This window comes from Canis aureus, chromosome 14 (assembly GCF_053574225.1).
Source record: "Canis aureus isolate CA01 chromosome 14, VMU_Caureus_v.1.0, whole genome shotgun sequence".
Classification (NCBI taxonomy): domain Eukaryota; kingdom Metazoa; phylum Chordata; class Mammalia; order Carnivora; family Canidae; genus Canis; species Canis aureus.
In genome coordinates, this window is record NC_135624.1 from 42,849,251 (window position 1) to 43,076,750 (window position 227,500).

Below are 227,500 nucleotides of genomic sequence, written 5' to 3' on the forward strand. Positions count from 1 at the left end.
GTGGACAAGATGTCCCTTTTTATTTCTTAAATTTGATTAAGGTAATCCAGTCATAATACTGGAGAGAGAGAAAAGATATTATCTTATTACTTTCTTGTGTAGTTTGAACTACTATTTACCTTATGCCTTCCTATATCCCACGTGGGTAGATCACAGTGTCTGCACAAATATCAAAAAAGGAATGGAACTCAAAGGAGGAGAATTAATCTTCCTACGGTAGGACTCTTAAAAAAAAGATGAGTGGAAAAAGCCAGTACAGAGGGAAAGATAAGATAAGTGTCTCACACACTGGCACATGGAGAAGATCCAGCACTTTGCAAGGAGCCATAGCCAGACTTTGTAAGAGGAGAGGAAGTCATCTGGAAAATGGCATTTCTCACACACCAGCTGTAAGTCAATCTCCCGGGTAAGAGTACCAAGTCAAACAAGCCTCGCAGGTCTCTTGTGTCTATGAATGTAATAAGATTCCAGCAGTAGAATCATTCTTTCGTTCAGTGGTTTCCCACTTGCTGCTCACATCCTGCTAACGCCTTCCTCTTCTCCAAAGTCTTCTCCACCAGGTTCCAGGTGCTTAGTCCCGTATGTCCTTTTCGTAGACAGAAATGAATCAATAGTGTCAGAAGTCGCAGGGAGGTGTAACCAAATAAAAAATAAAGCTGAACTGTGATCATTAAAATGTAGGCCAGTGGACGGAGACAGCATGGGAGATTTTGAGGAATTAAGAAGTGAGAACAAAACAAAGAAAGAGAACTAAATATAAATACACAAGTGACAAAAAAAAAAAAAGGAAGATTATCAGAAAATAAGGGCACTAAAAACATACAAGGCAACAGCACAGGGAGAGAAAAGATTTGTACTCATTGGGAAGATGAGGATGCCAGTTGTGGCTTCACCGGCTGGTCATGTATTTTTGAACAAGTCCCTAAATCTTTACTTTTCAAAAACAGCTTCATTGCAATATGATTTACATTCTGTGCCGTTCACCCACTTAAAAGTATACGAAACAATGCTTTGTAGAAGATTCACAGAATTGCACAGCCATTGCCACAATCCAGTTGTAGAGCCTTCTATTACCCCCTGAAGAAGTCTCATACCCATTGGTGACATTTTCTCCTCGTCAGCGTTGGCAGCCACCAAGCCACTTCCGTGTCTGATTTGCTCTTCTGGGTTCCTTACATTTCACTTACGTAATGAGTTCAAGGTGCATCGTGTTGCGACATGTACCCGTTCTTCATTTTTACTGTTGATTTGCATTGTCACACTTTATAATTTAAAAAACAAACAGCCTAATATTTTAGGTTACTCTGTGAAATTTTTTTTTTTTAGTTAATTATCCTTGAAAGAAAAAGAAAATGCCATCCCTTATCTGGGAATGAGTAAGATCATTATAATTTACTTTCCTGAAGCAGAAGTAAAAACTGAAAAGCAAATAAATATCTTTTTTTTTTTTTTTTTCTGAAGCGTAGAGGAAACTTATCTCAGACCTTGTGATTCCAAGGACTCAATGCCGACTTTTGCTTGTTTGTCATGAGTTCATTCATTCAACGGGTATTTAGACTTCCGTGTGCAGAAAACAACGTGTTCCTTCGTTGCCCCCGAAGAAGGGGTATGTAGGTAACTAAGATATAATTAGTTCTTATCATCCTTATCAGAACCGCCAGTCCTAGGAACAAAGTGTCTTCATCTAACGCCTGCTGAGGTGTGGCATCCCCAGAAATGAAGAGAGGAAGGAGACACAGAGCTAAGGGCCTGGGAGGCATAGTTTTCTTCTCAAGTCTTAGGGGCATTGAGGCCGTTTGCTCAGACGCTTACTAGAGGCATAGAGTCCTTCTGATTAGAGTTATTGCAGGTACTTTCCTTATTGTTTTTGCAATGCAAACCCATAGGAAATCTTCATGGACTGGGGGATCTCTGGGGGTTTTGGGGGTTGTGGAAGACTGGAAGAGGGACATAGTAGCAGACAAGAAAGCAGCCAGACAGTACATCTCTGAGGCCTTAGTAAGAGAACGGGTAATAAGGAAGCTCATTGGAAGCAGCAATTCCCTCTGGGTAGGAGACCTTTGTTTCCACTCACCCATTTGTGTGATGTCCTTATTCAAGGATTCTGGACCCGTACTGAATAAAGATAACAGAGTGGGTATTCGGGTTCTAAGATAATTTTTTAAATTTATATACCATGGAGCAGATAGTTCTAGAATCTAATATTAAGTTTGGTGTCTCAAATCTAAAAGATACGTAGAGACCCTAGAAAGAGCTCAAAGGAATACCTTAAAGAGAAATTTAGGGTTTTTGAGTAAAGATTCAAGAAGAAAGACTCTAAAAAGGAAATTTCATGCTATTCTTGGCCACGAGGCCAATATTGGATATTTATTTCATAAAAATGAAAGAATCGCTGCTCTGTCTAAGTCTCAACACAGAATAATTACAGATACACCTTAATAGCTGAGAAGTTTAATCTTAAAAGAATAGTTTACCAATGAAAGGCCCATCATTTTGGGGGCAGTTTTATGCCTTTTTGTAGAAAGCCAAAATTGACCAGATTGATTCACATTGTGAGAAAAAAAGCTAATTTAGGCAAAGGATATATTCTGTACATACTCTGGTGAAATTTACCCAGGAAATGGGAGAGAAAGGGACATATCTACAGATACAAAATAAAATTATAATACAGTGGAGAATAAATACTCCTGTATAAAAATACTTACTTGTAATGGAAAATTTCACACACAAAAAATTACTTAGCAAAACCAAATGAAATAGAAATAAAACCCAGAAAGTCTTAAGAGACCCATAATATCTAAAGAAATTGGATCAGTATTGAAAAATCTAGCCCCCTTCCTGTTAAAAAAGCCAAAATGAAAACCAAAATAGAAAAAAAAAGACAAATAAAACAGATTTAGAAAGGTTCGAAGGCAAGTTATAACACATCTTCAAGAAATAAATAATTCCAAAGCCATAGAAATCCCTCCAGAGAATAGGACAAGTAACACTTCCCAAATAATTTAATGAGGCTAATATTGTCATGAGGCTAAAACCAAATAAGGATTTTTTTTGAATAAGAGATGATTAAAAGTCCTTACCCTTGTGAAATAGAGATGCAAAATTCCTAAAAAAATTATTAGTAAACCAAAGGTCACAATATGTTGGAAAAAATACATCATGAAGAAATTGGGCCTTTCCAAGGAATTCAAAGAAGGCATAATGTTTAAAACTACACTGCAAAGCACAATACAATTGTTCATTTAGATTATTATTATCAAAATTATTAACTTCCTGATAATTCAAGATCCCAATGAGGACAAAATTGTATCTGTTTTGTTCAGTGTTTTATTCTCAGCTCCAAACATATGTGATCTTGGTAGGCACTCAAATATTTTTTTTCCTCTTAAATTAAATGGCATGTGGTTGGATATTAGAAAAATTTAGTTTCAGAGGTATTTATAGAGACCAACATGTGTCAGAGGTTCTGAGTCATTTTAAAAGTGTCATAAAAATTTTTAACTTTTTAAAAAGTAGTGATAATGTTCTAAGGAAGCCTCTCCAGTTAATTTACATTCAAGATGACAAAAGTAGGTGTTCAGTACTCCATTCTTGGCTAATATTGGACTGACCCTTCCTCACGGAGCCACAGATCCTTCCTCAGAGACCTCCACACCGTCCTAGAGTTACGCAGTATCAAACAATTGGAATAGGCACATACAACATAACCTGGTTGGTATTTCTATATTGTCTCAGGGGGAAAAAATCACATTTTTTACTCTAACAAAATATTTAATTATATATCGACTGATGATGCTCGAATAAAAACAGCCTCAGGAAGGCCTACCTTTTCGTATAGATTCAATATCTCCACTTTGCTTTCCCATTGGAATGAATGCAGGACCTAATGGCAACAGTTTAGGACAAATTATCATTTCAGATGCAGCCAAAATCACTTTGGGTTTTTATTCTGTAAAAACACCTAACAATTTGGCGAAGAATGTGGATTCTAACTTGGTTTTGGCAAAGCCAAACAATGGTTATACGCATTCACGTGTCTAGATGCTGCATCTCAACTTACTGCCCTTAAGCCTCTTAACTAAATTCCAGCCAGAAAAAGAAACACATTTCTCAATTACGTTTGAAAAGTCATATGTTAAGTGGCCAAGAGGTTCAAGATAGCTCCGATAAATCACATAATAGAGGCAGTCTTACTTAAATTGTAGACAATTATCTTGCAAAATTAATTTGAGGTTCAGAGGCAAGATAATCAGTGTCATTTTCTATAATATTCAGGCACTTGTAACTGAGCAATGCTACTCTATCCTTAGGGGTCCTTTCTCCAGTTTGAGCAATCCTACTGTTACAAGTGTCAGTTTCAATCAGTCTTGCACCAGAGGGTACCATTCGGCCGTATTAATATTATCGAAGAGATCTAAAGATGCTTTTTCTGTGAGGGCTTAGATATTGAGCATCCTGATGGATTTGCCTTTCTGCGGACAAATCTCATTTTCTCTACAAGCAAAGTCTGAAATGTGTTTTCCAATTTTAACTTACCTTATTATTTACAGACATGATGCTTTTCTTATTAAAAAAAAATGAACTACCAAAGCTTTTCATTTTTTTGTCTCTGTATGGAGGGATAAAGTATATTTCTTAGCATTTTTCAAGTAGTTGACTTTAAAAATTTTCTCTCAGAGTTAAATGAGAAGTAAGTATAAGTAATTATAAAACTCACTAAAGACAATGGCAGCTCTTAGAAATATAGCCCTATAAAAATTAGAAAAATTTTGAAACTTCCTGAAAATAATTAGAAGCATTGGGCCGAAATAGGATTTGAGTGATTTAATAAATGTGCATAAAATCACAACAGAATACATATAATGTAAATCATTAAAAATACCAGCATTTTAATATTAAATTAGACTTCAATTTTTTAATGGTCAGGTTTAAAAAGATTTGGTTACAGAAATTTGAATAAAAAATAGCAAGAAATTACTTGGTCCATCAAATTATAAAATAAAGAGGTTCATTGATAAATTTGTGAGGAGTTAAACTTTCAAGTAGGGATATTATAGGAATGGTAAAACTTAACTGAAAACATCAGTGCTTGTAGGAGGAGCTAATTCTATGCCTTGGGAAGAGATATTTCAAGATTAGGCTAGAAACTTTTGTTGCCAAAAAGCAAGTACAGTTTGAAATGTTCTGATGTGGTGTTGACAGGACTCCGAAACCAACTTAAAAAGAGCTTTCATTGGCCAAGCTGTGACAATTTGAGCATAAAAAAAGATAAAAATCAAGCTGATTAAAACAGCAGAGCTTTGAAGAAGCCATTATTTGTAATTATGCTTAGAAGAAAATGGGACTTTGTCTTCTCTTCATACAAATAATACTATATTCAGGTTAATTTCTTTAAAGGAAAATAATATTTTTCAAGTTTAATTATGTATATATATAATTTTTAGGATGGGTAAGATGATACCCGTATACAAAGGATACTGGTCATGGTCACCACGATCATTATTGGTATTTTTTGGAATCTACTTTGCCCAAATTCGTGTGTACTTTTTGATTTCCCTTCAGGGATCATCTGTTTTCTTCTAGAATTATACTTTTAAGTGCTTTTATTTAAGATGTATTAATAGGGGAACCTGTTTTCATCAAATAACTTACTTGTTTTGCCCTCATTCTCAAATGATGATCTAGTTAGATATACAAATCCACATTGGCTTGTGAATATATTTTTGAATAGATTTTCTCAACATTTTTCTGACTCCCATTGTAGCTATTGATCTGTTCTTAGTTGAATTGTCATACTTAAAGATACTCTTTGGCCTGTTAATGCTTTTAAGTTCTATTTTTGTTCTTTATATGCAAACAGTGACTTTGTGTTTTTTGTTTACTCTTTATATCTTCAGAGCTCAGAATAGTGTCTGATAGTACTTGCCCAATAAATATTTTTTGAATGAATAACTTAAAAGTTTTCTGACCTTTGTCATGGAGTTCTTTGTCCCTCAGTAAAATGAGACAAAGTGCCTGAAGGATGTAGTGTGGTACCTGGCACATAATTACTACTCAATAAGCGATAGCTTCTGTATTATTGAGAGAAAAAGATGATTAATTTTTGTAATAGGAAGAGAAGGAGCTATCTATTACTCCTAGAGGGTAGGCAACACACACATGTGCATGCATCCTATCTTCTCATTATATTTCCAAGTTTAAATACAAACATTAATTTCATTTCTTATTTTTCCCCTCTTTGGCACCCACCAAAAGCATGTGAGTAGTAAGATTTACAACAAAAAGATTTACAGAACGAAAAGAGTCACCTCACCAGTTCTGTTTGATGGTGCTGCAAGTATGAAACAGGGATTAGGAGTAGGATAGAGTCTTTATACAGTGAAGAGAAGTTTATTCTGTAAAAAGGGCATTTTGATGAAAGTTTGCTCATGGAGTAAAAGCATAGACCAACTTTTGAAATAAATCATAAGGGAAATGGTTAAAAATAGTGACTCTCAGGGTAAGGGTGATATTTTTAGGCCAAGTTGTAGATATTTTTTCCTATCATGTCTTCATAGAAGGGTTCTATGTATACCAAGACTTCTGAACTTCTCTCTGAATACCTTCAAAGAAGTAAATAGAAATTTCTCTAATTATGTTCCAAATCCATCAAACAACTCCATTTGAAATTTCTGAGGAGATTCTATGCCCATACCTTCATTCTTCTATTTTTTTTGGATATGGTTATTCAAATCTAATTGGACAAAATTCATTATTTTCGATCAGGTTTTTTTTAATAGTTATAGGAGTCTAAAGTCACACATTCAATAAAAATCATCATCAAATTATTTGACCATATTTTCTTTATTTACTTTGCTAAATTTATACTTTGCTTAAATTTATAAAGCCTACTTTCTGATAATGTCTTATATGAAGAAATTCAGCATTCTGTGGTTCCACTTGGGCATATGCAACCAGATTGGGTTATCAGCATATCAGCATTAGTAGAAAGACTCTGTAACGTTTTTTAAGATGGTCCTTTGGCTTCCAACTTCAGAGTGGGTGAGGTATTGATTTGAGCTCAAGGGATGCTTAACTGTAGGCATCAAAGTCTCAAAAAGTACCTGCCGAATAAAAATCCTTCAACCCTGGAGTGGGGAAAATGATATTTAACAAATGTGAGTGCTTCTATGCATATGGCAGGGACTTTTGTGAATCTCACTTGGTCCTGTGTGCATATTCCAAGGTGTTGCACGTGTATTACCTTTTGTTTCTTTCCTGGAGGACTGACCATACCGTGGGGTGAGTGGTGACAGCTCCCAGTAAATGTAGGAGCCCATTTCTGTGTTTCGTTTGCCTCTCCCACATGTAACATGCACAGTCTTACAGTCCCTTCTTTAGAAAGTTGCAGATCTAAGTGCCCAGATCAGTTTATGACTCCTCTTTTTCATCTAGCACAGCTCAAACAAAAAGTGTCAAGAGAGTGGGAGAAAGCCCTTTTCCCAAGCCTCCTGGTGAATATATGTTCTTTTGAAAGCGGACAGGAAATTAAACTGTGGCTGAACCATTTTTCTTTTTTTCTTTTTGAAAACTCTTTTGTTTGATGTTCATGGTGATCATTTACACGATGAAGGCTACTGGAAGAGTAGACTTACTTAGCAGAGCCTGGGTATTTCTTAAATTTGAAAAAAGACAAAGCTCAGAAAGATAAGTTTTGTTTCCGTGGTCCTTGTTTACAGTTTGTCTTTGGTCAGACTTGGCTGCAATGCATTGCATCTAGGCCGTGTAACGGTTGCATCCTAACCAAAATTAAAGAATGTTTAAGCCTGCCAGATGTTGTTTTTATTAAATTATTGACCTTTCTATTTATACAAAGGTAGGTGAAAATGATCTCATAGGTCCTTATCAGCTGTACAGCTCAACTTCCCAACTGACTCCATGATTTCACTTTAAATCTGTGCCCTTAAGAGAATGTATAAATTATCACTTGAGAAATAATTTTTATACTTATTTTTTATAAGGTAGAAGTTATATGAATTAATAAGTGGGTCATGGATTAATACAGCTCTTGGTTGGAAATGAGAAGCACTGTCTGTTTTAATACTTGAAGTGACCTATTAAGAGGTGGTATCATTAATTGGTTTCCTGTGTGGGCTTTGGATTTCATGCTACTCTGGGTTGGGATCCTGTCTTGGTATATTGGCTTCTTTTGATTGCAATATATATATATACTGGCTAACTTAAGCAAATAATAAATATAATGGCAAACTGTCAAGATACAACAAATTTAAAGACTGGAGAATCATATCTTGACATAGGCAGAAATCAGTTGTTGGGGGCAAATCAAGGGAGCAAGAACTAAAGGAAATTTTTCAAGATAGAAATAAAATAGTCAGATTAAGATGCTGCTTCTGATTGAATGGGACCTCATAGTTTTTTAAAACCTCACGCTACTCCTCAGGCGTCAAGGTCCCAGAAAAGAGAGGCTACATTTTGGTCCCTCTTCAGTACCCATGTAATGGAAAGAAGGATCTAGCCCTTCAACTTTTATAACGGAAGTCAATTATTTTCTACATATGAAGAATATTCTTAACAAATGAGAATCGATTCCCTAGGAGGAAGCTGGAATGCTATGGGGAAGAGACAATGATTCTGGGGACCAAGAAATAGCGCATGTGCATTATGCTTGGCTGCTTACTGATGATGTAATGTTGTCAAGTTACTCAACCTCTCCCAGCCTCACTTTCCGTATCTGTAAGATAATGATCATAATTCCCACCTTACTGGGTTACGGTGAGCATAAGATCAGGTGATACAGAGGAACCTCCAAGTACATAGTATTCACTCAGTCAATGTTGGCTGTGGCTCTCATTAGTTTGTTCTCCCTATAGTTCTGTCACATACACTTGCTTCTTTAAAGCCTCACAGTATCTTGTCAGGTCGCTGTAATAGATTTTATTACCTTTGTTTTATGGATAAGAAACTTGGACTTCAGAGGCATTGCCCAAAGCCTAAAGCCTGCTGTTGTTCCAGGTGCCCCATGTTTCCTTCTACAGAGCGCAGCACATCCCTGCAGGAGCATCGGTTCGGAAAAGAAGATGAAGGAACACCACCGAGCCAGAGTTTTCTTTCTGAGACAGAGATCTTGATGAGATCTAGAGAAAACTCCTTCAGCAAGAGGATTGTTTGTTCCCTGCTTGGCTGCGGGTTAGTCTGGCTGTCATGGAGCGCTGTTCTGAGAGAGAAATCCTGATGCACAATCACAGGGTGGCATCAGCGTGGCCTTCAGTCCTGTGATCTTGTGGTTTCATTACAAAGATATGGAGGTTTGTAAAACTACATTTCGAGAGTGCAGCTGTTAGCCTGTTAACAAGATGTGAGAGTACAGAAAAGTCACCTGTCACACACCGTGGGATTTTCCAGAGCAGTTCAGGGCCGTGCGTGAGGGCAGATCTGCATTTGTCTTCCCTTTTGGGCTGGCACCTGGGCACCTACGCAGAAGAGTGGGCCAGGCTGTTTGATAACAAGCGCAGTTTTGGGGCTTGATAGTTTTACTATCTCTGCAAGGTGGCATCTCTGCTGGTGACTTACCCAGTCTAGGAAGCGGTTTCCAAAAACCATGAGGAAGCTAGCATGTTCCAGCTTCCTTCGCTGGGGTCCATCTTCCTTTACTGCTGTCTCTGCGACAAGAAAGCAGAAGCACGCTGGTAATAGTAAACAAAATCCTAATTCTCTAATGCTAAGAAAAGAAGCAGAAAGGTGACCAGAAATCTGGGAGAACGTATTTAGTTTCTTTTGGGACCTATTGACTGATTATTTGGTGGTCTTTCCTATTTCTTTTACATCACTTAAAGCACTTGAAGTGAGATTTTGAAAACCACTCATGTTGCAAATTTCCCACTATGACCTGCTTGGTGTCCATCATTCTCTTTATTACTCGTCCTTTGCTGCTTTGAGTTCTTACAGTTTAAATCTGTGCCTCCCGTGAGACTGTTTCCTTTGTGAGAATTGGAGACTATAGCTCATCCATTTTTTGCATCTGTTACTGCTTCTCAAAGCACCATCTGTGGACCAGCAGCATTGGCATCACCTGGGAGCTTGTTAGAAATGTGGACTATCCAAACTTGCTCCTGACTTACTTCATTTTAACAAGATCCCAGATGCATCATATGTGTATTATAAATTGAGCAACATTGCTCTTTAGCACTTTTATCCAATACATGTTAATTAAAAGGAAAGAGAATAAACACATGGAGCCGGTAATTATATATCACTTATAGAGTCCTTAACATTCTGTAGTGACCTCAGGATCCTAGAAACAATGAACACTTGATACTTCTGAATAGAGATGAAGTTGGCAGTTTCAGAGTCTACTTGCCCAACTCAAAAAAAAAAAAAAAAAAAAAAAAGACCCAAACAACCCACTGAAATAAGTGATCATGCAGCGAGGAGGGATCGGGAAACAGTCATCGCACATCAAATTTGGTTAGGTGCTCCAGCCAAGGACACTCCTGGCTGCCTATAGATGATTGTCCTGGTGAGCTCCAAGGAGCAGTAGGAGTTCTGAGGCACTATATCCGTTGTCCTCATCACTGCATCTAGTCTCAATTACCTCACTCACTTTTAGCTGTTTCATTTGTTGATTTTTTTGCTCACATTTTATTTAGAAAAAAAAGAGATCATCTCAAAATATGTACATGAAAAATAGACACTAAACAATCTCCCCCTTAAACCCAAAAAGCAAAGTTTGAAACCACTTTGCTAAGCAATACATTATATCATCAAGGAATAGGTTATTAATGTGTTCTATGCACAGTATACAAATTAAAAATTTTAATTAAAGGATGATAAGGAGTGACTTTAACAGGAGATTGGCAGTGGTCCTTTCTGTGCTCCTCAAATTCCCTGTGTCAAAGGCAGCTATTGTGTTTAGCCACAGAATTCATATTGGGGGTGATTATGATGGTATAAACTCAGAGTTCTGTTCCAAGAAGCTATCTTAGTTGAGTTTCCTGCTCAATATTTAATGATTACAATGATTACGTGCTCTGTGGCAAAGACTGTGGTAGGAGCTGGATATTTAAAGCTGAGTATGACATAGTATCTGCTCTCGAGGAACTTTTAGGCTGGTGGGCTGGACAGACACATAAATAGATCATTTCAAGAGACTAAGTGCTTGATCAAGGATGCTCAGCGTGCTTTGGTCTCAGTAGAGAGGTGAGGGGCATTGTGTGGTTGGAGAAGAGTCAGGATCAAAACTGTACTTTGAGTGAGGTGTGAGAGGTCGGTGAAGAAAGGAATGTTGGAAATACATTCCAGGTAGAAGTTGGAATGAGACTAAAAAATGCTGATGTATGGTTCTGTTTTGGGAACATTGCCAAGATGCAAATTATAATTCAGGAAACACAGGTGATATCGATGAAGAGATAAGCCAGAGTGTAAATAGAGAAGTCTCTGGCAAGTATCTGCCAAACTTTCCAGGCCTAAACTCGTCTACAGATAACTTATACCATGAATTCTACGTTAGGAAAAAAAAAATCCAAACATTTGTTCAAAAGAAAAGTGTACTGATTTTCAACTTCATTGTAAAAATATTTATTCTTTTTCATTGGGATGTACTGATCTTCCTCAATGGGGAACTGTCTTTTTTTATAAATTTAATTTTTATTGGTGTTCAATTTGCCAACATATAGAGTAACACCCAGTGCCCCCCTCAGTGCCCATCACCCAGTCACCCACACCCCCCGCCCACCTCCCCTTCCACCACCCCTAGTTCATTTCCCAGAGTTAGGAGTCTCTCATGTTCTGAATGGGGGACTATCTTATGCAGTTATGTCTCTTCACATATTGAGGGAAAGAGACATAAACACAGTGGGAAAGAATTATAATCCAATAAGATAGTATCTAAGTCAGCATTGCATTTATTGGGGGTATTAAAAGGAACACTCGACATTTTGCATGGACCACTGTGACTGGAAGTATGTGTGTGACTGGAGTGGTGGAGTGGTGGGCGGACCCTGGGAAAGGGAATGAACATATAGATAGTCTTGGCTTTTGCAGAAACCACTATGATGCATTTCAATATCTAGAAATTTGCAGCAATGGTTATCAGGAAGAGGCATATTATTACTTACATCATAAGAGGAGGAAAGGAAGTACTTATGTATTCCCTGTATATTCTCAACTTTCTTCTTGGTAAAGGGAACTGCTGCTTTACAGTAAAAATTAAACTGTGAGGGTTAACATGGTTGTTTTCCCCCCTTCTGTTGAATTCATAACATTTAAACACATAATAGGGTTCTCAAGAACTATTTGTTGAATAAACAGATACAGGAACTCATTCATTAATTTGAAAGGGAGTAGAGTGAGTTTTTCTTAGAAAAGTCTTAGTTAGCTAGATTCCATCATTGATAAAAATAATGAAAACTAGGGGGAATAATGCCTCTAAGGACATGGAGGTAAGAGCCATCCAAAGGTGGGAAATCCTGTTGGTTAGAGGACTCATCATCTATTAGGCAAGGTGAGGGAGTTGGGGGGCTGCATAAAATTTGAATTGAAAATAAAATGTAAAATATCATTGGAGAGTCTAAGAAATCCTCAGTAATGTTTAAAAAATATATAAAATAAATTAACACATGCTTATTGATAAAATCCAAGCAACTATAAAGACACGGTAATAAACCAAATAGTGGACTTATGTTGGACCCATATACACATGGGACCCAAAATAGACTTACTGTGAAGCAAACAAAGCTTTGCTTCAGGGCTCCCTACTTGCTTTAAGAGGAACCCTCCTACGACATTTACATTGTTATATGCTTTAGGAACATTTTTTTTAAATTTTTTATTTATTTATGATAGTCACAGAGAGAGAGAGAGAGAGAGAGAGAGAGAGGCAGAGACATAGGCAGAGGGAGAAGCAGGCTCCATGCACCGGGAGCCCGATGTGGGATTCGATCTCGGGTCTCCAGGATCGCGCCCTGGGCCAAAGGCAGGCGCCAAACCGCTGCGCCACCCAGGGATCCCCGCTTTAGGAACATTTTAAGAGTAAGTTATTTTTACCACAATTAGTGAGGACCACAAATTCTTGCTACTTTGGCTGCGCCTTCATCGCACTTCCCTTTTTGTATTGTGGTGTTTGAATGGCCATGGAAAATTTTGGAATTCAGTTAAGAGGAAGTTGACCTGGGAACGTACCATTTTAACTACTATTTGAGAGATGTAGAAAGAATATGAACAATTTAGAGAAGAAGAAATTCAAGAAGGTTAACAAGCCTATGTCAAGATACTCACAAGAACTGATAATTAGAGGATCCAAAACCAAATGAGACATCTCTGTTGTAATGGTCACCCCAGTCAGTTGGGTAATGGCGGGTGTTGGCAGGAATGTGGGGATATAGGGATCCTCAGGCTCTGATGGAAATATAGTCTGAATGTATTTATTTTGGGGATAGTATTATTTAATAAAACAAAGTATATTTGTTCCCTATGGCCTAGGAATAATGCTCTGGATTACAGATCCTAATGAAATTCTCATATCTAAGCAAACTGCCTACAGCATTTTCTCTGGTACTAAGGAAGTGAGGCAAGCTGGCTGTCCATCATTAGGAGAGAGGGTAGATGGAACAGAGTAGTATGCGGTGATTAGAAACAATGGCTTAAGTGTTCATGTAGCAGTATGGATGGATTCTAAAACACAGGGCTGAAGGAAAATGGTACAAATCAGAATTTTAATGTGAATATGTGAACTTAAGTACATATTGAGTGTAATCATGTGTACTTACATGCTCACAAAATATGCATGCTGCAAGAATGCATCAAAATAAAAAGTAAACTTTAAACACTATAAAAGGATACTTGGTTCCTTTCTCCCTGCCTAGGTGAGTCCTACCTTTAGCCAGACCCCTTTGTTATCAAATTAATGGAATTTACTAATTGGAAGGTAACTGAAGCTCTTCCAGAGGGTGCTATATCCCAATTTCTTATCTAAGGAATCTCTATAGCAGAAGGTACCTGCTATGTCTTGACTGTTTGTTAGAAAGTAGTCTCCAGTTCATGGCTTTATGAGCCATAGCTGGATTGAATAATGGAAGTTAATTTGCATAGCATTTCTTGCTTCATGACTAGAAAGTATAAAGGTTGAGAGACCCACAAAACTATGAGGCTTTCTTGTGCCATTTTATATTGCCCTAGTGCTTGTCACTCTGAATCCAAAATACATTCCAATGTGAAAAAAGGATTTAGAAAGATGTGTTCCGATGTGATAGGACTCCTTTCTTGTAAACTTGAATAATCATTAGTAAAGATTGGTGCTGGGTAGGACTTGGTTTTTGTGAGTCTGATTGATGATTCAGCACACTATGTTGGTATAAGCACATTGTAACAGCTGTCTGTGGAGTATGGGGATAGAATTAAGAAGATAAAAATAAGTAGGTAAATGTTGATAAATAATATAAATAAGAGAAGGCCTTGCTAGGACAAATACTGATAACATGTTATGATCTGAGGATGTGATTTAGTGAACTCTCATCAGTGAAGGTCCAAGAAAAAAATATAAACGATTTAAAGGTATAGAAGTGAAAGTCCTTTCCATATCCCTTACAGTAGGTAAGAATTTAGTTTGTATGCTTTTATATAATTTATATTATATGATATTTTAATGCTTTTACATATATACCATATATGTTATATATATACACACACAAATATATCCAGTATATACATATAAATATATGTTATCTTTTTATAGCATTTTTTTGGGAACTTCTATAGACTCGTTTTTTGTTAAACTACATGAAAACAGGAAGTTTATATATATGGAATATTTGGATTGTTGCACCTAAGCAACCTACCTTCATCTCCCCACAACCAAATGTTCTAGGACTTGGGGAAATGATCCACTTTTCCTCATTGGAATTGAAAGGCCTTCTTCTTTGAAGACTATGCAGAGACTTCAAATAAGGCAAATGCCCTTAAAAACAATGCTTTCACTCCTTAAGATCTGTCCATGTCACCAGACTCATCTAAGCTAAGATCTCAGTAAATCCTAGTGGGAAAATGTAGATCCTAGGAAGGGGGAGAGATTGTACCCAAAGCAGCAGTAGGACAGCCTAACACATGCCAGTAGGAACTGTGGAAGTTGGTCTAGGTGTAGATCCTGAATGTGCTTGGGGACTTTGTCTAGGAGTGGACCAAGCAGTTGTAGGATGTAACATTGGGTAAGGAAAAGTTTGGTAATGACCCTAGGAAATACTACCAAGATGCTGCTGGAATGAATCTTGGAAAAGGTGGTAAAATATTAATTACTAATGTGATGAAGTCAGTATTAAATGAACTACAGATATAAGAAATGTCAGAGCAGACTGTAGAGGAAGGGATCAAAAGGCTCAAAGAACCTACTAGATATACCCTGTAAGACTGGAAGATCTTCAGCTGATTTCGTTCCTTGGGAGAGCATGACAGGTACTCATTCTTACTAGTCAGTGAGAACAATAGTGCAGGAAGCACCAGCATCTCCAAGAAGCTCAGTATCAGCTCTCTTCTGTAGTCCAGGGCTGGTGGGCTGATGGCGGGAGATGCTCCAAGTCTGGGCTCCCCAATGACAGTAGAGAGGATGGAATCCCAGAATACAGAGCCCAGATGACAGCACTTAACTGTCAGAAGCAAAGTGGGAATAATAACTGTGATTGGTAGTAAATTAGAAATAAGGGTCAGCAAAACTTGACCCAGGAAGGTAGGGCTACTTGATGGATGTGTGAGTTGTGCTTAAATGGGCTCCCAACTTTGTTTAATGTTCTCCTGTCACCATCTTGAATTTCATCGTAATTCTTCAATTTTTTAACAAAGAGCCCCACATTTTCATTTTTCATTAGGTCCCATAAATTATGAGGTCACAAGGATTTTACAGGAATTTATGGAAATGGTGCATAGAACATGGTATTCCTCGGGGCAAGATATAGGGGTAGCCAAAAAGGGGTATTGCATAAAATATGTCTGTAATTAGAAGACATCAAGAAAAGATGGACAGAAGACTTTAATGGAAAGTCATGATTTTAGACCTTAGTGATTTAACAGCCCTAGAACTTATCAGTGGTGGAGAGGCCAAATTCCCATCATGAAAGGCCTTTTAACACCAGAGCAAATATATATATAGTACTGATTCCTTTAGTCCTTTAAAAAAGGACTAAAGGAATTCATCCTCATTTTCTTGGGTAACTAAACATTGGAGTAAAGGGAATACCCAGATTCTTTAAGGGTCCCTTTGGTGTTATATGCAGAAATTATAGAATATAAGGTCTGTGTTTTTGCTGAAACCTAGAAACCCAAAGTGCCATCACAGCTCCCTTTAGAGTAGAGAAGATTGGAGGTGGAGGTGTTAGCAAATAGATGAACAATAGCTTAGCTGTTAGGTTCAAGGTATGAAAGAGAGAGAGAAGATTAGGAGGTCAGGGATGAGGATGTCTGGGGGAAAAGGTATGCAGAGGGAGTGAGCACAAAGTGTGAGGATCTTTGTGTTGCATGTTAACACTCACCAGAGAGAATTCACCACAGCAGAACCACTACACCACCAAACAGACAGCTCGGCCTTTGTCCTCGACTATCCCAGTGCTTGTGCAGTGGGTTCAGGAATGAACAGCTACAGCCTCAGAGAGGAGCCTACACATGGGCACAACCACACAGACTTTTTCTTCCTAAGTTTGATATACTACTTCTGGGGCAGAATGTTCAGACTATAAGCAACAAGAACCAATGCTGAGCCTCTAATATGACATCATCATTCTAGGAAACTAATTGGTTTCCTAGCCCCCTCAATTAGCCACATCAAGAAGGGTTGATTACATCAGGCCCCTTCTGCCCTCATATTTCATTCATCAGCCACATATGAGAATGAATAGGCCTGTAGAAATTGAATTCATTGCTCTTTCCCATACCTGCTTCCTTCGAGCTAAGCTAACTATGAGAAACAATAGCCAAGGCACAGTACTGACAAGCAGAGATGATGTGATGCTGGTACTTGGTGATAATTCATCATGATTGGGATTGACACATATGCTGGATGCACTTTTGTCCCTGCCCACAGTGCCTCAGCCAGCACTAGTAGCTCAGGGCCACTGAGTGTATGGTCTACCAACATGAGATCTTCCATAGCATTGCCTTGGACCAAGAGACCCAATTAAGGGCAAAGGAGGTATGGTGGAGGACACATGGCAATGGTACCTACTTGTCCTACTCCATATTTCACCATCTAGGAGCTCCCAGCCTGAGAGAGTTTTGGAAGGGCCTCTTGAATACCCAGTTGGGGCACTAGCTTGGGGTTCATAATCTGGGTAAATGAAGTGCTTTTAGAATGTGGTATGCACCTTAAACCAGTATCATTGAATGACACTTTGTCCACAATAGGTAGACTATCTGGTCCAAGAATCAAGAGATGAAATAGGAATGGCTGCACTCTCCCTTACTCTCAGTCATCCATACCAGGGAATTTGTATTCTGGTTTTATATGTTCAGAAGTTCTGGTTTATACTCTGGTAAGCCTAAGGCAGTAGGGTTACTCCTTTCTAATAGGGGCATAGAGGAGTATATATGGCAGTCAGAGGATCCACTGGGCAACTGATGGAACCCCCAATCTCAGTTTTTACAGCAGATAGACTAGTAGAGCAACCATAGAGTAAACAAGGGCTTAGATTCCTCAGTGATGAGGGCCTGGGTTACCCCACAAGACAAGCTACCTTAACCAGCAGTAGTGGGAAATCTAGAATGGGTGATGCTTATCAGTTAATGGCCTTGGGACCACCTAAGCAGTGGCAACTGTAGTTTGTCCCACTACCTTCCTTTTGTTAAGTTTTTCCAGGAATTGTGACCAACCAGCATCCTAGAAAAGCTGTACCTGGATTGAATGAACTTAATGAGAGAAGTAAATGAAACTGATGGATGCAAGTGTTGGACTCCAGTGGGTGTTATTAGATTCCTGCTTAGGTCTCCTTTACCAGATCAATGAACCCATCCTCTAAATGCTATGGGTTTAATCTGCTAGTAGCCTAAGCCAGTCCTTCTCTGCAGCTGAACAGAAGCCATCAGAGTTTTCCTGCTCTTTCACTAGGAATATTCCTTAGCTGGTGACGGATAGATATAGTCATATAAAAGGCCAGCTGTAAAATCTGTATGCTCCATAGCTCCCGGTGGGTTCAGACTGTAAGTTGGACTCTGGGTGAGGCATACCCTTGCTTAGCTCCTTTACCTGTTCTCTTCTGCTCCTTTTGTTCCCTTTGTCTGGAAAGCACTCTCTCAGTATATCATGTGCACTCACACCCCTGTCTGAGGCTCTTCTATGGAATCAGACCTAGGTCTGCTTGAGCTAGGCGGGAATTTATTTCACTCAATAGGAAGTCCTGAAGTAGGGGAGTTCTGAGGTTAGTTCTGGATCTCACTTATATCATCAAGAACTAAGATTCTTTCCACCTTTTTTGCTCTTCTAAAGAGTTTAGGGTTTATTAATTTTAGGGTCTCATATTTGCAAGATGGCCATGGCAGCTCATAGCATCACATCTTTGCAAAACAAAGGTCTAAGGATAAAGGGTGGTTTCTCCCCTCTCATGATCCTTCATCTTTTAATCTCAGATCTGAAAGGCTAGAGTTGCTGTGTACTTGCCCATTCTTAAACCAATCACCAAGAAGGAAGGCAAATTTACCATTATTGGCTTAATCTAAAAATAATTACCTCTTGGGTTGAGGAGAGTTCTAATTTTCCTCTGAAGCTTATGAAAATAATGGGTGGGAATAGGAGGAGAGAGGCTAATATTTGGCTGCAATCGAGAAGCATCTGCTCTAATCTCTAATTTATTAGCTACATCTACTCTCATATAAAACCGCAAAAACATTGTTATGCATATTTTTTTTTGGTTGTTTTGGGGATAGTGAAAGTGAGACTCTGAAGGTAATGGCAAAACATCATTCTCTTAAGACTTCAGGAATCTTCAAGTTCGTCATTGTATATTTTTTCTTACTGGTATGTAACAGGTCCATGTTTTTTTAGAGTTTTGGAGGAAACTTTTTGTAGTATTTCTCAGAGAAGCTTTTTTTAACCTTAAAAAAAGTACTCTTTAAATCCCCTGAAGGTATATTCTACTGAGTCATTTCTAGGTGTGGGGAGGGACTATAACAAACATTATTAAGTACCTATTGTATGCTAGAAGATTCTTATTGTGTTAGTTTATTTAATCATCACAACAACTCTCTGGAACACATTTGCATATAATCTACTAAGTATGGCAGATTGTTTTTTTCTAAGAGATGGCCGCAACCATATTTTCCATCCCACATTTTTTTTAATAATCTGATTTTGACACTATTTACATTAAAAGATAGGTTTTATATCTCCCCTCCTTCACACTGGGTGGTCTTTTGTGATTGATCAATAAAATACGAGGAAGTGACACAAGGGACATGACTTCTGAGGTAGGTCCCAAAAGGCAGGGCGACCTGTACCTCATGCACTAGTGCGCTTGCTCGTAGGGCCTCAGTCCCCATGTAAGTGGTTTGGCTGCTCTGAGACCGCAGAGCTGGGAGGAAGCCCAAACTATTCCATCCACAGAGGCCACGTGGAAAAGCTCGCAGACAATAGGGGACGAGAGAGATGTCTGGTCAGTCCCCAGATGTTCTGTGCTCTCGCTGTTCCAACTCCAACCATCATCTGACTGCATCCGCCCGGGAAGTACTGAACCAGAGATGCCTGGGCAAGCCTTCCTCCAGTTCCTGCCCCCGGGAAACCACAAGACGTCAGAGAGTGATCGTGGTTTTAGCCGCTGAGTTTTGCAGTGAGTTGTTACAGAGCAGTAGGTAACAAGAACAGGTTTGGGTATTTGGAGATTGGAAGCTGCCGTTAGAAGACTCTGAAACAGGTGGACCGGATGGTGGGTAGACTTGAGAAGACTATTCATAAAAATCTGAAGTGTCCCCGAGGGTCATGTGAGCAGTCCCTAAAAGGACCTCATGTTCCTAGTGGTGAGGGATTAGTGGAGGGTGAGAAATGTAATTGGAAGCTAGATGAAGAGACCCTTGCTGTAGAGTGGAAGAAAGTGTATCGGTGAAGTGGGAGAGCTAGGTTCTCCCTACCTGGCCTCACCTGTCTCTTCTACATCAACACTGTTTCCTGCAGTGATATGGACAATAGAAGATGTATGTACTAGTGAGCCCCATGATCTAGCCAAGAGGATGGCCGTGCAGAACGCTGGAAGAGCGGCCTTGCTCCGTCTTACTGCCTCTTATATAAAGAGAGAGGGAGGAGTTAAAAAGGAAACAGCTCAACTTTCAAAATTTAGAGGACGCGTGGGGGATTAAGGGCTTGGAGGAATTGAAACCAGACTTTTCACGCCAGGTCTGTCCACATGTGGGAGATACTCAAAATAAGAAGGTTCATCAGGCCAGACTTTAAATCCAGAGAGCTGTCAGAAAATCTAAAGATAAAGCAAATTGCGTGTGCTTTGAGATCCTTTCTTAAGTAGGATGTGTTTCCTCTCTTCAAAAAGTTTGGGTTCTGTTATAGACTCTAAACAGGCAAGTAAGAAAATACTTGGCTTAGAGTAAATAGAATAAATGAAATAAATAGAATCTAAAACTAAATAGAATTTGTGCACCAGTAGCCCTGATAAAGGGAAGCATGGGGTGCTGCAAGAGCCCGTAACAGGGACACTTCATGCAAACAGACAGAAGAATAGCAGCGGGATAAGGCTTCCTAAGAAGGGGCAGATCGAAACTAAGCAGTGAAGAATAAATAGGAGTTAGGGAAGGTGGGGGTGGAAGAGGAGATCTTTTCAGGTAGAGAAAGCTGAACGATATTATAGGAAACCCGCAGAAAAATCTCGTAAAAGAGACCTCAAACCCTTGACGTGTCTTGCAGTGGTTTTTCCTTCTATAGGAACATGTGGGATCAACCAGCTATAAAGAGTCTCTCTTTTTAAAAAAGGTTTTAGATACAGAGTTGAAAAAAAAAAAAAAAACATATCCAAAAGAAGAGAGAATTGTATCACGAACCCTCATGCACTAATCACTCAGTTTAAAAATAATCAGGCTGGTGGCCAATCCTGTTTCATTTGTGATCCCCCCTCCCACATCGTATTATCTTAAAGCAAATCCCAGGCATACGTAATTTCACCTGTGAACACTTTATCTAATGCACAAAGACTCTTTTTGATTAATAATCAGAATACCTTTATCACACACCCAATTTAACACTAACTATAATATCGATGCTTCCTTCTGAACAAGGTAGGCCAGGGTTGGTGGATGCTTCTGGGAAATAGATCACTTAAATTGCTCTAATGCAGAAAGAGAATTATTCAGTATCTGAGGTCCTTTGAAAAACTCATTATCTTGGAGGAGGTGAGATGAGGAATTCCTCCAGCTTCCTTTTTGATAGGTATTGGGGTGGTAGGTTAGGAACAAGTCTGTCCTCAATGCCCCAAGAAGTTATGAAAATGTGAGAAACAGAAGTTGCCATAGGCTCTTAATTTTGTTCCTATGTACTTTTTTTTTTTCTGGATAGTTGTCCAACTTATAGAGGTCTAGCTGCTGGTTTCAGGCAGTCCCTCTATGGTCTAGCCTTAGTGCTAAGTGACGTCTTCCTAAACTAGGTTCTGGGCTGGTCTGGGTGAGTGGATGAAGCTCTCTTACCTCTACAAGGAGGAGCAAAATTCGGTGCTGCCAATAGCCCTGTAAATAGCAGGAAATAAGCAGAAAGGACAAACAGAACCAGACCCGGTACCGTGGTACCTTGGGACTCGTATTTGAGTATGAATTTATAATCGAATGCCATCTGGCCCTAGAGTAGTAGCTACAGGAGTGGATACCCCAGTTTGGCTGATCTCAGCATACACATGCCACGACTCAGAGACTTGAGAGCACGACAGCTTCTGAGATCTGCAAGGACTGTTGCTACATATGGGGTTGATAGGGCAGGTGCTGATGAAGTTAGTGGACCCCAAACTGTAAGTAAGGAAAGTAGCAATTACTGGAGTATTCCAAGTGGTGGATCTGCGCCATCTGATCTGTGTCAGAGCGGGGCAGATAGGACGGCACAAGAGCCGGTAGGAGAGCATTTCATCAAAGCAAACAAGCTGCTCAGTGCACGAATGAACAGAACTGTGGAGCACCACGACCGTGGATGGTGTGGAAAGATGCTGGCAGAGGAGTCTATGATCCTGGGAGGCCAGTCCGATGGAGGCTGGGAGGAAGGAGTGGGGCATGTCTCCGAGGCCTGGAGCCTTGTTGTGGAGAATCGTGGTGCAGAGACTTCCAAGGGCAGTGTTTCTTGGCAGCTGTGCAAGTTCTGGGGCATCACCAGTCAGCGAGCGCTGGGTTCTAGACCTCCTGCAGTAGGCTAACGGTCGCCTTCCTGGGGTCAGGGCTGCAGCCCTACAGCCAAGAGGTCACTGGAAGCTCGGGGGCTTCATAGGGGAGCTCGGCATTTATTCATCAACGTGTCCTCTGCTCAGCACAGAGAACAATTCCCCAGGTCCCCTGTTCATCTGAACTTCTTCATGTTCCCTAATGCTTTACGTTCAGGTCCTCTTACGGTGACTCAGGCTCTGTTCAGTCTATCCATGTTGGAGCCTACTTGATCATATACTGTGATCTTAGCAGGTTATAACAAATAAAAACCAAACACACTCTGATCTCCAGGCTACTGCGTCCTAAACCTCAAGCTAACACTTCCATAAATTTGATGGGACTTCATGTGCGAGGTTTGTCCTCTATCTTATGATCGATTATTTATTAAAATCTTTAAGTTTATCGTTAATCTCTCTTCGAGAAAATAAGTATAGCTCTTGGGCTGTTTTCCTTCTGCCTAAGCCTGAATATTTAATAACAGATTGTTCTGCGGCCTAGGATCTCAACGGGCTTTATCAGCTGGCTCTCTACTTTCCCAGGGTGGATGGGCATTCACATAGTGGCACACGGATGTGGGAAGAGGGTCTTTTGTTCTTCTGAAGAATCATTTACTCCGGCATTACAGACTGGAGGAGTTTTTTAGGCACCTGTTTCCCCCATAAGCTGTTTCAAACCTGCATCGTACAAATTCCTACACCTGATTTTGAAAGTTAGTCACCTACTGTGGCTGGACAGAAGCAGCACAATGTGACATGTACTATCGAGAAGACAGGCACATCCTCCTCGTATCTCTATCGTCTAATCATTTTTTTCTATTTTTCAAGTTATGCAGCAGCAGCAGCAGCAAAGTGCACCACATACCTGGGGCAAGTCTACTCACTGTCAAACATGCAAAGTCCAGAAAAGAATTTTTGGTGATTTTTCCAGTCATAGAACAAATATTTAATAATATTTTAATTTATAATCTTGTACCCAGAAGTTAGTTTTACTGGTGATTTACTACCATCCATAACTTACTGGGCTCTGGCACTGATGGTTGATTTACTGTCCTATCAGTTACTTAATTAGAATGAATTATTCATAGTTTTTCCTGATGAACGACCTAATTATTATGCTAATCATAATAATCTAAGTCTTCAATGTTTTCTAAAGCATTCTGCCTAATGGGGTTATTAAATATGTGTATAATTATAGTCATAAAAATTCAGAAACATGCCTTGACAGACATTTTTATTTATATTTAGGCTTTCAAAAGCATCAAATGTTAAGGTATCTTTCACGCTGCACTCAATTAATTTCTTAAATGTCATTTTCTTTCCTTAATATAAAACTGTGAATGAGTGTGATAAATAAAACTACAGTCAACTTCATCACTAATACTAAGAAATGGAACAGGATTTTATACCCCATCTAGTCCTGCTTTGGAAGACTTAGCTCTCACAAGCTTTCCCTTCTTGTATTCTACTGGAGGCAAAGGAGTGATCTGACCTGATATTTATTGTTATATTGTCAAATCTTTATTGTTCATAAGAGAAGCAGCTGTATTTTTTTTTAAAGATTTTATTTATTTATTCATGAGAGATACAGAGAGAGAGGCATAGACACAGGCAGAGGGAGAAGCAGGGAGCATGCGGGGAGCCCAATGTGGGACTCGATCCCGGGACCCGGGGTCACGGCTGAGCCCCCCCGGGGCATCCCTGAGAAGCAACCGTATTGTGGGCCAGTTCACTATTAACTGTTCCTACCTGGGATGCTCTCCCCCTACTTCTGTATGTGTTAACACCTCAGGCCCAAATTATTCTATTTGCATGTCCTTGTCTTACTTCAGGGCAAAAGTCAATATTGGAAGGTGTTGGGATATCCCGTTGCTTTCAGTAAAAATAACTACGTGCCAACCAACTCCCCAGCGCATCTAAAGCTTGAACATCTGACCCACAATCAAGGCAATAAAAAATGACATTTGGCTGTTAGATCTCAAACCAAGCATTTGGTGGCCCATGGCTGGGTCTATGCAGCCAAGAACAAATTAGGGTTAAAACATACATTCTCCTCAATCTTGTTGCAGTGTAGTTGTTAGAAGGATTTTTTTTTTTTTGAGACTTGGCAACAATAACTCATGGATTTTGTGAAATGTTAAGATTATTCTAAGAAATAATACTGGCTCCTTTTTGGTCACAAGTCATGTTGTCTTTGAGCGCATAGGTATGGATGATGAAAAGCAACGTTTCCCATTATTCGGTAGTTTGTACTCCTGCTAAGATTTTTTTTTTCCTTATTTTTTTTTTTTAATTTATTTATGATAGTCACACACAGAGAGAGAGAGGCAGAGACACAGGCAGATGGAGAAGCAGGCTCCATGCACCGGGAGCCCGACATGGGACTCGATCCTGGGTCTCCAGGATCGCGCCCCTGGCCAAAGGCAGGCGCTAAACCGCTGCGCCACCCAGGGATCCCTTTTTCCTTATTTTTAACTCCCTTATTTTCTCTATCATTTTTAAACCATCAATTTCCATTTCAGGATCATCAACTGTGTCCTCCAGGACTTGCAAGTGGACGACTTTTGGGGAGCTTTTGGGCTTGCTCGTAATTCTCCTCTTTGCTCCTGGTCGTTTGAGAGCTCTCTGGCTGGCTGCGATGCGGAGCCGACCTGTGGGCTGTGGGCTGAGCGGAGCCTTTACCCCCATCTCTCGGACACGATTTCAGACAGGCCAGCCCTTCTCGTTCCCTTTCTGCAACGATGTTCATGGTTGCGTGATGGGGGGCGTCCTTCTGAAGGAAAGGAAGGAGGGAAAGCCAACATTACACAGTCTCTGTTCTGTTTGACTTCCATAATTTTTGAAGTTACATGGGATATAAATAAAGGAAAATTCCGCTAAGTCCTATTTCCAGCATCTGCTGAGCCAGCTTCAGCCTGACCTCTGGCTCTGACCTCCTTCCTTCACGATCTGTCTTAGTCTGTTCAGGCTGCTACAGCGAAACGCCGCAGACGGAATGGCCCGAAACAACAGAATTTGTTTCTTATAGTTCTGGAGGCTGGAGGTCTGACGTCAGGGTGCCAGCCTGGCTGGGTGGGCGCAGATTTCTCATGGGTCCTCGCGTGGCACAAGGAACAAGCAGGCTCCCTGGGCCTTTTTTATTAAGGCAGTAATCCTACTCAGGTGGACTCTGGCCTGGTGACGTAATCGCCCCCCAAGGATCTCCCCTCTTAGCACCATCACCTATAGACCTAGGATGTCAGCATCTGTGGTTTGGAGCGACACGACATTTACACTAGAGCGGGGTCCATACGGGAAGGACTCCACGGAGCTGAGAGGCGTCTTAAAGACTCTTTCTCAACTGCCTTGTGTGCTTCCCTCCCTAGAGGGGACTTGCTCTCGGCTCTGGTTGCCTGGACGGTGGTGGGAATGATATTGCCCGGAGATACCCCCTCTCCAGAGTCTCTTTAAAGTTCAGTCCCTCCGTGTCGCTGGAGTAGGAGGGAGAGGAAAAGAGGTGGTTCTCTCTGCCTTCATTGATCAGTGCTGATGCCTTTTTTTTTTTTCTGCTCTTTGAGCAACAGTAACTTGTGATCATTGCCCTCTCCGTGGCAGGTAGTCCAAGACTGGCTCCTGCTAGGACGCACGTATGTGTCTTTGGATGCATTTTAGGGAATGATGCCAACACTGCACTTTCCATGACGAGAGCCGGCTCTGGCCCCAACAAGCCATCCTCCAGCCCTTAGGGTGGGAGATTGTCAAGAGAGACCTGAGCCTCGGGGGCCTTCTGTCTACATGGCCCACGTCCACCTGCCTTCCCTTGGAAGGGTCCCACGACCCCTGGGCAATCCGGGCATCCCTGCCAGGCGGCCGTGAGCCTCTCCGTGCATCTAGGCCTCGCTTGGAAATACACTGAAGCGCTGATCATGTGATCCATGTATTGATTTTGCCTGGAGCCAGGCTGCTCTCCAGAAAGCCTGCCCTCCTCTGTCCTTTCGCCAGCGCCCACAGAGGCTCCTACCACCGGGTGTTGCTAGGAGGGGTTAGCAGTTCTCAGCCTTTTTATTTTTTGCTAATCTATCCCTTATTTTAATTTGCATTGCTCTAATTATCACTCACTTCGACTTGTCACCTCTTGGATTTCTTCTATATATCGGGTATTCATATTTCTTCATCATTTTTCTGCTTTCTGCTTGGGTCGTTGTTTTTCTTTATACATTTGTGAAAGTTTCTAAATTAATATTAATATTCTAAATATTAATCCCCTGTTGGTTTCGCACTTGGTGAATATCTTCTTCCCTTCTGTCAGCCATATAGTAACTGCATCCATAGTGTCTTTTATGGACCAGAAATTCTCCATTCTGATGCAGATAGTGTAATCTTTGTTTTTTCCTGTTTGTGCTTTTGAAGTTTTATTTAAATAATCTTTCTCCTTCCCCAGTTCTGTGGCTATCACATATTTTATTCTACCAACTTTCTAACTTAATTACCTTTAGATGTGTATTTTTGCTGTTTTCTCCTTCGATATGGAATGTAGAGATTCACTTTTCCCAAACCATTTTACTAAATAACTCATAGTTTTCCTATGAATTTGTGACACTAGCTTTATCTTATATAAACGCGTTCCATATACATGTTTTTGCCCTGAGCTCTCTATTGTGTTCCGTTGGTCAACTTGATTGTTCTTGTGACAATATCTTAATTTTTAAATTATGATTTAAAAGTATTAATATCTGATAGCCTGCCCCTCTTTCCCCTCAATCTTTTATAAGGTTGACTTCCTTTTATTACATACTATAATAAATGTATTTAATTCCTTAAAAATCCAGTTGGAAATGTGATTGATCTTACATTGGATCAGTAGAATAAAATTATGAAGAATGAGTATGTTTGTAATGTTAAGCCATCTTATCTAAGAGAATAAAATGTCCATTTAATTTTATAAATCATCTTGTATGACTTTTATTATAATTTTTGTTTTCTCCTGAGTTATTGTGTTCTTGATTAGTTTCTAGGTATTTTACAGTTTTTTTCTTTCCATTTCTTTCTTCTTTGCTATTGCTATATTTTCTAGTTGGTTATGGCTGGTGGAAGTTAATACTCTTGGTTTTTTACGTTGTTATATCCAGCAAAATTTCTGAAATTTCTTGTTTTTAAATTGCTTTATATGGTGATAATTCTGTGGCTAAATAGATGATGATATGTACAGTGACTTTCTCTTTCTCTTAGTTATTTTTCTTTTCTTTTAGTATTGGTAGGACTTGTAGAACTGTATCATTGTGGTGATATTGGATATTGTTTCATATTTTAAAGGGTATGCTATCTATGTTTTTCCGTTAAGGTAGTATTTAGTGTTTGCTATAAGATTTTGATATATAATGCTCAGCAATGTGAGGAAGTTCCCTTCCAGTGTTAGTTTGTTAAGACTTTTGAAAAAAATAAATAGGTCCTGAACTTCATTAAAGTCTCTTTGCATCATTTAAGTAATAGATATTTTTTTTTCCACTTTGCTAATGAGATAATGGCATTGGTGAGCTTCATGCAGCGTAACTATTTTTGCTCGTTTGAGGTTAATGTGAATTTTTTGTTTTAGTTAACTAGCTGTACGACCTTGCGTAAGCCACATAACCTTTGCCTGCCTACATTACTTATCAGTAACATGGAGATAATAGTCAAAGGATTGTCTTTGAATTATGTATGTTCAGCATTTAGATGAGTGCCTGACACATAATAAAGCCTATGTAAAGGCTTCTAAGTATACTATAATTTTTTGCCATCAGTTAAATGAGATTTAATTTTCTTTTAGTGTACGATCTGACTTTGTTAGCAAAGTTATACTAACTCCCAAAGGAACCTGGGCATCTTTTGGCTTTTTCTAAGCAAATGCATTTATTTTTTAAAAAAATATTTTATTTATTTATTCATGAGAGACAGAGAGAGGCAGAGACACAAGCAGAGGGAGAAGCAGGCTCCCTGTGGGGAGCCCGATGGAAGACTTGATCCCAGGACCCCAGGATCACTACCTGAGCCAAAGGCAGATGCTCAACCCGAGCCACCCATGTGCTCCTCAAAGCAAACACATTTAAATCAACAGAGTGCTTACATCTTGGTCCTAGAGTACTCCCCCCACCACCACATTTTTTAAGATAACAAATATTACAGTATCAGTTTCCAGGGCTGCCATAACAAATTTCAACAATCTGGGTCTCCTAAAATAACAGAAATATATCATTTCACAGTTTCAGAGGCTAGAAAGTCTGAAATCAAGGTGTTGGAGAGCCATGCTCTCTCCCCTGACTCTCTACTAGCCTCTTGTGGCTGCTGGGAATCCTTGACATTCTTTGGCTTTTAACAGCATCCCTCCATTTTCTGCTTTTGTCATCTTCCCCGTGTGCAGGTGTGTCTGTGTATCCCCTGCTCTTCTGATAAGGATATCAGCCATATGGGATTTAGGGACCATCCTGATCCATTATGACCTCATCGCAACTAATTACATCTGCAAAGACCCTGCTTCCAGATACGATAATGTTGTGAGGTTCTGGGTGAACATGAATTGTTTTGGGGCACTAGTGAACCCAGCACAATTACCCAAAGATTTCACCCCCTTCTTGTATATCTTGCAACAGCACATCTTGTGACTCTCCTCCCACTGCTGTTACTGTTTCTGTGAACAGTGTTTTTACTCTGGATCTTAGTGTGGTAAACCATCTGAGGCCTTCAGTGCCAAAGAACACTTTTTATTGCGCTCTTATGTTTGATTTATAACTTGGTTGGATAGAAAATTCTAAAAGGGAAGTTTTTTTCCTTTAGTATCTTCAAAATATGATTGTGTGGAATTTTTGCATTAGGGTGTTGTTGAGAAGTCAGATGGCAGTCTGATTCTCTTTTGTAGGGGAACCATTCTTGCCTTTTGTAGGTTCTTATTATTTTTTCTTGTTATGTCCTTGATAGTCTTCATTTTAATAATAAAAATGCCCTTATGTATGGATTAGTCCTTATCGCTCCTGTTTAATAACCTATGAGTTTATGCCCCTTTTCATTCTGAGGTCTTTTCTTTCTTGAATTACGGCAATTTTACCCTTTTTGTTTCTTCAAAAATTTTTATGCATTTTTTTCTCTATTTATAGGAACTCTATTATCTACAGGTTACCATCATATATGTATGACACACATACATATATATGTAATTTTCAATCCTTATTTGCTGCCTTCTGAGTACATTTCTTTTGTACAACTCGCTAATTAATTCTTCAACTTATTTACCTTAGTCTAACTTATTTATTGTGTCTTTATTTTAGCTATGTTTTTCATATCTAATATTTCTATTTGTTTCTTCCTCATAATTTCACATTACTGCCCCATGTTACTATCTTCCCTATCTTCTTAGGCTTATTTTGAATTTTTGACCCATATTTCCAATAATTCTGCTTTAGATAACATCTGTGGTTAGCTTATTGTTCTTTTGTTCAGTGGTTGCAGTGCTCAGGTATATGTTTTTGCTTATTTGTTTTTGTTTTTGACAAATTGAATCATATTTCCTTAGGTCTGGTAATGTGTATGGGGAAGAACCAGACAGTAGGCTCTCATCCAGGATTATGTGGGTGAGTTTAAAGAGAGGGGAGTATATGATCTCCAGGTTCCAAAAACTACTGCTGGTCTCTCTCCTGTTTGCTACCATTCCACTAAGCAACTCAAGAGTTGTACCTTTAAATTAATAAGGAAAATAAATAATTAATAAAGAGTCATTATGCTAAGTGAGATAAGTCAGATGGAGAAAGACAAATACTATATAATATCATTTATATGTGCAATCTGAAAAAGCCAAACTTATAAAAGCAGAGAGTAGGATGGCTGTTGCCAGGGGATAAGGGGAGACAGGGCATAGGACAAATGTTGAAGAGTATAGACTTGTCCCAAGTAGCAAGTCCTAGAGATCTAACGCACAGTAATGTGAAAATAGTCAACAATATTGTATTATAACCATCAAACTTGCTAAGCGATTAAATCCTAATTATTTCAACCACTAAAAAGAGATGATTATTGTGTGATGTGATAGAGGCACTAATTATAGCTACAATGGTAATCATATTATGATAGGTGTCAAATTAGCATGCACACCTATATGTCAGATATACTTCAATAAAAGTTTATGTCATATTACAAAATTTTTTATTTTTAAATTTTTTTGAAGATGTTTTTATTTATTTATTTTAGGGGAAGAGAGAGTAAGAGCAAGCAGGTGGGGCAGGGGGGAAGGAGAGGGATAAGCAGACTCCCCGCTGAGCTTGGAGCCTGATGCCTGTCTCCATCTTAGGGCCCCGAGATCATGACCTGAGCTGAGACCGAGAGTTGGATGCTTAGGCAACTGAGCACCCTATGTTACTATGCTAACACAATGTATTGCTACATCATATTTTGTTCATTTTTTGTCTCCTTGTTACTAATGAGAGAACTTGATTTAACTTGCTCACACTGTGGTGTCTTCTTAGTCTAGAAAAGCTCCTGGCACATAGTAGGTGCTCAATAAACATCTGTTGTACTATTAATTAATAAGTTCAAGAGCATATTTTAATGTCATCTCTGTGGTGGAGCCATGTTAGCTGTTCTTCTCATCTGGTGAGGGTGTGCACAGGTGAGAGTAACCATTTAATAATTGTAGGCATGTCATCCGTGGGATTCCTAGACAGAATTGATGTCTATCTAGATCTGAGACTTTGCTAAACCTAATTGACGGTCTCAGGTGGACACATTCCCCTTTGAAATGACCCAAGAGAATCACAAAGCACCCAAAATTGGAAACGGGTCCTTATCATCAAAAAGAATGGTGATGAATGAAAGAAAAAACTCAAAAATTTATGTTTGGAAAAGATCAGGCCAGGGTGAAATACAACCACATTATACCTCTTGCTTTACACTTCCACACACACCACAACTCAAGGTCTAATACCTTCTGTGAAATAATGTATTGGTTCCATCGATAATTGCTAGTGGCCATGATGAGCAATAGTTTATATATATGCATCAAGTCTAAACCAAGTATAATAGAATGAAAAAAATTCAGGATATTTTAATTTAGTTAAGTGACTGATTATTTTAGAGTCTGCTTATATAACTAATGTAATTAATGGCAGCTTCGTGGATACATTTGAGTTGAGTGAAAAATTTAGTAAGCTCTTCACTAGGGTTGGCAATAAATTCAAAATGTCAGCTTTTCTTTTGCTGAAATGTGTTGAGGGAACCCTGAACAATCCACAGTACGTTGTGTTCTCTGTCAAGTGAAAGGACAAGTATACACCGCTTCCCGTTGCACAATTTCTCAAATGTCAATGTGAAAAATATTCTTTTCTTTTAAAATTTCATTTGAGGCTGGTTAATAACAAGGCCCCCAGTCAAAGCCCAGCAGAGCAATCAGCTGTGACTGTGTCCTTTGTCACAGGATTGAGAATGTGCCAAATGCGGAAAGTTCCTCTCTGAGTCTAAATGCTCCCAGGACTACTAAGCCAAATCAGCACATTACCAAAATGAAAGTACAATCAACCGGAATGGGTGGCAAAATGGTAGGGTTACTGGGCTCCTCGACCCAACCCTAGAGGAATACAGAAGCAAGAAGGCAGTATGGGTTATAGGAACTAATACACACAGAAAACACAGATGCTCGAGAAAACTCCCAAGGAACCGAAGCTTTTTCTAACTGGAGTAGGTGTGCTGGAGGTTGATGACTAACTGTGGCCAATGAGAACCCAAACCAGCAGGAAGAGGAGAAAAACCTCTAGGTGAGCTCTTGCCTCTCCCTACAAAACCCTGGGAGGGTCGTAGCATGGCCTTTCACTTGGGATCACACCCTGAACAGATGGCAGATGCTTAGCCCTTGAGCCACCCAGAGGTCCCTATTTATTTATTTTTAAAGATTTATTTATTTAATTTAGATGGAGGTTGCACACATGAGGGCGGGTTGCAGGGGGGTGGGGGGATGGAGCAGAGGAGAGAGAGAATCCAAGCACATTCCCCTCTGAGCACAGAATCCATCACAGGCCTAGTCCCAGGACCCCAATATCATGACCCAAGCTGAAATCAAGAATTAGATGCCCAACCAACTGAACCCACCCAGACACCTCTGGCCTATACATTTTAAATATTTAGGCATGTGGTGTGTGCCTTCTTTTGCCTTGGGCTCCATAGCATTAGGGCAGCACCTGAGCATGGCCACAGATGTATGACAGTGCCGTCCAGTAGAGGTTTGGGCAATCCTAGAAATGTTCCTAAGCTGTCCAGTACAGGAGCCCCTAGTTATACGTGGCTGTTGAGCACTTAAAATTTGAGGACATGAGCTCCTAATTTTATTTAATTTTAATTAATTTAAATTTCAGTAGCCATACATGCCCAATGGCCACCATTTTGAATGGCTTGTTTCTGTTCCAAAGCTTCTTTCAGATGCTGGAGACTGATTGGGTTCTGGTCTCTTTCAATAATAACTCCATCTGTGTCCATGGCCCCTGAGTTATGGTCAGGTATGACCTACTGGCTTCTGCTAGAGTTACATGTGGTTTGATTCCATCATACAATCCTTTCTTAGTCCAAGTGACCTCCTTCATTTTCCCCAGAGGTTGGTTGATCTGCAGTCCTGCTCTAGTTCTGGTATAATGTTGTAGTATCAACCGTGTACGACTTCACCCAGAATCTTCCCTTTTGAAACTCAAAGCCTACCCTCCTCTTTTTTGTCTCAACAAAATAAAACTCTCGCAAATCAATGGCTTTGGCTTTTAAAACAGTTGCTTCTGAGGAGGATTTTTGAAAGCCCTATATTTTGAACTTGAAAAACCTTCCCCAAACCTGAAAATTGATTGCTTCTTTCTCTTTGCTTTCCTGTTATATAATTCTCTTTTCAAGGTTATATGAATTCCTTTCACTATCTCCACAAAGATGCACAAACAATGCGCATCCTAAAAAGGAAAGTATAACATTTAATATTTCATGAAAAATTATCACAAAGGGAAAGCCCTAGAATTGTTCTCGTGTGTTCACACGAGCCATTATGCTGCTGCTCCATAGATGCCCACCACTGCGGTAGGAGAGTGAAGCTGAGGCTACGTAAAATAGAGATGGAAAGATGTGGATGAGGTCAGATCTACCCCCATATGAACATCCTCTGTCAGGATCACTGAGGTGTGTGCTAACCCCCACGCTGAAGCTTAGGAACACCCTGGAAATAGCATGAGCCCTAAACAAAGGTATGAAGGACGTCAGTGAAGATTTCTTTAATGCCTCCATCCTCCAGTCTGAACTGCTTGGACCACATGTCCTGCCTGGATCCTAGACGTTTTACAATTCCTCTCATTCCCCTGCTCCTTGACCTCAAAGTGCTACTATTCTACTTGGAGAGCCAGGCACTAAACAATAAACACACAAAAATAAAAATTGTCCCAAGCACAGTGAAAGCTAAGACAGAGTGCTAGCAGAGAAAGTCAGGGAGCTTTAGCAGAGGGCCTGATGTGAAGTGGCATTTACATGAGCACATAAGAGCTGAGTGGGGCCTGGCTAGGCAAAGAATGGGGGGGAGGAAATTCTAGGCAAAGTCCTTGCAGTGGCAGAGACCAGGTGCGTTAAGGGAAAGGAAGAAGCTGAGCTTGCTTCAGGTAGATGGTGATGGGAAAGGTGAAGTTGGAAAGGAGAGTAAGTCCTGGGACTTGTCTAGAAGTTGGGCTGCTCTTCTAGGTGCCGTGGGGAGACTATTGGACAGTGTTAGGGTGGGGGTAGAGTCTTCATAGGATCATTGTCACATCTTACAGAGGTCACTCTGGCTGCTGGGTGAGAAAAGGAGGAGGGAGTAGGGGACAAGAGGAAGCCACCTGGGGAGCCACTGAAAGAATAGAGGGTGGGGGTCGGGGTCATGAGTTGGACCAGGTGCTGCCAATGGAGATGGAGAGAATCGGACCCATTCAGGGCATATTTAGGAGTAGAGTTTTAAAACTTAAGCCTATTGAGATTTGGAGCCAGGTAATTCTTTGTTGTGGGACTTTCCAGTCGATTGTAGGGTATTTAGCAGCATAATTAATTAGATTTTTTTAATTTGAGGTATATGTATATATATTTAAGGAAATCTCATCAGCTAAGGGGGGAGCTGATCTGGGCTCAGACGGGACAATCTGCCGTGCTATTGCCATGACTAGTACTGCCTCTAGCTGCTGCCTTTTCTGGTCATCGTGGGACAAATGAAAGCAGGCCAGTATGATTTTTTTTTTTTTGTTTCATTTCTCCTGACTGGTCTTGGAATGGAAAATGCTACCAGGTTCTTGAACTGGCTCCTCTCCTTGGGTATCCTTTTTGTACCAACCAGAAGAAAATGTATTTCCTGCTCTGGGCTAGGTCCTGCAGTTACAGCCTTCCAGAGGCATAACAGTGTCCCCGAAATCGGTTGGTGATGGTGTCATCCAGGGCCTGATCGACCTTGACTTTTGGTTTTCTTTGAAGCTTCCCACGTATGGCCTGTGTGTGAGTGTAGATGCGTGTGGTTGTGTTCATGGGTTACGGGTATCTTCTGACATCTAAGACCTGTTACGACAAAATATAACCTTTGCACATTTTCTGAAGACAAGGGGAAAAAAGCAGTTCAAAATTTTATCTGGACGGGTGTATTTATAGCTGTGCCTTTTTTTATCTGACAATGTTCCTTGGGTAATTGGTTCCTTTGTTAGTTTTCAGAGCGATGACACACAAATAAATTAGCATTTCCACCTCAACTGCCTCTTTGGCAAGAATAGAGGTTCTCATGTCAAGGTAAATAAAGAGGGAGGCAGGGATCCAGAAAGACTAGAGAAATGGGAGCCTTACTGAGCAATTTATGTGCCGACATGTCCCTTTCATGTTAACAGCTACATAAAAGGAAGAATGAGAAAAAGAAAAGGAAAAAAAAAAAACATTGCTTTATGGTGAATAAGAAAAAAAACATCCGTGTGGCTCAGATGTGTCGTGTGTAGAGATACTTGGGTCACTGACGTCTTCCCAGCCCGATCTTCTGAAAGCACCCAGCTTTTGACCTGCCCCTGACTTCACAAGGTGTGACCTGTAGTCAAGGTCTCCTGCAGGTGAGGCCCTTCCTTTCTTTTGCGCTCTCTGGAATCCAGGGTAGTTGCTAGATCAGAAGAAGGAGTAAAGGCAATGAGAGGAGAGTTTGCAGCCCCTGGGTAGGTGGGAATCGGGGAGTTTCTCAAGTCCCGTTAGCCGAAAGTCTTCCACGTATCAATGCACATTTTTTTTTAGAAGGTTTTGTTCATTTATTTAGTTGAGAAAGAGAGCAAGTGAGCGAGCCAGCCAGAGCCAGGACGGGGCAGAGGGAGAGAGCATGTGAAGCAGACTCCCCACCGAGCATGGAGCCTCCTGTGGGACTTGAGTTCAGGACCCTGAGACCCTCCCTGGAACCGAAGTCAAGAGAGGGCTGCTTCTCCGATGAGCCCCTGGGTGCCCGGCTGAGCACGTCTGTGTAGGTGCATCCTGCGTCCGCGTGGCCCTGATGTTCCTAGACTGTCCTGTCAACATTGAAGGGAGGTGATCGGCCCAGAGGGTTCTGTTCTAGAAGCGGACGCAGGGCCCAGGTGGCAGGGCCTGTCCCCCCAGGACGGGTTGTAGCCCTGAAGCCTCAACAGCCAATGGCCCGCTGTCCACCTGACAGGCCGGCCTCCTGCTCCGGGACGGGGTGTTCCCTGACACCCCAGGTTATGTGAAGGCTCAGCTCTGGCAGTGAATGTTCGGGGGCCCCCGGGGGCCGGTGAGCCAAACAATGTAGCTGATGAAAGGGTGAGGTCCTCCCCTGCGCCGGGGCCTTGTGGCGCCCTGAGCGGTCCACCGTCCAGGAGGCCACCTTTGAATCAAAAACTGGGAACTGAGCCCGTCCTAGCAGGTGCCTCAGGTGTCTCCCTCAGGTCCAGCGAAGTGACCTGCAGTGACATGTTCTGCATGATTGAAGGAAACCTGGAGGACTGGGCCCCGCAGCCATCCCGATCTTATTAGCTTCCTTCTGCAATGTCTGGCTTGCTGGTGGATTTTAGTTTTCCTGAAGGTTCTTTCCAATCTTGGAGGAGGTACTGGATGAGTTTCCAGACTCTCCGATTTGCACTGAGCTCCACTGATCTTTCTTCCTGAGACTTCAAAGGTTCATAAATTACCACCGCCTGTGGTCCCAGAGCCTGCACAGCCCTCAGCAGAGATAAACGTGCCCCGTAAGCTTGTGTTTTGAGAGACTGGATTTTTGTAATCAGTCCTCCAGTTTAGGAAGAAGTAAAAAGAAGCCTTATAGATATACAGAGATAAAAATATGCTTTATAAAATCAAAATGTTATTTATAAAAAAGAAAAGCATTCTGGGACGTCTGGGTGGCTCAGTTGATTAAGTGTCTGACTTCAGCTCAGGTCATGATCCTGGGGTTCCGGGATCAGGCCCCACATCCAGCTCCCTGCTCCCTCTCCCTCTCTGTCTCCTTGTGCTCTCTCTCTGTCAAATAGATAAAATCTTTTTTTAAAAAAAAAAGAAGGAAAGAAAAACATTCCAATATTTTGGGTTTAAGCTGAAACTTATGGTTTTAAAAAACCTTAAATTTTACGGTGCTTTTACAGTCTTTTGGTAAAGTTCGACATCTCTCCTTTAATCCTCAGTATATAATCCCATTCACTCCACTTTATCTCTATTTATTTAGTGATAACATTTGGTTGAAGTCACAGGTCCTGGAATTCTTTTTTTTTTTTTTTTTTAGGTCCTGGAATTCTTGAGTCAGCAAGTTCATTCACCTCAGCGTTCCGGGTCCTAACTCTTACCTGTTTGTATAATTAACTGCTAATATAGCGACGTTCCGACGTGGATTGCATCAGGAAAGTGACAGAGCAGTTGAAGAGCACGTCAACATCGGATCTAACAAGTCATCCGATTCTTAGCGGCGTTGTTGTTACAGGGTTTCTTTTCCCTCCACGTCCTTGGGTCTCGGTCACACCACTTCCAAGAAGGACGAGGTAGACCAGACGAACACTGATGGGCAGCAAAGTTGATCGAGCGATAGTAAAATTTCTCCAGTGATAGCACAAAGCTCCCGAAGAGAGAGGGGGCCCGAGAGAGTTGCCAGTTTGGTGTTTAGATCTAGGGGTGTTTATGGGGTCGTTGGTGGGCTGTTTTCATCTGACTCACTTCTCAACTCACTGGATGCAACTACTGCTAGATGCAACACAGCTACTGTGTGCTAGGCGCTAGTCTGGATGTTGGGATGCAACATTGAACAAGATACAGGTTTTTGTCACCTACCGATCACGTGGGAAAGGGAGGAGGGCTCCTTCCAGGGTGGTGTCAAACCCTTTGACGGGTGGTTTTCTCTTCGGGTGGGGGCCCCTTGTCCCTGCCTGCCTTCTTCCAACTATCCTTCATTAGTACCCTCGAAAGAACACTTGTTATGTTCTACACTCATGGTGTTAACATGCGATTTGCCTGCATGATTTGACCTTGGACAAAAATTTTTAAACCTCCTTGATTCTCAATTTCAACATCTGTACATTGAGGGAAAGCATTTGCTTTCTGGAGTATCATTTATTCACGGCACAAATGTCATGAAGTAGCTACTGTGCGCTAGGTGCTAGTCCGGATGTTGGGATGCAATGTTGAACAAGATACGCCAAGTCCCTATCCCCGTGAAGGTTGCCTTCTAGATGGGGGAGACAGGCAATAAGTAATTAAGTGAACCGATTCTGATAGTCTTACGTGTCGCGTAGGATCCAACAGTCAGCATGCCTTGGCAGATGGAAGCAGCCCTCCATCAGATAGGGCGATCGGAGCAGGCGTCCCCGGGGACGTGATCTGGAGGCTGACCTGATGATAGAATGGCATTAGCCTTGTGAGGGATGAGGTCAAGAGTGTTCTATGGTGGGGAATACAAAATGCAAAGGTCCTGAGGTAGGACAGAGTATTTAAGAAACAGAGACTGGCTTTACAGGATGGCAAGGTCCCAATCGTGTAATTTGTTTGAGCCGTCGTTAAGGATTTGGACATTCTCTAAGTGCTACGGAAATCACTGGAGACTTTTAAGAAGTGTAATTACATGGTTTGATCTGTATTTTTACAAGCTAACTGCCGTGTAGACGATGGACTATGGAACAGATGTTAAGGATGATAGCAGGGAGAACACTTAGGAAGCTTTAGCTGTGTTCTAAGTAAGGTGACGGAGGCTGGGAGTCGTGAAGAAGTCGCAATGGAAACAGAGATAAACAGATGGGTCTGGAATGTATTTGGAAGGTAAAAATGATAAAACTTGCTGATAGGTTGAATGTGAGGGGCTAAGGAGAAATCCGGGACAGTTCCTAGGTTCTTGGCTTGACAAGAAGATTCCATCAGATAAGACAAGATTCTAGAAGAAACTGGTTCGAGCCAAGAGGCTAAGCATTCCGGGTTGGGCATGTGAAGTTTAGGCTGCACGTTAGGATCTAGGTAGAGATACCGCGTATGTACCTAAGAATAAGAGGCAGAAAATGCAACCTGGAGCTTAGGGCACAGCTCTGGGCTGGGGGTGCAGATCTGGGAATCACTGGCTTTGCTGGAATAGACGATTCACGGGGAAAGAATGAACAGGGAACGGAAACGGTCCAGGATGAGCCCTAGGGCACTCCAGCGTTTAGACACCATCTTGCCAAGAAGGGGTCAGCGGAAGAGCTGGGGAAGGAGTAGCTAGCAGAGGGAAAACACAACAGGGTTGACACGTCCAGGGAGGGGTTAACTGTGTTTGTTGCTCCTGAGCGGTGAATATGAGGATGGAGAAGTGACTCAACAGGAGAGCATTTCACGAGACCAATGAGGACAAAGGCCATACCGGAGTGGATTGTTGAGACAATTCCAATCCGCACAAAGTCTGTGTCGGGTGTACAGTATGTGTTTACTGTGATGGTAAAAAATGCTGAGAAAGAATTAGCTGTTAGGTTTTGTGGATCGCCTGTAACAGCCATTCTCCTGGCCTCCTTCCTCCCGTTCTCTAATTCCCTTTCCTGGAAGACCCCTCCCCACCGAGTGTTAGGTTTTCCACTCTCCCGACTTCTGAGGATGAGCCATTGTTAGTCTAGATCATTCTTGGTGATGTCATTCCTCTTGCCAGTGACTAGTTTAGGCCACAGCATGCGACCCTATCGGAGAGGGAGCCTGGTGAGGGCTTCTGGCAGAGGTTTCCTATGCTAATAAACCGATATTCATGGGAAGAAATGCCTCTCTCCCTCACAAAATATCAGGGCATCAATTTGGCATGTCTGGAGTCGCTGTAGCCATGCTCCTGGGGCTGGGAGGGGAGCCCTCACGGGTACGCTGCAGATGGCAGAGCAGAAGGATGCAAACAGTCTTTGTAGACCTAGATCTCAGTCTCATGGCAGGACTAAGACAATCGTCAAATAAATGCTTCTCTGGATATGGGTCCCACAAAGGCCCCGTGTGAGTGCCGATGTTACGGATGAAGTACCGAGTGCTACACGCCGTCCTAAGCTCTACTTATCTTTTGCAGCTGAGTAGACTGAGACCAAGGGAAGTGAAGTGACTGGTCTAGGGGCATATGGCCAGTAGGATGTGGAGTGAGGATTCCACCCCCGGACGGTGGTCATGGTTGGTAGGTCAGACCCAACAGGGCACCTGCAAATAAACATGTGGTGTTAGCCATCTGTGTTTAAAATGATGGGTTGTTTTAGATTATCTCCTGATGGTGGCAGCTGATGTGAGACCGAGTCAACGAGTGGGCCTGGGGATGCTGAGCAAGTGTGTCAGCAAGCCTTGGGCAGGACACACACTGGAAATACTGGAATCCAGTTTCCAAAGATTGACTTATTGTATTGGCACAAGGGAATGCCCGAGTTGTATACATTGCTAATTTTAAAATATTCCATTTTTGGGGATTTTTTTTCAAAGATTTTATTTATTTATTAATTCATGATAGAGAGAGAGAGAGAGAGAGGCAGAGACATAGGTAGAGGGAGAAGTAGGCTCCACGCAGGGACCCCGACGCAGGACTCCATCCCAAGACCCCAGGATCACGCCCCGGGCCAAAGGCAGGCGCTAAACCGCCGAGCCACTCAAGGATCCCTACATTGCTAATTTTAAAACACATACAAAATAAAAATAACTGCTGCTAATTTAGAGCTTAGTGTCTATCCTAAGCTTCAAGTCCATCGTTTCACCAAATCTTCACCGAATCTTGATCCGTAAGATGTTTTGTACATTTTATCATCGCGGAAAGTAAACCGTGGAGAATTTAAGTACTTTGCTCCAAAGCACTGGATTTTAATCCAGGTTTGTCTCATTCCAGAGACCACACCTTTGTCTACCAAATGAATGTATTAAATTTTAACTAACATTATGGCATAAACCTGGGAGCTCCCTAGCCCACCGAGGTAGCAACGTTGTCCGTAAAAGGGTTCGTTCATGGAGAAAAGCCTTGGAGGAGGTATAGATCAACAATCATGTTGGGAATTATCATTAATTTTTATTCTCTTTAATATATCACTGTTTTTAAAAGAAAAACTGATAAGTGATTTTTTTTTTAAATCAGATATTTTAGTCTACAGATCTGGGGACCAGAGGCTGGACAGAGATGGATTTCTGGCGTTTCTATGGGATCACTTTGCCATCCACCTCGTGGCCAACTGGGTAGTTTGTTCCTTTCTTTCCCATTCTAGCTTCTAGGTGAGGAGGTACTCACTGCTCCTTCTCTTTTTGCTCAGGGCTGCTTTGTTTTGTTTGCTTTTCTGTTTCGTAAATCACAAATGTCTTCTCCGTCAGTGTGGGCAAGCCTGAGTTATCAGATTTTTCGCCTCTTTGCCTCTCTGCTCCTAAAAAATGTTCTAAAGACAAACAGGAACCAGTTGCCCTGCTATTTATTTTGTGTTGGGTTGACTGGTACATTAAATAAGTGAAGGCAGTATTTTCTTTTTTCATTGTCTGTAGATAAAAGAGGCATGTGTGTTGAGCTGTTGGAGTTCCTTTTCTGTTACCTCTGTAACTGGTGCCACATAGTTAACCACAGAACATTGCATGATTACTTAGTAAATAACCTTGATCACCTCTTAGATTTCTACTTCATCAGTATTTGTAAAGCAAACAGAACCTTGATAAGACCCAGGTTGATTGCAAAATGGATTTCCTGTCTATGTTGCCAACGATTTTTTTCCCCTGACGACCCAGTTATATTTTGCAGATTTATATTGCCTTTCAGATTTGCAATCTGCCACCTTCATATAAAACTTCAAAAGATATTTACAGAATGCTGTTAGTAATATTGTAAAACACAGGTGGCCGGGTTGGAATTGAAATGCCTTTGCAAAAGAGTGAAGAGAAAATTTTATAACTTAAAAGTATTTGAGACAGGAAAATACAACCCTTCTTGGAAGAAGAGCTGAAACACTATCAAATTCAAGTGATTGTGTTATAAGAAGACGCTAAAATTCCATGAGATGGCCTGAAATCTTAATTATTAAGTGGATATTTAATGAATGACACTGCCCTTTACTGACATCTGTCTCTCAGATTTACTCTGTTTTATTAAATCTTTAAATGCGCACACATTTTTTTTTAGAGTTAAATTCAAGTTCTACTAACATATTACCTGTTCTTCCTTATTGACGTGTTGCCAATTTTGGTCATTACCCTTCCATTTATTTATTTATTTATTTATTTATTTATTTATTTTTATTGGAGTTCAATTTGCCAACATATAGCATAACACCCAGTGCTCATCCCATCAAGTGCCCCCCTCAGTGCCCGTCACCCAGTCACCTCCACCCCCCACCCACCTCCCCTTCCACGTCCCCTTCATTTCCCAGAGTTGGGAGTCTCTCATGTTGTGTCTTCCTTTCTGATATTTCCCACTCATTTCTCTCCTTTCCCCTTTATTCCCTTTCACTATTTTTTATATTCCCCATATGAATGAGACCATATAATGATTGTCCTTCTCCGATTGACTTACTTCACTCAGCATAATACCCTCTAGTTCGATCCACGTTGAAGCAAATGGTGGGTATTTGTCGTTTCTAATGGCTGAGGAATATCCCCCCCCCTTTTTTTTATAAATTTATTTTTTATTTGTGTTCAATTTGCCAACATAGAATAACACCCAATGCTCATCCCGTCAGTGCCCACCTCAGTACCCTGCCTTTTTTTCCCCTCCGTCTTTCACTTTGTAATGCAAACCAAAATCGCTTCCAGAAGTACCTAAGAGTGCTGTTATTCTTTCTCTTTCTCAGATTTTATGACTAAATAGTTCTCAAAGTGAAGTGATTAGCAGAGGAATCTAAAAATTGGCTCTGTCTGAAGTGCCTGCTTGTCCTGCCTCACTCAGAGGCAACGACGTTCGGGAAGAAGGGAAATTCTGCGCACAGGTCTACTGTGATGTTGGTGTAGACAGTCTCAGAGAGTTTAGCTCAAAGGTTTATGTCAATTCACTTTATAACTTGTAGGTAGACAAGTGAGCTACTGATCATATGCATTAGTTTTGCAATATCAAGAATCCTATTATTGGCTCTTGATTTCAGCTCAGGCCATAGTCTCAGGGTCGTGAGGTGGAGCCCTGCATCAGGCTCCGTGCTCAGCGAGGAGCCTGCATAAGATTCTCTTCTGCCCCTCCCCTCCACATGCACTGGCTCTCTCAAAAAAAAGGTAATTCAAAATATTTATATATATAAAAAAGAATAGAATCTATAGAAGAAAGAGGTACATATATATATGTTACACCACAAGAATTTCCAGGATTTAAGAATTTCGGTGCATTTTTATCAAAATTTTTTGTGCACATAAACACGCAAACACATTTATGTATGTAACTGCAATTTTGATCTGTTTAAAATTTCGTTTCTTCTTTTTGCATGTAGCACAATTTCATAGGCGTTTTTTTATTTTATCAATAAATATTTGGAAATATTTTAAATGGTTGTGTACTATCCCATTGTATAGAGTGTGACATTTAAGAATGAGCCAGTATTGTGGGGGCGCCTGGGGGCTCAGTCAGTTAAGAGTCTGCCTCCGGCTCAGGTCATGATCTTGGGGTCCTGATTTTGAGCCCCGCATTGCTCAGCCTGCTTCCTCCTCTTCCTCTACCCCCTGCTTGTGCTCTCTCTCTCTCTCTCTCGATCTCACCCCCTCTTAATCTCAAATAAATAAATAAACTCTTAAAAAAAAGAAGTAGCCAGTATATGTAACTATTTATAAATTTTACGACATTTGGGAGTTCACGGTTTTTTCTGTTATAAATAATTCTGCAGTATATTTAAGAGCTGGTATTGAATAGCACCAACTACGTGCCAGATACCTCTCTAACCATCTTACATGGATTAAGGACATGAATGCTTCCAGCAGAGCTGGGTAATGTGATGATGTTCATTTTATAGTGGGGGAAACTGAGGCATAGAGAGGCTGGCTAACCCCAAGACTACACACCTGGCAATCACTGGAACTCGAACCCGATCTGGGCAGCCTGGCTCAAAGGCCTCCAGAATCACCATCAAGTTTTCAACTCATCTCAGAATTTTCTTAAGGGTAGATTTTCTAGAAGCCTAATTTACAGGTTAAAGGGTGTAAACTTATGAGGTACTTAATCCGCTTATAGAGAGGATGTACCAACCTGTATTTTCATATCACATCCTGAGGAGGTTTGTTTCACTACGTTTTTCTCAACCTTGAGTTGCCACCTAATGAAAAACACCTTTGGTCAGTGTGGTAGGTGAAATTGAGCATTTTATGTAGCTTTACTTACATTTCTTCTGAGCATGGTGTTTTAGACTCTGGTGTGGTCTCTAGTTTTCCTGCGTTTGCATCTGAGTGGCGTCCATGCATAGGGTGGTTATGAGAATTAAACGAAGTGGTATGTGCAAGTGTCCTGGAGTGGAGTGTGTAGACAGGAAGCATTAGGTGGCTGCAGGTTATATTATTTGTAGTGTAGGGATTGGGGACACACTGCCCCGAAATGCGGCGTGCTGAATATTCTGAGCTGAAGGAATTTGAGAAAACAGCAATGCCAAGTGCCAGAAGGACTCTCTGGCTGCCCCTTTCTGCCCAGAGCAGGTCCTAAGACCCTGTTGTAAGAGGTGCGCTCCCTGTACCTCGGGAAAGGAAACAACTTGATGTCAGAAGCCCGAGGGAGGGAGGCCTGGAGGAACCCAGAGGGGCCGGCCTCCTGAAGTCCCCCGGGTATATTCCCTTTAGCTCACATCCCTTTTTTCTATCATATTTTGCCATGACTGTTTTTTATCAAATGTCGTATAAAAGCACTCCGGCTTGACCATTTCTTTGGGTCTTCACTTTTTTTTTTTTTTAAGATTTTATTTATTCATTCATGAGAGAGAGAGAGAGAGAGAGAGAGAGAGGCAGAGACCCAGGCAGAGGGAGAAGCAAGCTCCATGCAGGGAGCGGGACGCGGGACTCTAACCCAGGACCCAGGGGTCACACCCCGGGCCGAAGGCGGCGGTAAACCACTGAGCCCCCCAGGGATCCCCAGGTCTTCATTTTCTTACGCAGGCCCTGTCACGTAGCAGCTATATTCGGCACATCTGTAGGATCTCCTTCTCTTCGTTGGTGTGTTGTCAGTCCAGTTAGAGGACCCCAGCGGGAGGACCCAGGACGGGGCTTCGGAAAAGATGTTTTTCCTCCCTTACATAGTGCAGTGAACATTATTTCTTGGGTCAGTTGGCCGCTTGTTTTTGCCTTTCATAAGTTTCCTATTCATGGACTTATTTCCAGAAAGTTCGCAGACAAAAGATACTCTACAATAGTCCTATAAGATAGTACCACAGTATTTTTATTAAGGGAGGAAAGGAGCCTGGGTATTGATCGAATCAGACTTCACATTTGACGGAACTCCTGCAACCCACAGAGTACACTGAAGGACTAGCAGGCGGTGGGAGAGCGGCTCCCTTCGGGTTAGTGATCGATGTGTGGGCCGGAGTGTGTATTGATTTTGTGATTTAAAAAGGAAGATGGAAAGAGTCAAGTCCCTGTAGAATACGAACTACAACAAATGCATTTCATCACGGAGCTCCGAGGACTACGCGACCCTCTCTTTGAATTACAGAATCAGTGGTGAGCTGGACATTTTGTGGTGAAAACACCGACACGCTGCAGCTGGTTACTAGTTTGGGGAGTAATGTGTTTAGGATAGAATTAATAGAGACAAGCCATTACGGAGAACAAAAAATAAAATTAAATCAAATAAGCATACATATCAATGGCTGGGGGGTGGGGAAATAAGAGTGTGAATCACTGTATTTTGTTTTTTAAAAAATAGTATTTATTTGTTTGTTTGTTTATTTATTTATTTATTCATGAGAGACACAGAGAGAGAGAGGCAGAGACCCAGGCAGAGGGAGAAGCAGGCTCCATGCAGGGAGCCCGATGCGGGACTCGATTCCGGGACCCCAGGATCAGCCCTGAGCCAAAGGCAGATGCTCAACGGCTGAGCCACCCAGGAATCCCAATCACTGTATTTTGGAAGAAAATCGCATGTTTTGATAACTACAGAGTGAGGCTTTATATGCATTCTGCTGTGGCGCTGAGCATCTTTACTAAGTTAAAGAGACATTAGATGTGACACGCAAGCCATCAATGGAATCAGCAGGAATTTAGAGCCAAACATGTAAAGCAGGAAAAAAAAAAAAAAAAAGAAAAGCCAGATTAGCAGGCCTGCCAAACGCACACGGATGCTGACAGGATTACAGACCCTCGTTCTAACTGGGTGTGTGCACAGGTGCCCAGCAGTCCCAGCTGGAAAGGTGGGGACCCAGAAAGGGGCCTAGCACTAGATGAGCAGCAGTCCCAGCAAGGGTGTGGTGGGCGAGGGGTGGAGGGCACTCCCGGGACTGTCGGGCCTTCCCTGTGCCCCCCGTCAGCCCCCAGGGCAGTGTCCAGGTCTCCACCCCGTTCTTCTGTGCTCCTCTTGCGCCGTGGCCCAGTCACCCGCTGGTGCACACACCCATCACCACCATACAGCACCGTTACCCATGCTGCGCACTGTGCTAACATGCTCTCAGTGGACGGGCATCCGGGGCCAGTGTCTCTGCCTTCCATATGACTTGATCAGAGGACGTGAAGAATTATAGCCTCCCACCATGCACAGCATCGGGTAGCGTCTATTAAACACCCTTGAAGTGCAGACCCTCCTTGAGGCTCTGCCTGTGTGGACTCTAGAATTTTTGCTGCAGTGCTTGTCGTGGTCATCACCTCCACTTCGCATGTAAGGAAACTGGGCTCAGACGTTGGGGTCAGACGCTTCACTCAGCGGGAGGTGTGTGATGGGAGCCAGCCTCAGCCTGAAGGAGCCCCGCCGCCCCTCACTACACCGCCGCTGCCTTCCCTACCACCTCGATTCTGTGGTCCACTTCACCTCAGAAATACAATCCTCAAGGCCAGCATCTTTGCCTGCGCCGTGTTGCCACTCTCCATCCAAGTCACTAACGTTGCCAAAATTCTCCACAGAAAGGGTCATTTTTGTACGAAGTGATGTGTTCAAAATAATGATGATACTGTCCCCAGTAGCCCCCACCCTCACCTCCGGTCGGAAACACACACATGCATGTGCTTACACGCGCACGCACACGCACACACACCCCTTGGCCATAGGAGCAGGCAGTAAATGAACTAATATTCAGCATCCTAATTAACCAGTTTCCAGAAAAGTCAGACTATAGCAGCTTTTTGCTTTTCAAGGCACGTTTATGCAAATTTGCAGCAATTTTCAACTGCACCCGCATTAGCCATAACGCCTCTAAATCAGTCTTCCTTTTAGGATGCCTCCTAATCTTGGAAGATGTGACACAACTTAGACACATCTTTCCAAATCACTTCAATCACTCCCGTGAATGTGTCACAACCATATGCTAGCCCCGGTGAAGTGATAAGTCTTCCCTCTACTGGAAACTCTATGCTTAGACTTGTGGGAGTATCTGTTTAAGGAATATACGGGCTATAAGAAGCAGCCCTCTCTTCGTATACTGTGAGATCTTTGAAGAACACTACAATATTCCAAGGTAAAGTGTCTTAATTAAAAAAGTAATGCAGGTACTGCAGGGTCCCTATCTTGGGGTACAGTTGGTGGTCATCCTCCTCAGGGGTTAACACAGTTGCCTTGCTGCATGGCATAAGTTACTCAATCTCTCCGTAAGTCCAAATTTACATTTTTTTTTTAGAGCAGGGATAATATCATTAGTGACTTCAACACTTGACCAAAAATTCTCTGGCATCCTTCCCATCAACTGGTTGAGTCTGTGTCTTCTGCCTTTGAAATGGACAGGCTAGTGATTGCTTGACAAGTGTGGTCAGAATGCAGTGTGGTGACACAATGTGACTCCAGAGGTGAGATCAGGACGGCCATGTGGCTGCCATCTTGCTGTGGGAACACTTGCTCTTGGAGCTCTGTACCTCCTCAGTGCACCAAGTACTATGCTTGACAGTCTCAGATGAGTCCAACCTTCCAGCCGTCTCCACTCAGGTGCTAGACTTGAAAGTGTGACCGTCTTGAGCCCTTCAGACCTGTCTGTCTCTCAGCCAGATACCACTGAGTGACTTTCATTGACATCAGGTAGACCTTTCACCCGGCTAAGTTCTGACTCAATTTCTGATCCACAAAATCAATTACGTATCATAATAATTGTTGCTTTAAACCACCATGTTTGGGTAAGTAAAACACTACTTCATCCACCATGATGGTTTGCTGTGAGACTCTTAGCTCAGGGCCTGACTTGTAGTGAACACTCAGTAAATGGTAGCTATTATTTTTATTTATTGAGCATCTACTGTGATCACAAAACTGCATAAAGTGTTTTGAGGCATAGAAAAAGCAAAGACATACTCTTTGCTCTTCTAGTTTTGGAAGTGGTAGTGAAAATGGATATATATGAGAAGATAATGTATGTGTCATTAGAGTAGTGAACATTATAATTGGGGGAAGAGTTCAAAGAAAGGAGAGGGAGTCAACTGTGAAGAAGGTGGTTCTTGTGCTGCAACTGAGGCATCATCTTCAGGGAGAGGAAGGGAATATTTTATAGGGATTTTTTTTTTTTTTTTTTTTACTGTTTCAATGCTTTATTAACAACTGGAAACAAATCCAATAAACTGGAGGTGATGACATCCCAGAAGCCTAAGAGGCAAGGGAAATAGGTTTGCATTTTGTTTTTTGTGTATTTTTTTATTAAATGCATCTTAGCAAAAGTAGATTAAAAAAGAAAGGGTCAAAGCCCCAGATGTCAGCAGGGAGGAGGAGCAGACTCAGGGAGGCAGCCTCCCCCTCACCCCCACCTTCTAGGGAAGAGCTCAAAGGAGCTGCTGTTGCACCTTCACACACAGGCCTGAAGGCTGGGCCAGCACCCAGGTTCCCGGCCTGAAAGCCCCCCTGCAGGAATGCTTCGGTCGCCTAAGTCCCCCCTTTGCTCCACAACTTGAATTCTGGGTCTTGATCTAGAGACTGTGTACGATAGTTTATCTGATTCGGGGCAAGGGGTTGTATTTGGATTCTTGTTTTATAGATTAAAAGATGAGAGAGGTGATGCATGTGGGCTTTTAAAAAAAAATTCCTAAGATATCTTTTTTTATTTTTATGGGGATTTTTAATTGATTAAAGATACAACATATGTTAAAACCATTGGAAATACAAATAAAATCCTATAGAAATACACATGTACATTAGTCTATGCAACCACACATTGAAGATATAGAATTCTATTTTTTTAGAATTCTATTTCTGACAAATAGAGAATATGTCCTTGTTTCCAAGCCCCTAGGTATCATTTATAATATTTTGTTATGCATTATTATATAACAAGAACAACTCAATAAATTCCAAACTCCAAATATGATACAAGCCACAGTACGTAACATGAAGAAAAAAGTAGATATTAATAACTAAGATATAAGCACAAAAAACTTTACCATTAAAAGGCACTATCTCAAAAAACTCTTGAGTGGAACAGAAATCAAAATTGCAGGCACTGGGTGGCTCAGTTAGTTAAGCATCTGACTTTGGCTTAGGCCATAATCTTGGGGTCCTGAGATCGAGCCCTGCATCGGGCATCATGCTTAGTGAGGAGTCAACTTCTCCGTCTTCCTTGCCTCTCCCTGTACTTGTGCTCTCTCTGTCTTTCAAATAAAAAAATAAAATCTTTAAAAACAAAAGAAATCAAAATACAACTACATGCTGGATGTGTTCTGTATCTTGATCAATACGGTGATTTCACGTATACCTATGTGTGTCTCTAGTCGGGTTCTTCCCATAGGAGGTTCCATGGGCTTCTTATGTTTCCAATTTGTGTTCTTCCCTTACAACTGTGATTGTTTCATTATTTCTTAGACATTTTTATTAAGCTGAATCATAACCTGTTCAGCCTGTTGGAAAGGGAGGGATTCCTGCCTTAGAGCTACCACGATGGCGAAACCCAAAGCAAAGGACAGCTCAGATCAACAGCGGTTCATGAAGGGGACCCAGCACACCATGCAGGGCTACGCAGGTTTGTGCTCAGGAGCAGAGGAAATGAGCAGGGGCTGTGGGAGTTGGGCTTTATGGAGTCTAGAATGACTCCTGGTTCCCATGGGAGGGCGGGACTTCGCTGATTTGAATAATTCCCAGGGTTTACAGGGAACTGAAAGCCACTGCTCATGGATGAGCAAGAACTGTGCTGGTCTTTTTGGTAAGGAGGGTTGTTAGGCTAGGCAGCCTTACCTACAGGAATGGGGTGGCGAGGGGAACCTGTGCTTAGGCTACTTGAGGCTCTCCTGATTTTACCAGGTGTAAAATTTAAAAGCAGCACACAATGCTGAGGTTTAATTTTCCACCTTATACCACAATATAAACCTGCTTAGGATGCCAAAGTCAATGAAGAGTGGAGCTTGGATTTGAACCCAAATGTGTCTGGACCCACGTCTGTTCATCGGGCTCAAAGTCTAGGCACTGGAAGCAAAAGAAGGAGGGAGCAAGGGGATGGATACCACTGAGTGAGTGCTGCTTCTTTTTATGTCATCCTTCTCTCTTTCATTGAACTGAGTCTACTTACAAGGCGCCCGATACTCAAGGATGCTCACGGGTATGACCCTACAGTCAAAACGATTTGTCATTGGCGGAGGAGTACACAGGTGAAGCATTAACAGGACTGCTTTTGCAACTTTCTGTGAGTCAATCATTATTTCAAAATTAAAAAAAAAAAATGCTCGTGGGGCCTAAGATTCTAAACTACGGTCCTAGATTTGGAGATAGTCGCCGTAATCATTTAGGGCAGCAGAGTCGTGGTTGGTCCCGCCATTATCGATCTGACACTTTCACTCTTTCATGTTTCATGTCCTGGCATCCTTCCAGATCAGCCTATTTCCATGGTAATTATTAAAATCACTCTCCTGTACACACTCCTAGTTCCTTGATTCTTTCTTTCCGGTGTCTTTGGAGTCACAGGCTAAACCACAGCCCTGGTTAAATCCACCTCTGCCTCGGCTGCATCGTCCCCTGGAGACCTGGGTCTTGCTGAAGAAAAGCACACATCCAGGTCACCTGGTGTCATTTTAAACTCATGACCCTGAATGTCCCGTGGTCCGCTGCTACCTGGTACCATAGAATGTATGTCTGTGTCCCTCCCAAAATTCTTATGTTTAAATGTGACTCTCAATGTCATGGTATTAGGAGGGGGGGACCTTTGGGAGGTGATCAGGTGATAAGGGTGAAGCCCTCACGAGTGAGATTAATGCCATTATCAGAGACCCTGCGGGGCTCTCGCATCTCTTTGACCGTCTGAGGACACAGCGAAAAGACACAAGTCTGTGAACCAGGAAGCAGATCCTCACCACACCCTGACTCTGCTGGCACCTTGACTTGGACTTTCTAGCCTCCAGGATTGTGAGAAATCAGTGTCTGTGTGTATGAGGCACCATATTTTGGTATAGCAGCCCAAGTGGACCAAGACGCCGCCTGGCAATTACGCTCTGCTTCCCCACATTCCTTGATGTCAAATATATACATAGCTTCTCTTTTTTTCCTGAAAGCTCCAGCATCTCCTTTCCAGACCCCACGCTTGACATTTTATTTCACTCTTCACATAGACAGAACCCGAGAAGACTCCAGCAAGCTCCTAGGACCAGCCTTTTACCGTCAGATTTTACCTTTCCTCCCACTGGCGTAACAGCTTCGCCAGCTAAGTGAGACTCCCACGTCTGCCGGGGTGTGAGACTCCATCCCCTTCCACCTGCCCAGGGACAATACTTGGGCAATTATCCTCTCTCTCTTCTAGACCATCACTTCGGCCTTCAACTAGATTATTCCCGTCCACACCCCAACATCATTATTTCCTCCATCTAAGAACAGCCAACTTTGCCCCACTTCATCCTCTGACTTCCTGCCCCCCTTGCAGCAAAATCATTTTGAAAGGATGTTCCGTACACACAAACTCTAAATCCTCCTCTTTGTCTTTTGAATTCAGACCACCCAGGCTTTTGTGCCCAAGTGCCTCCTATCATGGTCGGCGGTGGCATTTCAGGGCTAAGGTCAGTGGTCCGTTGGCCCAGCAGCAGCACTTGAGAGGCGTAACCACTCATTCTTTCTTGAAACACTTCCTGGACTTGGCTTCTCGCACAGTGTCCCCCAGGCTTGCTCCCGCACCAGTGATTGCTCCCTTCTCCAGCTCTTTGGCTGGTCTCTCCCTCTGCTTCATGTCTCTCCCACATCTTCGTGTTGGAACCTCTTCTCCCTTTGTCTATACTCACTTCCTTGGTGATCCTAAGTGATTTTACGGCTTCAAACACTGTGCGTGTGCTGGGACCATCAACATGTATACCTCCAGCTTGGATCTCTCCCCTGTGCTCTAAGTCCAGAGTCATATGTCAAGATTTCTCTTAAGAGGAAGGTCAAATGTGACGCATCCAAAACCAAAGATCCCGATCCTTCTCCTCAACCTCATTGTTTTTGCAGTTAGCTCCTACTCAGTTAACAGAAGCTGCACAAAACTCTCTTTTTTTCTCCCACTTCTCATTAAATCGGTCGGCAAATACTTTTGGCCCTACGTTTAAAAGTCTACTCTAACGGGACAGATCCTCAGCACCTGCACTGCCACCACTGTTGTGCAAACTGCCATTGTGCATTATCGCAGAGGCTCCCTGCTTGGGAAAAGTCCTGTGTCCTACTTCATCTACTCTCAACCTACCTTTTTACTCCACCATTGCTTCCACCCCCAGCTGCTTGTAAGTGTACCCTGGTGGTCGCTCCCCTCAAATTACCTCTAGCTTTCTCATCTCTTGCTTTCCTCCAAGGCTACCTTGCCACCCTTAAATGTGGTATCTCTGGACACTTGCTCCACCGTTCCTTTGCTTTCTATTTTCAAAACTGGAAGCTAAAGGGAGTTACAGCTCCCTGGGGCAATGCTTGGCCAGTGGGGAAGGAGAGCTGGTGGGGAAAAGCTCCCTGTTCCATCTTTTAGGTGGTAAGGTGAGTATCGGCTTTGTACATCTTTGGAGGCTTCTGTGCCTGGAACCCCACCTGCTCCTAGCGGCTAGCTTCGTAAAGCTCTTAACTGGCTCTAGTTCCCCGTGTCACCCCTCTCAGGGGCCGAGTCCACTCCTTTGGGATCACTTGACAAAAGAAGCTCTCTGTGGGCAGCCATCGTCTCAAGCATGGCTTTTGGGGAGATGCAGGCTAAGCTACCTTCTGGTTGGTGTCCTTCTCCCATTCTTGCTCCATGCAGTCTAGTCTCAGCTGAACAACTAAAGTGATTCCTTTTAGCACATTGATCCAATTATGCCACTTCTCCATTTAAAATTTCTAACGGCCTCCCGTATTATGCAGAGTAAAGGTGGAAATGTTTTAAAGTGCCTTCTAGGCCCTACTGAATCTACTCTTCCTGGTTTTATCTGACCTAATCTACCTGTGTGTTACCTACTTGGTCACTTCCATCTGGTATCACTGGCCTCTTTGCTGCTCCTTGGACACATGAGGCCTACGTCTACTTCAGAGGCCTCGAACTTGCTCTTCCCCTTCCCTCCAGCTACCCGGATGACTCATTTCCCTCGCCTTGTTCAGATCCTCACTCAAAGGTCACCTTCTCAAGAAGGTCTACCCTAGTTCTTCTGTTGAAGAATTGGAAACTTTACTTGCCAATAGAATATTCTCTTTGCTTGTCTTGTCTTTCTCCACAGCACTCATTTCTCATTTAACATTTAACTATTCTAGCATGTTGTTATTTATTTTTTTAGTCTATTTCTAGAAGGCTGTAAGCTCTAGGAAGGCAGGGATTTTTGCTCATTTTCTTCATCCCGTATCTTCAGTGCCAAGTATAGTGCCTGGCACATAGTAAACATTTAATGTATGTGTGTTAAATGAATGGATGAATAAATAGTCATGTCTTTGGTGTTTCAGGCATCAAGGCAGGCTGTAAAGTTGGTTGCATTAAGGGCAATGGACATATTGTCCACTTATCTCCTTTATCTTTTATACTGTTTCTAGTGTCTCCCGAATTCAGAAGTGTGAGTAGAGCCAACATATAATGGGAAACTCTGATGTTCATTAGCTACGGAATGAAGTCTTCTCACGTGTCACTCTGAGAGTAGAACTAAGTAAAGGGAAGAGTATTCATTACAGACACCATTTGATTTGGGGCTATCTTCTCCTTAGGTAGAAGATTCAATTGTGTAAATGAAATGACAGGAGGCAAATAAGACGCTACTGTCCAAATGTCTTGATTACTTTCTTAAGATTGCAATTCCTAGTGGAGATACATAGGCATTGCAATTTCTGCTAAAATTTATTTATTTATTTAAAGATTTTATTTATTTATTCATGAGACACACACACACACACACACACACACAGAAAGAGAGACAGAGACACAGGCAGAGGGAGAAGCAGGCTCCATGCAGGGAGCCCGACGTGGGACTCGATCCCAGGATTCCAGGATCACGCCCTGGGCTGAAGGCAGACCCCAAACCGCTGAGCCACTCAGGGATCCCCAATTTCTGCTAAAATTTAATACCTGGGAGGTATAGTAAGCAATTAACAGTTATTTTGATATGATTATAAATTGTTTCTAATGATGTTTCTACTGTAGTTTTTGCCACCTTCATTTTATTAATGCATTTCATTTTATTGATGAATTCCACAGCTAATTAAAATACTATAAAAAATGGAGGGACACCTGGGTGGTTCAGTGGTTGAGCCCCTGCCTTTGGCTCAAGTCGTGATCTCAGGGTCCTGGGATTGAGTCCTGCTTCGGGCTCCCCACAGGGAGCCTGCTTCTCCCTCCCTATGTCTCTGCCTCTCTCTGTGTCTTCCATGAATAAATAAGTAAAATCTAAAAAAAAAAAAAAAAAAAAAGAGAAAAAGAAAGAAAAAGGAAATTGACACCATGCTTCCCCTCAAAAGCTTACTCTTTCTTAGTTACTATTATCGTGCTATTGCTGCAAGCAAAGCTAAGATTTTCATGGTGTGGTTTTTTGAACCTAGGGCAACCATAAATCTCAATTAGATTGTCAGAAAATCATTTGTATCTATAATTAAATTTGAAAATTAGAGTCAGTAATTTGGGCCTGATTCATTTCAGATATATTTATTTATGTCTTCATAATATCTAGAGCATATTGGCATTCTTCATTAGAACCTCTCTTGATATCATTAGCCATTGATAGAGAACTTCTGAATTCAGCTTGTTTTACCAATGTAGACCTACTTTGCGATGTATTCAAAGTAACTTTATTTTATATGGGTTATAGGTAGCGAATGAAAAGCAAGCATGAGTTAATGCTTTTGGCTCGGGGTACACAATATTTCAGAACATAAATAAGTTTCCTTAGTGTGTGGTTATAATGATATCTTAATATATAAAGACAGTTGGTCTAACAAATGCTAATTTTCCTTAAAGGAGGTCGCTTGTAAAGCAACATCATAAAAACACGTTGTAGGTGCATCTTGCAATTCTACAGATTATGTTAACTTCTGAATTTCTACATAAACACAGTAGTAGTAGTATTTTGGACTCAGATCTTGCCCCCTAACTAGCAGGAAGCTCATACCCAGATCTTTCCCATCCAGAATAGAGGTTTTGTGAGTTTCCCGCATGCGCTCTGAACACTAGACGGAGAGTACTACAAGAATTAAGGCGAAGCGAGGGAAGGGAGGGTCCAGCTCTAGAGGTGGTAACCTTTACTGGTCCCTGCTCACATTACTATTTATTAGTAAACATTATAGTGTCTTAGAAATAGTTCCTATCACGCTAATTACTTCTCCATTTCCCAAAGACCCATGGTTCACTATTCAGCTTTCTTTTACAAAGACAATATCCTGTGGCCCGGATGGAAAGAGCCCAGATGTCCATCGACAGGCGAATGGATAAAGAAGATGTGGTGTATACACTCAGTGGAATATCACTCAGCCATCGAGAGGAACGAAATCTTGCCATTTGCAACGACGTCGATGGAGCTAGAGGGTATTAATTACGCTGAGTGAAAGAAGTCAGAGAAAGACTTATCATATGATCTCATTCATATGTGGAATTTAAGAAACAAAGCAGAGGATCATAAGGGAAGAGAGGGAAAAAAATAAATCAAGATGAAATCAGAGAGGGAGACAAACCATGAGAGACTTTTTTTTTAAGATTTTAATTATTTATTCATGAGAGACACTGAGAGGGGCGGAGACATAGGCAGAAGCAGACTCCTTGAGGGGAGCGCAATGCGGGACTCGATCCCGGGACCCCGGGGTCACGCCCTGAGCCCAAGGCAGAGGTTCAACCGCGGAGCCCCCCAGGGGCCCCGAGAGACTCTTAATCATAGGAAGCACACTGAAGGGGACAGGGTGGGGGGACAGGGTGACTGGGTGATGGGCCTGAAGGAGGGTGCATGATATCATCAGCCAGTGATAGAGAACTTGTGAGTTCAGCTTGTTTCATTGGTTTGATACCATGAGCGCTGGGTGTTATAGGAGACTGTTGATCACGGACCTGTACGTCTGAAACTAATAATATATTATATGTTCATTCATTGAATTTAAATAAAAAATATGCAAAAAAAAGTTTTTTTAAGCAAAAAAAATAAAAAAGGCCATCGTGTTACTCAGGCAGGGGTGTGGCCAGGCAGCGGGGGGACAGTGTATGGCACCTTTTCCAAGCTCACTCGACGAGAAGAAACGGGACTTTCAGGCAGACCAGCGAGGGGACAGTTTGGGGGACAGTGTGATCCTCGATGCCTCCAGAATCCCGTCCGATAAAAGGCCTCTCCAAGGTGCTCAGCCCCCGAGAAGAGGTTTGCCTCAGAGCCACAGGATCCTCCAGCTCCACAGGGACTGTCCCGTCATATTCCCTAACCTCCCGCAGCCCCCCTCCGGCCTCACAGCAGGGGCCGCAGGTTCCTGGTAAGCGACACTGAGGACACTGACCGAGAAGGGGAATTTCTGTTTCATAATGCCATCTGCTGTCGGGACTGGTGACCCGCTCGGAGCGGCGGCTGAAGTGCAGCCCTCGGGGTTGAAGGCACCTTATGCAGGTGGCCTGGGCCCAGTTGTCCTAAGACGTGGACCTTCCGGCCGTCGGTTTGATTGGGATCTGGTTGCTGGGGGTGCGGCCCTTCTGTGGGCCGGTCTATGCAGGCAGACGTCTGGTGGCCCGAAGGGGCTCTAGGGCGCGGGCAAGGCCTCTGCCATCTGCTCCCTGAAGCACGGTCCCTGTCACCTGAAGTCCCACCAAGGCAGCTGCCCGCATTCCCTTCGTCCCTTTCCCTGGGGACATAAAGATCAAGACAGACTCACCTGGGGATGGGCTAGAAAATTCCCTTGCCCGGGGCCCAGGGCTCAGGTCCGGTCCGGGGCCTAGAGAGGGTCTCCCCTCCGGCCCTGCTCAGCGGCAGCTGCTGACTGGGTGCTCGCACTCCGCTCGCACAATAAGTATAATCCTTGAAGAAAGAAAGAGGGGAGGAGGCCCAGGTCCCGGGCTTTTAGCGCCCTGGGGGGCAGCATGGGCAGTGAGGTCTGTGGACAGCCCCTGTGCTCAACCAACCTCTGTGCTCATCTGCCCCTGCGCTCACCTGTCCCTGTGCTCACCTGCGCCTGTGCTCACCTGCCCCTCTGCTCACCTGCACCTCTGCTCACCTGCCCCTCTGCTCACCTGCCCCTGCGCTCACCTGCCCCTGTGCTCACCTGCACCTCTGCTCACCTGCACCTCTGCTCACCTGCACCTGCACTCACCTGCACCTCTGCTCACCTGCACCTGCGCTCATCTGCACCTGCGCTCACTTGCCTCTGTGCTCACCTGCCCCTGTGCTCACCTGCACCTCTGCTCACCCTCACCTGTGCTCACCTGCACCTGCACGGAACGCAGTGGTTTGGCTTTGTTTTAGGTCGGAAAGCTTCTGGAAAGCCGGGTTAGCTGAATAGCGGGCAGGAGGGCAGGAGGGAAAGGGAACCCGGGCGCGGGGAGACTGAGCAGCCAAAGCAGAGGCTGGGCGCCGAGGCCAGGGCGTCCCTGCTGCACCTGCCGGGCTCAGGGCACCCGCAGGCCGGGCAGGTGGCCGGTGACCGGTGACAGGGGTGAAGTGTCTGCCCTCCCTGGGCGCCCACGCAGCTCCCTGCCTAGGCCAGGGCCGCAGGGACCCTCACCCAGCCCAGGCCCCAGAGCCATAAGGTGCTGCCGCCCCACACCCACCAGGAAGCTGGGCCGGATGGGCCTGGAACTCGAAGGGGCTCCCGGTTGGGTGGGAGGCCCTGGGGACGTGGGACCGAGCCAGTACCCGCACACGCCTGGGGAGCTGCTGCTGTGGGCTTCGGGTCCTCAGGGCCGACGCTTCTGAGAAGATCATACAACTGGGCAGGTCACCCAGCGTGGGGCTGGGTGTGCACAGGCTCCCGGGCCCAAGGGCGCAGGGCACCCAATGCCCAGACAGCCTTTCTGGGCGCCTGACCCCCGGCTCCTCTGTGCTGGGCTGCTCCTCAGCTTTCACAGCAACAGATTGGTCACAGGCCATAAGTCACTAGTAAGTGGGGTGAGGGTAGTCCTCCTGAGAGGTTAGCGTAACCCTTTAAATTGCTTGAGGTCCGGAAATGTCCTCCCCTTCCAACGGAAAACTCAGGCATGTGATGGACTTGACTCCCTGACCTTGTTTTGAAATGGATGGATCCCCGCCGGGGCGGGGAGGGAGGGGGGGCGGCCTACAGCAAAGCCAGAGGGTCCCTTTCACCTACACTAGGTGGGCTTCCCCCATCCCGGGTCCTAGCCTTGAGTTCTTTTATTTCTTTAAAAAATATATTTATTTCAGAGAGTGAGAGAGCGAGAGACAGAGAGAGTGTGGGTGGAAGGAGAGGACGGAGAGACTCTCAAGCAGAGCCAGACGTGAGCTCCATCTCACAGCCCTGAGGTCACGACCCAGGAGACCCTCGTAGTGAGTCCTGCTGGTCACATGTTTTGTAAGATTTGAGAACAGCAAGGAGTCCCTTAAGGCCACTTGTTCCCCTGCAGTTTCCTGTGATAAGCTTCCTCTCCTGGTGCCTGGTGTGAGAGAGGCTGCAGGCATTTCGGGGGCGGGGGGAGCCTGACAAGGGGATTTATGAGCTACTTTGCATAGTTTGCTGTCACCTCAGAATATACCTGTGTGATTGTGCGTCCCCCTGCTGTACGCATGAGCCAACCAAACTATGCCCATCGTACAATGCACCTGGCATCTTGACCTTGAAGTACCGTAGCATGATATAAACCAGCTCCAGAGATAGGTAGGAAAACGGGTGAAACCAGGCTTGGAATATATGGATCCAGAAACTATGGAAAATCCTCCCAACTGTCATTTTGACGTATAAGATTGTAAGTGGAGGACTCAGTTCACCCTGACACCCAATTAAAGCAGAAATTCTTTTTAGTCAATAATTATCTTCCTTTTTTTTTTTTTTGGATGAGAATTTCATGAAATAAGATTATCAAAATTCCTGTATTTTTAGGATATTGATCTATAGCAGTAGGAAAAACCAGGGAAGTTGCATAATTTGCACATTCCAGCACATCGGATGGCACCTTGGCGTATCTGACATGTCTTACCTTAGTGAAGTCTGGCAATTCCAGACCAAATGGCAGATAAAATTGCCTTCCATAAAGTAAAACGATCAACTATGCTCAAAGAAAGACTTATTCTGCTGGCCTCTGTATTTGGGTAATGTTTCAAAACTGTTGTGTGAAGAGGTGATCAAAGAGAATGTAGGCTCCCCCCACCCAAAAAAAAAATGTAGGAAAAAGTATAGAAGGTATTTCTGGAAGTTGATTAGTGAATATAATAGATTATTTTTCAGGGGTTTGTAAAGATTTTATTTTATTTTTTTTTGTTTGTAAAGATTTTAAATTTAAATTTAATTTTTAAAAATGATTTACTTATTTATCTATTTAGAGTATGATCAGGGTGAGGGGCAGAGGGGGAGAGAGAGAGAGAGAGAGAGAGAGAGACAGAATCTCCAGCAGGCTCTGCACTTGAGCGCTGAGCCTGATGCAGGGATCGATCTCACAATGTTAATAAGACCATGACCTGAGCCGAAATCAAGAGTCAGATGCTTAACTGATTGGCCACCCAGGTGCCCCTGTAATGTTTTCATTTTTAGGCATCTTAAAAAAATTATAATTTGCTGTGACTTCTTTCCTTCTAACTAAATAACCCTTTTATACCTAATCTTGTATTCTCAATTTTGTATTCTTTTCTTAAAGAAGGGGCTTCCAAATTGGGTAAGTATCAGGCTGGACAAAACCTGGATCTGCCCCTCTCTGTCTGTGGCAGAGATTTTCACGTGGTATGAATAAGCCATACAATATGAGTAGGGAAGAGAATTTTCATCCCCGAGCTGCTGCTTTTCCACTTGGTCAGGAGTCAGAAGCTGGGTTTCCTTCTGAATTCTGACATTTATTGGCTGGGTGGTCAGACTACATCTCTGAGGGAGAGGTCGGGGTTGGGAAAAGCTATTTATTGAGCATCCAATAGTAAAATGCCAGGATCCAACCAGTGCTTTTTATTTATACGTTATCTCACAACTTAATCTTCACAACTGGTTTATGAGAGTGAAGGAAGTTGCAATGAAGAGAAATATGAAGAACCTCCATAAGTGAGTGCACTGGAATCAGAACATAGAATTGTCTGGCTTTATGGACTGTGATTTTTGCCCTGACTTATGGCTTTAAGATTCTCGCCTTCCTTAGCTATACAATGAGGATAATTAGGTCTTACTTCCCTGCTTCAGCCATCAGTTGAAGGAGCCTGTTTGAAAGGACCTTAGATATTATTCTATAAATATGAAATAACATTATCGTCTGAGGATCTGAATGCAGCCCCTATGATTTGGGGGATTCAATTATTTAACAGCTCTCAGACACTGCAGCAAGTGGGGATTCTTCAATACGTTTCACAGGTGGTAGGATGGCAGGTGTTCTGTGCCCACTGGGGTTGATTGTTTCCTGCTTGGACCCCAATAGGGATGTGTCTCCTCCTACCATACAGCTTCTTAATTCCACATTGGGGCAGAGAGCAGAAGTGTAGAATGATAATCACAATGGTGAAAAGAGATAAAGAGCTTAGAGCCGAGTTTGGAGAAAGAATGGCACTGAATACACAGCATATGGGAGGAAGTCATCATCCAACAAAAGCAGTTATTAAATATTTAGTCATTTCCATGAACTTTGTACATTTGCAGAGCCTCAGAATAATATGGTGAAAGTATTACATGCTCAAATAACAAGGTTACCACCAGAATTTTCATGAAGAGAAATCCAAATTGGACCAAAACAGAGTCTATTCCCTCAGTGGGTTGGGTAAGGAAGATTAATTCCTTCTAATTCCTGACTGTGAAGGAAATTTGGTTAACCTCAGAATGGCATTGTTAATTATTTAGATGAAGTTGTGTAGGTTAATGTTCAAGCGAAGGGTATCTTAATATGTACGGTTTCTTCTGTTTAGTTGTCCTCAATGAAAACAGTGCTTTTTGAGAAGTGCTATGAATTTAAAAACCATTCTAGGGGCACCCGGGGGGCTCAGTGGTTGAGCGTCTGCCTTGGGCTCAGGGCGTGATCCTGGAGTCCTGGGATCGAGTCCCGCCTTGGGCTCCCTGCAGGGAGCCTGCTTCTCCCTCTGCCTGTGTCTCTCTGCCTCTCTCTGTGTGTCTTCTCATGAGAAAGTGAATAAAATCTTAAAAAAATTAAATAAAGATAATTCTAGTTTTTCTATAGGTAGGTGAATGAACTAGGTGGAGTGTATCTAATTATTGAGGTCAACATTCTGGCTCCTGGAAAAGTAGAACAGGGCCAGAAGGAGTGCTCAACAGGGCATGTTACTGCATTTCTATGTGACAGGGCAGATTGAGAGGCAGGTTAAATCACCTGATGCCTTTTCAGATGGAGATTTTAAGAACAGATTTTGAAACTTTTATGTAGTGGAAGTGGCGAGAAAAAATTTTTTTCTAAGGAGTTATGTGGACAGAATCCTGTATTCATTCATCAATATCAACCAAAATATTTGTCACACTATTTCCCATTTTATCTGCTTCATATCTTATTTCCCTTTTATAATTTTCTAACTTATAGACATTATAAAAGTGTAGAGTTCCCAGGCAACTTCTTAGCAGACAGAGTACTGGTTTCCAATTTAGTCAGCTAAATTATCTGTTCCCTGGAAGCAGAACTATGTCTGACTTTATTTGGTTTTCAAAACTCAGCTCACTTTGCTGACATCTAACTCACTAGAATTATGTTTGGGTAGGGAAGGATCACTCAAAAGATAAAGCGATGCAGTAAAGAGTGGTTTTAATTTCGACTTGATCCTATCTACTTTAATAGGAGTGAGAGCAATTTACATCGTGCGAATTTCTCCCAGTGATACTCCAACAAGCATTAGAAAGCAGCGTCCCAGGCAACCTCCTGGTTAGTGTGCCCATTAATCGGGCTCAGGATCAAAGTTACTTATTTTTTCATTTCTTGTCTGGATCTCCTCTTCATAATTATGTTTTGCTTGGTTCTGATTTTTAATCTCTGTTTGCATTTTGCTGGCTTATTACATGGGTTCTGCTGTAAGTCATATTAAATCTTTTGTGGAAAGTGATAAGGCATAAGACAAATGATACTGGCTCTTTCAATCTGCCTCACCTGTCTCCTTCGTTTTTATCTTTTCCATCTGCCTCAGAGTTACCAGAATTCTGATGATATGGTGGTCAGTGCCTCCCTGGTGCCCTGACATTCACTTTCAATTCTAACCCAACTACCAGTTATGTTTTTGTAGAGAAACAGGTGCTCAGACTGGAGAGTATACATGAAATCTTTGACCCTGACATCAGCTGGAAGTTTAGGATGATTGTCAGCCTCCTCCTGGAAGTTGATTTGGGCTGAGATCCTGAACTCTTTTTCTTGCAGAGAGGGATTATACCCTGAGACCTGTGCATCCCCAAGAGGAAAAGCCTGGTGAGTCTATTGGAGTCATTCCAGGTGGACCTGCTGGTTCTGAAGACCTCAGGGGGCACTGTGATCCTCCCTCTGCCCAAGACAGCACAGTCAAGCTTCCACCTGATGTTTCCAGAGGGGAGTCCTCACATCTCTGTGAACAGCAGTACTTCCTGCCACTTGTGGGTTTCCATCACTTCCTGGTACCCTATTAGCTTGGTATATAAATAGACTCATAGGTGTGTAAAGGAAATAATCACAATCTAAGGGGACCCAGCAGTGTCATTGTGTTAAAACAAGCCGAGGGTGGGGGGAGGAGAGAGGAAATAAGAGGGGAGAGCGAGTGGAGGAAGGGAGAGGCAGAGATAAAAGACAGGAAAAGAAAAAAAAAGGAAAAGAGAAAAGAAAATAAAGAGGAAGGGGAAGGGAAGAAAAAATTAGGGAGAGAGGGAGGAGAATCAGAATAGGAAAGCTTCTAGCATGATGATAAAACTGTTAGAGGAGGAAGAGGACTCCAAGAATGACCACACAAAATAGTTTTCAAAAAACACTCAAGATTCTATGATAGCTTTATAAAGACTTCCTGAACCTTAAAAAATCTGATAAGTTTAAAATTTAGAAACTAAAAAAAAAAAATAATAATCAATCAATCAATAAATAAATAAATAAATAAAATTTAGAAACTGAGTGGATGAATTAAGGAGCTATTAGTTACCATTGAGATTGGTCTGGAGGCTCAAGTGGAAGGCACCTTTCAAAACACAGCAGAAATACAAAGAGAATCAAATCCTGAGAAGCAAGCCCAGAGATGGGGCACAGCATCAGGAATGTGGAGAATAAGGATCCTACAAAGGAGAAAAAGGAACAGGTAGAAAGAAACAAAATAATCAAAATAACAATCGGGAAAATCACACTTGCTGGAAAAAAAAAAAGAAAGACTTGTACATTCTGATTCAAAGAGCCCAGGCAGGACTGAGTTCTGTAGCTGAAGGCTGGAGGTGAGAGGGAGCGAGGGAAAACAGCTGGTGGCACAGCTCTTCTTTCTGGTCGCTGTCATACCCCTTCGGGAAGTACATGGTGCTTCTGGTCCCGGAGGAACCTTGATGTTGCCGTTGTGGTTACTCCTTACATTTCTCAGACGGCATCTGAGCCCCTGGTACATTGGCCTTATTTGGAAATAGGGTCACTGCTGATGTTTTTACTTAAGATGCGGTCATTAGGATGGGCCCTAATCTAGTAGGACGCTGTCCTTATAAAAAGGGGGAACTATGCACCTAGATATACAGGGATGACATGTGATGATGAAGGCAGATGCTGGGAAAGTACTTATGCATGTTATCGAATGCCAGAACTCACTAGCAAAGCGACAGAGGCTAGAGGGGAGGCACAGAAGAGATTCTCTTTCAAGCCTCCAGAGCTGTGAGACAATAAATTTCTGCTGTCTGTGCCGCTCAAGTTATGTTATTTTGTTATGGCAGTTTTAGCAAATGAATACAAAGTCTAAAAAAATCTAAAAAGCATATAAAGAATATTAATTGATTAAGTACCAATTAAGAAAAATGGACATAATGACATTACGTATACTGTGCATACACTCTGGGGTCAATTAGGCATCACCTTTCCACAGGGTGAGCCTTGGGCCACAAATATCAGTATGGTTGAATCAGCTCTGAGGACCATCTGCACTGTTATAAATCAGTGACGAATTTTAAAAAAGGCATCTAACCTCTCAGGAATGATATGAAGAATTCTGATTAGAAATGGAACATTTGAAAGCAATCTTTACCCAAAGAACATGAAGCAGTGAAGGAAGATGAGTCAGAAGTAGAAGGTTAGTGTCATTTCAAAAACTGTATGTAGACATATTGCTTCATTTCTGACCTAAAATTTCCTTTGTGGTATCATGATAAAAAAGGATAATCAACTTTAGAGGACTGTCTAGAATGAAAATTACCTAGACTTTTGACATTTAGATTTTTATGCAAAATTGGCTCTGCTTGGATTATATATTGAAAACAGGCTGGTACATAGATCAAGCGTCTGCCCCAGAGAAGAGCTAAAGGGACCACACCACTAATTTCTCCTCCCGGAGAGCACATGTTCAATCTTTCCTCTTCTTGTTCATAACCAAATCTTATACACAACATTTTTTGTATTTTGTAGCATATCTGTGGCATTTGGTTCTCAATATAGGGGAAAGCATGTTTTATTAATTTATAAACCTCTAGCAGTTCTACCAAAAAGGTTTTTTTGACATTTTTTTTTCTTCTAGAGCCCACGCTTCTGAATATGTTGTGAGGGTGTCTTTTCCTACTAGAGCACATGCTTTGTAAGAAACAGGAAGTCTCATAAATGGGAGAATATTTTAACTTTCCATATCATGTGGAAAATTATGATTATAGGTTTCCCCCCTTGGGAGAGTTTATACCCTGTCAAAAATGACCATTTTGATGCAGTCAACAAAGATTTTAAGTCTAAGTGGGAAATCATATACTACAGGACAAATGAGGATTCTTTTGCTTTCAGTTCAAGAAAGAAACCAAGAACTTCTTGGCATTTATTTGACCTAGGACTTAAAAAAAAATCTTTCGAAAGTTATTTAAGTATTTGTATGAGATTCGCTAGTAGTATCTATCATCTATGGAGGGTTTACCATGTGCCAAGCACTGTATTAATGCCTTATTCACTTACACATATAGGATATCTATGAAAATCAAAATCCTGTATGTGAAAACCTAGGGAAAGTTGCCGTTGCTGCGTGGATGGAGCTCAAGCCCAGGGCTAGAGTCCCTGTCCACCAAAACGCAAACTGTCGGCAATGTTCACATATTTGAATGTCCTAACTCACCATTAAGAAGCCCCAATGGTTTTTGTCATGTAAGAATTCATTAATGAGGGCAAACAATGACAATTGGACTGTTCTGCTTTGGAACGTAAAAGAGTTGAGTATAGTTATTACTGACATTGAGGTGGATGGGGCCCTCGGCTCGAAGATACTGTCAGAGTTTATCAGCCCTTGGCATGTTTCTTTGGACACATTGGTTTGAAATCTCAGGAGTTCCTAGGGTGGCTTCTGAAACCTATCCCTGTACACGGAGAGCAAAGAGAGACCTAAGAAAGAGACCATTCTAGATTGAGAGGGGGCAGGTTAAGTAAGTAAGGGAACTTACAAGTCCAAGACTTGTCACAGGCAGTCACGGGACCAGTAGGACCACCCACCTGCCAGAGTCTTTAAGGTTTATATGGAGGACCTAACTGGGTTCCGTCACATACGCTATTCACATGGTCCCAACAACGCTTCTTCTCTCCTGCCTGCTTCCTTGGAACAGCTCCTACTGTGGGGAGGGTGGGTGGAGCATTCATTCCAAGAATAGGGGAGGCTGTGAGGAGCCTGAGTCCAGTTTGAGGGTCAGCTGGGGGTCCCATCCTCTCAATGGCCGTCTCCAACACACTATATCAAGTGTGTATTATAATAATATTAAATGGCTATTTATTCTGTTAAGTTTGCATGTGTGTTTACTAAAAAAAAAAAAGGAGCATAATTATTTTGAGAATCATCCACCTTATTGCTTGTATCACTGGTTCATTCCTTTCCTATGGCTGCGTAGTATCCCTCTGTGCGGATAAACCACAATTTTTATAACCATGGACTTGCAGAGAGACATTTGGGTTGTTTCCAGTTTGGGGCTATTACACACAAAGCTGCTGTCAATGTGTATGTTTACACGTATGTCTCCGTACATATGTTTTTATTTCTTTTGGGTAGATATCAAGGACTGGAGTCACCGAGTCATATGGCAACTGTATGCTTAAGAAACTGTCCTACAGGGATGCCTGGGTGGCTCAGCGGTTGAGCGCCTGCCTTTGGCTCAAGGTGTGATCCTGGATTCCCAGGTTCAAGTCCCACATCAGGCTCCTTGCATGCAGCCTGCTTCTCTGTCTGCCTGTGTCTCTGCCTCTCTCATGAATAAATAAATAAAATCTTAAAAGAAAAAAAAGAAACTGTCCTACAGATTTGTAAAGTGGTTGTGCTAGTTTAGTTTACATTCCCATCAGCAAGGTGTGAGAGTTCCAGTTTTTCCATATTGCCCAAATCCTTGGTAGAGACACTCTCTTAAATTTTAGACATTCTAATAGATGCGTAGCGGTATCCCAGTGTGTTTTTAATTTGCATTTCCCTAACGATGGATGATGTCGGACATCCTTTCATATATTTCTTTGTTATCAGCAGATATTCTTTGAAAAGTGTTCAAAGCATGTACCTTTTTCATTTTTTTCTTATGTGCTGATAGTTATTTACATATTTGAATAAAAGTCCCTTTTCAGATATAAGATTTTCAAATTTTGTCTCAGCCTGGGACTTGGTCTTTTTTGTTCTTTTAAGAGTGTCTTTCGGAGAGTAGAAGTTCTTTATTTTCATGATGTCCAACTTACTGATGTTTTAACTTATGGATTGTGTTTTTGATAGCCAAGCTAAGAAATTTTGACCTAACACAAGGCACAGAGATTTCCTCTCATGTTTTGTTTTAGGAATTTTAAAGTTTTAGATTTTATACATTTATTTATGATCCATGTCTGAGTTAATAGTTGTGTATGGTACAATATGTGGATTGAAGTTTATTTTATATGTGCATGGGTTTTTATTTGTTGAAAGACTATTCAGTGAAATGCATTTGAAACCTTATAGAAAATCAGTTGATGGGCACTTGGGTGGCTCAGTGGTTGAGCGTCTGCCTTCGGCTCAGGGCGTGACCCTGGGTCCCGGGATCGAGTCCCATGTCAGGCTCCTCACAGGGAGCCTGCGTCTCCCTCTGCCTGTGTCTCTGCTTCTCTCTGAGTCTCTCATGAATAAATAAATAAATATTTTTTAAAAAAGAAAATCAATTGGTTATATATATATGTTTGGTTTTCTTCTGAACTCTGTTCTAGCCCAGAGCTCTGTTCTCGCCTATCCTGAAGATAATTGACTTGCTTATTGTACTTTTATGATAAATTTTAAAGTAAGGTAGAAAAACCCTGTTCTTTTTTTTTTAAAGGTTATTTTGGCTATTGTAGTTCCTTTGTATTTCCAAATGAGTTTTAGAATTGCTTTTCCACTTCTGCAAAAAGGCTGCAAAAAGGATTTTTACTGCAATTGTGTTGATTCCATACATTCATCATGGAAAAATGCCACTTTAATGAAATTGAGGTTTCTGATCCACAGACGTGAAATATTTCTCCATTTAGAGAAGTCTTCTTTATTTTTTTTTGTGAAGTCTTCTGTAATTTCTCGTCTCCATATTTTATAGTTCTGAGTATTAGATATTGCATGTATTTTAATAGATTTATTCCTAAATACTTTATATTTTTGTGCTATTATAAATTATATTTTGAACCGTAGTCTCCAATGCTTGCTAACATATACAAATTACAGTTGATTTTTGAACATCTATCTTTCTGAAATCTTGAAAACTGACTTTTTAGTCTCAGTAGCTACATAAATTTTCTGCAAGAATGGATTATCAGGGCATCTGCAAATGACTAAGCAGATGTATGGGTGGTGGGATTATGAGGGAAATTTGGGATGGCCATCACATTTGTGACTTGATTTTCTGGGTTGATATTGGTTGATACTGATATTGATATCATTAATAAGGATTAGAAATATAGAATCAATACATTTTACAAGAAAAAAATATGATTAAATTTACATCTGGATACATTGAATTCTAGGTTCCCGAGGGAGTTCAGTTGGAAATGTTTTTAATAGGCAATTATATCCATGCTTCGGGGAACAATCAGGAATGAGGTTATACATTTGGGAGTCATCACTGTGGATGGTGGCCAGCTTTGTAGGAATAAATAAGGTAAAAAAGAATAAGAAGAATGTCAAGGAAAGAACTATGGGGAACATGAACTTTAATTTAGGATGGAGAGACTTGGATATTTTCATGGGCTGAGACAAGAGAGAGGAAATTAGTTTAGAAGAAGACTTTTTAATTTCCTTTTCTTTAGTGCTTTGTTCTGAGTCACTAATATCTCTTTGAATCCCACAGGGAGTCGTATCTCTGAATCCAGGCTTCTGGCTGAATTCAGAGTTCGTGAACATAAATTTGTTTCTCAGTGTGACGTTGCATTTCTGAAATTGCAAAGCTGAGAGGTTCTACATGAGAGTGAGTCTATCTATAAAGCATAATAGTTTTTAGAAGGCTTTTATTAAAATGACTTTTTTATAGTTATAGAAATAATGCACGTGCACGTAGAAAACCAGAAACAAAAAAGGCAAAATTAAAAAGAACACAAACACCACATTCTTACTTTCTCAGGGATCGCCACAGTTAATACCTTAGTACATACCGGCGTTAGCACACTCTGTTTTGTAAGCTTCTTTTCTTAGTCAATGATCTTCATCTTTCCTGCTTAATAAACTCCTATCTCATCTAAAACCCAGCTTATGGGACGCCCAGGTGGCTCAGCGGGTTTAGCACCGCCTTCAGCCCAGGGCGTGACCCTGGAGACCCGGGATCGAGTCCCACGTCGGGCTCCCTGCATGGAGTCTGCTCCTCCCTCTGCCTGTGTCTCTGCCTCTTTCTCTCTGTGTCTCTCATGAATAAATAAAATCTTAAAAAAAAAAAAAACAGCTTATAATCACGTTTCTACAAATGGCTAAAAATGTCCTTTACAGTTGATTTGTCTAAAGTCAAGACCACACATCGCATTTGGTGATTACGTCTCTTGGGTTATTTTAACTTGGCACCATTGTTTTTTTTTTTTTTTCTTATGATCCTGACTTTCCTGTACCAAAATATTAAAGGCTTGGTTTTTAAAAAGCAGCCAGCTTATTGTGATAGGGTTGTTCACTGAAAAATACCGTTGTAACAAACATCAGTAATTAGTCTGCTCATCAGTTTGCAGGCACACCCGTCAGTGCTTTGTCCAGTCAGGGCTTGTTCATGGAGAGGCGGGCAACGAGGGCAAGATGTGCGATGGCATGATTAGAACTGCTGCAGGGGCTTGCAATGGCGAGGCCTGGTTCTCCTTAGTGACTCCTGTGCGGCCTGCTGCGTGCGTGCTCCAGCCCTGGCCTCCGGGGCTCCAATTCCACAGGTCTTATAATGTTGACTCTTTCCATTGTCCCAGACACAAGACTAGGAGCCTCCGCCTCTGTCGCTGTTCTTAAATATGTCCACCCGTTCTCTGACACCAGAGCCCTAAGAGGTGGGCCAGTGTCCCCTCCCCTTGTATCGAGACCAAGCCTGGCGACCAATCAACCCACAGGATATGGCAGGAATGAGAGTGATAGTTGCGGGCAGCTCACAGAAGGGCCTGGGTCTCCTACCTTTTCCTCTTGGATGCCTGGCCTTTGAGGCTTGTGTCAGCAAGTAGTAGTCTGGAACGGTCAGGTTGCACAGAAGTCTGAGCCCCGTGGAGAAGCTCTGCGTGAAGGTTCTGGCCAACAGCTCCTGCTGAGGCCCCGGCCACCATCACACCTGTGAGCATGTGACCTTCCGGGGTGACCGCCACCTCCAGCGCCCTCTGATGTCACCCATGTGAGGGAACCCAGGTGAGGGGTGAGGGGAGAGGGCTCTGACTGAGCCTGCTCACATCCCAGGCCTGGGAGCGATGACGATTTAAAAAACAGCTGTTGTGTCGAGCTCCTGAAGTCGGAGGTACTTTGTTCTGCAAAACTAGAGAATTGGGATGGTCACTTGCGTGTTTGTGAGTGGCCTGGGCTCTGCTGCGGTGCTCTCCTGGCCAGTGCCCGTTGGGCCGAGTCCAGTAAGTGTCCTCTCCCTGTGACGCCTTCGTCATGGCTATTCCCTTGACTAGAGCCGTACTCTGACCCTCCCAGGCAGGGCCGACACAAAACAACCAGGGGAGATTGGGGAAAAAAAAAAAAAAATCAGGTCACATGTTGGTCTCTTTTAGTCACATGTCTTTTTTTTTTTTTTTTTAGTCACATGTCTTTTGATATTTATTTTCAACCGTTTTTTTTAAGCCAACATGGTAAAATGTTTCTGTTCTGTCAGAAACTATAAATGTAGCCTTTTCCTAAAGTACAGAAAACTAGTGCATTTGAATAACCACAGGTCATAAGATTGTCAGCATTTGTTGTTTGATGTCCTCTTCCAATAACCGTGACTCCTTCCTGCTATCCTTCGTTCTTCACGACCGCCGACCTACTGCCCTCTGCTTTTTTTTTATACATTTATTTTTTATTGGTGTTCAATCTGCCAACATATAGCATAACACCCAGTGCTCATCCCATCAAGTGTCCCCCTCAGTGCCCGTCACCCAGTCACCCCCCCCCCCAGGCCACCTCCCCTTCTCCCACCCCTAGTTCGTTTCCCAGAGTTAGGAGTCTCTCAGGTTCTTTCTCCCTTTCTGATATTTCCCACCCATTTTTTTCTCCTTTACCTTTTATTCCCTTTCAGTAATTTTTATATTCCCCAAATGAATGAGACCATATAATGTTTTTCCTTCTCCAATTGACTTACTTCACTCAGCATAAGACCCTCCAGGTCCATCCACGTCGAAGCAAATGGTGGGTATTTGTCGTTTCTAATGGCTGAGGAATATTCCATTATACACATAAACCACATCTTTATCCATCATCTGTCGATGGACACCGAGGCTCCTTCCACAGGTTGGCTACTATGGACATTGCTGCTGTGAACATCAGGGTGCAGGTGTCCCGGCGTTTCCTTGCATCTGTATCTTTGGGGCAAATCCCCAGTAGTGCAGTTGCTGGGTCGTACTGCCCTCTGCTTCTGTGCCTACTGCCTACTTTCAGGGGGAAAGGTTGAAAACCACACCTTTCACTTTATTTTTACTTTCATGTGTTTTTTCCTCAGGAGAGTTACAGTCTGTCTGTGTAACAGAAGGACATGTGGTGAAGATGCTTCTGGCACACAGCGATGTCAGCCCTCAGTTGGCTTTGCTTGTGGTCAGCAGCACATGGGGTAAGATGCCTGCTGCTCCCAGAGGCGGTCATGCCCTGTGGAAGCTTCAGACTAGAGGTTGAGGCGAGCATGGGTGGAGGCGGTATTCCCATGACCCCACGGACGCACGCCTCTCAGGGCTCAGGTCCTGGCAGGTGCCACGCGGGGTTGCATCATTTTGTGGCCCTGGAGCGCCTGGGTCCTGAGCCATCAGATTCCAGGGAGCTAGGTTTTGGTGCTGGTTCCACGGAGAAGACAAACTTTCCAGAACAGCTCTTGCCTCATTTTCAAACCGACAGCAAGTCTGCCAACGTCGTTCATAACTTGACAGCAGTTCAGCTCCGTCACACCAACTCCCCGGTCTCGGATCCTGTCCTGCGTGCTGCCCATGGCCGGGGACAGCCCCAGCTTTCTCTAGTTCAGCGGTGAGCATTGAGGTCCCGTCCGTTCCCTGATGTGGGACAGACGGGGGGAGAGAGCCTAGCTGGGCAGGAGGTAGAAGGCAAGTCTTGCTGCCCAAACCTGCAAGGTCAGGGCAAGGCCTCCAGGCCTCCGAGCTGCGGCCTTGCCCTAACGCCTTCATCCTGGGCCTCCTGCATTCGGTGCGGATTCTCTCCGTCTCAAGCCGATTGCGTCAAGTCCTTCTGGAACTAGAGCTTAGTCCTGAGGCCCTGTAGGCTCTCCTGGGTCTCTGATGACCTGCCTGGCTCGGGCCTACCGTTTTTGCCAGCTCCCTTTTTACTCTCCACGTGTGGAAGCTGTGTCCCGTGGACCTGGGCCGGGCCGCTCCCCCACCTCCCTGTAGTCTTGCAGCGAAAACGACCCCTATCCAGACTCTTCTCCTGAGGTGCCCCACCTACCCCGCCCCTCATTGAACACCGGCGCTCACCTGGGTGGGGGGTGAGTTTGTCAGACTCCTCTGGTTACCAATTAATCTTTTTTGGTCTGTTTTCTCTTACGTGAGTGCTGTCCATTCCTGGTTTCTTCTCTATTCACTCCCCTCTCTCCTCTCTTCAGTGGGTCCTTTGTCTGAGTTTGCTTGAATAATGGCCTCTTCTTTGGTCTTCACCTTTTTCTTGGCCTCTATCAGGCTTCACTTTCAGTCTTATCATCCCAGATAAAATAACATATAAAGCCTTGCATTGAAATTTGAGAGGGAAGGAAGATAAATGCCGACGTAAATTTGTAAAACCAGATGCTATGGAGCCCAACAGGTGTGGAGTAGAAGGGAAAATAATGGAGACACAGGTGACCAGCATTTGTCAGGAGGAACTAAAAGGAAAGAGGATCCATGACAATACTTGTCGCCTCAGGCGGCTGTTTATCGAACCCTGTACAGGGCACAGCAGTAAACAGAGTGACCTTAGAGCTTAGCCCAAGAGTGTAGCTACGATCTCTTCGGCATTATTCAGACTTGGTAGCACGGAATAGGGTGAGGGACCAGGATCTCCACTGGGAGCCAGTCCGAGTTTGGGTAAAATCCCAAATGAGCCAGGAGATCACCCTGGTTCTCTCCTTTGACAATTGATCAAATGTGTTTTTATGTTCAAGTTTCTTTCTAGTTCTGTTATCCTGTAAGCATTGCCGGCGGCCTCCACTCCCACGGTTGGGCCAGTACCTTCTGGGTTTAGCCAACGGCTGTCTTTGGGTCCTTTCGAGAGGTACCCATGTCCTAGAACTGGAAGAAGAATTATGACACCAACTAGATCAGTTGTAAAACATTACTCACTGTGGTGCCATATCCAGTTTCTGGTTTCATATAATTCACAGCATCTTGGCACGTGGCCCACGAGCCATCTACCACTATCAAGTGAGCCTCTACTGCCACTTCTCAGAGACTTGGACTTCTTTATTTCCCACATGATGCTTCCAAGAGAGGTATTTGAGTGAAACCTTGTACCCCATGGAAGCGGTGGGGAGTGCTGGGCACAGAGTAAGGAAGCACTGAGGATAAGAAGCCAGTTGTGTTTTCAGAACATGGGAGCAGGAACCTGATTCCAGCCAGAAGCGGGAGATGAAGGACCAGCAACGAGTTGGTCTTTCCGTTCTGATGCTGTGATGTCTATAATCTGGAACGCAAGAATCGACTAGTTCTGTTTGAATCTCAGCTCAATGGTCTTTGAGTATTTAGTGTCTCAGTTTTCTCATCCATAAATTTGGAAAAATATTACATAATTCACTGATTTACTTTAAGGACTGAAAGAAGTCACATAAGGAGCATTTTTTTTTTTTGGCCCATTAGGGAATCCTTCTTCTTCTTCTTCTTCTTTTTTTTTTTTTTTTAAGGAATCCTTCTTAAGTGTTATTTTTTAATCATTGCTATTTATTATTTACAAAGCAACCAAAATGGAGACTACTCAGTAGGAAGCACAATGTGAGCTTCTCACTTCAAACTACACTTTCTAAGGATCCAGGTTCTTATCTCCAGCTAGACTTCACAATTTGAAATGACACAATTTAATTTCTGAAAAATTAAGAAAAAATGTAGTTCACAAATGAAAAAAAAAACCCAAGAATATTTTGGCATTCGAAGCAGCAAACAGTCTAAACTTATCTAAATAGGCCATGGAAATGGAATATGTTTTTATATCTTCCAAGTTTGAGAAACAACTTCTTAGGTGCATGTTCCAGTTATGATATTACTTCCAAAATAGCAGAAACCATTTTCTCAGGAACATTTCTATTTTAAGAGCTGATCTTACTTATTGGATGGTAAGTCACCACACCAAGCCTTTCATTTATCCTCTCACCTTCTTTGTAAACGAAGTAGACAGTCAATAAACACGGTAAGAACTTGTCTTTGGACACATTGTGCTTTTGGATACTTGTGCCCTCAACTGGTGCTGATAAAAATATATATTCTTTTTATAGAGAAAGTGAGGCAAAACCAGAGAGCATCTATGGAATATTAAGAACTCTGGAGAAGAAAATATTTGGGTAGATTCCCTTAATCTAAAGCATAGTTTGGGAAAAAGTCATGAAAACAATGACTTAGAGCTGTATGATACTTTATGGGTGTTCAGTAAATCCGTTCTTATGGGTGTTCTAAAAACCGTGTTTTTGAGTGAATGGACTACTACCCAGTTTTCTTCCCATTGAGGATGAAACTCAGAAAACGGGTAAATTATTAATCTTTAAATGTGTAAGCAATGTTTCTATTTGCCTTTATCACAAAAAGCCTTTCTTTAGCGTTCTTGGGAACTGTTATCAGCAGTAATGGCTAATGTTTTCTCAGAAGCTGTCTATCACCTCCTGGACCTGAGCCTCGGCATCCCTTCAACCTACTTCCAGATTCCTCTGAACTTTCTCTATTTTTTTTTTAAGATTTATTTATTTATTCCTGAGAGACACAGAGGGAAGTAGAGACACAGGCAGAAGGAGAAGCAGGCTCTCTGCAGGAAGCCCAAAACAGGACTCGATCCTGGGGCCCCGGGGTCATGGCCTGAGCAGGAGGCATATGCTCAACCGCTGAGCCCCACAGGAGCCCCTGTTCATCTACCTTATGGTGCCACTTGGATTATCCTGAAAGTTCTCAGAGGGCAGAAGTTTAACAAGTTTTCAATCCCTGCTGTTTAACACATGAGCTCAACCAGAGGGGTTGAACGGACAGCTGAAGAGTGAATGGACCAGAGGTCGTGGGGAAGAAGCAGGGGTGATATGCTTGCCCACGGGTGGAGTGCTTCTGACAGCCATGGAATCAGGATTCCTATTTGGACAGGATGCGCTGGAAGGGAGGTACCCAAGATTCCAGAGTATTAGCAAGGTTACATAGTCCCAAAAACCATTTTCTGATTTTTTTAGCCAAAAGTATTTTCAGTCTTTTTCACATTTTAGAAAACTGGTGAAGTACGTACACCTAGTATAAGGGGATGCCCTCTGTGGAATACGTGATCTGTAACCAAATACGTTGATTTTGCTGTAGCAAATATTCGTAATAGATGGGGAAGGTGAAATAAAGCATTCTCAGCATTCTCACCAGTTCAGGCCACGGGGTGCAGCCACATGAGTTTAAGGAGCCAAACTTTGATAAAAGTTTTCAGATTTCAGAGATTGGTGGGTTCTAGAATTGTAAAGAAGAAACAACAGGACAAACGTGCTATCTCTGTGTAGATGGATTATATAGGGCCTCTGTGTTTCATTCCATAATACTAAAATGGATATTAAAATATTTGGCATAAAAGGAGATTTGGGGAAAGATACGGTTAGAGACCATGGATACAGTTGAAGAAACTGGGACTTTTGAGTAACCATATGCAGCAAATCATGGACTGGGTTACAACTTAGAGTCTGGAATACTTCCCTGAGGCTGGAGTCTATTCACACGGTGTTGAACTGTACAAGCCACGTTATTTATCTCTATCTGCGTTTACAACAAGGGATTGCACTCAGGGCCACTGGGGCTTCGTTGACATGAGAAGGTTATTTAGTCCTCTAAAATAATGAGACATAAAGCAACAGTTAGAAAAACCAGATGAGCTCCCGCCAGGTTGTTAAAAAAGAGGCTTTGTCCTTTTCCATTTCCCATAAAAGGCCAGCTGTACCTTCTAAAATTGGAACTTATTCATGTGCTCTCCAGGTGCCAGGGCATAAAAATCAAATGTGGAGAAAGCTGAAACAAGACACTTCAAAAATAGAAACAGGAAATGGGCATAGGAGAAGAAATAAATGAAAAGTAAGTCAATGGAAAGGTAGAAAGGAAAGAGGAAAAAAATCACCATATGGAAACACTTGGATGGTGAATTTTATCGAATTTTATTGAACAGTGAATTTGTTGGATAGGAAATGATAACTAATGGTCATCGTTTTTAGATAGGTTGGGTGCTCAGGTTCATCTGTGCAAATTCCCTGGCTTCTATTTTCACATTTAAAAACTCAAAATGCATGAGTTTTTGCCTGGCTGGACTTGAGGCTACTTAGTAGGGAGGGCTGGAGTAAATCCAGATCTACTGGTTCCGAGTGCAGTTGTCTTTCCACACTGAGGATTTAGGCTGAAGCAAAGGGTCTGAGCACGGGGCGGGGGGGGGGGCACCCTGAGATATGTTTAGGGGGGTGCACAGTCGTACTTGTGGGTTTGGTAACCATGTGGAGAGAGACGGAGGAGGAGGATAGGATTGGGGAGCAGAAGTTCTAAATCTGCTAAAAAATGAGAAAGAAGAGAAGGAGGGGTGATGATGTTGTACGTTGTATATTTTATGCTTGGGCGACAGGCACACACCTTGGGGGTGATGTCGGGGAGCCTGTGGGCCTCCGGGAGAGTCGCCAAGTAGCTTTGAACCGTCGATTGTGTTTTCCTTCCGATATTCCTTGTCTCTAAAGCCAATCTACGTATAATCAGTTCCAGAGAGCTCCAGGTTTTCCCACTTGGAATTTTGGGTCCCAGAGGAGTGAGCTCCAGGAGGTGTAGGCCTGGGCGGTGCTTTCCGGTAACGAGAAGGCACAGCTCCTCTGGCGAACTCACCCCGGTGGCTCAGAGTTGTTGGCGGTCAGCCTCGCGGAGCTACTCAACCCAGGTCGGGGGCAGGTTGGTTGACCAGAGGTGCACACGGCAAGACGTCATCCTCCGGAGGAGACAGGGCTGGAAACAGGGGCTGAAGGCAGGTTTTCTTTCTCCTGTTCACTCTGGGAGGCCGTGCTCTGATCCCCAGAACCTGGTGGGGCCCAGGGGCAGGGTTACACGGCCCACCTGGACTTAGCAGAGCTGCTGGAACCGACACTCCAGAGAGGCTTGCCCAAGGAAGGCAATTTGAAAATACGCCTGCTAACTGCCACTGGGACGTCATCCTCCTGGAAGTGTCGGGGGTGGTGGGTCCCGGGCCATTTGGGGGAGACACAGCAAAGTAGCAGACCCGCCAAGATGATCCCACAGTGTCAGAATATTGAAGCATTTGAAGAAAAGACTGTGCAGGAGCTTAGTTGATTGACTTTACTATTATTTTACCAGATAATTAAAATAAGTATTACTATGTAGAAGGGCCATTGCTCTCATTCCTTAATTTTTTAATTCATTCAACAAGTATTTTTGGAATACCTTCCATGTGCCTTCTAGAGATTGTTCTAGATGCTGGAATATAGTATTCATCACAATTGTTGAGGTCTTTGCTCCAGATCAGCTTAGTGGGAAGACAGGCTGTACGAGACACGTCCTCATGACGGGAGGAATAATAAAGCAGCGTCAGGGAAATGGGGGCAGATTGTATCTAAGTCGTCAGGGCAGGCAGAGTCATGATATAATGTCTTTCTTTCTTTTTTTTTTTTTTTAAGATTTATTTCTTAGAGAGAGTACACACATGCGCGCAAGCAGGGGGAAGGGCCAAGGGAGAGGGAGGGCCTCAAGCAGACTCAGCTGGGCTGGGGGCTGCTGAATCTCACGACCCTGAGATCATGACTTGACCTGAAATCAAGAGTCAGATGCTCAGCTTACCCGACTGAGCCACCAGGGCGCCCTGCCTTTATTTTCTAAATGGAGATATTTTGGGTATGAAAACAAGCAGCTATTTAGTAATTCTGGGATAACAGACATTAACTGGGCCTGGCCCGGGCAACCTGGACAGCCGTCTGGTCATGGTCACTCCCCTGACAGTGCGACGTTATAAACAGCCACCAGGAGAAATCGGGGAACAGGTGATGTGTTTATTTAGGGGAAAGTGGTCCAGGACGAGGGAATGCTTGAACCCTTGTGCGCAGACTTTGGGCTCTAGGAACTGATAATTTTAGAATTCGTAGGACAGGAAGACGACTGCTCCATGGCACTGGCTTCCCTAAGAACAGCACCCAAGGGCGAGCCACGTGAGGACTGGCTCACCTGCCCTGTCGGAGCCAGGCCACTGCTGCAGGTGGGTGTCCGTGTAGGAGTAGAGGCATCGCCCGCCAGAAGGCCTGCTCCAGTCGTTGGTCCTAGAAAGATGGCATTGAGGTGAGAGGCGGAACTCAGCTTGTGGCTCCATTATGAGGAGCCCCTTCCATCTAGAGACGTGGCTCACCCACAGTCTGAGATCTCCCGTGGAACGAGCCCTGGCCTCACACACGAGCCTCTGCGCCTCGGTGGCCTCCAAGCGCGTGGGCTGCTCCCCCCACGGCTCAGGTCCTGGAGCACCTGTCAGCCTCTCTCCTGTCGAGGCCTGTTCGCCTCGTGGCTGGCTCAGCTCAGCGGGGTCGTTGTTCTATCAAGAAGCCACGCTCTGGGCTGAGTAAGCCGGGGAGCCCGGCAGCTGGTGAGGTTGGCCCTCTTGCCGTATTAGCTTCTCCTCCTCGTCCCTTGCATTGTCATCAAGCACCTGCGGGCACAGCGATGTTCTGGGGACCGATAGACCACAGCACAGTAAGACTAACAGCTCTTACTTTTGCCAGACACTTAAAAACATCAGGCATTAAAAACTCAAATTCTCACTCACCTGTGAGGTTGGCATAAGGCCGTTAGGTTTGTCCTTGTGAAGTTCCTTCCGCTGTATCGTCTTTGACCTGCAGAAATGACATCTTCATATGGTCAGACCTACTATTTTACAGGCAAAGAAAGCAAAGTTCAGCGATGTTAAGGAAAATAAACTTACCAAAGTAACCCAACTTGACCCATAAGCAGAATTTTAATGCCAGTGGGTTGGCTTCTGGGCCTTTGGTCCCTGCCCTCTGCCTCGCTGACAGCTCTATCTTATATAAACCAGATTAACTGCTTCTTTCTTTGGAGAACTTCAGGATAGAACACCCCGAGATGGAGAGGTTTGTAGAGCCTACGAATTCCCCTGATCCTGCAGAGAATTGACTCACTGCTAGAACATTTAGACTCAAGGGTAAGACCCTATAGGCAAACTCCTAAACATGAAGAGGGTGCTGTGAAGTCAGAAACAGAGGGAAATGGCCAAAAGAGTCAGCTCAGAGGAAAGCCTTTTAAGAGGACATGTGAAGACGTCGCTGCGACCTGGACGTGGAACAGGAGCCTGCTGGAAGCTGGCACCATTTCCCAATGGGGATTCCTCAAATCCCAAGTTCCTCACGAGGTGTCTGAACCAAACAGGCTGGGAAACTAAGCATTCTCCTGCAGTCAGACCAGAGCCAGTAATGGGGATGAGACTGGGAACGAGGAGGAATTTCTCTGTTTCTCTGTCCTGCTAGCAGCCCCGACCCCAAACTCTGCCTCTGTTTTCCTCTGGCTATCTGCCTTTCCTCTCTCCCTCTCCTTACAAATGGCCTTCTCAGGTTCTTCATGCATATGGGAAAAAGGATCCAATAATAACCCTACATTTTAGTGCCCACCAACTCTGATGAGAATCACTGCAGAGAGTTAGAAGTTCTCCAGCGAGACCAAGCCAAATGATTAGGGTTAGGTCTGAGGTCCCTCGAGTCCACGGACAGGTTCCAGCACACTCTCCAAGGAGGAGATGTGGTTCGCACGGTGGGCAAAGTGACGTGTTTGCTATAGTTTGTATCAAGCCACACTGAGAAGCCAGAGAAGTCTCTTTTCATGCTGTTTTTTCTCTTTTCTGGTGTGTCTGTGCTCAGTCAAGAGTTGTCACAGCGTGGCCCAATATTGGACTCTATCTTCCCTCTTCCCAAGCTGTTCCAGGCCACAGGAGGCTGTAGTACTGGCCGTGCTTCAGGTAATAGACGTCTGAGTTTGCAAATAATTACATACTTGCCTGCCAACACCATCATCTGGTTGAAAATTGAAATTTTCTCCCACTAAGAAGCTATCTGGGTGATCATTTTGCAAAACCAACTCCTTCAGCTCCCATTTCTTCGACCTCATGTGCAAGGCATGGGAGAGGCGTTGGAAGCTAAAGCACTGAACGAATGCAAAATGTTAGCATCCTAACTTTACGACGAGTTGACGGCCACCCGGAAAGCTTGGTAGAAAATGCTTCTCAAGATTTTGGTCTCAACCGTCCTTGGTCATCTTTTAGACTACAGAACATTATTTGGCGATCACTGCGTATTTTTCTAATAGGGATACGAAACTTGACGAAAGAATAAAGTCAATGATGCTAGTCCATTTTCTGTGCTCCCGATGCTTCTTTGGGGTGTGTGTACTGTGCGGGCTGAGCCTGGGTAGACTTCCATCTTTTGAACAGATGCCTGTTCTCTGGGCTTTGGGGACTGCTAATGTCTCCACGGGCTGCAGAATGTTATTAAGGCTTGATTGCAATCTCCCGACATGATAAAACTGAATTAAAGAACAGGAACTGCCTGCTTGGCAGCGCCGAGGGCAGGTGGAAAGCTCAGCCAAGGAACAGGCATTAAGGAAGAAGGAATGCTGACAGGAGCTGGGCAGGCAGACAAGGCTATTTAATTCAGAGGGGTGGGTGTTAATTAATTTATTTTGGGTGAGGGAGATCTGATTTCTGAGCTAGACTACAAGCTGTTGCCAGTCTAGTTGGGAACAATGTCCTAACAGCTGTAGAAATATCATCCATCGTCAGGGTGGCTGACCTCATATCATATCCATCTTCTTGCGTCCAGACTCACCGCGCTGTGTCGCTTGGATGCCAGCAGCTCATTTTTCTTACCCATCAACATTACTATTATCTCTCACTTGTCTCTGCTTCTAATATCTCCCCAAACTTCCCTGGAGCCCCCAAATGATCCATGGCAGGTAGGAAGAAGGAGACCAGGAGTGAGTTGGAAGTTATCCCTCCTTCTACAATGGCATTATTTTAAACGTAGAAAGTCTTGGCTTCCTATCCTTTTAAGATGGGTCCACTGCCCTCCAGAAAAAAGGTTAGTCATTAAAATTCTCCAAAGCAAATGTCAGGCTCACCGCGTCCTGATTTCCTATCTGGTCTCTGCTCTCTCGCTGTGAAAAATTACTTTCAATTCCGTTGTTTCGGATAACAAAGGGCACATCTAGTGGTGTCCTCCCACATGCAGTTGTACGGAGGCATTTATTATAGTAATTAATTTTTCAAGGCAAAAAATGGTATGATGTATTATGAAATATCAACAGAAATGAATGGAAGTTTGGGGGTAAGTTTTTAAAAGTTATTTTGATGCAGCGAAAAAAGCACCAGATCTGCGTACAGAAGCTCTGGTTCAAGCAAGCCACTTAAAAATCTAAGGAGTCCTGCAGGTAATTGTTACAACCCATCAATCTGTAGTACTTAAAGGGTGAATTTTATCATGTGTAAATCAACCTGTATAAATATAACTCAAGAAATGAAGAATTACTCTATTTAGTAGGTATGAAGGTAAAACATGCTCATCTGAAAATATAGAAAAGCACAAAAACGTAAAAACTAGCCCTAACATCTCAACCACAAGATAATCACATATCTATTTTTGGTTACAGTGAGGTGAATTAATTACATCCTGCTCTCCAGGGTGCTCAGTCATCACTGGCCCATGCATAGCCCCACATGCCCCCTTCATCTATTCCCACTCTTATTTCTCTCCTCTATCTTATGTGCCCTTACAGAACCTACACTGATTTATAACAGCCTTGTAAGATTATGCGTGCATTTGTCTTTATTCTACTTAAATGCTATGTTGTGTTTGTAGAACCCATTCTGTTCCTAAATAATTTTAGTCAACACTAATACTGTGTGTTAAAGACATTTTAGAGTTATGGGGAACTTAGTGTACTGAGCCTGGTTTCTGCCTAGCGTTTAGAGGGCCATTGCTTCCAGTTTCCCATTACCCTACACAGTATTGAAATAGACCTCCCTGTACATGTCCCCTTGTGGACTTTGTGGCAACATCTCTATGTTATATACCTGTGAGTGCATTTCCTGGGTCACGGGATCCAGAATGTTTGCAGGAGTGTATACATCCATCAGTAATTTTAGGAGGCTTTCCATTTTCCATATCCTCCAACGCTGATGTATTTAATGACTTTTCTGTCCACATTTTTTAAGAAATAGAAATTTTCTTTTTATATAATTTATTTTCTGTTTTACCATGACTTTATGTTTTCTTTCTTTTTTTTCTTTTTAGATTTTATTTATTTATTCATGAGAGACACAGAAAGAGAAAGAGGCAGAGACACAAGCAGAGGGAGAAGCAGGCTCCATGCAGGGAGCCTGACATGGGACTCGATCCCGGGTCTCCAGGATCACGCCCTGGACCAAAGGCGGTGGTAAACTGCTGAGCCAGCCGAGCTGCCCCACTTTCTTATGTTTTCAACTAATATTCTAGTGTTGTGTTCAAGGCTAGACCTTAATTATTGAACTATCATCGTTTGTTTAGCATTCTTACTAGTCATGGAGTATTCCTATATTACTCTTTGGTTGGAGGAAATTAATGAAACTTGGACTATATCAAGAGAAATATTTCAATGACAAACTTAAATGAAATGATAAACTGAAAAGAAATGGAAACCTAACTTCTGGAGCAATTCTATACATGATATGCCCTGACAATCATGTTGTTGGACATGCATGTAGTCAATGAAGTAAAAAACAACTATCAGTTATGCCTCATATAGAGGAGGAATCATTGATCAGAATTATCTTAGCATATATGGTATTTTAAAATAAAATTCTCCTTTAGGTATATGCTTACTTTTTTTAGTATATTAAACTTCCTTGAAAGTTTTTTAATGAAATTGAGTAAAATTAAGCCAATAATTCTAATAAATTCTCCAAGGATTCAATATTTTCATGTGTTTGATGTAGCTACTGATGATTTCTTCACTACTCACACCATCTCTGATACAAATCCTCAAGTTTGTATTGAATGCTAGACTGATACTCTGAGAGCAACAATGATTTGCTATACATTGGTTTTGGAGAATTCAATATTGACATGTTGAGCAAGAGAGTTGATATTAAGAAGGATGAATTTGAGCATATGAAAGTTAAGTAGATCCATAGACTTTGATGAAGAATTCTTCTTTGAAAGACTCTTCAGCCTCTTACACTGAAGATTTTTTTTATGCATATGGTGGACATCATGATCAACATAAAAGAAACCCTAGTGTGAGAAAACGAAAGATGAGAGTGCTTATTATGACTCTTTCCTACATTTATCTGAGATTTCATTAGACTTTTATGTAAGGGGTGATGAGGAAAACTGGAAGAGATGAAATAACCTCCTGCGAAAGTATTCTTTTTTGATGATAAGATGTTGTTCACTATGCCCTGTGCTAATCAGGGCAGCATAACTCCAGTCATTAGTCATGAAGGACAAATATATCCCTTAAGAAAGGAGCTCAAAGCAGACTATATACTAGGACATGTCTCCCTTTTTTCTTGTGTATTTACTTGGAACAAAGAGAGTTGTTTTGTGTGAAGAAGACTTTATTTTTTGAGTACTACCACTTAAGCACCAATGATTGCAGATATCTTGGGAGCTTTTGGAGGACAAAATATTTATGTTCAAATCATCCTGTGTTGGTATTTAAACGGGATGTCCCCTTGGAGAGGAAGAAGAGAAGGAGAACAGGTCACTTTCTGTGTCAGTGGAGATTAGCCTTGTTCATATTTGTACAGGCAGGCAGGGCCTGGGGCAATGCCAGGTACAAGAAACGTACTAAAAAGTAGAAGCAATGAATTAGGAATGATTTTATCTCATTGTGCCTCATTTCCTTCAGTCTGAAAATTGGATATATTAATATTTACCTCCTATCTTTATTTTCCCTATACCTTCTTGTACTGGACTATTTCAAATTTGTTGTGTGTTGCAATATTGTATGCATTTTTGTAGCCTTCTTTTAGTATCTCTAAGAATTGGGTTAATATCAATTGAAATAATAATCACCATTTTGTTTTAAATCAAATTAGACGGGAATATAAAAAATAGTGAAAGGGAATAAAGGGGAAAGGAGAAAAAATGAGTGGGAAATATCAGAAAGGGAGACAGAACATGAAAGACTCCTAACTCTGGGAAACGAACTAGGGGTGGTAGAAGGGGAGGTGGGCAGGGGGTTGGGGTGACTGGGTGACGGGCACTAGGGGGGCACTTAACGGGATGAGCACTGGGTGTTATTCTATTTGCTGGCAAATTGAACACCAATAAAAAATAAATTCATAATCAATCAATCAATCAATCAATCAATCAAATTAGATCCCCTGTAAGGAAGGCCTCATAAATTTGTCGTACACAAACATCTGTAAACATATGAGAGGTTGTTACCAACCCATACTCTGCTAATTGCTATTTTAAGTGAAATAAAAGACTGTCTTCCCCCGCCCCCCTGCCCCAGTGCACATCACAGTTCACATGCTGCCCCAGCTCCTCGTTCTACGTGTCTATGTTAGGGTTAGTGGATGACTCACCGTTTAGTCCCAATTTTGCCACCTGTAAAGTGAGTTTCAGAATCCCCCATTGTCAGGAATGTTATGAGACTAGAGAAGGTAACAGGCAGTGTTCTCTATTTTACTCAGGTGTTCGTTGCATCCTCCTCCTGTGGCTGGGGACCTTCCCCACCCCACCGCCTCCAATGCACATTGCATTTGTGCTGTGAGATGTGGTCAGTATGGGCAAGAGAATATCTTGGGGGTTTCAAAGATGCTACATTCTGAAATATCTGCAAGACTGAGCTTGTCCCCGTGAAGGGGTGAGAGGAGCCAGGTGCAGTGACTTTGTCCACACAGTGACAACCAAATGGAGCTAGAGTCTCGGGAAGAGAGCACAGAGGCAGAAAAGGAGGAAGGTAGTGGGAAGGTAGGAGAGGGGAGGAAGAAATGGATGCTTCTCCGAGGCTGACCTTATTGGATAGAAAGGTGACCCCATGCAGATAGCAGATAAATTAATAGCCCACCCTCTGGATCCCAGTGAGTTCCAGACCACTGGTAAGAATGTGTCCCTCCTGGTAATGAAATTGTTTCTTGCCTGTCCCTCTGGAGGTTGCACAGCATTAAATAAAAGTTGCATGTATATGAAAATTGTAGCAGATGTCCGTGTTTCACCGAATCTAAGATACTATCAGCTGGAAGATACATCCTTATTTTAGGAAGCCCTGAGAAAGAAAAACAAAGCCCTGCTAATTTAATCATGACACAATATTTTGTTATGGCTGGAAATTTTTAAACATATGGAAAAAGCTTTTTCAGGTGTATTTATATAGAGATTGTTCTTGTGTATCTCTCTTGAGGATACATACAAAGGCAGATGGAAAATAAATTAATCAGGATATTCCTAAACACACAGACGTTGAGTCTTTTTAATCACATTTCTGCTCAGAGTCACTGATGCATGGGATTTTTCACACAAGGCAATCAGTCCTTCCTGCAATCAAAAGTATCAGGGATGCAGTGTTTATTAAAAACGTGCTTTGCTGTAGTCTAGGATTTTCTTCCAAGTCAGTGGAACCAGTCGGTAAGTTTTAATGTGCGGGCAGTTATGTCAGGGCCATTATAGACCGATGTGAAGGTCAGATGGCCGCCAATTTCAGAGATGCTAACATGTGGGAAAATGCACATCTTAGAACTGAGGAAGCCCCCCAGTAAATCCTTAATAGTGCGAAGGTGCCCAGATCCCTCTTGAACTACCTGAACTGCATCCTGGGTTGAGCCTTTCACAAATAAGCCCTGGTGAGCCGATGATGCAGGCTTCCACAGCCCGAGAAAATAGAGGATTTCTAAATCATGGTGGCTCAGAGCCTCCAACAGGTGGATGGCTGGACCTCAGAGTCCCTTGCTGTGAAGCCTCCAGAATTACTTCAGAAAAGGAGGCTCAGCAAATCTCACATGGAAAACTGCACAGCCCCACGTGGTGTGCTTTTCTCCTTTGACCCATGCTTATCAGTGGCCCTGAGGCTGCCTGGGTAGGCCTCCAGGAGTCACCTGCTGCCCCTGCCCCCTGTGAAGCTCCAGTGTCCACGCCAGGGGTGTTATCTCCTAATGCTCCCAGCAATGGTTAACGTCCAGGGGGTCAGAGTTGGAGCAGTTTTCATATAGCAGTGGGGACCAACCATGGTTTCCTCAACACCTCATCCTGCTCCATTTCCTGGGTCTCAAAGCATCAAGGTTTATCCCGAGGGTCCGTGGACTTCTAAGAGACACTCAGCTTCTGGAGCTAATAATAGGCAGCCAATATAAATGATTAATGAATTTTTATTTAGTTTCTAATATGACTTATGTATTCATGCTGGGAAAAGATTCTATTTGCAAACAGAGCAGATCAAAGCCAACTCAGGTTATTTTAGAGTTCCAAGTTTGTACATGCAAAAGCTTTGGAAACTGCATCAACTCATTTACAAAAGGCGATGCAAAAAGACCTAACTGCAAAGGTCCCCTTTTCAATGTGTAACTGCTACTGTGAGAGATTTGACCAAACTCTGTGCTCTCTGGGGTGCTGCGCCTTTCCAGCCACAGAATCATCATCCACATTGCATTATGCCTTCTCTCGAGGGGACATTTCCTGGCCTCATTTGGGGACCATTTGTGTGCTCTTAAAAAAAAAAAAAGAACAACAACAACAAAACGAAACAAAAACAACTTTCTAGTCTATCTGTAAACTTAAAACTACAATCTCACAAGGAAAACAGGGACGCCCTGGCTGCTCAGCGGTTGAGCATCTGCCTTTGGCCCAGTCCTGGAGTCACGGGCTCCCTGCAAGGAGCCTGCTTCTGCCTGTGTCTCTGCCTCTCTGTGTGTCTCATGAATAAATAAATAAAATCTTAAAAAAAACACACACACACAGGAAAACAAAAACATCTCTAGATCTCTGAATGAACATAGTCTTTTTTTTTTTTTCTTTCCTGTCTTGGCTTCCTGTTTTTCTTCCTGCCAGTTAACCCTCATCTCCGACAGTAGAATCAACAGTCCCCTGTTACCCTGGCAACGATGGTAGGATAATAGAATTAGGCTGTCCCAGGGCTCCATTTTGGCATCATGCTTTTGGAAGAAAAAAAAAAAAGGCAACACGATCATGCAATATAATTTGTGATAAATTTATGGCACCAATTGGTCAAAGATAATGTATGTCAAATTATCAGTGATTTAAAAAAATTCAGCTGCAAGAATAAGACAGGAAGTTGTGTCTCAGGATAAGGATTTTTTTTTTTTAAAGATTGTATTTATTTATTCACGAGAGGCACACACAGAGACAGAGAGGCAGAGGGAGAAGCAAGCTCCATGCAGGGATTCAGACATGGGACTCGATCCCGGGTCTCCAGGATCACGCCCTGGGCTGAAGGCAGGTGCTAAACCACTGAGCCACCGGGCTGCCCAAGGATTTCTTTAATATATGTTTTCCAGTCAGCTTTGCATGTTTCTCTTGACATTTTATTTTTTTCATCAATTTAAAAAATAATGACTAAGAAAAATTTACCAGCAGGGCAGTCTCTGAGAGCATGGCTGTTTTACTTCAATAGATTTGAAAATTCGTAAGAATCCCTTCTACTTTCTGCAAACATATTCTTCTCATGGAAAAATAAGTTGCCACCCGAGGGATTACATTCCTACGCTACCACATTCAGCACTGACGCTCTGTTGCAACCCACTGCTGATTTGGGAACCTGCTTTTAGTTTTTTCTAGGCTGATGTTTCTAAGACTGTGAGTCTATTCGCCTGTTCTCTTGTTTCTATCGGATTCTGGCAAAATCTCAAGGGTGAGCTCTCATCTTTATGATACTCAGTGGGACCCCTTGAGGATCTCTGGATCTGATTCAGTATTTTTCATGGTTGATTCATCTCATTACTTGATTCATCCTTGAGTGTCATGTTCATTCATTCTGTCCAACCTTTTCTCCGTCCCAAAGCAGTTGGGTTTCCTTTGGATAGTTCCAAACAGAATTGTGGGAATTAAACTTCCCACGTGGAGGATAAAGGTATGCATAATTTAATTCATTCATTATCTATTTATTAGAAACTAAGAATGTTGACTCCATGTACCAGTATCTTGAGGTAATAATACAACGCAGTTAGTTAGTTAGTTTACAAATCTTCCTACCAGAAGACATACTTATAGGTGTTCTCCATATTGACAGTCTGATCGAAGAATTATATAAAAGTGATTTTTTTCACCTATTTTGAAGAATCTTAGTCACACGATACACAAGAGACTCCTTGTTCAAGAGGAAAGTCCTTGTTTCACACTCGAGAGTGAAGCTTATATAAAGCTATTTGGGGGATCCCTGGGTGGCGCAGCGGTTTGGCGCCTGCCTTTGGCCCAGGGCGCAATCCTGGAGACCCAGGATCGAATCCCACATCGGGCTCCCGGTGCATGGAGCCTGCTTCTCCCTCTGCCTATGTCTCTGCCTCTCTCTCTCTCTCTGTGACTATCATAAATAAATAAAAAAAAGTTAAAAAAAAAAAACTATTTGGTGTGAAGTGGACTAGATATTTGAATCGCTTGGCCTTTATAAGCTGAAGGCAACCAAGTCAAGTTTTCAACACCTACATGGGTAAACTTGATTTATTGCTCTTCGATTTTTTCTGGGACTTGGATTCTCTAGGCAGACACACTATTTACTCTCTAGCATCCAACAGTTTGTAACGTGGGATGGATGGGGCCCTTAATGACACCAAGAGCATGATATGGCTTGGATATTTTGCCTGAAAAGTAAATAACCATTATTTTCCACCTCATATACTTACCTCTCTCCTAAAATGTGAGGTCAGTGTTTCTGACACTGAAATCTAACCTAGCTAATTGCAATTCAACAAACATTTATCTGAAGCACTATTTATTTGTAAAACACTCTACAGGGTATTGAGGTGAGTCAAAGATGAAAACCAAACTATAAAAGTCCATTGTGGGAAGCTGTTTCTCTGGGGACTCTTTTTTTTTTTTTATAAATTTATTTTTTATTGGTGTTCAATGTGCCAACATATAGAATAACACCCAGTGCTCAGTGCCCTTCACTCAGTCACCCCCACCCCCCGCCTACCTCCCCTTCCAGCACCCCTACTTTGTTTCCCAGAGTTGGGTGTTTCTCATGTTCTGTCTCCCTTTCTGATATGTCCCACTCATTTTTTCTCCTTTCCCCTTTATTCCCTTTCACTATTTTTTATATTCCTCTGGGGACTCTTTATTGATATTCCTTCATCTGTGGTTGTGCTCATTTTAGAGAGTTTATATAATTATCCAATGGAAATTCCAGGGGGCTCGTTGAATCCACAGCTGAGCAGCCCGGGTTCGGAGATAACTGTGCCTTCTCTGGATCCATAGTGACAGCATGTAAGGCGGCTCCGAGGCCTCCTGTCCTCAGTGAAGCCCTTACTATATGGTAAAGTCTCAGTCCAGAAATGTGAAGAGCGAATAAGACTTTGGAAACTGGAGCCCTTCTCCAGGACCTTAGTGGTGACAGACTGTGTGAGCCTTAACGCCCTAGAATCAGACCAGAAACAGAATGGGATGGCCTGGACTCCCCGTCAGTTAATTCCACTCATCTGGTTCCATTCTTCTCACTGTCCTCCAAACAGAATGTACTGTGTCTTTAGCTAGTTTAGGTAACTGATAAGAATTTATGGCTCTCATTTTTTTGAGCAGCATCATAAGCACTTCATATACATCTTTAATGTATTTAATCTTTCCAAACACTCTATGTAGTAGGAACTACTATTTGACAAATAAGGAAACTGAACCTCAAGGTCACTCAGAGGATGACTGATCGAGGATTCAAACCCAGTGTTGTGTGGACCCAAAGCTCCCATTCATAACTAATCTATAAACTAAGAAATCCTCCATCTTTCTTGTTATATAATAAGAAAATAGTCCTGTTTTCAACGAATACTGTCTTTACTGCACTTAGTTTCTTTTCTGATTAGAAGTTCTCTGCACTTCAAATTAATAATTGAACTGTGAATTTTTACTTGTAAAGTCATGTTGGTGGGGCTTCTGGGTGGCTCAGTGGTTGAGCATCTGCCTTGGGCTCAGGATGTGACCCCAGGACCCGGGATCGAGTCCCACATCGGGCTCCCTGCATGGAGCCTGCTTCTCCCTCTGCCTGTGTCTCTGCCTCTCTCTCTGGGTCTCTCATGAATAAATAAATAAAATCTTTTTTAAAAAGTCATGCTGGTCAAGAAGGATTCAATATTCTATATGCTGAAAAGTTTCAAGGACAGCATATTTTCCCTATTTCACTGATGGTTAGTGGACCTCTTTTCCCTTCCAGTCACCAGCGTGGTTAGAAAATAAAAATCAATAGGTTCTCTCCATCCAAACAGAAGTTCTGAGAACAGCACTTGGGGAGTGAGTCATGGCTTATTGCTTTTCTGTTGACAAGCGTTGCTGGAGAAAAGACAATTATTTTGTTAATGACCGGCAGAGTTGCTGCTTCATTTTCAGCAACCAATTTTTACTGTTTTCAATACCAAAAAACAAAATAGCGAATGTAATAGTTATAAAATTTGCAGCAAATGGAGACATGTTGTATATATTTACTCTGATTCAAAGGATTTTTGGAATTATGCTCCAAGAGCCAAGAATATGGTTAAAATCCTCACCATGCAATGGTGATCACACACAGAAGAGTATGTGGGCAGTATCTGGAGACAGGATGAGTAGAGAATAATTAAAATTTGATGTTCTGCTTTCGCTACAAATAAGGAAATAATTAGATATTCTGATTAAAAACTGATGCCAACAAGAAATATCCAGGCCTGCATCTAACTGCTGGGTTATCATTTCTACTGGGAATTGAACAAGGGATATTTTTTTTTCTTTGAATTGATCATTAGTAGTATTTTCCAAAGTAATTCTAGTTTGGATAATGGAACATTTTACCCTCTCTTTAGCTTCCAGAGTTTATGACTTACTATTTTAAACAAACAGATGTCTATTGGTGTTGAACTTATGCATATTTGAAATATTTCTGTATTAGTAATGTGGTTTACAGGTTTTTGTTTCATGTTTTGAGGGGGTTGCATAAATTAAGGAATGAGGTTAAGAAGGAAAGGACTTGTTAGTCTTGTCCTTTTGAGAAGGGCTTTAGAGAATAGGAGTCGTAGTTGTCTTTAGCCACTCTGCCTTTATTTAGTTCTTTGACCAAACCTGCTCATTTTTGGGCCTCAGGGCCTTTACACATGTCACCACAGCTGAAGAACTGTCCCCAACTGCTCCTGCCCACCTCAAACCTTTACATGATCAATCTCTTCTAACTTTGGTAGACTCTAGTTTAATGTCTCCTTTTCAGAGGCTGACTGAGACTATTTAGCTTGAAGTAGGCTCCCTTTCTTTTATGATTTCTTGTTATAACCACTTCTTTTTCTTAGAAATGCTTGTTATATTTTCCATAATACCTTTATATGTTTATTGTGTGTCATCTACTACTAAAGGCAGGAAATATGCCTGTTGTGTTCACTGTATAGATCCAGCAACTCTCTGATATTTTGGGGGTGCTTGATAAATATTGTTAAATGAATAAATGATTGGAAGAGTACATTTGAAGGAAGAGAAGGAGCTTCTTTCTGAAGGGAGGCTGCTAACCTAGCAACGTGAGTAAAACGTAGGGAGTAATGAACTGATATTGGGAAAAGGTAGCAAATGGAGTAGTTAGAAGTTGCTATATTAATAGCAAGCAGCTGGGAACAAACTGTAAACAGAATGAGAGTGGAAAGTGATGCGAATAGTGTTTTGTTGATGTCTTCTATTGAGGATGACTGTTAATTTGGTGATTTCAAGGAAATAGGATTATATATTAGCTTAAAATACGTTGCACTGAACTCTAGCTATGTTGTTTAAGCAACGTTATCAGTGGAAGGCATGGGTGTAGTTTTACATATCTTTGTATTTAAAGTCTAGCTGTGTCTTAACCTTGGTGGCATTCAGTAGATTGTTCTGGAATACTCTTTGCCTGAAAGAGCAAATAATTGTAAAGTTTATCCACTGAAATAGCAGGTTGATTCTTATATCAGCTTGAGGTAAGTATGTGAATCACAATTACCAAAATGTGTTCTCACACCGGTAGATACCTCCTTATGCTTGTGGCAGGCTGGTTTCCAGTATCTTGGACTTTCAGTTCATCCTTGAAAGAGAGATGACTCTTAACTAGTCTCATTATTTTAAAATTGTATATAAATATTAGGTATGCATACGTATGCATGTGTATAGGCACATACACACACACTATGTTTTTAACATCTACATTTAAAATATCACAAACTTCTTAATCATCCTATTGAATATTTTTCTATCTTTCAAGTTTATTTATTGGCTGTAATCTTGTAGAACCATTGTCTTGCCTTGTTCAGGTTAAAATTAGTTGTTTCCACCCAGAGGACACACAGTGTATATACACACCATCACAGACACATTGAGCCGTGTGTTCTGGATACTTTGCAAGCACAACTCACTAAGGTAGGTATTGTTACCTCCATTCTACTGATGGGGAAATTGAAGATTTGGATGGCGAAAAGAGCATTCTCACTGAGGTATGCTCGAATTTGAACCAAAGCTTATTGACTTCAAAATTCTGCTCATGCTCTAGCATTCTGTTCAACCCAAACACCTAGAAAAATGGAGCTGGGACAGATTACTTGGGGATTTCAGGGCAAAAAATAATTGGGATGAACACAGAATTTTGATTTTTTTGTCTTGACTAGCGCTAATATTCATGCCCTTCCCACTCACTACAGTATACTTTAAAGATCTGGACATTCAAGGGATCCCTGGGTGGCGCAGCGGTTTGGCGCCTGCCTTTGGCCCAGGGCGCGATCCTGGAGACCCGGGATCGAATCCCGCGTCGGGCTCCCGGTGCATGGAGCCTGCTTCTCCCTCTGCCTGTGTCTCTGCCCCTCTCTCTCTCTGTGACTATAATAAGTAAATAAAAAATTAAAAAAAAAAAAGATCTGGACATTCGGGTATAAAACTGAATTATTTTTTCTCTTCTTCCCCAATAAGTATTTCCTCACTCATGTATCTTATCATGATAAGATATTATCATGTACTTTGACTACATACGCTTCTACTTTGCCAAGTTAGAGCCCCTTTATACTGTCACTTAGAGATAGTTAATAGAGTGTTAGCTCTTTCTTTCTCTTCCTTCCTCACTTCATCTCTCCCTGCTTCTTTCTTGGTATTATATACAATTCTCTACTCTCTGATTCTGAGTTCAATTCTGAGGCAGATATTTCCATTTTTCTCCATCTTTTTCTTCAGTGAGAGTTCTATATGAAGAAAATTCATAATGAAAGTCCTCAGCAGTGTTCAAAGTTGGGAAATTGTAACATCACTGAGATACTGCTTTTCACCTTGACAAACATTATTGAAAATTGGTAATATGCACTGCTGGCACTCGTGAGAGTGCAGTAAAATAGGAACTCACATACTAGTAGAAGCGTAAATTATACAACTCTTCTTATCTGCAGTTGGCAATTTATGTCAAAAGCTTTATACTGAAAGAATTCTTACCTCATCAATTTTACCCAAAGGAATTGACACTACAGAACTACTGAGACATATGTACACTGATTTTTGAACAAGAACACACACTCAGTGCAGCATTATTTCACTAAATATTTTAATTTAAATTTTCACTAAATAATTTAAACATCTAGCAATCCAGAAAGCGAAATAAAATATGGTACAATTATTGGAAAGACTTTTTTTAAAAATTTTTATTTATTTATGATAGTAACAGAGAGACAGAGAGAGAGAGAGAGAGAGGCAGAGGGAGAAGCAGGCTCCATGCACCGGGAGCCCGATGTGGGACTCGATCCCGGGTCTCCGGGATCGCGCCCTGGGCCAAAGGCAGGCGCCAAACCGCTGAGCCACCCAGGGTTCCCTGGAAAGACTTTTAATACACACATTAAATCCATGTTTTTCAGAAATGAAGATATAGGAAATGACTCACTATGTGATGGTGAATGAAAAAAGCAAGATGTTAAATAGTCTGATTTTATATATGAGAGCACAGTCAGTACTGATAGATGCTCTAACAAACAACCCTTAAATTTCAACCTCCATTTCTTAACACAATAAAGCCTTATTTTTTGCATATAACATAGCTAGCTCAGTGCAAGGGGGGTAACGGTTGTGAATTTGTGACCCTGATAAGCTCAGTGTATGGCTTCAACTTTGCTGGGGTCATCCAGCTAGCAGATGGGGGAGGCAGTGAGGGGCATGGATGGTGGGGGGGCTCTCTCTCTTAACTGCCTTGGTCCACAAATGATGCATTATTTTTGCTCACATCCCATCAGCAAAAGCTAGGCACTTGTTCCTTCTCCCCTTAAATTGCAAGAGGCAGGGCAATGTAGTTTTGTGGCCATCATCTTTGCATGCACTGAAAGATATTTCACAAAATTAACATCTCACGTGAGGTTTTCTTTTTGTGTGTGACTTACTTTCACCGTTGTGCTATTATTGTCTGAATTTTCTAAAACAAATGCAAATTAAGCTGATATCAGAGAGCTGTAAACATTAAGAAAACGTGAAGTGCAGGATGAGGGACAGCTGCATATCCTCCCTCTGGAGGTGTAGACAGGTTGGGGCACTCACCATTGTGGATGTTTTAATATGACCCTTGCGTCTTAAGAGATCATTCAGACACTCGTCAAAGTGGCAGCAGATCCACTGAGCACAGCGTGAGGAGGTCCCTTCTCTATGCGTGGCTGATTTGGATGTAATATTTATTAATACAGATCATCTGGACGGCTTTGCCTGATCTGGCTGGCTTGGAGGATTTTCCACTCTTCCCTCCTTGTTCCATAAGTCTCGTTCCAATACCTTTCCCTCTGGCCAAGAGAATGTTGTCTGCTGGCGGAAGTGGGAAAGTGACAAGGCAAATGTTCTCTCTTTTCATCGTTTGTCAACAAGTTATGCTTTAGCAAAACCACTTGCGCATGAAGATGCAGATTGAGAATGCAACTTATACAATGCTGATGAGGTCTGAGAGGTGATTAAAGAGCTAATATTAGAAGCTTGATGTTAGCATGTAGTGTGTTCGCTGCCCTTTTTAAAGATCACCTGCTGGTAGTGGGAAATAGAAGATACAAGCCATGTGGGAGGACTATGACTCGTCCCATCCTACACATTAGATTCCACATTTTATCTCTGGTCCCCACTCTGGACAGTGAACTGTAGAAATACTTTTCTGCTAAGATCCTTTTCAACACTCATCATTGGCTTCAAAGCTCATGTCTTTCATCTCCATGCCCCCTACTTATTTTTCTGTTTCACTGCGTGCCACTTTCTTGCACTCGTCCTGGTAAAGAGTCCACCATGGCTATTTAATATTTAAAGGCTGGGATCATTTGCAGGTTTTAGTTTAAAGGTAACCATAGCACACACGCACACATCCATTATTAATAGCAGAGATGCACTGTAGGTTCTCAGGAATCTTCTTTCCTTTCGATGTTAGCTTCGTGTGGGTGCAGCTGTCATGAAAATGAAGCTGTGATATTGCCTTGTGGCAAGTGGACTGTTGCAATAACAAGGGATCCAGAATTATATGAACTGTTTACATGGATGGACATGATCATGCTAAAAAGGGACATAAAGCCACAAAGTGACAGGCCACGGAAAGTCCGGTTTCGGATCGCGTCCTCTCACAGCGGGCGGGTTCTGAAAGAGGTGTATGAAGATGGGCAGCCATCCGGCTCTCTGGATTCTGAATGTGCCAGCATCTGTGGGATAGATGGACTGAGCGAGCCTGACGGACAGCAGAATGGCCACATAGGATCGGAGGGTGATGAGTATGAGAACGACCAGGACAACTTGCTGGTGTTAGCAAGGGCTGCCAGCGAGAGGGGTTTTGGGACACGAAGAGTCAACATTTTAAGCAAAAATGGCACAGTCAGAGGCGTCAAGTACAAAGTGAGTGCCGGCCAAGCTCTATTTAACAATTTGGCCAAAGTCCTGCAGGTAAGTCAATGCACTTTGTTCATCCCGGCCTTTGTTCCTAACTCACCCTCTTGATACCTCTCTGCCCTCCAGTTGAAAGCAAGCCTCTCTTGTTCCTTGACTCCTGCATACTTCATGAGTCACTCCTCCATCTAAGGTATTGCCTCAACGGCCATCGATTAAAAATAGGGTCATTATGCTTAGCAAATTAAATGGATTCTCAAAGCCAAATTTCTAACATTTAAATGGTCTTTTCTGACTAAAAAAATGCATCTGTTTCCTGGCCCAGAAAAATAGATGGACTTTAGTGTTCAAAGCATCAGAGCACAATTTAGAAGTTCATCTCTGGTTTATAACCCTCGAGTTCCCAGATTAGCATTTATCGTCACTTGTATAGATTTTAAGCCAGAGAAGATTGAGTGCTGCGTTCAGCGGCATTGGATTCGGCTGGAAAGGTATGAAGCTGTAAAGATGAGCTTTGACTTTCCCCCACTGCTTTGGAGGTTGCAGGTTTGATTGGAGGTGCGTTTCCTTATTCATTTGCCCATAAGAACTCTAGAGTGTCCATAAGAATAATCTCTTGAAAAAGTTATTCCTCTATCAATATATAGACTGAGATCCAGATTTTATAGTGAAAACATTAGCCTTTAAAATGTGATAGATTTTGCACAGTAATGGAGGAATGTATCATTCAGGTCCTGGGGCCTTTGGCAATGATCTAATGTTTAGACAAATTTTCAAAATTGCCCGGAAGCATTGGTAAAATGATTTTCTGTTGAAAACGGGCCTCATTTTTTTTCAAGAATAGAATTCATAATCACTATCATTAAGGTAGCAAACCAATATTTTTCATTGTAATACCATTTTATATTATTCTCAATATTTAAATAAAATCTCCTTGATGAATTATTCAGTGTTACTGCATTATATAAGGATGCAGTAGTGGTAGGGAGAAAGGATTTTAACCAAAGGCTTTTGATTATTTTTCATTTTGAAGGAAGTGTTCGGAAAGATCACATCACCAGGATTTTAAACAAAGAAATCTAAGGGTAAAAACAGTTAAGATCAAAGATTCTTTTCAGATATAGACTTTACCCATGAAAGATTTCACTGATTGAGGGTGGGGGTGGGGAATCAAACATTAGACACTGAGGACTATATATGACTAGGTTGGAAAAAATCTTGTATAGATTTCTACAGACGTGACAATTAGGTTGAGATCATCTTAGTAGCCTCTGTGTTTCACCTAATGTGGAAATTGTTATTACCAAAGTGTAGAACAAGACTCTATAATAATGAAGCTTAAAAAAATGTTGCAATTATTGTGATTAATTTAGCTTTTAGTTGAATTGTGATTTGAGTTGCTTTATGATCTGGAGGGTTATTTACAAAACTACTGCATCAGTTTTAGTACTGTGATTTAAATTTGTTCAAATCTCCCCCCAAAACTATTATCTATGAGTAAATACCTTAAATATTCAAATCCTTCAGGAGAAAAACTCTTCCTCCCTATGGCTTTGTCTTGGTAGAGCTAGAAAGTCACCCATAGGAAATAAAAGAAATTCCAAAATCAAATGTTAGTACTAGATTACGATAGTTTATTTGTATATGTTTCAATGCATGGTTCCATCACCCTTTTTCTTGAGAAAAAAAATCCAATAAAACTGTTATTTCCTAATAATTTACCCCCACTCCATTTACCCTTTGCTTTAAGAGAACAGTAGTGGTTACTGGCAGAGATCCCTCAAAGTCTAACATTTAATAATTTTTTTTTCCTAGCTGGTCCTTCTTTCTTCATAATGTGGGCAAAGTCACCAGCATATTGTAGGTATTCACAAATTTTGGCCATCATCATTAGTTTCATCACCATCATCTACATGGAATGTTCTCTGATGTCTCCAGGACAAAACATAAGTTAAAGGAGGTGCCAGTTACACTATTTTCAGGGGCTCCATTCACATCATTGTAGACGATACCCCTTGGAGTTGTGCAATACAGCCTACACAGCATTGTATAGAGAGCTTATCTGGATGTTTGCTGCTGGCTAAAGGATAAGCATGTCGTAAGGAGTGACAAATGTCTTAGGCATGTGCCTAAGGGTGACTGAGCTGGTTTCCCAACATACAGTAGCAGAGAAGCCCCAGGGACTAAAAGCAGAGCTTACCATTCACTTACTCCCATCCATGGTTGTAGGACCAGGTGTGACTCTTCTCTGGATCTCCATATTTCCATATGCCTTGGAAAGTAAGCAGCAAACTGATGGATGTAAGTGGCATGTAGCAATTTCTCTCAGGGAGGAAAAAGTGAGGGGTGGCATCTTAGATATTGATTAAGGTTTCAGTGCAGTCTTACGGAAATGAAGAACTATAATCAAAGAAACAGGTCTTTCTTCCTGTTTAAACTATAGAGTCTTAAAGCACTCAACTTGAAACTCAAAAGGAAACCCTAAATATAAATAAAAGCTTCCAAAGAACCTGTATATCACTTGACCTCCCCCAGTGAGTTTCTCATTCTGTTATTCCTGTCACATAGAATATTGGCAAGTACCTTGCAAAAATTTCAACTGTGCAGAGTAACCATTGAAATTATTTGCCTCGAACATTTATACTTATTAGCAGTACTCATTTAGAAAATTGTTTGTAAGAGGGACATTAGAACAAATTCGTATTTCATTCGTTAGTTTGCCCTATAGAAATCTGGGTATTGAGGATGTGTGATATTAATTAAGGTTTCTGAGGGTAGTGATGGACCAGAAGGGAAAGAGAGAAAAGTTACTTGGACTCTTAGGTGGGCTTTGCTTGTAGAGGGTGGTTCACGGTTTCATCTGTGAATCACTCAAGGCCTCCAACTGGTCTAGATTATGGCTCTGCAGATACAGGTGGTGGGCTTTTCCATTTCTTCTAGAAATGACAGGAGTATAATGCTAAAGAGAGGCTGGTTTGGAAATCTGAAAACCTGGGATCTACTTATGGCCTGAAATATGCATTTATTAGTTACTGTTCAGGCTGCTCATGCATCCACTAAAGTTTGAGAAGCACTGACCTAGCGTGTAAAAGGGAAATTCATCCAGTTCACCAGAGTTAATAAAAATATTCCTTAATGTCCTTTATGTCTTCAATATTTAAGAGGAAAACAAAGAAAGTATGTATTGATCTCTATATGTTCTTCTGATCCTGTGAGATTACCAGAAGGGTCTTTCCTGAGGCAAAGATAAATAAAGATATTGTGACAGGCTTGTTTTCCACTGGTATCCTAGTTTATCATTTGTTTGGCTTAGAAATGATTCCTGAAATTATCAGTACATTCCGAGGTAGGTGTTCTGTTTTAGTTCTCTTTAAGATCTTCTGCTGTAAGGATCATCCTACCTTGATAAATGACTTTACACCTCGTAACTGGAAAATTTAGGAAAAAAATTTTTTTTTAATTTATTTTTTAAAATGAGTTACTTCATGGAAGACAAATTACAAAACCACTATATAGCTCATAGCTCTCATCCACCCAATGCATAATTAGATTTGAGATACGTCTTGACCTTAGTAGCAATGTATTTCCACAGTTTCTTGGGGTGGGTCAATGATGCAGATAATTAAGGTCATTTTTTTTTTCAAATTTTTTCTTCTGGGATTAAGTTTCAAGTAGTAATTAAGTATCAGTAATCTTGTCTTGACCCTATCTTCAAATTTATATAATCTGTTGTATATTAGGTTAGAATCTTTTTCTGTAATTTCCATAAATTTTAATTCCCTCTTTTTACAAATTTAAAACTATCATATTAGAGAAAAATAGGTGCAAAACAGGAAAATATGTTCCACTACATACTATAATTTGCTGGCTCTCTTCTAAAAACTCAAACATGTAACTCTCATCTTTGTATTTACATGCATATCTGTGATTAATGTGCTTAGATTTATGAGCATTTTACCATCTCAAGATAGTAAAATAAAAATAATCGGGCATTTGCAGAACAGTTTGCATTTTGCAAAGGGTTTTCTCATACATTATTTTACTTGATTGTACCAAGGATTTTTTGTGAAATAAGCAGGAAAATGACTATTAATAATGTCTGTTTGTACATAACTGTCAGAGAAATCAAGTGTCTGGCCCAAAGCCTAGTAAAATGACAACTCTGCCTTTCACTATTTAAGCTTTTTTAATTTTTAAAAGTACAATGTTATATACAGGAAGACTCAACCTTACTTTTTGAAACGTTATAATTACAAATTTCAGGATTAATCATATCATAACTGTGATTTAGTCTTTTGAAACTTCAGTATTTGGTTAACAGCTTTTAAAATCTATTGCTAAAAAAATAAAAAAAATAAAATCTATTGCTTATTGAACGTTCAAATCTTTACCTGGGAAAGGTTTTTCTGCAGAGTTAAATAGCTTCTCCTCAGTTTTAAATTGTATTTTTAAAAATTAGCAAAACTTATCATCTCTATAACATCATTTGACTAAATTGTTTTGAGATTGCGAGGGTTGACACTGGAAGGTGGTGATGGGTTAGCTCAAGGAAGACCCCCTGCTCAGCATTGTTCACTAACGTTAGGTTGGATGATTAATGGGAATTCATGGCGGTCCTTATTATTATTCATCTCTGGTTCACTCTCTCTAGAATTATCCTGGCGATAGAATAATATTCCAGTGAAAACAATGTGATGCTCTTTATTACTCCTTGGTCCTAGTGGTTTGTTTGGATCACACTGGAAAACAGCAACAATACTAAATATTGATTAAATACAGCGTACACTGTTCTTATTAATTATGTGCATTGACATTTATTTCTCATAGCAACTTTATGAGGTGGTACATTATTAATAATAATTTGAGCATCTTCTTTGTGTATGAAACATTGCTACAGATCCAATATACCATTGATTCAGGAAAAATTCTTATGTAATTTATGTAATTCTTATTCTAATTCTATCAAAATAAGCATTTTATAATGAAAATATTGCCTTTTTTAGCTATCTGGAAGTAGCAAGAAACTAGAATTTTGGGTACAATTCCAAATGATGCAAGAAACTGCATTACGAAATTAGGTGATTTGTGGGGCATCTGGGTGGCTCAGTGGTTGAGCATCTGCCTTTGGCTCAGGTCGTGATGCCTTCGGCTCAGGTCATGATCCCGGGGTCCTGGGATCGAGCCCTGCATCAGGCTCCTCACAGGGAGCCTGCTCCTCCTTCTGCCTGTGTCTCTGCTTCTGTCTCTGTGTCTCTCATGATAAATAAAATTAAAAAAAAAAAAAAGAAATTAGGTGATTTGTTATCCCAGAAGCAGGAAAAGAAGCACCAGAAATGAGCTGATATATTTTCTATGTACAATTAAAGAATTGCAAACGGATGGACCAGAAGTTCTTGTTATTACTGGACAGAGAACCAGTTCTACACTCTGGTTTCGGCTACTCACCTCTTCAAAATGAATACTCAAGAGACAAGTGACAGGTTGCTTTATTCAGGAAGCCTCAACTTGGGAAGATGGTGGTCTAAAGTCCCAAAGACCATCTTCTCCGTTCAGGCAAAGGCAGGGGGTTTTAAAGCTTGGGAAATGACGGCTGCGTGCAGGAGAAGCTGACGCTCAGGCATTAATCATTTATCAACGCGATCCTGAACAGGCCTGCTAGCATCAGTGGCAACTGTTTTTAATGGTGTCGGGCCACCTTAGCTCCCAGGAGAGTCTGCTCCTTTATTCCTCAAGGCCACTGAAACCTCAAGGAAAAGGGGTTAGTTCTGCTTCAAACCAATGGACTTAGGTTAGCAGACAAGGCGTACGTGGGCTTGGAGAAGCGCGTTACGGTGATTCTGGATTCCGCATACCAACACTTTGCTACTCTTGGCCACAACATTTGGCACTGATACTGTTAGGACCTCAAGAAATATTCTTTCTTTGAGTTCATGGTGATGTTCTCTTACACGATGGTTATTTTCTTCTTTTCCATGTCTTCTGGGTTTGGAGATATCCCGTGTACGATAGTGTCCTGAGCCCCAGTGAAGGCCCACGGTGCCATCTGTGTCTTTCCATAGGGTCAGCTCTGTTCAGTCATTAAGCAAAGTCAAGTCTCAATTATAGAGCATATTCGGGATTCCAAACTCAGTGGCATTTCACCATGTGATTAAGCTCGGCCTCTTACACGGCACACGCAACAGGACAGAGGACAAGCCACACGACAAACAAGGTGACAGGAGGGTGCAGGGAGTTAACCAATCAAAGGCCACGTCAGTCCGTGGGTGTGCAGTCGGGATAAGGCCTCGGTCTGGTCCGGGTCAGCTCTCGGCACCTACTGCTGCTTCTGGTCAAGCAGTGAAGGATCTCGACTCTGTCCAGAGATGGATGGAGTTGTGTTTTTTAAGCAGTTGTGTTTTTTAAGTGGTCAGACACAGAGGGGTCAGGTCTCAAGAGCCAGACCGTTTGCCACTCAGATACTTCCCTTTCTAAAGGGATTGCATTGGTTTGGGGCCCCTGTGGACCCCTCTGGTTCTGCTCGTCATCATCAGTTCTGGGCCATCGGCTGATGCTGGCCCCGAGCTGGCTCCAAGCTGTGGTGCCCTTACTTGCCAGCGTCCTTGCGTGGCATGGGTCCCTGCTTGACACAGGCTCCTGCTTGACCCCAGGGGCTCCATTTTGGTCTCTACAGCTAGGGATAGCTTTTACATGGTGAAGTGTTAGGGGCTTGCTCCCTTGAATTCTTTCTGTTGTAGGTTATCTTCTATATTCATTCGATCATTCTTTGAATCACCATTTATTGCATATCGATTATGGAGCAGACGCTGAGCTGGATAACGTGAGAAGTGAAACCCAACGCCTGCCTTCATGAACTAGTCAGTGGTCTGTTGTGAATGGTTGTATAAAGGGATTTCTGCAAGAATTCAGATACAAAACTCGACTTCCTTTTCTTTTTCCAGAGGATTCTCCTTCTCTGTTTTCCAATTGGCCTAAATAGCCTCTGTTTCCCATTCTTCATTTCTCTGATGCTTATATTTTCCTCCATTTAGTCTTTCTCTTATTAGATCATCATTTTATTGTATTCCTTTCTTCAACCTCTCTTGCTTGCTTTCTAACTGAGGGCCATCTCAAGGCCCAAGAACTAAAGGGTAATCTGTATAATTAATGACTCTTTCCTTGATCCTGTGAGGCTCCAGAAGTCAGTAACACTGACTTCAACCATGAGCACTTATCCAAGTTCCATGGATCTTGCTACAACTTTTCCCTCATTAGTCCAGTGAATCTCCTTGCAATAATTCTCATTCTCCCCTACTCATCAGAGCACTTGTATCATCAGCACATAGGATCACCGTGGCATTTTAATTGGTGGAAGCTTGAAGGTCAGTCCATTAATTTACCTGAATTCTGACCTTAGGACAACATGCTGAGCAAGCCCACAGATTCTATAAGATGACTTGAAAACACTTAATGAAGTCTTACTGCCAGCTAATGGTGACCACGAAATTAGGAAATTAGCATCTGATGTTTCCAAACATTTTGAAAGCAGTGTAATAGCAGGACTAGATAAACATCCTTTGGGTGGCCCTGATCATGCTTGCAGAGTTTCTGCATTTGTTCTCTCAAACTCAGTACTTTGAGTTTTATATAAAAGCAATATAGGGCAGCCCGGGTGGCTTGGCGGTTTAGCGCCACCTTTGGCCCAAGGCCTGATCCTGGAGACCCAGGATCGAGTCCCATGTCAGGCTCCCTGCATGGAGCCTGCTTCTCCCTCTGCCTGTATCTCTGTGCCTCTCTCTCTGTGTGTGTGTCTCTCACGAATAAATAAATTAAAAAAAAAGCAATATAAACATTCAATAGTCTATAAGTTGACACACTATATAAATATATCAATCCTTAATCACTATTGTCTGGAAGGAATTTTAGAGATTATAGACAGATTAAAATGTCATACAGAAATTTTTGTCTAGGGACTTTGGTTCATGTACCCAAGTCTATTCAAGTAATATTTAGGATCTCTTTTGCTCAATTTTATTTTTGCAATAATTCGTCATCTCACCTAATTTCTGACAAATTATTTATGCCTTAGAACATCTTTTTAGGAAGAAAGAGATAGATGCGCATTGTGTTCACGTAACTCTCCCTCATAGCTAATAGAACAAATGGAAGGAGTATTCCTTATTATATTGATTCCCAAACAACAAAATTAGCATTAGTTCGAAACCTCTGGACCTTCCTGGGTGAAATCTGAAACCAGCTCCCACACCGGCAGGCCAGGAATTGACCAGGGAAAGAGGCAGGCCACTCCTGATTGGCAGGTGGCAAGTTTAATAGGCAAGGGAACTTCTATATGAAGCTTGTCTTGAGCAGCCACAAGATGAGTGGAGCTCCATACTCACCAGAATTTTAAATATTTGTATAGAGGCCTTAGCTGGCTTCCGTCACAAATGCTATCCGGATGACCTCAATAACACTTCACTCTCTCAGGCTACGTCCTTGAAATGGCTCCCACTGTAGAATGGCGGGGAGGGAGAGCACACATTCCAAGGACAGGGGATGGCATGAGGAGCCTCTGATTACCTGTCAGCTGACGGTTGTGTCTTCTTGATTAACTCCTCCTATAGTCAGGCCAGGGAAGAAGTAAGTTGCCCCTTTTTTGCACCTTTTATGTAACTAATTGTATGGAATTAAAGATCTTATTATTATTTATTTTTATTATTTTATTTATTTACATATTATTTATTTATTTATTTATTTATTTATTATTATTTATTATATGAAAAGTCCAAAAGCTTGACTAGTCCACAAAATGGATAGAGTAGTGAAAGCCAGGTTATTGATTTGCAAGAGGTCGTTTCGGTCAGAAGAGGGGAATTGTGTTCTAACAAGTCAGTGGAAATCAAACAGGGAGAAAGAGTGCCAATCTGGTGGAGGCTGAATGAGGGTCAATTTAGGAAGGGGGAAGAGTTGGATGGGGTGTGAGCTCAGGGGGAATTGGCAGGTCTAGAGATTGGGGCGTGGGCTTTATGGACTAGAGCAGGGTCAGCATGGACAAACTGTGGGCTAGCCCTGCTCATGAGTGCCCCAGAAGCAGCCCATGCGGGCAGGGCAGCTGTGCTCACCTGCACGTGACCTTCGATGCAGAGCCAGGACTCACTCATGAGCATCTTCTTTCGACAGCTGTCAGCACACGCTTTGCTGTATAAGGTACCATAGTCCCAGGTTGTGGGGATTGGAGCATGGGCATTTCTGGCCAGCCGTTAGTCTGCCTGCCACACCTGGTAGATGTAATAAGCTTATTTTGTCTATGAGAAAACTGAGGCTTAAAAAAAAATAAAAAAAACAAACAAAAACAAAACAAAACAAAACAAAAAACTGAGGCTTTGTGGTAGATGACATTTTTTTCCAATGTGTGTTACATATCAGCACACTTCTGCTGTGGCCACACAGGGATGGGAGTGCACTTCTGCAGCCCTTGACTTTAGTGCTGGCCACAGGAGTCCCTTTGGACAATGGGATGGAATAGATGTGGCCCATGCAATAGTTGACTTTTCCCTCTTGCACCCCTTCCATCACCAAGGAAAGGGCATGCTGCAGGAGGCTGGCTGGTCCTAGGACAGTGAGAGAAACAAGAACAGACCTGGAACCAACCAACAGTTTGAAGCCAAATCCTGCGTAGCTCAGCCCAGATCTGCTTGGTGCCAGCTAAGCTGCAGACTCACGAGTGAGCAATAAATGCTTAGTGTTGCATTACACTCTGTTTGGGGCAGTTGGATAAGCAGCAGGAGCAAACTGGTACAAGTTCACAGATACTGAGGATTTCGCTCAAAGTCACACTATGGTAAATGATACAAAGTTGGACTTCAGAGCTTGGGTTCTTATCTACTAAGCAACTAGTACCCAACCATTTACTGGATGCCTGAACTTTCTCTATAGTATCCCTGTCAAGCTCTTACAGAGTCTAGGGACAAGAGATTCAGAGTCTTTTGTAAGACATGGATTCAAGTCTCCCCATCCTATGGGTCTTGGACCTACTGAAACTGATCATACGAGGGTAGAGACAAGGCCATCTCAAATCCACTGAGTATAGCTTAGGACTACATTAGTATTTTTGGTGGCCGCATCACGCTGGTGTGAGGTTGGTTGGCTTGTTGACTCATTCAAACATCTTTTCTCAGTGAAAAGATTCATGAGTTTAAAACTTTCTTTTTTTTAAAAAAAAGATTTTATTTATTTAGACACAGAGAGAGACAGAGATACAGGCAGAGGGAGAAGCCGGCTCCATGCAGGGAGCCTGATGTGGGACTCGATCCTGGGACTCCAGGACCATGCCCTGGGCCTAAGGCAGGCGCTCAACCACTAGGCCACACAGAGATCCCCATGAGTTTAAAACTAAATAAAACATCTATTTTATGTAATATAACACTCATTAATTTTTTCCCATAAAAAATCTATTTTATGTAATATAACACTCATTAATTTTTTTCCTGTGTTTACCTACAGGAGTCTATATTAAAATTTTTTTGATTTTATTGTGTTAGTCCCAGATGTTAATCCTCTTGGACTCTGATCTTGTAATTAGCTGTGCCTTAGCACTTTATGGAGTCGACGGGACACAATTTTGATGATGGCAAATTATCAGCATGGAATAATGCAAATTATCCATGGATAATGGATAATTAATTATTATCCAATAATTAATAATTAGTGGATAATTATCCATGGATAATGCAAAATATCCATGCAAATTATCAGCATGGAATAATGTATTTTTTTAAGGTTTTGTTTACTTAAGAGAAAGGGAGAGAGAGAGAGCATGAGTAGGGGGAGGGGTAGAGGGAGAGGGAGAAGTAGGTTCCCCTCCAAGCAGGGAGCTCAATGTGGGGCTCGATCCCAGGATCCTGAGGTCATGACCTGAGAGGCACCACCTAGGTGGTTCAGCCTGGAGTAATACGAAGCGAGTAAAAAGAAATGAACTTAAAGGAAATAAAGCATCCCAATTAAGTAGAAGCTGTACTTTAGTAAGAATTAGAAGCTAATAAATACAAACTAGTCATCTTTTACTAACACAGAAAAAAGAGAGAAACGACTGATGTGTAAGTGGTTGTACCATAAACTGTGTCAGCCTCACAAGGCTCCAAGGGCCTCCCTTTATGAGGCTCTTTGGCGATGATCTTTACACATGACTCATACCGTGCTAGAGACTTTGTTCAGGAAGGGAGTAATTTGTTTCCTAGGGGGTCATGGATCCTAATTCCTACAATCTCCTGAAAATAACTGTGATTTCTGGGAAACCGATAGCTTGTATTTATGGCACAGATATTGTATGTGGAGTCAACTGGATCAATACTCCATGGTGTTGAGCTCCTACAGACATGGGACTTCATTCACAATTAAAACACAGTGGAGGAGCCTGAAGGCTGAATATCTGCCTTTCTGAGGACATCGTGCTTTTAACTGTAGTTCTAGGACAACATAAAATTAGGCACATTTGTCAGGCAAAGGAAGGTATTAGGAAATCTCCTACGAGGGTATAACCCAGATAAACCTGCCACCCTTTCCTGCGGTGACCACCTGTCTTTTTAATCATGCAAAACACTAAATCATGGAACTTTGAGACACAGCATCATAGAGTCTCTTAATTAATCACAGCTGTCAGGGCTTCTCTCTAATGGGGGGATTTTTCATATACCGTATATATGTAATATATGTTTTTATATAATATTTTATTGTTATTCTTAGTTCATGCCTTCTTCAGCATCCTTCACGGCTGGTGCTTTCTGCCTCTGTTACAAGTTGGCTTTCTCAAGGAGTGTTTTTCGAATCTCTAAGGCTTCTGGGGATGAAACTATTCACCTGAAGGGGCGACTTGGTGGTGAGAGCTTATGAGGACTGAAGCAGGCCCAAAGTCTGTGCTGGAAGTTGGGTAGTTGCCCACTCGGCCTGCGTAACCATCCCTTCCTCTCTCTTTTCCTTGCCTTGTTTCTGTTGGAGGTGCAAATGTGAGGCATAACCTACCACTGCTGGAAACATCATTTGACTTGATTTTTCCATACTAGATTAAAAACAACAAAAGATTTGCCTCCTACGTCTCAGGGGGAACAGGAAGTCCTACACTAGTCATCACTGGGGCTTCTTTTCCTACCCACTGTGACCTGCAGGACATGCAGGTTTATAAGAGGCCAGAAAACCTAGCGATGATCCTGGTCCTGGATCTGGTGTATGCATCTTCATCTTTGCTCCTTCAGCCCCATGATTCTCCACTGATGCAGCAGGCAGCTTAGGAGGCCCTCTGAGGAAGGGACACACAGGGCTAGGTAGGCAGGGCTAGGTAGGGGGCCATGGGGTCAGGCTCACAGAAATCCCAAAAATGTGAAGATGAAACCAGAGATAAACAAGCTGGACTATCCTGTCCCAAGTGCCAGAGGTGGGGTCCTGTGATAACAACTACTTGTGACCAACAAAGAATTACCGACCCTAAAAAGGAAGTAAGCCATTGAAGGTGTTAGTGCTAGTCCTTACTCAATGGTGATGTCAATAGAGATGTTAAAAGATTTAGGTTCCCTGGTTGGCTTCCAATAAAAGCCCAACCCTAAAGCCCTCAGTGGGATCCCCTCACTCCCAAGAGGTTTTCCTGTATCCTTGCTTAATAAACTTCTATTGCTTTACTCACCCTCCTGTGTCAGCGAGATTCATGCATCGGCTCTGGCTCTGTGAGACGAGAACCTTGCTCTCCTACTCCACTTTCACGTAAGTTCGCTCTCAGAATGCCCAACTGTTACTTTTTCCAATTCTTGGAACTACCCAGCTTCATCTTGTTAACGTCCAGGCTCTTGAAAACATTGCTCTATTCATTAATCCCAAGGGCAAGAAAAAACCAGAGTTCCTAAGAATCCCCACTTTCCTTTGCAAAGAGAAAGAAGAGAAAAATCCTGTAATTACTCAGTAGTGTCTTAAATGATTTTTGTGTTCTCTTTCCCTCCATGAAGGGATAAGAACACTATTCTCTGGAATAACCCGGTTTCAGATGCAGAGTCTGCTATTTCTTGGGTAAGTTTACTGGGGGAAATTTATGTAACTTCTGTAAGCCCTAGTTTTCTCATTGCTGAAGTCAGGATAATGATTGTGATGATTTCCTATGAAACCATTTTTGCACAATGCCCGGCACATTGTCAGTGCTCAGTGAATATTGTTATATTTTTAATATTCATCTTTTTTTTTTTTTTAAGTAGGCCAAGCGTGGAGTCCAATGTAGGGCTTGAACTCGTGTCCCTGAGGTCAGGGCCTGAGCTGAGATCAAGAGTTGGATCTTAACCACTTCAGCCACCCAGGTGCCCCTATCATCTGTCTTCTAAACAACTATGAATTGCTGGGGGAGGAAGACTTTCCTCTGCTCTACAAGGTCCTTCCAGCTAGACTTAGAATCACATTGACAGGAGACCGATTAACAGGAAACGATCAGATTTCCTGGTGTGTGTCAGGGAATCCACACAGACATGGACATTCCAGGGACAGTGAGGCAACACGGAGCTAAGGAGAGGGGCGGGATCTGAGGATGCAAAGTGGGGGGCAGGCCATGAGCAAGAAGGTGAAGGGAGGCGTTTTGAAAACCAAAGAGTGCCCTGTTAAACAGATATGTACGTGTCTTGGGTAAAGGGTGGGGGTCTCTGTTAATGACTCTTTTCCTGCAACGGGCTCTACTTTCCAGCATAGGTTCCGGTGGTTGAAGACCAGGAAGAGAGCTTTTCCACCTCATGCAATGGGTTTTGATTACACTGATTACTTACAGTGATGTTCATGCCAAAGTGGCCCGTCTTAGGGAGCCCGCCATTGGCCCTTCTAGAACAGTCATTGCTAGGTATTCGGATAGGCAATGAGACACAAAGGTGAATAAAGCATGACTTCTGTCCTCAGAGGAACTAAGTTCTTTCTTAGGAGGGAGACAAACTCATCGTTACTGTAAAATACGGTTAAGTACTCAGAGCTTCCTGGAGGACCGAGGCAGGACATCTGAACTCTGGAAATCCTATAGGGATCTCGTTCTCCTCTCATGACATCTTTTAAAACCAGGGCTGGGGCAGCCCGGGTGGCTCAGCAGTTTAGCGTCGCCTTCAGCCCAGGGCGTGATCCTGGAGACCCAGGATCGAGACCCATGTTGGGCTCCCGGCATGGAGCCTACTTCTCCCTCTGCCTGCATCTCTGCCTCTCTCTCTCTCTTTCTCCTCTGTGTATTCTCATGAATAAATAAATAAAATCTTTAAAATAAATAAATGAATAAATGAATAAAAATAAATAAATAAATAAATAAATAAATAAATAAATAAATAAATAAAACCAGGGCTGCCTGGGAAGCCCTGGGCTGCTCCTTACAAGGCAGCGCGCTCCTGCACGTTGTACTGGCTGAGCTCACTTCCTCCGGGAAATCTCCGCTGCTGCCTTTCAACTTGGCTTAGCCCCTGCCACACGCACCTGTTTTCCTGAGGCCAATTCCTCCATTTGAGGTCCTCTCTTGGCTTGGGCCCCGAGCTGGGTCCTTGTCTTGGATTCTGTAGTTTTAAGTTCCTGTGACTACTTGGCCTCGTGTTTGGCAGCCTTGTCTCCGGACCTTGAGCTCAGCAGCCACCCGTGGGCCTTGAGTCTGCATGTTCCTGTACAACGCCTTCTGTCCTGAGAGCCCGGCCTGCCTCTTCTGGGCAGAGGTAGACTCTTTCTCTTCTTTAGTCACGGCCTGGATTGCGTTGTTGGGCTTTTCAACACTAATCAGGGAATTATTTGTAAATATATGGGATGTGCTCTGCTCCAAGCCACAGAGCAGACTATTAGACTTGGCTTCAACTACTCAGATGTTTATTATATCAATTGAGGAGTTTAGGAGAGGCCAGTGCTCAGGCTGTTTGGTGGCTTGATACCACGGTAAATAACCCAGTTCCTCTGATTCTGCTTCCTCATCCCTAGCTTGTGTGTGAAGCTCCCTCATGGATTCAAGATGACTGCCATAGCTTAACGCCAGGCCAGGGTCAAAAAACGGAAAAAGAGGCGCAGTGAAAAAAGAGCATTCTTTGTAGGCATGCCTCCTCTCTCAGAAGAGAAAAAGAAAATTCTGGAAACCTCCTGAAAGTACGGTCTTATATTTCATTAGCCGGAATAGGGATGTAGGGCCACAGCTTGTTATAAGGAGAGGCTGGGAATGTGATTACGAGGCATTGCGCTCTGGTGGGAGGGGGCCGGGAGCCTTGAGTTTGGAGATAACTGCTGGCACCTGCCCTACTGTTACTCAAGAACTGCGATAAGATTTAATTTTCATTTGATAATTTAAGTCACCCTAGATTGTGCTCATACTTGAATTACAAAAGCACTTTCACAGTGATCATGTTTTATGACATTCCTTTTGCATGTCCGCAGCTTTTCCTATCCTTCCAGGTTCGTTTCCCCTTCTTCGGGCCTCAGCGCGTCTGCAAGGCTGCAGGTTTGCTCATCTTGCCTGATGGAGGCTGACAAAGCCCTGTGTGATTTAAAGGATGATGCAGCATCATGTGTCCCCACGTATTTGGGCCTTGCTCTGGTCTGCGGCCTGAAGGCTTTTCCACTATTTCCCCCATGTTCCTGCCCCACGGTCTCAGAGGTTGGGCTTCGAGTGGCCTGGGTTCTTGGGGAAAGGGACATATTGAGGGGTGCCCCTCCCGGGAGGGGGCAGTCAGTGGGGGCAGGCACAGGAGCTCAGCGGGCCCTGGGTGGGCCGCAGGGCACCGGTCGCTGTACTTGACCATCTACGTCTAACAGCAGGTGAACAGCAAGCGAGGCCCCTGAGCCCGAGAGACGTTTTGATCTGCCCTGAATATGTGGCTGCAGTTCTGTCTCTGGGTGATGAGCGGGGTCAAAGGCCGCGGCCGGTCAGTGGTGCCTTCCCGTGGAAGGGAGCTCCTGTGGCTGTGGCTTCCAGGGCAGTGAGTGGGCCCTTCCAGGACCCAGAGCTTCAGGCCGTTAGTGCCCCAAGTCATAGGGGTCCCCGGGGAGGTGAATGGGATCACTCCTGCCTCCCCCCACGGCTCTCAGTCCCTGAATTCTAGCTGTTGACAAAGAAATAGCACGGGCAAGTGACTCCTGGTTTAAGGGACGGTGGCATCCTGGAGAATGACGCCCCGTCCCCCAGAACTGGAGGGATTGGTGCTGCTTCTCTGCGGCTGGGGCTGCCGGAGGCCCTGGCACGATGCCTCCTTCACGGAGGGAGCTCCGGGAATGTGGGGCCTGCTCGGGCCCGGCCTGCAGCTGCTCTTTGTGTGAGCCCGGCCCAGCGAGCGACCTCTGGGCCCCTGGGTAGATGGCCGTGGCCTCTGACTCCCACAGAGGTCCACGACGCATTTTGCTTCTTTCTTCTTCTTCTTCTTTTTTTTTTTTTTTAAGATTTTATTTATTTCTTCATGCGAGATGCACAGAGAGAGGCAGAGACCCAAGCAGAGGGAGAAGCAGGCTCCGATGTGGGACTCGATCCCGGGTCTCCAGGATCATACCCTGGGCCCAAGGCAGGGATCCCCATTTTGTTTCTTTCTTAGACGTAGAAGGGGCAAAAGAGTTTGCCTTTTCCTCTGGGGAGGATGTTCCAGTGTGCCCGAGGCCCCCAGACCCCAAGCGACTCCCCAAGAGTTGCCAGCTCTTGAATCTTTGGGGGGCTGGTGTCCCTTGCTCTGGGCAGGTGAGCTGCTCATGCTGGTAGGTGGCTGACAGCCTCCCCGTCATCCCGAGGGAGCCTCCCCACTTCAGGAAGAGGCGGCTGGGGAGGGGGTGCGGCTGCAGCCCACGGGGGAAGGCGTGTGGCTACACCTGGTGCCCAGCGTACCTGCCAACGTGGAGTGGGCTTAGTTACCTGGCGGCAGGGGAGGAGGGGTGAGTGGGGAGGGACCGGGTCCGGGTGGGGCAGGCCTGCATCCTGAGCCCCAAGGCCCCCGCCAAGGACAGGGACGCGGCCGAGAGGGCCGCCACCCAGGAGGTTAGTGACAGCTGTGACACCGCTGGCCACCTAGAGCTGGGGGGGCCTGCGTGCCCAAACCGGCCACAGGCGGACTCTCAGATCAAGGTGCTTCCTTCCTCTCCCCTCAAGAGGTTATGAGCACAGCATCGTTACTAAAAAGTCTCTGAAAAACAATGACAGAACAGGAAACGGTGGAGGGTAGGAGAGCCCCAAGCCCCCAAATTCTCCTTAATAATTTATCCTGGAGCCAGAGCATGTCCCCACACCTTCTTCTTTTCCACAAAATGCCACCGGGACGTGCCATCTGCTGAGCCAGTTTTAAAGGCCTTTATTGTCATTTTCTCATTAAAAAAAAAAAATTAACTTCCAGGGCTTTCTGAGTAACCCTGTGCTGCTGGAGCTATGCAGGCGCCCCCGTTCCGTGGCTCAGCCTCCCGTGGGTTCCTTCCTCCCGCAGAGAAGGGCTGACCTCGCTGACCCCGCCGAGGACAGGCCACAGCCTGCCGCTGGGCTCCAGCCTCCCCGTCTGCTCCGTGAGCCGAGCTCTTCTCAGAAGCCCACGATGAAATCCAGGCTTCAGGCCGGGGGCTCCCTGGGGCCGTGACCTCGGGGCAGGGGGAGGCACAGGAAGCAGAGAAGAGAGAAAGCCGACGGCACTTTGGTCGCACCATGAGCAACCAGGGCTCCTTCGACTCTCCATCCTGCTGGGACCTTCTGCCCGGGAAGCCTTTTAGGATCCACACCAAGGGGGAGAAGCATTTTTATGGGCTCCTTCCCTTATGGTGAGGATTACCCCCGAGAGATTTGTGTCCCCCCGCTGACCGGGCACGCATTCCAGGGCTCCGTATGTGCGGGGAGCTGAGCGGTCTGCTCTCAGTGCCCCACCCTGAGGAGCGGGACAGGGCCCAGAGCTGGGGGTGACACATGCACGGCACAGACTCCTGGTGAGTCTCTGACAGGACAAGGGGACACAAAGCTCATGTGGGACTGTTCGTGCCGCCCTGGTTGGGAGGTGGAACAGAAGAGGCAGTGGCTACGCAGCACGCGGAAAGCTTTCCCTGATTTTCCCCTTTCCTCTTCCAGGCTCATCTCAGGACATCGCATCCCTTGTGGCCTACATGTACCAATACCTGTGCCCTAGCCATCCATACCTCACCATTTTGCATGTCTGATTTTTCCCCTTTTGTTTTTGGCACATGCTGATTTCTCTTCTTGAAATGCTGCCACTTTTCTCTCTTGATTAACTCAGTCTTTTTTTTTTTTAAGATTTTATTTATTTATCCATGAGAGACCCAGAGAGCGAGGCAGAGACCCAGGCAGAGGGAGAAGCAGGCTCCCTGTGGGGAGCCCGATGTGGGACTCGATCCCGGGACCCCCGGGGTCACGCCCTGAGCTGAAGGCAGATGCTCAACTGCTGAGCCACCCAGCCGTCCCTTAACTCAGTCTTTTAAACTAACCTCAGATGTGCCTCTTTCCTGGAAGCTTCCATGCTTCCCCCCAGGTAGTGTTAAATGCCTCTAAACATCTTGAGACACCTGACTTATGGTTCGACTAAAGCCCTATTACGACCTACTGTAACCCTAACCACAGAAATCTGTTTATTACTCAGCTTTCCACACATGTCTGTCTGCAGACTGTATTTTAAATTTCCATATACTGGGTGCCTGGCATAGTACTTGGCTACGTGATACATGTTCCATAAACACTTGTGGACAAAATGAATTGAGTGCGTTATGATTTTGCAATGGACTGCTTTTCCCAAACAGAGAAAAATCTAATCTAATTTAAGCCACTCCAAAGCAATTGAACATGGATATATTTTGAAAGAAGTTTGCTAGGTATCCGGATATGTATTTGATATATATAAAATCAACAAACCAATAACAGTGAAATTATATAAAAAAAAAGAAATCAAGCAATAAATCAGTAATAATGAACATAGGGCTCCTGCTCTCAAGAATAAGGTGAGACACAGACACATAACATTATGAATAATAATAATAATAAAAGAGAAAATAACACACTGAGGGATGAAATGTTATTAGGTAGTGAGGGTAAATAGGGAAATAACTAGCATAAAATATATTTACTAGGAGATCAGAGGATTATGGGGTCTCCTGGGAATAGAAGGACGAGGAAGTTTCTGGGCAGTGGGCAGGTTCGAACCGGGCAGTATATGCAGTGGTGGACAGCAGTGACTGGGAAAGGACCCCTAGGTTCAAGCTCCTCAATCACTTTATCTGTATCATCTTGGGCAAGTTTTCATTGCCTCGTCTATAAATTTGAGTCGGTAGTCATACCTAATTTACGTGGGTTTTGCAAGGATTACAATAAGTAATATATTTATAGAGATTAGAACAGTGCCTGGCGCGTGACACTTCATTACAGATGATCTACTTACCTTAGAAAATGACGAAGTGAGTCTCTCAGCAGAGACATAAGGTATGTTTGGGAGCCAATAAGGGAACTGGTTTACTCACAGACGAGTTTGTGTCGGGGAAATGGTAGGGGGTAAAGCTGAAAAGCTGCTTTGAATTCTTAGGGAGGACCCCAAATGTCAGCGATAGCCAGCAACGAGGGCAACAGAGAAGAGGTGACTGTAGGTCTTAGTTTCTCCTGTGGCTTAATTAGTGCCTTGGTATGATTCTTAGGACAGCTTTCACTTGTAAAAATGTCTTCTTTGGATAAAAGATGCCTAAAATAAAATAAAATAAAATAAAATAAAATAAAATAAAACATGCCTAAAAAACTGATATTTAAACAAGAGTCATAGGGATTTGTGGAGATGATGTGACATAAATGTGTAACGTGCACTACAGGGAAACATTTCACGGGTTGGTAACAAACTGTTGCATGTTTCTTTAAGATTGCATTTGTTTCCATAGAATCATAAAAACTCAGCACTGAAAGGGACCTGGAGATAATACCATAGAATTCATTCTTCATTGGCACATTATAATTCGCTTTCAGTGTATTTGGAAATTGTTCAAAGAAGGATGTGAAGCTGAATTATTATTATTTTTTTGTATAAACAACAACAACAGACAAAACCACAATAAAGACAGCAGGAAACTAAAGCTCATGGCAAATAAACTACAACTAGCTCATGCCTCTGGGAAGTCCTTTATTTCATATTCAAATGGTGGCAGCCCTGAACCATTTTCATATGCCGGATTTAGAATTATGTACATGAGTCGATAGTTTGGTTTGGACAGTGACGACACCACAAGCGGTAATGTCAACATTCTGCATTTTGCCCTTCTTATCTGGTGAACATAACCGAGAAACTGGGAAACTAAAGTACTGCTAGCAGTGATATGAAACATGGTCCTTATGACTTTTTTTTTAAAGATTTTATTTATTCATGAGGGACAGAGAAAGAGAGAGAGGCAGAGACACAGGCAGGCAGAGGGAGACACAGGCTCCATGCAGGGAGCCCGACGTGGAACTCGATCTTGGGTCTCCAGGATCACGCCCTAGGCTGAAGGTGGTGCTAAACCGCTGAGCCACCCAGGCTGCCCCTCCTTATGACTTTAATAAGGCAAAACTCAAAACCATCAGGTGTGCTTAAAAAACAGATCAGTCTAGTGTTGAGTCAATCTAAGTCCACTCACTGGACAGGAGTAGGAGACGCAGGAGAGGTCTTCCATGAGCCCTGTTAGGTTGTACCAGCTTGAAGCTGGTCAGAACCCATGCAAAGCTGGTCACCCCAGTGGGAAGTGGGATAGGAGAGATGCGTCACCCTGAGGGTCTGAAGAGGTTTGAGAGAGGGGTCTGATATGAAGTCTTCCTTAGATTGCATTGGTATTTTCATTTCACCTGAACGGACTTCTTTGTCTTCACTTTCTTCACACACTGGGAATTAGGGTGTGCGGGGCCACCGTCAATGGAAAGATATTTCCTTCTCTCTCTCCACTGGCCATTTTGGTAATTTTTGGCACCACCATGTCAGTCTAGAACCACATCTTAAATAGTTACTTAAGACTTTTGTTCTCTGGTGATACTAGGTATATTTTATATCTAATTACAAACCCAAGAGGTAGTTTGACTCAGGTTCTGTTTGTGGGGCTCTGTCTTGCTATGTTTCATATACGCTGTATTTCTAGGCAGCTAACGAGGTTATTTTTTCCCCCAGGTACCTGTCATGAGATGATGGGGCCTAGCCTAGCCCCATTTCAAGTAATGAGTCTGGCGTCAGTCTATTGCTGTAGGAACTAAGTGACTTCATCCCCACCTACCACTTTGTTTCTGTTCTTTTTCTGGTCCTTGACATGAATATCTTGTTTTGACTTTAAAAAAAAATCTACTCTTTTTCATTTTAATCTCTCATACTACTTGGAAAATTGAGTTGAAGCATACCTATACCTAAAGTTACGATGCTATCTTGATTGGATATCTCTTGGAAAAATGGTTTGGAACAGATACTTTCCCTCCCAGGCCAACTACTAATCAAGTATAAGTGCAGAACAGAAGTGTTTCCATACGTGTAAAGATTCAAAGAGTTTGCCTTCCTCATATCATTTCAGGAAAAGAAATTAAACATTCACCTTTACAAAAAGAAAGGTACAAACCAAGAGATGAGAAGATTTGGAATTTAGGAAACATTGAGTTACCTGGGATACATAGATGCGTTAATAAAGAGAAAAGAAAGTGAATCATAAACATCAGGTAAAGGCACACAAGCTAAAAAATAGTCTTTATCCAATATGTAGCACGTGAAAATTTATCATTTTGAGATTTGAATCGGTCTTCTTTGGTCTTTCATGATATTGACATTTTGAAGAATACAGTTATTTAGTAGAACGTCCTTCAATCTGGGTTTCTCGGATGTCTCCTCATGATTAGATTCAGGTTATACACTTTTGGCTGGGATATTATGTAAGTGGTATATCCTTCTGGGGGTATCATATCTGAAGGCACGTACCCATTTATTCCTAATGAGTAACATGAATTTTGATGACTGTATTATGGTGTTGTCTAGCATCTCCACTATATAGTCATTTCTCTTATTTTAATTATATATAATTTGTTGGGGGAGATTTTGAGGCTGTGTGATTATCATGCTTCTCATCAAAGTAACTTGTTACCAAGATTAAGCACACATTAATGATATTTGCCTAAATAAATTTTTGGAATTCTGTTTGCAAAATGACCATTTTCCCTCTATCGTTATTAGCCTTCTTCTGTTAGAAAGATTTTGTTTCTCTGTCGTTTATAGATTTATTTATCCAACGATTTATTATTAGCATGCAGACTTGTGGATTCTTACTCACTGGGTTATAATCCATCACTGTCCTTATTTATTTTAATGCTGTAATTCTTCCAGTTTTGGCCAGTAGGAGCCCCTGAAACTGGTACTGGTGTCTTTTTGACATGTCCCAATCTGTTTTTTAAGCACTTCCTTACTTTTTGGTATAAGGTATTCCAAGCTCACTAATACCTTCTTTGCTCATCTCATGAATCAACCATTTCTTCAGAGACCCTTGGTACCTTTTGGTGTAGACTGGCATTAGGAACCCAAAATCTGGGTAGTAGTTTTGCTCACTGCTGCTCAGGTATTATTTGCCTGTCCTTTCAGTGAACAAAGCTAATGATGGTGGTGGATGGAGCTCTGTTGTAATTTGGAGATATATATATATATATATGTTTTTTTTTTTTTTCAGTTTGCTAGTTTTTCTTTTATTGTTGTAACAACAAAATCATGTACAGGCATTGTAATTTGTTTAAAATGTCAAAATCTCATCCTTGTGTTCAGTGTGAAGTTTAGAGAGCAGGGACTTTAGGTCTTTTTTTGTTTTGTTTTGTTAATGGTCGACAAGGATTATTTTGGATGTCAGTGGCATATCCAGGTGCCATCTACATGAATATATATATATATATATATATATATATATATATATATATATATATTTTTTTTTTTAGTTACTTTGAAGCTTATTACTATTCTTTCCTGCCTGTAATGCTGAGGTATGGAACCTGTCATTTCATTTTTGCTCCTTATTGATCTTACTCTTGGCGGGGAGAATGTGTACAGTGATTTGGACTCAGGAAAACACCACGGAATGCCAACAGGAACCTCTGAGATCCAGTCTCTTGGTGTCTCCCTTATCGAGGGCACAGTCTCCAGGGAAATTAAAATTTAAATGGAGATTTTCAATGAATCAATGTACATGCTGATAAAAAAAACTTTGAGACTAGAGATTTATGCTCCATCTCCACACCATCTTTTACCTTAACAGTGTGTGGTTGCTTTAGAGTCAGAGAAGAAGTCTTGTGGGGGAATAAGGCCAAGGATTACTTCCTTAAAATGAACATTTTGGGAGGCTGGCTTCTGTAATTTGCTTTCATACGTTGTCGTCAGAGGCTGTTGTTCTTCCAATGCATGTGGCATTTTTGCACTTTCTCTGTGTGTGTTTGTGTGTGTGTGTGTGTACCCCAAAGCATAATCCTTGGCATTCATGAAAATCTAATCTGATTTTATTGCTGAAAGCAGAAATACATAGAAGAGGGAGAAAGGAGCCCATTCCCTCCAGTGCTGACAGCACTAGTGGAGCTCAGGGTTGCGTTCCAATGAGATTGTGACTTTCATTAATTTCACACTCGCAGCTGATGAATGAAAATTGCTTTGTTGCACCAGGCGGGCGGCTCCTGCAGAGTACTTAATCCCAAAGGAAGGGCTGGAACAACTGCCACTGAAAATGCTGTATGTCTGCAGCTCAGCTGAGACTCGCAAGTGGGGGCTTGAAGGGCAGCGACTCGTGACTTTATGATCACTCTCACTCCCACGGGGACAGTGACAGACGGAGCCACCGACACTCATTTCAATGAAATAGAGGCCGAAACAGGTGGCCAGGTGGGATGCAGGAGGGCCAGAGAGCTGCTTGGGTCAGAGCTACTTAGAGTGAACCCGTCCTCTGTACGAGAAGCGAGCCGGGCAGAGAGAAGCCGGTATTTCTGGCTGGAACAGGAGCACCTGGGATCATGGAGCACAAGCCACGATCCCCTAACGGGAAGCAAGGTAGGGATTAGACACAGTGACAGGAAGGAGGACAGTCCATGATATAGTCACCCTCATACTTAGTTGTTTGGGGTGAAGGGGCCTGACACGGGCCTCCGTGGCGAGCGAGCAAGCGTTTGGGACTCCGGCCCAGCCAGGGCCCACTGGCGTCCGATTACAGAGCAGGTGCCTCGAAATCTGCTGCACGTGCACCTAATAGTTCTCCTGAAGTCACCGCACCGGGCTGTCCCCTGGCCACACCAGCCTCCCCTTCATGAAGGAGAAACCCGGGCTCACAACCGTGTTATTTCTTGAGCAACTCCAGCCCTAACAACGTTGTGTTTTTCTAGAAAGAGGGAAGCCTCCTTGCTTCTCGGTGTCTCATGTGAGGGTCAGTAGCTGCGCCTGGAAACATCCCCTAAGAAACAGTGTTGGTGCCAGTCGACCTAGGGAGTCGGGCGGCACTTTAACAAGATGCCCAGGGGACCCCTCTGCCAGCCATGGTTAGGGAGGCAGGCTGCGCATGGCTGGATGTCCCCTGACTTCACGGAACCCCCCTGGTCTCCCCGCGTTCCAGCTTCATCTTCTGCCTTCCACTGTCCTGGTCACAGGCACGGTTCCTTAAAGCTTCAGGGTTCTCTGTCTTGTGCCTCCTTCTGGATGGTTCGCTCCTCAGAGTGTGTCTTACATCTGCCGGGATGTCATTAGGGGCTATTGGCTACAATCGGTTAACTGATAGATTTGATTGATTAAAACGTGAGAATCGGAAAAAAGCAAACCCGACCACCGTGGGAACACCACTTGCTTCCGCCCCTGCAGGTGCCCATGCGGCGTGTGCTGAGGCTCTCTGTGCTTTGTGTTGAAGGAGTAGGTGACCACACATGGGATGCCTGTCCCCATCTCTGCTGCCTCCCGTCAATTTTGTGACAAGTCCTTGTGCTCTGACCTCCTTTCTTCTGACACAAGAGCTCTTGCCCAGTTGGTGCCTGAGTGCACTCATGTGGATAAGGTGCTAGAACATTCCCCCCTTTCTGTCTTTTGTGCATGCTCAACCTTAGGGTGACTCTGTCTTAGATTCAAGCTGGGAGCTCTACTAGCATTTTAATAATAACTATCATATGACTTAGTAATACTCTGGATTAAAAAAAAACCCTCTATTAGTTGCTAATATTTTTGAATCAGGAGATTTTACATAAATACAGATAAGTAGCATCTCTTGACACATGTGGGCCTGCATTTCTTCAGGTGACACCAGGTACAGCCGTGCAGTGGCTGGCTGTCAGATGGGGTTGCCGCCTCCAACATGCCACCTTGTTATGTGTCCAACTCCAACTTCAAGGTCCTTGGGACTTATCCTCATATCTCCTCTGTCGTTTGCTTATACCTGGCCCGAGTCCCTCCTGTTTGCATTGCCTGCTTATCTTCTGTGGGCATTTGAGTTTGAGGCCACAGGCCAGCTTCTTCCTCTGCTTTCCTAGATATGGTACTTTTGCAATGTGCCATTTTCTTTTGCTTTCCATTTTATAAAGGCGCAGCATAAAATGGCATTCCTTTCCAGGGCACACCTGGGGTGCTGTGATTCCAAACACAGGAAGATTCCGACCTTTCACATCAGTCCCTTCAGACTGGGGAGCCTGACAGACTGTGAGATTATAGTTGAACGATACAGAAACCTGCAGGCCATATTCCCTTGATTGCTCTCACTGGACCCTTTAGAATCCACTAAACCAGTGGGTACTGGCCATCACCAAGAACAGTTTATGTACTGAGTGAAAAAAAAATCAATTTCCCAAACTCACTCTTTTTTTCTACCTGGAGTTTAAAATGTTCATTTCTAGGGCTGCAAATGTCTATAATAGTTCTTTTCCATTTATATTATTGATTTGGAAATCCATAACTGGCTTCTGTGACTCTCAAGGAGTCTGATGCATGTCCCACTGGCCTGCTTTGGGAGATAGGGAGTGACTCTAGCCTGCCTGTGGAGTGTCTCCCCGTGGCCTTTGTGGCACAAGGGAAAGGGCCCGAAATCTCAGAGAGGGAAGTGAAGAGTCGGGCCTGTGTGTGAAGAGCAGGCGGGGAGTTAGGCACTGCTGGCCACCAGGGGAGGAGAGCTTTTTCAGTGTGCTTCCCCTGCCTTTCCCACAGGTAGAGTTAATGACAGGACCAGGGATACATGGTGACTTCTAGAACTGGCCTCCTTAGTTGGAGTCAGCAATTGGAAAGGTGAAGGGGGAGATGGGGGGAAGGCTGAGCACTGAACACCGAGACTGCACACCTCCCTTGGCAGTGAGCCCAACTAAAGAGAAGAGTTTAATGTCTCCAATCACATGCTTACCCATCCAGCCAAAAAGGCTTTTATTTTGCAGCTTAGCATGAGCTGGTGTGAGGACTACTCTGCTTCCCCAGCCCCTGCACTTAGTGCACCGTCACAAAGAGCTGCGTTCAAAACCAGTTACTGCACTATGATGTATGTGTGGGGACAGGGCGTCACGTAGGAATGGCAAATAGCAGTGTAATGTGTGGCGATCACACCTAGAGGAGCTGGAAGCCCTGAGGACGTGTGGACGTGGCACATGCAGAGCGCCCATCAAAGGGGTGTGGGTAACCTGGGCAGCATATGGGAGCGTGTCTCCTCTCCACCAAATTGGATTTATCCTGAAGAGTCCACTCCTTTCCTTCCTTCCTTCCTTCCTTCCTTCCTTCCTTCCTTCCTTCCTTCCTTCCTTTCTTCCTTCCTTCTTCATGCCTTCTTTCTTCCCCTTTCCCTCCCTTCTTTCCTCTTCTGATTTCTTGCAAAAATTTCTTGAAAGTAATTTTCAGAAAATCAAATGTTTCATTCTTTTTCCATTTCTTACACAAAGCTATTACATTTGTCCTGATTGAATAATTATTATAGTCATCTTAAGAGTTCTTTGCTCTGGTTTTTCATCTTCCATCTCTAGTAAGCAAAGGCCAATAGATTCTTGCCCATGGCCTTTGCTCTAGGGGTATTATTCAGGCCTACCATAGTTTCCATTTAAATCTCTATCCCAGAAAATAAATGCTGATGAGCTGTCCACACAGGTTCCATTTATACCTGCCTCCCCAGTTTTAACCATTTCTAGATTTTCCTTTTTTTTCTCTAAGGATCATCTAAATTTGGGACTTCTGAATTGTATCATGGTTCTGGTCACAGAAGATCCCACTGCAAGAAATGCTGTGATGGAGGATGGTGGGTATTTTCTAGTTAGAATGTTGTAGGGTGTGGGGGCTCTTGTACATGGGAGATACCTAAAGTACACACACACACACACACACACACACACACATATACTTAGTCCGTTTCTAAATAGTTTTTTGAATAGTGTGAGTTTGGTGAGATTTACATAATAAACTATTCTATTCCTTTTATTTTTATTTATTTTTTTTTATTTATTCATGATAGTCACAGAGAGAGAGAGAGAGAGAGAGAGAGAGGCAGAGACACAGGCAGAGGGAGAAGCAGGCTCCATGCACCGGGAGCCCGACGTGGGATTCGATCCCGGGTCTCCAGGATCGCGCCCTGGGCCAAAGGCAGGCGCCAAACCGCTGCGCCACCCAGGGATCCCTCTATTCCTTTTAAATCACTGTCTCTAAATGTGTTTCATCCAATCTCTATCCTTTGGTTTTATTATTTTTTAATTTAAATTCAATTTGCCAACATACAGTATAATGCCCAGTGCTCATCCCATCAGGTGCCCTCCTCAGTACCCGCCACCAATCATGCCATCCCCCTACTTTTTAAAAATTTCATCAATATCTCAGACAAATGTTATAATTATTCCAAACTTTTCTACTCCTAAAACATCACTTCTTTTATCTCATTCATTTTTCTCTCCCTTACTGCTGATTTGACTTAGGGCTTGGAGGACTCGGAGAGATGAGAGGCTGTGATCTGCTCCTAGAACATACCATCTGCCTTCCCTCCCCACTCCCCTCCCCCACTCCAAGTTCCCATCCTTACGCTTCAGGAAGGATAAAAGTGATTGAAAGTGACAAGTGGTCCTCATTTATCTCTTGGCTGACACTGATTGGCTGTCCTAGGTGCCTTTAGGACATTGTTGCCTAACATCTGTGGGGCCTGTAGCATGGATATGGATGGAGGTCTACAAACCCTATGTCTAAATATGGAAAAGTTATATATCAAACCAACAAAATGATAAGCAAATATATTTATATGCTTATCTTGATAGATATATATCCATCATGACCTTCAAGGTCAGGTTAGAATTGAAAATTCTTGAACTCCTTGCAATTTTGTGAGTTACTAGGGCTTGAACCGTTCTTGCCCTTTTCCCCACCCATGGCTCAAGGTCTACTATCCTTATCTTTCTAGTTGTGGGTCTGTTTTACACTGACCATGGCCTCGCACTGTTGTGTATAGTTGCTGGGGCCAACGTGTTTAAGCCCTGTTTGACTTCCTGCCACCTGCTGCAAACAGCCACTCCTTGGCCAGTCTTTGGGTGGAGAGGTTGTGCTCCTCAGGGAAGATGTCGCTGTGGGCTCTGGAAACAGGCTTGGGACCACTGGAAGAGAGAATTCTGGAGTACTCAGGGTGATATGAAGATGGTGCAGGCTTCAATAGGCACATCCTTTTGTTCCTCACCTTATGGGGATGGGCCTGGCAGTAGGAAGGCAAGAATAGAGTCCTCTAAAGAGCAAGCAAACAACTAGCTATGCCAATGATCCTCTCTGTTCCCTTTTGTCTTCTGTTGACGGAAGGTGGGGGAATTGAAGTGAGTGAGGAAGTGGCTGGAGGAGAGCAGAGTTCATTTATTTCTTAATAAACCCAGGAGGGTCTGTTGGTCCCCAATTATTAGGTCATTGAAGCTCCTGTGTTCTCAGTTTATAATCTCAGTAGCTGCTCCAGGACCAATAAGAAAACTTCTCAATAGCCTAATACACATGCAAATCAAATATCTTTCCTTAATTAGGTGGTAACTTTGCCAATTAAAAGGAAAAGGGAGTGTTTAACCAAATATTTACCTTGATCTTTGCTTTCTGTGTATAGAAATTTTCTTTTACTTCACAGGATACAAATAGCATAATTGTAATTTGGCTTAAGAATGTGTTCCGAGCAACATGCAAACTACCAATTTAATCCCTTCACTTCCTAGCTTCGCCCCATGCTTCTGTACCCACCATCTGTCACCAGGGTAGGCGATGCACATACACAGTATTCCTACAAATACCAATTCCAAAAAAAAAAAAAAAAATCTCCAAAGATGTGTCAACATGTTTGTTTTATTTTCCCTCAGAGACATACATAATAGATTGCTAACTTACTAATCGTTGTTCCACAGGCTAGGTGATTCACGCCTTCTTATAGGAAACCTTCTCTCTGACCTTTCTCGCTCAAGGATCATTTCAGAATGCTAGTGACTGAGCATGAAGTCGTTATGGGGATAACCTTGAATTCACTCTGCTTTGCATTAAAAGGTAAATCACTTACAACCATCGTTGTTATTATTGGTAAGAAATCACCACAAATTGCACAGCTGCTGGTGATGCTAAAATGACAAGCAATTCCTTTGGCAATCTAAAGTAGAGAAGGCGATGGACAGCAGGGCATTGTAACAAAGACAAAGGATCTGATTCCTGTGAGGGACCCTGACTTATGGTGGGTCCTTGATTAATACACACGCCCTGTAATTCACTTCCAGATTCAACAGCAGTAGCCACTGCCATTCTTTCACATTTATAGGATGCTTTCAGAGATATTTATGTGAGACAAGATGAGAATCATATAATAAACGTGTGTGTGTGCACATGTGTGCATATAATATGCCAGGAATAATGATTGAGGAGTTGATGATTTTACCTGTATTTCACAGTTAATCCTTAAAACACCTCGGTAGAAGAAGTAAAGATAATTCCACTTTATATATAAGGACACAGAGCCTGAGAAAACTTATAGAGTCGTCCCCCAAGTTCATACATTTCAAAAGCAATGAATTAGCCACTACAGAAAATAGTGTGGAGGTTCCTTAAGAAATTAAAAATAGAACTACCTTATGGTCCAACAATCCTACTTCTGAGTATAGATACAAAGGAAACAAAATCATTATCTTGAAGAGATTCCTGGATTCCCGTGTTTCTAGCAACGATATTTAACAGGACCAATATTACATGTTTTGGAAAGAGGAAGAAAATTAGATGGAAGGGAGAGAGAGGGTAAGTGAGAAATTAGGTCTGGCACTGGGATGAATTGCTAATGAAAGCGGAATGTGAAACATACAGATACAAAAACAAAAGCCTCAACTTGGTGATATTCAGGAATGTGTAAACTTTAGGATACTTCAGCTCTAGAAGCAAATGAAAAGTGAGTCATTTTATGAAATGCCTCAGCATCCTAATCAGAGGTTCCTGTTAATTTAAAAAAAATATTTATTTTTTAAAAATATTTTATTTATTTATTCATGAGAGACACACAGAGAGAGAGGCAGAGACACAGGCAGAGGGAGAAGCAGGCTCCATGCAGGGAGGGAGCCCGATGTGGGACTCGATCCCGGGACCCCAGGATCACGCCCTGGACTGACGGCGGTGCTAAACCGCGGAGCCACCTGGGCTGCCCTGAGGTTCATATTAAGAATAAGTTGCAGCATTCCACCAATAGATCAATGGATAAAGAAGGTGTAGTGTATATACACACACAGATATATGCAAATGAAATATTACTCAGCCATGAAAATGAATGAGATCTTGCCATTCAAAACAACATGGATGGACCAAGACATGTAATGCTTCACAAAATAAGTCAACCAGAGGAAGAGAAATATTATATGATCTCACTCATATATGGAATTTAAGAAACAAAACAAGCAAGGGGAAAAGGAGAAGGAGACCAAGAAACAGACTGTAGAGAACAGACTGTCGGTCACGAGAGGGAAGGTGGGTGGTGGTGGGTGAGATAGGTAATGGGGACTAAGGAGGGCACTTGTCGTGGTGAGCACCAGGTGTCATAAGGAAGGGGTGAATCACTATATTCTACACTTGAAACTAATATTACACTGCATGTTAACTAACTGGAATCAAAATAAAAACTTAAAAAAAAAGAATACATTGCAGCACACCAATTAACTGATTTTTGCTCATTTTAATTGCCTATTTTTCTTTCTGGCAATTTGATCATTATTTTAACCTATTTCAACAATGTCCTTAATCTTCCCAGAGTGACATTCTCAGATGTAACTGCCTTAAAAAAAAATGCTGACTCTGTACCTGTAAAACCTTTATAGTCAGTTTCCTTCCTTGACGGTTATGAACGAAATGGAATCCTCTGGGTCTGTCCCCTTTCACCACCTTTGCAGGGGATTTGATGAGGTCGAGGGAGGGCAAGATGGAGAGAAAGTACTTACTTTGAGGAAGGCAAAAAGTGAAGGAACGGGTTGATTCATTTAATCTCATCAAATGTTTTCACCGCCTGCAAGGATCAGGCCTTGAAGCTGAGTTGGACACTTCTGGACGTAAATGAGCAAGAATTTCCAGGTAGGACACCTCTAGGGGGGCAAAGTTCAGGTCACCCTGGCTCGGTAATCGCTTCATTAAATACTGCCACGGGATAAACTGCTTTGACCCAACGTTTCCGATCCCCTTGAGCGACAGTGTTTCCTTCATTTGGGCTCTAACGAAAGCCACTTGGGTTCTAACCTCCTGACTCTATCTGCCTAGAGATGCATGACTGATATTTGTCCTGAAAATTTCTCATTTGACTATCGTCGACACACGACCTCACATTAATTTCAGGAGTGCACATGGTAGTTCCACGGCCTTTCTGCTCTGCTCCCCACAGGCGGAGCCAGCGCCCGCCACCAGACACGTCTCTTACAGTGCCACTGCTCCCTTCCCTGCACCGTCGCTCTCATCCCTGTGATTCATTCATTCCGTAACTGGAAGCCTGTACCTCCTGCTCCTCTTCACTCATTTTGCCAAACCCCTCATCCTCCACCCCTCTGGAAACCATCGTTTTGTTGTCTGTATTTATGGGTTTGTTTCTGCTTTTTGTTTGTTCATTTGTTTTTGTTTTTTTAGATTCCACATATGAGTGAAATCGTACGGCATTTGTCTTTCCCCATCTGACTTATTTCACTTAGCATAATACGTTTTAGGTGTGTTCATATTTATTCCCCTCCCCCCCAAGATTTTATTTATTTATTTGAAACAGAGAGAGAGAGAACCACAAGGGGAGCAGAGGGAGAGGCAGAAGCAGATTCCCTGCTAAGCAGGGAGCCCGACTAGAGGCTGGAACCCAGGACCCCGGGATCATACCTGAGCTGAAGGCAGACACGTAACTCACTGAGCCACCCAGGTGCCCCCTAGGTCTTTTTTTTTTTAAGATTTTATTTATTCATGAGAGACACAGCAAGAGAGAGAGAGACAGAGACAGAGACAGAGACAGAGACACAGGCAGAGGGAGAAGCAGGCTCCATGCAGGGAGCCCGACGCAGGACTCGATCCCAGGACCCTGGGGTCATGCCCTGGGCTGAAGGCAGGTGCTAAACCACCGAGCCACCCGGGCGTCCCAACCCCCTAGTTCTATTCATGTCACAAATGATAAGATCTCATCATTTTTATAGCTGAGTAATATTCCATTACATACATAAACTACATCTCCTTTATCCATTCGTCTGTCAAGGGACATTTGAGTTTCTTCCATATCTTGCCTGTGGTGAATAATGTTGCAGTAAGTACAGGGGTGAATATATGTTTTCAAATTAGTGTTTTCATTTTCTCTGGGTAAATACCTAGTAGAAAATTACTGAATCATAGTGTATTTATATTTCTGATTTCTTGAGGAAACTCCATACTGTTTTCCACAGTGGCTGCACAAATTTACTTTCCTACCAATAGTGCACAAGGGTCTTTTTTTTCTTCACATCCTCACTAATGCTTATTATTTATTGTTTTTTTTTTTTTTTTACTCTAGCCATCCTGACAGGTGTGAGTGATATCTCATTGTTTTGATTTACATTTCCCTGATGTTGCATCATTTCATATATCTGTTGGTCCTCTGTGTATCTTCTTTGGAAAAATGTCTGTTCGAGTCCTCTGCCCATTTTTAGTTAGATTATTTGTCTTTTTGGGTGTTGCATTATATAAGTTCTTTATATAGTGGATATTAACGCCTTACCAGATATGTTGTTTGTGAATATCTTCTGTTCATTCAGCATCTTTTCATTTTGTTGGCTGTTTCCTTTGCTGTGCAGAAGCTTTTTATTCTGGTGTAGTCCCAATAGTTTATTTTTGCTTTTGTTTCTCTTGCCTCAGGAGACGTATCTAGAAAAATGTTGTGACAGCCAATGTCAAAGAAATTACCGCCTATGTTTTCTTCCAGGAGTTTTATGTTTTTTTGTCTTGAGTTTAGTTCTTTAACCCATTTTGAGCTTTTTTTGTGTGTGAATTGTGTAAGAAAGTAGTTCAGTTTCATCCTTTTGGATGTCGCTGTCCAGTTTCCTCAGCATGATTTATTGAAGATACTATCTTTCCTCCATTGTATATTCTTGTCTCCTTTGTCATAGATTAATTGGTCATAGAAGTGTGGGTTTATTTCTAGGGTCTCTATGCTGTTCTATTGATCTACGTGTCTCTTTTTATGCCAGTGTCATGCTGTTCTGATGACTGCAGCTTTGTAGCCTATCTTGAAATCTGGGATTGTGATTTTCTCCCAGCTTTGTTTTTCTTCCTCAAGATTGCTTTGGCTATTTGGGGTCTTTTGTGGTTCCTTACACATTTTAGTATTATTTTTTTCTAGTTCTGTGCAAAATGCTACTGGTATTCTGATAGGAATTGCATTAAATCTGTAGATTGCTTGGGTAGTATGGACATTTGAACGGTATTAATTCTTCTAATCTACGATTATATCTTTCCAGGTAACAATATATAATATTTCTACATAGCACATCAGTCACTGCAAATAGAGTTTTACTTCTTCCTTTCTGACTTGCATGCATTTTATTTCTTTATATTGTTTGATTGCTGTGGTTGGGACTTCTAATACTGTGTTGAATAAAAGTGGTGAGAGAGGGTATATTTATTCCCAATCTAAGAGGAAAAAGTTTCAGCTTTTCACCATTGAGTATGTCAGCTGTGGGCTTGTCATATAGGACCTTTACTATGTTCAAGTACATTTTTAATTGTCCATCAGAAAAATCAATCCCAAAATAACATATTGGTTTATTGATTTTCTTCTTTCTGTTCCTCCCGAAGTTATTTATTCTCCTTTCATTTATTAATTCAACTCATGCTTATTGAGCATCTACTGTATTTTGTAGGATAGCCCTCATGCTGCCAGTGCAAAACGGATTGCTGTACACTGTAAGCTCTGGAGCTTATGGGAGAAAGAAAATAAAAACAAACCATTACCCAAATCATTATTATTTTTTTTTCCAAATCATTATTATTATCCTGAACTCTTTTATTTGTCTTCACCTTTGTACCACTATTGACATTACCTAACGTGGAATGGGACCCTCTTAGCATTAATTAGTTTGAACCATTCCAAAGGATCCAGAGGTGACCTAGTTTAGTTTGTAGGGTAGGGATAGACCAGCTGGTAGTTTTACACTAAGACTTTGAAGAGTTGCCTAGGTTTCACAGGTTAGTTTGAAATACACTGTGTACTGGTTCCATAAGGTGAGGTGTGGTTGTCTTGCTCTGGGCTGAGTACCATGACCAAAGAATCTACAGCAGAGCCAGATACAGATAAAGATACTAGAACTGATGGTACCAAATCCCCTCCTATGGCTGTATTTCCTTAGATCTCCAAGGAATCTTTCTGAGGCTGGCACCTGAGAGTATTCAACTTATACTCGATGCATTTGCTAGGAACTTGTGTACAGATGCTGAATGTTTATGTGCTAAATACTATGCTAGGCATTTTGAAGAAAGAAGCAGGAAGGTGTTTAAGACTCAATTCCTTCTCTCAAGTTCTTTACCTGTTACTTGGAAGAGACAGAAACATGTGAAACTACAGTAATAGCAAAAGAGAACTTCAATGCCTGGAGTCAAGGTAGAATGGGATACAAGTAACCACTTTACTAAGATCTTTGGAAAGCTTGGGGACCTAAGATAACCTTTCTTTGAAATTTGGGAAATAAAAATAGAACAGAAATGTGCTTTGTTGGGACGAAAGGAATTTTCTCATCAAGGGTAAATGTTTGTTATAGATTGGGTTCCCCAGATAAGGAATTGAGTGAAGTGATCTCAGGAAGCCCTAACAGAAGAGTGGAAACTGAGACAGAGAAGGGAAGGAAGCAAATAAACATTGCTATTGAGCAAGTTACTACTCTTGACAACCAAAGCGCAATCCTACGATATAGAATGCACTTCAGAGGGGCAAGGAACCTGGGATATTTATTCTCCAGCCCTCATAAGTCCATGGTGGTGGGCTGTCCCACAGAGGTGTTAACTCCCTGGAACTTGCAGCCGAGACAAAGCCAACAGGTAGAGAGTCACAGGTTTGTATCCTAGGATCAGCGCAAACCCTGAGACTGAACACCCTGGTGAGATGGGGAGGAGGCCCTACTTTTGGAGCATGTGTGGGGAAATGGTGGGGAAATGGAGGCTCTCGGGCCTGGCATTAAAAGCATTCTGATACTTAAATCTGTTAGAAGTTGACTTTGCTGTAATAAATGTAAAAGATACACACTCAGCAAATGGCACCGGAAGGTATTAGCCCCGAGGGGGTTCAGGAAGCTTGACTCCTTAGGTCTCTCCATTTTCTCTTACGGGATGTGTTTTCATTAGCTCTGGTGGTCTTCTGCCTCCTGGGCCGAGGTCCTGCTGGGCAGAGGCCTACCACACCTTCTGTACCAGTAACTGCTTTACTTGGTGTTCTGGATTCTTCTATGAGATGGTCCATCGGGGATGGCCCCCAGAGAAGACAGAGGAGATGCTCGGGAGAAAGTGCTTTTATACTCACAGCTTTAGGGGCAGGATGCATGGTGTGACACGCAGAGCCATATGGAAAGCCACCAGGGTGAACATGAGGCAGAATACAGGAAGGAGGGGACAGCTTGAGCCACAACCTGTATTGGGGTTTCCATGGGGACTGTGAGGTGGGGCAGAGTCAATAGTTTAGGATTGGCAGTTTGAATAATACTCCCAGACTCTAAACTATGAGAATGGTCCCTAGTTGTCCTAGTGGCCCTGGGTGATTATGACAGGAGAATATTGTCTCCTGGGGCACACAGACCACAGAGAGGAGGCAGGGCTCTAGACTGGCTAATTTACATATTGAAGCCATGCTTCTGGCTGGATCCTTTACTGTCTCTAAAAATTGGTGAGCCCCAGAAGGGGTAGTCTTTCCCTAGACAGGATTTTTTATTAAGATGTCAAAACATCATAATATATGGAAAACTAAAAAATGTATATGATACACTCTGGAACTCCAGATATTACCTTATTTCATTGCAGAAATTGTTCATCTGGACTTAATGTCTGGGTTCTGGGTACAATTTCTTGCTCTCCACCAGCACTCTTTTGCTATATTGCCCGTAGTTTATATAATAACCAGCTATCCCATATAGGCAGTCGCTTTGCAGCTGTGAAAATAATGACCAGTCTCAGAGCAAGAGCCACCATTTATGCCTTGGATGGCAAGGTTTGGAAGGGTTCAACCCAGCAGGCAGACCTAGCACACAGGGAGGTTTGCACAGGGGTGTGTACCGGTGTGAATGGGGAGCAGAGAACCATAGGGAGAGCACTTTCAGTAGGAACTCATGGATCTCAGCAGGACGGCCTTTGGTAACAATGAGTTCATGGAGCCTTCTCAGCAGAAACCTTGTCAGTAGACAAGAGAGACAGATGGAGCAGGAGAAGAGAAATGCGGCAGGCTCAGAAGGGCTGCTGAGGCGATGGTACGCATTAGCATATATGCGTTCCCTTATAAACACCTTGATCGCTGAAGGATTTGGAGGTTGCACCATGTGGAGGGTGGTGGACACGATGGGGGTATGAGAAGAGAAATGCTATTTCTTGTAGTAAAGGTTAGGCTGTCTGGGCATCTCAGACATTTTTTGTATTCGGTGGGTCACATTTTCATGCAATATCCAATAGAATGATTTAGCCCCCATCCAAAGAATGGTGGGAAACCCAATATTCCTCAAAATCATCATGAGTAACCACCACCATGACATTACCAACAGAGTTGTTGCAGATATTTTAATATTCTCTCTACATATATTATCTCAATTCTCATAGTAACTCCTTGGAGTAAATTCTATAATTTTCACGTTAGAGGCAAGGAAACAAGTATAATGAGGTCAAATACTCATCCAAGACCACTGTCTCAGCCTGGTCTGCCATAACGGAACCATCGATGGGGTGGCTTAAACAACAGACGTCTGTTTCCCATAGTTGTGGAGGTTGGAAAGTCCAAGATCAAAGTGCCAGCAGATGTGGTGTTTGGGGAGAACCCACGCCCTGGTTCATATGTCCCCACAGGACAGAATGGGAGCAAAGGAGTTCAGTGGGATCTCTTCTATAAGGGCACTAATCTCACTCATGAGGGCTCCACCCTCGTGACCTTATCGCCTGCCAGAGGCCCCATCTGTAATACCATATGTTGAGGGGTCGGATTTCAACATATGAATTTGGAGGATAGCAGCTCACTGCCTTCTGCTCCCTGCCTTCAAAACTTATGTCCTTCTTACATGCAAAATGCATTCATTCCATTTCAACAAGCCCCCAAATTTTAACTCTCTCCAGCATGAATTTAAAGTATAAAGTCCAATTTTATCATCTAAATATCAGCTATATGAGATATGAGTGAGACTCATCTTGAAGCAAAGCTCTTCCCTAGTCATGAACCTGTGAAACCAAATAAATTATGTGCTTGCAAAATACGGTAGTGGGACACGCATTCTTATTCTAAGAGGCAGAAATAGGAAAGAAGGAAGGCTGATGGGTTCCAGCGAGTCAAAAGCCTAGCAAGGCAGCTCCTTGATATCTTAAGCCTTGAGAATCATCCTCTTGATTTGAGGCTCTGCCTTCCAGACCCACTGGGGAAGTGGTCTCACCTTCTGGACTGATTCGGGCAGTGGTCTTATCTTCTGGATCACTGGGACAGTGGTCTCACCTTCTGGACCCACTGGGGCAGTGGTGTCACCTTCTGGACCTATTAGGGCAGTAGTCTCACCTTCCGGACCCACTGGGCTGTGGTCTCACCTTCTGGACCCACTGGGCCGTGGTGTCACCTTCTGGACCTATTAGGGCAGTGGTCTCACCTTCCAGACCCACTGGGCTGTGGTCTCACCTTCTGGACCCACTGGGGCCGTGGTCTCACCTTCCAGACCCACTGGGCTGTGGTCTCACCTTCTGGACCTACTCGTTGTCTCCAGAGGGCTGCAGCCTTGCCCAGGCCTGGCTTTCTGCAGCGGCATCGCTTGGGCTCCAGCTCTGCAGGCCCGGTGCTGTGACCCAGGGCACGGCCCGCCACCGCCACCGCCACCACCACCGCCACTGCCACCGCCACCGCCACGCAGCTCTGTGGGACATCGGTCGGGCCCTTGGAAGTCAAGGTGGGGGCAGCCCTATCTTTGCAGGCTGAGGTGGAAGCGCCAGACCTGGTACCTGAGTAGCCGTCGCGGGTCCCCTTCTCTAGTCGTGGAGGACCTCCCAGACCTGCAGCCAGCTAGTGCCCGCCGCCCGGATCTGAGCCCAGCGGCCCTCTTGCCCCTAGTGTGCGGTCTGGACGGCTGGGGCCTTCTCAGGTCCTTGCGTCCTGCCTGCCTTCTCCCGAACAATCCGTCTTCAGCTCCTCTCTCTTCAGAACTATGCTAGTCTGTTCTGTCTGGCTTAGAGAGGGCCTCAGCTAAACATTGCTCTTCCTTGTTTGTAAGTCCTGCTTTCACAGAACACCACGCCCTGGCTACCAGCCAGCTGGGCTCGGTGGCACCTGGCGACCAGGGCGGCCTTTCTTCACGGTCTAATAACGAACTCCTCATTTTCATCAGAGTGGCCTGGACCGCCGGGATTCCCGCCAACACTGCGCTCCTGACCCGTCGGGTATTTTCCAAGAGGATGGCTCTCCTCTCTTGCTCTCTGACGTTCTCCTCTTTTCTTCCTGAGCTCTCGTTAGAGACACCTTCCCAATTTTGTTCGTGGCAGTTGCGGCCTTTTCTAGCGTGTGTCTCAAACTCTTCCAGTCTCTACCGTTGCCCAGCTCCAAAGTCACGTCCCATTTTCAGTTTCTTGCAGCAGCACCCCCTTCTCAGTACCCATTTTTGTCTTACTCAGCCGCACGGTTGGCAGACAGGAGGACTGAGCTACGAGCCCAAGCGGCCCTACCTCTCCACTCGGAGTTTGGGGTTTTAGTGACGTCTCTGGGTCTATTCTAATCCGTTCCCGGTCTCACCTCTGTTTATGTGCTCTTCTTGACCAACCTGTCATCACCCTTACACATCTCTTCGAAGATTCCCTCAAAATTCCATTAACGTAAGAAGTCAGGGGTGCCTGGGTGGCTCAGTCCATTAAGCGTTTGCTTTCTGCTTGGGTCTGTCAAATGTCTGGCATCTCTGTCCACTTAGTTGTCTGCAGTTTATTTGTTGAGAGAGAATGGATTTCCTTTTGCCCTGGAAAGACCAAGGCTAAGTATAAAAAGGGTAAAGTGCTCCTGAGTTGTAGAGAACCAGCAGCAGGGTCGTGACCTCAGGGTCCTGGGATCGAGCCCCGTGTCCGGCTCCCTGCTCCGTAGAGAGCCTGCTTCTCCCTCTCCCTCTGCCCTCCTCTTGCTTGTTCTCTCTCTCTCTCAAAAATAAATAAAATCTCTAAAAAACAAAAAACCCATAAGAAGTGAGTTGCATGTAGGAGCTTGTTAGTTAAGTTTCGGAGCTGAGGGAAGGGCACTCTAGATTCGCCCAGTAGCAGTAAAGCACCAATTTAAAACTTATTATTAGACACCACAGGGCTAACAATCAATCCATCAGCCTTTCTCCATTATGGGGGATTTCTCTAGACCATTTTTCTGAGTCAGGCCCTATCGCCTCTTTCTCTAGGTTATTTCTTGTAGCAGATCAGCTTCAAATTTCTATTCTAAACCAAGCAGTGGGGCTCTGTTAGCATATCCAGAAATTGGTGTTGGATGTGTCGATGTTGAGATATTCATTACATTCCCCGTGTTTCCTATCCTTTCTTTCGCTTTATTCATCTATTCGACTCTCTGGTCTCTGGCATCCAGAACATAGTGCTAATATTGACTCTTGCTGAGATTGAGACTGGTAACCAGACTAGAAATTTGTGTTTTTTTTATAGTACTGGTTGGCTCACATTGAAGTATAATGGAGCTAGTGAGGTCTAGGTTAAAAGCTGAGGCTTGCGGATAGCAGCGCAGCAAAAGTTAAACTAAGATATTATCTGATTTCTTCTCTCTATATCTCTTCTGGTTTCTGTCACACGTACATCGAATGAGCTGCATTTGTTTTTTTTAACTTTTTATTTATTTATTTATTTTTTTGCATTTGTTATAATACGAGCCTCACACATTTAGGCTCCATTTCCTTGATGTCTTTCAAACTTATGGGTGAATTCTTCCTGAAACTTCGGGAAATTTTCTGGCAAGTTGTTACATAGCTGTATCCCTTCTTAGAAAGTAAAAGCTCTTCTGGCCTGGTCATAGGCCATTTCAATAAATAAATTGCCCAGTCTAGTGCAATAATAGAAAATCTGAACTACCTTCAGAGTGAATTTTTTCCAGCCTCCAATGGACTATGAAGACTTCATCTCTGTTTCCCCACCTGGTTCATTAGACTTCCTCTGCCCCCTTTAGGGTTTTTGTTGGTGGGTGAAGGTGAGGTCTCGGGGGACTGATAAAATGCAATCTGTGACGGTATCTTCTGGGACTTTCACCTTTCTGAGGCTGACTCTGCCTCTCATGGGATAGATACCTCTGTGTCTATCTGTGATATCCCTGCTGGTCCTTTCAACTGCTCTCCTCCTGATGCATGCAGCCTCACCCCCAGGCCTGCCCAGATTCCTCCTTCGGCCTCTGGCATCCAGCTCTTTACGCCCCATCCCACGAATGCATCTCTCCACGGCGGTATTCTTGGGCAGGATTCACAGCAGCTCTCAGCGGCTCCCTGATTCATGGCCCACATTTGGTGAACCCCCCACATTTGGTGAACCCCCCACACTTGGTTTCTGTGCAGTTTCTTCTCAATGCTGCTTCTTATCCTGAGGCCAAAGCCTCTGAGCCAGGCTCTTGCCTTTAGACGTTTCCATAAGCTCCAGGGGAAGAGTCAGGCCACCCTCTCTGAGTGTTTATCTCTAGGTTCCCCTTTGCCTGTAATGAGATAAAGGACAGAGAAATCCCACAGTTTTCAGCAACATATCCCAAGGAAATAAATGCTCTCCATTTTTCCTTTTTTTTTTTTTTTTTGGCTTCAATCCTTTTGTATGCTTCAGGTCAGTGAGGTTGGGGATGAAGCTGGCATCAGCCCTGTTGAGTGCTCTGTGCATATGGGCCCCCTGGGGATGCTGCTCACATGGGATCTGATTTAGTAGGTCTGCACTGGGGTTGAGAGTCTGCATTTCCAACAGGGCCCCAGGTGCTGTTCTTGTTGCTGGCTCATGCAGCACACTGGTTACCCATTCTAGAGACCATCGTTTCAGGGTACAGGAGTCGTTTGGGCACCGATTAATTTGTTTCCACTTTAGGTCACAGTCAAAATTATAACAGGAAGACTCTCATCTCATCCTTTTGTCAAATGTCAAATGGTGAGATAATGGCCAGGAAACCTTTTAAGTGTTATCATCCTGGATAAATAGTTTCTTATCACGCTGCTCTTTCGGCCTAGCAGCTAAAAATTTACCAAGAGCCTCCTCTCAGTCCTGAAGTCTTCTCAAAGCTAGAGAAACTGCCGTGTTGCAATATGCCGACAGGACGCTAGCTCAGTCATTTGACTTGCCACTCCTTTTTGGAAAGTCAAACAGCAGAGATTGGAAAGCTGGTGGCCAGTTCTTTCCTCATTCAGTATTACCCACTGAAGTTTCAAATATGGTCAAGGGCGTCTCAGAATTCATAAGAGTAAATATTTGAACATGGATCAAAGTCTCTTTCTCCTCTCTGGCCTATAAAGCATACTTATTTTCATGACCAGGTGCAAATCCTCAGAATGCAAAGAGTAGGCCCCATTGTTGAGGATCAAGCACAGGTGGCCCTAGAATGAATAAATGAATATATATATATATATATATATATATATATATATATATATATTTTTTTTTTTTTTTTTTTTGAATGGTAGCACAGGACACTGAGCCACACGTGGGGCCTCAAAGAAATGTGAAGCATCTCTGTCCACTTAGTTGTCTGCAGTTTATTTGTTGAGAGAGAATGGATTTTCTTTTGCCCTGGAAAGACCAAGGCTAAGTATAAAAAGGGTAAAGTGCTCCTGAGTTGTAGAGAACCAGCAGCAGTTGGAGATGCCTACCTCCTAGAAGGGTTTGCTGGGAGAACTTACCCCTTCATTGACCACCATCTTACCCCTTGAGGTAGAGAGGGAAAAAGTATGCTGATGTCTCCTCTTTTTTTTTTTTTCTTTAAAGATTTTATTTATTCATTCATGATAGACACAAAGAGAGAGAGAGGCAGAGGGAGAAGCAGGCTTCCTGCAGGGAGTCCGACATGGGACTCGATCCCAGGCCTCCAGGACCAGGCCCTGGGCCAAAGGCAGGTGCTAAACCACTGAGCCACCCAGGGATCCTCATGTCTCCTCTTTTTTAAGCTAAGGTAGGTCACTGGAGAGAGTGATGAGGGAAACATCTATGATATTAGGAAGCCTCAGAGGAGGAGAGACTACCTCTTTGCTCAATTTAGACATCTGCTTCATGAGAGAACCTTCTAAACTGCCTGGAAGAGGGAATTAAAGAATTGCAGAGAAGAGGCCAGGACACACCCCACATCTAGTTCCTACTTTAATTAGACGTGGAAGAGAAGATGCCCTTCCATATGCCTGGCTACTGGGGGCAGTGATAGTGGAGTCTGTCTGCAACCAGGGCCTTATGGAAGATAAAGGGGAGCGGAGTCGGAGGGATGCTGCCTGAATCCACAAATTGGAGATCATCCAGAAGAAGTGGCCCCATTTTACAAGGCGCTGCCTGGGTGGGGGGGAGGGTGCTGCATCGGCCTGTTAGAGCTGCACCCGTGCCTGCCTATCTACCCTCCTGTAGCTAGAACAGCTGCCTTGGTGCATCAGGGGGAAACCAGCCTGTGCACTTAGGGCAGTGAGGTGCTTCTCCTTTTCCCTCTTCCTCTTCCTCACCTACAAGGAGGAGGGGCTGGTGCTCTGAGAAAGGAAAAAGGAGAGCAAAGAGCAGATAACATGGGCTCCCCTGCCTTCACCCAAGTGAGACACAAGGAGATATGTAGCTGAACAGGGAGGAGGAGGAGGAGAATCCTGCCTTGGGTTTGACATGGAGCTTTAAAATCCACAGTACTGCTTAAAATATCTCAATGACACCGCTGCAAGTCAGAAAAGAGCAGAGACATCATGGGATCCTTAAGGACACCTCTTCTTCATGGTGAGACTTGACAAAGCACAGTTAGGGGCAGTTAATGGAAAAAAAAATAAAAAGTTTTATGTTCTGTCGAGACTCTGGAATATACCCATCCTATATATAGGATAGGGTACCATAGAGATTCCAAGGGGGCCACACGGTTTAGCATACCCTAAGTGCAATTTTGGTAATAGAGGTAACAAGCCATCCAAAAGGCAGAAGAGAGGCGCTGAACACTTTTGTAATGAGACAAATGGTAATTCAGCTTAACACCCTGCCTCTGCACCACACACACAGGGAGTCTCTCTCTCTTTTTTTTTTTTTTATGTATGAACACATGGATTAGCACTTCTTTTCATAGAATTCATATAATTTTCTTGAGAATGTTAATCTAAAGAGAGGATTTTGAGGTTGACTCAAAGGAAGAAGTTCTCTCTCCATCTTAGCTCACAGTAAACTACACATTTTCCTAGTCCTGCACTCTATCACATGAGAGAGTTAATTTCTTTTTGCTTGACTTCTATTTTGTTTTTTTATTGAATACTTTCACTTACCTTTTCTCCATGTTTGTATTAGACCCGCAGTGTGAATAAACTTTTAATAAAATGAGAGCCTAAAAAAAAAAAAAAAGAAAAAAAAAGAAAATGAGAGCCTCATATATAACAGCTAAAACTAGTGCCTCGGACAGATTCACATGCAAATAGGGGCTTGGGTAGGAGATGAGTGGTGATGACAAGATCCCATCAATGAGCTATGAGGAAGCTCAGGAGCCTGGACAAAGATCATTCTTAGGTTAATGATACCTTTCTTTGAGATCTACTACATTTAGTTAAGAACATTTCCTCCTCAAGGATCTGAGTCTGGGATTGGGATTTTGAATGGAGACTAGGGTGGGAACGCCATACTCTAGGCCTCTGACGATAGGAGAAAATTCTTAAACAAGATGATTTTGGAATACTTGAAACCATACCTGCTCCGGAACATGTTAATGGAACACATATTTGTCATGCACCGTGTGTTCAACATTACATTTGGTAGGTTACCGCCAAGTGAAGGACTTATTATTATTATTATCATTATTTTTTGCTTCAAACAATTATGTAAAGGATGAGGCACACACATACATTCAGAGACACATAATCAGGAGCCAAATTAGCATTTTCTGTACTGAAGTATATGGATTTTATTTATTTATTTATTTATTTATTTATTTATTTATTTATTTATTTATTTTTTATATGGATTTCTAGTAGTAAGAGTTGGTTGGGAAAAACCAAACCAAATAAAAACTGGATGCTCTATGGAAACACATTTTGAAAAATGCTGAGGGATGTCATTGGACATTGTGCAGTCAGTGGCAAAATAAGCATCATAGACAAGTAGGAGGAAGAAAGACGAGAGAAATGGTTAGGGCCAGGAGAGATCAAGGAGAGCTTTGTGGGATAGTGTGCCTTCTGCTAGTCTTTGAAAGAGGGAGGGCTGGAGAGGATGGAGGAAGGAGGCATTTCCGATAGGTAGACACAAGCAAGTCTCAGAAATGAAACTCATCTCCAGACGAAGGGAGAGCAGCTGTGTATGAGCAGAGTTTGGGGCAAAGGAGTCTAAGATAGGGGCTGGACACATAATGAAGGGTAAATAGACTTTAGAGCGGTAGGAATGCCAGGCAGAAGCATCTGGAGTGACTAAGAAGAACATTAAAATTTATTTTAATTAAAGTTTTCCCTGAATAATCTGAATGCACTTTGTTATTTGGAAATCTGGTGTTTTTTTCCGATATTAACATGTGCTTCATGAAAAACTGTATGTTGGCCCCACAATGTGTCTTTACTCTAGGACTTCTCAGACTTTTTTTTTTTTTTTGGACTTCTCAGGCTTTTATGCTAAAGTGCACTGTGGCTCTTCCAGAGAGGAATGTAATATTTCATTAAAAATCTCTCATTCTACTTTTCTGTTTTTCCTCTGGAAAGAATTTGTGATTTTGTGAAATTAAATTTGGAAAATGCTCTTCCAAGTATATTTTCTCATTCTTCTCTTGGATGAGGGGAAGCAGAACGAGAAGTATCCTTCTTTGGAGTGACTGTGTTTGTTTATCAAATAATAGAAATATTAGAAAAAATAAATTGTCATTTTGCTTTCTAACATCATTTTAATAAAGATTACAGCAACCTGTTATGCTGATATTTGAGATCACATGCCAAGCTGAAAATTGGACTTTAATGAGGGAACAACATCCAATTCTTTAATTTTAATTAATAATTATCTGAGTTATAGCAAACTATTAATATTTGAATTAATTTGTAAGTTTTTTCTTTCTGGTGTTAGATTTTTCATGTTTATTAACCTTTGCCTTTTAAAAATTAAGTGTTTTGTTTAGAATAGTTTTTGCAGAAAACTTGTCAGGATAATCCAGAGAGTTCCCATATATCCCACATCCAATTTCCTTTATTATTAACCCCTTAAATTTAGTGTAGTACATTTGCTACAATTAGTGAACCAATACTGAAACGTTATTATTAGCTAAAGTCCATAGTTTATTCAGATTTCCTCAGTGTTTACCTAATGTCCTTTTTCTGTTCCAGGATCCCATGTAAGATAACACAGTACATTTAGTTTCTCAGACTGTAATTGGTTTTGATGACTGATGATTTTGGGGAGTATTGCACAGATAAAAGATTTCAGTTGGGCTTGTTTTCAACGTTTTCCTCATGATTAGAACGGGGTTATGTTTTGGGGAATGGAGACACAAGGTAAAGCACCATTTTCATCATATCATGTAAAGGTACCCATTATCGACCTGACTTTTCAGGTCGAAGCTGCGGCAGTGCTTGTCAGGTTTCTCCACTATATACCCACTCTCTTTCCCTGCTTCTCCCGCTGTACTCTTTACCCCATGCAGCCTTCCCTGAAGGATGGGGAATTAGCTCCAACTGCACTTCACAGGGGTCACTCTTCCCCCTCAGCCTGGTACAGCCTGGGGGGGGGATCATTTTTAGTTCTTCACTGTGAGAACCTGTTGAGGTTCCTGGAAGTAAAACTCATGTAAGTGTGGAGATCCCCCCAAAACAGCAGCTCTTTGGACTTCCATGCTGTCATACAAGCCACATTTAGCCTCCAGCAGTTTATCAAAATTACTGTTTAAGTGTCCTATCCATTTATGGCACAAAGACTTTCATTCTAGGTAAGCAGAGCTCAGGATGCCCCTCTGAATATGTCTGTCTTTCTGGGTTTCAGGGTAGCATTTTGCCCTGCAACCCCAGTTCTTTGATGGGCCGCTCCAAAGTCAATGATATTAGTTTTGCTTTAACTTGTTGCAAAGATGGAAGTAACAACTTCCAAGCTTTAACAGGTTGGAGCAGAAACCAAAACTCTGAGCTATCAGATTTTAATATCAAATTTTATCTCCTTTGTTATTTTGGATCAAAATAAATGGTTAATTCTTATGCTCTGATTGCAGCTATAGTCCAGTCCAACAAATGGGTCAAGGAACAGTGCCTATTAGTTTCTAGAAATCTGTTCTAATTCTATTATTCTGATTATATGACTTTATTGACTTTCAGGTGACCTCGATCAAACACTTCTTTAATTTTAAAAATTATTTTTAGGTAATTTACTTTTTGTAGAAGTTTATTCATTCTTATTCTCTAGCTTGTTAATAACAACTCGTACTCTAAGCACAAAATGCTGGTTCAGTCATTTGGAGACATCAAAAGCAACTTTGATTATTTATTACTTATGGAGTAGAACATTAAATAATGTTAATGTATAAAATATTTCCTAATTTTCAAATATCACTTTTATCCTTCATTAAGTCTCTCTTTTTTAAGTCTCTTGATTAAGGTTTATAACTTGAATATTTAATCCATTTTAAAATTGATTAAGCCTGGTTTGCTCTATTGCAAGGTGCTGTTGCAATTCTTTTTTTTTTTAAATAGTATTTTAGGCATTTATTAAAAATTAGACTTACAAAGGATTTTTTATGACATGGAGAACTGCTTCTGACAATACGTAGCATAAAACATATCAATTAAAAACCTAAATTAAAAATAAAATCTAAAGTATACAGTATGGTCTTGGAATTCAAAACACATAGAAATCTGACCAGAGAAAATATGCTGAAAATCAAGAATGGTGTGTTGTTTCCAGGGAGCAGTCTCACACGAGTAAAAACCGCTTCTTTGGGTTTTTTTTTTTTTAATACGTAAAAAATAATCCAAAGTAAAATTAACATAATGTTATCACAAGACTTGAGGATAACATAAGGCAATTGTAGCACGAGAACAGAAGGATTAGCTTGGACAAGTTAAACTCTCTATGCTTCAATTTTCTTCTTGAAAGAGGTTATAACAACATACCCACCTCACTGAGTAATTATGGAGATTAAAATGAGTTACTATAACTGTCTTTTTAGCTAAGAGCCTGCCACAGAGTAAGAACCAGATAGATATTAATTTTTATTATCTTTGCTTTAAGGTGATTTTGCTTACCATTACTTGTTATTTTTAGAATTCCATATGGTTAAAGCTAAAAGATACTTGAAAAACTATGTAGTTCAGGGATTGTAAGTAGCTTGTGGGCTAAATTGGACTTTCAGAGATTTGGCTAACATGCGATTTTAAAATTTTTCCAATTCAAAAGTCTTTTTTTTTTTTTTTTTTTTTTTTAAGATGGGCAATGAGAGAGAGGGGTGGACAGAGAGAGAGGGAGAGAGAGAATCCTAAAAGGCTCTGCACCCTATGCAGAGCTCAAGACAGAACTGGATCCCAGGACCCTGAGATAAGAACCTGAGGGGAAATCAAGAGTGAGATACTTACTGACTGAGCCACCCAGGCACCCCTATTCAAATGCCTTTTGAGAGGGCATACAACCCAGTCCTGATAATCCCCATTACTGCCTACCATCTTCTGTTATCATTTTGTTTCCCACACTTGCTTTACCTACTTAGCTCCTGAGAAACTCTTGACCTAGGCTAATCTTCTTATTTGATAGAGAGGCTAGTGAGTTCTGGAGGGATTATATAAAGACCCCAAAGTTCTGATCTGCAACTTCTGGTTCCTAGGTGAGTGTCATCCCCATTCCTCCACAGTTGCTGCTTCAGCTGGGATGGTTAGATCAAGTCCCTCTTTAAAAACGGTAGACCGAAGGGCCTCCAATGGACCAGTCATCTTATAATACACGTCAGTGGGGAGACTGTACATTCTTAAGGACAAAATGATCTTCACATTCAAAACCAAAACCGAAAGCTAAACAAAACAAAACAAACAGATGTAAGGTACGTCGCAATGTCCTTTTTCCCTTTTTGAAGTGAGAAAGATGGGGCAAGCTAGGAAACCATCAAGAAGCTTTATTTTTTTTCTTCCTTTTTATTAACTTGGCTTCTCCTGTAAACTAAAATTTGAGCACATCATTTGAAAATCTGCTCCCAAGGTTTTCAATGCACAGCCTGTTCTTGAGCTGCCCTTAAAGGAGGGAGTAAAAGAAACAGACTCATAAGTACAGACAACGAACTCACGGTTGCCAAAGGGGAGAAGGGAGGGGAAAAGGTGAAACAGGTGAAGGGTTAAGGTTAAAGGGTACAAACTTCCAGTTATAAAATAAATAAGATGAAAATTCAGCAAAGGGAATATAGTCAACATTGTAGTAAGTTTGTAGGATGACAGAAGACAACTACACTTAACCGTGGTAGGCGTTTCGTGGGGTACATCATTGTTGAACCACTGGATTGTAGACCTGAAACCAAACTGTATGTCAACTGTACTTCAATTAAAAAATATAAAGTTCTGGGGCAGCTGGGTGGCTCAGTCATTAAGTATCTGCTCAGGTCATGATCCCAGGGTCTTGGGATGGAGCCCAAGTAGGGGTCCCTGCTCCCTGGGGAGTCTGTTGCTCCCTCTCCCTTTGTCCCTCCCTGCTGTGCTCCCCCACCACCCTGTGCACATTCTCTCTCTCTCTCTCTCTCTCAAATAAATAGGTAAGTAAATAAGTAAGTAAGTAAATAAATAAATAAATAAAATCTTATATATATAAAATTTTGTTTGTACTTTAGAGAAAAAAAGAGAGTCACGCTAAAGTTATGTGTGTAGGGCTGGAGCATCATGATTGGAAACTTCTGGTCATATGCCTGGTAACAGCAATGAAATCATGTCTATGAAATATAAGAGGAAGTAAAATGAAATCCTTAATTCTTTTTAAATTATTTATTATTATTATTATTTGAAATCCTTAATTCTGAATACTCTGGATCTGGTGAACTGGAAGCCACGGGAAGCGTATACAAGCAGAAAAGTCGGGAACAGTTGAGGTTTATGCGAAATGAGATGAATGTTGTAACAAGGATTCGGACTTCTACATGAGATTTCACTGTCCTCTGTCCCATTTCCTTCACAAAATCAGGAGAGGAAGTAAGACAGTGTAGGCACTCGAACCCGACTCACTGTCACCTCCAGGGGAGGCTTTAATTAGAGCTCTTCTCTCCAGAGAAAAGAGAAAAAATGAGAAAAGGGTGTCAGTCTCACGGGAATTAGGCCCATTTCCTATGAAACGTTTGTTTACTCTCAAGGGGGCACAGATAGAAAATGCTGTTTAAAAATTCTGCCTTGTGGGAAAACATCGAGAGACTTCAAGTGTCAGTGATGTGTAGTCTGGAGTGTGCATGAGAGTTGTCTGGGGCCCCTAGTGTGACAGGAAGCCGGGGGTGGGCCTGGGATCACGTCCTGGGGCTTGAGGCAGGGCACCTAAGGGCCTCATGTAGACAAGATGTGATAATGCCTCTTGTTTCCTATACGAACTTCAGAAAATCTGATTTCCCCCCCTCCTTTTTCCTTCCTTCCCTTCCTCCTTTTCTCCTTCCCTCTTTCTCTCCCTCCATCCGCTCACTCTCCCTCTCTTTTTCAATGTTCAACTTTTAGGAGCAGACAGTAATACAGAGATGGGGCACTTGCAGCCCGAACGTTGCCTTCAAGGCCTTCGCTATCGGTTTGTCAGTCAGGACGCCGCTCATGAGGGGCACAGGAGAGCACAGGCTGAGGGGTGCGGGGAGAACAGGAGGGTGCCTGAGGGTGAGAGGAGGCCACACAGCCCCCGGTGGGGCCCTGAGATGGGACAGATTAGCAGAAGGCGTTGCATTGTCGGTTTGGGAGGCAGACATTCTAGGGTTTGCTTCTGGCTTTCCACATCATAATGACATGGTTTAGGGCAAATCGTTGTCTGTCTCTGAGTCTCAGCTTCCTCTTCTTCCAAGGAAATAAAAACATTCACGTTGCAGATTGCGGTGTGTGCGTGTGCGTGTCCATGTGATGCATGTGTGATCAGTAAGTTACTGGGAAGAAGATTTGAAGACTGTTGTGACGTTGCTAAAGAGGAGACATCGCAGGGGATAGAAAAGGAGAACTAGACCGGTCAGTGAGGACTTAGTAGTCCAGGCACAAGGTGATGGGATGGGGGCGGTAGGAAGACATAGGATGTGAGAGAAAGTTATACGGCCACGACCACGGTAGAAACTGGTTTATGATCCGGTCTGATCAACAGAGAGGCCTGGATGGAAGGGGCCTTCAGGACCCAGTGGAAGGAGAACAGACCTAGGCCGAAGATGGAAGATAGGAGGAACATGGATTTGGGGAAAAGTCTGATTTTTAGACTTGCTGAGTTTGACGTTATGTCAGGATCTTATTTTTAAGATTAAAAAAAAAAAAAGATTTCTATTTATTTGAGAGACAGAGAGAGAATGAGCAGGGAAGGGGGGGCAGAGGGGGAAAAGAGAGAGAAACCGACTCCCGTTGAGCTGGGAGCCCGATGTGGCTCCATCCCAGGGCCCTGGGATCATGACCTGAGCTGAAGGCAGGTGCTCAACCACTGAGTCCCCCAGGTGCCCCCACATCAGGATTTTTAAAAAGGAGAAGTTTGCTAGACTAGCTCAGGTGAGAAGAATGGAAAGGAAGTCTTGGCCTGGGAGCCAGGAGCAGGAAGGTGGTAGCTGAAGGCAGTCAAGTAAGCTAGTTCATCAAAGGAGAGGATTTTAGAAAAGATGTCAAAGATTCGAAGCTTCCATGTCGAGAAAGGCCAGTGGTTGGCAGCAGACCCTTGCACAACATGGCAACGCCATCCATCCTGTCCGAGCCTTGTGAGAGGTGGATGGTGTGGACGCAGGAGGGTTTACCTGTTTTATGGGGTGAGCAGGGATGGGAGCCACCACTCAGGTTTCATAGCTCCAAATTCAGAATTCCTAATGCTGTGAAGTCAAGAGAAGACATCAGCCAGACAGTCCTGCGGTGACAGAGGAATGTGGAAGGAGGCTGGGTCCCAAGCATGTGACACTGCTAAGGAGTCTGAGTTCCCCTGACAAGTTTATTTTTGGAAAGATGTTTATTTCTGGAGAGAAAAAATGTGATCACTGAGGCACCTTGAATCTGCTGAAATCCTGGGTGTGGAACAGTGTCTTTGGTTGGTCACGACAAACATGACCGAAGCAGAACACACAGGAAGGGGAGCCCATCTATGGACTCCTGTCAATAAACCATGGCCACGGCCACGGAGGAGCAGGAAACGAGGTGGAAATACTGTTGTGAACCTTTCCTTCTGTCTGCTTCCTTCCTCCCTCCTTCCTTCTCCACATTTGGGACCCTAAGCCTAGGTTATAGTCTCCTAGCTTGGGAACCAGAGATAAAGATTATTTCTTTCCCCAGGGCTGGCTGGGGGTTCAACGGTGGCCCGAAGGTTGGGATTTCTTCAGAGGGTGACTGTTTGCTTATAGACCTTTAAATACATTTTAGTAGGGGTGGGGTCCCCGGGATACTCAAGGGTGGAGCGTCGGCCTTGGGCTCAGGGCGTGACCCTGGGGTCCTGGGATCGAGTCCCACATCGGGTCCCCCGCAGGGAGCCTGCTTCTCCCTCTACCTGTGTCTCTGCCTCTCTCTCTGTCTGTGTCTCTCAGGAATAAATAAATAAAATCTTGAAAAAAAAATTTTAGTAGAAGCTGCCAGATAGGCGGTGGATGACGACCAAGGCAGCGGGCTAGCCCCTCCTCAGGCGTGGCTAGCACCCGCAAAGCATTGAGCCACAGCTTGGTGGAGACTAATGTAGAATAACTATGCTCCCTGTTCTGTTTTAAATGTGGTTAGCAAGTTTTTATCGTACCTCATGGATCATATATGTGGATACATGTATAGTAAGTACCACTTCATAGTCGGTATTTCCAAAATCATCATTGATTTGAAGGAAACTACATTATTTGATTTTAATTATAAATGCAAGTCTTTTGGTCTTTTTCTTCTCCATGTGTGGTTGAAAATAATACAATGAGGACAAGCGAAAGCGTCCTGTGATGATTAGTTGGAATGCATCCTGTTGCTACTGTGTGACACTCGGCCTTGGGCTCTTCGCCGGGCAACGTGGCTTCAATTTTTTTTAAAGATTTTATTTATTCATGAGAGATACACAGAGAGAGAGGCAGAGACACAGGCAGAAGGAGAAGGAGGTTCCCTGCAGGGAGCCTGGTGCGGGACTCGATCCCAGGACCCAAAGGTCACGGCCTGAGCTAACGGCAAAGGCTCAACCGCTGAGCCACCCAACGATCCCATACATGGCTTCAATTTAATCAGAGAAAACCACTGTAAAATTATCGTATCCTGAGTCACATGCACCTACCACAATGACCAAGCAACAGCAGTAGCCTGCATTCCCACTTCGAGTATTTTGCGAAGGGCAAATGTGTTATTATGTCATAAGCTTGTCAATGATGTAGAAAAATATCTACTGTAAAAATTTCCTTAAGTAACCATCAATTCAATGATAAAATAATAGGGTTTGGCTTCTTTTGGTTGACTTACTTTGGATTAAAAACCTTACTTTAGAGAGTTTTCTTTTTTCTTTATTTTCCCCATTTCATGCTATATTGTGTCGTGACATTCTAGGGGGAATTTCATAAACTTTGGGATCTGATGGTCATAGGTTTAAATCTTGGTTTGTTCTTCAATAAACAACCATCTGCTTAGTGCCTCCTCCCATCATGCTCCAGATGTTCTACTACGGGAAGAGGATGTGAAATTAAATAACACAAACCCTTTGATCTTGGGAAGCTCGTAGTCTCTTGGTAAAGGAAGAGGGGATGGTGCAGGGTGAATGCTGGGGTGCAACAGATGGACAGCACGTATCCCATTGGAGGGAGGACGGGAAGAGGCTCCCTTAGAGATGCTGCTGGATGAGAATTGTGTCTGTTGAGAAGGGAGCGTGAACAACGGAGGAAAGTGTGCTCTAGGCATAAGGATGTCAGAAGAGAAAATCAGAGGCATTAAAGGACATGGCATGTTTTGGTAAAAAAAAATGTTTTGCTCTGTTTGGGAGAACTTGGCACATAGTTGGAATTTATAGATATTAGTGAAATAAATAATCAGTGCACGACAAAGTAAGAGCCACATCATGAAGGGCTTGATGGTATCTGACCTTCATCCCGACCTACAATGGTTGTAGGAAGCCAGTGTTTATTATTATTTCATGTAAAGAAACGACATGATCAGATTCTTACATGCACTCTGGGGAACAGATGGCAAGGGTCTACTTGGGGGGCGTGGATACCCTCTGAGAGCCTTGTGTAATCCAGGTGAGGCATTGTGGGAACGTGAGTTAAAGCTGGGGGAGTGGGGACAGAGAGCAGGAGACAGGTTGGAAACCTATAAATAAAGAATTTATGAGGCTGCTCGATGTGTAGAGTGTGGGGGGCAGTGATGAGGGAAAGCTCTGGAGGAGTCAGGACTGTTCCAGGTCTCAAGCAACTGGCTCTGCAGGTGTAGTGGCGCCGATGAGGCCGGCTTCAGGCATTATGACTTCGAGCACAGAGGGTATATCCAAGGAGGTCCCTGAGCGTCCCATCTGGATTGTTGGGGTGAGGTCCGAGCTGAGGCTCTACCCCTGAGAGTTCATTCATCTTCAATTAGCTATTGAGCTTGGGGTGAGACCATCCACAGAGAAGACGGTGGACCAAGCTGAGAGCCCACGGGAACCAGAGTTCTTAGGGCCGCAGGGCTCAAGCTGGACGCGGAGAGGGAATGCAAGGAAAATCTGGGGGGAAGGGTACTACCTATGCCAACACGAAAGGGTTTTTATGATTGTGTGTCTTGAGCAGGTTTGCAACCTCTCCGTGACTTTTTTTACCTGATCGGTGAAAACGGAATAATGGTATCTCGCCTTGTGTGTTGTGAGGTCTAGAGTGATGATAAATGCACCCATTTGACACAATGCCTGTGACATACAATTCATCAGTGACTATTCTTTTCTGTTTCCGGTATTGATCAGGTTACCGATAAAATTGTTCACAATAAAATCTTTTACTCAGAGGGACTTAATTGTTTGGTTCAATGATTTGTTCATATTGTTTGTCCCCTGATAATGGAATCTCCAAAATTCAATAATCAGCTCCAGTTAGGAGCTCTGGTGTCAAAGCAAGCAGTGTCTGTTGAAGAACATTTCCAGAGGTTATTTTCTTCCTTCTGATAATACTGGGATTTCGTCTTATTTAAAAACACCTGCATTTCTTTATTTGATATGCAATCAACATCAAGTGAACTTCCTTTACAAAATTACTCTGGTCATCCCAGACAGTATGGCATATACTGGAAAAAACCCAGGGCTTGTAAGACTTTGAGCATTATTCTTCACGTCTGCTTCTGCGGACTTCATGTGCCTTGCAATTTAGTCGCTTTTATGAAAGCAACCTAATTTGGGGAAATTTGAGAAGAAATGGAAAGGCAACATGTTCTTGCCTTTGAAATCTTACGTTTATTTGTTTATTCTCTTTGAAGCTGAACTGAACAATTAGCTCGATGCTTTTGTGGAGAACACAGACAAATTGAGCCTCTGGCTTCACGCAGAAATTTCAAACATTTTCATTTGTGTTTTCCTTTTCATGCAACACAAAGTACCTGCCGCATTTGGTCATGCCTAGTGTCTGGCTCTCAGAAGAGTTTCTAAGGCTTGTTTGGAGGAAGTGAAGCGTATTTCTAGGTAAGAAGTAGAAAAGACAGATAAAACACCCTGGGTCGATAAAGGGATAAACGTCAGGCAAATCTATTATTATTATTATTATTATTATTATTATTATTATTATTATTATTATTTAATTTACTTGCTTCTTTTTAAATACTCTTTCTATTTCTCTCGTGGCAACTTGGAGAAAGTTCTACTCAGAAGTAATTGCATTGAAGGTCTTAGAAGAACGATGTGTTTCACGCCTACCTTGCTGGAATTGCTTTATTTTGCGTTTATAAAGCAAGCTGACAGGCACAATGAGGAAGAAGTAGCTCAATAACTGGAGGCTTGGGTCTATTCTTGACATTGCCACACCTTTGTTCAGTTGGACTAGAAGATCCCCAGTTTCCTTATTAGGATTGTGTAACTTGAAGTCTCTTTATTCCTATAGCTATGATCTGGTACCTTAATATCTGTCTGTCTATGGCGGGCAAAGTCATGGAATCTGCCCCCAGCCCCGCCAAAGGGGTCTCTGTCCCAATTCCCGGAAACTGTAAGTTACCTTATAGAAAAAAGGACTTTGAGGATGTGATTAAGTTAGAGATCTTGAGGTGGAAAGATTATCCTGGATTATTGGACGGGCCCAATGCCATCACATGGTCTTTATAACAGAGAGGCCCAAAGATGAGAGTCAGAGGGAGGAGATGTGGCAATGGATGGAGGAAGGGACCAGGATCTAAGGAATGCAGGTGACCCCTAGAAGCTGGAAAAGGGAAGCTAAGGGGTTTCCTCTGGAGCCTTAGTGGGGAGCATATTCATTGCCGACACCGTGATTTATTCCCAGTCCCATTTGGTGCTTCTGACTTTCAGAATAGCAAGGCAATGCAGGTTTACTGTTTCAAGGAGTTTGGTATTTGCTAATACCAAATTATTAATTTAATAATTTTAATTAATTAATTAATTTAATTAAATTACATTTAATTCCCTAATTCCCTAGGGAACTAGTACACGATGGATCTAAATCTATCTATCTATCTATCTACACATGAAACTTTAGGAGTCATATATTCTGTATCTGTCCCTCTAATTTCTTGTTTTCTACCAGATAAGATGGGGTATAGACACATCTAGACAGAGTCAGTGCATGACCAATAGGATCATATAAAGACTTGAGTTCTAGGAGTCACTCAGATCAAATCCTGGCGCCATCATTTGCTAGTTGTCTGACTTTGGGCTTGTCGCATACTTCTCTGTGCCTCAGTTTCCTCCCCCGAAGATTTGGGATAATAGAGTGCCTATGTTCCTTATAGAATTGAAGGACTCGGTGCTCATAAAATACAGATATCAGCTTCACCCGGCAACTTCCGAGCTTGCGGTAAGTGCTCTCCAGCAGTCTCTCTCCTGCATGCAGTGTTGGAATCCGGAGAAGAGCATGTGTAGGTGAGGTTGGAATCGTGACAACCAGACTCGTCACGCGGACTTAAGAGTTAAACCCGGAAACCAGAGCAAGAGTCAGGAGTAAGGATTTGCCCGAGGCTGGGTCCCATTTTCGGTACTTCTGAGTTTTCACTGCCTTTGTTGCACGTGGTTCTCAGTCTATTCTGGGAATTCCACAGAGGCCAGGATCACGTCTTTTTGTCACACGTGTATGTATGAAACCATCAGGCTGCGAAAGTTGCAGGTATTTCAACCTCTAAAGTAGATTCTTATCACATTGAAACCCACTAAAAGAGGTTGACATCACTAGCTGATTATTCAGGCAATTTCTTTGATGGAGAGAATTGAGGAAGAGTTTAATCTTATATCGTGTAGTTTTTATCCATGATTCGTATATATTTGGGAGAACGGAAGGGAAAGGGCATCTGTATCTTTTAAGAAAGAGCTCCGGGATTTTATGATGTAAGAAGGTGAAAGGCGTGAGGAAAATGGTCAGGGCATGACTATGGAACCAGTTATAACTCTGATCTTCTTGTTCAACATTTTAATTCCTTTTCTTCTGGTTTTGGAACCTTAATTTTTCATCGGATAAGAGAGAAGGTATGTTTCTTCAATGTCTCCTTTTGCAGGATGTTCCTAATCCACTTGCTGCCTGGCTTTTCACTGTTGTAGGCACATCACGGTGGGAATGGATGCTCCCGACCGTGATGATGATCCAGACACTCGTCTTGACGTTAGTATTATCCTCCGAGTTGAGCGGAATAGCAAATGCCGATGAATCCTATTTGCGGCGCTGTCTATAGAAACCAAAATATTCCTATTGGGGGAGACGCTTTTGTTTGTTGGTAGGAAGGTGGTTTCCGTTAGAGGCCACTCCCTCTTCTCCCAGCTGCTGACCAGGCAGTGATGAGCGCTGCTGTTCTGAAAGTATCATAATTTACGGTGTGTCTCCAGGCGTATTTTACGCATGACCCTACAACTCCTTTGTGAGCCGCGTTACAGTCATTCCCATCTTAGAGAAGAGAAAACCTAGTTCCAGAAAAGTAAACTGGTTTCCCCAAGTTCCTACAGCTGCTCCAAGCATGGGCTTCAGATGAGTTTTCTTTACATGTTGCTTCTTTATCTGTGGCTTCCCCCCAAAAGTTGACTCAAGTAAGTAAACCGTGAGCCTCAGTTTCCCTCCATTTAAGGTGTGTGTACAGACTCAGGAGACTAGATGCAGCATCACAGACTCAGATCAGAAGGGGAAATGCAGCAATCTTAATGCAAGAAATTGTTTAGATGGGAGGGAATGGTTATTAGGTGTGGCTTCAAGAGACATGTGTCCCTAAGGGGGGGGGGGGGTAGCTGCCACCAAGCTTCAGTCACTGTTTTTGCCCAGAAATGCAACAGAACCAGTGTTGTCAGATTCTGTTGTTTCAAGAACAGACAAAACCCCAGATTTTCAAGGGAAATCTCCCTGTGCGTGATGAGGGCTATGTCGGCAGAGCTATGGCCTTTTTTTCTGAGGTCTCTACGGTGGGAGCGTGGGGCGCCTTCGTTTTCATTAACTCAGATGGGCTGTAAAATCAACATTGCTTCCGTTTAACTTTTTGGAAAAATCTTTGTTGTTTGTGTGGTATGGAGAATTCATCAGGTTCATTGACTTTTCAATTAATGTCTGGGCCAACTCAATAATTGATTTGGACAAATAGATAATCCCTAAGGTAGCACTGGAAATTCCATTTATTTACATGATCTTAGAGTATTAAAAACCCAGAAAACACTTTCTCCACAAATCCTTGCGTGCAACGACTGTGCTCACGCATTTCTTTTCATGCCCCCCCGCGGAGTGCTGGAAGTTAGAAAAGGAGAAATTGTATGGCACCTGAGATATGTGCTCCACTTTGTTGTTTCCACTCTTAGAATGGATGGCGCATCCAAACAAGTATAAATGGTGATCTAAGTCATCGAAGAGACTTATTGTTTGGTCGCTGTGTAATTATGAGGTTTAACTTGGCCATCGGAGCTTACGAGGCTGATGGCTTGTGTAGATTTGGACCTGGCGGTCTTATAGGATGGGTGAGCAAAATGCCCTCCACCAGCCAAAGGAGGCATGAGACTGGAGAAAAAGCCTCATCAGTCCAACTTGATAAGAAAAGGTTTTTTAAGGGGCCTACGGACAGAAGTCTTGGGCTGCTGCGAGAGTAGATCTCCACAAGCCCACATCCCATAAAAACCTGCTTTTGTAGCCGCAGGCTGGGAGTAATGGGGGGCAGTGGGGGGGACCACTGGGGGAAGTCTGAGGATAGTCGTGGGTCACAGTCCTAGCTCCAGGACAGATCGAGGACAGCGTGCCTCTAGGGTATACTGTAGGGTCATTGTGCGGCTACACAGAGGAAGAATGTGGCGGGAGGGAGCTGTGCTCAAGAAGGCTCAGGTCACTGAGGGGTCGTCTGGGTCCCACAGTTGGCCCTAAGGACAGGACGTAGGGCTGCTGCTAGTGGGTGTCAGCAGCGTTTTATGGTAATGCTGATACCGATAATCAACAGGCGCCATGTAGCGAGTGTTCACTATGCAACGGGCTTCCCGCCAGGTAGGGTTTCTATTCATGAAATCATAGAGTCTCCCCACTAACCCTCATGCAGGAGGTGTGAGAGTCCCTATATTACAGATCAGAAAACTGAAATTTAAAGAGATTAAATGACCAGTCCAAGATTATCTGGTTATTAGGTGGCAGATTCAAACCAAGTTCTTATTCAATGTGTGGGAAAGAGGCCAGGAGGTATTTACTGAGCATCTGCTATGTGCCGGGTCGTGTTTTAGGTGCTTGGTCCTAATGAGCAAAACGAAGTTCCCGCTTTTGTTGGGGTCATATTTTTATTTAAGGGGGGAATAGGCGATAAACCAACAGCCAAACACAGTGCAGCATCTAGCTGTACGAGGTAGTCCGAGGAAAGAGCTGGCTATGGAGATGGGGCCCATTTGGGGTGGGGGGACGTGGAGCCTGCGGTAGGATGGATGGATGGAAGCAGAGGGATGAGTAATGGAATTTCCAGGCCGTCCGTGTGACCCCGTGGTCCACCCCCCACTCCACTCTGGAACTGCGTGGCCCACCCGTGGTGGATTTAAGAGGGTTACCTGGTGTCTTCCCACGGCAGTGACTTAGGAGGCAGGCCCGGGTGAAAATTCTGGTTCCACTCCCTTTCCTCTGAGGTGTTGGGGCACCTCCAGTTCCTTCCAAGCTTTAGTTTCTTTACCTGAAAAATGTAGGTTATAAACCTCATATCACGAGAAACGAACGTCGCGCAGGTAAAGCCCCAGGAGCTACATATGTGCACAGGCATCAGGCAATGGCTACTAGGTAGGACACTTATTTTTAGAGTCTGTGTCTTAGGAGAGGGACGGGGACAGGGACACAGGGATGCCAAACCGCGTGCCCTTCGCAAGGCCCCACCGCCCGGCTCCGCGGCCCGAGCCCGGCCCTGACCAGGCCTCTGCTCCCAGGTACCTTCGACGGCCGTGCGGCTCGGGGCTGACGGCTGCACCTCTCGGGTTCCAGCTAGAGGAGAAAAGATCTCTGCGTCCTTCCCGTCTCAAAGGGATCTCCTCCGGGAGTCTAAACCTCACGTGGGGGCCTGGCTGAGTAAAGACGCAAACCTCCGAGTCACAAACCTGCAGGCCTCGGTGTTTGGGCCACAGACTCCCCGGGGGCCGGTGCAGCAGGCACAGCGCAGAGCCCTGCATCGGGGTCGGGTTCTCTGGATGGCTTGCTCTGACCTGGGTCACCGTGTTTAGGACACTCGCCTGCCGAGCCTGGTTTCTCGATGTGTAAGTGAAGCAGGACGCCCTGTGGGGCAGAGTGGGGGTGACGGGAAGGGAAAGGCGCCGGCACTGCAGCGGCCTTCCTACAAGGTCACTTTTCTATTTTGTGTTTTATTTCTGTTTAAGGCCTGAATTCCTGGGGGTGCCTGGAGGCCCCTCTTCCAGCAGGTGTCTCCCACCAGCATGACCCGGCAGGCCTGGGCCCAGGGGAGAGGTCCCCTGCAGGCCACAGCCTTGAGCTGTGTGCTCCTGCCCGCCTTTACCCTGCAGGCCACAGCCCCAGGACCTCCATGTGCTCCCACCCCCCTTCCCCTGCAGGTCACAGCCCCAGGACCTCCATGTGCTCCCGCCCCCCTTCTCCTGCAGGCCACAGCCCCAGGACCTCCATGTGCTCCCACCCCCCCTTCCGCTGCAGGTCACAGCCCCAGGACCTCCATGTGCTCTCCACTTGCCCTTCCCCTGCAGGCCGCAGCCCCAGGACTTCCATGTGCTCCCCGCGCCCCCTTCCCCTGCAGGTCACAGCCCCAGGACCTCCATGTGCTCTCCACTTGCCCTTCCCCTGCAGGCCACAGCCCCAGGACCTCCATGTGCTCCCACCCCCCCTTCCCCTGCAGGTCACAGCCCCAGGACCTCCATGTGCTCTCCACTTGCCCTTCCCCTGCAGGCCACAGCCCCAGGACCTCCATGTGCTCCCGTACCCCCCTCCCCTGCGGGCTGCAGCCCCGGAGCTGTGTGCTCCCGGCTGATCCCCCACACACAGAGCGGCCCCCCTCCTCGGCTTGAACCCGTGTCCATGGGGTGAGCTGCAGCAGGCCACCCCGCCTGGGCCCCCGATGACCGGGGGTCAGCACCTGTCCGCAGCCCCTGCAGGACAGATGCGGGCTGCAGTTGCTCGGGCTGCTCCGGTCTCTGGGTCCTTGCTGGCGGTGGGCTCAGCCTTCGGGGCCCGGAGAGGTGGGGAGGCCCCCCCTTAGCATAGGGGGGCTCGTACAAACCCACGGCCTGCGGCCCCAAGGGCTGCCCGCCAGGTCACCAGACCCACACCTCTCCAGCCCCATGGTAACCCCGGCAGGGACCAGAAGGACCACGAAACACTGAGGGGCTATTTTTAGATTTCTGGTCGGATGCTTTGAACAGATCTGTCGAGGGAAAGGAAATGAAATGCATGGAGAAAAGGATTTTTTTTCCCCCAAAGAATATCATCTAAATTCGTATTACCAAACTGGGAAAGACCTTGAGGCCTCCTTCAGCCTGCTACCTCTAGGCAGGTCTACTTCTAAGTCATACCAAGAGGTCGTTCAATAAGGTCTTTTTTTTTAGAACAGTTCACTGGCTTGGCAGCCCTGAGGGAGTCACTCATTTAGACCATGCTGATAATGACACTCCTGAGGCTTGTGCAGTGCACATCCTATGCAACTATCTGCACTGGTCCTACTTCACTTACTTTTTAAAAAATTTAAATTCCGCCCTTCTTCCTTAAAAACCTTCAGGAATTTCCCATTGCGCTGAAGTTAAAGCTCCTTAAAGTGGTTATCCAGACGCAGTGTACAGCGTGGCATCTCCCCCGCGCACCTGTCCAGATTCATTTAGTGCTACCCTAGTTCTCTTTCTCTGTGTTTTTATTTATTTATTTATTTATTTATTTATTTATTTATTTATTTATTTAAAGATTTTATTTATTTATTCATGATAGACACAGAGAGAGAAGCAGAGACACAGGCAGAGGGAGAAGCAGGCTCCATGCAGGGAGCCCGATGCGGGACTCGATCTCGGGACCCCAGGATCACACCCTCGGCCAAAGGCAGGTGCTAAACTGCTGAGCCACCCAGGGATCCCTTTCTCTGTGTTTTAGCAAAAGACCCTCAATCAGAGACTCAAACGTGCCATCTTCCTCCATCTCGAGATGTGTGCACTTGCCTGTAATACTTCTCCCCACGGTCTTTTACCTAATTAATTTCCCCAACCCTTTCTTGGTGACATATCGGAAATATCAGAAAACACTTTCTCGACCTTTGAAACAAGAAAAGGAACACACTCCAAGAGCCTCCCGTAACGACTTGTGCACTTTCTTTCCAGCTCTTAACTGTTTGTGAATCTAAATTTTTTTATGTGATTTTTTTTTTTTTTTGAACTATGAGCTTCAGGTTGTGAGCGAATGATACTGCTTGCTCGCCCTTGTGTATCTGGGACCTGGCGCCAGGGTTAGCAAACATAGATGATTCTAGTAACTGAATGAATGACTGGCAGTTATTTTAAAGGGACACAATCCCGGTTTCTCTGTCATGTCAAGCTGTCAACGGGATTGCACGGGGGGGCGCCTTACAATGTGATGTGCATCCAAAGTCCCCGGAGAACTTGTTAAAAATGCAGATTCTGATTCAGTCGCTCTAGGGCGAAGTCTGTCATTCTGCATTTCTAACACATACCTAAGTAGCGCTGGGGCTTGGCTGTAGATTGGAATCCCTTCAGAAACTTAGAAAAAAAAAAGCCACAATTCTGAGATTTCACCCGTGGTGATTCTGGCTTAATTGTTCCGGACGTGGCTTGGGGTTGGGGGGATTTTTGAAAACTCCCCAGGTTAAAACCAAAACAACCAAAAAACTTCTCAGTGTCCTTCTAGTATCCGACACTCTTGGAGATCCACTCCTTCCAGGCGACGCTCAGCCTTAAGGGGAGGGAAAGGGATAGTTTTGTTACTCTTTGCATTAAACGGCGCCCACCACGGCTACCTGAGAGCCGCCCACTATCATTTTTACTATTATTTTTACATGTTTCAGAAACATAGTGCAGAGTGATTCCTGGCATTTGTTGCGCGCAAGGAGAGGATCCGTAGGGGTTGGCTAACGGGCCTTAGGCTTTCCACCTCTGCTCCTGGGGGACGTTGATGCCTTATCAAATATTTTAAAACATTATTTCCACTGATTTTTTTGTTTGTTTGTTTGTGTTTTTAATCTGAAAAGCCCCCCCCCCCCCCCGTGCCAAGTGGGATCTTTCGCACCGGCCGCGAGGGCAGCATACAAGGCGAGCCCGACGCTAGCTGTGGGCGCCACCTCCGTTACTCAGTCTCCTCAGCAAATCCATGGGGGGAGGGGGTTGCATTTTACAGATGACAAAACTGAGGCTTACGAGTTCACTGGCTTCCCTGACACACGCAGACGGCCAGCGGCACAGTCCAGGTGGACCTGAGGCTCCCTCTGCCCAGCGTTCGGTAGCAGGGTCTTGGCCAAACTTGTCCTTCAAACATATCGGCCCGCGTGGTCTCAACACATTTTTAACAAGGTACGGCCATTTAGAAAAGGAAATTTCCCATAAACATCCAATTTCAATCTTATATTTAGAATAATTATGTCTATGAAAAGTAAAATAAAAAAAATGAAATAATTGCGTCCGTCAATGCCGAGTAACACGCCTGCCGGCCTGAAGCTCAGTGACATTTTTCGCTTTCAGAGGACTCCCTACCTCTCACCGGTATCTCTTTTACTCCTGGCCTGGCCCTACATTTATGGCACCTATTTGGCCCCTCCAGGTCGCTGGGTTTTCAACTCAGCCTCTGAACCCTATTGAGGGAAGGAATATATTTTATCATCAGGAAAAAGAAAAATGAGCTTTTTCTTAGTGAGATGGAGATGCTGGCACTGCCACCTTTATGACTTAGGGCTTTTAGGACTCTGTAGCTCTGCATCTGATGGGCTGATTTCTTTGAATACAGAGCAGTAGAGCTTAGTATCCTACCTTCCGAGATCCTACCTTCCGAGTCTAGTATTTCGCTCTCCGGGGTGGTTTCCAGTCAACGTTTTGACTTCAAAGGGGTTTGTAAGTTGGGTGGTTGTGTGGCAACAACCGTAGCCCCAGAGAAACTCCTGTGTCCCTTGGCCTCATGGCATCTTGTATTCCACTCAGTTTCCTTCGAGGAAGAGTGTGATGGGGAAGACGAGGAGCTTCCCTGATGGGCAGGTTGTCCCAGGAGTGTGGCCGCCGACTTCCGACGTAGCAGGACCTAGAGAGAGCAAGACTCACCCGAGGAGACCTCTCCTTGCTTTAGAGAGGTGCTTGCCTCTGGTGCAGGGAGCCTGTCTCCTTGCTTCCTTTCCAGGCCTGGCTCCGGCCCCACTGCCCGCTATGGTGCTGGTGTCTCTGCATCCCCGCGAGTCATTCAGTCTTTGCGGAGCCTCCTCATGGAAGGTTGGAGCCCGGTCACTCCACAGGCTGCGTGCACGTCCGCTGTGCTGCTGAGGCCTCACAACAGTCCTCTGATACACGCCGTGTTATTCCCGGGCAGTTGTGGCCCGTGGACAAGGAGAAGGATTTTCAAATGGTTAAATGCAAACTGTGACTGTTGTGTCACATATTTTATTTGGGTTTATGAGGCCTATTTAGTAATGGAACAATGTGTACAAAACATGGGAAAGATAATCCAGCCGCTCTGTATTGTACCATATGGTATGCCACGTGAGATGTCATTGATTTTAAGATATGCCATTATTATTATTACTTTTTTTTTAGATTTTATTTATTTATTCATGAGAGACACATAGACAGGCAGAGAGAGAAGCAGGCTCCCTGCAGGGAGCCCAATGCAGGACTCAATCCCAAGACCCCAGGGTCACACCCTGGGCCGAGGGCAGATGCTCAACCACTGAGCCCTCCAGGAGCCCCCAGATATGCCATTATTTGATATGCCACTGAGAACAGAAAAAACACTGTCAAGTAAATTATGTCATTTAAATCACGTTGACTGTTATCCCCTTCTCAAGGACAGATTTTTCTGACATAAAACAGGTCTTAGAACTGACAAATACGGCTCTTTAACTTTTATTGTATGCCTCTAATGTAGAAGACACTTACTAAAATGTTAATTGTCTCTCAGATGATAAGACGTAAGAAAGCAACTGCAAATGTTTACACTACAATCTTCTTCCTTCAGCAACCATCAGCTGACCTAGAATTTGACCGTGTGGTGATTTATACCACTTGCCTTCGTGTGGTACGGACAACCTTCGAAAGATGCGAACTGGTTAGAAAGATCTTCCAGAACCATCGAGTAAAATTTGAGGAGAAAAACATAGCTCTGAATGGTGACTATGGAAAAGAGTTAGATGAGCGGTGCCGGCGTGTCTCGGAAGCCCCTTCCCTCCCCGTTGTGTTCATCGATGGCCATTACCTTGGGGTAAGTACTCTACTAAGGAAAATCTCCTTTTTATTGAACCCGACCAGTGCTGTTAGAAATCTATAAGCCTATGACGAGGCCAATTGCAATATAATTCCCAGGACATTTGCTATTTTTTGGAGTTCAAAGCAAAGGGATGGAAGCACTTATTTCTAGCCCAAATGATGTGTTGCTAACAGCGTTCATCCTCACAGAAGCATGGTGAGATAAAATCAGCATGAAATTGCCTTTTTTAATAGAAAGACATTTTTCACATGTTCAGTTGACTTGAGCTTCACATTATGAAGTTTGATGTGAGAAATAAAAACTATTTTTTAGTGCACACGAGAAAAATGGAATATTTATAAGATACGCATTTGTGAATTCTCTTACGCCCGTCATCCAACACTCAGCTTCCTACCTAAGGAAACCAAGGTGGCGGTCCCAAGGCAAAATCAATAAGAAATGGGGCCCAGAGCCAGAATTTTAACTGCTTGTTGTTTAAAATTATTCTAGATTTTTGTAATTTGGTAGTGTGAGGCCCAAATCCAGGCCTGTGTAAGCAGGGGAAGCTCCCAGAGCAGCGAGGAAACAGGACTGCCTCATTTCTCTTTGAATAATACTGTTGGCAGAATGAACCCCCATTGATCTCCCAACACACTCAGTGGCTACGAAGCCCTAGAAGAGGGCCCTGGAGGACGCACTTGAGGAAGGGTGAGCACACAGAGCCCAGGGACGCTGGTGTTCGAGGGGGCAAGGCCAGCTCCCCCAGGTCACTTATCAGAGAACAAAGAGCTGCCTCTCAAATGGCAGATGGGTATTTGGATCTTGGCTTTGTTTTGCATTTGGTCTTGACTTGCAGCTTTCGGGGGAGGCCAGAAAACGATCCAGAGCAGGACGTGCTCCCGTTGTGTTAGAGGGCGACTGTTCTGCTCTCCTGAGTGGAGCCATCGCTGTTAGAGGCAGCCTGTCATCGGAGGGAGAGATAGAGACACAGAGGCCAGGACCACTGGTGATGCCTTCTGCAGCCTCCCTTTGAGCTTGAGCTGGACACAGACTATGTTCTGAAGCCGACGGATTTTGATGTGAAGCTTCGAGCCTCTTTTATTATATATCCGCAGGTACCCCCAGGTCCCAGAAAGCTACAACAGTGGCAGTGGTGATGATGACAGACTCATTATGATAGTAGCAATAACGTCATGCGCTCCGCTTTACACCCTCATGTCCTCGAGTCCCCAGGACGGCCTTAGGGAGCAGCTCTCTGCTCCACCGGTCAGGAGGCAAGGCAGCCTTGTTCCTCGTTCCCACTCTGATACTTGCGTGGGATCCTGGGCAAACTCATAAATCACTCTGTGCCTTGGTTCTCTCGTTTGCGAAAGGAGCGCGATAATAGCGCTACTTCCACAGGCTGATTGTGAGGACTTCACCACATATACCATATAGAGAAGTGCTCCATTCCTGTGCCTGGAACAAAGTGGGTCTTTAATGAACAGTAACAACTGTTCTCTTTGTTTCGCCAAAGACAACATGAATCACTTTGTTCCAGGTCGCGTTAGCTGTCAAGTGATGGGCCTGGGATTCAAAGCTGGTTCTGTCCCACCCCCCGGATCTCCACTCTTTGTCATCATCTCAGAGAAAGGGATCTCAGATACGTTGCTGATATGGTCTTAAAATCTGAGGCATGGTTGGGCGTAGAGTGCTCATAGACGTTCGGGTCCATGAGTGATGCTGTGTTGTCCTCTCACATTCTTTCCTTCTCTCCCTGGGACATTTCTTCCACCAGGAAAGGATCTGATAAACTCACCTGCACCGGGGACAAATCACTGATAAGGGCTGTGCTCATTTGCCCTTGAACTCCGGAAGAATTCTTCTGATGATATAAGATAGTTCCCATCATGGAATTCTAATCTCTGTGAAACTGCCCAACCAAATGTAGTGGGTGACGAGGGGGTAATGTGTTTGGGCCTTAGCTGATACACGGCTTCTGACCACACTTCCCTTCTTTCTGCTTCAAGACAGTCTAACAGGCAGTAGTGATATTTTTCTTCCCGTCTGATGGATAGAGGGAGAGCGCCACAGACTGGGAGGTGGGGTGCGGATTCATTCTTCTTGTCTCCATGATTACTTTTTTAGCACACCTTGGCCTAGAGAAGGAAGGACCACACAGGTGCTACCGTGTGGCTTCTGCAATTTGAAGCTAATGCCTCAAATCTGGGAAAGAGACCAGAGATGGAGATTTTTCTTTTTCTCTTTTTTTTTTTTTCCTTGTGAAAGGAGAATTGCTTCTAAATCTATAATGTGAAATGGAGGTAAACACTCCTGACAACGACGTCTACAACAATTTCCCCCCCTACTACAGAAGTGCTTTTCTTTACATCCCCGTGTAGGGTTGTAAAGGGTTAGAATACATCGCTGGAATCACAGAGCCTTTCCCCTGCAGTATCCATTCATCTGAAATGGAAGGATGCCCTCTGCTGGGTTTTGGCACATGTTGAAGCATAATTTTTAGGAAGGAACAGAAGCTGGTGATGTTGGTAATTTCCTTAACATCTGTGGTGTTTTAAACAGTCCCATTTGATTTAGTTTAAATTCAGATGAGTGAGAAAAATCAAGATGTGCACATCACCTGGTGCGATACAACTTTTTTTTTTTTTAAGGAGGGAGAGAGAGAGAGAGTTAGAGAGGGCCAGAGAACGAGGTAGATAGGGATGGAAACGGGCCTCCGGAGACAGTGACACAGAATGGGGAGAGCACGAGACCATTTTGCAGCTTGCTTATTTCCTGCCATCATTGCTGCCAGCCTCAAGGACAGATGGTACCAAAGGAATTCAGTTATCTTCACTGAGGGCAACCCTCAGAGGGTTGGAGGGTGGGGAAGCAAGTTCAACGTGATGCTCGCTCAGAGCAGTTGTCCCGTTGTTTTGGCATCCGTGGATCTTTACACAAAAAGATTGCGTTCCAACAGTTCGAACATAAATTATCTTAGAAATTCTGGTAGGAAATAGGTTAGAAGTACTGTCTTGATTCTGGACCAACTATAAAAATTCACAGTAGATAGAAACCCATAAAACCCACATTGGAACTGAGCTAAAAAACAAAAAACAAAAAACAAAAACAAAAAGCAGAAACAAAAAAACCCACATAGAATAAATCAGTGTGGGGACTCTGGTGATGGAGAGAAATAGAAGGGATGTGGATCCAGACAGATTTTTTTTTTAGATTTTATTTATTTATTCATGAGACACACACACAGAGAGGCAGAGACATAGGCAGAGGGAGAAGCAGGCTCCATGCAGGAAGCCCAATGTGGGACTCGATCCCAGGACCCCAAGATCACACCCTGGGTTGAAGGCAGGCGCCCAATCACTGAGCCACCCAGGGATTCCCCAGACAGATGTTTTAAACTAGCTGAGGCTGAGCTGTGACTGCTTGAGAATTCCATATCCTTTGAAATTGTTGATTTTTTCCCCCCAGTTTAAGAATGAAAGAATTGTGATTGAGCCCAGGTAGTTTATACCCTAGAAATATAGACTCTGAGCATGTTTTTAGGGACAACTTGCAAAACTTTCTGCAGAAATGGGCCATCCTGGAAGCCCCTGCCGCAATCAGGAAGTGGCTGGCTCTAGAAATGCTGTCTCTGAGCCTCTATGGCAAAACCGATGACTTGTTCTCTGTCCCTTCTTTTACGTGATTCTGTTCCTAAGAAAAGTCTCGGGTGAATGTATCTGTGATCACTGAATCCGTCACACGTGAAAACAAGGAGGCAAAATGGGAATTGTGGTCTATAGCTTTCTAGCCTCTACAGCACAGGAAGCCGACCTAGAAGGTGATTGCATCGGTTACTGAGTGAGCCATACTGTAGTGTTGGCCAGATACGCTGTTTTCATTTATTTTGTTTTGTTGTAAACAGATTACTGAGGTACAATTTACATATCATAAACTGTATCCATATAACTTATAATTTGATGGATTTGAGCAGATATGTGCACTCGTGAACCTATTGACACATTTGAGATCAGAGCTTTTCCATATATACCTCGTGCCATTTGGCCATCTGTCTCTTCCTCCAACCCCAGGTCCCCGGTGACCATTGATCTTTCTGTCAATATAGTTTTCTATTCTTCTAATTAATGCCTTTGTCTGATTTTGGTGTCAGGGTGACCATGACCTCATGAAGTGGGTTTGGAAGTGCTCTACCTTCTGCAATTTCAATTTCTCATTCTCTTTATTGCTTGGTATAGAACATGAAATCATTTGACATCATGTTCCTTTTATGTGAAGAACTTGCAACTGTTGTCATGTGGTCTGCTGCAGATGAGTTCTTGCAGCATTTTTGCATCTGAAGTTTTTATCTCACCTTTGTCTTTTACAAGACATTTTTGCTGGGTATAGAATTCTAGTTTCAAAAGTTTTTTTTTTTTTTAACTTTCTTTTCAGAGCTTAAGAGATTTGCTCCTTTGTCTTCCCATCTGCATTACTTCTGATAAACCATATGCTGTCATCCTTACCTTTTTCCTCCATATGTGTGTCTTCTCCATCCCCTTGCTGCTCTTAAGATTTTTCTTTTTATCACTGGATTTGAGAAACTGGATTATGATGTACTTTGGTATAAATGTTTCTTTTGATTAGAGTTCATTGAGATTCTTGGATCTGCATTTTTAAAATTTAAAGAAAGGGCAGCCCTGGTGGCCCAGTGGTTTAGCGCCCCTTCAGCCCAGGGTGTGATCCTGGAGACCCGGGATCGAGTCCCACATCGGGCTCCCTGCATATGGAGTCTCTCTCTCTGTCTCTCTCTCTCTCTCTCTCCCTCCCTCTCTCTCTCTGTGTCTGTCATGAATAAATAAATAAAATCTTTAAAAAAAACTTAGAAAAATCAAATTTGGAAAATATTTAACCATTGTTTTTTAAAACATGATATAGGTTTCCTCTTCTTTCTTTCTTTTCAGAGACTTTACTTATCTGCATATTGGGCTGCTTGAAGTTGTTCCATAGCTCACTTCATTTCATCTTGGATAGTTTCTCTTGCTTTGCCTCCTAGATCCCTAATCTTTTCTTGTAAAATGTCTAATCTTTTGTTAATCCTATCCCATTTATTTTTAATTTCAGACATTGTAATTTTATCTTTAGACATTTATTTTTTTTTAAATATATATTCCATGTCTCTACTTAACATGTTCTTTATTTCATCTAGCCTTTTTAACATATGGGATGTAGGTATAATAACTTGTTTTAATCTCCTTGTCTAACAATTCTAATATCTGTGTCAATTCTCAGTTGGTTTCAATTGATTGATTTTTCTCCTCATCCTGAGTCATATTTTCTACTTCTTTCTCTGGTCATTTTTTATTGGATTTTGCATATTATGGAATTTGATCTGGTTGAGTTCAAGTATTCTTTTTTGGGACATTTTTTGTATACCTATATATATTCTTAAAGTTTTCACTGGGATGCAATTACTTGGAAAAAGTTTGCTCTTTGGTGTTTTGTTTTTAAGAGTTTCTAGACAAAGCCAGAGTGGTGTTTAGTCCAAAGCTAATTATTCCCCAGTGTGGAGGCATAATATTGTGGGATATTTATCTAATGCCTCATTGATCATAAAGTTTCCCAGTCTGGCTGATGTGGAACAGGCACCCTCCTCAGCCCTATCCCTAGGTACTGTCCCTTTTAATCTTCTCAGGTTCTTTTGCTGGCCACCAGTTGTTTCCTTACATGCATGTGCTGATCAGTACTCTGTGGGATACAAGCTGGGCTCTCTGCACATCTCTAAGAGTTCTCCATGAAACTCTTTACTTTCTAGTACTTTGTCTATAAACTCTAGCCATCTTAGTCCTCTGGGTTTTTAAGTTTATTTCCTCAAACCAAGGTGTTTGGATTTCCCTTCAGAGGAAAGCCCCTCAGAGATCATAGTTCATTGTTGCCTAATGTCCAATATCATGCAAACGACCCTATTGAAAGTCATTGTTTATCAAAATGAATCAGCATTTGGTCCACTTTTAGGCAATATAACAAAGCAAAGTGGGATTTTCAGGCTGGTTGTCTATGGTAGTTGTGAATTACATTCTTTTCTGAATGGCAGTGATTCTTTCTACACATAAAATAATCCCTAAGCAAAGAACAGCAACAAACTCTGAAGCCTTACAAATTGGGAGTTTTATTTTCTTTTTTCTCTCACATAAAAACTGTATAGGAAGATGCTCCATATGGGGCATAAAGTTCATGGTTTCACCTTGGGCCTTTTTCTGTTTTGATAATAGTATTGCTATTATTCTTAGCACATATTTTCTATCTTTGAGGTGTCCCAAAAGTTCAAGGTGGTTGTTGAAACTCTTGACATCATACCTGCATTCCAGGCAAAAAGAATATGAGCAGGAAAAGAGGAAAGAGAAGTGCATTCTGTCTAACAGAGCTCCCTTCTAAAGAGCTCTTCCAGAAATCCCATCGAACCTTCGTTTGCATTTTATGGTTCACCTTTTGCTGCAAAGTAGGCGGGAATTGTGATCTTCCAGAGGGACACACTGATATGTTGAAGAAAAAAACATTAGTGGTTTTTTTTTTTTTTTTTTTTTTTAAGAAGAAAAGAGTAATCATGGCTATCAGGTCTGCCTCTCCCTCTTCCTCTGCCCCTCCCTCCACTCATGCTCTCTCTCTTGCTTACTGTTGGGCTCTCTCTCTCTCAAATAAGTAAATGAAATCTTTTTTTAAAAAAAAAACTTCTTTTTGAGTAGTTGCCTAGAATAAACTCCTCTATGCTTTGTGTTTCACACTAATTCTTTCCTTGAACTAGACAAATTCCTAGCATTTACTCTATTAATGAGAGCTACAAAGATGGTAGGAGGACTCGTGGGGAATCTTTGGTAAATTTGGTTTCTTTATGGGAGTGTGTTATGATATGAGATAATAACTAGTGTTATAAATCATCAATGCAATCAATGTAAAGTTAAATGTTTTGTTAGCTTTTGAAAACATTCCATTTTGAACCTCCTGAAAATATTTACTGTATACATATGAGAAGTGTTTTTTTTAAAGATTTTATTTATGTATTTGAGAGAGGGAGAGAGCACACAGACAGAGAGGGAAAAGCAGACTCCCTACTGAGCAGGAAGCCTGACATGGGGCTTGATCACAGGACCCTGGCATCATGACCTGAGACCAAGTCAGACACTTAACTCACTGAGCCACTCAGGTGCCCCAAGAAGTGGTTTTTAAATGTTGGAGTCATATTCTTCTTTGAAAATCTGATGAAAGTTATAGACCTTCTAATTATACATGTATACAATCTTCTTTACAGTATCAGGGCTTTCTGAGAATTTATCCCTAGGTGACTAACTTTTCATTAAAAGGAGTACTTTGGAGATGGTGTCTTCTGGAGTGTACTCCACTTCTTGGTTGTTTTTGAAGATTTTATTTAGTAATGTGACCCACTTCATCACAAGTAAGTACAATCATAGCTCATTTTGATATTGTAGTGTTTAATTATGGAATCAATGAATATAAATCTTTATTTTCTCTCTCTCTCTCTCTCTCTCTCTCTCTCTTTTTGGAAGTCATCTTTATCCATTTGTGGCCATTTTGATCATTAGCAATTTCATTAGAGGTCTAGAAGGAATGAGAATCTCTTGAACACTTGAATCTATCCCTATTGTCATGGATCTTATTTATTATAGACACAGTAAATGTTTAATCTTCAAACCTCCTTCTTCAAAGTCATGAAGGATTTGTTTCTGGTCTGTTCACTCTACTTCAGAAAGCACAGGGATGGAGAAGTCTGAAACTAAAGCCTTAAGTCAGGTTCTTGGAATTTAAATTAAGCAATATTTTCTTGTGTGATTGCTTCTTTGTCCTTCTTTTCTGAATATCTAAGAGTCATTTTTATTAGCAACAACGACAATAATGGTAAAAGCTAACTTGAATGATATACTTTGTCAAGCTTTTTGACTGCTTTTTCTCTTTCACATTGTAAAATAGTGCTGTGAATAGTACTACTCTAATCTCTCCCACCCCAAATCTTGTACCTAAACAAAAGTAAGGCTTAGGGAAGTTGAGAAGCTTTATAAATACCTTCAGATCACAAGTGACTTAGCCAGGATTCGAATATGGTGTGTCTGACTCTAGAGCTTGGGCCCTTTAAACTCAAGGCTGAGAAGTTCCTAACCCTCATCTCTATACCTTTCAGTTTCACTCTTTACCAGCATATTCACATCCTGAATTACTTCATCACTTGAAACTGCTCCACGTTCGAGATCTTGAACTTAGAAATGTCCTGCTGTGGCCATGATTTTCTGCCCTTCAGTCTATCCCCTCATCACCCCATTAAACTTGCTCTGCCATCAATGGTAATGATTATCCTTTCCCTTTTTCCACATCTCTCAGTTACAGTCACAATTTTGATTTCACTTGTTTCCCTACATTACTTTATTCAGGAATATGATAATACCTAGTCTGTTATCACCTGCTGGACTAGCTCTGTTAAGCTTCCACATTTGTCCATTCCCAGTCCTATGCAACCCCCTTCATCTATTTTTGCTCTTTTACTCCAATACAACCAAGGGTATTATTGAAGAAAAATCTCAGTTACAGCAAAGAAGTTTCCAATAAAGTTGTATTATTGGTATCATCAGCATTATCTAGGCCCATTTTCTAATATTCTTATTATTATCTTGTTGGTTTTCTATTGGAATCCACATAACCAACTGCTACAATGCTTTCTTTTTTAAAAAAATTATTTATTTATTTGAGAGAGAAAGAGAAAGAGAGAGAGAGAGAGAGAGAGAGAGAAGCAGGCTCCATGCAGGGAGCCTGATGTGGAACTCGATCCCAGGACCCCAGGATCACGCCCTGGGCCAAAGGCAGGTCCTAAACTGCTGAGCCACCCAGGGATCCTCTGCTACAATGCTTTCTAATTTCACCAAACAGAGGCCCCTTGACATCTCCTTCTCCCTCTTTATCACATCCATTATTATCTTTCTCTTTTTTTCAGGCTTCAAGTCTATTTTTAGCTCCAATCTTGTAGGTTTTTTTTTTTTATTTTTTTGCAGATATTTTACCTCAACATTAAAAAAAAACAACCCAACACAGAATGATTCCTCATTATTAATTACTTAATTCAATTCTCTGGTTTTGATTAGTGACTTCACAATTTTCCCAGTCACTAAGATTTAAAATATCAGTTTTCTTTTACTCTACCATCTTTCTCTTATTAATATCTAGTCTCTTGCCAAGATTTACATTGTATCCTAAGAGATCTTAATTTTTACATTTGGGAGTTCCTCCTGGAAAATAGGAGTGGCAAAGTACAGAGGAAACAGATATCTGGATACAAGAGTAAGTTCTTTTTCTTTTAAAAAATATTAATGTATATATTAATTTTTAATATATATATTTTATTGAAGTTCAATTTGCCAACATATAGCATAACACCCAGTGCTCATCCCATCAGGTGCCCCCCTCAGTGTCCGTCACCCAGTCACCCCCACCCCCCACCCACCTCCCCTTCCACCACCCCTTGTTCGTTTCCCAGAGTTAGGAGTCTCTCATGTTCTGTCTCCCTCTCTGATTTTTCCCACTCATTTTCCCTCCTTTCCCCTATAATCCCTTTCACTATTTCTTATATTCCCCATATGAATGAAAATGAATGTTGGTCAAGTTATTTAATCTCTTTAAGATGAAAATAATAAAATACCTACAACATGAGGTATTTTGAGTATTAAATGAGCATAAAGACTCACAGTACCTGGGACATGGTGTACTCTAAGTAACCCTCTGCTAATATTGTTAAGGCAAAAGCTTTAGAGAAAGCTTATACTTAGGATGGATAGGTGGAAATAGGTAGAATGAAAATAATTAACATAGGGCTGGATCAATAAATCACAAGAGAAGGAAAGGTGGAGTATAATTCTGAGTCCGTCTTCACACATTAATGTCCAAATGATCTGATTCATGGGGACAAGATGCTGCACGGCATCTGAGCTTCTGGATAGTGGTAGTGGTCTTAATGTGATGCAGGTATTAAGGCCAAATGCCGTTCGGTTTTATGAGCCAATATGTGGCCTATTAGAGATATTCCATCTCCATTCATGTCACTTTTCCATGAATATTAAACATAATTACTTAAATAGCATTATATTTGTTCATTTTAAAGTTAGATAAGTTATTAATATTTTTGCTAACAATGCTATCTACAACATATTAGAGAGTTTATGATATATGAGGTTTGAAAATTATTAGCAACATACCTATTTTCTCATAAGATGAAACATAAGAGTTATATATACAAAACTCTACAACTTAATTATTTCCTTACAATATGACACTGATTTTCTCTCTCTTTTTAATAGTGAATCCAATTTTACCTTTATTCAACTCAGAAAGCATTTTGTTATGTGAAAATGCCCCAAAGTGACATCTGATTTTTTTCTTTGTTATTAGAGCAAAGCTAGTCCATTTAAACACGTGTGCCCAAGTAAGAGGCAGAGGGGTGAAGGAATCAATTTCTTACACTCTCCAGTCAGCATCTCTCTTCTCTCATATCCTCTCAGATCAAGACCAAGTCAGTAGACTGGTGGGGCAATGATCAAGAGGAGACTGCAGAAGACTTACGTTATGAGATTTTGTAAAGACAAATGTAGATAGATGCCCACAGAAGTGTCATACAGAAGCATAGACTCTTAGATCTAGAGGGAATCTTAGATGTCAGCTTGTCTAGTGTTACTCTCAGTGCAGGAATTCTTTCTACCACATCCCAGGGCAGATGAGCAACATTTGAACACATCCTGTGACAACAACCTCACTATGGTTCAAGGCAACCAATTTTGTTGTAGTACCCCCGTAAGTATTAGAAAGTTCTGCCTGTAACTTCCTTCACTTGTTGGCCTGGGTTCTTCTACCTAGAACAATGCAAATTCAAAGTGTTCCCTCATCCATAACTATAATTTTGTGTACAAAAATGTTGGCAGGTTTTCTCCATGGTTCCTTTAACTCTTACTCTTATCTCCCGGTTCTCTGAACATCCACATCTTAATTATTCTCCTTAGGACACAGTCTAGTCTTTAAGTGCAGGTCCCAAAACTAGAGCCAATCTTTTAGATGATTATCTCTGTGAACATTATCTCTATGGCTCTATTAATGGAGCTTACATTTACTTTAAGCGTCTGTCCCGTACAACTGATCATATTGAGTCTGAGGCTAACTAAAATACTTATGTAACTTCCATGCAAACTATTTCCCAAGATAAGCTCCTTGTGCCCTTGGTATTTAGGTCCATTTTGTTAGGTATCAAGATCCCTTTCCCATGGATGTGTGGTTAGTAGGCAATAATTAAGACAACGAGGAAATATAGCCCATTATTTTTGATGACTGTCATTCTCTCTCTCTTTTTTTAAGATTATTTATTTATTTATTCATGAGAGACAGAGAGAGGGGGGAGAGAGAGAGAGAGAGAGAGAGAGAGAGAGAGAGAGAGAGGCAAAGACACAGGTAGAGGGAGAAGCAGGCTCCATGCAGGGAGCCTGACACGGGACTTGATCCGGGTATCCAGGATAACACCCTTGGCTGAAGACAGTGCTAAACTGCTGAGCCACCTGGGCTGCCCTGTCATTTTCTTTCTACAAGCAGTTCAGTCTGGTGCTGCATCATTTCTTAAATCAGGAAGCAAAGAATTTATCAAGTGACTCAAAATTCCATCTTCAGAGAAATGTGGTCATGGACTGGAACAAACCACAGTCAAAGATTGGTCTCTATGATGGAAGAAGCTGTATCAGTTAGCTTTTGCTACATAACAAACCACCCCAAAACTTGGTGGCTTAAAACAATAATTATCGTATGGATTGTGATGTTGGCTGGGCCGGGCTGCTCTTTGTGGTCTACTTGTGGCTTGTCTAGAGCTGAGTGCTCTAGGATGGTCCCACTTATATGGAAATTGGTTCCTCAGATTTCTTTCTCTTTAGTTACCTAGCTGGAACTTGCTTCAAGGTGGCTAAAGGGTTCCTAGAAGTGAAAGAGGGCAAGCCCTGAAGCTCACACACACTTAAAACCTCTGCTTAAGTGAGATGGTTATTTTTGTCCTGGTGACTAGAGCAGATCAGAGGGTCAGGCCCAGATTCAAGATGGAGAAAACAGATTCCACCTCTTGATTGGAGGACCACCAATGTCACGTCGTAGAGTGGTGTACAATGAGGCATGGACACGTTGGTGGTAATTATTGCAACAAACTACCAAAGTAGAGACCTTTGACATCATTGATCCTGGCTTTTTGCTGGAGTCAGGTGTGCTCACTGACATTTTCATGTTGGAAGATTGTACACTCTTGATTTGCCAAAGTCAGTTAATCATGCTTCAACACTGCATGTGCTCATGAAATTAGTGTAACAGCTGGCATTCAAAGCATAGCTGTGTGGGACCAAGTCAAAGCACCATCCCTCTTCAAATTTCCACAGTGACACACCATCATCTTATTCCTACAGTAATCCTGTAGCATCACCACTAACATCTTGTGATATACTTGGTCCATTGACCAAATCTTTGCCTTCAGCTCTGCTTATTTGTTTGGCTCTCACCCTGTTCTTACAGAGGAAATGCAGAAGTACTATGAGTACAATGTTTTCACCTCATATTTTTGGTGCCACACTTAAATCAGTGACATGAAGAGTCATATAGCAGTAAGTACGTTGATACCTGTTTATGCCCTATTCAACTTTCACCCCCAAAACTTAGAGTCAGTTAAAAAGAGAGCATGCAGGCATTGGGTATTCTGAAATTATAGGCCTAAGGAACAGCTTTATCCATATACATATATATTATATATATTTATATATATCAGGGCTTTGTCATTTCACAAATTTCAATGAATTGTCCCACGTGATCAAGACTTCACTCCTTCTAGTTTTGCCTCCTGTAATTAATTCTCTGTATGGCAAGATACTTATAAAGTGTCTGGTAAGTTTGTTGTTTAGTGACTTGCATAATATGTCAAAACCCGAGTCTTAAATTTGGTGCAATGGACCTAGGCTCTGTGGAAGTATAAAAAGCTCTGTCTGTTTGTGACTTGGCCACATGTTAAAAGAGGACATAGAGTACGCTACCTAATAAAGGGCTCCAAGAGTCAATTTGCCTATATCTCAATTTAGATGTAAATTGCAAACTATCCCCAATATGATTGAAAAGAAAATATATTTGTGCATAATCAGTGTTTTCTTATTTGGATTTAAAGACATAATGTAAGCATTTAAGATCTTTTTTTAATCTTAGAAAATGCAAAAAAATAATATACTATTCTTTGAGTAGGTGAAAGCTAATAGAGATTTTAATGAGCATTCATTTCTAATAGAACTTGAAGCCAGTATCTCAGTAAAGAAAAGCTTTTGTTGGTAATGTGGTTGGTTCCTCTTCTCATGAGCATAGAGATTTAGTGTTCTCAACCACCAGAGGGCTCTCACAACATAAGAAAATAGACTGAATATATAGTAGGATAAATGAGCTCAATTAAAGTTAAGTGTCTTAAATACATGGATAATAGACAACGTTTCAAATCCAGATTTCTTTTTAGGAAAAGAAAAAAAAATACCGGAACAATTTTAAATTGAGTATTCAAAAACTTAAATGTAATAAATACATTTTGGGGGCCTAACCCTAAATCAAACACTTACACCATTCCTTTACATTTTGAATGGAAAAAATAAAATTAAACTGCATGTATTTTCTCTGAGAGTTTCTAGCCCTTAGGACCTATTTTTCTATAAACATCTAGTTTGTTACCATGATATTATATATGATTACAATGGAGCAAACATCGCACATGGGGATTTGACAAAGTAAATAGCTCCTGCGCCAAGTGGCAGGCTTCCTTATGTTCAGGTAGGATTAGGATACCTTGTGTTGTGTTGTGTTGTGGTTTTAATCACTCCTTGTACTCCCAGCTTGGTGGAACTCAGCCCAAGATGCTTCTCTCTCCAAAAACAAAAATTAAGCTAAAGACTCCACCATATGTTTGGTCCTGGTGGTGTTTATTCTCTGGATTAGATTCAAAGAATCAATAGAATGAATAAAATGAAGCGAAGTACCTGTCTAAGGACAAGCCCTGAAATGCTGGGGCAAGAGCTGCCCCGGGGCTGCCTCTTTGGGTGTCATGAAGTCCATCCTGCAGGAAATCAATAAGGGGCAGTGGACCCAGGGGCCAGGGTTCATCCATAGGTTGTGATTTCGGCAACTCTCTCTGACTCCTGTGGCCTATTTCAGAATCTGAAGAGGTGGGTCAGAATTAGTGATTATCAGAGTGTCCTCTGTGTTACCCCAGACGTTTCTTCAACATTTCCTTAAGGGGAACCCGCTGGATAGTGTGAGTGGGAAGGGTTTCAAGCTCTCTTTGCAATGCACCCTCCTGGCCACACATTTAGTAGTATTCCACCTATGATTTCTGTTGAAAGATATGAAAATTAAAAAAAAAATTCAGTGTTTTTTTTTGTTTTGTTTTTGTTTTTTTGTTTGTTTGTTTGTTTTTTGGGACTTGAGTCGTATTCCTTAAAATGCAGGGTGGGAGTCGTGATCTATAATAGGTGGGGTGGGTCTGGATTAGTCTCTTTGCATGACTTCCAGGCTCTCGTAAAAGTTGTCATCCTGAAAATCCCAGAAGGAATAAAGTGAACAGTCACGGAGCAAACATTGGGCACCCTCTGTGTACAAAGCACTGTGCAATGTTCTAGGGGTTCAAAGATTTTATATGCACAGTCCTTGCCATCTAATGCTCCAAATGTAAGAGATGCATGTGAGGAGGAGAAGGGAGTGAGGAGGACACATGCTATGTCACCCCGAGCTAGCTGTGCTAAGTGCTAAGCTAATTGTAAAAGTTTAGAGAACGAGAGACGTATTTCAACCCAGGCAACGAGGGAAGGTTCTAAGCCGGAGACAGCATTTGAGCTATGCTCTGCAAAATGCATGATATTTTAATCAGAAGTGGTGGGAATGTGCCCCTAATTCTGTGCCACGTGTGTTCCCAGCCTAAGAGATTTCTAGAGAAAAATATAGCAGAATGCCTAACGTGTGAACATCTTTTTCTTTTTAAAATGACATTATTTATATTTATGAGAGAGAGAGAGAGAGAACGAGAATGAATGTGAGCAGGGGGAGGGGGAGGGACAAGCAGACTCCCCACTGAGGGCGGAGCCCAAATCCGGGCTCGATCCCAGGCCCCCAGATCATGATCAGAGCCAAGGTCAGATGCCTCACCCCCTGAGCCACCCAGGTGCCCCACTTGTGAACATCTTTGTGTGATTCGGCTGAGTTCTGGGAGAGATCTAGGTGGTGAAATGCGGGATAAAGGAGTTCTAGGGACTCACTGGGCTTTCCTGAAGGAGTAACAGACCGACTTAGAGCTCCATAAAATAGAATTAAAGTAGAGTTACCTAAGGACACAGTTTGTATGACACACAGCCTAGCTCTGGCTGGTGGTGTCCCGCCCTCTGTGGCTGATAAGTCGGAAGCCCCGAAGGCATTAGTGCCCACCAAGGGCAGGATGGTCCCTCCTTGTTCTTCTCACTGAGTCCTCCGGTGTCACACAGTTTTGGACTTGAAATGACCTTAGTCTGCACTTCAGTAATTTGGTTAGACCTTCAATGAGTCAGGAGAATTTGAACATGCAGTAAATAGGGGGTGAGAGGGACCTGGGCTGTCCCGGCTACCGGAATGCTTGCTGAGAATCCTGGCTCCTCTCCGTCTAGTGTGTTTTGTCCCTGGGGAATAAAGGGTAAGATCTAAATTTTCAGATTTTTTTTTAAGAGTCAAAATGAGAAATAAATCAGTTTTATTCTGTTGCTGGTTGACAGCACTGACTCAGAAATGACACCAAATCTCAGTCCCTTCTCAGCCAAGGGACACAACAAAAATAACGGTATGAGCTTTCCTGAAGATTGCCCGGTTCAGTCTCCTGTTTCATTCTGGGTAGAACAGAACTCCAGTGAAAAGGAGATTATTCACAGTGAATAGTCATTCAAGATCATTCTTTTCCCTGCGTTCAAAGACATTTATTTTATTTTATTAAAACATATATTTTAAAAATGTGTTGCCCTTCATAGTCTAATAAATTGGGGTTGAAAATATAGGATGTTTGAGTGTATTTCTATTTTTAGAAAAATACTTGGCACATTTTCCTGAACCTCTCTTTATCATTGACTAGTTTAATACTTTTGAAACGACCTGTTAATAAGTGAGTGAGAACCTATCATGTGCTATACCAGGGTTTTCGGAGGATTCAGTAGCAATATAAACTGTGGCGTTGGCCTGCCAGAAACTTGCCATGAGCCTGAAGACAAGAGTATTCTTTGTTCCATAGGGATAGTTTTTTGGGGATGTAAGTGCTATAGGACTTAAGAGGAGAAAAAGATCAATGAAAGACGGAGTTATCTGGAAACACTTCTTGAGCTCACGGAATTTCACTCTTTCGTACTCTCTCTGTATTTATCTCAGCTTTCTGAGTGACCTTGAGCGCATCACCTTAGCACTGTATATATCGGCTTCCATATATGTAAGAGAGGAACGGCCCTTCCTCCTTCATAGGATTATTTTGCAGGTATTGTTTTAAGCAATGGAAATATGGAAATGCTAACATCACAGGCTGTGCCTGCAGGAGCTCACAGTGCGAAGGTGGACGCGGCAACGAACGTGTCTCTCAGCGTGAGGGCCGAGTGCAAGGAGTATGTGCTACGTCGGTGCATTACCACATCTGGGGGCATCACGGGTAATGGGCTGAGATATTCTGGGAAGGCTTCCCAGAAGAGGAAATGCTTAGTTGGGTCTTTCAAGTGGGCTAGAAGTCTATACAGTGGGCAAAGGCGGGAACAGGAGAGTAGAACGTACAAGCTCACAGACATGGTTGCTTCTGAGTCGCCTGCTATGACTACAGCGTCGGCCGTGTTTCAGTTAGCAACCTCCTTGTGACAAGCTGTCCCAAAGGGGAGTGACTGAAAACAGCAATTCATGGTGTGTCAAAATTCTATGGGTTGAGTGTACTCAACAGGGTGATTCTTCTGCTCCATGTGGCATCTGCTGGGGCTGCTCAGTCCCTTGCATTTAGCTGGCGGCTGAGCTGGACTTGGAAGTAAAGACCCTTTCAAAGGTCTTCCTCCTCCCCCTCCCCTTCTCCCTTCTTCTCCTCCTCCTCCTCCTCTTTCTCCTCCTTCTCCTTCTCCTCTTTCTTCTTCTTCTCCTTTTCCTCCTCCTTCTCTTTCTTCTTCTTCTCCTCCTCCTCCTCCTTCACTTTCTCCTTCTTCTCTTTCTTTCTTCTCCTCCTTCTCTTTCTCCTCCTTTTCCTTCTCTTTCTTCTCTTTCTTCTCCTCCTCCTCATCCTTCACCTCTTTCTTCTCCTCCTTCTCTTTCTCCTCTTTCTTCTCCTCCTCCTTCCTCTTCTCCTTCTCCTCCTCCTCCTTCTCTTTCTCCTCCTTCTCCTTCTCTTTCTTCTTCTCTTCCTCCTTCTCCTTCTTTCTTCTCCTTATCCTCCTTATCCTTCTTCATTTCTAGTTGAGCAGCTTGGTGCTCCTTCATGTGACCTCTGCAGATAGCTCTCTTGGTTTTTTTCACAACATAATGATCTCAAGGTAGTCGGTGTTTTGTATGGCTTCCGACTTCCAAAGGAGAAGAAGAAGCGGGACACACTGGCCTTCCTAAAGCCTGGGCTTGGAGGTTCTAGAACATCATATCCCTTCACTTCCTAGAGGTCAAAACAAATCACAAGTTCAGCCTGGATTCAAGGGAGAGGACAGACTCCACCTGTTGATGGTTGGAGTGACATGTCTACAGGGTGGGAAGGAAGTGGGGGTGGCCTTTACTGGATATCCTCTCTCACAGGTGTATATGGGGATCTGTGGGAAACGAGACTGGAGAGGTTGCTAGACCAGGTAACCTGGGCTGTGTTGTTTACATTCTCCTAGAGCCAAACTTAGAGCAAAGAACATAGGCATTTTAGGATAATCAGGGCTTGAGCTGTTGCTCTTCTCCGCCCATCCTCTTGATTATCTGGTTAAACTTGATTCTAAATTTACAACTTTTTATTTTCTTCTTTTTGCTTGGATAGGACACTTTTGATGTTCATTGTGCAATTTCTTGAATTTGCTTTTTTTAAGGAATAGAAACTGATCAGAATTTGCTTCTTAAAACATCATCTATGTAAGTTTGCTCTGTCACATTTTCATTTTTATGGAGTTAAGGTAGTTGATAATTTTAGGGTCCCCCCCCCCCCGATGTTTGACCTAATTATTCTTTGGGGAACTTTAAAAAAAAAAGATTTTATTTATTTATTCATGAGAGACAGACACACACACACACACACACACAGAGAGAGAGAGAGAGAGAGGCAGAAACACAGGCAGAGGGAGAAGCAGGCTCCATGCCGGGAACCCAACGCAGGACTCAATCCCGGGTCTCCAGGATCACACCCCGGGCTGAAGGCGGCGCTAAACTGCTGAGACACCCAGGCTGCCCATTTTGGGGGAACTTACTCGGTTCCAAGAAATTGTTTTTTTTCCTCAGTTTTACATTTAAACTTGACTTGTCAAATGTACAAATCTACAGTCTGTTTCTAGTTGTATTGCATTGTGGTCAGGTAATATGACCAATGAGATGATTAGTGTTTGGAATTTGTTGATGTTTTCTTTGTAGTCTAGTATATGATACATTTTTGTAAGATTTTCATGGCTTCTTGGGAAGGATACGTCACCTCCATTTTTATAGATACCTCTATATAAATAAAACACAGCATTCTTATTATATATCATTCAAATGTTCTGATTCTTATTTTAATCTTTGTTTTCATCAAATAGGGAGACCTATTGTACTTTAGTCTTTATCAATGAGGCTTCATATATTTAAATATGTAGAGATAGATATCTTCATGGCTTTTCTAATAATCATTTTTGATAAATCAATGCTTTTTGGCTTGGATTTTTCTTGTCTTATGTCACCACTCACAGCAACATCCACATCATATCTCCCATGGCGTATTTATGTGCTTTGTTTTTGTTTGCCTATATTCTCTCACTTAGTAATTTGGATGTAGGTATCTGCTTTATAAACAAAAATACAATTGAGTTTTATTTGGCCTAATCTGCAAATCTGTTTCCATAAGAGAATGAACCTATTTAAATTTATTGTCATCACTGGAATTTTCCACTTTAGTGTTGACATTCTATCTTATGGTTTATGTATTTTTTTCTATTTTTTTTTTCTTTAAAAACAAAACCAAACTCTTTCTCTTGTCAACTGTACTGTGCTTTCTTTGCAGTCTAGGAAGAATAGGGTGAGGACTGCACGTGAGGCCTTTGCAGCAATAAGCTGCCTCTTTCAGCAGATGAGCTTGGAGCCCCGTGAACTCGAGTGTACATCGTCATCACTGCTCAGTGGTTCCTGTGTCCAAAGCCCTTCTCTGTGGCTGATGCTAAATAACAGTGTTTCTCAATCTTTTTATTTTTCATCATTGCCTCCTAAGCTTCATATACATATACACACACACTTATAGAGGCTATATCACTTTCTCCGACCTGTTAGAATCAACTTTCACCCCCTTGGAGACAACGTGATCCCTTCTGAGGACACGTGCTGGGCAGAGGTCTCCCGACTGCCCTCACCCCTGAAAGAGCTGGTGTTGGGCGAGTTTTTGGAGGCATTTCCCACCTTCCTCACAGGCATGCAGCCAGTTCATGGCAGAGCTCAGGGAACTTCCAATTCTGTTCGCCCTTTCTTTTAGAGCATTTCCTTTAAGACCCTGGCATGGGGATGTTACCCTGTCCTAGTTCTTATCACGAAATCAAGTTTCCCCTAATGCTTATATTCCTTTTTCTCTTCAGGGGATTTGGTAGCGGAGGATAGAGAAGTTAGACCCATTAGGCTTATGTCAGCATCTTACCTAGAAACCCATGTGGCTGTTTCTTAAAAAAATTTCTGGAATACAACCATAGGCATGGAGGTAAAATGAAACTCGCCAAATGCCCTTCTTCGTAGAGCTAAATAATTTAACCTGATTGATAATAGTAGAGAGAAAGAGGAGTGCTACAAGTCAAACCTGGGATTGTTATTTTACCGAAATATCAATGTCTCCACACACCAAAAGTCACTCTTTAACTAGAACACAGATGACTAATTTACTGTGATTTTGAGCTTTATATATTTTTACGTAAGATGTATTATGCTGCCTGCTTTTTTTCTACCTTTGAAGATTGCCAATACTTTATTATTCAGTTATCTGATTTTCATTTTTTTCTCTTGTCATAATTTCTCTGCTTAGAACCCTGTTATGAGTGGGGAAAAGAGTAAAAAATAAGATTTACTTACATTGCATTAAATACAATCGTAGTGGATCCTGCTATGTCCTCAGTGACCTGGGAACCCTTGTCCTGGTTCTCACCCTGGGACCCAGAGCCCATCGTGTCTACCGGGTTGGTTCAGGCTCATGACACGCTGAGCAAATGACGTTGCCTTGCTCACAGCCATCGGTACTTTCAGACTATGAAAGTGAGGGAATTGTGTGTAGGTGTAAGTTGACGTGTTTTAGTGGAATTACTTAATTATGAAATGTAGTTAAATGGCTTTCTCAAAAATATCTTCACATATTTTTATAAATATGAACATTTTTGTAGTTCTTTTGGTTTCTTACATTTCTGTAACGTAAAATTTCTTACGTTTCTGATTTGGAGAGAAACATAACAAATGTGTAGTTTTTCTTAAAAGCTCTCTCCCTCCCTGTTTCCCCCCCTCCTTTCCTTTCTTTGTCCCCATTTCACATACTACGCCTCATTTTAGCTTTGAGAATGGTAAATGCTGCTTTAATTAGCGGTGGGAATTTCTTCTTTCTTCCTTCAACCCCCTTGGGTTTTACCTCTCACGGGCAAAGCATAGATGATGTCAGAGCAGCAGCTGGAGATGTGCTCCTGGCCAGATGGAAGCCATTCACCTCCGTAACATCTCAGGAACACTCCCTTCATCTTCATTATCTGTCTCCTTCCTGCTTTCCCTGGACTCTGGGTTATTAATTCCTTGATGCATCTGTCCCTTGAGCTGCAAAAGTGGGGAAATGTGGTGAGGATGCAGACTTTTGCTTTCAACCTATCACACCAGTTTCTGAACGACAGGCTCTGGTTTTCAGTCACTTCATTTCCACTGAAAAATATTGGTAGGCTCCAAGCAGATGGTGCTGGTGCTGTGTACAGCCTGGAGTGGAGCACACGTGTCACCTCTTGTTTTTCACCTGCTTATTAGCAAGTGTGAGCCAGCCTTTCTTTGATAGTGGCCACCACAAGGAGGCTTGGCAGGAGCTTCGTCACTTGGGAAGGAGGAGGAACTGATGGTATCAGGAAGGACAGAGAGGATGGGTTGGGGGCTGGAGTCATTATGCTGGAGAGTATGGGAGAGAAGCAGCATCAGGAGACAAAAACAGGGGCCCCAAATGAATGAAACTCAGCCTCTCACCATGTCCCATTCTAGATGACAGAAGGAGTTGATCAGAGGAAATAAAGAGCCAGAGGTTCTGATGAACTCCACCCTAGGGTACCAGGTGATTCTAAGATCATCAGAATTTTTTTTAAATTTTATTTATTTATTCATGAGACCAGAGAGAGGCAGAGATCCAGGCGGAGGGAGAAGCAGCAGATGTGGGACTCGATCCCGGGACCCCGGGGTCATGCCCTGGGCCCAAGGCAGGTGCTCCACCCCTGAGCCCCCCGGGCGCCCTGATCATCAGGATTCTTCTGTGGATGGGCGCAAATTGCAAACTGAACGCAGGCTCACACCTGTGCCTGGCTCTGCTCCAGCTGCTGCAGGAAGTTGTGCAAGTCGCGTACCTCTCGGAGCACGTGCTGCCCTTCACCTTGCTCCGCAGGCTGCACGGAGGCTTCCTGTGTACACTGCGTTTCTCTCACAACCTGGGGGAGGACACGCACACACTCTAGCAGGCGCTCCAACCACCGCCAAGCGAGAGAAACGTTCTGGAGGAAAAGAACAGGGTCTTTGAGAACATTTCAGAAAGCGCTTCCACCCCGACTAGGGTGTCGGGGCAGACTTTTCTCAGGAAGCAGGAGGGAATGGGCTGCACCAGGGAATGGGCTTGCATCCAACAAGCGTTGGAGAGAAACAGCTGATTAAATCTGAAGTTTGAGAAGTTCATGGGTAGCTTATCCTTACACGTGACTCTGAGACAAATTTGAAATTTCGTTATTTTCTTTTCCTCGACATTTTTTTTTACCAGGAAAACAAAAAGATGTTTGGAACATTAAAAATACATAATACACAGGATTCTCAGGGCAAATACTCTGTATGATATAATAAGGAGGGATACGTGTCATTATACATTTGTCCAAACCCCCGGCGTGTACAATACCAAGTGTGAACCCTCATATAGACCATAGGTTTTGGTGACAATGCTGGGTGGGTGCAGGCTCATCAGTTGTGATAAAGGGCCGCCCTGGTGGGGGGTGTGGATAGTGATAATGGGGGGAGGTGTACATGTGTGGGAGCGGGGAGTGTATGGGAAATCCTACATCTGCATCTCAATTTTGCTGTGAACCTAAAACCACTCTGGAGAAGATTGTCTTTAACAAGAAAAATACATAATATTACTGCCTTGATACAGTCACGTTCTATAGTACCTTCCAGCATGTCTAGACATACGTATATACATGGGTACGTATATTTTATGGCAACATAAATTGATGATAATCATTTCACAATAAATTTTTTACTCTGCTTTTTAAGTTTAATGTCTTATCAAAAACAGTGTTCTTTTTTTACCCTCGTACTTATAATTAAACTTCAGAATGGTTTGATTGCGTATCATCATGGTGACCTATTTGAATTTGTTTAAAAGATTTCCTTCTTGTTGGAGATTAATCTTTCTGGTTTTGTGGTTTGCTTCATAGATAGCGTAGGATATGGATTTTTGTCCCCTTTGAATTAAGTTTTTAGGACAAAATCCCAGAGATTGGGAATATTAAGCTATGGTTGTATTTCAGCAATATTCAGCAATGAATGTTAGTTGTGCTGCTTCGGACAATCTCCCATGTAGCTTTTATTACCGAGAACTTTTAAAAAATGTTTATTCATACATGTGTTTATTTTGCATGTGTAGAAATAATCCATTTAAAAAATATTTCTGACAGCAGTAACTCTTTCATCTGTTCCTTTGGAAGGGAATAAAGCAGAATATATTATTTTCCCCTTTCTTTTGGACTTTGCAGGCAGGAGATAACGTGCACAGCTGTGCACTCAGCACTAAGAGGCGCTAGATCACCGCATCCCCGCTCTTAGGAGCCAGACCTGCAATCCCGGGCCCAGCTGACCTGGGCTACTAGGGAAAGCCCTGGGGGTGCAAACCTGAGTAAATGCCAGTGTATTTGCTGCCTTCAGAAGCTTGTGAGGTATATGCATGCCACGCTTTAAGTCAATACAATGACTTGGCAAATTCGGGAAGGACATTTTAAGTTTTTAATGGTTCTTCCCTTCTAAGGTGAGGTGCAAATCAACAGAAATTTATCTTGGAAGGATCGAGGGGGCCATTGAACCAGCTGGAGACAAGGTCTCATGGCCTCTGAGGGCTTAGAAGTTGTTTCAAAACAAAACTATGGTTGACTTGCTCAGGCAAAACCAGGCCTTACGTCCTGCTGTTTGGTCTTAACCAGGGAACACTTCAGATTTAAACATCCTGAGGCTTCCAGATTTCTTCATTCCCCTCCTTTATCATGGGCAGCATTTAATCAATAAAGAGTAGGTATTATTATTATTTTTTCAGGTTATTGTGGTCATTTTAGAAACCTGCAGAAAAATCCATGTATTTTTCTCTGGCTTTGTTTTTAAAGAGGAAACCTGGGGTCAAAATGATTTCATCGGAAGCAAAATTATTATGGAAGTGAAGTGGAAATTTAATTTGATTTATAAATCCTGCTTATATGCAATGTCACAGAAATCCATCTCTAACATAAATAGAGTTAGAATCATCTGTCCTTGTGACTTGTGGTTTGCTCTGCTGTGGCTAATGCTGTCTGATTAAAAATACACATTATGGCAGGATAGAAATAGCTTTGGTTACAATATGACAGGGAACAAAGCAAAGACATAAATTTACTACATCCACAGCTATTTTATGACCCTAATAAGTCATATTTAACTTTGACCTAAAGTTACTTGGAGAATAAATCATCTTATTTTTTCAACTTCTGTTTTGTGATATGTGGACCTTTTGGTTTGCACAATGAAGAAATCTCGACTAATAATCTATGTGTTTGAAAGATTTATTTTTGCAATTCTGGTATAATAACAGATTTGCCCGTGACCAGTTTTTTACTTTGGCCCTAAAAGTTGGCAAGTATTCCTTTCATTGCAAATTTACACAGCAAAACCATAAGTTCTCCAAGTTCAGATTTGTCGCAGAGAGCTGTCATCCTTAATTATAGTGTTTTGAAGATGACTCTGATATGCACCCTCAAAATTGTAATTATAGAAGATGGCCAAATAACATCCTAACTATATAACAATATAAACTCCAGGAGATGCTATCAATTTTGAGTTAATATTTCAAACTAATGAGATAGGCATTAATCAAATATGAATATCCTGCCATATGCATGTATATTCCTCTTCTTATCTCATCACACACAATGGGATGGTCACCCTTGGTTATAATCCCTTGGCCACCAAGAACTCTGGATTCTATCTCTTGAAAATCGTTTATTTCTGCTCCTTTTCTTTATACCCTACTGCATTCGTTCAGGCTTTTATCATGTTTAGTCTGTGGCTACCTTGACAATTTATGGAGCAAATGAATGACATACGAACATCTTTGTGTCCCATTTATGGTTGTCTTAATTGATGGGTGTGTAAAATATTCTAAATCAATAGGATAGATTATCACCCAGAAGTATAATCCATTTTGCGTAGACAACGTCTTAAAAGAGATCACTGAAAGTTGAAATCTGGGTTATCTCTATGCTATTTTTCCTTTTTTTGCCATCTGTGGGAAACTTCAAATATTTGGTGAAATTAATAGTGAACCATAAAAAGGTAAATGATCGAATAAAAAGCCACCAAAATGGCTAAGTTGTATAAGGGGAAAAGTCTGTGTCTTCTCGTTAAAAAAAAAAAAAAAGAACAGGGAGCTTGGGGGCTCAGGGGTTGAGGGGCTGCCTTTGGCCCAGGGCTTGACCCCAGGTCCTGGGATCGAGTCCCGCATCCGGCTCCCCGCAGGGAGCCTGCTTCTCCCTCTGCCTGTGTCTTTGCCTCTCTCTCTCTCTCTCTCTCTCTCTCTCTGTCTCTCATGAATAAATAAATAAAATCTTGGAAAAAAATAGAACAAGCAAAGGCAGTATGGCAGGCTCTGCAGTTGGGCAGGCCCACTGGGCTTTCACAGTTGTTGCATTTCCCAGCAGAGGATAACCTCATCTAAAAACATCATGTGTCTCCTGATTCCCCATAATGCAGAGGGTTTTGTTTCAAGGAATAGTCGCCTCTGAAGGGATCACCACCCAGGAGACAGGTCACAGCATCCCACCTTGTTGTATCTGGTTATCCTGACACTAGTGTCCTCGGTGGGTAGGACCCATGGGACCCAGGATCCTGCTTTCTGTTCTTTGATTCTGAGTCTTGAGGATCTCTGTTCACGGGGAGTCCAGAGCTTTGGACAGGAAGCCCACAGCATGCTGCTGCTCAGCAAATATTGAGGAGAAGCTGGTAGGAGTGCAGTCTGGGCCGGGGGCCAGCTGGGCCCAGCGCTGCAGGTGATAGCTGGGGTGCAGCCCGTGGAGCCCAGGTGAGCAGGTATCTGAGTCCGTGCCGCACAGCAGACCTTGAACTGCTAGGAAGCTACTAGGACCTGGGATTGATGGCAATTTGAGAGCCTAATGAATGTGGGTGATCCGGGAAGGTGTGTGCGAGGCTCTGGGACTTGAGGCTAAGGCTCGGAGCCTGGCCACCAGGCCAGCGCAAGGCACTCGGGGAGCTGTGCGTTCTGGTGCTGGGGACTGTGAACCTTGCAGCACCTGCCGATAACCCAAGGTAGGAAAAAGGTGACATGTTCTAGGAGCTAAAAGAACAGGGAAAGAAAGCCCGGCGGGGGTGTGTGTTTCTGTGGGCTTGAGAGAGGGGAGACGGGGGGCCCGGGGATCCGCTGTGGGCCATCTGCACAGGACCCGACAGGTCGCAGGGCCAGAGTTGGCTTCTGACACAGCAGGGTGGCAGGGGCTTCAATGCTTGGGGTCTGGAGGCTGGTGAGTGAGCGACCCTCCTGGCTTTGCGAGTCAGTGTTCTGTCCTCGTGGAGAAGAACATGGGGGGCGTGCAAGGAGAGAAGCGGGGAAAGGGCCGAGCCTCGGCGTGGATGTCAGCAGCGGGGGGATGAGGAACGGGTGGCCCGAGCTGAACTTGCAGGCAAATCTGCAGCATTTCCTGCCCTGCTTGGACGGGCGGTCTTGGAAAGGCAGGACCGAAGGCTCAACCAAAGGCTCAACTGAAGGCTCAACCGAAGACTGGACTGAAGGCTCGACCAAAGGCTCGACCGAAGGCTGGACGAAGGCTGGACTGAACTCGAGCAGCTGGCTGCCTGGGGGTGCCTGTCACGGGCCAGGAGCTGGCACCGCTCGGAAGGCCGGGTGCTCCCCATGTCGGCCGTCGTGCCTCAGGCCCAGGAGGTTGCCTTGCCTATGCATTCCATACGACTCCCGGGCTTCTGTTCTCATGCCTTTAACACGTTAACTAGTCAATTCCCTAGTTTCACATATTTTCCCCCCATTTTGTTTTATATTTAAAACGTTTCTGGGGCTCTCTTTATCTTAATTCTCTTAATCTGCTGTGGCTTTGGCTACAATGTTTTATTTCACTATTATATTTTTCCTGGTTTTTATTTGCTTCATTTTACCCTGTTTTCATTGATTATATTACTTTTTTAAAAAAAAATTCTTGGAATCTACTTTTTTATTTTACTTTTTTATGGCTTCAAGTGTGCTTTCATTTCTCTTTGCTTATTACATCTTTTTAGTATTAGTATCTATCTATCTATCTATCTATGACTGTGCTTTACCATATTAAATGGTCAGTACGGTAAACGGTCATTTCATGGATAACTTTTGCATTAGCCCATCTTCTAAATAAGAGCACGACATGTTTATTCTCTGGAGGTTCCAAAACAGACCTGTCCTTTGACAGATGGCCTCTGTTTCAACCCATTTACTTCTGTGCTTCAGGGAGGCAAATAGGAGACTCACAGGTCAGCACTTTAGAGCAGAAGCTTGCCTTTACCAGTGACATAAATGAAATGTGGAAATGGTCTATGGGACCTAAGAGATGGCAAGATCTAAAGTCTATGTTCTTTATCATGTACCATCACTGAACATTAGGCAAAATTTGTAAATTTATAATATATTAATATCATGGTGTGTGAGTAGAATAATCAAAGTCATAGTAATAACAGTAGCACTGGGCATTATTAATTGAGCACTTGCAATGTTCTATATTAAACTGTGGCTTAACATGTTGGTATCATGCTTTATTCTCATAGCATTCCTTAGAGGTGGATATTATTTGGGAAAAAAATATATGTATTTAAAAGTGGAAAAAGTGAAGTTCAGTGAAGAAGAGCATAGACTTTGAAGCCAGGTAGATCTAGATTTGAACCCTGATCCTGACGACTGTTTGCCATGTGATGACCTTGAATGAGTACTCCTATGACACGCATATTATTCTAATCTCTTTGAGTCTCAGTTTCCTCATTTTAAAACTTAGGATTTTAAGAAATGTTTTGCTGGGATGTGCTAAAGATTTAAATGGGCAATGTTTATAGGGCACATGGCTAATGGTAGGTGCTCCTAAACTCCTGGAGGCTTCGCTTAGGGCCATTGCTCGAACCCCCTCACACCCCTTAAGAACTGTCCTCCTGGCATTGTCCTACCACTGTAACAGCCAAGTTTCTAAGAGATGAATCACAGGAGCCTCAAAACTTTGAGAAAATCCCAAGCTTGCTTTCTTTGGAGGCCACAGAGGCTGAGACAAAGGGAGATGACAAAGGAGTACCGTGCTTTGTTCTCAGTCCAGATTTAGAGACCTGAGTTTTATTCATCCTTCCTGACCTGCCTACACAATTAGTTCCTTGGTGTCCTTCTCCAAACAGAAGACATTTCTGGCAGGGAGAGTTCCTAAAGGAATGGGGAAAGAGTCTAAAAATATCTACAAGAAATCTCTCCGGACAAGGCTATTATTGCCATCCTGTTTTATTTCTTTTCCTAAATCTTATAGCTAAAAAAATTCTTAAATTTTGGACAGTACCCAGGAGTTTATGCTGGCCTCCAGCTCACTTCTATAATGTCCTCTTCATCCTGTGTCTATCTATCTCTGTCTTTATGTCCCTACATAAGTCTGTCTGTCCGTCCACCCAACCATCCATCCATCCATCCATCCATCATATGTATGTATATCTATATCTACGTATCTCTGTTTATCCATCATTTATATGAATCATAGGTTATCGGTTCAAATAAGGTAGATATTTATTTGCCTCTCCAATAACTGAACTGGTAGTGGTCCAAGGGTGTAGATCGTCTGTGCTCCATGAGTGATTTTTATCTTATTGACCCTTCTTTTGGAGTGAGGCCTCATTTCCTGGTTAAAAATGGCTCGCCTTCATTACACTTTTTTCCCAGCTTGTTAAAAGGTAAAAAGAATGAATATGGGATGATCTCTTTGCTTTTAAGGGTCTGGCCTGGAAGTTGTATGCATTACTTCTGCTCTCGTCTCACTGACAGGGTCTCAGTCGCATGGCTACATCTAACTACACAGGAGACTGGGAAAATAGTCTTTCACGATAAGCTGTGTGTAAATAAATTTTAGAGGATTCTCTGACTAAAAAGGAGAATGGATAGTGACAGTGGAATGGAGGTAATTAATTTTGTCTCCACAACAATAATACAAGGAGGGTAGTCCCACAATAAGGAGGTCACTGCAGTTGATTTTAAAAAGAAAACAGTTGACAATGAGGCTTTCAAAATAGATCTTTGGAATTAGGTTCAGTGGCAAATCCATTAATTCTACTAGCTTGCTAAAAATAACAAAAATGAACAACTATGATTCTCATTACTGAGGCTCCACACGTGCCTAGTTCTATGCTAGGCACATAACATGCCTTATCTCATTTGTTTCTTACAACCCTACCCGATGGGGATATTTTTCTCTTCAATTTATAGCTGAGAAAACTGAGGTTTTGAGGGCTTAAGTAACTTGCCCAAGCTGCACACCCAATTAAGTATCAGGGACAGGATTTAATATGTGGCCAAACCCACAGTTTTAACTCCAGCGGTTCAGCCTTTCCAACATATCTTGTTACCCATGCGATTCACGTCCTTTTGCCATAGGATTACAGGAAGATGCTCATATTTTTATTCTCTTGTTCTGAAGACACATAATAGATGGACTCAAATTGTGATCGACTCCAGCAGAAAGGAATCCTGGGATTCATGGCTGGTGGGCTCGTTACTTTCTGCTTTCCCTTCTAGATCCCTTCTCTCCCCTTCACCGGCCCGCTCTGAGCCTCAGGAAGGAGCTTCAGAGTTGCCACCACACAGATGCCTTTGCCTTCTGCCTTCAGTCAGAGGGAGGCCCAGGGGGAAATCTGAGTGAGGCGGGAGAGAGAGGCTACTTGCGTTTTCTGCTCCCTTCAAGCTGAGGTGCAGTTGGGTCCGCTGCTGAGCTCCTCTCAGACCCTTCCCATGGCCACCTCTTCCATTAGGCTCTGTCCTACGGTACCTTCCTCAAGATTGTTAGCTTCGTTGTTGCCCACCCCCGGTGTTTTCACCAAGCTTGGTTTGCCAAATGTCATCCCCGCATCTGTAGATTATCCTTTCCTTAATGCTCCTCAGCTAAACTCTGGGCATCCACGTTTCCTGCTACCATCTTAAAAGATGCATTGGGTCATCCTTATGAGTTTAAAAAGAATGATTATTAGACAACTCATGACTCTTTAGCATTATAGTACCTTATAAAAATGGGACGTCTGCTTCATTTCATGACCATGAACTTCAAAACACTGCAGAAAATCTTTGTAGGTAGCAACTAGGTAGGGGTGGCAATTTCACTAAGCTCATAATAAGAAAAACAGAGTAATTTTTATTGAATGCATAAGCTTCAGTGATGACTGACTCTTCAGTAGCCTGTCCATGTCTAAACATCCTTGGATCCCATCTGGGATCTAGGCCTATTAGAGTAGGAGCGCCCTCTTATTAACGATTTATAATGGACAATTTTGACCAACTAATTATATTTCTCAATTCCCCTCACCATGTGAATCTTCCTCATATATTTTTCTCACCGAGTGACTAAATATCCATGTTATCTAAGAAAAATAATCAACTCAGTTCCTTTTCAGTACTGTTGTTCACTAACTGTCCTTAGTCTCTGACCTTCCAGAGAGCCCTAGCTGAAAGCTGGCTAAATCTCTCATAATGAAGAATACTTTAGCAAATCTACATCTTAGCTGGAAAGTCCTCAAGTTTTATATCATCTTTTCTTTTCAATAAGTCACTTTCATCCCACTATTTTCTATAACACCCCACCTCCTTTTTTAAAAAAATTACATTCTTTACTTAATGGTGGCTCCATCCAAAACAATGTAATACTCTTTTTGATCTTCTTTTTATTTTCTTATTTATTGACTCTAGATAGGAAATGTTTGCGGACCAAATTTTGTGCACTCAAAATTGATCCTAAATCACAAATTTTCTCAGAGTTCAGTGATAATAATTAATAATAATAATAATAATAAACAACTACCAGTTATTAATTCCTATTGTGCATCATATCGTGTTCTAGACTTATATATCATCTCATGTAATCTTTACAACAACACTAGAAACATAATTATACCCAATACAAATAAGGCAACTGAATCTTAAAGAGTTTATACTATTTGTCCAAGTTAAATTAATTTCTTAGTGGAGACACCAGGATTGAATTTGGAATCTTATTCAGAAAACCTTTGGTTGTAAAAATAAACAAGTGGGGCTACATCAAACCACAAACTTCCGCATAGTAAAGGAATCCATCAACCAAAATGATAAGGCAACGTACCAAATGAGAGAATATATTTGCAGATTATATATCTGATAGAGGACTAATATCCAAAAATATAAAGAATTCATACAACTAAATAGCAAAAAGACAATCGACCCAATTGAAAAATAGGCAGATGATCTGAATAGATTTTTTTTCCAAAGAACACGTACCAGTACATGAAAAGGTGCTCAACATTACTGTCAGGAAAATGCAAATAAACAACCCGATGAGATATCACCTTATCCCTGTTAGAAGTCCTATAATCAGAAACATAGGAAATAACAAGTGTTAGAAAGAATTGGTGCAGCCACTGTGGAAGACAGCATGGAGGTTCCTCACAAAATTGAAAATAGAACCATAATATCATCCAGCAATTTCACTTCTGGGTGTTTATCTAACGAAAACAAAAGCATTAACTCAAAAAGGTATATGCATCCCTATATTCATTCACTGCAGCCATATTTTCAATAGGCAAGATATGGAAATGACCTCAGCGTTCATTATTGGATGAATGGATGAAGAAACTGCGATGTTCATATAGAAATATATTTATTTTATATGTATATATATATGTAAAAATATATGTTATTCAGCCTGAAGAAAGAATGAAATGTCATTTTTGACAACATGGATGGACTTGAAGGCATCATGCTAATAAGTGAAGTAAACCAGCTAGCCAGCCAAACACTGCATGACCTTATTCATTTGTGGAATCTAAAGAAAAAAAAATTCATAGATACAAAGAACAGATCGGTGGTTGCCAAAGGTGGGGACGTGGACAGACAGGCAGGATAGGTGGAGCGGGTCAAAAGGTACAAATTTCCAGTTATAAAATAAACAAACGCTGGGGCTGTAATGTGTGGTGTAATAACTATCGCTAACAATGCTGCATTGTGGGTTTGAAAGCTTCCAAAAGAGTAGGTCTTAAAAGTTCTCATTACTAGAAAAAAATGTGCTACTCCACGTGGTGACGGACGTCAAGCAGACTTACCGCAGTGATCATTTTGCAACATATACAAATATTGAATCGTTATATTGTGCCCCGTAGACTGGAAAAATGTTATATGTCAATTTGAGTTTTAAAAATACCCTTTAATCACTGCATTCTAAAAATCAGTTTATGCAGAGAATTTTGTGACACAGCAGACAGCAGTCTTAGTGTATTAATTAAAACAGTCTTCTGGCTTGTAGCTCAGCTCCCAATACTATCTTTTTTTTTTTTTTTAAACCTAGTGACTTGATGTCACTTTTTTATGATTTGATATTAATTTTAAAGGAAAGAGAAAATACAGAGAGGATGGCCTTCTGCATAGAAAAGAGAATAATATATCCCCGTGATCATCCACTTTGATGATACGGCTTTATTATAAAAAAATCAAAATTGGCCCCTGTGAGAAATTTTTCTTTATAGCGACACTGAAAAGAGGCGACTGGGCGTTAATTACCCCAAACCCAAATCACTGTCTTTGGCAGGCATTTTTTTTAAGACCCCAAAGTCAGTGTTTTAGAATTACACAAACCAAGTCAACTGGTTTACAGTTTATCCTTCCTGCCAGGGATTCAGGGAAACCGTGTTCGTTGGAGGGGGTGCTGGCTGGTGCTGCCCAGGTGTGGCTACACCTGCTCTGGATGCTCCCCAGCCCAGGTGCTTGGGGCCGACCCCAGCCAGGAGCTCGATGGAGTCTGTTCGCGTCCCAGCAACAACCCAGGGCTGATTCCCCATGTGAGCTCAGGCGGCCCGTTCCTGGGTGTCCTAGGCCCCATTTTGGGGGAATCTGGCGGCCACAGACACCTCTCAGCAGCCATCAAACTCTTGGTGTCACCCCGCCCTCTGCTCTCGCCTCCCACCCCTGGTGCTGCACAGCCCAGGCCTCCTGGTCTGCATCGGGGCACAGCTCCCAGGGGTGCACCCTTTGCTCCCCATCAGGTGGCCATTGCAAGGGGCTGAGGGGGCACCTCCTGGCCCTCATGCCTCAGTCCCCAAGGGGCCGGTGCTCTACCATCACATGGCATCAGCTGTAGACTCACCTGCCCCAGGTGCATTCTGGTTTGGGCCTTGGCTGACCTGTCCTTTAGGATCAGCACTCACTGTGAGCAGTGGCCACTTGGAATCTAGCTCTGTGTTTGCCACTGACCTTACGGAGTGTGTGTGGTGCACCTCGCAGGGCCCTGGGCCCCAGACCCACCACCGGGCTCGCCGTGCACTGGGGCCCAGTGTGGCCTGAGAACACAGAGGCTGCAATACCCATTTTTTGTCTGGGAGAATTGAAGAAGCTTCATCCGTAAGCTAATATTTCAGTCGGGTGTGGAAGGATGCCTAGGAGTTTTCCAGGAGAGGGTGGGAAGGAGCCGGACGGAGCTTTGGGCCAAGGTACGAACAGACGCAAAGACCTATTATCCCATAGAAGACCCTGTCACGTCCGCAAGAAGGAGATAGATTCAGAGCATGTGGAATACAAGGTGTTAAAGGTCAGGGTTGGGAGGGCTGGTGCCTCCAGATCCTGGAGGGTTTTGTCGACCATGCTGCGGAGTCTGCGTGTCATCCCAGTCGTGGGCAGAGACACCGACAGCAGTGTAGGATGTTCAGTAAAAGAGAGAGAAATAGACGGCAGGGAGGTAGCGGAAGGGAGAGGCCAAAGGAGCCTGCCTGAAGCCAGCAGGGAGGATGAAACCTTGTACTACTTGAGTAAAGAGCCGCTTCTGTGACGGCATTTATTTGGAGACTATCTTTTACCGGTTAATGAAGAAGCAAGGGTGTTATTTCTTACGTAGCCAGATCACCTAAAGCATCTGGAAGGCATCGCATTTCAGCTACTAGGCCAAGAAAGGCTTTGTTTCAGCTGAGGGGCTGGCATAGAATTACATTTAGGGCTCAGTCCTAGCTACTGTTTTGAAATGTGTTTAGGACATTCCTCAAGTCTTGAATTTTTAATTCAAATTTTATCTTATGATATCATCATATGGATCTTTTATTGGGGGCGACTTTCTTAAGAGGAAGAAGTAGTTGCATGGATAAATGTGAATAAAAATGAAGACAAGATAGAGTGTAATATGCATGAGTAGCATACGATACGCTTATATGTATACATGCATTAAAAGTTGTGTTTGGTGTTGGTTAATGAGAACATTTTTCTTCTAGTTCTTCTGGACCTCTCAGAAATTTCAGGTCAATAGTTTCCAAACATCGGAGTTCCACGTGGATTCCTGGAGCCTGGATAGCAGCATGGAGGTCCTTCAGCCCGGAGGCGGCTTCAGTCTGCACGTGTGATTTTGAGTAATTCTTCAGACACAACACTTAAGTGTTTTTATTTATTTGTTTTGGTTTTGGATGATGGTGTTTGGAAACACTTGATCTACAGCTCTTCAGAGAAATTCGGAAGAGTATGATCCAAGCTGGCTGATGGCAATCTTAAGGTTTCCTTGACTTATTGGTGAAATAGATTGCTTACACTGTGGCCAGGTATCTTACGTACGTTTCTTCCAGGGCTCCAACCCAAAATACCATGCAGAATCTGATAGGAAGTTTTGCTGAACATAGTTCTTCTTTTTTTGAATCGAAGGAAGGGATGACCACGAAAGTCGTGTACATGTGATATTTGGTAGGCGTATTGCCTTAAATGATTTCCTTCCTTCAGTTTCTCTATGTGCTCGGTTACCTACTCTTTTACGTAAAGATAACAAATGAATCATTACACCCCTAATCTTGGTGATTAGGCTAGTTGCACCTTGTTACATATGCGTTTACATCTTATCCCAATATCTCTTTTGTAGTATTTTTGATGGTTCGAAATTTACATTCATTTGTGTGATCTTTTGTTTAACATCTATCTCCTCCAAAAGATTTCACATTCCCTCATGGACAGGGAGCCTTTTTGTTTGTTTGTTTGTTGTTCATATCTCTAAGAGCTCAGTGCCTAACCCAGAGCGGAGGCTCAAAGCTGTGCTGAATGTGGGAATAAATGAATGGACATGAGTATGAGTGGGTATGGTTGCACGCTTTTGCACATTCACAGATGAAGAATGATGGGTACGTGTCTGGTCGTCCCAATCAGCAAGGGGCTGATACCTTTTCTCATCTTACTCTTGTTCCGTGAAGGTGTGAGGAGTCTCTTTTTGGTGATTCAAGTGGGGAAAGAGTATGTGGACTGTCTTATCTTTGTCTGAGGAGCTTGTTACATTTGAAATAAAGCAGCTTGTTCACATGACACAGCTCGCTGCTCAGAATCTTAGGGTGGGAAGAATTTGAGAGTAGAGTTAATTTCATGTGTCGAAGTTTATAATGAATGAAGTCTTCTCCTGGAATATGCAGCGTATTTGAAATAACCAAATAAGGCATGACCCTGGCATAACGAAAGAACCGGGAGGGAGGGGGGTTCCTTAGCTGCTCTGCACATTCATTTTGCTTAGAGTCATTGCAGTGAAAGCTTTCATGCTCTTTACTTTCTTGGGCACCCGTCAACAATCAATCCCAGTCATAGGCTGTCCTGTTCCTCGGACTAGGATTTATCGGGACCATGTTTTCACTGATAAATCCTATCAGTGTGTGGGCAGCATGGGGGGCACAATGGAGCGAGTGCAGCTTTAACAGGCAGCACCACCTGCATTCAAGATGTGGCCAGGCTTTGTATTGATTAACTGACAGGTGCTGGGCATGTTCCTTATTCTCTTCCAACTTTACTTTCTTTATTTGAAAAAATGAAATAATAATGCTTACTTTGCACTGATGATTAAAAGAGCTGATGCACCCAAAACATTACTATTATCATTAATTCCAGGATTGTATTAATTTTCTTAAAAAATTCTGAATCAATTGAAAAATACATTAGAAATATTTCTGTAGGCATCCTGGAAGTTTTGGTAAACTCCACCGAGTAATAGAAAGATTAATTTCTTCTTGCATGGAACTGAATGGTAGACCCATTTTTTTTTTTTTAAGATTTTATATATTCATTCATGAGAGACACAGAGAGAGAGAGGCAGAGACACAGGCAAAGGGAGAAGCAAACTCCATGCAGGGAGCCTGATGCAGGACTCGATCCCAGGACCCCAGGGTCATGCCCTGGGATGAAGGCAGATGCTCAACCCCTGAGCCCTGCCACCTGGAGGCTCCTAGGCTTACATTTCAAAAGTTAATAAACTCACATGTGATACTTTTAGCCAAATACCAACCTGGAAAGATGGTTCCCTAAGAAAGTCAATACTTCCAAAACTACAGTCCCTTTTTTCGGACACACCAGTGTTTTTATAAAGCAAGTGATGATTAGAATAATTAGAAATCAAGTACTAACTTTTGCTGGAAGGCTGTGGGGCAGGAGACCTTTGTATAGGGAGGCAAGGTGCTCAGCAGGGCAGGTGGAGGCCACCCCAAGCAATGTCAGGGCCTCAGGACCTGAGGAATCTAATTTTCCTGCGAGGCCTATGGGCTGGGCTGGGCTCCTTGACCTGCTGCTGCCGCTGCTGCTTGGGAGAGGAGGGGGCAGTGATTCCCTCATCCTGCCCAGAGAGGTCACGCTCTTGGGTCAGCGCAGGGGGGACGCGGGACGTGGTGGGACGGTGGGATGCGGTGGGATGTGGTGGGACACGGTGGGACGCTGTGGGTCACCGTGGGACGCGGTGGGACACCATAGGATGCCGTGGGACGCAGTGGGATGCGATGGGATGCTGTGGGATGCAGTGGGACACTGTGGGACGTGGTGGGACGCCGGAGATGACCCCACTGTTTGTGCTCCTTGCAAGGGGAGGCTGCAGGCCGGGGGGCGGGTGAGCAGCGGAGGGCCACCCCGGGGCCTGGTGTCGGGCACGGGGTGTCCCTCAGCTCTGGGTGGGCCCCTGGGCGCCCGGGGGCAGCTGCGGCTCCGGGAGCAGGGGCAGCTCTGCTGACACGGGGCTGCTCCAGCAGCACCCAGGGTGTGGGGCGGGTGTGGCCGGTGTCGGGGCCAGTCCCTGCGGGTGGGAGCCGGCGTCCCTTCCGCGCCTGCACCGAGTTCTGGGCACCTGCGGGGGTGACCCGGGCGGCCGAGGGGCGGGGAAGCCGGGCCGCTGTGGCTTCTGAGGGCCCCCTGCGACCTTCGTGCTGTTGGGGGTCGTGGAAGGGCGGAGCCGGCCTGGGGAGGTGCTGCCCCTCCACGGCCAGAGCCCGGAGCCGGCTCCTCAGGCGCGGCAACGGGAAAACAGCACCTGCCGCTGCTGGCTCCCAGAATTTCCTGTTCTGTTCGGGGCTTCGGTGGCCTTGGCGGTCACCGTGTCTTCTGCGGCCAAGCCCTGCCCCCCCCCGGAGTGTGACCGCCTCGGGGAGCCACGGTGTCCCCTGGAGCCCGCGCCAGCTTTCGCTGTACTTTGTAACATGTACATCAGGCTGACACCTCTGATGCTGATGAAGATGACACAGATTTTATAAGGTAAACTGAAGCACCACGAAAACGCAGAATTAAAGGCCCGGGTGCACCGACACTGAGAGCCCCCCAACCTCAGAGGCCTCCCTCAGTGGCGGCCCATCCCTGCGGCCCATCCCCAGTGGCACATCCTGGTGGCCCATCCCCAGTGGCCCATCCAGGCAGCACATTCTGCAGCCCATCCTGGCACCCATCCCGCAGCCCATCCCAGCGGCCCATCCCCATGGCACATCCCCGGTGGCCCATCCCTGAGGCCCATTCCCGGGGGCTCATCCCTGTGGCACATCCCGGCACCCATCCCCCCCGCACATCCCCAGGCCCATCCCCGAGCCCATCCCAGGGGCCCATTCCAAGGCCCATCCTGGCGGCCCATCCCAGAGGCGAATCCCCACGGCCCATCCCAGCACCCCAACCTGCAGCCCATCCCTGGGCCCATCCTGGCACCCACCCCAGTGGCCCATCCGGGTGCCCCACCCTGGGGCCCATCCCAGCGCCCCCAGGGGGCAGGCCCGTCTGTGACATGACTCCTTGGGCCTCCTCTATCCTTCTCTGCACCCCCTCCCCTTCTTGCCGCTCTACCTTGGCGCTCCTTTGTTGCGCGTTTACATAAAAATCCACTGTAACTTTCCTAAAAACAAAGACTTTTAGACTTTTTGAAAGGCATCTTTGAGTTTCCTACCATGCGCAGCACCAACAGGGATCCAGGAAGGGGATGCTCTGTCCCAGGCTGGGTGATTCATCAACACTTGGTTCCACGGCCTCTCTGTGCCCGCCATGGTCACTCGGTGTCAGGAGCCAGTGTGGACTGGCCTCCACGGCCTCTGCCCTTGACGGGGAACAGTCTCCTTCCCTCTCTGGCTCTGCTTGGGGCAATCTGGTAGGAGATGGTGAGGCTGGACTCAGGAAGGAGAACACAGTAGTGAGAAGAGGTGCCATGGCCTTGCGGGAAGGGCAAACATTGCCCCCCTTCTTGAGTTCATAGTAGACTTGTATTTTTAAATTATTATTATTATTTTTAAAGATTTTATTTATTCCTGAGAGAGACAGAGAGAAAGAGGCAGAGAAAGAGGCAGAGGGAGAAGCAGGCTCCATGCAGGGAGCCCGATGTGGGACTCCATCCCGGGACCCTAGGTCATGCCCTGAGCCGAAAGCAGGTGCCCACCACTGAGCCCTGCCAGGGGCCCCCATAGTAAAGTTCTAGAAGTGAAAACTGGTGGTGCAGTGAGGCCCCTGCTGGCGTCCCATCCCCATTCTGCTTCCTTCGTGGGTGGCCTTGGAATTGTTGCCCGGGCCTGGTGTCACTGAGGCTGACCTCGGGCTAGTGCTGGGGTCTGTCCCCCGGGAGGTGAGGTTGGCTGCCTCGCTCATGTGTGTGCTTCCTCGGTGCCAGGGCCTATTCACTTGCTCACCGCCGCCAGCTGCTGCTGGCTTTACACGCAGGACTCCAAGGGGTCATGTCAGCACCGTGGGGACCTCGGGGCAGACAGTCCTGGCTGCCTGTCTGCCAATGGTTCCCTCTCCCAGATGGCCGAGCTGCCTGCGGCCCTGGGAACAACTGCAAAGGGTGTTCTGGAACCTTCCATACCTGGACTTACTGTGACAAGTTGTGGGCTGTCCCCTCCGGCTGCAGTCTTCCGTTTGCTGTCACCAAGCCTCGCTATGTGGGACAATAGGTGAAGGGAAAGAGGAATGAGCTCCCCTCTCTGGCCTCCTGGTTGTGGGGTTACTTAGACCTGAGGGGAGAACGGCGTGCAGTCTCTTGTGGGTTAAGCTCTCCTGCCTAGAACTGTTCCCTCCAATACTAACAAACTGGATTTTCTTCCCCCTCCCCACTCTTTCTTGTTAATAGGGTGCTGAGAAAATTTTGTCAATGAATGAATCAGGAGAACTGCAAGACCTCTTAACCAAAATTGAGGTAATTGTGCTTTTGGCAACTTATTTTTAGTAATCAAAATGTTAAACACGTTCTGATTGTAACTGAGTTTTCCTCATTGAATTTTTCTCATGAACACGTCACAGGATACGTGTGGCAGTTTTAATTTGAGATCCCCTGCTGTTAGATTTGCTCGGGCCGGAGTGACTTGAGGCTTCACTTCTACCCACCTCCTACTGTTGGGCAGGAAGTCTCATCAGCTTTATTAGAGTCTGATTCTTGGCAATAGAGGTGACGATGAGGGCTTTCAGGAGCAGGCCATTGTCTTGAAGCACGTTTACGATTTTTCATTTAAATTATTTTTTCCCGTGGACCAGCTTATCATTTCCAAAGATTACGGAGAAATTATTTCTCCAAAAGTGCACACTTTAATTTTGTCCCAATGCTTGTAAGTGGAGCATCAGAGCGGTGCTTGGCTCACATCCATAATATAGCACATCAGTATGGGACCAGGAAGCCCTCTGCTAAGCTGTCTCATCAGCCTGGTTCGATGGGTAGAACGTATATTTTCATATATTTTCTTGCCCAAACTGGGACGTTTTGACAGTGAAAAGGATATATTAATAATTGTTCTGGGCCCGCGCAGGGGAACCGGGACATTCCCAGGTGATATGGTCACCTGGTGTCTGTAGGCCGCTACCGGTTCCTCTTGCTTCGGTCTCCTTTACCGGCCACGTGTCTGATTCTCTACTATCTTTTGTGCCCACTTGACGGAGAGAACCATGTGTGGCCTCTTCCTACCGTTCCTTTGTGTCTGGCTGGAATGCTCTTGGTCCAGTTCCTCGTTTCCTCCCGTGATCTTCGAGACCCGTGTGGGGGATCCCTTCTTCCCCAGATCATTCCTGGTCTCTCTCATCTTGGAATTCCTATAGCCTTCTTTTTTTTGTTGGGTGCTTATCCAAGTCTTTTGACGTTTGTATTACTTTTCTTTGGTTGTTTGACTGATGTCCCAAATGAGCTATGTGCTCCTTGATTTTAGGAATCACGTTTTATTCATATTGTGATCTTTCCCAGAAGGACCAAACACAGTGATGACGTGTACTTCATAGTCTGAAGCTCCTTTCAGCCTGAAAATCTGGATGGTTGCATTTATTTATTCTTTCCTTTTGTCTCTATATTTGACTCCAACCCTGTAAAACCAGTAATTTGGCATATCTTTTTATTTAAATGGTTTAGCTTGGTTGATGCATATCATTATTTTCTGTGTACATTTTTTAATGTATATAATGCTGTTATGCATTATGCCTAGTCTCGTTGCAGAGTGTTTTCACTAGTGCTGTGTTTCCAAGGACGATCTATGTTGCTATGCGAACATTTAACCCACGTCTTCTAACTACCTCATGATGGGAATATTTTATATCTGTATTGTCCAAAGTAGGAACCACAGGCTAGATGAGCTACTGAGCACATCATAGCCACTATGACAGTGAATGATAGTGTGACTGATACACTGGATTTTTAATTTTATATGATTTTACTTGATTTAAAATTAAATGTGAATAGTCCCATGTGGCCAGTGGACGGTGCAGCTCCATGGTGACCACCCACTATTTTTTATCTGCCTACTTTCCCACTGATGGACACCCAGCTGTCCTACTACACCCTTCTCAAACAGTGCAGCCAGGAACAACCTTGAACACATTCCCTTATGGATTTCTCTGGGAGTAGACATTGCCTAAGCATACACTTAATTTTCTAGGTAGAGGGGTTTCTGAAATGGTTGCACCTTGCGAATGCTCCCTTTTGTAGAGAAAGAAATTCGGTGTGTTCCCACATTCTTTTGTTTGTTCGTTTCTGCATTCTTGACTATTTTACCTTGTTTTCTAAGGTTCTGTTCTCTAATTTTTGCTAGCGTAGTAGGTGTAAAGACATATTGCCTTATGGGTTTAATTTACATTTTTCCGATGACCACTGAATTTGGTATCTCATTTGTGATTGTTAGATTTTAATTTTTTGTGTGTAAATTGTGTATTCTTATACCTCACATCAGAAAAGTCTTGGAATTGTCTTTTGTTTTTCTTGGTTGGTTTTCAGAAGCTCCTGCTGTATTCTAAATATTAGCTTTTTGTTTGTTTTAGTCATTGTCAATATTTCTTTTCCTTTTTTCAGTTTCTTTCAGGATGGCCTTTACCCAACAGAAATCCTCTGATATCATCAAATTGATCATTCTGCCTCATAATGAAGTAACCTTTCATCTTAAGGTCACATAGATAGTATCCTGCATTCCTTTCTATTAACTTTATAACGTTTCACATCTAGGTCTTTATATAGAATGCACTTTTTTTTTTCTTACTTATGATGAGATAGCTTCCCCAAATCACCTATTAAATAATCTATCTTTTTATTGCTTTGTTGTGCCAATTTTATATCATAGTAAATCCCCATATATACTTGGGCCTTGGTTTGAGCTCTCTGGTCAATTCCATTGTCATATCATATTGTTTATATTTCTGTGGTTTAACAGCATCTTTTAGAGTCATATAGGGTAAATATCATTGTTTTTTTTAAAGATTGATGATTGGCTTAGCTGTTCATGGACTTTTAATCTTTGAGTCTATAATCCCTTAATTCAACTTGATTAACATCATCATGCTATATAAATATAACCTCTTTCTCAGCTCAAAGAATTTCAGAAAGAAGATATTGTTTTATTTAATTCTGTCTCCATTCTACAGATGACATAAATAGGGTACAAATATTTAAGATGGTTTATTTATTTATTTATTTATTTATTTATTTATTTATTTATTTATAAATATTTATTTATTAGACACACACACACACACACACACACACAGGAGAGACAGGCAGAGGGAGAAGCAGGCTCCATGCAGGCAGCCGGATGTGGGACTTGATCCTGGGTCTTCAGGATCATGCCCTGGGCTGAAGGCAGCACTAAACTGCTAAGCCACTGGGGCTGCCCCCTTTTTTTATAAAAAAAAATATTTATTCATGAGAGACACACACAGAAAGAGGGGCAGAGACACAGGCAGAGGGAGAAGCAGGCTCCCTGCGGGGAGCCCAGTGTGGGACTCGATCTCGGGACCCCAGGGTAGGGCCCTGAGCTGAAGGCAGATGCTCAACCACTGAGCCACCCAGGTGCCTTAAGATGATTCTTGACATTGAAAAGAATTGTATGCTACTGGCTTCTTCTGTTGTAGTTGCTAGAAGGTGCTATATCTCTGTTTGGCTGCTTTTTGCATATAACAAAACTGGCAGAGAAATCGAGCCATCCAAGAAAACCCTAAACTCTGCCTGTGAAAGGGGCTAGGGCTTGAGGCAGCCTAACCTAGGTAAAGATACTGACCCTCAAGAGAGGCAGGTGGAAGAGCCAAGAAAAGCAGATAAGGGATGTAAGATTCAGGTCTAAACCCATTCCATTCTTCAAGCTGACGTTTGGCAGTGGAATAGGAGTTAAATATTCGTGAGGTTGGAAACATCGGAGGCTTAACTATGTAGCAAGTAATATTCTCAGTGTTTTATATGTATGATGTCATTGAAACTTCCAAACAATTCTGTAGGCTGGCTTCTGTTACTATCCCTAGTTTACTGACGAGGAAATGGAGACACAGAGGAGTAAATCCCTTGCAGATGCCCTTACACCTAGTGTTGGATTCATGATTCTAGTCACCTTGACTCCAAAGCCCGTGGTCTTCAGCATGAATTTATGCTGTCATGGCTCCAACGAAGTGTCATTTAGTTGTCTGAAAAATCCGACCACATGTGGCAGGACCCAAGGCTCAAGTAGACAGAACATGAGGTCCAGGGAACGGACTAGATTTTGGCACTGGGCTCCTCTCAGAGGGGTGAAGCACCCTGGAAGGTGGACGAGTTGGTAATGACTTTAGAGAGCCACCAGACAGATCTTGCCAAGTTCTACTTTGCTGTTACTTGGTGCTACGTGGTAGACGATGACTCTCCTGGTCCTTGTAATGCAGGTCCTAGTTTTTACTAGTTATTCCAAGTGATGGTGAGGAAAGAGGCATAGTAGCTGCAGTTGGGCTCTAAGAGTCAGCAAAGAATTTCAAGTTTCCCGGTCGAAGAATTTTAGCATACATCCAGCCCCAGTGAAAATTGCTCTGGGAAGCCGGATGGGCCTGACTCATTGATTAAGATTGTCAGTGGACTTAAACATGAAGAGCTGGCCAAAAGCCAGCAGAAGCCAGTGGAATACAGCAATAGCTGGTGTGGATCCTTGGGCTCAATGGAGTTAGGTGCTCCAGTGGGGGTTCTGTTCCTGAGACCAAATTTGCAGGGGATCCTCCCACTACAGTATGAGCTCCACGTGGACACACGATCCTCGTCTATTTTGTGCTATTCTTTACTTCTAGTGCCGAGAACAGGGATTGGCAAATAATAGACGAAAAGTATTTGGTGAGCGAAAAGATGGATGAGTCCTCTTTCATCCAAGGTTTCTTTTTTGAGAAGGCAAAGCAGTTAACTGGTGAAAAAGAAGAGAAAAATAATTGTTTCATGTAGGATAATGCTTGGGTGAGAAGGATGAAATCAAAACACCATTTGTGTAAAATTTGCTTGTTTATATATTTATGTATTTCTTTATCTTAATAAACAAGCTGGAGATTAGAAGCAAAGAAGTGTTCCCCCCAAACAATAACCATGATGGATAGCTGATCCTGCTGGTGTCCACGCAGAGAAAGCCAGGGGAGCCTTGAGATGTATTAGCAAACACCTGGTTATGGCAGATACTGAATTAAAGCTTGCAGATGGTAGAGAAGCTCCAAGTAAGCTTTTGCCTTACTATTTCTTTTAAAGATATGAACAGTCTTGTCATTTCTAATGAGATTGCCAACACAGTGTTCATTTCCGGTACTTTTTTCTTGTAAAATCTGACTCTCCCCTGAGGGCCAGTGACTACTTATTTATTGTGCATGAAGAACAGAGGTAAGGTTTTTTAGCTACATGTGGAAGATGCTAGACATGGCACAGGTTATTTTTACAGGGCATTGGAACAGTCAGAAACTGCCCTAGCCCTCCCTGGGGGGGCGTGGTTCTGAGTGATTGTCCCTCCCAGTGGGGGTTGCCATGGCATAGTCACCGTCCAGGGCCGCAGAGCACCACCTACTCATCTGGGAAATCAGGCCATGTACTCTGCCTACCTCTCTCTGAAGTCCAAGCATCTTTTTAAGTAGGTGTGGGGCAGTCCATCACCCTGGGTTCAAGAATCAGGCTCATATATTTAGATTGCTACGTTTAGGATCATAAGCCACAGATTTCCTCTGTGTCTGCATTTTGTTCAGTGACTTCTTTCTCAAGGCTGCAAACTGAGGACGCTGGACACTCTGATTATCGGGGAAGATTGTGTTTATTAGCAGTTTGATCAGAGAGGTGTTTAGCGGGCACTTAACAATCATTTGCCGACTTAAATTGTTGAATACAGTTTAAAACAAAATACAGGGACAGAGGTAAATTGTCCAGAGATGATTACACGCCAAGTGTGCGCTCTTGGACAATTTGTCATGTGGATATTTTTGCTTCATAGACAATCTGGATGATGAGGTTCATGGTTACAAGAACTCAGATAAATCACTTCCTCTTTGGTGGCATATGTAAGAGTCTTTCAAGCTCTCCTAGAATAGGAATAGATAATAGATAATAGATAATAGATAATAAATAGTAAATACCTTCATTTCCTAATCTCGAGGAAGACACCGAAGGCCCGTAATGTTTCTGTGTTAGCTAATGAGAAAATCTCTTTAGATTCCTGGATATGAGTTTGGGCTACAAAGGAAATCTATTTGAGCACCATTCATGAGCTTTACCCTCTTGTCCCTGTCTCCTCGGTCCTTTGTGAGCGACCCTGGAGTTCTTCTGGGCTTCAATTCAGACGATTGCAGTAGGGAGTGGACCTATTCAAAAACCTAAGGGTGGGGCCCAGAGCCACGGCGAAGTGTCTGGCTCGCTGCTCTCTCCGCAGTGCCCTGTACAGTGCCTGGCAAGGAGACACTCCATATTTGCAGAAGGAATGAATACAGGAAAGTGTCTCACCTGCCGAGTATATTTTTTAAAGTCTCTCACCGAGTATATGTCAGCAGAAATAGGTCAAAAGGGAGGATGACTTCTCATTCCTTTTTTCTTGAATTCTACCCCAAATGGACATGTGTCTACCCAAAGCACTATTCAGAGGAGGGCCGTTCTGGAGACTCAGGCCTCTGTGCTATTCTCACCCTGTGCATGGTTTCTTGCTTTGGGGGCTACAGGGCACCGCGGAGCCAAGTGCTTCAGGAGCCCTGTCTCTGCAGCAAACCTCCTCCCTGAGAGTGGAAGTCTGTTTGGTTGCCATGAGTAATGACTGTTGTTAACTTCAGGTGTTCCCTCTTCCTCCTTCCTAGAACACTGCCCGTGCTTAGGGGGCTTTTCTAGCTCTTTTAACATCTGCCCTGAGGGCAGAGCTGTCCACTTAGCTGCACCTAATACATCTAATTCAAGTCAGTTCTTTCTCTTTGCCGAGACTCTTTAGGTTGGGACCACAGTCTAACAAAAGTATAACGTTATACCACAAGTGCTCTCCGAAGGAGACAGTGAGAAATGACTGAATTATTTATTGTTATTAGAAGGACAAATGGAGTAGATTGTGCTGGACGGCTTTACATGAATGGGGTTCCTGGAGGCTAGTGGAGCGGTGGGGGCTCCAGACCCACGCCCCTACCCCTACCCCCACCCCCACTTCTGTTTCAGTCGCAGCATTTATCGTTTGAACCCTTTTAGGTTTGGGGATCCCATGTAATACGTTATTGGAGACAAGCTTGGATGTAAATAAAGGTTAAAAGCTGCAAGAGGAAAGACCATGGAATTTGCTCTTTTGTTTTGTTTTTATTTAAATTCCAGTTACTGAGTATACTGTGTAATATTAGTTTCTGGTGTATAGCGCAGTGATTCAACGCTTCCATGCATCACCCTGTGCTCATCACAAGTGCCCTCCCTAATCCCCATCACCTATTTAATCCATCGCCCACCTGCCTCCCCTCTGATAAACATGTTTGTTCTCTGTAGTTAAGAGTCTGATTCTTGGTTTGCCTTTCTCTTTTTTCCCCCCAGTGATCATTTGTTTTGTTTCTTAAATTCCACATATGAGTGCAATCATATGGTTTTTGTCCTTTTCTGTCTGGCTTATTTCACTCAGCACAAGACTCTCTAACTCCATCCACATCATTGCAAATGGCAAGACTTCATCTTTTTTGATGGCTGAGCAATATCCCATTTTATATATATATATATATATGTATATTTATTTTACTTTTATAATAAATAATATATAATATATAATATAATATATTTATATAAAATATTTTAAATATATAAAATATATATAAATATATGCCATGTCTTCTTTATCCATTCAAGTGTCAAGGGTCACTTGGGCTGTTTCCATAGTTTGACAATATTTGAGACATACCTATACAAACATTTATTTGTAGTCTACCCGAAATTCAAATTAACTGGGCATCTCATATTTTTATTTGCGAACTTTGACAACTCTCTTCCACTTGGAACTCAGACCTAGTTATAATCTAGCACTAATGGTGAAGTCCCAGACTCCGGGTCCCTGCAGTTCCTTTCTCTAGGACCTAGGCCAACCCAACATCTGTTTTGACCAGTCAGGGCTCATGCTGTACAGGTCATTGTTATATCTTTAATACAAACTTTTGTCATAGTGAATGTCAAGTGCCTGTCTATCATAGTCTTTCTAAAATTTTATAAGAACACCATTATTTACTAATTCTCCAATAATTTGCTTTTAACTTTTAAACTACCCTCTTTTCCCATAGCTAGGTTTGTTTTTATTCAAAGTTGTGTTTTTTTTTTTATTCTAAGAACCTTTTAATATAAAATTGTAAATTCACTGTACCATATTTTGGTCAAATTTTGTACAAAGAAATGACAAAAACTCACCTACAAAGTAATTAGATTGCTATACACACTCAATCTAACTTCTTGGGTTAGTTTTGAATCTATAATTTTTTAAAAAGATTTTATTTATTCCTGAGAGACACACAAACAGGCAGAGATACAGGCAGAGGGAGAAGCAGGCTCCATGCAGGGAGCCCGATGCGGCACTCGATCCCGGGACCCCAGTATCATGCCCTGGCCAAAGGCAATGCTCAACTGCTGAGCCACCCGGGCAGCGTCCCTGAATCTATAATTTTGATAAAATTCCTTGTTTGTGACATTCAGTTTGCCAGCTACTACTTTCCATCAAAGTAATTGTGTGCCACTAAAAGTGAATTATCACATGGATTTCACCATCCTCATATAATGGCCAAGTCAAATTGTAATTGCAAGTGAACTTTGTTATATATAGAAAAATGTACATCTTAAAAGGAGTCTGGGAACATATAAATTTTCAGGCAATCATGCCCTTAATGTTTATTTCCCAAAATGTATTCCGTAAGATACTAATTGTGAGAGGATTATGTAGTTGTTTCCTGGGAAAAGGGTTATCATAGCTGTGAATGCTGGGGAAACAGTGGGTTAAACCCAGTTAATCAGGTTCCTTTTTATTTGAGTGCTTTGGGGACTTTTGTATGTGTGGTTGTGAGTCTCCAGAGAATGGCCATCCACATGTGTATGTGAAATATGCCTGAATGCATTTCGGTGTGTGTGTGTGTGTGCATGTGTGTGTGTGTATTTACATTTCCCAGTCTTATTTTAGCAATTATTCTCTTCACAAAACCAAGCTTTCAAACACTGTTGCAGACTCCTATTTTGCAAGTCAGAAGCTTGGCATTAATTCACGTTTCTCTTGGTGTGATTCTGCAGTGGCTCCTAAGCTCCCTGCCAGATGGATACCTCTAGTGGACTCCAGAAAAGAATATGCGCTCAAAGGAGCAAATAGAAATGTGTGTGAATAATTTTCAAAATATTATCCTCAACACACAGCATACTTATTTTCATTCTAGTACGAGGGTATTTTATCTTTACTTGAGGTAGAAAGGCGGATGGCCATTGTGGGAAGTTTTATGGACTTGGATAAATGTCTTAAGAATTCTCTGCCCCTTTCCTTAAATAGAAAATGAGGGTAAAGATGCCTGAATTACGTGCTTTGCAGTAGAAGGTGTCTGTTTGTGTAAAGGATGGGGTGAGGGGAGATGCTATACAAGAAGGCACTTGGAAGTGCTTCTAAAAAAACAAAGCATTAGTTAAATAGGCAGCACAACAATAAATCTTCACTTGATAGTGGCTCCTCCACCCTTTAGCGTTTAGTTTTCTGATTTTCCAGACTCACTGTTAGTGATAACTCTTCTATAAGCAAAGATATAAAACTTAAGAGGCACTGAAGGGAAAGCTACAGTACTTTCCTCTAATATGAATAACCATCCCGTGAATTGTTTGGTTTGTAAATATGTGTTTTCATATGATACATTTCCAGAGCTTCGGACCCTTTACCCTAAATAGTACCAGCCTTCACAGATGGAGGTTGTGCTGTTGATGGCCATCAGTGGGATAATAGAGCCCTCCCCGGGGTCTCTATGTGTGCAAATGGTGGGTGATTTCAAGTCCACAACCGTGCTATGCCACAGTTGTTTTCCGACCGTCCACAGTGCAGAAAGACAGGGGAGCTGATGGAGTTGCTCATGCTAATGCATTTTCTGTCCCCTCTTGTCCCTTGGCCTCCTGCTACAGAGAGTGCAGCATCCGCATGAGTGTCCCTCCTGCGGAGGCTTTGGCTTCCTGCCCTGCTCCGCCTGCCATGGGAGCAAGATGTCAGTGTTCCGAAACTGCTTTACAGACTCTTTCAAGGCCCTGAAGTGCACCGCCTGCAACGAGAACGGTCTTCAGCGCTGCAAGAGCTGTGCTGGTTAGAGGGGACTCTCGCCCAGGGAGCACCTTGTTTTCTTAACTAAAGTCAAGAATATGGTTTATACTTTGATTTTTTTTAAAGGTCATGTTTATGGATTAATCAATAAACTTTGTTTATTATAATTGCCTTCGTTTTGACTGTGGTCATTTTCGTTGATTTATTAAATAAACGTCCACTTAATGACACTGTACCATGCCTGTGCTAGGCTCTGGATTCTCGTTGAAATGAATGGAACACCCAGCAGCATTCCAGGACATCTGAACTCTGATTTGTTGAATGTGTTTGATTTTCTAAAGAAATGACAAAACCTACCTAATGGTGCCTATGGCCACCTACCCCTCTTGTCTAGAATGAGTTAATCCAACTCCCGAGATGCCTAATGCATTTCTATGTGTCTCGGCTACAGAGAGCTTTGGATAGTGGAAAAGAATATGATCATATTTACACACCTAGCAGAATTTTTTAAAGCTGTAAAATAGTCTTGGAGCTGATGACATTGTCATTTATCCATGTTATCAGGTGGATTTCTTGGTGATGATATAAAAGCTGCTGGAAGACTTATCTGGATTTAGTTTTTTAAATATTTGCTTTGTGCTATGGTCACTGAAAGCCCTCCCAAAAGTTGCTGTTGTTGTGCTTTTGAGCTAGACGGAGTTTGAACACACAGGCAGCGTTGGCAAAGTGGACAAAGAGAAATCTAGTTATAATTATTGGTTGTTACCTACCTGTACATGTGTCTGTATCCTGATGGATTCCCTTATGAATGACTTTAATAAATCACTTGCTCAATATTTGTGAAAAGGCAATCAAAACACTTTACACTTATAAAAAACTGCAAATCTTTACCAAGTACTTTCTTATCAGCGAAGCATGCTATAAGACGTGGTTTCTATTCTGGCACAGCCCATACTCTAAGAAGGAAGAAAGTATTAAAAGAATAAGTGTCAGCAAGATGGGTCTTATACCACGAATGGTACGCTGTGCTATGGGAATTGTAGCAGGAGAACCAACCTGGATGAGTTAGAAATGGTAAGAAAAGACTTTGTCGAGCAGCTGATGTTTAAATTCATGCATGAAGGATAATTGGAAACAAGTTAGCCACAGAGCAAGGGTGATTGTGCTTCGGGTAAAGAAAAGCATATGTGGAGTCCCAGAGATTGGAGAAAAGTAGTGTGTTTGAGGAACTGTAAGAAATCCAATATGGGGAGGGACAATCAATGATAGTGGAACAGTTTATAGCACACTAAGCCTCTTACTAATAACATATCTATTTTGAACAAAATAATGAAAAATAAACAACTGCTGAAGGCATTGGAAAGCAACTATAATCTGAAAGAAACTAGAAGGTATTCAATCACTGGGAGAAGGGAAACAAAATGAACCTACATTTATCCAGTTTACCCTCCAAGAACACTTCCCAGTTTGCACAGAATATAGCTCATAAAGAAAGTGCAAACTTATTGGATTAAAAAACATAAATATTGACATTTGGATTGTAGGCTATCTGGAACTGAAGGGAAAATTCTGAGAAATAAGAGAACCAGACAGAGGGAAGCCACCAAACATGCTTATTAATTCCACTTAAATCCTTGGCTGATTCCTAACCTACCTATGCAGAGTAATATTCTGGGACCAGTTCCATCATGTGGGAGTTTTCACCACACCACCAAGCAATTCTCTGCTACCAGTTGGGTATCCTGTAGTTCAATGAGACTCTGACACCTACAATCTACCTAGAGATGGTGTTACATCTCATAGGCCACTGGCTCAGCCCCATAAGACGGCTCTCCTATCACCACCACTTCAGATGTTTATCAAAAGTCTTGGTTGTCACCTGTGCTTCTAATCAACCCACTAGATATATGAGGTTCTAAAGACCCCCAATCTTGGATTGATTAGAGAACCCAGAGAAACATCTTACCTACCAGATTACCAGTTTATTATAGAAGGCTATCATTCAGGAACAGCCAAGTAGAAGAGATGCATAGGGCGAGGTGTGGGGAACGGGCTTCCATGCCCTCTTGGAACATGTCCCTCTCCCAGCATCCCCACATGTTCACCAACTCAGAAGCTGTCCTACATTCTAAGAGTTTTAGTTCTGTGTCAGAAAAGAGCACAAAGACCAATTTATTATAAATTTATTATAAATAAATTTATTATAAATCAAATTATAGATCATTTGTTATAAATCAAATATCACCCAGAGGAGGGAAGTAGCTGAGAGGCTGAGAGTTGAGCAGAAATTTCAATAGCTTCTCATGTTGCAAAGTCAGAGTTTGGAATTCAAGTGGTAAACACAATGAATGCTTCCTTAAAATCCCAGAAGAGCCCTGTATTTAGACTCAAGGCCAAGGATTAAAGGTTATTTTATAAAGCTAAGAGAAAAAACAAAATACCCTTGACTTTAAACAACCCAAAACAAAGCTTCCATGGTATCATGGTACTGTTGGCTGCTTGCTAGAGCAAAGCTCAACACTTGAACTAAAAATAGAAAGGAACTCATTGGATATGAAAATCTAACATACTAACATACTTCATAATCTAACATAACATAATCTAACATAAAACTAACATACTTCATGATAAAAATATTAAATTCTTTCCCACTAAGATCAAGAAGAATATGTGAATGTCCACTTTTACGAAATCTATTAAATATTATGATAAAGGTCCTCCCCAGTGACACACATGAGAAAAAAGAAGTCATAAAGATTGGGAAAAATAAAGTTCGTTATTTGCAAACAATATGACTGCAAAGTAAAAAATCCAAAGAAATCTACAAATTACTGAATTTCAAAGTGAAGTTAAAATATTGGATTTGAGATCATTTTATAAAAATTAGAAATGCAATATACAAGTAACAAACAATTAGAATATAAAATCAATACAATTTATAATACTATCAGCAAACTTTAAGTATGTGGAATATATTCTACAAAATATGTGTAAGACTTCTACATTTACAGCTCTAATATAAGTTTTTCTGGAAAATTATAGAACCCTTATACATGAGGAAATATACTCTGTTTTGGATTGAAAGATGACATTTTAAAGGTATCTGTAGTTTCAGTGCAATATCAACTAAAATCGACCAGAATTTTTGTAGAAGTTGACCAATAACTTAAATTTATATAAAAATGCAATTTAGAGTATTCAAGAAAATGTTTAATAAGTAGAGTAAAATAAACACATAGACTAGTGAAATAGAATAAAGAATAAATAAATAGACACACAGTAAGGTCAATTGATTTTGAAGAAAGATGCCAATTCAAGGCAGTGTGGAATAGAGAGTCTCTTTTGACAAAGATTAACATATGGGAAAAAATGACCTTGAAAGCTACCAGTACCACTGCCACCACTCCTACTACATCTAGTAGATGGAGGCCATCGATACTGCTAAATGTCCTGCAACACACTGGATAACCCCGTTCCTCCACAAAGGATTCCCCATTCTGAAATGTCGAAAGTGTCAAGACTTGATGAACTCTGATCTAAATGTTAACGCTAAGCCTGGAGAATATCTTCACAATCTTGGGATCGGAAAGATTTTTTTGTCATAAGACACCTAACCGTAGAAATTGGACTTAATTTCTATACTCAGACTTAATTAAAATCTCCTCTTTAAAGAAAAAAATGCAGAGGGAAGCCATAACCGGGAGAAAATATTTACAGCACAAGTGTCTGTCAAAGGACTTCTTTCTAGGATATATATAGAACTCTGAAAAATCTCTATTAAAGACAAGACTTCTGATAAAGAAGTGGGCATTTCACAAAAGAAGACCTATGGATGGCCAAAAACAAGGGAAATATACATATTAGTTTTGAAGGGAATGCAAATTAAAACCACAATGCAGGATTGTTCTAAATATTATAGATAAATATATATGATATATATAAATATATATGATAATATAAAAATACATAAATATATTATATTTAGAACAGCTAACATTTTAAAAGCTGACAATGTAAAATGTTGGTGTAGATGTGCAACAACTGGGTCTCTTACACACTGCTAATGAGAATGTTAAATGGTGCAACCATTTGACGGTTTCAAAAACCATTTGACGGAAATAGTTTGACCATTTGACCATGGTATCATGGAAAACCATTTCACGGTTTCGAATAGAGGTAAACACACACAACTGCATGCTCAACAATTTTATTCTTAGTTATTTTTTCAAGAGAAAAATATAAAAACCCTATGTCCACAATGTGTAAGCATTTCATGGAATCTATATTCGTGATAGGAAAAGCAAAAAGCCCGCTAATAGGAGAATTATTAAGAAAATCACTGTATATTGATACAAGGACACACAACCTAGTAATAAAAAGGACCGAGCTGTTGATTCCAGCAATAACATGTGTGAATCTCAAAAACATTACATGAATAAAGTAAACCAGACATGAAGAATATATACTTTGTGATTCCACTAATATGAAGGTATCGATTAGGCCAAAGCCGATTCATGGAACAGTTGCCTCATGGGAGGCACGGGGTGAAAAGAGGAAATTAAATATGACTAGAACTAAGGCAGTGGTACAAAGTGTCACTAGTTGAGAGTAGATTTCTCTTCCGTCAAGGAAGGGGGGAGAGTTTCCTGCATCTGAACAGATTCTCATCATAGTTCCGACATGGTTCTGAGATCTTATGAAGTAGTAGGACCCATCCAGAAGTTTCCTGGCTACTCGGGCACCGGCTGTATGTCTGCAAACCCGACCATAGTCCCAGTGATCCATCCCCCTTGTCTGGGGTAAAACCAGGATGGAGAATCAGGATAGTTACAGGGGCTTCTAATTGTCTGCTCCTCTCTCAAACAGTGGGTTTGAAGGACAAAGGCTTTCTTTCCATTGTGTTCAGGAGGAATTTGCTTTTGTTTCTATCTTTTATTCTTTCTTTCGTGTGTTGGCATGAAGTTAAAGTGTTATGTTTTCTGCTGATTATTTGTAGCCTCTAAAGAAGAACATTATGGAAGAGTAATGAACTTTAAAAAAAAAATCCTCAGACATCTCATAGAGCTGCAGAAGCTAATGAGAGTAATAGGCTCATAAATAGGCTTATTTGAATATAAACTTATGTCAACACTCTGAAAGAACTTGATGTAGACATTTCATGTCTATCCATTTCAGTTTTATAAAATGTAAATAGGAGATCGTTATATCTGCTCTATTTATCCCACCTTGTCATTCTCTGCAATTAATTAGGATATATAGGAAAATATTTCTATTTAAAAAACACAAAGAACTACCCAGAAGCATGGAACAATCTCATAATCACCATACATTTATGCAGCAAAAGTATATCCTTTCATTCACCAGATAAAGAAAAAAAAAACTAACATTTATTGGACACATTCTGTATGCTTGGGTTTTTAGAGGGTGTTTCACTTACCCTTTTCCGTATTGTAAGGAAACTGATTCAGAATGTTAATTAATTTTCCTAAAGTCCAGAAATTTATATTAATTCATGGTATTATTCAAGTGGCCATGGGAGCTGGCTTTATTTCTGGTATAAGGCGAGAAATCAATGAAGCAGATAACAAACTTGCTCACAGATCGACTCCTACACAAGCAGTAGAATCGACATGACAAGCATGTCCTGTGCTCTTAGGCTGCCACAACCTCACACATTCTTGCCTGCAATTCTCCATGTATCTCGAGAGCCAGGCAATGCTGGTTGTTGGCAAAGGACACGCAAAGATGTCTGGGCTAAGATGGTCCATGAAGACATTTTTACCAAAGATTAAAGGGTGGTGGGGGGAGACCTTAAAAAATGACACAAACCTCATACATATAATAAGTGCATATTTGTTTTTTAACCTTCTTGTCACCCCAAGGTCTTTCTCAAAAGGACTAAACTGTTGATATATTGATTAGAGTTTTGACCCATCTCGATGCACGGACCTCACACCAGCACAGAGGTCACTCTGGTTCTTCGAGGTGGAGTGAAGATCTAAAGCCTCTTTTGGGCTACTATCCTCTCAGACCTGGGGAATCTTCTCTTGATCTTTTGTCGTTTCCTCACCCACGATAATTTGACAGTATTTTATTTTTCTTTAGTACTTGATTTTATAAAATCATTTCTAAAGGCATCAAACTTAGTTTTCGTAGAATAAGCCTCTTTCTCTTTGCTCTCTCTGTGGAAGCAGTCCATGGGACAGTTATAAGCAACAATTCGCTCAATTCAAATGAATGTGATTTAGTTGTGCGGTTATATGTGTGCTGACTAACGCGATTATAAAACTAACAGGTGCGGGAAGAAACAACTGATGACTGGGCGATGCCTTTGTCCACTGGTAGAAGGGTGTTTCTCGGGGCGGCAAGGCTCAGCGGGCAGAAGGCACGAGAAGGGATGGACTGCGGGAGGGAACAGGCAGCCTCTGCCCCCTCCGGGAAGGCTTGTGAGGCGCAACTTGGCTCAGAAGGCTTCAGCCACCTGGTGTGCCCTTGACAGTGACCTGGGACGTCGGCCCGGGGTGTTGTCCTGTATGTCAGCAAATCGAACTTAAATAAAAACAAATGCAAAAAATAATAAAATAAAATAAAATAAAATAAAATAAAATAAAATAAAATAAAATAAAATAAAATAAATAAAATAATAAAATAAAACAAATTAAAAAATAAAAAAAAAACAGTACTCAAGTACTCAAACCAAAAAAAGAAAAAGAAAAGACCCCCCCCCACCCCCCCGCGGTGCTTGAGCACAGACACAGCGAGCTCTGGAAGGCACGTTACCTGCTGCAAGGCCGCAGGACCCCCAGGCCCGCCTCACCTAGATGGTCTCCTTCTGTGTCTGGCTTATTTGCTTAGCATCATGTCCCCTGCATCGTCTCGCTCAGACGTGGAATCTAAAAAAACTCAAACACACAGAGGCGGAGAGTCAAGTGCTGGTTAGCAGGCTGGTGGTTGGCCAGAAGGTGCAAAGTCACAGTTGCGTGTGGCCACCAAGGGTCAGAGACCTCATCACATCATGATGACTGGGTCAGTACTGATGCACTGCATCCTAGAAATCTGTCGAGAGAGTCTTGCTCGGGTGCTCTTCCGCATGCACACGCACACGTACATGCCCGGGCAGCTATGGGAGATGATTCCTCCGTGAGCCTGGCCACGGCGATCATCTCACTATACACGTGTAGAGCAAATCCTCACGTTGTACATCTCATGTATGATTATATTAAAATCTTAAAAAAATAAATTTTAAGAAGAGAGTCCCGTGGAACATGCAGCTGCAGGAGACTGGCGCTTTCCTGGAAGCGATCTCAAGGGTTGCTCATCAAGAAGCACTCCCCTCCAGAGAACTGCTGGCCTTTTTTTGGAGATCCCTTGATAAGAAAAAAAAAATTTTACAGCTCTGGGTGGGTATCTAGGTTGCAAGGCACAGTTCCTTTAAGAAAAGAAAGATCACTCGTTCTGGTGGAAACGTTTTGTCCTGGTCCCATTCTGAGCTTTTTGAAGTCTTTCGTTAACGCAGAGCACATTGAAAAATTCAAAATGCACGATTTGGTGGCAAGGTGACTTTGGATGGGGACATAGCTTTCATAAAAGAACATAAGATGTCCTAAAAGCGTTGCTTATATGCAGCACAATGGAAGACTCCTCTTAATATTAGTCAATATCTGGAAAATCCATATTGATTCTCCGCACTGCACCTGCCCCAGTTAGCATTCCACACTCTTCTTACCTTCTCGCTCTCTCTTCTCTGTGATCTTAACCGTTTTCTCTCTTCAACCTTGTCTGAGGAATCTCAAGGTAGATGACATCTGAGTACCTGACGTCGAGGGGATAGAAAGTAAAATGTGTGCAAGATCTGGAAAGCAGTGGCGTGCAAGTCTGGAAGGAGTGATAATTTATTGCAATAAAAGAAAAATGTTAAGACTGATGGAAACAGTGATCTTTTAGATTTTTTTTTTTTTACATATTGATAATTGCTTTGGTGCACGTGTTGCATATGCTACATATCGCTTCGCACTTGCCGAATGAAGCCATTGGGAAGCCGGAGAAGGGCCTAGAAGAGGCCCTGGTATGAGAGCTGCAGTTGACATATCTGCTTTGACCTTTGGAGGTCTCCTTGGAGTGCCTCGCTGTCTGTGCAGATTTTACCTGGAGACAGCATTGTCGATACGTTTTCTGTCAACATTTTTGTTTGCTGGCTGGGAAATAGTATAGTTTGCTTTCTTCCGAAGGAGGAGAAATCTGTTTTTCAGAACATTCTCCCCTAAGGTAAAATTATCTGTACTCCCCGTGCTCCTTCTCCTCCGCAGTTGCGGGGAATCCTGTGTTAGGAACATGGGGACAGCTGCCGGTAGCTGCATCCGCCCCACCAGGCTCGCCCTCTTCCCGTTTTCGTCTCCTTCCATGTAGGCGGCAATGGGAATCGGAGAAGGCGCTTGAGCCTGCTTGGGAAGTACATACAAGTCTCCGAATAAAATAGGTAAGTTGGCTAATGATGTTATGGGGTAAGTAATTGCAGAAAACTCCCCCCACATTTCTGGAATCCAAACTAAGCATGTGACCCTCAGTGAACAGACGTGAGGGAACGGAAGCGAGTGCAATATGGCTTTGTCATATTAGGATTGGGGAGAAAAGATGTGTCATAGATAAATGGGATGCAAGCTCTATCCCAAAATTATTGGTTTTCAGACGTCTAGGCAAGGACACCAAGTCTTGTAAGTGGCTCAGAAGAGCAGGGTGTAGAACACGGCAGCCTTCTTGGGGGACTTGGCTTGAAGCAGTGCCTCTGATGACAGCTAGGATTTCCCAAGATATGGGAGGGAGTCATGTGTCCCCTGCTGAGCACGACACCTGCAGATGGCAAAGCGTCTTCACGTCCCAGTGGCCTCCAGAGAGGATGATGCCGGGCAATGTGTCACCGTGGTTGGAGACACAGGCTCTGGATTCTGACTGTCTGGCTATGAATCCCAGTTCTGCCATTTACCAGCTGTGGGACCATAGGCAATTTTCTCACACTTTCTGTGCTTCGATTTTCTTCTTTGTGGAACGGAGTGACACTAAGATCTGACTTACGGGGCTGTTGGGGAAACTGAAGGACCTATTGCGGTCCCTGCCACACACGGCAAGGAATAGTCTAGAAATTGATTGTGAAGAGCTTTGGCGGCACGAGACTTTGTGTTCATCCTGGAGGCGATGGACACTTTTTCAGCCAAGGTATTTATTCCGTGGAAGATTGGTTTGATAAGTAAAGTGACCGTGTATTCAAAGAAGCGAGGAAGGTGGGAAATAATAGCTCAAGAACTCAGGGTGGAGTATACGGTTCTAACCAATGACAGTGTGTTTTGTTTTGGTTTTGATAATCAGAATCCTTGAAACAAAAGAATATATGAGCCTGGGGACCAAGAGGTACAAGTAGGAATGGACGATGTTCATGAATGTTACTCTCATAGTTTGGCTCTATCTCCATGATGTTACACTACCAGTATCTTGATATCAATTCAAAGGAGGAGTGTTGGCATCTGGACCCAAAGTGTGGTCCACTACACTGAAAGTTGAGACTTCCACGAGGCCATTTTTAGCTTCTGATGACACCAAACCTACAGAAAAAAAAAAAAGTTGCTGCTTGGCTGACTGATTGATCCTGTTTATCAATGGAGAAGAGTCTTAGGACCATGCCGTGCGTGCAAGAAGGGGGATGTCTGGAACTCAGGACGGGGATTCCAGTTACTAGTAATGAGAAGCAACCCACACGTAAAGGTCAATGGAGGATTATAATCCTGTAATACAAGCAGGGCCAACAAAAGCGAAGATGACCTGCGAAGAAAGTTCTGGGTCACCCTACCAGGAAAAGACCCTAGTCCACTGAGGTGCTGACAGAGGGCAGACTTAGGACGCAATAAGAAGAGCAAGAAAGTCGCAAGTACGTATCATGTTTCATGACCCTTGTAGGAACACGGGTGAGGGCAGCCGTCCATATGTCATCACTGTCCCCATTATCTCCGTATCTGCACATATCCATCCACCCTGTATGGTCCCCCCACCACCCGCCGTCCCTACTATTGTGCAGGGTGTGGAGAGGGCAATTAATTTCATAACCGAGTACATATTGAAATCATATACAAACCTCATCAAGCATCGCCAGGCATAGTCTGTGTCTGGGTCGGCCCCACTGGGTCTCTAACGCGGCTGTAGCCACACCTGGGGACCTAGGGATCGCTCGGGCTGGAGCCAAGGGTGTGTGGGCCCTTGGTAGGGCTGAGGGATTCAGCACAGCTGGTGGCTGATGAGAAAAGCTCTTGAAGCAGTAGGCTGCTGGCTCCTTGGCTTTGGAGAACAGGGTCTGGACGTGACAGTGAGGACTGGAGACAATAGGTCTGGGTCCCTCCCTGAGTCCTGGGCAGGAAGCGGGATCAGGAACTGGGTTCCACGGAGTGGGGGCAGGTTCCCGGCAGCAACTGTGCAGGACAGGTCTACAGGGGTGACCACGGCCCTGGGTGACATGCCCTGATGGAGGGACCAGAGCTTCAGAACCAGGGTCTCCCCAGGATTTTGGAAAATCCGAGGGCTTAAAGAAATTACCCAGTGAGAGAGATTTACTTCCTGCTGGAATGGAAGATGCGGATTTGTACAATTGCCTGGTAAAATAAGAGTAAGGTTATGGCTGGTGACCAGTGTGGTGCCTGCATGCCCAGGTCCCGGGTCTAGCTTGCAGGGCACCCAGGTCCTTGGGGGAGGAGGAGGAGGAGGTCTGGTCCCTGGTCCCCAGGGATAAGCCTGGTCCTGGGCCTGCCCTGCAGGGCACTCAGGTCCACGGGGGAGGAGGAGGCCTGGTCCCTGGTCTCTGGGGATGAGCCTGTCCCAGGTCTGGGCTGCACGACACCCAGGTCATTGTTGTTAGAGGCAGGGCTGGTCCCTGGTCCCTAGGGATGAGCCTGGTCCCCGGTCTGGGCTGCAGGGCACCCATCCTTGGGGGAGGAGGAGGTCTGGTCCCTGGTCCCCGGGTATAAGCCTTCCCAGGTCTGGGCCGCAGGTTACCCAGGTCCTTAGCGGAGGAGGAGGTCTGGTCCCTGGTCCCCGGGGATAAGCCTGGTCCCAGGCCTGCCCTGCAGGGCACTCAGGTCCACGGGGGAGGAGGATGCCTGGTCCCTGGTCTCCGGGGATGAGCCTGTCCCAGGTCTGGGCTGCAGGGCACCCAGATCCTTGGAGGAGGAGGAGGAGGCCTGGTCCTTGGTCCTCGGGAATGAGCCTGGTCTTGGGGTCTGGCCTGCAGGGCACCCAGGTCAGGGAGGAGGCCTGATGCCCGGCCTTCAGGAGGGTGGCCTATTTGCAGGGCAGGTTGCTGCCTGGTTTCGTGGGTGTGGACCCAGGCCCTGGGTCCGTGAGGCTGAGCTGGAGCTGGGTGTGCAGAGTGACCTAGAGCCTGCTCTGTGGCGGAAGACCCAGACTCCTGGTCTGCAGGAGCCTCAGGCTGAGAGGCTGTCCTGGCACCGCGGTGGCGGGAGCCCAGGGCTGGGGGTGGCCTGCGGTCAAGGAGGGGTGCGATGAGGTCCATGGGGGCATGCGGTGTTCCTGGCCTCTTGTCCTTCCAACCACAGGGCGGGTTTCTCCCTCGGTGCTCCCCGGCTGTGCTGGGAAGGGATGCGGGGCTGCTCCCCGTGCTCCCTGCAGGTGCTGTCATCGCTCACCTGGAATCCCCAGTTCCTCTGACGGTATTTTTTACATGAATAGTTGTTGGAGTAGATGTTTCTGCGAGAGGACAAGCACCAGAAGCCTCGGCTCCGCTGTCCTGCCACCATCACTGTGGATCTTTCTGTCTGTTTCTTGCTGATTTTTAATTTTCGGATCAAGAAACAGAACCATATCTTCTTCAACACTGTGTCTGAGTTTGGTGTAAGCGTCACCTCAGCCAGAGAGAGCTTTCCTGCGTCTCCTATTCATACTATGGCCCTCGCAGCCCTCATGCTGTCCCCTACTGCACTTTCTTTCCCAACACTTACCGGTCCCCGGCCCTGGAGGATATGTTTAGTTCTTATTACGGCAGGGATTTGGTTCCCCTCTGGATCCCTAGAGGCTACAATAATGACAGTCATGGACTGAAGCTCAGTAATAGATTGAATAGATTCAATAGATAATGAATAGATTCATTAAAATATACAGGTTGGTAAAATTTTATGTATTAATTCACGTAGGTAATTTAAATATGTTGTTACAATTATTGTTATTTTTTTCTACCTTTTTTTTTAATTAGGGCAAAGTTACTTTCTTTATAAAAGGGAAAGAGAGAGAGGTGGGGCAGGGGCAGAGAGAGAGAGGGAGAGAATCTTAAGCAGGCTCCATGCCCAGGGCAGAGCCTCACAGGGCCCGGATCCCACGACCCTGAGATTGTGGTCTGAGCCTAAATCAAGAGTCGGCACTTAACAGACCGAGCCGCCCAGGCACCCCAATTATGGTAGGATTAGTTTTCTGTATCCTCCTCCTCTCCTTTCTTTTGTTAGAGTTATTACGATGAATGATTATGTTTCCAGTTGTATTTCTGAGTGATTTATGTGCAATTTTCTTCTTAAAAGTGGTAGTTTTAAAAGGTATTTTGTATTGGCCATTTTTTTAAAAGATTTTATTCATTTATTCCTGAGAGACACAGAGAGAGGCAGAGATACAGGCAGAGGGAGAAGCAGGCTCCATGCAGGGAGCCTGAAGCGGGACTCAATCCCGGGACCCCGCTGGGGTCACAGCCTGAGCCAAAGGTCCCAGGTGTCCCTGTATTGGCCATTTTAAAATCTCTATTACTGATCCTTAAAATGCTAAAATGATTCACTTGAATTTTCTAGATACATACTTGTATAATTGGGTGCTGAAAAGGGCTGATTGGTGAGTTCATGAAGTACTCTGAATGGACTGTCGCCTTCCTGTTGGTATCAGTAATACAGGTCAACCTTTACGTCGTCAATGATAAGCTCGAGGCTTGCCTCATCCTATATTCCTTCCTGACTGATGATTGGTGAATGATTACCTGGTTGCTGACACATTTTTGCACCTCTTGCTACCCGGATTTGTTGCGTATGAAACAGACCAAAGCAGAAGAGCCAAGGAATTGATTCTGACTGCACCTGGTCAAAGTCGATAAAGGAATCATTTCCTTCTTTTTGGTCCCATCCAAATCCTCTTATAAGGACGTAGAGGAGGAACAGCAGAGGAAGTTCAGTGACCTGATACGTCCCAGCTACGCAAACGACTGCCTCTGTGGTCAGGCTGGGGACCTGTTCTGTTCTCCTCTCTTCCTTCCTTGTCCGTCCTGGGCAGCCCGCTGACTCGGAGGCAGTGGGTGGAGCACAGGGAGTCAGCACAGTGGTCCCATGTCCCATTCCAAGTGTAATTACCCCTTAGGAGACCGAGAGGCCAGAAAAGGCTCCATGGGATGGAGAGAGATGAAATTCTTTTCAAACATTCTCCCTGGACAGAGTGACGACCCTTGGGAAGACCCGGCACCAAGTGAAGGCAACGTGTTAGTGGAATCCTTGAACCCTGAAGGTAGGCCCATGGAATCACTGGATTTAAGGAAGAGCCTGGATTAACTGGTAACAGTCCAATCTTCATGAGGCCCTTGGCCAAATTCCATGTTTGTTTGTTTTCTCCATAATAGGGCAGTTGAGATTCTTGCCAATAGTGTTTGGTGCATACTGTCTTCCTGAAAACTATGTGAGTGTTTTATGGACGAGAGGGCAGCTGTCCATCATGAATCGGAAAGTGTGTCGTAGAAGTAGTAATTCACTCCTAAATCTTCGTGGTTAGAAAAAAAATATTTTTTGGCTAAATAGAGGTAGGGCGCTCACAAGTCGGATTATAAATGAAAGTTTTTCAAACTCTACTTAGAACTTCCCATACATGGTGTCAGCTGACAGTTCAACTTATTTCTGTGTTACAGAGGGAATTAATTCTCCCTCCTGTTTGCTAACTGGTCCTTGATGGCGTGTATGGAAAAACTGCCATGTGCGTTCCGAATGCCACATAGATGCCAAAAGGGAACAAATAGGTGAAACTCATTAGAATACTCATGAAAGACTATCGAAAAATATGAGAGACTCCTAACTCTGGGAAATGAACAAGTGGTGGTGGAAAGGGAGGTGGGCAGGGGATTGGGGGACTGGGTGATGGGCACTGAGGGGGGCACTTGATGGGATGAGCACTGGGTGATAGGCTATATGTTGGCAAATGGAACTCCAATTAAAAATAAATAAATTAAAAAGTAATAAATAAATAAATAAATAAATAAATAAATAAATAAATAAATAAATAAATGGGAAAAAAATCCTTAAGGAACATGGATGCCAAAATTTTCACCAAGATCCTGGCCAATAGGATCCAATAGTTCATTAAAAGTATTATTCACTATGACCAAGTGGGATTTATTCCAGGGGTGCAAGGGTACAACATTCACAAATCAATCAACATGATGCATCATATTAATAAAAGAAATGACAAGAACCATATGATCCTCTCAATTGATGCAGAAAAAGCATTTGACAAAATACAACATCCTTTCTTGATTGTAATACAATTTTTTATTAAATTGGTATTCAACATTTACAAAAAAAAAAGAGAAAAATATTAGGACAGAATCAGAGATCGTTAGTTTACAAAACAATAGAAACAAGCTACCTCTATGACCTCTACGTATACGTGCTAAGTAGCATCAGAACTACAATTATAACCTATGTGTCTTGCGGTTTCTGATGCTCTGGGTTATTTTCTTTCACACTGGAGCATTTTCTCCAATATTCGAGACTCTCCGTTTTTCTGTTCAGGTACTGGAAACTTCAGCGCAACTCAGTAGAGCTCTTACCTGCTGGCATGTTCGAAATTGGCGTTCCACAAACGTATAATGAATGTAAAGTCGAATTATAGAATATCTGACTTATCTTTGGAGTTTATTGTCATATAAGTGTGCTAATACTTTTCTCACTGTTCAAAATGCTTTGGTTCAAAGTGCAAAGTGTTTGCTTGTCTTATGCCTGGAATATTTTATTTTTATCTATTTTTATTTTTTTTATTTTTTATTTTTTATTTTTTTTAATCTTTTAATTTGAAGTCCAGAGAGATGCTGTGAAAGATAGTCATCATTATTCAAATAAAATAGACAAATCCAAAACTTTAAAAAAAAACCCTGAAATACCATTACTTTGTGCTTCTTTGAATACCTAGTTGTGCTTATTAAAGAAAAGTGACATAAGACTTAGATGTTCCTTGGTAGATTCTATTAGTGCTGACATTCCATCTGACAGCTTTGGAAGCGATCTTAAACTAAATTATTCAGTGACTTTTAAATATAATAGTCCAATGAAACAAATATGAACAAAAATTCACCACACGTGTAAATACATTCCCTCACCCCCGCCATATAATTTCTCGGACTCTATTTGCACAATGTTGTTCCAAATAATTCTATCAATGCTTCCTTGCATAGGAAGTCCTAACACAAAGGCCATTAGTATTTCAAGAATTTTTTTTTCTAGGTGTCAGGAGAGGTCACGAGCTCAAACACAGTATGGAAGATTTGACGTTCTGAGACCTGAACAAAACCCACACGAGTACATCCTTTGACAAGGAGATTGATGGTAAGTTTTGAGTAAAATGTCTTCTTCTGAGATCTAATGTAGACATGGGCTTTCTTTTGAAATTCTTGTTGCCTCTTATATTCAGAGCTTAAATATAGTTTGAGGGGGATGGATCTCTAACTTTTCTCTAAGTTTTATTTCTTTTTTTTCTTTTTTTAAAAGATTTTATTTATTTATTCATAAGAGACAGAGAGAGAGAGGCAGAGACACAGGCAGAGGGAGAAACAGGCTCCATGCAGGGAGCCCGACGTGGAACTCGATCCCGGGTCTCCAGGGTCACGCCCTGGGCCAAGGGCAAGTGCCAAACCACTGAGCCACCCAGGAATCCCCTCATTTTTTTTCTGATTATATGACAGCCTCCTGCCATCATCTTTGGTTACTCATAGTTCAGAGTATGGGAAGAGAAACCTTTGATTTCTTTTCTCATGTTTTCTTTCTCCTCAACCTGTTGTCTTAAGAAAAGCCGAGTGATGCACTAGAGTATTTGCTAAAAATGTGCTGCTTGATGATATCCTGAACACTTCCCCAGTAGTTTGAAAAGTCAAGTCTCTAAAAAGCCAGTGTCTGGATTTTTTGATAAGTGAGGATGACTTAGAATTTGTGGCATGATATCCGCCTAAGTTACAGCAGACACTGATAATCGATGCATGTGGTTATGTTCACGACCTTTTTTCCCAAATGGTGGATGATGA

General features: G+C 43.0%; 1 protein-coding gene and 2 long non-coding RNA genes across 3 annotated transcripts; all 3 read left to right on the plus strand.

Moving 5' to 3' along the window:
• Positions 1–31,845: 31,845 nt before the first annotated feature.
• On the plus strand, positions 31,846–41,978 carry LOC144283577 (uncharacterized). Its single transcript, XR_013352125.1, has 3 exons — positions 31,846–32,113; positions 34,434–35,422; positions 37,084–41,978. It is a non-coding gene; the product is annotated as an uncharacterized LOC144283577 (long non-coding RNA).
• A 2,717-nt stretch (positions 41,979–44,695) lies between these two features.
• On the plus strand, positions 44,696–50,672 carry LOC144282926 (uncharacterized). The gene is made up of 3 exons (XR_013351336.1): positions 44,696–45,404; positions 49,663–49,819; positions 50,172–50,672. It is a non-coding gene; the product is annotated as an uncharacterized LOC144282926 (long non-coding RNA).
• A 45,247-nt stretch (positions 50,673–95,919) lies between these two features.
• GRXCR1 (glutaredoxin and cysteine rich domain containing 1) lies at positions 95,920–211,319 on the plus strand. Its single transcript, XM_077846626.1, has 4 exons — positions 95,920–96,312; positions 161,827–162,069; positions 201,342–201,407; positions 211,068–211,319. The coding sequence occupies exons 1-4, from the start codon at positions 95,923–95,925 to the stop codon at positions 211,245–211,247; spliced, it is 879 nt and encodes a 292-aa protein (XP_077702752.1). The 5' UTR covers positions 95,920–95,922; the 3' UTR covers positions 211,248–211,319.
• Positions 211,320–227,500: the final 16,181 nt, after the last annotated feature.

Coding starts and splice junctions, on each gene's coding strand:
- GRXCR1 (XM_077846626.1), top strand. CDS start 95,923: ATGATCATGCTAAAAAGGGACATAAAGCCACAAAGTGACAGGCCACGG. Junction 96,313..161,826: donor ATTTGGCCAAAGTCCTGCAG/GTAAGTCAATGC, acceptor TTCTTCCTTCAG/CAACCATCAGCTGACCTAGA. Junction 162,070..201,341: donor TCGATGGCCATTACCTTGGG/GTAAGTACTCTA, acceptor TCTTGTTAATAG/GGTGCTGAGAAAATTTTGTC.